Source organism: Cydia splendana, chromosome 23 (assembly GCF_910591565.1).
Source record: "Cydia splendana chromosome 23, ilCydSple1.2, whole genome shotgun sequence".
NCBI classification, from domain to species: Eukaryota; Metazoa; Arthropoda; class Insecta; order Lepidoptera; family Tortricidae; genus Cydia; species Cydia splendana.
The window spans coordinates 13,317,009-13,595,625 of record NC_085982.1 but is presented as its reverse complement, the minus strand read 5'-3'; the positions used below and the strand labels follow the sequence as shown (position 1 = coordinate 13,595,625).

General features: G+C 38.9%; 2 protein-coding genes and 1 non-coding gene across 3 annotated transcripts; all 3 read left to right on the top strand.

Annotated features, from left to right (window-relative positions):
* Positions 1–21,816: 21,816 nt before the first annotated feature.
* On the top strand, positions 21,817–28,179 carry LOC134801759 (uncharacterized). Its single transcript, XM_063774356.1, has 3 exons — positions 21,817–22,372; positions 23,483–23,598; positions 25,513–28,179. Exons 1-3 carry the CDS (start codon positions 21,817–21,819, stop codon positions 28,177–28,179), a joined length of 3,339 nt encoding a protein of 1,112 aa, XP_063630426.1.
* A 7,516-nt stretch (positions 28,180–35,695) lies between these two features.
* LOC134801758 (uncharacterized) lies at positions 35,696–172,870 on the top strand. Its single transcript, XM_063774355.1, has 17 exons — positions 35,696–35,768; positions 73,786–73,894; positions 165,232–165,341; positions 165,539–165,850; positions 166,319–166,522; positions 166,920–167,018; positions 167,407–167,575; positions 167,911–168,021; positions 168,200–168,301; positions 168,428–168,583; positions 168,945–169,086; positions 169,224–169,372; positions 169,739–169,879; positions 170,974–171,066; positions 171,463–171,573; positions 171,812–172,002; positions 172,567–172,870. Exons 2-17 carry the CDS (start codon positions 73,861–73,863, stop codon positions 172,732–172,734), a joined length of 2,292 nt encoding a protein of 763 aa, XP_063630425.1. The 5' UTR covers positions 35,696–35,768; positions 73,786–73,860; the 3' UTR covers positions 172,735–172,870.
* A 51,354-nt stretch (positions 172,871–224,224) lies between these two features.
* Trnad-auc (transfer RNA aspartic acid (anticodon AUC)) lies at positions 224,225–224,297 on the top strand. The gene has a single exon. It is a non-coding gene; the product is annotated as a tRNA-Asp (tRNA).
* The last annotated feature ends 54,320 nt before the right edge of the window (positions 224,298–278,617 follow it).

The window sequence follows — 278,617 nt, the reverse complement described above, 5'->3', positions numbered from 1 at the left end:
TAACCTAACCTAACCTAACCTAACCTAACCTAACCTAACCTAACCTAACCTAACCTAACCTAACCTAACCTAACCTAACCTAACCTAACCTAACCTAACCTAACCTAACCTAACCTAACCTAACCTAACCTAACCTAACCTAACCTAACCTAACCTAACCTAACCTAACCTAACCTAACCTAACCTAACCTAACCTAACCTAACCTAACCTAACCTAACCTAACCTAACCTAACCTAACCTAACCTAACCTAACCTAACCTAACCTAACCTAACCTAACCTAACCTAACCTAACCTAACCTAACCTAACCTAACCTAACCTAACCTAACCTAACCTAACCTAACCTAACCTAACCTAACCTAACCTAACCTAACCTAACCTAACCTAACCTAACCTAACCTAACCTAACCTAACCTAACCTAACCTAACCTAACCTAACCTAACCTAACCTAACCTAACCTAACCTAACCTAACCTAACCTAACCTAACCTAACCTAACCTAACCTAACCTAACCTAACCTAACCTAACCTAACCTAACCTAACCTAACCTAACCTAACCTAACCTAACCTAACCTAACCTAACCTAACCTAACCTAACCTAACCTAACCTAACCTAACCTAACCTAACCTAACCTAACCTAACCTAACCTAACCTAACCTAACCTAACCTAACCTAACCTAACCTAACCTAACCTAACCTAACCTAACCTAACCTAACCTAACCTAACCTAACCTAACCTAACCTAACCTAACCTAACCTAACCTAACCTAACCTAACCTAACCTAACCTAACCTAACCTAACCTAACCTAACCTAACCTAACCTAACCTAACCTAACCTAACCTAACCTAACCTAACCTAACCTAACCTAACCTAACCTAACCTAACCTAACCTAACCTAACCTAACCTAACCTAACCTAACCTAACCTAACCTAACCTAACCTAACCTAACCTAACCTAACCTAACCTAACCTAACCTAACCTAACCTAACCTAACCTAACCTAACCTAACCTAACCTAACCTAACCTAACCTAACCTAACCTAACCTAACCTAACCTAACCTAACCTAACCTAACCTAACCTAACCTAACCTAACCTAACCTAACCTAACCTAACCTAACCTAACCTAACCTAACCTAACCTAACCTAACCTAACCTAACCTAACCTAACCTAACCTAACCTAACCTAACCTAACCTAACCTAACCTAACCTAACCTAACCTAACCTAACCTAACCTAACCTAACCTAACCTAACCTAACCTAACCTAACCTAACCTAACCTAACCTAACTCAAAACCTAACCTAACTCAAAACCTAACCTAACTCAAAACCTAACCTAACTCAAAACCTAACCTAACTCAAAACCTAACCTAACTCAAAACCTAACCTAACTCAAAACCTAACCTAACTCAAAACCTAACCTAACTCAAAACCTAACCTAACTAACTCAAAACCTAACCTAACTCAAAACCTAACCTAACTCAAAACCTAACCTAACTCAAAACCTAACCTAACTCAAAACCTAACCTAACTCAAAACCTAACCTAACTCAAAACCTAACCTAACTCAAAACCTAACCTAACTCAAAACCTAACCTAACTCAAAACCTAACCTAACTCAAAACCTAACCTAACTCAAAACCTAACCTAACTCAAAACCTAACCTAACTCCGAACCGAGCCTTACCTAGCCAATGTATCTGTATGATGGTGTCATGATTCGTAGGAAAATCTTAACAGCGCTTTCTATCTCGTACTCTTTCATGATAAAGTGCCATCTGTCGGACTTGTCACGAACTAATCTTAACGTAGTGGATGTTGCAGACTCTTTGCAGCATCGGGTTTGTTTTTCTTATTTGTCAACCGACGAAAAAAAAAAAAAAAAAAAAAAAAAAAAAAAAAAAAAACGCAGGAGGTTCTCAAGTCGACGCGTATATATATATATATATATATATATATATATATATTCTATATATGACCACGCATAACTTTTTACAGAGATGTTCGATTTTGATAATTATTTTTTTATTGGAAAGGGTATACCCCGAAGTTGGTCCCATATAAATTTGTCAAAAAAAATTCCAACCTTAAGGGTAGAAAAATAGGGGATGATTGATTTTTTCACTCACCGATTGTAACGTATGACCACGCATAACCTTTTACAGAGTAGTCGTAATAATAATAAAAATTTGAAAAAAAATCCTACCCTAAGGGTGGGAAAATAGGGGTAATTTATTTATATTACAGAACAAAATAATAGTTAAAGTAGGATTATTAATATAACAGTTAATAGCTAAAGCAAGGTAGGAGTCGGTGCCAGCCTCAAACAAACTTGAGCACCTTAGTGATGCACCTGCACCGACTCCAAAAATAACAGATTGTAAATATATAAATACGCAGATTTGTGTGATTGATTTCAGAAGTATGTATATACATAGTTCATAGGTATTCACTTGCGTTATTGAAGACAAAATAATTATTTTTTTCTTTTCAGTGTGCTATTGTTTTTGTTGGTCGACTCGTTTCGTGTTAGTGCCGGTTTTTTTATTTCCTTTTAGTTTTTTTTCGGCGGTTATTTTTTTTGTTAAAAAGTTTTTATCTTTTATAAATTCAAATTTAAAATTGTCATTCCATTGCTTTCAGGTTACATATTTTATTTGGTTGTTTCATTGATGTAATTTTCTGATTCATTGTACATAATTATTGATAATTAAATTACTGCCTTTCTATTCATTACGGTCCACCATGCCATACCATCTTTTTTAATGGTTCTTCAACAACTTTCTAGTTGTTTCGTAAGTTTTGTGACAATGGTTATTTATTTGTTAGTGTTTATACTGTCATACTTTTACGCTAAGTGTCCCAGAATTTATCAATTTTAATTACTACGTAGGATAACTAGATGGCGCTAGTAGTCCTCGATATAGATGTAAACAATAGCCAAATCTTATGTTTCGCGTAGCTTTAAGATTACGAAATCTCGTGTTTTGTTTTTGTTAGTCTAGATTTTTATGATAATATTACGAATTAGTAGAGATGAGTGAAACCTATTCAACCTATCACTACTAGCGAGCGTAGAAATAACACTGGAAAACCGCATGAAGCAAAAAGTGCCTACGAACAGAGAATTTACCTAGCAGATCGCTGGCAGTGAATCTAAACACCGTTTCTCGGACTGTACTACGTCTCGGAGTGTAGTACGTCACAGTAGTATTTAGTTTAGAATCGTCAAGGTGTTTTAGTTTTATTACTAGATCTAGTTTAAGTATTTCGTTTTACCTTACTGAACATAATGATTTGCCGTCAACCATTTTATCGTTTTGGTTGAAAATACGGAAACAATAAATGGAATTTATTTATTTTATTTAGGGAGGGGACAAGTAATGAACAAGTAAATTCATGTGATTGTGGACCGTCAGTCTTAGCACTAAGGTTGACATTCTTTTGTATCACTATATTGTACTACGGTTGGCCGTAACTGGTGAACAATTTACGCCATTGTCTTAAACAGTCACCATGGCCCAGCGGTGGCGTAGTCAGGCGCTCAATTTGTAATCTATATTATTTACACTTACTCGACAACACATAACAATGTGCCTTGTAGAACGGTAACTACTAACGCCATCCAGCGGCGAGTAGCGCAAGCTTTTTAAGCGCACTGTTGCTACTTTAGCGACTAGTTGAAGATCCAACAATATTAATTAAAACTTGCCAAACGTAGAAATAAGGCTAAGTCAAATGTATAAATGTGTTGTATTATTTGATATGGGGAGAGAGAGGGAAATCAACTTAGTACCTATATTTGAAAATAAGTTTATTAATTATACCAAAGACATATGTAACTTCGTATAAGACGAATAAAGTCTAAGGAAAAAACGTGCCTCAGATTTCAAGTAAAAGTCATTCTCGAATAGATGGCGCACACACCTTTAGCCTATCCTCGGCTAGATGGCGTGACGACACTGTTTCATATTTAACAATTTTAACACATAGATATCAGTGAATGAACATGGATCAAAATGATATAAAAATAACAAAATCATTTAATCCATATATATACATTTTTTGATAACTTTATACGTTTTCATTTTGAGTTTTAGTCGTGTGTCGATAGATGGCAGTAAATTTACAGTGACTACAAAATTTACAATGACAGGACCCCTCTATACTATCTATTCTTTTTGATTATACCAAGACAAAGCCATATATATTCCTCATCGCCATTGTGATCACAACAGCCCAGGATCAGTTCCTTGTTTTGTTCCAAGACGATATGAACTCTATTTAAGCTTCTAATCTAAGGACATAAAGTTCAACTTTCGTTAAGATGACAAGATATGTTGCTCACTAGATGGCATTACTGACTGCACTCTTTCAACAAATAGTTTAATAGAGCACTTATTGCTAGAGCGTATTATAAAGTTAAGGACTATATCACTGATCGGGATATATGGAAAAAAAAAATTGACATAAACCAAAAAACGGTTAAATAATTGAAACTGATTTTATTTTATTTGATGCTATGTATACCAATTATGCAATGTGTTTGTAATTATGTATTTGATGTTTGTTGTGATTGTTTAATTTAGATTTAATTCTGTACAATTGTACTTTTTTGACCTTCATAGGTGCATTATGTTAATGCCTAAATTGAATAATAAAGAAATTGAATTGAATTGAATAGTCAAACAACTTTTTTGCCCAAATAATCTATCAATCTATGTATACAAAATAGTTAACGTGTAAGTGGACTTTTCTTTTCTTCTCACAATAAATAAATGAATTCTCACCCACACTATGTAATAATAATAATTAATGTTATCTTGAACATTGACCATTCTCGCGGTCTTGGAGGGGGTTGGCAGTCTTCTTTATTTATTAGACCGTTTTCTACTTTTTATTAGACTGACATTGATACAAATTAGGTAGTTGAAAATTTCTATAATAATATGAAACCTACATTTTTAATCAGTAAGTACTGATGCCATCCAGCGGCAAGTAGCGCAAATTTGCTACTTTATTGAGCAGTTGACGACCCAACAATATTAATTAAATTTCGCCAAGGCTACGAATGAGGGTACAGCAGTCCCCCGCATACTTGAGGATGTAAACGAGAAATAATTAAAATATATATTTCATTTATTTAAGACTAACGTAGGATCAGATCAGTGTAATTAATAAAAAAGAAGAAAAAAATACAATTTTCATTCAGTAAAACTACGAATTAGAAAGTTAGCAATGTCACTTTTATACGGCTAGTATACGGAACCGATCTAAGGAACAAGTGGTACAAGTCTTCAAAAATCATAAGTACGAGTAGGTACCTAATGTGCCTTATAGAACAGTAACTACTGGCGCCATCGAGCGGCAAGTAGTGCCAACTATTAAAGTGCAAAGTTACTTTAGGGACTAGAAGCACAGAAAAATAAGTACCTAAGCGTAGAGTGCTCAATCGATACATACTCGTAAATAAAAACCCATTTATTATAAGTTTTAAGCGAGCTTTGCGGAAACTAATTTGTAATAAGATTTTAGAGTCTTAAGTAGGACCTATTACTTACGTTATAAGCAAGTTACAAACTAATTAATAATTCGTTTTATCATACCTCCCATACAAATTGTTACTGTTAAGTAGAATAGAAAATTATATGTAATTTTTTATGTCAATTTTGCCATTCACAACACAATTACAATGTGGCGACTTCCACTGAATAAATAATGGGACAATTTAACCCGTTCATTGTTTATTCTGAAAAGTGGTCTTTCAAAGTTTTAAAGTTAAATGCATTCATATACATATATTTTCGTGAAAAAAGAATTATAGCGCGTGGGGGTCTGGGGGTGAGGCATTTCATAGAAATGGAATTATGGCCAATCCAAAAAAATAAATTATGTTTATTTATTTTTAAATTTTTAGTTAGATTTTTTTTAAAGATGTAAATATTTACAAATATTGCCTTATTCTACTATTAATTTATTTAGTATTTATTTACATAATGGGACCTAATCGTTAACATTTGGTATGTTGGCGGCTGCGTGTAGAGCACTCTCTATGAGGACGCCTGCGCCACGTCCCGCCTTGCGTCAGCGCTTCTCATTTGCCTCCCTGGAACACTGTGAACATGGAAACATTATTTATCATAATTTTAGCACATGTCCATTAGTGGAACTTATGTTTATGAAATATGGTTTAGGAATTGTCAGTGAAAAGAGGGCCTACCGCGAACCATGACATACGGATACGTACATAGGTACGAATTTACAAGTGCATCAGAGATGCAAAACTTGGTTGGTGTGGTGGTTCTTGGTAGGTCCTCAGTCGATCCCAGTGCGCCCTCACGAACGGCAAAGAAACGCCGGAGTGGGTTTAGTGGGTAGGGCCAAATTCTCCCCCCCTCTCGCTAAGAGAGGGATAAGGAGCGGCGAGTCCCACACACTGTGCGAAAATGCATTCCCACTACGTCAAAAAAAAAAAAAAGGTCCTCAGTCAGTGTGGAGTATACGCACAGCTGGAGAGGTCGTGAGTCTGGTGCAGCGAGGCCAGCGCCTCTAGGAAGGAGCCGAACAGGCCGAGGCCGGTCGTCGTCGTGCCGTTGTTCAGCTGGCTGCAACAAAGTACCCACTCAGGTCAGAATTTTACTATTAATCTAATGTACATATTCCTTGCAATTAGAACCTTTCATGAACCAAATAAAGTAGCATTTCTTTTGTTTCAATACTTCTTAAAATAAACAAAATTCATTTCAATTCATTTATAGAACAATGTTAAATAGGAAGACTTTGTAGAATGGACCTTACGAGAATAATAGTATTATTTAGTAGTAAAATCCACTTTATTGTCGCAAACCAGATTCACATAAAATTTGCAGGAATAGAGGTACAAAGGCGAAGGCAAACGCGAGGGTATTATTGGATCCAGAATATTCGTGGCACGTTTGAATTATAACATTTGAAGAGAATAAATATTATAATTTCGTGTTTTAACTCATGTTATTGACCTGCATAGTTATAAGTAAACTTACGCGTCCTGGAAGAAGGAGCCTGTGCCAAAGAAAGCGCGCCCCTCCGTATGAACCTGAAAATGTAAGTCTTCGGATGTAAGTATTACAATTATACAGTGGTCATCAATATAGAACGCATTAGAAATTTCACATTACTGTCACTGTTACAAGGTATGAAGTGGAACTGAAAAAAATCTGAACCATCAGTTTAAAATAAAAAATCCAACGAACTTTATAAATATTAAAATCACTAAAGGTAATGTCCGGATTCATACTGCACTATGCTTAATGCTTCAGCAATGCGGCACGACATTGCTGTCGACTGCATTGCTGTCGGAAATATAAAAAATCCGGACAATAACATATGTTTTTAGCAACAATAACGCAGGTGCAGTCTGTATCCGAACGGTTCCTCAAAAGACTTACAGCGAGGAATGCTATGATGAGAGCCAGCGCGAGGCATGGTAGCGAGCTGAGGCGAGGCATCCTTAAGCGAGGTAGTTGAGAATGGTGACACGAGGCAACTCGAGGATCGGTGGCAGGTGGTGTGGTGAGGTGTGAGCGGCTCACGGCGCACAGAGTGCAGTGATTGAGGCGCGTAGCTTACTTATAGGTAGAGCTTGACCTAGGGAGGGGACACAACCAATAATTCTAAAAATATATCGAGCATTGAAAAAACGTAACTATGTCGATTTAGCGTTCCTTATGTTCGACTTAAGAGAATTAACTACCTAGAAATAAACTCGAAATATTTAATCGAATTTAAACTGTCGTGAGTCATACTAACATTAAGCTTATTTTACGGTTGAACTCACATGGCCATCGCGACCGCTACTCATGCACTGTTAGTACTTTAATAATGGAGATCTAAGCTTTACGAAACATCTTCAAAATATGTAATCCAAAAGCAGAAATATTAGATGTATTTGTAAGTAACGATTTCTTTCTTTCCACTTTATTAAATTTCTCAACTGCGACAGTAAATAGATTCTACTATTTAAATAAAATATCTCACATATCAACATATATCCCATGCTCTAAGCCTTATGTAAACAAAGGGGCTATTTCAATTACAGGCGCGTGCATACATTTATGTAGAGCGTGTATTTAGTTTGTCTTTAATCTAATTCATATTAAGGTGCAGCGGGACAATTTCGACTGAGGGATAATTTTAACTAATCGAAATATCTTCCATGTTTTACATTAACTAGAGTCACACACAACACACACAAAACAACTTTTTCGCTATCTGGACATATATGGCACTCTATAGTTAATAATGTAAAACATGGATGATATTGCGATTAGTTGAAATTATCCCGCAGTCGGAATTGTCTCGCTGTAACTTATTTTAATGTACCGCAGCGTGTACCTACATAATTACAAAAGTTGCAAACAAGCATATAGTTGAAAAAAATCAATAAATCTAAAACTATACAAAAGCCAGAACCAGATCACGCGAACATTGTTACGCGTCATAACTCGTATGTTACAAAAGTCATTGGTTCCCCATCTCTACTGCACATTTACATGAGAATGGGACGCACCGCACGCGCACGCGCCTCGCGCTTATTGTCTGGGGTGACTACCTGACTACTTACCTATTCTGAATGCCGCGCGAGACAAATTCTTAGGCGACCAATGTACATGTTTGTGTCATGTGTTACGAATATTTTAACTATCAAATCATTTTTTTATACAACGACAGTGGCAAAAAAGGAGATGTTAAGCAGACATTGCAGTCCATGGGCACCTGCAGTTGTACAGACAGCTGCAGAGACAAGTGACCGCCCCCCCCCCCCCACCCCTGCAGAGAAGTTTGTATGCAAAGGTGCTAAGCGAATGTAGCACTGTAAGCTTACTTTTTCTCTACGTCCAATTGTCCATATTTTTAAATATCAAGTCACATTTTCACATTGGTTTACCCGAGAGCTCGACTCATTGGAAACACAAAAGCACAGTAGTAAAGTGGAAGACGAGCGTGTCACATGGAGGTCGCTCCTGCTAACGTGCATGCAGCCCCCGCACTCAAAAACAGTTGACTACTGCTCCGTGAGATCGCCAATAATGTAATTCGAGGTTTGTTTACAAAACGTAATAGTTTGCGTGCATAATCTTTTCTTCGATTATGTTTAGGTGTAAAATAATTCATTATACCTATATGTAGTCGAAATTTACTAAAGCAAATAGATCGTATACAGATTAAAAAAAAAAAGTTATCACTTCTGTGGACGATAGGTATAGTAAAGATGATTACTGATCATGTGTGTTGTCCTGTAATTAATGAAATAATTTTAAATGTAAAGTCAAACATAGCTTTTAAGTACTAACATTATTTTTAAGTATGTACTAACAAAAATAAGATCATTGTTATCAATCAATCAATCAATCAATCAATATCATTTATTTGCAAGAATACTTAATTATAGTTACAGGATGTTCTTGTAGAATATTGTCCAGTATTCTATCGTACTGAAACGATGCGCAAATTTTATATTACCTAACAATAATAATTTTCAGTCTTGCACATATGCGAGACAGAAAATAATTATATTATTGAATTTTATTTTAATACATGTAATAACAATTACGATAAAATAAATTACACTCTAAAGTTTGTATAGGACATTTCATTACTTCATCAATTGGACTATTATCAATACATCACATTACATTGGTTGATTATCATTACATTACATAAAATTTATATTGAATTAGATTATAATAAATAATATTAATTATCTGCATTATTGTGCTCAATATATTCCTTGACACTATAGAAACAATGTTCTAACAGAAAGCTTGTCATTTTCTTCCTGAATTCAGTTGTGTTTAGACCTCTGAAATCAACAGGCATACTGTTGTATATAAGGATCACATATTATAGGCATTATTTTTGTATATGGCCGTGTTGCATCTTGGCTGATATATTAGATTTTGATATTGAGACCTCTGAGTTCCTGAGAAGAACTCAGATCTCATTTTAAATATGTCTGGGCGATTCTTTACAAATAGACACGCTTTTAAAATATACATGCAAGGTAATGGTAGTATGTTTAATTTCTTAAATAGTGGCCGGCAACTGTCAGTCACCCAAGCTCCCATTATAGCACGGATGCACTTCTTTTGTAACAGGAGGGCTCTTTCAGTATCTACAGAGTTGCCCCAAAGTAGCAATCCATAATTAAGCACCGAGGACACATAACCGTGATAGGCTGTAATCGACGCCGCAGCATTAATAGTGTGTCTCAGTTTTCTTAACGCAAATACGAATCGGTCTAATCTGCTGCAGACATAATCAACATGCTCCTTCCAATTAAGATGCTGGTCAATATATAATCCCAAAAACTTAATACTTTCACAACTCGATATAGAAACATTATTATAATTAATATTTAATTGCAATGGATTACTATTATATGAATGAAATTGAATAAAAAATGTCTTTGTTATATTTATATTTAAATTATTATAAAATGTCCAATTTTTTATGTCAGCCAAGGCATCATTAATTGACCGAAGCGAAGCGAAGGTCTACGTTTTGACTCGGGCATTTTGCTTTCGTATGTCCGGATGTTCTCCTCTACAGGTCGCAATTCTTAACCGATTCTCGTGAAATTTTGTGACCGAATTTTATGACTAAATAAAATTTTTTTGTCAATCCGGTTTTTGGAAATTTTTAAAAATGGCGGAGTCGTGATGCCTGGCGCCTAACCAAATAGTGGTATCGGTACCATACGAGTGTTTTCTTTTTGTGATATGTTTATAGATTAAATGGCCAAAAATTCAGAAAATTTATTTCGCTGGTTTCGGAGGTATTGAGATATTTAATTTTAACTAATTTTAATTTGAGAAGGAGTAGCTAAATTTCGTCAACCCATCTAAGAACTATTTGGCTCAGTTTGTAAACGTTCGCTTTTTCTGTTTGCACAGAGGGTCTGGGTTCGATCCCCAGTAATTGTATGCTGGGATATTATATCTTTTTGTATTTTTTTACACATAAATTTGGTATTGTTTTTTTTTAATTTACTATATTTAAAGCTCTTAGCACCATGTTATTTAAAGCTCTGCTCGCGAGGTCTACAGCTCACAGAGCCACTAGTATTATTTTCGTATGATGGAATATTCTCTCCCTTTACTAATATTGTAGTGTCATCCGCGAATAATATGCACTTGTGGGGAATAGTAAGAGGAAGGTCGTTTATATATACCAAGAATAAAAGGGGGCCCAAGTTGCTCCCTTGAGGTACTCCAGTCTTAATTTCTCTAAAATTAGACCGATATTTAACTTTAACATAATTGTTCTTAATTTTTTCAATTTTTACTATTTCTGTACACTGTTTCCTATTAGATAAATAACTTTTTACCCATTGAAGTGCTACTCCTCTAATTCCATAGCATTCAAGTTTCGCGAGAAGCTTGCCATGTTCAACATAATCAAAAGCTTTACTAAGGTCTAAAAATAACGAGACTATAGGTACTTTGCTATTCAAACATTCAGACACATGCTTCACAAACTCGAAACATGCCAATTCAGTAGAATGACCTTTTCTGAAACCGTACTGCTCCGGTTGCAGCAAATTTTTCCTCTCTAGAAACCCTATTAATCTCGCACACATAGCCTTTTCAAATATTTTAGCGATTACTGGAACGATTGTTATTGGCCTATAATTGTTGGGATCACTATGGTCGCCTTTCTTAAATAAGGGCTTGACGACAGATAGTTTCAATTGTTCCGGAAAGATAGATTGACAAAAGGATAAATTAATAATATGAGCTATAGGTTGACATACCCAATTAGCAATTAGTTTAAGAATTGTTGATGTAATGTCGTCATAACCGCAGGCCTTACTATTATTCAGAGACATTATAATTTTAAAGACTTCATTAGCATCTACAGGTTCTAAAAATGGTTACATATCAGAATACCGAAAACTGATTTACCTAATGTTGAATCACCTATGCTTGATTCACCTATTTTTAAATTACCTATCAATCATTTTACCTAAACATTGACTGACCTAAGTTTATAATACCTAAGCTTAAATAACCTAATGGACGAAATACCTAATGCACGATATACCTAATGCACGTTTTACCTACTGCACGTTTCACCTAAAGCTATTGTACCTAATGCACGAATCACCTATAGCTGATATACCTAATGGACGATACACCTAAAGCTGATATACCTAATGAACGATGTACCTAAATTTGATTTATCTAATGGACAAAATACCTAAAACTGTTAAACCTATCGCACGAAATACCTAAAGTTGATATACTTCCTGGACGCATTACCTAATGTCGATATGCCTAATGCACGGAATACCTAAAGTCTATATACCTAGTACAAAATTCATATCATTTTGCCGAATGATCAAGTGGCAACTCCACCCAATAAATCGAATGATTTCCCAACCTTACAGTAGAAACTGTTTGTTTGGATAACAACTTAAAAATACACTTTTTGAAACGCTACTTTTTAGGTAGTAGAATGATTTCTGAAGTCTAATACAAAATTAGTTATCTTATCTTATCAAAAACTTAATTTTTGTAAGTTAACATCATGACGATGAAATAAAAGTCGGTTTTGGCATTGTTTGGTCGCAGTTAACCTAACACGCTCCTCCTCGCTTTGCTCGTCGTCGCACCTATCTCTGGTAAATGACTAGACCTTATATTATAATAAAAAATAGTAAGTCAATTGAATGATTTGGCTAAAAAATTTATACCAAATGTTGTAAGTACTTATGTCCTAATAATATTCTACTAAACAATAATTATTTTTTGATTTTAGGTACATATTTTGTTCACTAAGTGCATCGAGTTCAGGTATTTCGTGCATTAGGTGTATCGAATATAGGTATTTCGTTCATTAGGTATGTTAACTTTAGGTAATTTGATCATTAGGTATACCGACTTTAGGTAATTCGTGCAGTAGATATGTTAACTTTAGGCAATTCGATCATTAGGAATACCGAGTTTAGGTATTTCGTGCATTAGGTATATCAACATTAGGTGTTTCATGTATTAGGTATATTAGCTTTAGGTATTCCGAGTATTAGGTGTTTCAACTTTAGGTAAATCGAGCATAGGTATTCTGAGCTTAGGTAAACCAATTGTAGGTGAAACGTGCAATAGGTAATTCGTTCATTAGGTGTTATGAGCTTAGGTTAATTGGTCATTAGGTATTTAAAAAAATAGGTGAAACGAGCATAGGTGATTCAACATTAGGTAAATCGATTTTCGGTATTCTGATATGTAACCCTAAAAATATTGTGGAAGGATGATTACTTATGTTTTCTGTAACATTTGCCTGGATGCTATTTATACTAGATTTTGATGAGGTAATGTCGATAAAATAATTATTGAATAAATTACAAATGTCTTGAGGATCCTTAAATGTCTTATTATTAAAATTCACACAGTCAATTTCATTGAAATTCTTAGCTTTTGTCGAGTTGGCAGATATGACATCCCAAGTTGCTTTACATTTATTTTTGTGTTTTGTTATGTAATTAATATTATTAATTCTTTGCGATTTGGTAATACATTTTCTTAATATATTGTCATATTTTTTTAGATCAATACTGTTATACAATTTATTTGATTTTACTAATCTGTATCTAAGATATAATTTACGTTTAGTTTGACATGATTTCCGTAAACCTTTTGTCAACCACTTAACTTTTTTGTTACGGTTGTTCACTTTTACCTTGATGACCGGAAAGCAAAGGTTATAAAATAAGCACACAACTTCATGAAACGATGTGAAAGCTACTGAAACGTCGTCTAAGGAAAGTATATCAGAAAAAGATAAGGCAGACACACACTGAATAAATTTATCAATATTATCTCTGCTTATATCTCTTTTATAATCAAACCAGGTTAAACATTTCTTTTTCCCTTTTACATTAAAAGTTATTGTTTGAGCCATATCATGGTCAGATAAGCACAATTTATGTGTATCTGCTTCAACTCTCCTGACGTTACTTGCTATTTGATCTATACATGTATCTTTATGAAATAAATTAAATTAAATTAAATTAAAATTAAATAGTTAAATAAGCGATCCATAAGGAAATTAGGCTTTACCTCTTATAGAAACCTAGGCTTCGTTATCAAAACCCAGTAAAGAAGAAAAACAACCGCCCTGAATGGTACTTACCTACTTGGCTCAAATGTCTCTTGATAATGTCTTTGTAATTGGAAATCAAAGTTGTACTGTGCTTTCTACTACTGACGTAAACGTCTTTGTGAATTACATCCCAGTTCAAAGCGTCCATTATTACCATCATTTACATATAAATAGTATTCGCTTCTATAAACCATTATAAGTCAGAGCTCGAGATCCCTAACAAGTCTGCGATTTCAAATACCAAAGTAACCTGGTTACAATTGTGCAAAGCGAATATTCAGCGACAGTGACAGGATTAGGGTGACCAGACGTCCCGAATAATTTGCTCCCAATTATCAGCTATGAACGGATTTTGGCCATGTCCCAAAATTTGATGAATCAAATCTAATGTTCTGTATCGGAACATATTCTGTACCTATCCCGTAGTTTGATTGTTAAAACAAAAACCTAAGTAAACACTAAGCGATTTTGAAGAAGGCTGACTACAAAAAAAAAAACTCAAGGGTGAGAAGAAAAAAATTCATTTCTGTTCTTGATTACCTACCAATGTCTCTAATGGGCAAATGCATGGATTTTAGAACCACGGTATGCTACGAAAAGTCCTAAGCCTACACATGAGTCAAGCGGTACGGTTAAGTAGTGTTGATATTTTTCTTAAAAAATATGGAAATTTCAAGTAAATACCACAAAATCATTATGTGTCCGGAATTCTATCTTTGAGTCCCAAAATTCTTACGTGGTTTCCCCGTAGAATAGGAAACCTGGCAACCCTACGCAGGCTTAGAGAAGCCTTAGTGCCCAAGCCTTATTGGCTGTTGTCGCTGTCATCGTTGTTTGTTTGTCTGTCGTCGAGGTCGGGGCTCCATTCGACGCGGCATTGCGTATTGTTAACCTCACACATTGACGGAGAGGTCGAACGTAATTTATTCGAGCACTAATTACCATGATATGTGAGTAGCATATTATTGAAAATTCAGCAAAACACGAAATTAAACAAACCAGAGATATACGAGGATGCGTAGCGAGGGATAAACACATGTTTGTTAAGAACCAATAGAAAATTTACTAAAGCTGCACTGAGCAAGGTTAGGTAAATGAAGTGATTATATTGGTTCTTAACAAACACATCCCTCGCTACGCATCCTCGTATCTACGTCTCTTGTGGAAAAGCATCTAAGGTGGGCCGAGGACAATATGCCGAAGTTTTCGATTTGATGTTCTATCGAGCAAACATTCTGGAACCTGTATAACCTAACCTAACCTAACCTAACTATAACATTGAATTGAATAGTACATTATTGTCGAGGCTCGGAAGTAGCTACTTGCAGGCTGAGGATTCGTTTTAAACGGACGACCTTGGGAGTCCGTTTAATTGAATCCGAAGCCAGCAAGTAGCCTTCCAGCCGAGTCATATATAGTGCTTTTCTCAAAAATGGTGCAAGAAATATAAATATCATAGAAATATTTTACAAAAGCAACTTTCTTACGTATATATTTTCACAGAAAAAAGTAGAAACAATTGAAAAACTTAGCTTTGCCGCCTTTTTATTTTTTTAATAAAAAAATAGAAGTGTATTTTTCTGCCGAAAATACGCCAACCTATTTGAGACAGGTAAATAGTCGCGGTACTAATTATCTGTTTGGCTGTTTAATGGGCCTGTGCCTTCATTTGATATGGCCATTTCAACTTTTAAAAAGTTTGGAACTCGACAAATAATGGAATTTGTATGCAACATTGCAGTCCCAAAATCGAGACTGCAATGTTTTTAACTTTTTAATTTTTGACTGACCATAAACTACGCGCTTCGCAACCTATTTTTTAAACGGCAAAGTCGACTTTGCCGTCCATTTTTGAGAAAAGTATAATATGTCGTCGTACGGCGTACCTATAGTCCTTTACACAACTAAACAAGGTGCAATTGCCATCATCATAATAACAACCTGTTTTAACGGTGAAGCACTTGACACTTTTACTTTTACAAGCTGTCTGTCTCCTGATGTGTTAAGTACTTCACTAAAAACGACTGGTGTCAAACACTTATTCTAAGTTTTGAGAAATTCATTAATACGAGCCGGAACCCGAACCTACAACCTCCAGTTTGGAATTCGTACGTCTTACCACTAAGCTACCAGCCAGTTCGACTTTAAATTACCATTGATTGAATGCCGTCGAGAATCGAAAGTACATAAGCTGCGGACTTATTCAAATAATTGCGCCAAAGTTATGAGCAGGCTTACACTACTTCGAGAAGTAGAATAAATGAATAAATAGTACAGACTTTATATCTAATTCTTGTAGATGACGCCACTTAGAGGACTTAGGTAGCTACGTCTAAGACTTAAAATTATTTTATTATGACAGTTAGACAATGGAATACAAAATATCCTAGTATTCAATTTTCCCGTTGAAATAGATGGTATCGTACGTAAAGTTGAACGACTCACGAAAGGCAATCAACAGACAGGTCAATAGTTTAAATTATGACGTCGCCTATCCATCCATCCTACCTCAGGTAGGAAAATGAACAGTGTTCATTATTGACCTGTCTCTGTCATCAGGCTGTACACCACGCAGCCTCCTGTTAATGATTTGGTTGTAATTGTATAAATATTCCGCGGCATTAGCATCGGCGATGAGTCTCGTCAGAGAGCCTGCAGCGAACATCGACAATTGAACTTTCGTTATCTGCCTCTCTATCGCCCTTGCATAATCGGATAGAGAGGTAAATAGACGAATGATGGAACGAAGTGGTTTGTAGTAGGCCCTCGTAGTCGCGTTAATAATTCATGAGAGCGGCTCGCCTGACTCGTGTCGCGGCTGTTATCATGTTTATCACGAGTTGAACAAGCAGGATTAAGAGGACATTAGTGCCGCGAGCACCACTACACTACCATTAAGTATAAGATTAGATTTAGGTTTGGACATTTCATATGGTGCTTGGGATAACCTCGAGAGCGGGATCATTTTGGAAATCGCTAATATTGAAACCCTATATACTAAACTAGTAGCAACAGTAAGCCTTGTTAAGCATTGCTACTGCAATAAGTGTTGCCTAAGTTACCCCAATGCACCTTATTTAGTTTTAGTTTACTAATCTCTCAATACCGCCGTTTTGCCGCCTAAATACCTAGTGTTTCGTTTTTTTTAGTTTATAAAAATGCATATACAGGTTGTCCCTAGCCATTGGACAAAGCCGAAATATACATATGCATTAGGGTATTTAGAACCGGTATACAAAGTATCATAACAATCGGTGTAGCGGTTACGAAGAAATTAACAAATTACGATTTTTTTACTTTGGAGCAACCTGTATGTGTTAGTAGCTCCTGAGGTAATAAATAGTATGAAACCTTCTTCGACCGTTTTAATTATCTTTTTAGGTTTCCGTAGCCAAATGGCAAAAAATAGAACCCTTATGGATTCGTCATGTCTGTCTGTCTGTCTGTCTGTCTGTCTGTCCGTATGTCACAGCCACCTTTTCCCGAAACTATAAGAACTATACTGTTGAAACTTGGTAAATAGGAAAAAAAAACAATAAATTTTGTGGGTTCCCCATACTTAGAACTGAAACTCAACATTTTTTTTCATCAAATCCATCTCTCTCTCTGTGGTCGCTCCCTCATGACTGAGGATCGTGGTCATCGATGGATGTGGATGCTCCACACCTGGTCTTTATGATCTGCCTCCAACGGTGTCTGTTCATCGCGTCTCTGACAACCGAGCAAAAGTTGGTTGAGGATGGAGCCCCTTTTAATTGATCGCTCCATCTTGTTAGAGATCGTCCTCGGCTTCGTTTGCCCTCCGTGTTTCCAACAATGATCAGCTTTTCAAGGCTTTCATCTCCCCTCCTCATTATGTGGCCGAAGTAGGACAGTATGCGCTGCTGGCAGACTGTGGATAGGCGAGTCCGGACACGAAGCTGTGAAAGGATCGATACATTGGTGCGCATGGCGGTCCAAGGTATCCTCAACATACGCCTCCAGCACCACATCTCGAATGCATCGATCCTTTGCCTTTCTCGGGCTCGTATCGTCCACGTTTCCACGCCATACAGAAATATGGGGAATACTAGAGCGCGTACTAGCCGGGTCTGGATCAAAACCATACGTGCGGGTTATTTATAACTTGAACTATAACTCTCTTACTCAAATAACTTGAAAACCAATGAGTTTTGACCCCTGGTTGACTGGACTTAAATCATTGCAAATGACCCATAGAATAACCCCTTTCAAGGAATACGGCGAATTTCCAATCACCCTGTATGTTGGGAAAAACTGGCAGAAGAAATTCAGCAAATTAGAGGTTTCCCCTCCCACCCCTAATTTGGGTTTGGAAAATCCAAGGGGCTGTCCATAAATTACGTCATCGATTTTTGACGATTTTTGACCCCCCCCCCTATAATCATCCAAAAATCATGCTTCAAATGACCCCATTTCCTCCTACTTCATGCTACCGTCATCCGATGTCCAGACCCCCCCCCCCCCTAATTTGAAATGACGTAATTTATGAATAGCCCCCAAGTAGGTATTACTTTTTTATTTGGTATAAAGTTTAGTACCATAATATTGAAGAATTCTCAGACAAATACTAAAATAGGCAAAAATAACAAGCAACATATTTTATACTAAGGTGTATGTACATACTCGTATAGTTAGTGAAGTCGGGGCGCGGGCGCGGGCGTGTGATGTAGGTGGAACTAGAAGAAGAAGCTTGGCTCTAAACTAAATGAGATCTCACATCTTTTTGACAGTGCGAACCATATAATATATGGGGTACACTACATAATTCCGAAATATTTTATGCCGAATTTTAAAATATCGAATTTTATTATTCCGATTTTTAAATGCTCGACCCATCAAAATTCCGATTGTCGTAATTACCGAACGATGAAAATCACGAAGTTTTATATTTCCGAATAGTAAAACCGGCGATTTTTAAAATTCCGAACCACATAATTCCGAATATAACAATTCCGATAGGGAAAAACACCGAATTTAACATTTACGATTTTTGATATGACGAATTCCGAATTGTCAAAATTCCGATTTGGCGTGATTCCCACGGGCGTAGCCAGGGGGGGGGGGGGGTTTGGGGGTTCAAACCCCCCCCCGAAAAGTTCAGAATATTAACATTCATAGAATTAAAATAAGAACAGGCGTGCGGCATATTTCATTGATTACTAACTATTACCTATAGTATACGGTGGTTTGGATTTTGGATTTCTCCGCCATCGTCGATTATCGGATCGCATCAATTACTTTCTAAGATATGATAAAGGTGACATTCGGGTGGCGACTGCAGCAGCATTATTCTGTTGCAATGTCACTGCTGCAGCACTGTCAATTTTCGTGATAAAATGATGTGTCTGATTTCCATACTAAAAGTAAAAATGTAAAACTGTCTATCAAATTGCGTTTTTTATATCGATAAATTTTCGCGCTCGCTTCGCTCGCGTTTTCAATTACTTTCTAAGATATGACAAAGGTGACATTCGGGTGGCGACTGCAGCAGCATTACTCTGTTGCTACGTTACTGCTGCAGCACTGTCAATTTTCGTGATAAAATGATGTGACTGATTTCCATACTAAAAGTAAAAATGTACAACTGTCTATCAAATTGCGTTTTTTATATCGAAAAATTTTCGCGCTCGCTCCGCTCGCGTTTTCATTTCAATTCTAAGATATGGCGACTACAGCAGCATTAGGTACTCTGTTGCAAAGTTACTGCTGCGGCACTGTCAATTTTCGTGATAAAATGATATGACTGATTTCCATTCTCAGCTGTAATGCGGCAATGAACGTCACTCAATTTACCAAAAAAATTCAATGTAATCTTGATGACCCTAGGGAGAGGGGGCACCATGGTCTAGAAATGCTTAGGGCATCAAAATATCTTAATCCGGCACTGGTCGTTTGCGGAGTCAAACGATTTGGGACTCGCATTTTATACACATTTCCATGCCTTTCCGAAAAAAATCGAATCATTCGCGAAAGTCTCGCAACGCATTGAGGTTACAAACGGCACGCGCTCTTCCTCAGGAGTCTGAAGAAGACCAAGGTGAGTGGCGCTCTGCTCTAGCCAGGCAGGCCGCTTCGCTTTCGCTCGCGTGCGTATACCTTACTGTATCGTCCGATATACACCTACTCTGTCGTTAAAATCACGTGTAAAATTATAATAAGAGCGAAAAAAACTATTGATTTTGGAGTGTAGTTTTAATTAGTGGTACCTAAAATATTTTATCTGGTCTACTGTCCTCTAGCATATCCATCTGTCAACTTTACTTCAAGTTCCGCCTCCATGGGAGAGGGAGAGAAATTAGGATTAGAAATTAGCCGCTTACTGACACAGACAGAATTCCACGCGGGCGGAGCCGCGGGCACAGCTAGTCTCTAATATTTTTCTTATGTAAGGGTTATTTTATGTACTTTTAGTCGTTTTATTTTCTTGAGTAGCAGTTGGTTTCTGTAAAGGTCGCAGTTCTAACCTAACCTAACCCACTTTTCTAGTAGCAGTTGGTTTCTGTAAAGGTCGCAGTTCTCACCTAACCTAACCTATTTTTCTAGTAGCAGTTGGCTTCTGTGAAGGTCACAGTTCTAACCTAACGTAACCCACTTTTCTAGTAGCAGTTGGTTTCTGTAAAGGTCGCAGTTCTAACCTAACCTAACCCACTTTTCTGGTAGCAGTTGGTTTCTGTGAAGGTCGCAGTTCTAACCTAACCTAACCCATTTTTCTAGTAGGAGTTGGTTTCTGTGAAGGTCGCAGTTCTAACCTAACTTAACCCACTTTTCTAGTAGCAGTTGGTTTCCGTAAAGGTCGCAGTTCTAACCTAAGCCACTTTTCTAGTAGCAGTTGGCTTCTGTGAAGGTTGCAGTTCTACTTATCCTAACCCACTTTTCTAGTAGCAGTTGGTTTCTGTAAAGGTAGCAGTTCTAGCATGTCTGTTCGCGCCCCTTTTCATTCATTATCATTCACATTCATCCATATCGCTCACTCTTTCTTTCATTAATATACTCGACCTCATTTCTCATGTCACTCGCCTTTTGCCGACCTCCTTTTAACCGCCAATAAATAAAAACGTAATAGAATTCAAATTTAAGTCAGTTCTGTCAGTCATAAAATATTCGTCAGTCGTAAAAATACGTTTTCGCGAGTTTTGAATAAAAAAGGTGAAAAATAAGTGGAAATAGAAGAAGAAGGAAACGAACCGTATCACATATCTGGCGGCCGCCAAAACCCACCGAAGATTACATCCAGGTACGGTCGGCCCCATTAATATCATAATATTATCACACATAGCCATAGTCCCCTTTTATCTTCGGGCTGCGCTACCGCAGGTCCTTCGAAAATTTATATTCCGCCCCATTTCTGGTCCTTCGAACCGGATTCTATTCTCTTCTTTTCCCGTTTCTCACCTTATACATTCATTGCGAATCGTTCTCCTCCCGCACCGCCCTTATAAATATTACCTAAATTATTCTTTATTTACGCTCCCGCAGTTTAGGTATTTATTTATTTGAGTATTATTTTTCACCGCGCCGCCCTTATAAACTAGTTACCTAAACATAATTTATTAACCGCACCCGCAATTTAGGTATACTTATGTTTATAAGAGTGTATCCTTATATAGGAACATAAATTGTTTTACCGCATATTTAACCCGTCTCCTGCACTATGGCGAAAGATACAAAAAATATCGAAAGCGTCGACAGCGCGTATTATGAAGATGAATTGTTGATGCTTGAAGCAAAACGCAACATCTTCTTTGAACTCGTCCAGAGCATTTACAATAAGTCGCTAGTTATTGATACAGATGTAGCGAGTCGCGAGAGTTTCCTCGACGCTGCTGAAAATATCGACGAACTTCGCTCGGAGTTCAAAGAGGTTGTTAATGAGTATAATCGCACGTTGCTAAGGGCTAAGGAGGCTGCTGTACCTAATTATCAGCCGATTATAGCCTTCGAAGATTTGTACTGCCGCATCAGGAGAGCGGTTAAGCGGCTGCAACCAGCCGCACCGCCGACCTCTTCGCTGCCTTCTATAGTGGAGAGAGCCAGACCTTCTTTGCCAACGATGGAACTGATAGCGTTCGATGGAGACATACGTAACTGGCCGCTGTTCTACGCTAGTTTTAAATCTAGAGTGCACGACAATCTGTCGCTTACCGACGAAGAGAAGCTTTTCTACCTTATTGGGAAATTGTCACCAAAAGCTCAAGCTGTCTTCGCGGGTATAACTCCGGGCGCTGAAAATTATCAGCTTATCCTCGATAGTTTAATTGACAGATTTCAAGACAAGCGCACTCTTGCCTCGACCTACATGGATCAAATGCTCAATTTAAAGGTTAATTCTAACTTTCAGACATTCATCGATAAATTTGTCACAGCTGCGAATGCGCTTAAAGCGCTTAAGCTTGATGACTTAAGCGACTTTATGCTTCTGCATATAGCATTAAAAAAGTTAGACCAGGAATCTCTACGAGCATTTGAAATGCTACACCGCAATACGAAGTTGCCTACCTTTCGTGATCTGTCAGATTTTATGAAGAGTCAGTTTAGGATTTGTCAAAATGTGCAACCATGTACCGCCGTCTCCGCCGCCGTAAATCCATCGCGCGAAAAAGGTGTTAAGTCGTCTCAACCGCGTAGTGCCGCACCAAAACTACAAAGTTATGTTGCTTGCGCGAGCACTACTAAATGTTTGTGTGACAATATTGTCCATGAACATTTATTTAAATGTCCGTCCCTCAACAACTTAACGCCTTCCGAACGCTTCAAACGCGCTAAAGAGCTTAAGGCATGTGTTAACTGCCTTAGTATCAAACACCGCACCCGCGAGTGCAATTCCGAGGTGAAATGTCGAGTTTGCCATCAAAAGCATCATACTCTGTTGCATTTTGACAACGTCAAGGATGAAAAAGCTACGACGTCTGATGTGTCAAATACATCTGCGAGCGCCGCGGCTAAGTCGTCTTCACCGCCGGAGAGCACATCTTGCAACACGTCTATCGTGACTCAAGCACTAGCGGCCTCTAACAATAAGATGTCAAATCAAAACTCAATATCTTCGTGTGATACGGTTTTGCTGTCCACCGCAAAGGTTATCGTCCGCGATAATAAGGGTGGTACACAAGTCATCAAATGTTTACTTGACACCGCGTCACAAAGTAACTTCATTACTGAGGAGTGTTGTAAGCGATTAGGTCTGAATTTTAATAAAAGACCAACCGCTGTATTTGGCATTGGAAAAACTAAAAAAATTGTTAAGGGTAACGCAGATATTAAAATATTTTCGCGGTTTGACGAAAACGTCAACTTTGACGTTTCGAGTCTTGTGGTAGATCGCATTACCGACGACTTGCCGTCAGTGCCCGTGGACATGTCGACCCTCACGCATGTTCATGGACTTCCTCTGGCTGACGACACGTTGGATACGCCCGTCGCAATTGATGTCCTGGTGGGTGCAACTATATTCCCGCATTTGTTGCTACTAGCGATTGCAAATCCGTGAACATTTTTCAAATCCGGATTTTCGGATTTTGGTTTGACCGAAATCCGAAGTTCGGATTCAATCCGGATTTTAAGAAAGGAATATGTGGCATAAAGGCAAAGTGAAACAAACAATCAAATTAAGTTGTTTTTATTAAAAATAAAAAAACAGAATGCGTACACTGCCACGCCAATAACAAAATCTTTAAAAAACAATAAAAACAAAATACATACGTACACTCCCAAGTAACAAAAGGTTCTATAACTAAGGCATTTTATCACTAAACAGTGATATAGTAGGCCTATAATGGTAACCATTGTGACTGCTTGTACTATAAAGGTTTTTAACAAAGCGTTTTGTTTCTATAAGATTAAAGACCTTTTAAATACTATAATTTAGCTCTTAGAACGCTTATAGGATCATACAAAAGAATCTTTAAAGTGCTGCACTGTAATATATATGCAAAAAGCGATTATGGTACTAAGTATTTAATACTATAGACGACTTTACTGATGCTTTTATGTACCTATTTTGCACTAATAATGCGTCAAAGTAACTTTTATAGTACTAGTATTGTAGCAGTATCGTAAACACTATTAGAGGATCAATCTGCACTATAAAAGGACTTTGCACGACCATTACGTAACGTTTTAGCTTTTTAAAAGCTCTCTTAACATCGCTATAAGGCTAGAAGAGTTCTCTAAAAGTCATGAAAGTTTTTCTATAGTGCTATATAGTACCATAAAAGTTACCTGGTACGTCGCTAAATAACTTAAATCGTAACTTAAAAAATGGCTGCTGTTTTCTGCCATAATATCACATTAGCGGCACGGCTGGAGCCTATGTGTACTATAGCAGCCACAGTTGGAACAAGTCCTTATTTTATTAATTTTAATTTAATTAAAACATGAAAATTATGAGAGCGCATTGTCAAATTTGAAATCGGCATAATGATTCTATCGATACAAATATTTTCACATGTACAATGTACCGGCATAGTAACAGTCCACAAATGCTTTTTAGTACATCCTTTTTATTACCTAAATACAAATGTCACTTTAAGAAACAATGGCGAATGAACTTATTTAATATTTTAGGCACCCACGACCACGACGCAAGTATGATAAAAAAGATCACTGGAATCGTTTACGGTGCAAAATAGCACTATAAACATGTTTCATTGGTTACTTTTATAATTCCAAATTGCGACATAAACGTTGCAGACAGCACTATTTTAGTACTAAAGAGCGTTTCTCGTCACTTTTACATTTCAACCATAGAGCTGATTTATCACCGTGAGAGCCTTTATGTAATGTTTATAGAATAAATCAGTGATAAAACTAGGGCCTATCTGGGGTTTTGTAAACGTTTACAACACCATTATAGTGCTAATCATGAACACTAATTAGCACGCTCCAAAACGTTCTCAGGACTTTTATAGTACCAAATTTTGTTACTTGGGCTGCTACGCCAATAAAAAAAGCGGACGCGGGGCAAGCATACAGGTGCGAGCGAGTGCGCGACGCGCAATGCCCGGCTGGCAATAGCTCTCCCGCGTTACCGCTTTATGTGCACCGCTTTTTATTTCGCATTAGCATTAATTTTGAGCAAATTAGTACTGGTGGGAAAAAATCCGAAAAACCGGTTTTTTCTTTTCAAAATCCGAATGTTAAAACGGATTTTCAAACGCTCCGAAATCCGGATTTTTGAACTTCGAATAATCCGGATTGCAATCACTAGTTGCTACCGCACATTGTCAAAAGCGACGTGGACCATATGCCACCGGCTATTCAGACGGTATTGGGGTATATTTTGATGGGTTCGGTCCCTGCTTTACAGGCACCGCGTAAATATACTTCGGCATGTTGTACTTCCGTTCAGGACTCCATGGACCACCTCCTCAAAAGGTTCTGGGAGCTTGAGGAAGTATCCGCTCCGCCCGCTCAAAGTCAAGATGACCTTGAATGCGAAGATTACTTTCGCGCTACCACCACGCGCAACGCTAGTGGCAGATATACTGTCGCATTGCCTTTCCGAGATGACGTGTTCAAGCTTGGAGAGTCGCATTCTGCTGCTAAGAGGCGCTTTCTTTGCCTTGAAAGGAAGCTAGAATTATCGAGTATGTTACGTGCCGCCTATGACGATATCATTCGGGAATACGTCAGTAAGGGTTACATATCGGAGGTAACTAACTCCATGAACGCCTCACCAGCTATCGCGTACATAATTCCTCATATGGCTGTCGTGCGCGAGGACAAGGCAACGACCAAAGTGCGCATGGTCCTGGACTCGAGTAGCAAGACAAGCACAGGCCTGTCGCTGAATGATGTATTACACTCAGGGCCCAACCTTCAAGGGGATTTGTTTTCAATCCTTCTGAACTTTCGCTTATTCAGAATAGCGCTTTCGGCCGATTGCCGTCAAATGTTTTTGCAGATTGGTGTTCGCGAAGCGGACCGCCAGTTTCAGCGAATCTTGTATAGATTCCGCCCGGCAGATCCCATTACCACGTACGAATTTCATCGTGTGTGTTTTGGCATGAAGTCGAGTCCCTATCACGCGCTCCGCGTCGTCCGTCAGCTGATTGCAGACGACGGACATAAGTATCCCAAGGCCGCAGCGATTGCGTCCTCCTGTACTTACATGGATGACGTATGTTTTAGCATTATGTCAGATGACTCGCTACAGCAGGATGAGTCTGTTGCTATTAACGCGGCTAAGGAGCTGATTGATCTATTCAAATGCGGTCAATTTGATCTTGTGAAATGGACCTGCAATTCAGACGCCGTGCTACGCGAAATACCCGCTTCGCACCGGGCTTCCGTAGACATTGAAATCGACCCAGGGATCTCCCAAAAGGTTCTGGGCTTATGTTGGAATAAATCTGGTGATTATTTCCATTTCAAAGTGACAGAGCCAGACTCAACGTGCACTAAAAGGACGATCTTGTCCGCAGTGGCACGTCTATGGGATAACGTGGGCTTAGTAGCTCCAGTTGTCTTATATGCAAAACTCCTCATCCAGGAGCTTTGGTTGATCAAATGCGACTGGGATGAGACTCCCCCGCCCCATATTGTGGATTTATGGGAACGATTCTGTTCAGAGTTGCCAAAACTAAATGAAATCCACATACCGCGCCATCTTGGAGTAGTACAGGGTTGTATTATAAACCTTTTAGGCTTCGGTGATGCATCCGAGCGTGCATATGGAGGTGTAGTATACCTTCAGGTTCTAAAGGGAGACGAAGTGACAACTCGGCTGGTGTGTTCCAAGTCGAAGGTCAGTCCCCTTAAAACAGTATCCGTTGCGAGATTGGAATTGTGTGCTGCAGTCCTCCTGGCGAAGCTCATGCGGAAGGTGCAAGATAACTTCGAACCTCGTTATAAGATCAACGAGATCTACGCGTTTACTGACTCGAAGGTTGCCCTCTGCTGGATTCAGTCATCACCACACCGCTGGCAAACGTTTGTTGCCAACCGGGTAGTTAAGATTATTGAAACTATTACGGCCAACTGCTTCCATCATGTGGCGGGCTTGGAAAATCCCGCGGATTGCCTGTCCCGTGGACTGACGCCTGCAAAGCTAGTGGATCATCCTTTGTGGTTTACGGGACCAGCTTGGGCTAACAAGCATCCATCAGAGTGGCCTTTAAGGGAACTCGATCGAGAGTCCATCGGTGAAGTGCCGGAGCTTAAGCCTCTTGCACACGCTACAACTACGGATGTGTCAGAGTCACCACTTTATTCGCTCGCTCAGCGGATATCATCATGGTCACGATTATTGCGCATCATCGTATACGTGTACCGCATTCTAAAACCGAAACCGCGATCCACGGCACTTACTCGGTCTGACCTAGAGTTCGCTGAAGGCAAAATTCTTTCATCGTTACAAAGTCAACACTTCAGTGACGATATTGATAAAATTAAAAGCAAGAAGTGTTGTTCGCCTGCCTTACAAAAGCTTAAACCGTTCATGGATAAAGACGGTCTGATTCGTGTTGGAGGCCGACTGTCAAATGCTGACTTGGAATATACACAGAAACACCCAATTGTGCTTCCCCGACGTGATCATGTAGTTAATCTGATTGTTGATTACTTCCACAGAAAGCATTTGCATGCCGGTCCTGAGGCATTGATGTCTATACTTAGGCTTCAGTATTGGATACTGTCGGCTCGTCGTGTCATTCGCGACCGCGTTGCCAAATGCAATACGTGTTTCCGAGCGAATCCACAATCGTCTTTCCCGCTCATGGCAGACTTGCCGAGCTGTCGCGTGAATCAGGTAGATAAACCTTTTACGCATACGGGGTGTGATTATGCAGGCCCCTTGCAGTACACACCTACTCGTGGCAGAGGAGTCAAGAGTCGCAAGGCTTGGTTATGCATTTTCACTTGCCTCACGACGCGCTGCCTTCATATCGAGATAGCGACGGAATTAAGTACTGCTAACTTCTTGGCCGCTTTAAAGCGCTTCTTGGCGCGGCGTGGCCCCGTCCAATGCATGTATTCGGACAATGGGACTTTAGGGCCCAAGATTAAAACATGCTAATTCTTATGAAATATAGTTTTATTTCTCTATGACAGTAATGAATTGACAATTGCGCAGACTTTTCTTCCCCGCGCAGACAACCCTGCGCGGGAATGTGCGCAGCAGCTACAGGGCTCCCCCGCAAGCGAAGCGTACTGGTCGCCTGACGGTTCTACCTGACCGAGTACACTTTGCCGGAGGTTCATTAGCATTACCAGGTTCACTCAGATTCACTGTATAGGCGGGCTTTAAGCGGTCAATGGATACTGCGACGACCCGTCCTGGCAATTGTATTGTGAAAACTTTATCACTACGCGTCAATACTGGATAGGGCCCTTTATATGGAGCTTGTAGCGGTTTGCGCACTGCATCTTCACGCAGGAAAACATTTTCGCAATTCTGCAAATCAGGATGCACAAAAATCCTTCTACTGCTAGAGTGTACCTTTTGCGTAGGCTTGAGATCATTTATGATTTGCCGAAGTTGTTCGACGTAATCAAAATTTATGACAGGATTTACAGAAATGGACGATGAAATGAAATCTCCTGGCAAACGGAGTGAACAGCCATACGTAAGTTGGGCTGCACTGACACCAGAGTCGCTGCGCAGCGCTGAGCGTAGTCCAAGCAGGACAGTGGGGAGTTCTTCGACCCATTTATCTCGATCACACAGCCGCGCCATAAGAGCTGCCTTTAGGCATCTATGCCAGCGCTCGATTTTACCATTGCTCTCTGGGTGATATGCTGTTGTACGTACTCTTTCGATGCCAAGTAATTTAGTCAGAGATGAAAAAAGTTCACTTTCGAATTGACGGCCTTGATCAGTTGTTATAGTTGATGGGCACCCAAAACGTGCGATCCATGCTTCGTATATAGTTTTAGCCACAGTTTCAGCAGTCATATCTCGAATAGGTATTGCTTCAGGCCAGTGCGTTGTCCTGTCTATAATTGTGAGTAAATACCGGTGTCCAGCCGATGAAGTACTCAGAGGACCGACGAGGTCAGTATGTATATGTTGGAAACGTGCGCTCGGTGTGAAACATCCGACGTTGCTGTAAGTATGACGCTGAACCTTCGATTGTTGACATTGGATACAAGTTTTGGCCCAAATGCCGACATCCTTGTTCATAGATGGCCAAAAATACCTCTCTTGTATCATCTTCCTAGTAGTCCTGATACCCGGGTGACTTATATTGTGCACGGTATCGAAGGCAGTGCGGCGTAAATCTTCAGGTATGTAAGGTCTAATGGCTGATGTAGATACTTCACAATAAATCGGCTCTGCTGAGTTTGGCAAGATGATTTTCTTTAATTCTATATTCTTTTTTAGTAACAAATGGTTGATAGACTTGTCATTCTGCTGTAATTGTGCGAGTTTATCATAGTCGAACACGGATGGTGTGGTGATAGTCTCGATGCGTGACAATGCGTCCGCAACCACGTTATCTTGGCCACTTACGTGCCTGATATCGCTGGTAAATTCGCTAATGAATGACAGCTGTCTGGAACGGCGAGGAGTTTCTGACTCAGATGACGTTTTCATAAGTGCGTATGTCAGCGGCTTATGATCCGTAAAAATGATTAACTCACGGCCTTCGAACATTTTCCTAAAATGTTTCACAGACATATATATAGACAATAATTCTCTGTCGAACGTACTATATTTTTGCTGGGCGTTTGAAAATCTTTTTGAAAAATATCCCAACGGCTGCCATTTATTGTTAATGCGTTGTTGGAGTACACTTCCCGCGCTCTGGTCGCTAGCGTCACAAAAAAGAGCTATAGGCGCGCTATGAGAAGGGTGGGCGAGCATCACAGCATTGTTTATAGCTTTCTTGCATGCCTCAAATGCCTCATCCGCTTCAGGGTTCCACTGTATGACAGTTTTATCGCGTTTCTTGCAGTTATGCAAAAAAAAGTTTAATGGCGTTTGAATTCGTGCTGCGTTGGGAATGCTGTCGTGGTAAAAGTTGACCATTCCAAGAAACCTTCGTAGTTGTTCGATGTTTTCAGGTTTTGGGTAGCTGTTAATAATTTGAATTTTGTCTTCTGGTGGTTTAATTCCGTGCGGTGTTACTGTGTAGCCGAGGAACTTGAGAGATTCTTGACCCAACACGCATTTTGAGGGGTTGATTGTGACACCGTATTCGTTCAGTCGTTGTAGGACTGTCCGGAGGTGATTTTCATGAGTCTTCGCGTCCTTTGATGCAATGATTATATCATCGATGAAGGGGAAAACATAATCTAGACCAGCAAGGACTTGATGAATAAATCTTTGAAATGTCTGTCCAGCATTTTTTAAACCTTCTCTCATCATCGGAAACTCAAAAAGACCGAATGGCGTAATTATAGCGGTTTTGTCGATATGATTTTTGTGCATAGGAATCTGTTGATACGCCCGGTTCAAGTCGATCGTACTAAAAATATTCATACCGTGAAGTTGGTAGGTAAAATCTCTTAGTCGAGGAACGGGGTAACGATCGGGTTTTGTGACAGAGTTTAACCGTCTATAATCTCCGCAGACTCGTATGTCGCCATTTTTCTTAGGCACAACGTGAAGTGGACTTGCCCAGGGGCTCTTGCTAGGTCGACAGGACTGTTGCTCAATCATGTGATCAAATTCCTTTTTGACTGCAAGGTACCGGTGTGGCGGGAGCGGGCGTGGGCGTGCATGTACGGGAGCTCCATTAGTCTCAATGTAGTGCTCGACGTTGTGCTTGGGAGCGCTCTTCATTGAAGATGGTCTTATAATATCGGGAAATTCATTGAGAATGTGATGATATTTTTGTTCGAGATCAATGCTGCAGATCGTCGGCTGCGAGGTCTTACAAATCGGAGTTCTGACAGCAAGGTTGGTTTTCTTATCAATCAGACATCGTCCGTCAAGATCGACGAGCAATTGGTGGTACTTCAGAAAATCAGCGCCGATGATTGGCTTACTAACTGCCGCGATAATAAACTTCCATCTAAATGTACGTTTTAAATTGAAATCTAGGTCCAATATCTTTTCGCCGAAAGTAGGTATTATGCTGTTGTTCGCTGCATAAAGGTTGAATGAGGTCGGACGGCCACGGAATCCTTTAGGCTTTGGAATGACAGAAATATTTGCGCCAGTGTCAATAAGGAATTTAATTTTGGTGTCTTGATCAGTGACGAACAGGCGGTGTGAAATATCCGATGCGCTAGTTCCCGCCTCAGCTAACGTCGGTACTAGTTTTCCTTATTATTGCTCTTCTTGAAATTACAGGGGATGGTGCACTTATACGCTGAGTCGCCGAAACGTCGGTGATAAAAACAGATGTCGCTCGAGGAAGGTTGGAGATTTTGAAAATTGGAGCGCGTGCGAGAATACGGACGATTAAATCGCGAAGCGTTGAATTGCGGAGCTGAATATGTGTTGCGACGGTACTGTTTCTGTTGAATCTTGATCTCGGCGACTTCACGAACGAGATAGTCCAGCTTGTCTTCTAGCGTTTTCTGCGGCGAAAGAGCTTCACTGGAAGTCGTAGAAGTGGATGGCTGTGCCGAAATTGCGGATATTTCTTTACGTGTCTGTTCTAAAATTTTATCTGCCATCAGTGCTATGTCGTTTAAATTTATGTCTTTCATAATAGTATCGCTGGAGGCGACGACGGCTCGAACGGACAAAGGCAGATGATTGGACCACAGGATACGGAGAGCTGTTTCGGAGATATTGCTACCGGCGAGGGTTTTCATCCGACGCAGTAACTGAGATGGCTTTAAGTCACCGAGCTCCATTTCGGATAAAAGACGTTGCAGCCTACGTTCTTTAGACTCCTCGTAGACGGTAGTCAAACGGGTTTTCAAGGTTTCGTACTTTTTAGTTTCAGGTGGTTTTAGTAAAATGTCGCTTACTTCGTCCAAATCCTGACGTTCTAGTTTTGCTATTGCGAGTTCGTACATTGCCTGGTCGCCTTTCTTGAGGGGGGCGACGATGGATTCAAATTGCACAAACCAAAGTCTTATTTGGTCGCGCCATATTGGCGGAATACGAATGTTGGTCGCGATACCTGAGAGCTCTAGCAACGGGCTCGAAACTGCAGGTTCGAACTTTTCGGTCGTTTCGTTATCAGACATGTTTTTGGAAGGCTGGGTGCTGCTCTGAATGCGGGGTCACCACTTTAGGGCCCAAGATTAAAACATGCTAATTCTTATGAAATATAGTTTTATTTCTCTATGACAGTAATGAATTGACAATTGCGCAGACTTTTCTTCCCCGCGCAGACAACCCTGCGCGGGAATGTGCGCAGCAGCTACAGGACTAATTTTACCGGCGCCAACTCTTATATGCGAGACCTCTACAAGTTTTTGGACGATCATTGTCCACATCTTGAAATAGAGCTCGCGGAGAACCGCATCGATTGGAAGTTTATTCCTCCCGCTTCTCCACACTTTGGAGGCGCATGGGAAAGTATGGTGAAAATAGTCAAAAATCACCTTTTCAAGGTAATCGGTACGCAAATACTGTCATACGAGGAACTTCTGACTACGCTTGCGCAGATAGAGGCTCTGGTAAATTCACGACCACTGACAGCCCTGAGCAGTGATCCCGCTGAGCCGTCGGCTCTCACTCCGGCTCATTTTCTCAACACTGCTCCGCTGTTGTCTTTACCTGTTCCATTGGTGGAGTCAGGCAATTTACGTGACCGACATGCCCTCCTGGATAAGATAGTGCAGTCTTTCTGGCAGCGATGGCGTGCCGAGTATCTGCATCAGTTGCAGTCTCGAGCTAAATGGACCACGCCATCAGTTCCCATCGTAATTGGCACTGTGGTTGTTATAAAGGTAGATAATGCGCCGCCATTATCATGGCCTTTAGGCGTTGTGGAGGCAGTGCATCCTTCGAAGGACGGCTCAACCCGCGTTGTCACTGTCAGAACAAATAAAGGAAGTTTTGTTCGTCCTGTCGTGCGATTGTGCCCACTGCCTAACCAATAATATGTATATAGTATAATTCGTTAGGATAATACTTTTCTTTTAGTTTGTTATTTCGCTATTGTTGTGAATGGTCGTTTAGTTTGATGAGAAGGGTTATCTCTGACTTTATTTAGTTTTGTTTCCTTTAAAGGAACCCTTTAAAGCCGGGGGGGAATGTTCGCGCCCCTTTTCATTCATTATCATTCACATTCATCCATATCGCTCACTCTTTCTTTCATTAATATACTCGACCTCATTTCTCATGTCACTCGCCTTTTGCCGACCTCCTTTTAACCGCCAATAAATAAAAACGTAATAGAATTCAAATTTAAGTCAGTTCTGTCAGTCATAAAATATTCGTCAATCGTAAAAATACGTTTTCGCGAGTTTTGAATAAAAAAGGTGAAAAATAAGTGGAAATAGAAGAAGAAGGAAACGAACCGTATCACATATCTGGCGGCCGCCAAAACCCACCGAAGATTACATCCAGGTACGGTCGGCCCCATTAATATCATAATATTATCACACATAGCCATAGTCCCCTTTTATCTTCGGGCTGCGCTACCGCAGGTCCTTCGAAAATTTATATTCCGCCCCAATGTCCAAATGATTTAAATGCATTTTTTTTGCAGATCAATTTTAAAAACGGCTGACCATTTAATTACTTCCCTTTTGAAAATCACGAATTTCATTATTCCGAATTTACAAAAGATCGAATTTTTGAATTCCGAATTATTTTATTTCCGATCGGTCAATGATTTTTCGGAATAGACAAATTCGGAAAAAAAAATCGGATTTTTAAAAAATCGGAACTTTAAGCTTTCGTTCATATGACAATCGGATTTTAAGTTTTCGGAAATAGCGCAATCGTGATTTTCTTCTTTCGTGGTTTTCAAAGTCGTGATTTCGATATTTCGGACGTATAAAAAATCGTGATTATGAAAATCGAGGTTATGAAAGTCGGAAAAACATATTTTGGAATATTTGGGTGTTCCCATAATATATGGTCTCGTCTTGGCGACATTTTACATAAAAATGTCTTTGGTGGGATTATTTGTTTTGTGTTAAACCTGCCTAAAATTAAAGGTTTTATTTCATAAAGCAATAAGAAGTCTTTAATATAAACCAAACATTTGAAACTAAAATGAAAAACTACATAAAACTACAACTAATTAAAGAATATCTTAGAATGCTCTCAAAATGTGCAAAATAAACTACCCTCAGGTCTGTTGGATTCAATAATAGCAATAACAAGTAATATAAACAAAAAATTAGAAACTAAAATGAAAACCAAAATGAAAACCTACAACTAATTACAGAAGAAAGATTAAAGAAGTAGCCATGTTCTCGATTTCCATGATTAGCAATGACAGCAGCTTATAAAAACAATATTGAGTAGCGCCCTTAGATTCGGAAGCCATCGCTAACTTTACAATCGTTCATTTATCACAGCTCTTCCGCATTGAATGTTACCCGAAAATAAACTGTATCTCCTACTCCTTACATATCAATTTTGAACCATCCGCGGATGTAAGATAGGTCTTTTAAAGATTGGGACTGGGAAAGCATTTTCCTTAAAGTAACTACATCTGACAAGTCGTTCAATGCTGTACCTTATTTTAAAAGCGCAAGGTTGAAAATTGAATGAGTTTATATTTGCAGTTACTGCGCATAGTTTGAGCGCAGACAGGTCAGTATCGAACACTAGATAGAGCATTATAAGACGTCTCGCGCTCAATGCTGCGTTTCCACCAGAGATGTGCGAGGATGCGTATCGAGGAATGTGTTAAGAACCAATAGAATATTGTCCACTTATTTAGTTTAGTAACGTTCACAATGTTAATAACTTAGCTGCGCGTAATAACATCATCGAAATCGTGTTCAAGGAATGCAAAATACATCATGGACCTCTGCATTCTTTGTCAGCTGTAACTTGTTTTTAACTGTTAAGTTAGTATAATTATTTAGTGAGTGAGTAATAGTGAGTGCCACACGTACAACGGTGTGGGCACCCCACACAGCAGCTCATACTCATGGCATATCGTATGATAATTATATTTCAATCACGCAATTACGAATAGGTAAACAGGCTTAAGAGAAATTCGGCTTACATTTCACTCATAATCTTTATTAACACATAACATAGGATACCTTTTATTCCGATAATCTTATTCTAAGGGAGTCAATAAAAACGAAAGGGAACATGTCCGTTTAGTTTTATGATTTCTATGCAGGTAAAAGATTTTCATAACCTTAGCCATATATGTATGGGTCATACTCGCACTGAACGATTCTCATTGACGAACGATTATGGAATCAATCCCGAAATAGTAAAAATGGCTAGTGAAAGTATGAAACATTTTGAATAATCTGATCTAAAGTTTTCTATGAGATTTGTTTGCAATGTTAGTATTGGGGAAAGTCGATTATCCTACATGTTCAGCTCACGGAATATGGCTATAGTGCTTGACTTAGATTGAAAGAACAGCCTGTATGATTCCATTTTATTACGCGGAATCTATCGGGGGCTGATCTCTGGAAAAAAAGTCTCGGTAGGGTGGTTGGGGCGGGGCGGGGGCAGCGGGGGCCGTCAGTTTGGCGAGCGCCCTCGAGCCGGGCGGACGTGCGCGAGTGCCTGTGACGTCACCCCCCACTGACATGGATCTCGCTGAAGTATGTGCTCTTTTACTGCTTTACCTTGCTTGGAGGTTATCGTAGTGTTTGTAGTGAACATTGGTGAAAGAAAATGCATTGATAATGTGCATTAAATCCTTCGTGGTTTTTCCAATTTATTGAGGAAACGTAGTATAATTGGTAAAAATAGGGATAAACGTATGTAGCGGATTCCTTAGTGCGTAAGTAGGAACTTATTGAACAAAGGGATTGGTAACAAACAAGTACTTAATAAACTGATAAAATTATATTCAATATTCGGGAAAAGGTCCCAACGTAGGACATTATGAAAAATAATTACTTATTACATACAGAGTAGATTTATTTGTATGTACCTATGTAGAAGTAGTTGATTCTTATTGAGACATGGTAAATAGCCCGTGAGATGTGAGATGGTAAAAAGGTGAATCATTCTCATTTTATTCTAACCTAAATTGTTCCCAATCATTAATCACAAAAACATCGAAAAATTAAACGTATGTAGGTATATTATACCTGCCTGTATACGCAACGGTTTTACTTGTACATACATGCGTAGGTATTGCGTGCGACTAAAGCTAAGCTAAGCGGAAAGGGTTGATCTCTGATGATCGGAGGGAACCTGATGTTGACTGGTTCAGCGCTACTCACGACACGATGTCGCTTCGCAACTACGAAGCAAATTCGATACCCGCAGAAATACACGTCGGCTACGATGCTTTTAAATAGTAGTTTATGTATACCTTCAATACAATACAATTTGAACTATTTCTTAATACAGTGAATACAACAACTCAAGGTAGAGGTAAATAACAGGCGGTATGTAATGTATGTGGGTTATATTTTGTTTTGAGTTCCATTCCACGGCAAGGCGTTAAAATTAGGTATAAAGCGAATTTTTATTAGTTCGTTTACTAAGGACTACAATTTTAAATTTAAAAATCAGATTTACCCTCAACAGAGTAGAGTGGGACCAGGCTAACTCTGCGTGGCATTTGCAGTAACATAGTGTGGAATGTCAAATTTCTATGAAAATGGGGCGTTTATAATGACACTTCCTTACTTTGCTATATTCAAGTCGGTGTAAAGTTAGCTTTGACGACCTCTAAGTTACTACGCTTAGCACTTTTAATGATGACTTATTTTTACTAAATATACCGAGGTGCCTTGACATCTTAATAAGGAACACATGTAGCGAGAACGCTTAAACGTCTAGCAATAAAAATAAGTTTCCAATTGTTTTAAGGCCGTGTTTCCTAAATTATATTGAGAAAAACTAGAAAACGTACTACGTTACGATATCTGAATGGGTATAAAAGCAGATACCCTAGTAGTTATGGCGTACTTATACATTTGAGTGAGGATCGGCGAGAGCAACGCTTTGAGGATAAGAGGGATTGTAATAAGCTCTAAACATCTTGGAACAAACAGTGGACCGCAAATGTTCCAATATCGAGGTAAATATAGAGCAAGCGAGAAAAGGAAGTAAACGCGTTCCATGAGGTGAACTGAGTTGCCATGCGATAAGTACAAGGAGCGAATACGATGTTCAAACATTTTGGATCACTAGGTACTTATTACATGTAACAGATCTACGTTAGTGCATTGCATGTATATTGTACATTCATATATTATGATTATGATAAACGAATAAATGTTGCTTTCCATTTAGAGAAGGGTCCCTAGGCACATGAAGCATATGGACCCTTCTCTGTGGAAAGTTACAAATGCTCTTGAAGGATTAGTGGGTATGAAAATAAGTATCTATCAAAGTTGTTTGAATTAGTGGGCAATATTACCCTGGAAACCGTAGGAATGGGCAAAGTAAACATAATAATATGTAGCCACGTGAAGGTTCTACGAATACGTGCGTACTGCTGAGCTGAGGGTGGCAGAGGGACTGTGATTTTAGGACGTCACGTACATATATGTATGTATCTATGTGTACTGAGTGGGCCCGAATAATACGAATAACTTTAAAAGATTTAGCTGGTAAGCTATAAAACATACCTTTACTAAAAACCTAAGTTTACGAAATATCTTAATTTTTTTTATAGATGTAGGTAGTTAAATTATAGTTTTTGTACTAACACTACCTATACAGGGTGATCAATCCAAATGGGTCTGTATGGAGAAGTCAGAAACTATAAGAGATAGCGAAATCTGTTCTTAGGAACCATGGCGTCGATTTTAGATTTAATAATAAGAGCATTCAATTTTTTTTGCCCGTGGTGCCCAGGGGCCCATAAACTAGTTTGGCAAATTTCAAAAAAAATATTCGAGGTCACCGGGGACCGTAGGGCTGGCTCGTTCCTCGCCCAGCGGATCGGCATAGCCATCCAAAGGGGGAACGCAGCCAGCCTTATGGGAACCCTTCCACAGGGTTCGGACCTGGGTGATCTAGCCTAATATATACATATTGGGCTAGGTCACCCACATTATGTTTTATTTATTTTTTTAGGTATTAGTTTTAGTTTTGTAGGTAGTTTTAATTTTAGGTTAATTTTTATTGTAAGTTTGTTATTAATTATGTTTATGGTTTTATTAAATGAATTTTTTTTTTATTAGGGCGAGCGAAGCGAGCCCTATCACTATTCGACGAACTATGCATTCTTGTGGTACACTTTACGGAAAAACTACTGCACTGTTAGGTTTGAAATTTGACATAGTAATGTAAATTCATGTCTAGATGTGTTATCAAACATAAAAATATAATTTTATAAACCTAAAAAAATAAAATAAAGTAATAACACTTTGTATTACTACTAGCGCCATCTGTTGGCAAAATAATGAATTATCTACTTCTCTAACAGATGGCGTTACTAGTAAAAAAAAAATATTGGACATACAAATTGACGAAGCCCCAAAGTAATCTCAAGGAGGCTTGTGTTGTGGGTACTCAGACAACGATACCTATGTGGTGTTTTCAATTTCAATAATGTCGATGGCGCTTACGCCATTAACAACGATGAATACAAAAGTGGGTTAAAATTTTGGATTCAGACCCACCTCGCTTCGCTTGGTTTGACTCCCAATTTAGCAATTAAGTTTCTGTGAATGCCTACTAGAACAATCAATCTTGCTGTATTCACTGCGGAGGTCAATTTTGGTTTTGTGACGCTGATGAACTGATCAATCATGTTGTGTTAGCAAACTTAAATCAGGGTATTTTCAGTTCGAGAAACAGTTTTGGCGCCATTAATTTATTACGTAAGACGATTTTGGGGTGGAGGGGGGTCGAACATATCTTATTTTTTCTTACATGGGGGAGGGGGGTTTTCATAGTTCTTACGTAAGATCACAAAGATGCGACTTTTTATTTAATTTCTATGAAATTATGACGTTTAAAATACATAATAATAATACTTCCACACTATGCTATCAAACATGGTGCAGAGTTAGCTTAAACGAGCTCAAGTACCTTTGTACAGGTACATATAACACATACAAAAAATTTTTTTTTGAAAAATAAGCACTAATACAAACCAAACGTGTAGGTACTCAATTTTTCCTTTAGATTCTTACGTAATATATGGTAATATTATTATAGGGGAATGGGAGAAGTAGGGGGTCAGCCTATTCTCATTATTTCTTACATAGTGGAGGGAGGGGGTCAAAAACTGGCAAAAATTGTCTTACGTAATTAATGAATGGCACCTTTAGTGTTACTATTGCTTGGAACTGCTAAAATTATAAATAAAGATAAGCATAATTAATACGAACTTCAGTGGCTTAGGGCCGACACACGACTGCAACTTGTATGGGAACTACACGCCGACTGCACGCCGATTGCAACGACGGCGTGCAGTTCAACAAAATGACCCAGAACTCAGGTTTGGTGCAACTAAGGCACATTATGTTTTGGTCATCCGACTCATTTTGATGAGCACTTAGGAGAGCAGTACCCAAGGTAGAGCTGATGCTGAACCCTGGCAGTACGTAGTGGAACTCAGGTTTGTTGCAACATAGGCTCACGCTGTTTTGGTCATCCGACTCGTCTTGATGAGCACTTAGGTGTAGTACCCAAGATAAAGCTGATGCTGAACCCTGGCAGTACCTAGTGGAACTCAGGTTTGGTGCAACATAGGCACACGCTGTTTTGGTCATCTGACACGTCTTAACGAGCACTTAGAAGAGCAGGACCCAAGATAGAGCTAATGCTGAACCTTGGCTGTACCTAGTGCGGAGCAGTGTGATTACCGCCAGTAGGTGTCCAGACGGGATAGATTTTCGCTGAATTGTGTGGTGTGGACGCAAAAATAAATTCAAGGACATTGGCTCGCTGACCCAACATTATGTAGGAAAGCCAGTTGGCGTCCTTACAAAAAGTACTGGGCGACCGTGTAGGATCTAATAAGCGCTTATGAAATATATTACGTGTGGATGATATTGGCAATTTGATTTTGTCGTCTGGAGACGTTTTTAATGGACAAAGTAAAAGCTGTAACAAACAGGCGTACTTGACAGCAACCGGGGTCCGGTTAGTATTTGTCTTTCTTGCTCTCACTTATAATTGCGTTCTTAAAGGCCGTAACACACTATCGCACCGTACCGCGACCTTGGTGCGGTGCGATAGTGTGTTACGGCCTTAACTGACTTATTACATACCCACCCACTCGATTGAACATGAAATAAACTTCGGATTAGATCAAAGTCGCGATCCGGTACATACGTTTAGGTAGAAAAACTCCGCGAGCCCTTACAAAGCTCTGCTTTTTGCTAGTTCTATCATACATAACCGGGATTCGAACCTGGTCAATATTCTTTATGTAATCGCGTGTAGTATTCGTTTGTATGGCAACTTTTAAACGATGCGTGATAGGTGGGGGGTGCTCGACCAAATATCATAGAGGGCCCCGAGACAAAACAAACTACATTAAAAAAAATCAAAATGGCCGACTTTTTTTTTATTTTTTCAAGTTGGTCAGAGCGCGCTGAGATTCACACACAATATTGTCATCGTCAGGTGATAATTGTCAGGGTGCATGGTGAAACAGGGACGTGCTATCCGTGATGCCACTTTGCCGCGTTATGAGCAAACGTAACGTTACAACTTGTACATACCTACTAGGTATGACAGCAGTATACTAGTTAAACAGAGGTGATGACCCCCCGGGGCCTCACTCAGCTCGATTGTTGGCTACACTGCACTGTGTGTAGTGTACTCAGGTTTACATATTTGCAATATGCGGTGCTAATGCTAGCATTCGCTTCTGGCGAACTCGTGTATGAGAGTAGGTATAAGACTACGACTAGTACGTACAGTACAGGTAGGCATAGTCAGCATCAAAAGTAACATTATCTGATTAGCAAAAAGATATATGACTCTACATATATACATGATAATTAAATTATTGCACATACATATGAACGCGATCTGTCGAAATATATACATAGTATTTATTTATATTTCTAAAAGTAGGCGAGGGTGGAAAATATTTTTAGTGCCTTAAAGTAGGTACTTACCGAAAGTTAACCGTCCTAATGGTCTTCTAAGTATATTATGTTTATATGTGACGTCCCACGGTCAAAGGTACCTTATGGCGGGTATGGAGTTATGCATACCCCAGTAATCTACAATAAATAAGCTATCGATAACACAAAAGATCAACCTTCTAGGTTGCGTAGTTACAGAGATATGATTTTTTGAAAATAATGTTGTGAAATGAGCAACTTTACGATAGAGAAGTTTTAAGTTTAGCCGCCTAAAAAACTATGTTCCTGAAGTAAGTTACATAGTTGACTACAAATAATAATGCCTTATATATCTGAGATTAAAAAAATATTGCGACTTGTTCTGTAATGCAAATAGAAACTTTTGATATCGACTGATTTATGTGTATACTAACCAATCTCTTGAAAATAAAGTTTTATTTCATTTTCACGATTGATTGCAATGAGCTCTCAAGATTTAAATTTTATCTATTAGAAAACGACACTGACAGACAGTTTAAGCAAAAAACAATACCGATTTAGAGGTGAAAATGTATTTTCTGACTTTTTCATATAAAATCACAAAATTGAATATTTTTACTTTTAATGTGACACACAATCAATTTTTCTGAGCACATATGAAAGAAATTCTGTCATTCAAATGAAATAAATCCTAAAACCCCAACTAAATACTATATTTAACCCCTTATGCCACTTTAAACTTACATAACAATAACAGTATTTGCTCCATACATTTACGAAAAGGTACCTTATGGAAATAAATCTAATAATACATCACTACAAAATATCAATCATATTATAGTTTATCTTTTATGAATAGAAAATATTAATTTACATTAAACTGCCCCCAATTTAATTAGTTCTTCGTCATAATAATCTTAAAAAAGACCAATAATTTGTATGTAATGAAAAGGTACCTTGTGGTCAAGTTACATGATGAGGCATGATGATGTTGGAACAGTTAGGATAAACTAATAATATTTTGGGGTTAAGATGGTATAAATCGTCTATTTCTTATCAATAATATATTTCGGTTGCTATTGAAGATAAGCGGCATTGAGGTTCAATGACCTCAGATATTCCATAAGGTAATGCGTCGGGTATTGGCATTTTTCAGCAAACCAATGGCTGATTTACTGCATGCGACCAAACCAAATGAAGATTATTCTAGTTAAGAAAGACTTGACGAGAGTAACTTTGGTATAATAGCAGTCTACTTGGATTTGTGATGTCGGTCTATGTACGGTTATAATATTTGCGAGGCGCCCCAACCAGAACTGAAATTATCAAATTAGTTTTGCAGAATGCTAATACAGTTCTCTACCAAACTTCTTTTCCCGTATTGACTAGTTTTTATGGGAATTTTCAATCTTTTTTCCATAAGGTACCTTTTCTACTAAACTCCGAGACGACATTACTAGGCTTATAACTAACTTATAACAAAAATAAAAACAGGTAAACAAACGTTAGGCATTAAGGTTTCAGATCACACAATAAAAAAAAATTGAGCATTTTTTCACCTCTTTACAAAACATTTAATATCTCCGAAACTAGAAACCCTCATAAGGTACCTTTTCCCGTGGAACGTCACATATCGTCTTAAATATTACTCGTAGTACACTATATATAAATTGGTAAATGTACATTGAACTATTAACTATTAACAAGGTTATTTTCAAATAAATATTATTCTTATTCTTATTCTTCTTACTATGTGTATTTACTGTTTGTTTTGAAATAATACGCCGATGTTTAATCAATTCCTTCCTGGAAATTAAGGGCTTTGCCTACCTACGAATACTTCTTAGGCCTTTCGATTTCAATTTGTTTTTTTTTTGCTCCTGATAGTGACAGTCAAGTCGCCTTGATGAAACAAATGCACACTTTTAACTGCTTCCACATTTTAAAGCGATATTCTATTATAAACCGATGCTCGGGAACAATAAAGACAACTTTGGTGCGTATAATAACTCTTCCTTTCGACAAATGATTGAGTGAAGGAAGTCAGAATGCAGACAGAACACACGCTACGTTCGTCGTCGATCCAATTTTGATGAAAGACCCCCGACCCGTGCCGGAAATCCCCGAGGAACGTTATCGTAATGAGGTGATTGGGGGATACGCCGTATATTTTCTATAAATGAAAAATGAATTATTTTTTTACTGAACCTACTTAATGAGATGTTGTTTCCGATTAAATTTAATCCTTAAAGGGAATTAATACGATAACACTAGTAGGTAGTCTAGAGGAAAGGCGTGCAGGTCAGAAACTAGAGGTTATAGTTTGGAGCCCCTACTTGTAATAATGAGTTTATTGGGACTTTTGCCTAATAAACTTTACTTCTAAGGCCTGTTTCCTTTCCCGGGAGGGAGAGATTTTGGTGCTCGATAATTTGGAAACGAAGAATGATATCACAAATTTGAGAAAAACGGCTCTGGACAATTTAGTCAGCTACAATTTGAGCCTAAAACAAAGACGATCGGGTTAAGGGTTTGCCCTGTAGCCTAACCTTAAAATAGTCAAAAAGTCAGAACGACATTTTTCACAGGACATTTATGACTTCATGTTTCGCAGAGTTCGTTATCGGTGTTTGTTGTTAATTATCGGGATTATGACGGCAGAATAACACTTGCACTGCGTGGGCTTTCAAAATCGCTGCAGATTTTTCTTGGTCTAACTCTATCTATGGGAGAGGGAGAGGGAGAGGGAGAGGGAGAGGGAGAGGGAGAGGGAGAGGGAGAGGGAGAGGGAGAGGGAGAGGGAGAGGGAGAGGGAGAGGGAGAGGGAGAGGGAGAGGGAGAGGGAGAGGGAGAGGGAGAGGGAGAGGGAGAGGGAGAGGGAGAGGGAGAGGGAGAGGGAGAGGGAGAGGGAGAGGGAGAGGGAGAGGGAGAGGGAGAGGGAGAGGGAGAGGGAGAGGGAGAGGGAGAGGGAGAGGGAGAGGGAGAGGGAGAGGGAGAGGGAGAGGGAGAGGGAGAGGGAGAGGGAGAGGGAGAGGGAGAGGGAGAGGGAGAGGGAGAGGGAGAGGGAGAGGGAGAGGGAGAGGGAGAGGGAGAGGGAGAGGGAGAGGGAGAGGGAGAGGGAGAGGGAGAGGGAGAGGGAGAGGGAGAGGGAGAGGGAGAGGGAGAGGGAGAGGGAGAGGGAGAGGGAGAGGGAGAGGGAGAGGGAGAGGGAGAGGGAGAGGGAGAGGGAGAGGGAGAGGGAGAGGGAGAGGGAGAGGGAGAGGGAGAGGGAGAGGGAGAGGGAGAGGGAGAGGGAGAGGGAGAGGGAGAGGGAGAGGGAGAGGGAGAGGGAGAGGGAGAGGGAGAGGGAGAGGGAGAGGGAGAGGGAGAGGGAGAGGGAGAGGGAGAGGGAGAGGGAGAGGGAGAGGGAGAGGGAGAGGGAGAGGGAGAGGGAGAGGGAGAGGGAGAGGGAGAGGAGAGGGAGAGGGAGAGGGAGAGGGAGAGGGAGAGGGAGAGGGAGAGGGAGAGGGAGAGGGAGAGGGAGAGGGAGAGGGAGAGGGAGAGGGAGAGGGAGAGGGAGAGGGAGAGGGAGAGGGAGAGGGAGAGGGAGAGGGAGAGGGAGAGGGAGAGGGAGAGGGAGAGGGAGAGGGAGAGGGAGAGGGAGAGGGAGAGGGAGAGGGAGAGGGAGAGGGAGAGGGAGAGGGAGAGGGAGAGGGAGAGGGAGAGGGAGAGGGAGAGGGAGAGGGAGAGGGAGAGGGAGAGGGAGAGGGAGAGGGAGAGGGAGAGGGAGAGGGAGAGGGAGAGGGAGAGGGAGAGGGAGAGGGAGAGGGAGAGGGAGAGGGAGAGGGAGAGGGAGAGGGAGAGGGAGAGGGAGAGGGAGAGGGAGAGGGAGAGGGAGAGGGAGAGGGAGAGGGAGAGGGAGAGGGAGAGGGAGAGGGAGAGGGAGAGGGAGAGGGAGAGGGAGAGGGAGAGGGAGAGGGAGAGGGAGAGGGAGAGGGAGAGGGAGAGGGAGAGGGAGAGGGAGAGGGAGAGGGAGAGGGAACCCTGGCAGTACCTAGTGGAGCTCGGGTTTAATACAACATAAACACACGCTGTTTTGGTCATCGGACTCGTCTCGATGAGCACTTAGGACAGTAGTACCCAAGATAGAGCTGATGCTGAACCCTGGCTGTACCTAAAGGAACTCAGGTTTGTTGCAACATAGGCACACGCTGTTTTGGTCATCCGACTCGTCTTGATGAGCACTTAGGAGAGTAGTACCCAAGATAGAGCTGATGCTGAACCCTGGTTGTACCTAGCGGAACTCAGGTTTGGTGCAACATAGGCACACGCTGTTTTGGACACCCGATTCGTCATGATGAGCATTACCCAAGATAGCTGATGCTGAACCCTGGTAGTACCTATTGGAACTCAGGTTTGGTGCAACATAGACAAACGCTGTTCTGGTCATCTCTCGTCGCGTCAGACTGCTGTCAAGAAAATTTCATATCTTGCAGCAAATGGGCCGCTGCCGATCACCACTTCTCGAGTTGACTACGGATTTGCCGTGTAATAATTTTCTTGTACTTTGAACATTAATATATCCTGCTTATTAATCGAAAAATGAAATATGTACCTATACTTATGCGCCACGGCGACAATTATTCAAACTTGGATACGCGTGTGGAAATATTGCAATTTGTTTGTTCACATGCGTTATGTCCAGGATACTTGTGTTAGTCTAAGAATAAAATAATTATCATTCAACGTTGTAGTTTTATTTTGTAACTTTTTCCTTATCCAGACTTTCTCGTCGCTCAGCGACAATATTTTTTCGAATTCCGTAGATTCATTTCCAATGTGCTCGATAGTCGTGTGAGGCACGAAATCTGTGAATTTTTTATAGGGTATAGGCTTAAAGGTTTTATTTTAAATTTCTTTATTTATCTATCCTTAGAAGTAAGCCTCGACCAACGGAATTAATAATTTAATTCCTTCAATAATTCTTACGAGAAAATACTTATAAGATGATTTACGTTATGATTTTCCTCCAATGACAAGTGACAGAAATGAAAATACAAGAATAATCTGGAAATTTGCGGTTTTCCCCCTGATTGTCAAAGCGCAGCCAACGAAACTGAACACAAAGACTTGACGCGACAATATTCAAGCGGATATCGCTCGATACTTCGCTTCGTCCCTACTCGCATTGTTCCTCAGCTAGCAGTCTAGGACATGAGAGACACATTGATAGCTAGGTATCTTGTCTAGAGGTAGACAATGCAGCTTAATAACGCTTAGCGCGGCTTGTCCCCGGGCGATGTCGCCAACTATCGGATACTAGATATTTAACTTAGGTATGCCGGAAGCTACTTCAAAACTGTTTCTTTAAGGTACTTTATACATACATGATTATTAAGAAGATTTGAAAGGGACCATGCCCAACACGCCTGTAAATACTGTAAATTACTAGGAGTCGTCGTGAACACTTCAAAATCATTTTAATTACAGATGTGATTGACGTAACATTATTGTACAAGAAGTAGTGTAGTGCATAAATATTTTCCTTCGTATTTTCACGGAAACGTACGAACGTGTCTGATCGGCTATACTGGGTCAAGCAAATCTTGTCAGTAGCAAACGGCGGCAAATTTGAAAAATCGCGGGTTAGCAACACTGTGTTCGAATAATTCGAAAATCGCGTGTCATCTGTGTTTTATCTGTGGAATGTGGATCGCGAATGACAGCCATCATCTTTGTTTACATTCTGAATCGATTCTATTTAAAGAGATATTTCTGCTGTGTCACCATTAAATACCAATATGTTAAATAAGATTATGCTTAATCAAAGCTAAGATGCCTACAATGCCTACAGTGCCAACTGAGAAATCTAATAAAATATTAAAATCCAGTAGGACATCTACCTGTTGAAGCAATGATTTTATTCATACATTCTTGTTTAACGGCATAGTCCACTTCTAATTTTATTTTGAGATCTTCAAATTAGCTTATCATTTTTATCAACATCACACACCGCTTTTAAATTGTCCGTCCATACGAGTACCTATTAATAATAATTTCAAACATTTTCAATAGAGAATCCGCGGGTGACAATTTGAATTGACGGGCGCGCTCAGCGGAAAAAAAAAGTTTTGTTTCGATGTACATTGTACATTGCTGCTTTTCTTAGCGCAATACTACTCTTTGAGTGTTGCCCTACTTTAGTTTGCTTTACATTGCTACTGACAAGATTTGCTTGACGCACATTTCAATCAGTCTCGGTACAAAAAGTACTGACGTTGACTGAAGTAGCATGACAAATACGAAGGTTTCCGAGAAAATACGATGGAACACAATGATGCACTACATCTGTACCTATCTGTCCTTGAGTGAAGTGCGGAAGTTAGAAGCGTAGCTGCAGCATTCTATTAGTCTCGCTATTCTATTACTCTCTGTAAAATTACTTAAAATTGCTCAGGATTGGAAGCCGATTTCGACCTGATGGACATTAGTCCATCACGTACATTCCATAGTTTGGATTGAATAATGTTACAATGTTTTGGTTTCAAAACATCTCTTCACTGCCACCACCATAATTCATACAGAAAACAAAAGAGTTGCGTTATCAAAATACATTACCTACGGTAGAATGCTCTAATTATTATCTAAAAAGATGCTACACCCCTACCGGTACCTACCGGGATGGTGACGACGCTCCCTGCCACCACCGTTACCGCCGTCGCCGCCGAGCCGGAACTCGCGAATAATACGCCGTTTCCGAGCTGTCGGATACCGTCGCCGATACTGTCCCGGCCAATCAATTCACCCCGTCGTTGGTGGGGTCAGGGTAGCTTATTATTATAATAGCCCTTTAAATTTCACACCAAAATTAGCATATCATTAGCCAGTACATAGTGATATGGTTCAGTCGCTGCTATTGCTTTAGAAAAGCATACTAGGCAAATAAAATAGTGTTGGTATCTGTGGAACGTCACAATTTAACATTTAAAATATGAACGAACGTCTATTGAATGTCTGCGTTCGTAATCAAACCCCTGGTTTCGAAACTGTGCAATTTGTTTGTTTCACTTATGTTCTTAACTTCTGGGAACACAAAAGTTACATGACAACATTAATTCTGTAATTAATTAATTATGCCAGTACGAATCATCACGCATACATGTATACCCACGCGGTCCTAAATTCGAAGAACTTCAATATCCCATCCCATAGAGTCGAAAGTTTCTCAGAGATGAGCCTGTGCGTTGCATACAAAATGAGCACCTGATTTGACACCTGGCTTTAACCCGGCGGCGGCTTATAGAAGGCAGCTAGCTCTCCTTCGTCTGGTTCCATAACTTCAGCTTTCGCCATGCATTTAATCAACTCATACGAAATAATGTGAATAGCAACGACAACATTACATTCCATACAAGAACATTGTAACGAACAACTGTTCTGATTAAGTCGGTTCGATGCCATCGGCCTAGCAGTACTTAGGTGATACTGTCCGATTCGAACTTTAAGATACGTCAATTTATCGTTTCTAGATCTATTAATTGACGTGTGTTCAAGTTTGAATTGGGCCTATAATCAGTTCGATCTGTATCGCTGCTGTCTTTACCTATAAACATCCTTTATGTTACCCTGGTTTCAAAACAACAGCTTAGCTTATGGATGTCTGCAACTCTATAGGCAAGCGCTTTCCTGACCATTTAGAAACGTGTACATTATTTTATCAACTTCATTTAGTAGTATCTTTTAGTAGGTAGCTAAACAATTTTACCAAACTTCCAACATCCCATAGATCCGACAGCCTCTAGCAGAGATGAGCACATGCGTCGCATACAAAATGAGCAACTGATTTGATTGCGCGCTTTGAGCCTGCTAGCTTTGTCGTCTAGTCCTAATGATTCAGAACTCCACCTTATTTCATAGTCAACAAGGTTCAAATTGGAAAGAACACAGGGTAGACCATTCGCAGACAATGCTCAAAAGGCCTCAGTGTCGTTTGCGAGGTTGCAGACACGTTATTAATTCACAGATAGTGCGTTTGTAAGTGCTAGGTATCGTCCACATTGCTAACTGACAACTTGAAACCTTACTGCGAGGACATAAGGGCTGATGCTTTGTTAAGAGTGGTGCTGTTAGAGTACTACAATACCTATTGGCTTTCGTACGTAAGCGAAGTGTTGATACGGAAATATTGCATCGTATCTGCAACTGTATACAGCTTGTAGAGCTTACAGGCCTGCATAAAGTACAAGGTAGGAAACATAAGTATAACTTATTGCTTCAGTAGAAACCTAGTCTCAGTTGTGACTATTTAATTTTTCTCGAATACTCTACAAATCTTTCAAATACTTTAAGAGCCCAAATACTAGAGCATCTAATTTGTTTTTTTAATCCATCCATAATTTTGGGAATAGAATAAATAATTAGTTAAGGATTTTTGTTATATTGGGTTCTATTATTGTTTAATAAATTCTGCAGACTGTATTATTTTACAGGCCCATGAAATAAAATAAATAGAATCATTCATTGCCTACAAATTACTTTTAGTGCGGTCGTAAAAATGTACGTCCCACAATTTAGCACTATCAAAGAATCCATCTTACCAAGTCGATAGTTCGTTTCAGAGAGTCCAGTAGAAAAATAACTCCTATTATTCACGATTGTTGTGGAAGCAAAGGTCACGATTATGCTGGCCAGCAACAGTCCTGTTCTAGTACCTAGACGATAATTCATGTCCTCTTCATACAATTACCGCGATCAACATATAAATTGAGTGGTGTATCTTTGTTTGTCACAAATTATATACTTACTATCAATGTGTGCGTGTGCAGTAGCAATATAATTATATTTATTATTGATTCTATTTATTATCAAGTCGATAATGACATTTTACTTGGAAAGTTGTGTGCCATAGGTTTTTCACCTCGATTGTTAAAATTGTTTGCCAGTTACATGCGCGGCAGGCAACAATTCGTAAAACATGGTTGTTTTGTTTCATCCACGTACTCTACGCAATCCGGAGTCAGTCAAGGATATATTCTTGGCCCTCTGCTATTTGGCATCATGATCAATGATCTCGAGTCAGGTTTGAAACAGAATACTACGTGCCTTTTGTACGCAGACGACTTAAAGCTCATGCATGGTGTCAAACAAATGGCGGATTGTGATGCGATGCAAAGAGACATCAATGCGGTTTTGTAATGGAGTATTTCGAATAAACTGCAATTCAACGTATCCAAATGTGCGATGTCCTTCACTCGCTCCCCGAAGCCTTTAATTGCACAGTATGTACTTGGATCAGAAGTCATACCCCGCGTAACAACTGTCAGACCTGGGTGTTACCTTTGATATCTCTCTTACCTTTCATGAACACATAAAAGGATTAGCTGCCGATTGTTATAAGCGACTTGGTTTCGTTATCAGAAATGCGCGCGAATTTAATGATCCTAGAGCTATCGAACTGCTCTACACGGCTCTTGTGAGAGTAAGCTTGAAGCGGCAAGTATTGTTTGGAACCCAGCTGAAAGCACATACGCCCTTCTCGTAGAAAAAGTACAAAAAACATTCCTTAGGTTCTTATATAAAAAGTTGTATACTTATTATCCATTTTTATATCTGACGAAGTACTTATTAGGATCCCTAGGTTTAAACTCCTTAGCAGTAAGGCGGAATAACAATCTCCTAGCGACAGCATGCGGAATTTTACGTGGCGATACAGACTGTCCCGAGCTGATAGGAAGAGTTGTTAGATTCGCTGTTCCATTTGTGCCCAAAAATCTCCTTAGTTCGCGAAGTCACAACCTTTTGGCAGTACCAATTACACGCACTGTAGCACATAAAAACTCACCAGCTGTGCGGGCTCTAAGGCTGTTGAACTCGCTTCTGTCATGGGCACCAGAAGGTGATATGTTTGCAAGTCGATGGATGGTTGTGTGTCAGATGTGTCTGCGGTACTGTGAGATGATGGACGAAAGTTGATTGTGATCTGATTTTCCTAAACTGTGTAAATACATTATGTATTCTGTAATCTGATGTGTACAGTGATTTGGTTTCGACTGTAATGCTGTATATTATGTTTTCAAATAAAATAAGGCCTGGCCGATCGATGATCAGCGCGAAGCGCGTATTAATTAACCCCTGACTGCATGCACCTACACATTTTTTTGAGATTTCAATGTCCGCCATAATTTCAGTCATAATATCATAGAAGTTTGACGTTTAAAATAACACTTGCACTGCGTGTGCTATCAAAACCGTTGCAGACTTTTCTTGGTCTAACTCAATGACCGTTAACGAATGCGGTGTTATTTGGTTCCACGCGTTCCCGAGATAAAACGTCTTGACAAACGGACGGACGGACAACAAAGTAATCCTATTTAGTTTTCTCCTTTTGAGGTACGGAACCCTAAAAATAATTAGAACAAAAATATTCGAGCGCATGTTTCCAATATATATGTACGTACAGTAATCGGTTTTCATTCCCCTTGAGTGTACATTTCCGGATAATATATCAAAACATCGCTTATCGTCCTATCACGGAGTGACGGATGACCGCGACTAAATAAAAACAAGACACATTCTCGCCTCATAACATAACCTAAAAACCGCTGACCAAGGGATAACATCATATCGCTGACGACATGAAAGAGAGACGAACGCTCAGCAAATCCAAAATAAGTGAGCTGTCTGGTCAAACACTCCTTCAATATTTTATGGTGGTTGGCGCTTACGATATCATTCATGACCCTCATATACTTACTACCTAATGCAGTGCTACTCGACGATCGACCTATTACCGCCATCAGTAACACTGTCTTTCTCTTTGTTACGTAAGTACCCCTTCACGCTTAAAATGCTGAACCTATTTGGATGAAATTTGGCATGGTGACACCTAGTTTGAATCCCGGGGAAGGAACAAATAAAATTATAGTTTTTATCAATCAATCATCATCTCGTGCGGACGAATTTGCGGACAGAAGCTTAAGTAATAATATGTTGCAAATATAGGTTTCACCATAAACATCTTTGGGTTTCACGGTGAAACCGCTGAACCGATTTAGTATGAAGATAGTTTAAACCTCGAAGGAGGGCAAGGGATAGTTTTCATCCCGAAAATCACCATTCCACGCAGAAAAAGTCGCGGGCAGAAGCTATAGTTGTCTATAAATTGCGAGGTCAGACTTTTACTATTTCAAATGATCGACTCGCAATGACAGACGAAGTGAATACATCATAAACTAGCGTTTTTGCCTCGACCACATGATACGTTAGTTTTTGCGCAGGAAGCCACATTTCCTGCAATATATTGCAGGGTTGCGGACTTTGATTTACATCGCGCGAACACAAAGAAGAATGGCAATGTTGGCACAGTTGAGTGACCACTCGTAAACCTTACTGTAAAGTGATAAGGTCTAATATTGGTTAGTTAAAGCATATAGTGTTGATAATCTGGGGATCAATACAAAAGGTTCGGGTTCTATCGAACGCTGCGCTTTACATATAAATGGACCAGTGGTTTTTCTGATATAAATAGAATTAAACATAGTCAAGAGAATATGGGATGGGTACCGCCGTGACCCGATTTCCTGTTGGTCAGGGCGTTAGTCGTCAAAAATATCTCGTCATCTGTTCCATGCAAAATGAGATTTTTTTAGAAAAAATACCTTTTATAAATTAAGACGCAGGATTGTCACAACTCCTGACGTCACATTATTACACGTAAAATGTTACCGTTGTTAACTATTTGGTATCCTATCCTATGTAACAAGCCCTCTATACATATTTATCCTTGTGACACATTGTGTGCATGGAGAGACGTTGGGTCGGATGTCGATGGCGCTGCAATTAATTTTATTTGCTTCCGTAGTATCTCCCATCTCCCCTCCGCGAGCTATTCGCCGTTATTGGTATTTCCCCTTAGTCCTTTACTATCGCTTCGGGAGTAGCGATAGTAAAGGAGCAGTAGGTAAGTGTGGATTTGAACGAAAATGTAAGCAATAAAAGTTAGTTGCATTTACTCATAAATGTTGATTTCTCCAGTGTCTTTATCATAAACTAACTTGTGTCCGCAATTTCGTTTGCGTGAAATGATGATGACAGTAAAATGCAAAAGTAACACTGTCAGTCTGTCTGTTACCTCTTTACGCTTAAACCGCTCATCCACTTTCGATGAATTTTGCTATGGAGATAGGTTGAGGCCCGTGAAAGGAAAAGTCGTTATAAATCAGAATCATCATTCCACGCAGATGAAGTCGCGGGCAGAAGGTAGTATTTCACATGATTCGTTTTGACGAGTTTAATTCTTTGTAGGGATAAGTTTAGTCGGCAATAATAAAAGTTTCTAACTATACATCTCAGGCCTTATTGGTTCGAAAGAGGCACTTCAGCTAATGGTGAGAACCCAGAAGTTGGTAACGAAAACAATTTTATTGCAAAAGGGGAAGGTTGCCGGTTTAATTGGCTGCCGATCCGCCGACACACAACCAGCCCAGACAGAATGGCGCGAGCAGATAAAGGAAATAAAAGCTTGTAAAAATAACTCATGTACGGTTAGCAGCTTCTTGAGCAGAGAATGTGCAATGAAAGAACTCTCCGCCTCGATCAAGAGTCATGACAAGCATGTGATAGAAGTTACCAACACGATTGTATGGCCGAGAGTATAAAGAGCATAATTATGCATATTACATGCAGTACCTATTGCTGCAGCAGTGACATTGGTGCAGTCTAAATCCGAATGTTACCATAGCGCATACGTTTAGCAATTTCTGCTGCGGAGGGGACTAGGTACTGTTTAATATTAAGATAAATCTACCATGATTCTTAAAACTTTTACAAACTTTGCAGTTTATTATTCACGATGAATCTTAATTAAGACCCAAGAAAAACTGTTGTTTTAAATGTCTGTTTGCTAAAACAGGTTCTCGATTTTAAATAAATTGTATTTATTGTCTTGAATAGAGCATAAACTTTGTGCGGAGAGTTTTTATATCACTCCTTCGAAAATAATTTCTCTTCTGAATGTATATTTCTGCAAACTCAAACCTATCTTTCCATCCAGACATTAGATACACACAACATATACAGTCCCACTCAATTTATATGTTGATTACCGTAATCGTACGACCGGGACATGATGAATAAGATAACGTCGAGTTATTTCTTACCCCCCGCCCAGTTATAGCGTAACCTTGCCACCATAACAACGGTATGTGACTGGGGATCTTATCAACTGGTCGCCTTGAGGCTTGCCCTGTCAGATGGGAATGACTTGATAGTGCTGAATTGTCTGGGGACGTACATTTTTACGATGCCAGTAAAAGTTGTGGGCTAGACAATGTTTCTATTAATTTTGTTTCATGTCTATAAAGTAATCAAGTTACATTGTGAAGAATTGTTTAAGTTGCTTCATTTTTAGCTTCACTAAACTGTTATTTGGACAACGACTTATATAAAATAACCTATAGATAGACTACATATTTTCGTCTATCAGTTTTCCATGCGGTGTAGTGCTTACAAATACGTAATTCTACAAATTGTTTAAAATGCAAGTCCTTTTGATTTTAGCATTTTTTGCACAAATACTCTTTTTTTGGCGTCCCTACTTAGCACGGAAGTATAGCAGTTCACGAAAATAAAAACAGAACTGGCATACCATCTGCCTGTAAATTGAATCATGTACCTACATATATGTAGTTATAACGCGAATTAAACATTCCATAAGTAGATGGGCTCCTCCTGTGACATGCGGAGGACAGACAAACGTTCAAATTTTACTTTACCTCTTTCTAGTTTCATCAAATCCGTCGATGCTTACATTTTGACACCACTAGAAGCTTTGTGAACACCAAAGGCAATCTCCGCCAATACAAATGATCCCGCAATATCTCTCAAAGAACCGTCTTTCTGGTTTCACTTTGAACTCCATTACCTTGGGAATAAGGGTGACGGCTGGTAGATTTAGATAGCAAAGGCAAGCGAGTGCTATTTGTCACTGAACTCTATGGGCTTGGGAATAAGGACGGCTGAGCGAAGGCAAGTGCTAGTCAATTACTATGGCGCCCGCGGCACAAAGGGTGGTTTCGGGTCCCCACACACACGAACATCCACAAATTGATACGAGTTGACAGCATCACAATCACAAACTCACCGAGAACTTGAAGTAGCACTTAAAAAAATGATTTTTGAAACAAGCAGTTGGGTTATTTATGGGTTCTTTTTTAGGGTTCCGTACCCAAAGGGTAAAAACAGGACAGTGGAGTCTTAAGTAATAGGGTTATTACTTAAGACTCCACTGTCCGTCTGTCTGTCTGTCACCGGGCTGTATCTCATGAACCGTGCATGGTAGCACTACAGTTGAAATTTGCACAGACCATGTATTTGTGTTGCCGCTATAACAACAAATATTAAAAAGTAACCCTCAGTGGGCGAGTCCGACTCGCACTTGACCGGTTTTATTATTTTTTATATTTAAGCGGTAGTAGCCAATATTATATCAATAATTTTTCATACCTCGACAATTAATGTGTAAATTTTCAACTGCTCACGCAGAAAGTTGAAAAACATTGAGTAGCCTAATCTCACACCTCCTAAACTCGGACCAAACATTTGGCCTTTTGGGTTGCATCAAAGTTCTTAATTGTGGGTAAGGTAAACGTACTAGTGCTCGACATGCAAATGCCCAATAGATGACACCTTGCTCACCTCTATTGACAATGACTTTTAAGTTTCAAGATGACATGTACTGATGGGACCGCGTCGAGCACCAGTACGTTTACGTGGGCCATACTGAAAATTTCTGGATTCTGACATATGAGAAGACTTATTTTTTCTAAGTGGCCAGTCCAGGAATTTTCAGTATGCCCTAAGTACCTTACATATACAGTCCGTTAACTCTCAGAATGACCTTCGGATTTTAGAAAGATACATCGGGTATTGGCGGTAACACGCGAAGGTGATACTGCTCTTCTGCTTCCTTATTAACTCACAAAAAGTTTTAAACTTACCGCAAAAAGTTAAGGATACCTATTAATTGTCTCAATGTAAAATAAGCCCTAATTTAATGATATTATGCTTAATATTCGGTAGATGACTATAAATATTGCGATATGACTTTTTGTCATAATCTAAATAGAGTCAGAATTTGAAATTCGTCCGGAGGTAATTTGAAAACAGAACGTCACACCGTCATTTACCTCTGGCGTAAATTATATAGAGTTGTAATACCAGTCACATAATATTTCAATTCATGTAGTAAAATTATACATTTTTATGTATGAAATTAAATACTTACCTACTAGTTATGGTGGTATTAACTACTGTATATAGTGTAAGGCTGAAAGACGACTACACTCTTTGGGTGTTGATTGCAATGCAACTAAATCAGTGAGACATTGCCATTTTCTATTTCGCGATTACGTCCGATTTTACCCGAAGAACGAAGGTCATTCTGAGAGTTAACGGAATTGTACACGAAAGATAAATTTGAGACCTAAACTTGCTTACATATGACCCACCTACATAAAAATGGAAAGAAAATGATTATATAAAAGTTTCGCCACATTGCTTATTTGGGATAAAAGTTAAAGAGAAATAAACTGATAGATGATCAATTCGGGGCCTCTCACACACACACTCACACCGAGGGTCGAAAACACGACACGTGTCAAAGGCACACATCAGCGCCGTAAGTGTCGGCACGTGCAGGCTTGTGTGTCGGCAAATACGATCGAATTAAAATATCACCGACGCGTTCCAAATCTAAACCCAATCGTTTTTTTCTACGTCCTACATTCTGGCAGAAAAAGGGGGATTTTGGCTAAGAGGGGTAATGATAAATTGATGATTAGGCTAGAGATGACAGTCTGGAATTCTAAGTGAACCGTAATTTTGGGATTCCTTGTTTTATTTACACATTTAACGGACGACAATTATTAGGAGTAGGTATTACTATATTGTGCAGTTTTTACTGCTAGCTGTGATTATGTATTCTTTATTAGACGGTCATCAATGTCACGACCTGTCACTAAAACATGTTAAATAGCACCCCACAAAGAGCTTCCGTCCATCAAAGCGCGCTGTGATGCGCTTGCATTTAGTTTGAATATCTTTTTATTACCTTCACACGTCGTGTTACTTCCCTCGTGTAGTGACGTTTTACTCCTTTTAGTTCCAATATTAGATGTATGAACAACGGAATGTTTGCATGAGTCATGTCTGTTTGTCTTGGAAGACTTCTTGTTATGGGCTCTTTATAATGTGCCTGCGACAGTGCAGTGCTCGTCTCTATCTATTGCCTATCGAAAGCCGACGAGTCGAACACTTAAGCCATAAGGGGCCTAGCCAAGATGGTGCATCGACAGACGAAAATAAAAAATGTATCGGGATGACAGATGCTACGACCAGTCACGTGACCATTTGCATATGTCGTGGCCAGATCCTAGAAGTGATCGTTTCATGATGTGGCAATCATTTCATTAAATCCAACCACATCATGAAAAAGTCAAACCTAACATACCTATACCTAACCATACCATATCACGAAGTGATCAATTCTACAATGACTTTTCATGACATACCTACCTGGCCGCAACACATACATTATTTAAGTTTCGATTGTTATTTCCTACGACAATTGTCATCTTGGTTAGGCTCCCAGAAAACCTGTGTAATTAAAAGTGCTATTTAAGCTGGTTGGTCTCTATCTTTCGACTCGACTACGACTGGAATGATTAACTGCCTCGACGCAATGGTTTAAATCAAAATGCGTTTATTCAATTACTAGAACTGCTGAGTTGATCATAATTGAGTGTGGGAACAACGGTGGTTGCCGGCCGTCATACATTGTGCTTTAGAAATATACTTGGTTAAACATTATAATACAGTAAAATTATACATTTTGCGTTTGCGTCAAATCCGGTAGTTCTGATTTTTTGCAGACTTGTTTATGATGTTGGCCCAATGAATAATCCAAGTTTGTGACCTCGAGCGCCGAACGCAACTTTGTCAAAAATCGAATAAACCGCGATTATAACCCTAAAGTACTAGTTTTTAATTTAAGCGTTTTTAAAGTAGACTAAATTTGCTACAATAAGACACTAGAGTTGTCTCTGTACATCTAATATTTTCCGAGATAAAGCCTTTCAAAATGTATAATTTTTTCGAACTTGTTTTCGTAGGCCAAGTAAGTGCAGTGAGTATACACTTTTGTCTCAGGCGATGCCGGTTGGCACAATTGTTTCTAAGGTCAATCAAAGCTGATTTGGCCAGGTACCCACAAGATCGTACCCCCCCAAACAGGGTTGATAAAGTTGCGTTCGGCGCTCGAAGTCACAAACTTGGATTATTCATTGGGCCAACATCATAAACAAGTCTGCAAAAAATCAGAACTACCGGATTTGACGCAAAAGAGCCAGGTTACAAAATTCGACAAATTGACTGGATTATTATTATTGCTTACTCTCCTGAAATTGTTCACAATGTTATAGTAATAGGTAACCCAGAGGTAACCCAACTTTGCACGTTTAACAGGTTTCTGTTGTTCTACTGTTGTTTTAACCTACCTACCTACTCGTGGATTTAAGTTTGTTGTAGGTACCTAACTATTTAAGTTTCAATAAACAAAACACAACAACGCGCAACGATGGCTTTTCCCTTGACTTTTCTCCGCTTTTAACTATTCCTCTCCATACCAAATGATATAAATCGGTATTACTCTTTATGTGTGCAAACATTGTTAACAAAGAGCAAGATAATAAGAGATGATTCCTTTTAATTTGTAATGTTGTCTTAATAAATAAATAAATATTTGGAAACAATCTTACACATATCGTCAGAGCCTAAAACTAAATAAAGTTTGTAGTATGGGCACTAGGCGACGATGTAGATAAATATTAGCATTGCAACAAAATGTACATGTGCTAAACACATATCCTCAGCGAGATTTGAAGCAGGGACCTCCGGCTTCGTGGCCAGGTTCACTGTTGACTAGACTATAATAGGAGGCTGTTAGATATATAATATTAGTAAGTTTTATGGAGGTTTTCACGAGTTTACACCACACGCCTTTCTATATTAGTTACCTACGTATGGTACATACGTACGGTAATATTTACTCCCTGTATTATTTTCTCTGTTTATTATAAAAGCAGCATTTAAGGGAGCCGGCAGTCCCTAAACGATATTTTACGACAGAACCAAACCGGTGATATCCCTACTTTACAATTGTGAGCCAGAATGCGTGAAACGGCCATAGTGCCTTCCAATTTCAATTTTCGGGAAATAAATCTACGTTTTTAGGGGTTCGGCCCTCGTATGTAAAGCGCTCCCCGCTTTGAGCACCCTCTCGAGAAAATTTGTTGGAGGCAGTTTGAGCACTTATGCGAAATGTGCGGGCTTGTGCGTTACTATTAACGTATTCCATGCTGTTTTCCACGACTATACGGTTTTTAGGATTCCGTACCCAAAGTGTAAAAACGGGACCCTATTACTAAGACTCACTGTCCGTCTGTCTGTCTGTCACCAGGCTGTATCTGATAAATATAGCTCTCTAGAGTCACTTCTTGTATGTTTAGAGTAGCTGAATTTGCCCCATAGTCGCAATTAACCTGTCTGACCTTATTATTATTATTATTTAAAATTTAAATCAGGCAACAAGGCCCATATTACAAATACCTTACAGACTAACATACATATATATATATTATAAACTTAAAAACTAAACACTATTTATGCGACAAAACGGCGTGGCTCCGTTGAATCGGCTGTTCTTGTGTCGGATTCGGCAGTTTGCCCCGGAACCTCCGAAACACGACACCTTTCGGCCAGAAGTCGGCGCACTCGATGGTCTCTTGCAGCGGTCGCGGCACGCGCACCACAAAAGAGTTGAAGTGCACATAGTGGCGCGATCGAAGCTGGAACACCCTTATGAAATTAAAACACCATTACAGATACTAAAGTAGAAATCTGCTAATCCATCACCGGAAATGAACACTGAGTCTCTCAAACACTGAGATATCCCCTCTACACTCTACACTCTACAGTCTACTCTACTCTCTACACTACAGCGATGCACTCGTCGTCGACTCGTCAAAATGCTCATCGTACTCCTGCTACTTAGTCTCAACTCTCAGTTAGGGTTACCACATTAGGGTTACCATCTAATTAAACGTATAGGTGTAACGTGTAGACAGGTGTTAACAAAGCTTTAGGTTGTTTAAAATGTTCAAAGTCATTATTCATTAAAGACAAATTAACAGTAAAAAAAAAAGAAAAAAAATACCATTTATTCCTAATTAAACCTGTATTTTATAGAGATGCAACGGATAGTTGTTTAGACGGATACCACCGATACTGGATATACCGGATGTTCGGCTTGACCATCGGCCGAAGATTCAGTATCCGGCCGAAGAATATTCGTATAGGTACTTACATTTCGGTTTTACAGGTGCGCATTGTGCAGGTTTTGATCTGTTTCGTAGTGAATCATTTCTAGGTTTAAATGAGTGCGCGTGCAAGTGGGTGGATTGATTAAAATTGTTTTGAAATCGTAATCACGCAAAGTTACAATATGTATACTGGATAGTAACTTTGCGTGATTTTGGAGTAAACAGATTGGATTTAAGAAACAGTCATGGACATAACATAATCATACTCGTTTATTATTTTAGACAGTTTCATCATTAAAATAAGGGCCGGATAGGGCAGATACCGGATAGTAACCGAATATCCGGTGCATCTCTAAGTATTTTATAACTATCTCTGGTAATACCTACGGAAAATTTATACGGTAATAAATAAATAAATATTAGGACCTGAAAAAAACAGATATATTATTATAATACTAAGTTTACATTACATTAAGTAGGTGTGACGTTTTAGTTTTTACTAAATTAACCCATAATCTACGAGTACTTTGTTGTAAAGGACAAACTGTTCTTTAAATGGATTACAGAAAACATGTCTTTTCATTATTATTAAATACCTATACCCTGTCGTTTTCAAGTACCTACGTAGATCCCCAATGGCGGCTATACGTCGAGTTAAAATTAATAGCCAATTGTACTCAAACCCGCGCTTAAAACGTCAGGGCCGTATTAGAAAAATCACCAGGACTTTTAAAATTTGGCGACCCTACGTCCCAGCGCGGCGTAATCAAGTGCCCGGGATTACCCCCCCCCCCCCCCCCCCTTCACCGCCCCCTACCCCTGTCTCGTCGAGAGATAAAGGCGCCGCGTGAGTTATCACCGCGCAATTCACAAACGGTTGACGACCGCTGTAGGAGTAGGGCATCGGATTTGGGCCCCTAGAGAGTTTATTTGAAAATTTGATGTATTGGTATGAAATGAGGAGATTTGCGGGCTTATTACTTAGTTCACGTCCACAAAAGCACGTGGGGTAGAGGCTAGGGGAAAAATGATTACTTACGTACTTCTAAGTACTTACCACGAATTTTCAATGAAGATAATATTTGGGGTAGGAAGTTACTATCCAATTTAAGTTTAGTTTTAAATATTAGATAGTGACCTTCCTTCCTAAAACTAACCACTTTCATTTCCTGAATATTCATTGAGGAACACGTTCTTTGGATGAAATGTGCAAAGTTATTATACTAGAGCCGTGCACACTTGCACATCAGGGGCTAAAACATTTGATGAATAGCCGCTCGGGGCGATGGCCGTCGGACTTTGAAAAATAAGAGAAGATTGCACCGAGAGTGGCGTTATGGCGTATCTCTTCACACACAGTTGCGTTTGATCGCAGTTCGCACATCGCCAAATAAAACATACACTGAAAAGGGGTGAACGGGTCTCTTTCTATTTAAACCGACTCGCAAAGTGGCCGTTTTCGTTTCGTATGGGTGTATCGGAACCATATTATCTATTAGCTATCTATAAAAAACAAAGTTTTTTTTAACAAGTACCACGGTGAAGGGATGTAATCTAAGCATACCTGTAGTGCGTTTGATGATAAGTGGGACCTATTACTGTAGAATACGCCTGATAGACACTTAAAACTCAAGTGCCCTACTTGGTGACCTCTAAGGTAGTGTTCCCGAGTTTGAATCCTGTTAATATCAAATATGTATTAGCAACTTCAGAAAATAAGCTCAGCTGAGTGACGTGATGGCGTATCTCGTTCACACACAGTTGCGTGCGTGCGCCAGTGGCGATGGCGCCACCCACCACACTTCGCTAAACATATAATATCTAAACCATCCCTTTAGCGGGATTATTGAGTAAGCACGCTGCGGTGCGCTTAAGCTATCGCTTCGTGTTAAAAGTCCTCCATTTTGTATCCTCATACAACACACAAGTTGGTAATATAAATAAATGGATGATGAGAAAATAATAATTGTTATGGTTGCATGTATGACCAAATGGGTGCATTACATTTGTTATAATTACTTTTCATATATTATAGTTTGATATATCGTTATTTTGAATAACGTAATAAATGGCATACTACCGTAATACCTAATTAACGGTATACATAATGTTATTATTGGTATAATGGTCATAAGGTATATTTACACTTCGTCTAATACACATTGCCATAATTATTACATACTCTAAAGCATATTATTTGTTATAACAAGTGACATCACATAAATATTTATGTGGCATAATAGTTGCATGACATACATGGGTTAGGTTAGGTTAGGTTGGAACTGCGACTCCGCATAAACGAATAACTACCTAACAAAAGGAGGGTTAGGTTAGGTTAGAACTTTGACCCTCCGTAGAATAAAATACTCTACGAAAAAAGTGGTTTAGGTTAGGTTTGAACTGCGGCCCCCGCAGAACGAAAACCGTGAAAAAATTGGTTAGGTTAGGTTAGAACTGCGACCTCCCTAGAATGAAATAGCTAGCAAAAGCAGTAGTCTGCGTACTAGTTATAAAAAGTATGTAAAACTTTACGTTATCGGTAAATGAAATATGACAAAAAATGTTATACAATATATGTGTTTATACTTGATAAAATTGTATGAAGTATTACGTTATACAAAAATATAATATAACAAATGTCATTATAAAATATGTCTATATACTATTTGAAAATTATATTACATTAGGCATTATATCAATGACAGTTTAGATGAAATCACAATATAATAACGGAAACGTATAATAAAAATTACATTATAACATACAATAATATATCAAGTGGCGTTATAACAAATGTATGATAGTTTTTTTATAATTATATTAAGCATTACACATCCTGACCAAATATGTAACCATGTTTGGTAACCAAAAATAATTGAAATTCCTAAACAAAAAACATCAAAAATATGTAGGAGTACGTATTCTTAAGTGTTTTGACACTTTTGCCGTTGATACAATCAGTCAGTTTTAGTTCAGGGGTTGGTAAGTTGGTAAGTTGGCAAGACACTCAAACAACTAACACTAGGGCCACTTGCATCATTCACTAACCCGCGGTTAATCGGTTAAACCTGGAGTGACCATGGTTAGGTACTAGTACTATTATTTGATACTGGGTTAACGGTTTAACCGGTTAACCCCGGGTTAGTGGGATGGTACAAGTGGCGCTTAAATGACGTAGACCAGTCAAATCAACTTTTGGGGCTCTAACATTCCTAGAAAGAAAGATTTCTATTCTCTTCAATAAATTTGCGGACCCTGAGTTCGGTCGTCATTTATGACCAGTTATATTTCAGTCACGTAAATAATCGGAACTGCTTTTCAAAATATCTGTTAACATTCTACTTAGCAGTGTTGTGGGGTTTAGCTCTTGTTTTATCATACTACGATACTACAGTATATACATACTAGATTCACAATAAACACGGTACATTTCACATCAGGGAATACTTTCCGCAGAAACATTATCGTCAGATGCCTGCAGCTTACTGCAACGGAGATAATTTAAAACATAACGTAATACTTATTGCGCGGATGCATGGTACTCTACTCACTACTACACAACATTGTAGTACTGCATCTTCCAAATATGTAGGTATATAATGCAATTGGAAAACAAATTGAATTTTACCACACCTCTATTTAATATTATTATTTATTCAAAATCATCACATGAGGTAACAACTCAAAAAAAACTTGGGGGTCTAAAAGACTCATAGATTCCGAGATATAAGCGAAAAACCGAAAATTGGTACCTTCAAACCCCCCGGCTCAAGGGCTACCGCTGCATGGGGACTTTTGATAACTCAAAAATTGTGTTCCAAGCATTTCCCTCTATACCTTTTTTTGAGAATTCGTTGCCTGGCCTAATTTTGAGTTTTGAGTTATTTCTTGTTATCATCAGCGAATTTTTTGTGACAATTTGCCGCCCCTAATATTTCGCCGCCCTAGGCCCGGGCCTACTACTGTGTCTTAGGGCAAATCCGCCATTGGGGACTGGACATTCACGGAAATGGATATTCAAGGCCACAAAAATTTTTCTTTGTGTGACTCACCTTCACTTGCATATCGGTGCGAGTCTGATATGTTATATGAATATCAAATCAAGATACCATTTGTAAAGTTGAAATGCCCCTCTCGTGCCGCCGGTATTGCATTACGGCAGGCGCCGACTGCATAGAAAAACTTTTCTTCAATACCTAGGTATAATTATGTTGCAATTTTCATGTCCTAGTAGATTACGTTTAGTAGATATTATGTTAGTGGTTTACTAAGTTCGTAACTTTTAAGTCAAAAACCTACTGCGGTCAACTGACCAATCTAATTCGTTCTCGTAATTATATGCCGCCTTCCCCTTGCAGAAGGATCTTGTTTCAATTACTATCGCTCCCTGGATAGCACTTCAACAGCTGTATGTTCTACAACAGATGACAGTGTTTGCGTTTCTGGCAACACTATTTAAGATACAGTATTAATACTTATACTAGTTGTAATCGTCGAGATGCGTCATGTCACAATTTCAGCCGATTGATAAAAAAGATGCGCGGTAATTTTTTAAGAGAAGGCAGCTAAGTATTGGGACTAAAATTAGTTTATTATCGCATTTTTATTTACAAAACATAATAAAAAATCGTCTTCATGCAGCCAACCCGCAAGCGAGTCCGTGGCTGACCATAACAACTTCTTACCAACCGACAACCGACTCGGTAAAACGGTAGATTTACGAGTAAGTATAGTGACGTTATATCTTCTTCTTCTTATGGTGCTATATCCTATCGGATGTCGGCGATCATCATGCGAAAGGTTTCTTTACTCCTTGCTGTTTTAGAGAGAGTGGCGGTGTCTTTAGTACCTACTGTTACGATCCCTAATATTTCTACTCCATGTTGTTGTTATATCTCACATATTTATAAAATAATAGTTTGGAGGTGGCTTGGGTTCGACGACGGTGCCGCCCTTCCACACATCGATTGAATCCCCTTTTCTACCCTACTTATGTATTATCTAATCCTTTGCCTACGTATTACTTATGATTATTATAATAAACTATATTTCTAGTCTAAAAAAAGAAAAAAAAAGTAGTTTTACCCCATGGAAAATCTAATCAAAAATGTAACCTAACATAACTTGAATTAGACACTGAGGTAGTAAGTCACGTAGCTACCTAGTAATTCCTGATAATAAGAGCAAGTTCAGTCAGTTTTTGCCGTTTTATGTAACCCCGCGGGGAACTAACGCGCCGCACGTGCCTAGAATTGGTGTTTAACTATTACACTGAGATGTCTAGGTACTTCTAGCTACAGACTATATGAATGCTAAGTAACATGTTGAGATGTTCATTATTTACTTATTAGCTTCTGTCCTCGACTTCGTCTGTGTGAAATGGTGGTGACTGATCAAAACTATCATAAATGTCCTTCCCCGGGCCTCAAACTATCTCCAAAACTTTCACTTAAATCAGTGTAGCGGTTTATGCATGAAGAAGTAACAGACAGACAGTTCGTTTCGCATTTATGATATTAGTGGGGATAAGGAAGGACGAAGCCAAATGAAAGCAAAATATGTGTAGTCAGCCAAGAAAGTGGTTTACCACTTTTCGACTCTATCATCTGATTGATATATCTGTTTTATTCTAAGGTATCAATTATCAAGTAAGTATTTATTAGGTCGTTAGATACCTCCATCCAATTTTTATTGAATTCGGCAGATCGTATTTCACATAAATATAATTACCTAATTATTATTTTTAAGTTCGAATAAACGGAGATACTTAATTTGTTGCCAATAATAACATACCTACCTACTACATAACTAAATCTTTATTTACCGTTTATTTATTTTCTATACCTTCTTAACTTAAATATATGTACCTACACCGCAAGTCATCTAGACTTACCGGAAGTTGGCTACTCGTGGCTGAAAGATAAGAAACGCGAGCAATTTCCTGCTCGTCCCGAGATGACATGTTCATCTGGAGTGGGTCATATACGGACAGGAAGACATAATAGTACATTTCGATGCTAGTGCGGAAGGTATGTCATTACTTCACGAGTACCGAGATATCTTGCCACGAGCCGCAGGCGAGTGGGAAGACTCGGTACGAGTGAAGAATGACATTTCCGCACGTGTATCGAACGACGTTTTTTAATACAGTTGCGAAAAAATAAGTAAAACATTGTTAATCGTACACTAAACAAAAGTGGTAACAGTGACAGCTCGCTTAGACGTCGTCTTTAAGTATATTATATCTATGGGCGTTTGGCAGCTATTCCGTTCCATTCAGACACCTTATTAAGAACGGAATTTTCAATATTCAATATTAAAAAATAAACGTGTTATAATGATGAAGAGATAAGTATTAAAATATGAAATATGTATATTTTTCATATTCTTACATTAACAGTAGGTTTTTATGCTGATTACGACGTTTAAAGGAAACTAATATTAACACTCATCAATAAGTAGTCGTGAATTGTAACAAGTATAAATTTAAAAAAATTGGAAAAGTAAAAAGCACTAGTTCGACATAACCAACTTTCCGCACGCTAAACAGCTACGTAAAGTAGCACTTTGTGAGCAACTGTATTAAAAATTAACTTTTCTAATCTCGAAACTTACTGGAGCCTATGGCAGTGACTTTCATCGCCTAAAAATTGGGCCCGACGTAGTTTTGAGATATGCCATCCAATTTCGTGCACATTTGTTTCACCAATGAGCTTAACTTTAAGGAATTTATTAGACGAAATAAACACATTTACTTTATTTCATTGTTGCGTTCCAGGTCAAGTGGGGAAAATTTACAAAATAAAACAAAAGAACCGAAAATTTCATGGTTTTTACAAGAATTTGATAACCCGGTGGGCTCTGAAGGTCAGAAACTTGAATTTAACAAGAACATTTTGTCATTAATAACGTAGGTGTAAAAAAAACGCGCCGACCCTTATTTAATGCCAGGCACCACCCCTTATTTGGAACAATTTTAATGAGTCAATTATGCTTTATTTATAAAACTTGGCATAGCACTGTTAAATTATATTATATCGTTTATAATAATAACAAGTTAAATGTAAAAAGAACGGATAGGGACGAACGACTGTCAAAGGCTTCTTAGATTTGACAGACGTTTGTGAATAGGTACCTAACGTCATCTCTATGACCTAACTACCTTATTTAATTACGTACTACCCAACTATTTGTATAAATAGGCAAATAGTTAATAGGTAATAGGTTAGTGGCTAATAGTACCCAAGAATTTAATTCATATAGCCCAAGTGAACTAGATGTAGATGAAATGTAGGCTACTCCCCGTTCTTTTGATAAGACGCAAGCAATCTCCTCTCGCCCAGTCCCCGTGGTGACATGTCCATTTCCACTTCACCCCTCGAGACACACATTTTAACGTAGAAATTCACTAAATCTACCAAGTCGTTAATTATCTTAAAATTTTATAAACAAAGCCAAAAATGGACACACAGACAGACAGACGGGGTGCGGGTAACAAATGTTTGCGTCTCAATTTACTGGACCTTTGTCTTTTGCCAACTTTGTCTGAAGTGAATTTTCTTTTGTGTATCATATTATGATCTACTAAACTATGCACTTACTATGTATATACAACTACCTTACTTACTATGTATGTAAGTAACCATACCTATTTAAATTTTCACGAATAAAAAAGCAAAAAGACTAAATGCGACCAAGCAAGCGGTGATCGCAACTATGTACACTGAATGATACTTTACAACAAGAATGAAGAACAATGAAAGTCGCACACTTCCTGTCGAAATGTCCACACAGAGAGATCCATTTTCATTGTTTCCAAGTGTAATACGAGTGTCCTCATTGGGGCTAATCCCATTCATCCCCGGCTCTGGGCCCTTAATCCCTGCCTCGTACACTTTCCGCCGCGTCACGATACGGCCGCCATTTATTAATTAAGGTCCCCATCCAACCGTTAGCAGAGCTAAATAATGTCACAACATAACACAACTCATGCATGAGTGGAGATCCATATGATAAGATAGTAAATTTTCTTGGTAATATTCTGAATCCACTCTCAGACGTCAGACGGTTACTCTTCGCCGCCTACTGACGACGCCTTCGATAATTACGCCTACAGGAAAAATCTCGAAAATTTCAGGAAGATTTCATAGGAAATTTAAAACTTTCATTTAGGAAAATTTGAGAAGTTTCGGAAATATTCCAATGTGGAAGTTTCGCAATTTTGAAACCGGCTGTCGTATGAGAGACAGATTGAGAGCAGGATGCGAAACCAACATGCCAATCGTTTACGCTCCGTAGCGAACGAAACGCAACTGCCTTGTCGCACTGACATGGAAGAGTGATAGAGAGATAAAGTGCTTCGTTATCGTAGCGCAAACGATTGTCACCTTGGCTAGGCACCCAGAGTAGCTTTTTTGAGATATTGCGACAGTTGCAGTGGGCACTTCCCCCAATACCAGTGTCCTTACAGCACCTAATCCCACACATTCGGCTTTCGGCCCGTAATCCCTGACCCACAACGGCGTACACTTTCCACCGCGTCACGATGCTAACGCCATTTATTAATTATTAAGGTCTACACAGACCGTCAACAGAAGTGGCATGTATCGTAATTGATAACTTGGTTAATTTTTTTAGAGTATATTATGTAACTCGTTGCTTATCACACAGACTTATAAATAAATAAATAAATAAATAAATAAATATTATAGGACATTTTTACACAAATTGACTAAGCCCCATGGTAAGCTCAAGAAGGCTTGTGTTGTGGGTACTCAGACAACGATATATATAATATACAAATATTTAAATACATAGAAAACACCCATGACTCAGGAACAAATATCTGTATCATCATACAAATAAATGCCCTTACCAGGATTCGAACCCGGGACCATCGGCTTCATAGGCAGGGTCACTACCCACTAGGCCAGACCGGTCGTCTCACACACAGACTTATATAGGTATATATCTATTATGTCCTATTTTAAGCCAATTAAATTTATTTAGGCAATATCTTGAAACTGCAGGGACCATATTACTATAGCCATGCAATTAAAACGAAGCACTTTGTGTGGAGTTTCTTTAAAATATTATCTGTTTTATTCAAGCCAAAACAACGGTTTAACGCATTCACTGCCAGGGGGCGTGGCCTAGGAACAAACTTGTATGACGGTGGACGCACATGTGCGTCGGGGGCAGTGAATGTGTTAACTGATGTAAGTCATTTGATTCACTCGCGCGATATGTTTCCGAGAGACTCACGACAGTTTAAATTCGATCTTTTTCATTGCCTCAAAGTTTTATAATTTAGTTTGCGCTTTATTCTTTTCCGTCTTAATCCAATGACAGAATAGGGCTAAGCTAAGAGCATAACTAAGCCCCATTGTCCCTTATCCTCACAGTATCTGCCGCGTCACTGCAGGCGTTATTAATGACGTCTCTATCATCCCTCAGCAAATATCATTATCGGGGTATTATTCACTGCACTTAGCAAACATGGGACGGTGTGACATTGCAAATATCATAGGGCTCTATTTGAGTCGATATAGTGATAATATCGTGACGTGACGTAAGTATTGTCCACTTTTGTGATATGTTATTCATAAAGTTTTTAGACTTGGCCTTTTACATTTTGTGTCGGAAACGTAAGAAATGACATGCCTCAAAATTTACTTTTAAGTGGCGGGCTGTACTCAATAGCAAATAATGTAAACAAACTAATTTACCTTCACAAATTCATAATGCGAGCACTTTTTAACTATTGATATGATCATTCTTATCAATAGTTAAATTATGAAAACGTACTTAATTAGTCGCACTTAGGAAACGAGACGACAGCAGATAATCATTTTCTCCATACATATTACCAAAACCTACAACTAGCGTCGTATCTGTCAAAATCATTCCTCTCCACAAACGAACTCTAATCAATCGCACCCTTCCTCCCGCACCCGCACAACTCAGTTGAAAGGACATAACCATCAATTTAACATACTCTAGTGTTGCCGCTGATCAACATTGACATTGAAATAAACAGTAAATTCACCCTCGTTGGAGGGGAGTTCCTTCCCCCTCCCCCCGCGAGCCACCCCATTCTTAAACCGGATACTGAGATCCCATCCCTATTATAATTCGATCCTTGTTGTGTCATGAGCGATGAAAGGGAACGACACATAAATTTTTGCAAGTCGGCTTAAGAAGGCTGCGTTTTATCGTCTATCGCTTCCTAAAAAGTATGTAAATTAAGTACACCAATGAAGCACGATAGACGGCAAAAGTACAACCATCAGATAAGTATTAGTTTATGCGACTATAGCGCATGACAGTATGATAGTGACAGTTGTGGTGTTCTGTCACTTCGTTGAATTAAAGTGACAGTATTACTGTTGCGGGGCTACTGATGGACCATTGACGCGGGCGAGGTTAACTGTCCTTGATAAAATTAGTAGCGGCTTGATCGTTCTAGTCGCGACGGCCACGGCAGCAATGCAATTTGTGAAGGAAATTGACAGCATCGCTCAATAACCGCTGCAGTACTGCACCAGCAACGCTGTTGTAGTCGCAATTCAAATGTAACCGTGAGGCCGATTCAGATTTAACAACTTGTTACGGTTGTGATCTTGTTTTGATACGACCTTAAAGATAGCTCAAGTCACGCTGATTGACGACCTACATGCGAAATGAAGCGAGAGTCGTACTTGAGATGCGCCAATCACCGAAACATTCATTAAGGTCGTATACAGGATGATTCATGAGACGTGAGCAGGACTAATCCTGCACACTCAGTAACTGATAATTGATCGATCACCGTCGTATTTAGGAGAAACAACAACACTTTTTCCTATTTTTTTACTTTTTGGTGAGGGCAAATTTAATTCTCAACAATCATGGTCACCCTACAGGACCTAATTAATCAACATAAAACCTCTTTAACCGTAATGGCATTTTGATTACGAAGATAATAAAATATCAAACTTGAGTGAGATACGAGTTTTCAAAAGTAACCAGACCGTGATGACAGTAATGACAATTTGACACAGAATATTGGTAGTTTAGTATTCTAATTTTAGGGTGACCATGCATGTCTTAAAAAAATTTATAACTTTTTTTTTCAACACGACTAGAAAATTAACGTTAACCTCACTAATACTGATACGAAACAGTTGCTTATAATTAACGATATGCGCAATGTTAGTCCTGCTCACGTCTCCTGAATCACCCTGTATAGAAACCAGTTCAAAACTATAACAAAATTTTCAATTACTTAAAATTTTCAGACCTCCATTATCATCACACTTAAAACTTTCGCGTTTAGAGTCCACACATCACAAATGAACAACATTGTGCCGTAATTGCACCGTCACTTTGAAGCCGCACTTTACAAATTGCATCGTTTATGACAAGCCCCCCAGCCCTCTTCTCGCCGAGTGATATTTCACGTTGCGAACCTGTCTCTCTATTAGTAAGGTAAGGGGGCTCAAGTGGCCGCTAACTGAGAGTGAGCGTTGTGTAGTGATTGCGAGGGGAGCATGTGCTCATTAGGAACAATAGTTTGACGCGTGGAAGGGAATGACAATGTATTCATAGCTTGGTTTGACGTAGACGACAGTTTATTGCATATAGGGCTTGCAATCCGGATGTCCGAATAACCGTTTTATCCGGATATCGGTTCAATTTACTATAAAAACTGGGCGGATATTGCAAGCCCTAATTGCATAAGTATATTGAATAACAGTGCAGTGTAAGGACATCACTAAAGATGCAGTTTTGGCCATGCATGTTGACTTATATAGAACGCGACTAAATGACCACTATTATGCCTTACTGCAACCACATAAGGTCCACTATCGTTCATTTCTCAGAGTTAAAATTGGCAGACAGTATAAAATCCGCTTGACATTAGTGGTCCTTCGGGAGCACTCGCCCTCGGCCATTCCATTCGCTTGGCGAACGAAAGTTTGCGCGGCGTGTAGTTGAACCAGTATAATAATCATAATCATAATCAATTTATTAATAATCAAAAATTACAAGTCATAATAGTTATTGCCTATTTCTAATAGGAAAATGTAAAACATAATATACCTACAGTAGGGGCATTCCACGAGTATGTCGCTTACGTAACGCAATTCTTCTAATACTTCTGGAAATGCTGAGTAAGCGATATTGAGTCAGGTAATATTTCATGACTTGGCTAACAAATTGGCAGTATATTCTCGAGATTCACGTATTTTATTGAGGTAGCTGCCGTAAAAGGCAAAAGCGTTATGTAAGCGACAGTCTCGTGGAATGCCCCATTATTTGTTTTTCTGTTTACGTATATATGCGTATTTTTTGACAACGTCAAATAATGTTATGCCGTGCAAGAGGGAATATACATATAGAATTTAATTGTAGGCTATAAAAACTACTATTAACCTATTTAAGCAAATGTTTGCCTAAAAATAATAACGCCCAGCTAGTAGTATAGCAGCAATGCAACTGAACAGCATTACGAGTCCAGTATAAGACTTGCCTTTACCTAATTACACACATTTGTTGTGACTTCAAGGCTCAAGTAATACTAGGTACGGTCCTACATAGAAATGAAACATTCTGACTAACGAGCAACGCCATCTGGTGGCAAAGTTTGTAACTCGCCACAATTACCACTTCGGTTATTATACGGGATTTGTTTGTGGTTTATTAAAGTGTAATCATGAAACTTTTCGGTGGGAATTTATGAGGGTTTTTGTTATTCATGAGGATACGTTAATAGAGGTTGTGTTTTAAGGCCCTTTAGTTTACCGCGTTGTTAAAACCAGTCCTGTTCGTTAACTTGGTTAGCATATTGTCCGCTAGAATAAATATAAGTATTATTTATAGTTTATATTCAAATATCAATATGTACAATACAAAGGCACATGGCACATGGCAGACAGGAGTGTAACTTTGTCTAGCAATCTCTTATCCCCTTATTCATAAAACTTTACAAGCCTTAATTATGTTTTATCTTATTCTTAAAAATACAGACAGATTAAGACAAACAATTAGTAGGTAATTGAGGTCTGTAGCGCTTATTATGAACAAAGCCATTAGCCATTAGTCATTTCTTCTCAGGCGATAACTCGTAAATTGATTATTGGAGATGTACCGTGAAATCTCGTAAACGTCAGTTGCCACTCCGTTAGCTCGCTCTTTACCTAAATAAACTAAGTAAACTCTTTACTTTAAAAAGTCATCTGAGAGGAACTGATGATTTATTCTAACAGTGTATTTTTTTCTTTCAGACCCTGGGCGTGTGGAGATGAGCAGTGCCTCCGGCCCAACCCTTCCCCCGCCCCGCACCCCGCCCCGCCCGCGAGATGCTCGCTCTGCTCTCTCTACTGCTTCTAACAGGTAAGTTGACTTACTGTTTTTACTTTATTTGCGACAAAGCGAAGTAACGTAACGTAAGCTTAAACCGTTCTGAAATTACGATTTGTTAATGTTTTGATTTTGTTATCATACGAACTTGACGCTCATGAGTGTTCCGTCATTCAATGTCATACTATCGCGTCTCCTAAGTGGTATGGACGGAGCATCCAGTTTACATGTAAGGTCCTTGGGTACGAAGTTTGTATGGCCGGAAGGCACTCTCACGGCTCCCACCGCTCCCTGTTATCCAACCATGACAGTCGACAGTGTTAACTATGATCATAGTCCAGCCTATTGAAAATACTATTATCGAAACATCTAACGTGTTGCATTGACTCGACCCTTATTATTGAAATGAGCTCAATTGTGACACCGAATCGACATCTAAGCGATTAGTATAAGTGGTATAAGTTTGTGACTAGTCCTCTTTTACGTAATAATATTATTACTAATCGCTTAGATGTCGATTCGGTATAAGTGGTTATACGATCCAGTCGATCATTTAATTCAAGGTGGTTTCAATTTTCATAAGAGATAGCTCGCGGTCACTACACTAGAACCTACATATTATTATTATACGTGTTCCCGTATTAAGCTGCTTGTCCACTGTAGCGGAGCGATGCAGCGGAGCGTTGGGCCATCAATAGCGCAAAGAGAAGCGGAGATTATATGCAATAGGCCTGTTGCAAGTAACAAAGAATCACGGAAATAATGGTTTCAAAGAAACATATATGTTAATATGATTCTAAAAAATGGCCCAATCTCAGTATAAACTGAAGGATTATTAATATATTCAATAAAATAACACTGCAAAATTCTCCAATCGGCCATTATTACTGAAACGCCAATCAGAAGCGTTCTAAACAGTGACGTCATCAACCCATAACATATTTCTTAGAGCAACATAGACAACCTCATTGACCGAAATCCATACGTTCTCACCAAAGAGTTCGAAGGTGCAAATTTTTTTTTATTTCGCCACTAAACAATTATTACGTCCACAAATATTATTACACGATATAAAGGAGATATCTATTTGTTATTATGTAAATAAAATGCTAAATAATACGATATTTCACCAACAAACTTTTTTAATTATTTGGCTGAATGGAACTATCATTGCCATGTTGGCCGTCTCACTAGAAAAAATTAAAAATTAAAAAGTAAAACCGGCGCTCGCTGATTTTCACTCAAAATTTACATGTATCTAAATAATTCATCTTAAATTGCAACCGTGTGAGAGTTTTTGTGTAAAATGAGTTATTGTGATAAATTTCTGTAATGTATCTAATCGTAATATATGGTGCTGAATTAACAATATCATTCGGATTCAAGGGAAATTCGTAACTGTAAGTATGTAAACAATGTCTACCACCCTACCACCAACTAAATGGTGGCGTCACAAATGTCGTGCGAGGCGTTTTCACGCGAGTTTTAAACTAGCTATAATAAAATGCAATTATTTATGTTAAATCTTATGAGTATAGCTGAAATATTGTGTTTTTCGGAACCAATACAAGTGTACCGACAATAATAAACGGGATTTCAAAATTTGTCATCAGGCCTATTCTATTGGTGGATTTTTATCTCGATCACCGCTCCGCTGCCTTGCCCAACTCCACTGGACATACACTGACAGCCTCAACGACCATGAGCACGTTTAAATTAAAAATATCTATTTAAATTATGTTGTAGGGTTAAACAAGGACTGTTGTAGACGGCGGAGTAGTATAAGATGGCGAGGGCGCAATTCATCAGTCAGCGCTGCCTGTTCGCGGCGTAGACATTTTACCAAGTAATAAATATTGCACCTAAGTATGGTGAAATTGTGCTTTTTGTAAACTTCATAATGCAATGTCTATTTGTACGAGTCTGTCTCGAAATAAACATTGTTACTGAGTTTGGGATCAAATTATATCAGGGACGTGCTCAAAGAGTTCAGTCTGTTGTGTTGTGCCGGTAACAAATGGCCGAGATTTATCAGTTGATTGCCTATTGTTGCGGTACTCTTAGTTTTGTTGTTGTTGCTAAATTGCTTCCTATTAGGTAAGTATAATTTTGTGTTGTGCGAAGGTAGGGTGGTCGAGATAATATCAACAATTAATGGAAGCTTTAAAACATCTCTTGAAGCCGATTCTGATGATTCAATAATTCAAGGTCGTATCAGAACATAATCCAAACCATAGCAAATAAACTCCGGACTCCGGATTCGACTCCCGGTGATGAATATTTGTTACGTATCTCAGTAGGTATGTATTTATCTATGTAAGTATGTATATGGGTAATTCTTATTCTTATGCATTTTTTGTGTAACACGTAAGAATAGCATGTATTTTTGTGAAAATAAGTAAACTCTATATCAATATACTTAGCAATTTACCTCTAGTTTTAGGTCAATCTAAATGTATTGTCCTATGAGTATTAGAAATATATAAAAAAAATTACTAGTGCGAAATGTCACGGACCGTGTATTGTGACTTCCCCAGATTTTGTGATATTTGATTTTTTTTTAAATAAGAAGTGATTCTGAAATAATTTATATCAAATATAAATAACTAATCCTTGTTCTACAACACTGTTTAAAAATTTTATGGATTTATAACGATTTTATATAATTTTAAACAACATACATTTTGTTATTAGTTTTCGCGTCACCACCGCGCGTGCTAATATAAACATGCGGTACTCGGTAGAAAATTATCTTTACTACTGGCAGCCTTATTAAAGTTTTTTTAGAACAGCACTGCCGTGTCACGCGTATCTCATGTAACTTTAAAAGTTGAGTTTCGAGATAATTACGTTTAAAGTTTTAAAGATTCAAATGCTGTTATCGTTGACGGTTCATCGTCATTTTTTTATTTTTTCTAATCTACATGTAGGAAATATGGTCACAGAATAGGCCCCTTAATTTTTTTTCGCATAATTGAATAGTTTTCATTTTATTCGAATTAAATGGTTCCGCGTGATCAACTCTTCCGTACTATAGTGGTCACACGAAGTCATGTAAGTCAAGTTACATGACATACGCGTGATCAAACGTGACACGTATTACTTGACCAATATTGTTGTCGTATAAACCAAGCGCTCGGCCAGTCATGCCTAACTCGGGCAACTTAAGAAACGATGGTAATATTTTGGTTGTGTCAGTCATGCAACTCAAGTTAACTGAGTTGACTCCATCTCTCTCAGTAAATAATGAAGATTTTCAAAATTTTCTTAAATGGTTTTTAAGACGATTTAGACTGGTTATCCGTAACTCATGTAACTCGAGTTAACGGAGTTAGGCGTGACACGGCAGAGCAACACTGTGTTGTTGTCAGGTTTACAAATGGCTGAAAGGAGAAGTTTTGTCGAAAATTATTTATTAGTGTTCATTTGAAAAAACGGTCAACCTTAACGCGTCACCGCCGTGTTAGAGTTTTAAAAGTAAGTTGCAGTTTCACGTTATTGTGTGTAACATAAGATATACCTCATACATTGTAGATTAAGCTAATTATTTAACCTTTTCAAAATCAAAGGAAATGTTTAGGTATGTAATATCGAACATGTTCCAAATTATCACGACCGTGGCCTCAAAAATCTGTCACCGCCACGGACTTTTGAGTCCACGTTCATGACATATATATGTCACTGTAAAAGCCCGAAGTTCGGCAAAACCTAGGATTTACCAGTAAAACCTAGGTTTTACCGATGCCGATCGGTAAAAGCCCGAAATTTTAAATCTTACTAGTTTACTTCGGGCTTTTACCAACACCGACATGGTAAATCCTAGGTCTTACCACGGCGACCGGTAAAGTTTGAATCATGCACTGATTCTCAACCCCTCCCGCCAGTAGCGTGCCTAGGATTTCGGAGTAAGGCAAGCCGAAAGATATGTTTTCGTAATAAATGTCCAATCTCACTCTTTGGACTCAAATGAATTTGCTAGCGTATCGCGGCGAGATATCATACCGCACAGGGCATACTAGGTACTACTATAACTACTAGATATAATTTCACAAACTACTACTATAAGTACTAGATAGAATTTCACAAACATATCAGAGGGCCTACCGCGAACACTGAAGTTTGCAAATTGCATGCTTCGTTCTCTGTCACTCTAATTACGCCTTAATTGGAGTAAACCAACAATCCTTGTGTTTTGTAAACGGCCATACAAAATTTTCTCTTAATGCGACTGACTTATCTGAGAATACACAAGTCGGGTGTTGGAAATGATATCTCGTTTTTCTACAAAGTTTAACGATTTTACCTTGTCTCCGTTGAGTAATACGTGGACGCATCTCATATCGTCACAAGGAACAACTTTATCCATTGTTAACACTTATAAACGTCACAACAAACAAATCCACATTCACTACTTAATTCAAATTCACTTAAATAAATTGTGCTTTCGTTACTTACGACTCGACTAAATAATAATACACTTGAAGTAAACGCGTGCTCGTGCGAACTTATGCAGCTAACTTCATACCAAAAGCCAGGCTTTAAATCGCCTTATAAAATTGCTATACATACCAACAAATAGTTACATAGTTCTATGGCGTTTGTAGGCTTAGAGGGCCAAGAGCGGGACGAAAAAGCAAGCCCGGTTGCAAGCCGACGAGTGCGAGCAGGATAGCTAGAACATCCTACGCCTGATTTCTTTCGCGCGGACGAGGCGCCACCACGGCAAAAATGCTGGCACCGCGGTCCGCGCGCAGTGGCTTGAATTTAGTAATACGGGTTCATTTGGCGCGCGGTTTAAAAATAATCTATATTGATTATTGATCTTATCACTACGTAATTTCGGTCAGTCAACTAAGGCAAGCCCGGCTTTTGGGCTTGTATGGAAGTACCGCCACTGCCTCCCGCTCAAACCCCCGTACACCGCACCGCATGCGCCGTTAAGTGGGTTAGGTTAGGTTTGAACTGCGATCCTCACAGAACCGAACAAAAATGGGTTAGGTTAGGTTAGAACTGCGAGCCTTACAGAAACGAAATGCTACTAGAAAAGTGGGTGGTTTTACCTCCTTTTCTACATAGTGCACCACCTACCGTAATCTTTCATCGGGCCCTATAGAAGTCTGTTTTTTTTTTCTTAAAAATTATCATCTAATAATCTCAAGAATCAGTGCATGATTCAAACTTTACCGGTCGCCGTGGTAAGACCTAGGATTTACGATTGACCTAGGTGTTGGTAAAAGCCCGAAGTAAAGTAGTAAGATTTAACATTTCGGGCTTTTACCGATCGGCATCGGTAAAAACTAGGATTTACCGGTAAAACCTAGGTTTTGCCGTACTTCGGGCTTTTACAGTAACATATACACGTGGTCCTGTCATTCTTAATTCGTTTGATTAATTTAGAGGCACATGCACTTTTCAGAAATGCATTTTTATTAGCTACAGATCATTTGCTATTATTGCCCGACTGCCAAAGCAAAAAAAATGTTTTTTGCTTGTATGTATGTATGATGTGTATCGAATTCCTTGTCATGCTCTACAGCCTTTATAGTTTGACGGAATTCAACGTCTGAGCTGTCATTAGGTTTGTCGTAGTCATAGGAGTGACTTAGGATAATATGTTAAAATAACTATATAAATCAAAATAGCCGAGTTGGCCACCAAAATGCCGAAATGTCACGACTGAGGGACACTTTGTCACAACCGTGTTTACGTACTCATTTTATTTACCTTTCCTGAGGGTATTAAGCGTGACCATATGAATCAAAAATTGCTTTCTGTATGTACTTTTGATATATGTAATAATATGTCAAAAATAAAAACGTTTATGAAAAAAAAAAATTATACACAATTTGCAATACTAACAATTTTATGGACCTATGCAGTCTGAAATAAATATATTGAATTGAATTGAATTTAAGAATCACCCATATCTTTTCACTCACTCTAACGCCATGATAAATTGACAATTATTGAAATGTGTACGCATCTTGGCCGCTCCCATATATCTGTGATGGCGACCGTGCACCCTTTCCTTCATAGTTTCGGCTAAGTCGATCTGTGTAAGATTATTCAATTATTTTGATGTTATTCAATTACTTGTTAAATCAAAACTAATTTCTTGACATTTCTAACTATTGGTATGTAAAAATGAAAGAAGAATTAAAAATAATATAATAAATAAATAAATATTATAGGACATTTTTTACACAAATCGACTAAGCCCCACGGTTAGCTCAAGAAGGCTTGTGTTGTGGGTACTCAGACAACGATATATGTATATAATATATAAATACTTAAATACAACCATGACTCAGGAACAAATATCTGTATCATCATACAAATAAATGCCCTTACCGGGATTCGAACCCGGGACCATCGGCTTCGTAGGCAGGGTCACTACCCACTAGGCCAGACCGGTCGTCAAATATAAATGTTATGTTTCTTATGTTTTTTCTACAAAATGAAACTTGACAATCTTGACATAATACTCGTATATCTTTAGGCAACGCGATAGAAATATCTTCGGCTGATGTGTTCGGACGAGGTCCGGACCGCACATCCGAGCCATCATAAATCAGAGATCCTTCCACAGCGAACCATAAATATAAGATATTTTGAACTTAAGCTCTAAGCAATAAGACTGTAAATCGTGCCAATATTTACGATCGCGGGCGGGGGACAGTAAGGCACGCGTCATAAATATGTCAGCAATTCTCAACTTTAACGCTGAACTGTTCCGCGTATAAATTTGTAAGCAATTTTCAACTATAACGGAAAGTTATAAGGTTGCAAATTGTTCAGATATTTACGATCGGGGGATACAAATGATCCGCGAGACTTTGATGGATGTGGATTGTTGTGGTCCCATAGCAACCCTCGCGTTGGTCACAAAACTTCTAATGGCACCGACCGAAACGTAACCACATACAAACTACAAAGTTTACCTAACACCTCCATTAATAAAAAAGTGGCCAAAGTGCGTGTCGGGCCACACATAATGATGGTTCCGTACCTTCATACGATCCAAGAGCACTTAGGCACGTCATTGTAATAAGAACAAACTTTTTTGGAAAAAACCGATCATTTGCAATATAATTTTGGAGGTAAATATTTATTAAGTTTATGTTTTTATACACCTTACAATTTTATTTAAGGCCAATGCGGCTAATTCCGTCATAGGGCCTATTCCGTCTACGAGCATATATTTCTTTGATTTTCAATCGTACCAAAAAACCATTTGCTTTTGATTGCTGAAACTAAAAGCAATCGCTGCTTTGTCGACGAAATTATCAATATTGTTCGTTGTTCGAGAAAAACGCTAGTGGACAGAATAGCCCCTATGACGGAATTAGCCACATTGACCTTAGTTAAGTAATATTTAAACATAACCAGGTATAGATAAACTTAAAAAAAGGATTATTGCATTGATTTTTTCTTATTTTTCGGACGCATAGTTCAAAAGTTAGAATATGTAAACAATTTGCACAATATGGAGGTACCTAGGTACTTACATACCTACATTAAGAGGTCCACGGGGACAATTAAATGAATGGTGTTGAGGGTCATTGCTTTTAGCAGAGATATATATAACTCCGTATAAGATAAATAAAGTCTAAGAAAAAAACGTGCCTCGGAAATCAAGAAAAAGTCATTCTCGAATAGATGGCGCCATACCTTTGGCCTATTCTTGGCTAGATGGCGTTGACGACACCGTTTGATATTTAACAATTTAAACACATATCAGTGAAAGAACATCAATCATTTATCCGTAAACATATTTCGATTAATTTATACATTTTCAATTTTATTTTAAGTTTTAATCTTGTGTCGATAGATGGCAGTAAATGTACCGTGAATACAAAATTACTTTGGCAATAGCCCTCTATACTATCTATTCTCTTTGCTTTTAGTTAAAATTTTAGGGTTCATGGCAAAAATATCTGCCCGTGGGTGGATTTCAAAATCCTGCGAAAACTTATGGTTCGGTCTTTATAAAAAAAACTAGTAGGTTGTGCGAGTTGCAACTTTTTATATGTTTTTAAGAACTATTATCTTCATGTTCCTTCAATTACCATCTCCAATAACTTAATAGTTTTTTTTTATATAAAATGTTTTATGTGTCTAAAATCATCACCGTCTACCGGAAAAATCTGAACCTTATTGTTTGCAGTTTGCATTTTCATGTGTCTACTTTATGCCTCAAAGGACGTATCAGAGATACAGAAGTGTGTTCAAGAAGACTTTGAAAGTATTACGAAGTGGGCACATGATAACGGAATCATCCTGAATTTCTCCAAAACTAAATGCATGCATATACACTCGCCATACAATTATAAAGCAAAAACGATTAACCCACAGAGTTTGGATATATTAGGACACACATATGACTGTTTACATGCCAATAAGCGTAACTGTAACTGTGATAAGCTAGTATATGTAGAAACGTTTAAATACCTAGGTTTAACAATTGATAAGAACTTTAATTGGAAGCCACATGTCAACGATATATGTAATAGATTAAGGTCGGTACTGGCAAAGTTTTATCAACTAAAGAGTACATTAAATAAAAGCATATTACGAGTAGTATATTACGCACTTGCCGACTCCCTAATTAGTTATGGTCTTATTGTTTATGGCCGAACATTTATAACGTACATTAACGATATTAAAAAACTACAAATTAGATTAATTAAGTTCCTCGTTAGCAAAAAAGGTATGGAAGAATGCAACAAAGAGTATGATAAGTTATTCCCATTATGTAAGATCTTACCGGTACACAAAAAAGTTGAATATTTAATAGGTTTAGAGCATTACTACAGTGACGATCACAAAATAAAAATTAGCAATAAGTATAATACAAGACGTGTAAGAGAACAAAAACTAATACAATTAAAAACTACAAGCTATTATGGCAAAAGAATGTCGCAACATATAGTACCAAAAATATTCAACAACATTAGTATACTACGGCAAACTCCCAAAGTAAGCAAAACTATATTAAAGTCTAAGTTAAAGGGTTTTCTGCTTGGTAATGAGACTAATGAGTCACCGTCAAATAGCTATAGGTAAGGTAAAATAAATGCTCATTTGTTTGTTGCTTAATTTAGAGATCATAATGTAAATCACAGAAACAACTGTAAACTTGTTAGAATTAAGTAAATGGGTCAAACACGTTTTTAGAAAAGGTCACTTCTGTGGACAATACGATAAAAGTTAACGACTCTGGTACATATAATATAACCCGTTTTGTATTATTATTATTATTTATGACTTGAGTCTCAAGTACTAGATACTATAAAACGGGTGTGACCCAAATAGGTTAAGTTACTTGCATAAAAAAGAGCGTATCTCGCCATCAAACTTCACAGTTTGGCGAGTTTTATGTTATTTATAAAATGTATTTTAGTGTATCATGAATAAATAAATAAAAAAAAAAAGTGAAAATTATAGCATACCTATCGTACGATTGCGATTTTTCTTTTACTTATATCTTTTCCATGTTGTTGTTTAACACATGAAAAAATATGCAATAATTCCTTCACCGAGAAAGTACATTTAAAAATATTTAAAATTTTGTCACGAATATTCGTCAACACCGTCATGGTAATGTCAATGTGAGCTTATCTCCGTGTATGAACAACGAAATACCGCTAAAGGTCCTTGCCCTATTTTTCACTTTAATATAGAATGCCAAAAATGATTTCACTATAAAGTCACATCATTGAATCGTGAGAAATATTACGAACAAATTTGTAAAACGTAGTTTGTCACAACAGAGCATCATCACCGTTATGCTTTGGTTTAAAAAAGTTACAAATGATATATTAGAAATAATTATTGAAATGAATGGCAAACTACATGAAGTTTATTGTGTAGCATAGACATTAACTACTATTATTCGTATTCTAGAAATAAAAACAAGAAACTCTCAAATCGTCAACACCATACCCATCATCACCGGGAAAAAATTACGACCGGTGATGATTTCATGTGTATGGTGATGACGGTTCTCAGAAACTTTTCTAGTTATTTTGCTATAATTCATTATGAAATTAAGCTGTATGTTTGAAAAACGTTCTCTATGTCTTCTAACACTATATAATGTCTACCTTATAAATGTAGAATAAATGTAGAAGAAGATATGACTATTTCTTTCACACTAGAGGATGGTTAGTTTTAAATAACATTTTGAAAATAAAAAATATTTTTTTGTATGGTGAAATTTTTGGTGATGAAATCCACCCCCGTATGTCACAGTAATATGTCTCGCTTGTTGAATTGTAATTATTATACATAATGATAGATGGCGCTGGACACAAGTGGTAAGTGGATCATTAAACTTTAGCTTTAGCTTCATGATTATGATTGTAGGGGCAGCGCCATCTTCATCAGCTGTAAATTTGCGGCTAAGGCTAACTACTACGTCTTAGTATTTTATTTGCCCATGTTTTTAATTATTTTAGCTTGAGTAGAATATGTACTAAATTGTTTGACCCAAAATTTACGCGGTCGCATTGAATTATCTACTTTCCAAAGAACGGAGACCCCGATCGAATTGATAGCAGTAATAAGAGAAGCAATTTTCCCCGGTCAATGAAAGGTAAAACTCGGAGCAAGCTAATTGAGGGGAAGTATGCTGCTAACCAAAGGTAGGCTTTAAGTCGTTGCAATAACGGTTACGAATGATCAGTTAAATGTGACGAAGAATGTATGCGATAGGAACGCTGCAGCTGACCATTTGTACACTTTATATCGTAGCAGTAAATATTAAGATTGATTAAATGACTGTGTCGAAGAAAGTATGCGGTTTGGACACGAACAGATCACGGCTATCCGGACCCTGGGCGTAGAGATATTAGCCCCATTTTTTAAACGTAGGCAAAATGATGACTCAACTCAAAGGAACCAGTATAATTTACTTACTTACTTTGATCTGATTGAAAATAATAAGAATATGAGTCTTAAACTTTATTTAAATTGCGACTGCAGAGGCGGTAAATATGCGATGTCACTGCTACGATTGAAAATTTGCGTTGATGTCGTTCACGCAACGTTCAACTAAAGCCTAAACAATTCCTAAACATCAGCATCCAAGTTCCAAAATATCGGGTAGAAGTAGACTCCTTGTGACCTGGATTCGCCTGGAGGAGAATGATGTGGAGAGCCGACCGAAATGAAATGCGAAAAAGCGAGGCAAAGAAGATGAAACAGGCATATTTGCTACAAATCACACAAGACACATAGAACAGAGGTCAAGTTATATAGGACACCATAGTGAACGTGGCAAAATGTTTTGTGAATTAGCAGAGCGGTCTCATGGGACACAGGGGAGACCCGCGACAATCGCCTGCGATTACACATGTTCATTACTGGGAGATTTGTGGGCTGTGGGCAATCAGCTTAGGGGACCAAATCTCGTTTTTTTTTGTTTGTGATGATTGATTAGTCTAGATCTAGCGACAGACTTGAGAAGAGGAGTTTATTCTGGAAGATTTGGAAGATTTGTGGGCTGTGGGCAAACAGGGGGACAAAATCATCTGTTTTTGTTCTGTTTCTGTCGAGTTGTTTAATCACTATTAAAATTTTCGATCTGGTGATACCGTGATACTTACCAATACCGAAACCACGAACTAGGAAAAACGCGTTTTTACTGAGGCGATACGTAAAACTAGTTTAAACTAGGGAAAGCACGTTTACAATACACTAAAAACGGGTTTTGATTGTAACATACAATGATAACATTGTAGCCCAAAGGAATGGGGTAGAAGACACGCGGAATCCGTCGTTGCGTAAGTAATGCCGTTGTTTACGAGTTTCGACGGACCCAGTGGACCGATCTAATGTAATCAAACCGGTTACTCCTAAAAAAGGGTTCCGCGATCTAATTATCCTGAATATCCTTCGATCTACATATACGTACGTATAGGCGTATAGGTATAGGTATAGCAGCCCGCGATGTTGTTCGCGTGCGCGTGGAATGATGATAAATTGATAATGACTGATATTAAAAACCCTATGTCATTAAATTAGTTACTTAACTGATTAAATTAGTGCTAAAACAGATTTACACTTTGGAGTTTGTACATTTTCGAACAATTTTACCAGTAGGTATTATGGAACTGGAATAGAGATACAACACGGTATAGCAGGGTAAAACATTCTTAACATTAACCGTTGTCTTTCTTTTCAAGATTCATATAGATATACGACATTATGGAATTACGAGTTTTATACTCGCTGGCAATTTCGCAATATTGTCTCAAGAGTGACAGAGACATCATTACTATTTACCACGGGTGCAAGCGAGATGGGTGCCGCGGGAGCGATTCTGTTGATTGTACGGATTAGCTACTGCGGCATATCAAGTTACTCTAAAACCTGCCTTAGCTATAATACCTTAAAGTCGAAACTCCATCGGATAGCAGACGGGAATCACAACTATGGCTATCGTACTCGTATTAATTCTGCGCTCACTCCAAAACTTACTGTAGCGTAAAGAGTTTAAGGTTGAAATTAGATTGGAGCCAGTTCCAGGATCACAAGTAAGGTATTAGTTGCAGTAATCTGTTTGTAAACAGAGCGTGTTCCGAAGCGTACAGGAATCCACGCTCAAGCAACCAAAGTATGACTACAGATGTGCTAGTTGCGGAATCTATCAAAAAAGTTGGAAGAGTTTTCGGGAATTTGAGGATATGTAACTTTATGGGAAATTACTCGTGAGGCAACTTTCATTTTGGAGACGGAAAACATCGATCTCCATACTAAACTATGAAAATTATGTAAAAATTTCGCGATTGCGATACTTTCTGACGGCCCATCAGTATTTGTGACCTTGAGAAGCCGTGTAATGGCCCACTTACTAACTATCCCTTTGTCCTTTTTGCAAAACGTCCCGTCTTTCAAAAAGCTTGTGGGATTTTTCATTTATAAAATTCTAAAATGCCCCATTCGGAAAATATTAAAATATCGTCTGATTTATTTTACAAAATGGAGTCTATTATCACAAAAATATTACCATGATAAAATGACATTTTTTGCACTACAGTTGTGAAATACAGAAATAAAACTATAATATTTCAATAAATCTTATAAAACCAGGTCTCCCTGAGCTTACCCAGTCACATCGGAATAGCAGTGGGGGAAAGGGAAAGGGGGGGGGGGCTATTATGTAAATCTTTAAGGTTACCTTTACACTCGTATTAGTCTTGATGAGGCTTTAATGTCGGCAATCAAATTATATGCACGGCCATTGTTCTCCAATGTGGGGGGCGGGTGGGGGGATCGGATTTGACGTAAATTGGAGATAAGATGAGCGTAGATAGAACGAAATACGAGTACGTGGAATTGGGACATGGGAGTCATGTGACTTGATTGTGTAATGAATAAAATGAGGATTAAGACTATTTAAGGGGCAAGTGGCAACTCATTATACATAGTTACGGCAAAAGCACCTAACTATAGTCCAAAATCTCTCGTTAGGTCTTTAATGAACTAGACTATCTAACTATTATTTTAATGCTGTGTACAACAACAGCCATTATTGCCAATTACTACATTAGTTCCACGCTGTCTAAATCTAAAGCATTGGAACATGTAGCCAAACTCCTATAATTATTCGCTGCCAATAATCGGCACACGCACTAATCCCCCTCCTGCCCCCTTTCCACTAAAGCCCCCCCCCCCCCCTGATTGATCGTGCGACAGCTGATCTACGTATTCCGATCAGTTGGCGATGTGGCTAATGCATCAGGTAAACTAAGGATTATAAATTTCAATACGTATACCTAAAGCGAATCATCAATGACCACTGCATCCCTGACGGATGATTGTAGTTTCAACGCTGTGTCAAGAGCGGTTGAAACGGCCAATGCATTTCCGCCTATGGCTATACAAGCCTATCGCTGCACGGCACTTCTTGCCGCATAAGTCGCATGTGTGAGTTTGTTGAGCCTCTGGATCGGACACCCGGCTACCAGCCCGATGACGCCTGTGCCTTTTTTGTCTCAGGTTTTCCAGCCAACTTTCGTCGTGCTTCTTCACTCCACGGGTAGGTCTCTACGCCACTCGGGTCTCATTGCAGCACGTTCCTCCCAGCCGCCGGTACCGATGCCGAAACACTCCATGTCGCGCTTGCAGGAGTCCTTGAATCTTAGCATCGGGCGCCCCACAGGTCTTTTTGCGTATGCTATCTGACCCATCAGCACTTGGCGTGGTAACCTCTCTGGGTCCATACGGTGTACATGGCCCCGCCAACGCAGCCTCCTCTGTTTGAGAATCGCCGTAATGCTGGTGATGCCTACCTTTGCAAGAACTGCCTCATTTGTCATCTTATCCCTCCATGTCACTCCTAGTATAAGTCTCAGGCAACGCATGTGAAAAGCGTTCAACTGGCGCTCTTGTTTAGAGGAAGTGGTCCACGTTTCCGAAGCGTATAAAAGGGTACTGAGTACGCACGACTGGTAAACGAGGACTTAAATAAATAAATAAAAGAATAAATATCCAAAAAATCCATACAATAACTAATAAAATTTTAAAACAACGATATAAATGTGCTCGTTTATTTTTTTTATAAAACGTGGGTATATTTTAGCCAAAAAAGTAATTTTAACAGATATTCACGCTTACACTGAGAGCCTACCGCGAATACCAAAGTTGGCACTTTTTTCTGTCACTCCAATTACTCCTCAATTGGAGTAAAAAAGAAAGATGCCCGCAATTTGCGAACATCGCGGTAGGGTCTCTAGTCTGGTTTCCCGAGGCAACGACTCGATATTCTATGAAAATAACTACAGTGCAGTGACAGCAAACTTGCGAAACTGGATTAGCGCCATCTATCAACAGGCTCGTGAACCAATCGCATAACTACCGGATAACTACCGGGACGGGAGGTATTCTGATGGTAATAACAGGTTATGAATTTGTTACGAATATCACCTGTCAGTATCATAAGTGACGTTTCTGAATGAAGAAATGTCACTTTTAGACCATACCTAATCAATTTTCCTTACCTAATATACCTATATAAAAATAAAAATAAATGTTGTCGCTCACAGACGTATTTGATAAAAATTAACGTCATAAACCTTCGAAAAAACTATTGAAGGGTGCTGAAAAACGTCTGTCAAGTTGCTATATCCGACCGTATGCTTGTTTACCACCATTGTATTACTCGTAACATAGATAATCATCTCGTTTTATGACCGTAGAATGCGAACTAAGTTCGCTGTGTAAGGGTCATATACTTTTGCACTATGTTTTAGGCACCACTTACTTAAATACTAGACGGACAATAAAAGGTAGGTGTTAATTTAGTGTGACCCGATTTTTTCCGTCGCGTGGCTACATTTATAGTGGGAGGAAGTAAGTGCAGAGAGTATGCATTTTTATTTCAGGCGATGCCGCTAGGTACGAATTGCTCGTTGGCTCAAATTAAGCTGATTTAATGCCACGTGATTTCCTCTTGACTACCACCCCAAAAAAGGAGGATGGAAGACGGCTTTGGTGGACGTCCAGTTTGCGTTCTATTTCTACGTTGCTGTAGAACCCATTTTAGTATTAATGAGGGCCGAGAATTTCATTTTTGAAATAATTATATTATTCATATATATTAATTATTTTCGTAAATGCACACCATAATACACGTCAAATTAAAGTAAAAAAAAAACATATTCAATCATTCATAAATAACAATAAAGACAATTCATTCCCATCCCAGTAATCAATCGTTTTACCTTTTCAATATTTTAAATATAAATGCAGTGAATAAGGTACAGTATTTCTAAGAATCCCTAAGCGTAGTCTATGCGAGTTAGTCTCTGGTTGTAAGGAGCCATCAAGTTTGACTGCCCCCCCCCCCCCCCCTCTCGAGGGCCTCGCATCGATAACGCTATAATAGCCTGATAACGCTCAATGGTACAGTCAGCAGCAGAATCGAACGTATGGCTCTACAGTTCCAACTGAAACAATCAAAATAACCGACTTTTATGATAAGTATAGGAGGCAAACGAGCAGACGAATCGTCTGACGTTAAGTTTCATTGCATATGGATGGCCACTTGCGACCATGGGGTCGACCATGGGGTCGTGATTCGTCAACGCATGTATGGACATGCGTTGACGAATTACGCTCTTTTCTTGAAAGTTTGAAGAATTTCACAAAACAATCTGTTAGCCATCATTATATGGTCATCATTAGCGATTACCGGCCCGATTCGAACTTTAAGATACGTCAATCAATAGATCTAGAAACGATATGGATTAGATATATACGTCAATCAATAGATCTAGAAACGATATGGATTAGATATGTCAGTGTCAAACACTGATATCAATGGTGTCAAATGTGACGCTTCTTCAAACAAAAACTTCACGTTTGACACTGACCCATCTAATCCATATCGTTTCTACATCTATTAATTGACGTATCTTAAAGTTGGAATCGGGCAGTACTTACAACTCAACAAGTAATATTGTTACGGCCAGGATCCCGATTCAGTTACGGCTTTGAACTGGTTTTGATACGACCTTGGCTATCGTCTTGGTGGTTGGCGCTCACCTCACGCGCGACTTCCACATCATTCCACATGCACCAACCAGCGTGAGCGATATTCATACAGAATAAGATCAAAACTGTAACAATATGTTAAATCTGAATCGGACTCCTACTGATTTTATAATTTTAAAGAGGATATTTTTATGAAAAGGAGTATTCAAGCTAAAGATTGTTAAAAATATTCGACCCAATTCGAACTTTAAGATACGTCAATTATTAGATCTAGAAACGATATGGATTAGATGTGTCAGTGTCAAAAGTGACGTTATTGTTCAAAGAAACGTCACATGTAACACTGACATATATCTAATTCATATCGTTTCTAGATTTATTAATTGACGTATCTTGCAGTTCGAATCTGGCAGATTGTATCTTTTGTTAGTATAAGTTAAAATGGCTCTTGCCTAGTCGTTTAGTAAAATACCCATCTTCTCTGCACCAAGAGTAATTGCCATTGTTTTCAATTCTCGGAAACGTAACCCACGACAACACACAAGAAGCAGTTTAAACACTAATATATAACCTTACTCCTTTGAAATAAGGTTCAACGTTGCACTATCAATCTGAACTACAAACATCTAGTTTTGTACTCTATGCCATTGAAATAAAGCACAATGTTGTAAGGCTAAGTAAGCGAACAAAAGAACGTCGCGAGGGTTTAAGTTGAGCCTTGAGTCCATTGCTATTTCCTTGCGGGTCGTGGACTTGTGGAGGTCACTATGAACATTTTACGATTGTGGCTCAAGTTTTTTAAATGAAGGTTTAAAAAAAACCGGTCGCAGGGGTCTGAAAACAATTTCACGTGCCGTACATTGAAAGAAATGTTTGCATAACAGTAACAAAACATTTTGGTAATACTTACACAAGAAATGGGATTCTTTATGGATTCTTTACATCGGCCAACAAAGCGGCTTGTAATGACAAAGTCTGTTTTTTCCATAAGGAAAAGAATGAGTTCGGCTAATTTTTTTTTAAAGTCTAGTTGAAAATAATATTTCCATGCCTATTTTTGGTAATTCTTAGCCTCAGGATCGAAAATGCTATAGTACTTATGTTCTGAGTAGAAGTAGCCCAAAGGGTCACTAAGTGTGTAAAGTTCATACAAAGTGGCCTACTTTTATTGTCATCAAGTGTCCACTCCCGGTGGATAACTTCGTTAATTACAGCCAAAGAATTTCAGGAACCCGAGCTCGAGGAATAGGCTGAACTCTGCTACGATATTCGTGGCTACGCTGCTCGTAGCCGGTAATTGCTACGCCGTAGCTGCTACGAACCTTTTGAAGCGATTGTATTAATCCAGAAAGCCAGGGGGCGTATTTTGATTGTAGTAACAGGCTACGAATTTGATCCAGATTTATTATGTATTCAAATCCATATCAATATGTCAGTGACAAAAGTGACATTTCGGGTTGAAGAAATAATAATGTGAAATGAAACAAATAGGAGGTCGATTCTAATAAACCGATTTGTTATGGTTTTAAATTGGTTTTGATTTAACTATGACGATAGTGTTGGTGATTGGTGCGCATCTCACGCACGACCTTCATTTCGCATGCACCAATCAGTGCGAGCGATCTCCGAGTTTGTATCAAAGTTGTAACAAGTACTGAAATCTGAACCAGGCTCTAATTTGTGTGTTGTAACATTGTAACACTCCGTAACATGCGCATATTGGCTCCAATCCGGTTTAAAGTGGTTTGATTAATTGAAGTCGGCACGAGAATTGAGATGAATGATTACACACCCACATAGCTATAGTCTGTCAAGCCATTTCTGTCAGATTAACACATTCGCTGCGTTACGGGAAGCATTTGCCCGTATTTGACTTTCCGCCGGTGCGGCAGCTATCTGCGCTTGTCTTACCCCCGGTGCGGCGGTGGGTTTTCTATGTTCTCATGTGAGTAAGAAAAAGATGACTATAGTCCCGATATCCTTACTTCAAGTATATTCTATTTCAAAAGAAAAAATGTACGGGAAGTATTTTTGCGTAACGCACTGAAAGGAATTTTTTTTTCTTTAGCGCGGCACGGGTACTTTTTGTCCGTACTCCATCACCCCGTATCGCACCGAAAGGCGGGTACGCAGCGCTCAGATTGGTCATAGTGCTGCGCATTGTCCACGTTTCCGCGTCGATACGACATTTTATTAATGCGACAATTCAAGACTATGACATCTATATTGAAAATTACCTACTCTAACCTCAGTAATTTACTATACAGGGTGAAATCGGGGTCGTGTAGCAAGAAAGAAAAATAAGACTTGCCACTTAATTAGTAATACAACACTGTAGATTTGAATGCATTAATTTGTATCTTTTTCGCACATACAAAAAATAAATACAAAATAATTTCTTATTTAGAGTCATGGTCACCCTGTACAGACTTGACAACACAAACATCTAGTAAATAAAGTAGTGGTAACTTACGATAATTAATTGATAACACTTATCTTCGGTTTTACATTCAGTGTAAAAGCAATTAAAAAGTATAAAAATAATTTAAAGATTTTATTAAAATAATATTACAATCACTGGGACGGAGACTTCACAAGCTTTTAACAAATACGACCAAAACTTAAACATACTTCAGGAGCTGCTCAAAGTGTGATCCGTTTTGCTGTCGCAGTGTCGACACAATTCGGCTCGTCGCCTTAGGTTATCTTTTAATCTGCCGAGAGCAAAGTGATTCATTCTCACACTTTCAAATGCTCCAATACCTCGCTGACGAAGCTATCGAACTATCGAAGGATGGTGTTGGACTCTTGTTCGTACACCAATCTTTTGATTTCGCCCCAGAGAAAAAGATCCAAGGGCGTCAGTACGGGACTACGAGGACGCCATGCCACGGGTCCGCCGCGGCCAATCCAACGTCCCGGGAACTGCTCATCGAGGTAATTGCGTACTCGGTGTTGATAGTGTAAGTTATGCAAGTAATGTTCCGGCACTTCTCGCAGTAAATAAACTAGCAAAAAGCAGAGCTTTGTAAGGGCTCGCGGAGTTTTTCTACCTAAACGTATGTACCGGACCGCGACTTTGATCCAATCCGAGGTTTATTTCATGTTCGATCGAGTGGGTGGGTATGTAATAAGTCAATTAAGGCCGTAACACACTATCGCACTGCACCAAGGTCGCGGTACGGTGCGATAGTGTGTTACGGCCTTTAAGAACGCAATTTATAAGTGAGAGCAAGAAAGACAAATACTAACCGGACCCCGGTTGCTGTCAAGTACGCCTGTATGTTACAGCTTTTACTTTGTCCATTAAAAACGTCTCCAGACGACAAAATCAAATTGCCAATATCATCTACACGTTATATACAATTTCATAAGCGCTTATTAGATCCTACACGGTCGCCCAGTACTTTTTGTAAGGATGCCAACTGGCTTTCCTACATAATGTTGGGTCAGCGAGCCAATTATCCTTGAATTAATTTTTGCGTCCACACCACACAATTCAGCGAAAATCTATCCGGTCTGGACACCTACTGGCGGTAATCACACTGCTCCGCACATAAACACACACACACACACACAGTTCCACTAGGTACAGCCAAGGTTCAGCATTAGCTCTATCTTGGGTCCTGCTCTTCTAAGTGCTCGTTAAGACGAGTCAGATGACCAAAACAGCGTGTGCCTATGTTGCACCAAACCTGAGTTCCACTAGGTACTGCCAGGGTTCAGCATCAGCTTTATCTTGGGTACTACACCTAAGTGCTCATCAAGACGAGTCGGATGACCAAAACAGCGTGAGCCTATGTTGCAACAAACCTGAGTTCCACTACGTACTGCCAGGGTTCAGCATCAGCTCTATCTTGGGTACTGCTCTCCCAAGTGCTCATCGTGACGAGTCGGATGTCCAAAACAATGTGTGTCTATGTTGCATCAAACCTGAGTTCCATTATACCTAATGGAACAATGGCAGTACCCTGCCAGGGTTCAGATCCGCTCTATTTTGGTTACTGCTTTCCCAAATGCTCATCAAGACGAGTCAGATTACCAAAACAGCGTGCGCCTATGCTACACACCACCTGAGTTCCACTATGTACTGCCAGGGTTCAGCATCCGCTTTATCCTGGGTACTGCTCTCCCAATTGCTCATCAAAACGAGTCGGATGACCAACAGCGTGTGTAATTGTGTATGTTGCACCAAACCCGAGCTCCACTAGGTACTGCCAGGGTTCAGCATCACCTCTATCTTGGGAACTAACTCTCCTAAGTGCTCATCAAGATGAGTCGGATGACCAAAACATAATGTGCCTTAGTTGCACCAAACCTGAGTTCCACTAGGAACTGCCAGGGTTCTGGGTCATTTTGTTGAACTGCACGCCGTCGTTGCAATTGGCGTGCAGTCGGCGTGTAGTTCCCATACAAGTTGCAGTCGTGTGTCGGCCCTAAGTCACTGAAGTTTGTATTAATATGCTTATCTTTATTTATAATTTTAGCAGTTCCAAGCAATAGTAACACTAAAGGCGCCATTCATTAATTACGTAAGACAATTTTTGCCAGTTTTTGACCCCCTCCCTCCACTATGTAAGAAATAATAAGAATAGGCTGACCCCCTCCTTCTCCCATTCCCCTATATTACCATATATTACGTAAGAATCTAAAGGAAAAATTGAGTTCCTACACGTTTGGTTTGTATTAGTGCTTATTTTTCAAAAAAAAATTTTTTGAATGTGATATAATTATGTACCTGTACAAAGGTACTTGAGCTCGTTTAAGCGAACTCTTCACCGTGTTTGATAGCATAGTGTGGAAGTATTATTATTATGTATTTTAAACGTCATAATTTCATAGAAATTAAATAAAAAGTCGCATCTTTGTGATCTTACGTAAAAACTATGAAAACCCCCTCCCACCCCCATGTAAGAAAAAATAAGATATGTTCGACCCCCCTCCACCCCAAAATCGTCTTACGTAATAAATTAATGGCGCCAAAACTGTTTCTCGAACTGAGTATACCCTGATTTAAGTTTGCTAACACAACATGATTGATCAGTTCATCAGCGTCACAAAACCAAAATTGACCTCCGCAGTTAATAGGTATACAGCAAGATTGATTGTTCTAGTAGGTATTCACAGAAACTTAATTGCTAAATTGGGAGTCAAACCAAGCGAAGCGAGGTGGGTCTGAATCCAAAATTTTAACCCACTTTTGTATTCATCGTTGTTAATGGCGTAAGCGCCATCGACATTATTGAAATTGAAAACACCACATAGGTATCGTTGTCTGAGTACCCACAACACAAGCCTCCTTGAGATTACTTTGGGGCTTAGTCAATTTGTATGTCCAATATTTATTTATTTTTTTACTAGTAACGCCATCTGTTACAGAAGTAGATAATTCATTATTTTGCCAACAGATGGCGCTAGTAGTAATACAAAGTGTTATTACTTTATTTAATTTTTTTAGGTTTATAAAATTATATTTTTATGTTTGATAACACATCTAGACATGAATTTACATTACTATGTCAAATTTCAAACCTAACAGTGCAGTAGTTTTTCCGTAAAGTGTACCACAAGAATGCATAGTTCGTCGAATAGTGATAGGGCTCGCTTCGCTCGCCCTAACTAGCAAAAAGCAGAGCTTTGTAAGGGCTCGCGGAGTTTTTCTACCTAAACTAAACTCAGTCGTGTCCAATGCGCGCAGCGACATGGACGCATTGATGATCAATTAATTTAATTAATTGCGAAATTAGCGCGGCTCGGCCGCAGCTAGCGAAGTGACGCGATGAGTGCCTCCGGACAGAGTGCACCGATCGTGAACGAGCTCCTCGCCTTTCTGCAACAGAAGCTGCTGCTGGAAGGAGTGATGGACACGGTGTCTGCTGTCCAGATCTGTTCGTCGAGTTTTTCCGTCGAAGATATCTGTGCAGCAAAGAAGGTGCTGCACGAGTCCCTCGGGATCGTCGGCACGTATGTACCTCACCGGAGAGGAGATGAAACTGGGAAGAAGACCCTCGAGAACATCATAAACGTTCTAAGGGAGAATGAAGATCGGATTCCAGAGTTTACGACGACGGGTGCCTCCAGCCTGCCGTCCTATATTCCGGATCATGTCGACGTTAGCTGCTTGTTGAAGGAAATCGTGGCCCTAAAAACAAGTCTAGCAGATGTCATTTCGAAGTTTGATGCAGCCCAGGTCACTATAACCGAGTTACGCAACGAAGTCATCAGTTTGCGAAACAGTGCCCTTACTCGGTCGGCGGCGTCGAATTTCAAGTGCGATGACCGGCAAGCCACGAGCGCCGAGTCGGTCAGTTTGCGAGTTGCTGACACTGTAAAATGTGTCGCATCAGCTGTGTTGCCGCCCGCGAGCCTCCCGCGCGCGCGCCCTCCCCCCGCCTCCTCCAAATCACGTCATCGTGTTTACGCGGATGTCGTCGCCGGTCCGAAAGTCGCACCGAACCGGGTTAGTGTACCTGTAAAGGGTACTGAAGATCGAGCGGCTCCCAAGGAGAAGCTCGCTGTTACCAGTGTGGATGAGGAGGATTTCACAGTGGTATCAAGAAAGAAGAAGGCGCGCACGGCGCCTCGTAAGACTCAGTGTGGTACCGCCGAACCGGCTAATTCTGGCTTGCGGATTGCTACACCGAGTAAGGCGCTGTACGTATCGCGCCTGCATTACACCGCCACGGCTGCTGAAGTGGTGGAGTATGTACACCAGAAGACCGGCTACACGCTGAGGGTGTTCCAGCTTCGATCACGCCACTACGTGCACTTCAACTCTTTTGTGGTGCGCGTGCCGCGACCGCTGCAGGGAACCATCGAGTGCGTCGACTTCTGGCCGAAAGGTGTCGTGTTTCGGAGGTTCCGGGGCAAACTGCCGAACCCGACACAAGAGCAGCCGATGCAACGGAGCCACGCCGTTTTGTCGACTAAATAGTGTTTAGTTTTAAGTTTATAAAATACATATGTATGTTAGTCTGTAAGGTATTTGTAATATGGGCCTTGTTGCCTGAATTAAATTTCTAAATAAAAAAAATAAAAAATAAACGTACCGCGACTTTGATCCAGTCCGAGGCTTGTTCCATGTTCGATCGAGTGGGTACGAAATAAATCCGTTAAGGACGCAGCTATAAGTGAGAGCAAGAAAGAAATATACTGACCGGACCCCGGTCGCTGTCCGGTACGCCTGGCTGTTACAGCTTTTACTTTGTCCATTAAAAACGTGTCCAGACGACAAAATCAAATTGCCAATATCATCCACACGTAATATACAATTTCATAAGCGCTTATTACATCCTACACGGTCGCCCAGTAGTTTTTGTAAGGAAGCCAACTGGCTTTCCTTGTTGGGTCAGCGAGCCAATGTCCTTGAATTTATTTATGCGTCCATACCACACAATTGAGCATAAAACTATCCCGCCTGGACACCTACTGGCGTTCAGCTACAGCTCTATCTTGGGTATCTCCCAAGTGCTCAAAAAAACGAGTCGGATGTCCAAAACAGCGTGTGTCTACGTTGCACCAAACTCGAGCTCCACTCGAGGTACTGCCAGGGTTCACCATCAGCTCTATCTTGGGTACTAATATTTACTCTCCTAAGTTCTCATCAAGACGAGTGAGATGACCAAAACATCGTGTGCCTATATTGCAACAAACCATAGTTCCACTAAATACTGCCCGGGTTCAGCATCAGCTATCTGGGCTACTGCTCTACCAAGTGATCATCATGACGAGTCGGATGTTCAACCCAGCGTGTGTCTATGTTGCACCAAACCTGAGTTCCGCTAGGTACAACCAGGGTTCAGCATCAGCTCTACTTGGGTACTGCTCTCCCAAGTGCTCATCAAGACGTGTCGAATTACTAAAACAGCGTGTACCTATGTTGCACCAAACCTGAGTTCCACTGGGTACTGCCAGGGTTCTGGGTCATTTTGTTGAACTGCACGCCGACGTTGCAATTGGCGTGCAGTCGGCGTGCAGTTTCCATACAAGTCGCAGTCGGGTTGTAGTCCGTCTGTATCTATCCGTCTGAATCAGTGGGTCCGCCGGACGGTATCGGCCTGTCAGTTGTTCGGAACTCTCAAAATTTTGTTGTAACTGACAGGCCGATACCGTCCGGTGGACTGTTAATCAGTGGGTCCCTTAAGTCACTGAAGTTTGTATTATCTAATATGCTTATCTTTATTTATAATTGTGGCAGTTCCAAAGAATAGAAACACTAAAACTGTTTCTCGAACTGAAAGTACCCTTAAATTTGCTAACACAACATCATGACTGATCGGTTCATCGGCGTCACAGAACGGAACATACGAGTAAATTGACCTCCACAGTGAATATACAGCAACATTGAATGTTTCAGTATTCACAGAAACTTAATTGCTAAATTGGGAACCAACCGTGCGACGAGCGATGGGTCAGAATCCAAAATGTTAACCCACTTTTGTATTCATCATTGTTAGCACATAGTACATTAGCACGAATAATAATTCATAATTTTTCTAACAGATGGCGCTAGTAGTAATACAAAGCGTTATTCCTTTATTTTATTTTTTTAGGTTTATAAAATTATATTTTTATGTTTGATAACACATCTAGACATGAATTTAAATTACTATGTTAAATTTCAAACCTAACAGTGCGATAGTTTTTCCGTAAAGTGTACCACAAGAATGCATAGTTTTGTCGAATAGTGATAGGGCTCGCTTCGCTCGCCCTAATAAATAAATCCCGAGCAGTGGTAGCACGACGTGCTTGGTAATAAAACATTACCATGTCAGACCGCTCAACATTTGAAAACGGATAGATATATCGCGGGCATTTTCTGCTTAATTATCTTTAAAATTGCCAGAATTAATAAAATCAATGTACAATCCTTGAATGATTTTTTTATTTTAAAGTTTTGACTTTGTCATAACAGTGACGGTTGACATTTCTTACTCATCTAATCAGTTGTTTATTAAATAGGTTTTAACATTAATTGTAAGGTAACCATAATTTGTGTTTTTAACTGGGATACTTAAATTGCTGATTAATTAATGAATAGCTGCAATTAGTTAAAAATTAACTTTATACCTAACATCGCATTAATTTACCGAGTTAAGTACAATAGGTTTGAGTCACGACCCCGATTTCGCCCTGTATAGACAGTAATTTTTCCACTTTTAAATTTATTCTAAGTTTAATAGCATCGTTCATAGACGTTTTTACTAACTAGAAATAAAAATTACCTACTCTAAAAGTCCGATCCCTTTTTATAATTATATGAGGATGAATAATATTTGTTTTGAACACGTACAGACACGATGACAATAATAAATATTTTGTCGATTATAAAAGTGACAGTCGTTATCGATTCATTAGTATCCCATCACTAGTGTTATATACGGCCTGTGCGGCAAGGGAAGTATATTCCCGTAAAATTAAGGGTCTTGAAAAATGCCTATATCTTTTGTAATTTTATACAGATCCGCGGGCGACGGCAGTATATACACAAGGATATAGTCTATTGATTAGAATGACTTTTAGTTCAAATCGATAACATTCCAGGTCTGCAGGGACCTTTAAAGTCAGGACATGGTACGGGAAAATATAGGTCGTGCCGCAAATTTGGCTTTCTCAATACGGGAAGTATATGACTCGTAACGCACTGGCGGTAAGTTTGGGTTTTGCGCTGCCGCACCGAATGTGTTAAAGGTAATATTCCATTTCTGACCGCAGCTCTGCTGCACTACTGTTCCGACACGTCGATGTTATTATCAATTTCCATAGTAAAATGAATGACAGTAACGTCGCAACAGTAGTGCAGCTGTCGTTGGAAATGGACTGTCACCTTTAAAAAGCTGTAAATTTAAAAATTGCAGACGCTAAGGTTTATCGTCCCATAGATACGTACGTATAGTATCTACTAATAGTACTAATTTTAAATAGGTTGTGAATTAACGAATGAGTGAATGTGATCTAAGTGTACGAATTGGTGAAACGGTAAATTCTCAAACAGGTAAGTACCTACAAATAACGTGTTCTGAATGATGCCACGAAAGATACTAAAATACATTTTTTGTAAAAGATACCTACGTATAAACATTATGTAACACGCCACGCTAATTGATGATAGCTATATCGCCAATCATAATAACATTAATAATAACTATAACCACTGTTTATGCACAATGCAAAAAAAAAAAATTATAAACAATGCACTGTTTATCCTAAACTACAGGGTAACCTACTTAGCAAACAGCGCTTCTGATTTATTTTTAAGAATTCAATTTGTATAAGTTTTGTTCATGAAATAAATAAATTATTATAATTATTTATAATTAAATATTAGTCTTCTGTTTTTAATCGTTCTCAGCGGGGCTCTTGAGACATTAGTTATGAGTAAGTAGTTAAAAACATGCGAATGAATATGTTTATTTTAAAACTGCTCTATATATCTGATCTGTGTCATCCAGCCTCTTATTGGCAAACTTCCTCCAATCGATTAAATTCTTAACTCCTCTAACTAGAATAGTCCCGTGGTGGCGGGGGCGGGACTCATTCCGTCTGAACTACGTAAGCGACCAATTATATTTTAATATGGCCTACAACAACTTTAAATTATTTTAATAGAACTACAGGAAATACCCCGGGTTGTATTCAGACTATCAAAATCTGATATTAATTAGATATTAAACTTGACGCGCGGTAGCTTAATTTGTCTGCATAACTACTTGATTATGTACAAATTCTAGCATCCATGCAGATCTCATTCTAGCATCCATGCAGATCTCATTCTAGCATCCATGCAGATCTCATTCTAGCATCCATGCAGATCTCATTCTAGCATCCATGCAGATCTCATTCTAGCATCCATGCAGATCTCATTTCTTTTGTCATTGAAATAATATTTAACTTGGCGCCTATTTTCACACTATCGTTTTTGATGGGATTTGACTTAGAGCCGATTTTTCAGTCCCAAGGTGAACAGACGAATAGGATTTATTAAACTGATAACACGATTCTCATGGGTCATTCTCATACTTTAATTCGTTGTAACAGTTATCGGACTAGTTAAATGATAATTGAACAATCACCCATCATTGTGCATCTGGCTCGTACCAATAAACGAGCAATAATTAATCACAGCGACGAACATGATATCAGTATCAAATCTAGATCAAGTTTTTAGGGTTAGAATGCTTCCATGGGGCGAAGGATCGTAATTACATACTGCTTGAGGCTGTAATTGTATTTGATTTCTGTTATTATTGCCGACACGCGTTCTTTGAAGAAACATTAATAATACACAGTTTAACGGGAACTAACACTACCACAACGCTTTACATATGCAAACATCCTCACATAATGGTTTGGAACGATGTTAGATTAACACCACAGTATTAAGGAATATTTTAGATGATTCAAATTTACTATTTGTAATGGTTATGAAGTGGTTTTGATACGACGATTGGCGTGCGCATCTCACGCAACACCATCACTTAAGTAGGCATATCTGTCTGATATACCTAGATTGTCTTCATATCACGTCGCACCTGTTGTGTGCAAACATAAAAAGCACAATGAAAAAGCAAGCAGATAGGGGGAGGTTTGTCTGCTCGCTTACGGAAAGATACGACGTAATGAAAGACAGAGCAATTTAGTTAAGTGTTTGCGGCGGAATTCTTCACCATTTTCAGCCCACGTTCTAAAATCAAATTAGTTAGATACCTAGTGTGGCACTGTGCTCTGTTCAGAGGTAACACGAATTCAGTTTCTTCGCCTGCTAACTGCCGAGCTGCCCGAATACGCTAAAGAACTAAAAGGTTCCGTAGGACAATATAACTAAGCTGCTTTCTTCCCCATTTTCAGCCCATGTTTGCTTATGGTTTCAGCTATTTTAAAACGTATTTTAGAATCAAATTACTTAGTGGGATTGTGTGTGTCTTGAGAATGCGATCTCTTTGCCTGCTAGCTGTCGTGAGATATGCTAAAGAGATGGATAGCTTACAGAGCAATTTAGTTAAGTGTTCGCGCCAGCGTTCTTCAACATTCCCAGTCCGAGACCTTTGCGCAAACGTGAGCGTGCGAATGACTCGACCGATATATCATGACCTTGAGGTTATGAACAACTAATATTTGTTACACACCAATGACCCTTTTACGGACTTGTGGAATTGTCAATTTGATAATTTTCCAAAATTGCAAAGTTCCGATGAACTTTTTTGGAAAATGTCAATGTCTTATGGCGGGTGACTCACAAGCTCGCCAAGTGTTTAAAATGAAACTCAGGAACTGATAAATGACACGGCTGTTTCATGTAAAAGTTTTAATATTTTTAAGTACCTATACTCGTTGCGCCTAGTAGATAAAACGTTGCAGATTTTTGTGAATTCGTAAAGAATAAGAGTAATCTGACAACATAAAATATTACTTAAATGGATTGTTTTTACTGGTGAAATAAAAGTTCAGTTTTGGCATCTTTCCCTTGCATGTGCATGAGTAATAATTCAATATAAGGACAAGGAGTGAGTGTAACAACAACTTGTAAAACAAATGACTATTAATTACAGGTCGTAACAACAATAAGATTGAAGTTAATAATATGCTAATCATGAGTAGACAAGCCAGCTGGGTTACAGGATGCTCTAATGTAGTTAATAGATGCAACCGCGGCTACTTGTAGTTCCGCCGCCATTTGCAAATTACTCCCTTAATCCTATTAGTGGATACACTATGCAAACCGCTTCCGTGCCCTGGGGCGGCATACCTACAATATGGGTAGATTTAGATATCAGACCAATTCGAGTTTAAGTTATTCGATCTGATTCCAATATGATACTGATCTGTCAGCGTCAAAGGAGACATTTCTTAAACCATAAAGTCACTTTTGATATTGACAAGCAGTATAGTATCGGAATCAGATCGAATATCTAATACTCGAATTGGCTTATTACACAAGTTAGGTATACATGATGTTTAATTAAAACTACGTTAGCTTTAATTAATACATAGTTGACATCCAATATAATTATTTCTAACTACACCAAACCACATAAATGTAGCTAATCTTTGTTTACTAAAGTCAATTTATCTCTTGTCAGTCATCCCCAGCCCTGTCGGCAAAGTGGCAAGTTTCAAACTGAAATCCCCATACACGCGAATTATACCCACAATCCAATCGCAAATCGATGTAAGCGACTTTGAACTATACCTTCTCAAAAATAAGAAACAAAATCCATTATCTATAGACAGCTTAATCCGTGTATGAAACTTGAAATTGAAAAATGGTGAGTTAGGACGTTTAGTTAAGGAATAGGATTTGGTAAAGGATAAGTAATTACCCTCGGAACAGCTGACTGTTCACTTTGCTGTTAGAGACACTTGGGAACTAGGGAGTAGGGATGAGCGGGTCGGATATCGGCATACCGGTTTACCGATACCGGTCGGTGCTTTGGATTTATTCACTAAAGAAATGAGTACCTACTGGTGGGGCCCACGCACGGCCGCGTGGGGAGAGTAGCGCACCGGCTGCCCGCTGCAGCCGTGGCAATTTGTATGGCAAGTTTTGGATTATATTGCTAGGTCAATAGACGATTTTACTTTATGCACTAGACCATAAATCTAACTTTATGCCGCTTACACGAACACCAAATTTACGAGCATGAGAGGTGAAACCCTAATTTCTGTGTATGACCAGGGTTCAAAAATTCCAAAATCGGTACCGGTATCGTACCAAATAAACACGGTATCGTGACATCCCTAGCTCCACGCGAGTGTAATCGAATCTCCGACCTAGTTCCACAAATTCCCTCCAAAACTGCAACATGGATGCTCGCTGCTCGGACACGACGTTTCATTTTTCTTTGCTACTACCAAGATAGGAGAAAAATAGAGACTGGAAATTGCACACAACAAGCTTAATAGTCATGCTTATAATAAGCACAGAAAAATGACAATTTATAAGTACATACCTACCAAGGCGAACCTAAACTAAAATAATAAAAATAACTAAAATGAATCTGTACAACTAATAGGGAACAATCGAAATCTGAGGGCTTGGTCACTTTTTCTTTAATATTATGTCATCTATTTCAGTTTGTAAAATCTGGATCATCTTATTTAAACTCAAACTATTTTCAAGGGTCTTAGTTTTATTATTTATCTCGACGTTTCGAACGCGCCATACGTTCGTGGTCGCACGCAGACTAGCGAGGGATTGAATCAACATCTTCTAGCTGCGGGGGTTTTGCAAAAACTGGTTGGCATAGCTAATAGCGTGCGAAGGTATTACTGCAATATTGTGCCGCCAGAGTGCAGCACTAGCGCCTCTAGTAAACCATAGAGTTACTTAGACATAGGTACTGTGCCTTAAACTGTTTTTTGATAAGTTTTCACAGACAATAAAATATGACATTGATGCATCAAGGCGGTTTGTTAACAAGGGCCTATCGGGAAACTCAAAAATTGAAATTTAGTTATCTGCCTCTTTATCGCTCAAATATGCAAAAGTGATAGAGATATCTTTATATTACTAGTCTCTGATAACGAACATTCATTTGCAGCGTTAGCTTGTTTGTTTTTTTTTATGTGATTTTTTGTAATTAAGCGAGCTGTTTCCTATTTTAAAGGAATCCTTTTTATGGAATTTGCTTTGTTTGATTTAAATTCAGTATTCTGGTGCTGTAGTTTATTTGCTATGGTGTTTAAAGGATGACTCACGTTAGACGGCGCCGTGCCCGGGCCGAGGCGTCCGACATATCATTTGCTATGATGGCTGATCGGAGTGATCGGTGATCACGTGTTGCTTTCCATACAACACAAAGCGCCGTAAGCTCCGGCCCGGCCCTGACCCGGTCTAGCGTGAGTCATGCCACTATTGCATAAACTACTATTATATACAGCGTCCACTGAACATAAACCGTTTTTGGCTGCCTGCATAAAAAGCCCGGGCCGGCTGCCAACTCACCATATATAACTAACGGTATAACTTTTACTGCTCATGTCCGGACGAGATCCGGTAATCCTTTGCTACTTCATAGACGGCGCCGGGCTCCGGCACGGCACGGCACCGGGTGAAAGATATATAGCATTATGTGGGGCTAGCTTTTGCATGCGACTTCGTCTGCATAGTACTTGTTACAACGCCATCTATTATCACTTATGAAAACTCTAGATAAAAGGTAAAATGTGGCAGCTAATCTTGATAAACACTATCCTAATGGGATAGTAATACTTATTTGAAATATGTGTAAACTGTTTTGTGAATATTGTAGGAAAGAAATAAATAAAAAATATGTGTTGCAATTATAGTTTAAAGTGTAGGACTGAAATAATATAATAGACCTTGGATGATGTGACTGTAAGGTAATTTTATGATTCAATCTTTAAAGTGTTTTTGTTTTGTTACAGGTAATTCGTGGAAAACAAATGTCCAGTTCAACATAGTGATTGATATTAATTAATCATCTTTTCAAGGCAAGCACCTATTTGAAGTGAAACCCTGACAACTAATGAAAGATTAGATTTAGATAAAACTGCAATCGGTCTGGGCAAATTGCTGAAATGAGATTATTTCATTTGCATGGAGTAGAGGTGTTGTTTTCAAGAACTTTAGTTTCCAGCAATGTCTTCATATTTAACTCATAGGATGTAAAACAAGACAAAAATAGAAATTTATCCTATATTTTTTGTGCTGGAAAAATAAGGGGAAGTTGTATATCGTCGGTGCGAATAACAAAATCGCCATGTATTATTTAGCTACTTTTCAGGAGACAAAAAAACTATTTATTTTCCGGGTCATGTCGCGCGAGTGACTAAAAACAAGTGAGTCTAAACCGTAAAATTATTCAATATTTATTTTCCTGTTTGTAATATATTTGTTGCATTTTTTTTCTGGTAGATCAATGGTTTTTACCTAATACTTATGAAGAAAATATATAAACAGTTTTTTTTTTAATTTATACAATATGAATTATTTTAACCAGAATTTTGCTACATAGCGACTTAAATTTGGTTCACTTAAAATCGTCATGTGTAAAGTTGACGATTTTTGACGACCGGTCTGGCCTAGTAGGTAGTGACCCTGCCTGTGAAGCTGATGGTCCTGGGTTCGAATCCCAGTAAGGGCATTTATTTGTGTGATGACACAGATATTTGTTCCTGAGTCATGGTTGTTTTCTATGTATTTAAGTATTTATATATTATATATATCGTTGTCTGATGGGTACCCACAACACAAGCCTTCTTGAGCTTACTGTGGGACTTAGTCAATCTGTGTAAGAATGTCCTATAATAATAATTAAAAAAAAAAATCGCCATCACCCTCGACGAAAATCAAGGCATTTAATTTCGTTATGTGCTAAAAAAACACATAGCGATTTTTTTATTCGCACCGACGATATGGTGTACTTACACAATATATATCCCTTCAAGTGGCGCCACCGAAAACGCGAAAAGTAGTCAAGTGGCGGGGCCCCGGTGGGTGGTCAGCGCAGATTAAGAAAATTTTACAAAATCGTCAATTTAAGCTTTTCTATGTTTGAAAGTGTATTAAATCACATATTGTTAGAATCAGCGTTATATACTCGTAGGCTATTTGAATATAGCAATTAAATTATTCTAATGTTTATACATTTGGCCAGACGTAATCAAACTCCGGAAGAATGACAGTTTTCCAGCTTCCTTGTTAAAAATGACTACCACCATAAAACTAATTGATTATTGGAGGTAATTGCTATTTAATTATCAAAGGAAGACTTTTATCTTTAAGATTAAATCAATAAAAAAGACCTAAGATACAATTTATTTTACAAAACAACCTCTTAAAAAACGAGACTGACCTCGGACTAGGCGGTCGCTCCCGAATCAATGGTCCTCACCAACAAATTTTATACCAAGTGTTTTTGTGTTTCTTATGGTATGCTATCCTTCTCTAACTCGCTACCTAATTTTGGGCGCTAGAAGAGCGTAACTATACTTAAATGCGTTCAATTTCACCTCTAAATACGTCAACATCTCATTAACCACTGACTGGTGGATGACAGTTTACTGGTTTTCGCATCGACCATTCACGGGTTGACCGCCACTTGAAGGGATATATATGTAGGTGCAATGTGATGGTTCACATTGCACTATGCCGGCTCTAAGAAGTAATGCAAACACAAGCCCAGACGCGAGCTCAGCACAAATGCAGAACAATTATACAGGCAAGATTATATTCTCTCGGGAACGCTTGCGTTTGTTTGGCATTCGTCTGAAAATTGTCAGTTCTATAATGATTTCAGGATCTGTTAGAACTACAGAGTATAAGGTGAAGGCAATATAATTATTATGGTTTTTAAAATATCATTTATAAAATTCAGGCAAGTCACACTAATGAATCGATTGTGCGATTGAAATCGCATCAAAGGCCTTGCATCATAAAGAACACAATGTCACAAATTTATTTATACGCGGAGTGCTAAAATTGTTCCTAATTTTAGGCAAATCTAGAGGACACTAAACAACTTTTACTATAAAACCAAATAAAGTTACATGTATTTTTTTCTATAAGTACCTACTTAGGTTTTGATCGACTAGGTAAGTAGGTAACTTTCATAAATGATTTCATATTTGTCTACAAATTTCGTTATCAAGCTTGAGTCTTTCACTATAAAGGCTGCCAAAGTTTTCACCTATACCTACCTTAACTAGTAACCTGTTTTCTTTGCTGCAACTGAATAACTTGAATCGAATGCCATGCCGAACTCCATTATGAACTGACGGAACTCCAAACTTCATCAGGAATTCGGGATTCCGTAAATCGGCACCGTAATATAATTCCGGAGTCGTCAGCAAGTTATTATTGATGTCGATTTTCGATTGGGCGAGTTATATGCGGAATATTAATGGGTTCTGTGAGTTAATTATTCTGGTACATTAAATTTAATTCTATTTAGTAACCGTGCTAATTGGTTGTGTGAATTATGTAGTGGGGGAACAAAGGTATATTATGTATGTTTATTGCACTTAAAACGTGAAACTTTTATTCAATTTATTGTTCAAATTCTGCCCGTCTCGCGCTCGTTTCTTTCTTCAGTTATGAGAGGACTAAGAACAAAAGACAACACGGAAACTGACTTTGTTACAAGACTTACAAGAGCTAATTTTATTATCAGAACAGAGTAACAACTTCATAAAACAGGGGTGTGAAAGTCCACTGTTAAAATGTGCACAACGAATTAAGCGTTACAAGTTAAGTATAATATTAGTAGCATTTCTGACGTTGAATGGAACGGCTTCGAATCCATTTTTTTGGTCTGAGGATAATTCTGTAACTTGGCTTTAACAGTGTTGTAGTCAGTTTCTTAGTCAGAAAAATTAACAGAGCCTTTTTTCACTAGACTTATGTATATAATTATATTATTTAGTTCCAGGGGTTTATTGAGTGCAACTCTTATAGTGGATTAAATACTATTCAAGAAACGGACTCTAGTTATAAATAAGAAGGTGTAGCTCTGTCATGTTTCTATACTGCCTTTGCTGGAATATTCTCTCTCTAATTACGATTCTTTCAAGCACGTGTTTCTAAAGTTCTGCGGAGTCTGGCAACGTACTCCCACTGCTACGAGCTACGAGTCTAGTTGGGTTGCCAGACTAACGTGACCTTTACATTCGTAAGAATTTTTAGTTAAGCTGCCTTTTTACTACGGTGGAGATGAGAAAAGACGTGCGTGAATGAAACAACAACATTGGTTGTTATCCACTTCCTCTCTTCTCATCTCATCTCCGTCACAGAGGAAAGAAAGCAGTTATAAGAGAGTGCAATTGAAGCCGACTACGTCACCCTTATTCCTAAGGCAATAGAGTTCAGTAAAAATAACAAGTGACTGGTCAGTATCGTCCAAGATCACAAAAGAAAGCACAGCGAAAAGCTAGTGCAAATCTACATTCACAGACTAGCACCTGTCTTACCTGGCCTGTCTTGGTCTCTTAACCAGAACATAGCGATAAATAATTGTATGGTTAAGGGACTAGCACCACGTTTGATAACTCTGGTTTGATAGCATAAGTGCGGTGATGACCGAGTGCATTTGACGTCTGACTTTCAATCCGGAGGTCGCGGGTTCAAATACTGGCTACTCACTTGATATTCCGTACATAATTAAGATAAGATAAAGATAAAAGAAAAAAAATAGTTTATTCAAGTAGGCATATTACAATGCGCTTATGAACGTCAAATAAAGCTATACCGGCTCCAACCGTACGCCTCTGCCTCGAGAAGATTTAAATCCCCCCTCAATTGGAGGAGGGTATCCCAATACGGGACCGGCAACAAACTCGGCGGGACATATCTTTTCAAAACATGATTACATCTTATAATTAACATGCATTACGAGTAAATAAGAAAAAATACAGTAAATAAGTTTTTTGGAACTTATGTACGGAATATCAAGTTATATTTACCACTTACTTTTCGGTAAAGTAAAACATCGTAAGGAAACCTGAATACTTCCGCGAAGAAATTCAAAGATGTATGTGAAGTCCCGACCCCGCATTGGGCGCATGAGAGGAGGCTTGTGCCCAGCAGTGGGATGTATTCAGAACACCACATACTGGTTTGTCCCAGCGTGCGCTTGGAGGGGGCGATAGGAATAAGGGCTCTGAAGTTTGGCGAGTGTCAAGTCGACAACTTTGACTTGTAATAAGTTAGGGAATATTTTGTAACGAATTTCGGGTGCTAATAAATTACTCTTTTCATCTTTTCACCTTGTTTGTCGTTACGTAAAACTGTTTACGTTTGTTTTTTATTCTGCGAGAATTGTACAAGCTTTGTACTTAATCTCGAAAGTTTGAGAGTTAATGTTACCATTTTTTGCAAAATCTCATCATTATCATAATATTGTTCTCCTGGAACTTCATCATGGCTCGCTCGGGGAGCCTGGGTCCACTCGGTAATCTAATCTTAGGGTTTTGCACTAGCACTAGTTTGACGTAATGAAACTCACAAATTTTATGATATTCTTTTTGCCTACTTATTTTTGTTGCAAAATCCATGAATGGAATTTTATTAAAATTTGTACAGGCTTATTATAATAAATATAACCAAGAATAACCCCAAAGGAAACTTTTTATAATGGAAATCATCCCCTAAGGGAGTAACATGGACGTGAAAGTTTGGAAGAAGGGGGATTTAACAAGCGAAAGTACTATGTGAGCGAAAGTACCGACTAAAACTATAATAGTCAAGTAAAAATGTAAACAATATCAGTAGTCTACATCTACAATATCAGAACTTAGTTTTATGTCTTAAACTTTATAGCGATCATTATTAAATAAAAGTTTTGTATTTAATTAGATCATTGTAAAACTACTTAACTATAATCAAAAAATATAACTATGTTCCACAAGTTTAATACCTACGTACGGTAATTAAGTATCCATACTAATGTTGCCATCGATTTATCCTGAGTTTGTTCTTTATTAAAATATTTCGCTTTAGAATGGGTGGGTTGGGTAACAGTCTCACCCAAACTAAGATAGTCAGGTTAGTTTTGAACGATGATTGGGAGATTTTGAATTATAGCCGGGGGGTTTTATGGTAATTTATTCAACAAGTGAATGTAACTTAATTTGAAGATGTTAAACTTTGTACTTCGACGTTCGCAGTAGTTCTCCAGATGTAGTTATTGTAGAACACAAATATTTGAAAGTGGAACTGGAACGCTTGTTATTTGCACCACTGCAGTCATCTGCAATGATATCTTGTACAATGAAAGTCGTAAAACTATACAGAACGCTTTTATGGCTTTACAAATAAGATTGTGTCATATATTTTAGCACGATTTCTCGTATCTATAGTTTGTATCAATATTGTATGTTATAATGGAAGTGAATAATTTTCTCAGTAATCGTGTATTGGAATATGCCAAATCCTTCTGTTTTCTTGCTCTTGCTGTTTTTTACTGCTTGTTCGTTCTCGGATTGTCATAGTTCTTAAGTTGTTTATTCGACCGATTATAAGAATCTCAGAGCTTAGCATAAAAAATGTTCAGTATCAAACCAAAGTCGGCCTTCAAAAAAGGAAAGACTTGCCTCAGCGATAATCTGTTGGAATGCCCCAAATCCTTTTGTTTTCTTCCGGAGGATCATTAGCCGCGCCTCGTTAGCCGAGCGGCTGTGTCAGCGGCTCGGCTGCTGATTTACTGCCCATTATTTACTGGAGGCCAGTAACTCACCCGTGCGTGAGTTTGCGTGCAATGCTGACTTTTACTGCAATTAATACGTTATGGCACAAAAAAGGAAGGCAGTAGTCTAAGTAACTTCGCTCGAATGAGCGAATTACTGAGCCTGAACCCTTTTGTTTTGCTGCAACGCACACGGCACGCGCACAAACCTATCAATTATTTATTAATGCTTGTTATTTTTAAAGTGTTACTAAAAAAACTTGCGGCCCGATTCGAACTTTAAGATACCTATGTCAATTAATAGATCTAGAAACGATATGGATTAGATATGTCAGTGTCAAATGTGACGTTTCTTCAAACAAAAACGTCACTTTTGACACTGACACATCTAATCCATATCGTTTCTATATTAATTGACGTATTTTAAAGTTCAAATCGGGCCGTTGTTGCTTTAGTGATGTAACGTATTTTATGTGTGTAGTAAGCTCAAGCCTTTTTCGTTCGTAATGATCATCATTGGCCTTCGAGTCTATTACAGACTATATAAGCAGTGTCAGGTAGAGTCAGGCGACAACGTTTTTCATGGCTGTGTAACCCAATACGGGAGCGGCAAATACGACCACAGGCCTCGTGGCGAACAGGTGTCGGGCGGATGACGCTTGGCGTAATGATATTGTTTAGAAAAAAATGCTAATATTGAATAAGAAGTTACTTTACACGTTGCTAAACAAAACAAAAAATACTTTTACAGGCTTCAAAATATTTCTCTTTTGATAACTTTGCCTTTCTGGAGGATTCTAACATCTATTACAAAAAAATTGTACTTATATTTTAATCTTCATTGACAAGTCACATTACTTATTGATATTATAATATATTAATAATGTCAACAACCTGACCTATCTATCATCATCAATCAAAAAGAGACTTTAAGTCTTGAGTCAATTATTTTGACGTAAAAACTTTTATCTCCTCAATTTTCTCCAAAACTTTTATGCAGACGTTGTCAACTTGTCACACATCAAAATCAACCTTGAGTATTTCTCCGCAAGTTTCGGCGTTTTTCACATTTTGAGTGCCACTAACGAGCGCCGACTCGGCAATTTTAGTCCTTGAGCACCATTTGAACATTTGGAATTGGATCTTAATTTAGTATTGATTAATAGTGAATGCGAGATGTGACATAAATATAAAATGAAAACTATAGTTTTAAAATTATCAAGTCGCTGCCGACTTTACCATTTAAATCTTTTCTTAACGGCACTTGCCTTAACTGTCGGCCCTATTCGAACAATACTTATAAGATGTCACAGCGATACGATACCGATCTGTCAGTGTCAAAAGTGTTTCTTCAACCAAAAACGTCACTTTTGACACTGACAGATCGGTATCGCATCGCTGTGACATCTTATAAGCATTGTTCGGATTGGGCCATACAACTAGGAATATTGATGCGACACTTATTATACAGGTTAGGATGCAGTCGGTTGTGAAAAACAGACGCTAAAGAAAGGCGTGAGGCCTGACGCCCCGACACGCAGATAGGAGCGCCACACAACCCTACCAAAAAGCGTGAACGTTCGGCAAAAGCATACCAGTTCATGCATCGGCCTGTTGTTGACTAGGAACCTAAACGCAATTTCTTTTTCGTCAGGAATAGGTTCTTGTTTATCTTTTCTATTATGTCGTTAAGTTTAATCGATTGAATCGATTATGTTTACATTTCGTGAAATGAAATTTTATTTTATGTACTCCTGACGTGTAATTAGCTTTATCAATAAAATATGGATATGAATATATTTTTGGTAACGATACAGTTCTTTTCGATTTGAATACAAGCATATTCTTGCTATATTACAATGGAAAATGTCTGTAAAGTTTCGATATCTGACTTACAGTCACTGTGTACTTGGAGCACTAACGAGCGAATCTCAATACTCAGCAGTTGGCGTTCTCGTCTGTTAAACCCAACCTATACTGAGAACTCGCTCCACGTAAACTTTCTAGTTTCTATTACTCTGATAACATTACAACCGTTTTCCTACAATCGTGCAGACTTTTTGCCATGGCTTACCTTTTCCACATCATTCATGATGTATTCCTATGTCAATCGATTATATTTTTACATCTAATGCTGTTAAATGACAATCTGTTAAGGTTGACACCAAAATCCAACCCTAAGAGTCATATAAACAATTAATCATATAATTAATTATTTTGCATACCTACCTACCTATGTTTAACGTATAAACTAACGAACAAGCAAGAACTGTGGTGCTCGATAAACCAAATGGCATGGCAATAAACTGGATCTGAGTTTGAATGTGTGAATTATTGAGAGCCAAACACAATTTTTGAAATGAAAAAGCATGTGTGAATTTATTAAATTAAAATAAGAGTTAAGTCTATAAGCGTTGTCACTATAATACCAAATACCACTCGTAAAAGTGTGAGTCCCGATTCCCAAGTTCCGCTACTCGTACGTGTCCACACTTCAAGTGGCTCTAACGAGCGACCGCGGAAACACTCAGCAGTTTGTGTCCTTGCGTCAGCCACATTCACATATATCTCGGCTATAATATATGTATTGTATGCTAGGCACTGGTTATAATAATATCACCTATAGGAAAACATCTGAATACAATTCGAGAACAAAATATCCTTTACTTGCTCGATACACAAAAGAGACCTTACCAAGATTAGAGTCAAACACAGAACCTCCAGCTTTATAGGCTATATACTGTCTAGCTAGCTAAGGTTAACTGGAAGAGATACCTTAGAGGGATAAGTTCACCTTTGTACACATTTATTATATCTCTTTGTTATGTACTTGTTTAATGCAATAAAGTGTTTTACTACTACTAGGGTATTTAGGAGGCCGTTAACAAATGTTTGATTGGAGACCACATTTATGGCGTTATTCATAAACGGCTTTCAAGTATAACATTCCCTTGATAACCTGAGATAAATTGGCCATTCCAAGATTACGTTTAAATAGAGTAAATAATATGTCATTTATGGGGAACAGTGTGCGCTTTTATACTAAGTTACCATCTAATTATACGAAATTGTCAATGAATAAATTCAAGTCAATTGTGAAACGACAGCTGTTACAAAAAGCTTATTATACTGTTAAAGAATTCGTAGAAGATAATGCATTTATGTTAAAGTAGAATATTGTATATATAGTTATAAGATGACATGTAAAAGAGCTAGCTTAAGCCTACTTACATAATAAACGTTTTGATTTTTGATTTTTTTTTGATTTCCCTGTCGGTAATTTTGACATTTTTTCTCTGCTCTCTCTGTTTCTTTGCTACGTTTTAGAAATAAGGGGTTATACTGGTTGAAATAGTGGTCGGTTATCTTTGTAAATAACAATCCTGCAAGCAACTGCGGTCGCAGCCGAATGGCATAAGGATACACTCACATTTGCTTACAGTTCTGCTCTATTACTTCAAAACGGCGTATCTTATTACATATTTCCTATCTAGATGCGCCGTTTTACCGTAACAGGGCAGGTGTTGTCATAGGCTAATGCTGTGTGTTCTAGGCCAGCCTTGTTTGAGAAGACAAATAGTTTGTAGAATCTTTTATTCCTTGAAGTATTTTTAATGCAAGTTTCTGGAGAATCGTTACATGTTTAAGATCTTTGTGAGAATACTCTTACTTTAACCCTGCAGCATGAGTTCCAGAAAAGTCAAGACAAATAGGTACGGTAATATGTATTAAAAATAATTATATATCCAAAATATACCTGTTTAATTAGGGATTTTTTTTATTCTTAAATTGTGATTTTTTGTTTGTTACCTGTTGTTTGCTTATGTTATGTTTGATTTTGTGTTCTTACTGTCCAATAACTAAACATTGTCATTAAATTTTCCTCTAGGTATATTCATGAATTTCATGAAGTTCAGTCAGGTGTTCTACCTATGGGCCCGATTCGGATTTTGAAATAGACATATATTAGACATCTTTTAGACATCACCAATATACGATAACGATATGTTTAAGATCTAACCTGTCAAATTTGACATTTGCGCGATTCTGGAGATACTGTTGAACGATTTCCACAGAATATGACTTAGAGATCCAATTTACATCTAATATGTAGATATATCTTACTCTATCTAACGTAAAAGTGACATTGGTTGCCCGAATTGCGCTGCAAAAGAGAACTTGTTGATATCTAAACTATAACGTATCTAGAATGGATCTAGTACGTGTCGTCTCTTGTGAATATCTTGAAGTTCGAATACGGCAGTATTACTTATGATACTCAAAAACATTTTTTATTTGATTTTTAGTGATCATATTATCTTTTACGATAAAAATACCACAATATTGCATGTTATACTTAATTTTGATCTCAAAAAGAAGAAAATTATTCATCGCAATATTATCTTCAAGTCTTTGATGAAGACGCAAAGTTCGTTGAACTTTCGTTCGTTGGGAATATAAATTATCCGGATGATGTTCCCGCGCTGTGAGAAGCAGTAAAAAGCAAAATAGTGAAAATAAACGAGGTTCTAATAATAAAGCCGTGAAACTTTGTGGTAACCGTCCGTCTCGGGGCTATATTTTGTTTCCCTTTATTGCACAGACCAATATCATGAACAGGCAGCATCAATAGTATCGTTAGATAGATAGAACAACTCGCCAAAAATACAACCATTCTAATACTTTTACACATAGAGCTAAATTTTGGCAATCCGTTTTCAAAAGTATCTATCAAATTGTAATTGTAAACTTATAGAGACATACTTAACTGCTATTTTAATGCTATAAGTTTGTATAAAATCTTATCGCCTACTTTAGATGCTGACTGAATTAGACGCAACGAGGCTTGCATTTCGAGTGTCTTTTTACAAGTGCAATACACTAGTATAAGAGCGGGTTCGCACTACGTCCGATCTGAATCTGATCCGAACCCGTGAAAATATGGTCCGTAGTAGCCGTAGAACTATTTCTATGGTAAGTTACACACCGCACACGTTGAATGACGGAAAGTAATCGGATGACGGAGATCGGATCTAGTGCGTAACTTACCATAGAAATAGTTCTACGGCTACTACGGACCATATTTTCACGGGTTCGGATCGGATTCGGATCGGACGTAGTGCGAAAGCGCTCTAACTGCTTACTTACTGAAAAATGATAGTTTCTTTATTAGAACCATCAGCCTCATTACACCACATTTAATAGCACAAATTTGAACAAAGTGCAAAAAAGTACTTGTCAATTTCATAATTCGCTCTTGCGAGGTCATTGTAGGTCATCAAATCAACACGCTTGTCATACCGTCGAGGGTGATTGCGGCGTCTATTTTCATCTATGGTCGGTGCTTTATTCCTTTAAGGGGAAACGGAAGTGAATGTAATCGAGCACTGCAATTAGTGTGCGATGGTGGGGGGGGGGGGGGGGGGGGATGATTGAAGGTCGAGGGTTGAATGATTACTTCATCCCGTAACAATCATTCTTTTGGTTGCGTATTACGTGCAAGCTTTTATTTTGTTCCATTTGTTTCGGACGCTAATTTTGCAAATTGGTTTGGCCTAGTTTCCGATATGCAATTACCACGGGAAATTGTTATATATAATTGTTGTGATGTCTTTTTTTTATTAAAGAATATGATTCAATCAATTCTTTCACAACGCAAAACCCTGTTTTATGAGTAAATATTGTTCCAATAATTTACTTTCAGGGAGAAGGCGGCATTCCAACTTCAGGAATGTTTACTGCCATGCCCTAACGGACGGCGGTGGCCACTTTAAGAGAAAAAGGGGAAAATGGAAGGGGGGGAGGGGAGCATCGGAAACATTCTAAGAAAAATATATTCCACTAAATGCTCCTAACTTTATACAAATTAAAAATTTGAAAACAATCAACCGAAGGAAGGGGTATATATCAGCTATGGTTGTTAGAGTCGGACCAAGAAAAGTCTGCAGCGGATTTGATAGGCCACGCAGTGTCAGTGTTATTTATACGTCATAATTTCATTAAAGTTTGACGTTTAAAATAACACGTGCACTGCGTGGGCTATCAAATCCGCTACAGACTTTTCTTGGTCTGACTATATACATGTAATTGTGTCAAAATATTATCAATTTTATTAATTTATCCATGGTATAATAATATACTCCGCCTGGTACTCTATTCCGAGATTCGCGAATGACCTAACTGACACAGGCCTACGTCATCATGCTGTTTCCTCCTCCTTAGTCGTACACTCTTGTCAGAGTGGTCGTGGTTATGGGTTGTCCTTTTCTATGTTTATTGCGGCTGTTGCGATACTCCTCCATCTCTCTCTGTTTGTGGCACTCCGACAGTCGCACACTCAGTCAGGGAACATTTCGTCGTGGACTTTATGAGATCCGTCCACCTTGTTGGAGATCGGCCGCGAGAACGTTGACCTTCCACTCTACCCTGCACTACCAACCGCTCCATCGACTTTTCGTTGCGGATGATATGTCCAAACATTTTCAGTATTCGCACTTGCACAATCGACGAAAGTCTTTGCTTGACATTTAACTCTTTTAGGATGGAGAGATTAGTACGGCGAGCCGTCCATTTTATTCTCAGCAACCGTCTCCAGCACCACATTTCAAGTGCGTCAATCTTCTTGCGATCTTTTTGATGGATTGTCCATGTTTCAGCTCCATACAAGAAAATTGGAAATACTAAACACCTCATGAGTCGAACCTTTGTGTTTTTGGTTATTCGGCGATCTTTCCATATTTTCGTGAGCTTCTCCACAGCTGATCGTGTTACGGCACAACGTCTTTTAATTTCTTGTTCACAATTTCCAGTATTTGTGATAGTGGGTCCCTGCTCATGCTGTTTACAGGTTCTCAAACTTTAAAATGTGGGAGAATTTTAACCAACGGTGAAAATTATTTTAACGGCATTAATTTTAAGTTATTCATGTAGAAACATAGCAAAATAAAACAAATCTAATGTATTCAATTAAACTTTATTTATCTATACAAGACAAACGTTTGAAAAACTAATTCACAGTTACACATTAATTACCAAGCTTACGACGTGAAAAGTTTGGAAAACACTGCGACTGCTGACACTGAGCGAGAAGGAAATAACAATTAACACGCGTTCGACAAGGATGACGGTCAGGGCATGAAGTTATCTAGATCCGAATTGTCAAATGTGACAGCGCTATCCTGTGTTGCCAGTAGTATAAACAGAATTACCCGAACGTCTGAAATTTCTTTCGTGAATCGGAAGATATTGCTAACGAATAATTAATAAAAATGACGTGTTATTGTAAAATTTAAGATAAAATACATATAAATGAAAATTATAAAGAAATATTTTAACTTATTAACCATAGCTATAATGTACCCATGTAACATGTTATGTTGAAATATATATTACAAGATAGTTTACATCTTAGTTTAGTTTAGTGTGGTTTTATTTTTTAATGCGTAGTTTGTATTTAGATTAATTGTAATTTTATGATGATTTATTGTTTTTTGACATGTTTTTGTACCTTTAAAGAGAATAAATAAATTTAGCACGTTATCCAAACATTATTTTAATTATGTTTAACCGGTATTTCGTTTTGTTAAAGTGGCAATGTTATTGTGACGTAGGCCTGTGTCACTCTGGGAATAGAAGACCATGTTTTATTAGACCATGATTTTATCCAGAGAGGAAAGGATTACGTTTATATAAAAATTCTTAACCTTAATCGTAACCAAGTTACGACGCCTTTATCTCCCGGGGCCTACCCAAGATGATAGTCGTTTGCGCTACGACAACGAAACACGAAAATGATTATCATCTTTTCTAGGCCCCCAGGCGTATTGTGTTGACAACTCTTATAACCTCTAAAACTCATTTCTCTAAAACTCACTCCAAGTCCTTCACTTGGTATAATCCCTCAACACAATAACAGCATCCCAAAACATGTTCGTTGATCGTTCGTATTACGCAAATTTCCCTGAAAAGTTGAAAGAGCGGCGAATGTCTCAGGGGTGGGCGGTCAGGGGTGGGGGTGGGGGTGATTGTTAACATCTGTAATGTATTCATGAGCAGGGATTAACGTAAACGGTCAGGACGGTGTTTTTATGATTTCATTATGGTCGGGGGTTGTTACTGGATTTCTTTGGTGAGTGAAAGGTGTTTTTGAAAAGGAAACAATTGATAATGAATTCAAAATATAAAAGAGTCATAAGTAGATTACACAGATTTAGGTATGGATTTGACTTTTCTGAACCCAGAACTAAAGTTAAGAATATCGTTGAAATAAATCGATCAATGATTAGATTAGATTAGATATATTTATTTCTTAAAGAAAAATACACAGTATTTTACACAAAAGGATAAAACAAAGGCTTTCACTAAAAGATCGTCAACTTAACTTAACATTAACATTAAAAACAGAAAATTAAAACATAAAAGAATATAAAATTAATAAATAAAACAATGACACAAAAAAAAGAAAATGTCAATGTAAGTATACTTAGCTATGGCCAACCTAGATATTGCCAAATGTTATGGACGTTATGGTATTGAACTGGTTATGATATGACCTTACCGATCTTCTCGGTAATTGGCGCGCATTCTCACATCTTTTCGCGTCCACCAATCAGCGTGAACAATCTTCAAGGCCGTATCAAAATAAGATCAAAACCAATACAGGTTGTTAAATCTGAATTGTGCTCCAGACCAACCTCACAACCTGTCATTATAATCAGTGTGATGTTCTCTTTCCATCATCCATCTAGTTTACTCTTAGTGGAAGTCTATTGTTTGTAGGCACAGAATAAACATCCTCCAGACTTAGCATAGTCACGCTACCCCCTCTGCCACGCATACGGTGATTTTACTCCATGTTCGAGTCGAAAGTGTCTTTGTATGACGTCCGTGAAATCGTTCGTCGTTTGAACGGACCAATCACGGCACGGGATCTTGCTCACCTCGTCCCGCGTACCCCCGCATTTTTGGCATCATCGGTTGCATGAAATAATTGCTCTACACTCGGTCTAGAGGATTCCTAGTCTATGTTTGTAGGTAAATAATACAATTCATTATTCGGTCCACACAGCGCGCCCGCAGCAGCCGCCGCCATGTTGAGGACTAGTGTTGCCAGCGCATCTGCTTATTTATTGATGAACACCACAATCAGAATAAGCCCCCATATACAAATATATTTAGCGGACGGTTATGACAAGATAACAAACATGGACATCCATCTTGTCTTACATTAAACCATTGGTCCTAGATACCACAACGAGCCGTTTGAGGGTCACCCTGTATGGCCTCTGTTACGGCTTTAATTAAACTGCGCCAGATTTATGGAGGGTTTTTCGCGTTTTATTGTGGGCTTATTTGTGTCCCTTGATACACGCCGTTCACTTAAATTGACCTTTGGGCTTAGAATTTGATCTCAATTTGAAATTGGTTTAACGTTACAGCCTGCTGTTACCAAAATCTTAGTATAATTTGTTCTATCTTTTATTATAATTTTAATACTTATTTGTGACGTAGCGCGCTACGCCGTAGCACTTGCTACGTTGTTTCGTAGCCGTTTGCTACAATTCCTAACCACTAAAAAACAATGTGATAATTGTCTTACAGGCGTATTCTGATTTTAAATTATGGATTAGATCTGGCTTAGTTATGGATATATTATGATATGTCAGTGTCAAAAATGACATTTCTTCAACCAAAAAAAAAACACTTTCAATGTTAAAACGTCACCTTTGACACTGATAGATCAGATGTTAGTTATATTTATCGAATGGAAATATACGCAAGAACAACTATAAGTAATGCATTATATTGTAAGCATAATTTAAAATGATACAGTACACATTAATGAAACTTTTATCCAAAAATGTCTTAGACATTTATTAAAATGTGTGTATAAAATCAACTTGTGATTTAAATAGCTATTTTGTATATTAAGTTGATTTGTAGGTACCTACCTGACGATTAAAATCAAATTGTGATCTTATAAGTAAGTAACGTTTTTATACACGTTTGAATTCGACGCAAGCTTTTGTAAATAAATCTATTCACGCCTTATTTCGTATTTAAATAAACGTGATTGCTTAAAAGAAGCGTCACCTTCCCAATTTTTGCACAAAGATGTCGCAAAAATAACATTTTACACAACACAATAGAATCTGAATAGATAATTTCAAGAAGCTTCGAATCGAGGCTTAAATAAAATTTTTTTGGTAAATTCAATCTCGTCTCGAAATAAAAACAAAATTAATTTGTATTTTGTTTGCATTTGTTTTGTTAACGATTTCGGTGCGTCAATATTTAGCGACGGCTTGATTTCGGAGGACAAACAGACAAACAGGCGGAGTGAAGGCATGTTTACGCTGTTCAAGATTGAAGTACAAAGACGTAGATATATGTTGTAATTCTCAATCGTGAGTAACATATATTACTGTATGTATTACTTTACAATACGCATTTTGGTCGAATATTGGACTGGAACCCGATTCAAATATAACAATTTTGATCTGGATAAAACACGTTTAGTTACATTTAAACACAATTATACAACAAACTTAATATAAGTACCTTATAAAATAAATTAACTAAAACTAAACCTAACAAAAAAATTAAAATCCCTAAAACCTACCTTCTAAGCCCCTCGGCAAGGTGCCCATTTTGATCTTATGTTGATACGACCTTGTAGATCGCGAAATTAAGTGAAAGGAAAAGACTGAAGACTGCTGTGACACTAGAAATGAAATGAAATGAATGAAAATCTTTATTTCAGGCAACTAATGGCCCATACATAAATACCTTAAAACTAGCATACATATTATATAAAAATATATTTTATAACTAAACTTTAAAAAACTAAACACCACATATCACATTATGGCTGCGATGCATTACACAACCCCGCAGTGTCAGGGAGCCGGCCGCGGAACCGCCGAAACTTGACACCCTTCGGCCAAAACTCCTCCTTGGTGAAGGTCGCTAGATGGTTAGTCGGAACGCTCACCACAAACGAATTAAAATTCGCATTGTGTCGAGATTCCAACTTTGCGACCCTCAGGATGAATCCGGTCTTCGTTTTCACATACTTTACGATGTCATCGACCTTCGTAAGGTAATGTAGACGGGACACATACAGCAGCGTCGACGGTGTTGCAGGACGCAGCAAATGACTAGGACTAGAGATCCCCGGTGGTTGAATGGGACCTGGGGACTGTCATATTAGCATGTGGAGGGTTGTTGGAGAAAATAATAAGCCAGTCTTAAAGCAGTGCTCGTCCTTGATTCACGTTCCCTGTGCTCTTCATACATACTTAATTAAACTTTTACATACTAAGCGCAGCCGGTAGGATTGCGCCTTTATCAAAATAAAAATTATGGACTACAAACGAGGTGCCATATTACAAGGGTCGCTTTTTACGCCTCTCTGCGGACTGTTGTTGAACGTGGTAGGGCGTCTGCTAGCTGGCACGGGTGCACGGAGCGGGCGACGCATGCGGGCACAGTCGCCATCAGATATATAGGAGCGGCCAAGGTGTTCACAATATCTGAACACGCGCTCTAACGCCCTGACAATAGAGGCGTGTTCCGATATTTGTGAGCACCTTGGCCGCTCCGATATATCTGATGGCGACTGTACAGTCAGTAGCAGAAGTTGCTAAGCGAAAGCGAAAGCTTCAAATTTACCTCGACGCGCTCTTATTCTCTTAACAATAAAGTCGCGTCAAGATCATTTTGCACACCTCGCCCGCTAAGCAACTATTGCTGCTGACTGTACCATTGTATGTAGGTACAATTCGTCGCACGCGTCCGCGCCAGTTAGCGTTACTCATACTAGTTTTCGTTAACCCGCTCCTTGCAACAGCGCCAGCTAGCAACAACACCCTTAAACTGTGTGTAGACAGATAAAGCAGTGTATGTAATTAGGCATTTTATAACCAGTCACATAAATTACTATTAATATCGCTTTTAATTTTACTCTACAAATGTCCGGATTATAAATTGTCACCCTTGTCCTGCCAATGGCTGCTAAAAATGTAAAAATATTAAAATATTCCCGGCTACAGCCGCCGCCGCCGTTTAGCAAGAGACATGACAAATGTCGTCGCGTCGTGTTCTGCGCACTGCAGCACTGTTCCCGTCGCCCGGCGCGGCGGAAACTTCATCACAATCAACGGCCGTCTAGCCAAGTCGGTAAACTGTCGGCGCGATTCGGGAAATGAATTAGAGATTCACTAGATATGAAATAGTAAAGATATGTGACGTTCCACGGCAAAAGGTACCTTATGGCGGCTGGCGCTTACGTCGCATAGTGCCGCAATAATATTATTGCAGCGCCATAAGGTACCTTTTGCCGTGGAACGTCACATATCTTTACTATTTCATATCTAGTGAATCTCTAATTCATTTCCCGAATCGCGCCGTGTGGCTACGAATCTGCAGGTCCCAGGTTAGAATCTTAGTACAGGCATTTATTTGTGTTTTTATCAGAGTTCCTGTGTTTTTGAGGATTTGAATGTTAATTGAAATAGCTGTAGTATACAAAAGGAAAAGTGACGAAATCCTCTAGTGGCCGAGGCCGGAATCGAACCGGCGTCTTCAGCTAACGCGCCGACAACTAGGCCGTCCGGCTACGGCGATCTATTTTTACTTTTTTATTTTTTATAATTAGTACTCATTTCTTTGAGCATTTCTCGAATCACTTTCAAATAAAAATAATTCGGCTTTATTTCATGAATCCGCTCTCTGTGAGCGTTCGAAACAACAATGTCCACGCTGATGAGTACTAATGAGTGTTGCGTCCCGCTCACTCTCACAAGAGAGAAAAGGACGGGCGTGTCGTTGGCTTTTCGTTGATTAACCGTCTGTCGTGAAATATTGTAATATGAATAATGTTGTTTTTAATTCGAGATTACGGAGGAGTGTCGTCCCCTTGTTTGATCTTTAATTTTGACTTCTTGTTTTTGTCGAAATTAATGATAATACAGGATGTTTATAAAAATGAGTCAGTGAAGGATAATTGTAGGTAAATATGATATGTACCCATCATATTTACCTACAGTTACTGATTTTCCTAGTAGATAAATATAAATAAATACATATATATATATATATATAGGACATTCTTACACAGATTGACTAAGGCCCACCGTAACCTCAAGAAGGCTTGTGTTGTGGGTACTCAGACAACGATGTATATAATATACAAATACATAAATACATAGTAAACACCCAAGACTCAGGAACAAATATCTGTGCTCATCACACAAATAAATGCCCTTACCGGGATTCGAACCCAGGACCGCGGATTCACAGGCAGGGTCACTCTAGGCCAGACCAGTCGTCAAAATACAAATAATAAATAATTAATTAGCGTAAATATGATGGGTACATAATACATAAAAAAATGCAAAGTAAATAATAAATAATCTACATACTTAGTACAAAGTCGTCACTCACAACTTCTAAAAGAAGGAACATTATAAGCAGAGATCGGGCAGATTGGCGTCATTGCTCGCAATAATGTGCACATGGCTCCAAATTTGATTAAATAATTAATCATTTAATTATTTTTTTTACCTGAGATTTAATTTTGTTCCCTAGTCAATAAATAGCACTTAAATAATTTAAATATATTTTTGATATAAAAAATGAGTACCTACAGAACATTTTAAAAACATGCAGATTATTTTCTTTAATAAATTTACATTATAAGAAATCTTTGTGTTATTTATTGATTAGGAATCAAAATTAAACCTCAGGTAAGAAATTAATTAAATGATTAATTATTTAATAAATTTTGGAGTCATGTCTATGTCGCAGTCGGATCGTATAATCCGCCGTATTACATTACGGCTAGCCGTTTTCAAAAACAGGGACGTTTTGAAATGCGGCGGTTTAACGATTAGCCGGATTGAATGCGGCTGAATGAGAATCCGCCGGAATGTATTCGGCGCCATACGTTCTTCAACACGGCTAGCCGTAATGTAATACAGCGAGTCATTAGCCGCTGCTTTGACAGTTTTTAGTTCCCATTTTTAACACCCGTGGCGCTGCCTGACAAACGCTGGGGTGTCCATCAAAAATGGAGTTCGTCGGACTGTTTCTTTTCAAAAAACATTTCTTTCGCAACTTAACTAGACGGAGCCCCGCTTCGCGGGGCTCCTATTTCTGAGCGGTTTGCCCTTCGGGCATCTGAAGCTACCTAACGAACCTAACCTACCTACCTATTGATTTAGTGAGACGTCCGTGAAAACATTACACTTTGGGGAAAAAAGCGTAGGTAGGTAAGTAGGTTAGGTTCGTTAGGTAGCTTCAGATGCCCGAAGGGCAAACCGCCCAGAAATAGGAGCCCCGCTTGCGGAGCTCCGTCTATTTAAGTTGTGAAGGAAATGTTTTGGAAAAGAAACACATGTAGTGCGGTGGGACCATGGTAAAAATAAATTAAATTGCAAACATTGTCAAACTCCGGTTACGTGGGCGACCGAAAGAACTGGTCACTCTACAATCTAAAATAGTAGTACGATGCGGCTAAACGTTGGCCGCCTTATTGAAGAACGTATCGCAATGACAATCCGGCTAATCGTCGAACCGCCGCATTTCAAAACGCCCCTGTTTTTGATAACGGCTAGCCGTAATGTAATACGGCGGATTATACGATCTGACTACGACATCTACATTATTGCGAGCAATGTCGCAAATTTGTCCGATCTCTGATTATAAGAGCTACGCGAACAGTTTGTGTGGAGCTCTAAAAATATAGGTACAGTCAGCAGCAGAAGCTGCTACGCAGGCGAGGTGTTCAAAATGATCTTGACGCGGCTATATTGTTAAGAGAATAAGAGCGTATCAAGGTAATTTTGAGCACCTCGCCCGCTTAGCAACTTCTGCTGCTGACTGAATTACATAGCACTTTTTTGTGAATATTGTGCTTAAATATATTGACTACGTAAACCTTATAAATCTTATAATTAACCAAGCAAGCCAAAGACCAAGCGGCGGACCACCGCCCATACAAATCTGTTTATAATTCTGTTAAACGTACGCGTAACTCGGCCAACCAACAAAGTTACGTAACTCAGTAACTTGACCAACTAACTACATATTCTCAATGCTCAAAAACTAGCGAGCTGAGGGCTCGAGAAACGAGAATAGAATAGATAGATCCAGAGGTCAATTCGTTCGTTTTGTTCGTTTGATCTAAATGACGTAATTTATTATCAAGTGTGACTCGAGTGAGATGCACTGGCGAATGATAACGAAATAACATTATTTTGACGTCAAAATGTAAGTTTGATTTGTCCTCATAGGTACCTAACTGCAAGTTGGTATAAATATCACATATACCTACGGTTTCATTTAAAACTTCAAATCCCGTTTTTACCTCAGGAAATGAATATCAAATATAATTTCGTAGTAAGTACTTAGCTCGAAAACATTCGAAACATGTGTAAAATTTTCAAAATCCGAATACGCCTAGATCCACAACGGCCGTTGGCCGGACAACGAATTTACCCGCGTTAAGTGTTGCCAACTTTCAACTTGTTATTCCATTACCCCCTCCCCGCTCCATCCTCCTTCCCCCTCTCCTACGTGAGACGCTTGCTCATTCGCCATTATGGAGGCTAGTTATTTAATTAATAATTCATAACCTCTACAACACTGGAAGACCAGCTTGAATTTGGACCTTATTGCTAGGAGATATGGTATAAAATTGAATGTACTTTCCGATGGCTGTTACGGCTGTTGAGTGATTCTATAGAAAGGCCTAAAACAACGGCTTTTTGATCGGAAATGAGGCTTAGGTGCTTTTATTATTTTGTAATTTTGCTCTGATGGATTTATGAAAGAGGAATAAAAGCTATGCCTAATTATTCTAAAAATATTTCCAGGTAGGCCTGATTAAAAAAAACTTTGGTAATCCTTTTGGTTAAGTTAATTGTTAAAACATGAATACTGTTTTGGGTTCTTCTAGCAGAAGTATCGGTGCTTCCTGCGGGCGCAGCACGGTTCCATTTTTATCGCCCGTCACTATGCGCGTCCCTTTCGCACTTACATACTTGTTAGAACGTGACAGATATGGTGACAAGTGATAAAAACGCGACCGTGCTACGCCGCCTGGGCCTGAACCCTGTTGTTTTGCTGCAACGCACACAGCAAATCTTACTAAGTACTTACATCGTTCTACCTTACATTTTATTAATGTTTTTTTTTGTTGTTCTTTTTTTTGTTTATATGTAATTATGTATGTATTGTAGCAAACAAATAAATGGTTTAACTATCTTTTAAAAGTCGGATTATCTTTCTCTCTAAGTATCTGACACACTATGATTTGTAGAGCCAGAAGAGTGGTCATATATTTTTGCGAGCTTCATTATTGCGCATGACATTGCAGGTGACTCAAGTTCAACATTACTGCACTTGATACGTTATGAGCGAATAAATTATATCGATAAAATTTTATGAACAATTTTACGTTGAAAACGGCAGCAGTGATCGTTGCCAACGCATCAAATATAGCTAGGTACCGAACTTATCATGCAGCCAATTTAAAAACTGAAATAGATGTCATATACTGAAGAATAAGTGCCAAGCACTTTAGTGCCCGGGACCGGATTCTAACAGGAGTTTGATTCAGATTATACCATTTGTTATGTTAATGATCTGGTTTTAATATACTTATTTATTAACAATAATTATTTTATTTGTTTACACGGCATTACCGACAAGCCAATTTAGCCAATACACCGAGAAATTAAACATTGCAAAATACAAGTATACAAACACATGAAAAAGGAGACATTAAACATAAATGCTGGACAGCCTGTCATCCATTAACTCGCTGAACTTTAGACATTCACGGCACACAGTCGCCCATCTCCAAGCAAACAAATTGATGCGACCTCGACGATCATCTTAGCCATAGTCTAATAAAACATGGTCTTCCATTCCCAGAGTGACACGGGCCTACGTCACAACAACATGGCCGCTATATATAGCGCTATCGCATATTATCATATAGCGCTGTCGCATGATGACGTAGGCCCGTGTCAGTTAGGTGACCTAGAAAAGACGGGAATGGAGTACCAGGCGGAGTATATTATTATACCATGATCTTAGCCAGCGGTCGGCCACCTTTTAGCAGCCAAGGGCCACATAGTACTTAGTTACCGAAGTTGACGCGGGTCGCACATTGTTCATATTTTTAACTTTGTCAGACATTGCCTTTTGTCAATATTACATGCAAAATAGCCAGGGAGGCTCGCGGGCCGCCTGTTGCCGACCGCTGATCTTAGCGATTGGCTGCACCGCCTGCACCTCACGCACGACTTTCACTTGCCATGCACAAATCAGCGTGAGCGATATTCAAGGTTGTATCAAAATAAAAATCGTTACTAGTTGTTTGTTTAGTAAAAGGTAGTCGGTAACGCTAAACTGTTCCTGCGACCTATTTACTAAAATCCCCCTTTGTATTCAACGTCAGTTGCTCCAAATCACCTCCACCCTTGCGCCAATAGCCGCCAGCATCCCTTATATCTCTTTAAGAGCGTACGTCCTTTGCATTGCTAATAATAACATCGGTTGTTCCGTCTAACAATATTTGTCTTGTTAATTGACCAATCTTATATCTGATTATAATCTGCGGTTAATAAATAAAGTCAGACTAAATTGTGAATGGTATAGTATATTCTTTATGCACAAATAGATACTGTCATCAAGAATGACGGAACTTTTAAAACGATTTAAATGGATTATATAGCATAATTTAAAATATATTGCGACGTATCTAAATCTATTTACCTACCTACAACATAATACCTACTAATTAAGAAAGTAATTATGATAAAATTAATGTCATCAAATCTAGATCGCACTTAACGTCCTTGCAATAATTTGAGATAAGACTTTTATACTTGTTCATAACGTCTTTTTGTTTTGTTGTGAATAATGATAGATCTCTGTTTCAAGCGGTCCTATTACTTCTTTCTACTTGAGATATACTGTTCCTTAACCAACGTCAGATAGTTTGTATGGTAAATCTAGTAATATGTATGCGGGAGTTATAAAACCTCAATCCCGGTCCCTTATCTCTCTTTAAGAGCCCACGTCCTTTGCATTGCTAATAATGAACGGTTGTACGTAACGACGCGCATGTCCGAACTATTGTCAAGCCCGTTTCGGTAAGAGAGCTTTTGACTGCTATATCTTGACCTCTAGAAAGGGCAATAGACGTAATATCTTTGAAATCGAAATGTATACCTACAGAGTAACCTTACACTAAAGCTTATGTAAGACATAAAGGTTATTTGGCTGCATTAGCAAAGCATTCCCGAGCAGCACTCCAGGATAACTGGAAATGAGTGATATCACTGTCAACACTAGATAAACTGAGTTACCGATTTTAACTTTCCAAGCGCAACAGTGATGCGGCAAATGCGTCAAGGAGATTGATAGTGACATCGCCCGTTGCCGGCAGCCAAAAATATACCCACTAAAATACTGCGCAGCAATGCTTCTGCAATCGTAACGTAAACTTAATATTAATACAAAATAGTCACGCAGTCCCTCGTTGGGCGCCATTTTAACACAATTTTCTCGAGCATGAGAAGGTGGGTTGTCTGGCCTGGGTGTTAACTGGCATACACATTTGGTTCCTCAAGGTACAATACTGCAGTTTTAAATAGTTGTATGAGTGAGTATTAAGTGGACCTTGCTACCAAATCTTCTTTAACATTTAACATTAAATGTTTAACATTTTTACATTGCGTTTTAGAATAATAAGTATACTGTATTTTGATCCCAGATAATATTTGGTAAAAGGGTTTTTTAGTCACAGCAACAGCAACACAGTGTATTTTTTTAAGAAAGTTTGTATAAAGAAATTTCTCTTATCAGATCTAGGAGTTAAGTTGTTATATCTATCTCTGGGCTCTAAATATTTTCTAGGGATATACTGGTCTGTAAGTGTAACAGCAGTGTCGAGGTAACTTTGTAACCAGAGCGCCGCGCGCCGTCCGGCGAACAATCCTCATTATTTGTAAATAAACCCGAACAATACATTATTCATAAACCACCAAGCTTACCTTTGCTAACTTGAGCTTTATACTCTAATAATAAAGGCGTAAATCCCTTGTCTAGAAGCCGCAGTCTGTTGCCCGATCTTCGTCTTCAAATAACAGTTAATATTTCATTCAGAGCCCCATTTTCGCCATATTACTAAAGTTCTAAAGGTTTTGATTAGAATTGAAGACTAGGTTTTGTAATTTTGTCTCATCTATTCTGTGTAAGCTCTGCTTTTAGGACCAGGTTTCAGGTAGGTAGGTAGGTGGTTTCAGGTTCTGCTTTTAAGTAAATATTTAAAAGCTGACTTTGAATATATTGTCACATCGTCAATGTGAATTTGTGTTTATCACATAAATGTGTCATATGTAGATTCTAGAGAACTTTTGTATTTTGTAGTAACCATCAAAATTAAAAAAGCGTGTTAAAAATAAGAGCTTTGGTTAAACAAATGCTCACAATTTTGTCGGAGAACTAGAAAGTCTAATTATTATCAACTTTAAGGGAGGAAAATTTGGGATTTCTACTTACCTACAATACGTATAATAGAATAACTAACGTCAATTCTAACGTCATATAAATCGAAGTCTCTGTGAAGAATAGATCCAACAAGAACGACATCGTTTGATAGTATTGAATACGAAACTAAACTAAACCAAAGGTCACAAATGAACACAAATACAAAGTAGTTGAGCCAATAGATGAACGCCTGCAATAACTTCGGATTGCTCCAGCGTATGTATGGAACGCAAACACTAGAACACGCAGGAACACACATACTCACGCAACACACATCAACATAGCGGCATATGTAGACATAGATTAGAGGGTAAAGTAAAAGGGATGAAGTAGTTTAATCCCATTCTTTAGAACTCAATTTTACCAAGTATACGTACTATTACGTACCTATTTAGCGATTAGTTTCATCTGATTTCTTAATTTTTATGCTTAGTTACTTCTCTTATGCTGTATATTTGAATGCAAGTGCTAACTGGGCAACATTATTATTTTCGCTTTGATCGGTTATAGTTCCAGCGGGTAGTCTATTTGTCTGTTCCAACTACTTTTATGTCATTCTATAAAGTTACTGTTAGTAGTTTCACCTGCTTCACTCCCAGTTCAGAAGGTAGGCAAATACCACCTTCCCCGTTTTGTAAATTCAAATGTTAGCTACTCGCTGTACTCTGTTAGAGGGCGGTCTGAGTCCTGATTTACGGTCTGTCCCGCGCCCGGCATAACGCTATTTACATCCGACCACGCACAGCGCACACAATGCTCAACGTTCGGAAAATAATACGGACAACGGGTGAGAGATTGCGACAAATTCGTTGTGGTTTATAATCCGACCGGAAAAGGGTTATGTTTTAGAGGGTAAACATTTTTATAATTCTACTAGCCCTTTATTTATTATTATAAATTTAACCACCATTCTACCCCTTTTGGAATGATTTTTGGGATAAGAACTATTCCGTGTTTTATTTCAGATCAATAAATAAAATAGGCGGTTGGGCGCAATCAAATATCATCGTACAACATAAATAAATTGTCATTTATACCTAATATTAGTAAGATTTATTTGGCAGATAATAGGGATTTTAATTTTTAACAAGCAGAAACGTTTGCGAACCATGCTATTAAGCTTCCAGAGGCCGTGAGTTCAAGACTCACCCAAGACAGTAATTTTTCCACTTTTAAATTTATTCTCAGCTAGATAATAGGGATTATCTGGTTTGATGTCATACAATTTAGAGTGAAGTTTATAATCACTATAACCAATCGAGTTCGTTAATATTTGAACTTTACTTGTTAGTGAAGTTAGAATCCTTAAAAGCTTACGATTGGTACATATATGTAATCGTGAGTAGGTATGTAACTGTCTTTTGATTAAATATGAGTTTTTACATTTGAGGTCATAAGCCTAAAACTGTTTGATAAGCATTTACAACGACACTCATGTCTAGCTTGCCTAAAAATATATATACGAATGCGTTTGGCGTACCTCAGGGTTCCCAATTAAGCCAAACTTTAAATGAAAACTTATAATCAATAACTTATATCAAGGCCTTTCGGGTTCTAAGGTAGGTCATCCTTAGTTAGATCTAATTTAAAACCTTCTTGTTTAACTTCCTAACTTTACCTTCAGTAACAAACATAACTACTTACTACTTACAGTAGCTAAAAAGAGCAATGAACTCGAACGACAAAAAGTTTTTTACTCAAACATCTCATTAGGAATTTAAATCTTTAAGACAACTTTAGTAGATTGGTCCTGAAGTTCTGTTTAACTTGATAAATTAGACGAGAAAGTATTTCAATCCGAATCCTAAAGTCAAAACAGTAAAATCAAATCACGGCAGACGGTCCGGGGTGCAATTTGGATTTTATTCTGCGCATAAAAACACAAGTCCAAACCTAGTCCACACAGAAACCTAGAAGAAATTGCTGCAAGTATAACTTGGCCCTGGAGAGCCGTGACAAAATATACGTAGCTTAGATTTTCCGTACAGTGGTTTGTTTAAGGTGATAAATACTATGTGCAAGCGTTTTGAACATTTCGGGTCGTGTATTCTCATTATTTATTCACCGTTATTTAGTTGAACACTTTAAGAAAACCAATATTTATGTGACTTCAAGATTTATAGCAAATACAAGTAGTTGAAGGCCAAGTAATACAAGTTTGTCTGAGCTTTAGACTAAGCTTATTAATGAAAAGAATAACATGGAGTGAGGTCGCGACAGACCGCGGAAGGGAAGACCCGCAAATGACTACACAGTTAAATAATCTCGAGAATTTGCTCTCATTCTGTAAATATTTGAGATTTCTTTATGTAAATGAAGTGCAGGATTCTGAGCGGTCTGAGTTAGCTTTGTGGACGTTTTTTTTTGGTTTGGAGTGAATGTCTGAAGTTTTAAAATTGTACCTAATCTGTGAGCAATTTTGCGGTGGCCTCTAACGTTTTTATACGAATGTCGAAGGAAGGTGATGTTTTTCAAGTGTAGATTTAAACGTGTGAGGGGTTTTTATTCCTCTCAGCTATGGAAGTTGGTAGTCTATCAGTACTTTTTAAAAGTAAAATGTTATTGTGGTCGTTTCTCAAAAAGTTGGCACCGCCACCTGTAAATAGGTTTATGTTAGAACTTTTTTTTCATTATGTATAATTTTTATATATAAAATTTTAACACATATTTAGAGAGACTTTTTACACAGAGGCCTAATACTTTGAAAAAGATTTAATAAATATTGATTAAGAAAAAAAATATTGTAACTACGTTTATCCGTTAACCTGCCGTGTCCCAACGCGAGGTACTGATGTTCCGAGCTATGAAAACCACACAAATGATTAACTTAATTTAACGTTATTACCGTATTTTATTAACATATATCCTTAACTTTTAAAGTATTGCTATCGCATAATAATATTATACTTATATTTTAAGTTATTCGGCTTCAAAGTTTGTCCAAGGCAATTCTTGACAGTCACCTGGCGCGTCACGTTCACGATGATTGTATAACCCCCATCGCACCTTTCACGTCTCACTCTGCACGAGCCGAAGCCGTCACTCATCAGCTATCACCTGGTAGGACGAAGACGTGGTTATTTTGCTTCGCAAATAAAACACAAACCACAAAGTATCGGAAATTGGAGTTTGTAATGGGTAAGTACTCTTTATCCTGGAGTCGATATCTTGCTAATTATGTAACCTATCGCATTACTATCACGATATGTAACGTAAACAATAGTTTAGTTTTATATGCCTAAGTATGGAGTTCATCAAGCTAATACATTTTGTGTATTCGCGATATAACTGCCATTTTCTCCATCACCTGCATATCGTCCACCTGGCTAAAACTGCCAGGTGGCTGAGATTTTGCGGCAGGTTAATGTCACTGATACCACAACTAATACTCGTAATTATATAATTATATAGCGGTTATATCGCTTTTGTGTGTTAATTTAGGAATAAAAACTATCCTGTCTGTTAAAGCTGCATATTATTGAAATTTGTGTACTTTTGTCTTAAGTCTCGTTAACCTGTCCAAAAAAGGCAGGTGAATGATGCAATGGCAGGTGAATGAAGCGTCATTCACTTGCCATATGACAGGTGATCGATAACTATTTAAAATCCACGTTACATATACTCAAACTAGATTTGTGACGTCCCACGGGAAAAGGTACCTTATGAGGGTTTTTAGTTATAGACATATATTAAAATGATTTGTAAAAAGGTGAATACATGCTCATTGGTCCCGATACAGATTGGTCCCGTTTTTGTCAAAACCCAGTTCTGATGATGGGATCCATGAAGAATCGAGGGAACTCCTCAACTCTTAAAGGCATACATATAGTGATTTTTGTGTTCTTATTTACAAATCAAGCATATACATTCACAAAAGTGACATTTGATGAAGTGGAACTGCTGATGAAGATCAGAACGGAACTCTTCAACGACGCATAGTTCACGTTTGGCGATTTGTCCTCTTCGTTATGTTTGTTAAGCAAATTAAGTTTTTGAGCCACATTTTTGTCAATCTCGAGTTACGATGATGGGATCCATGAGGAATCGAGGGAACTCCTCAAATCTTAAAGGCATGCGTATTGTGACTTTTGGATTTTCATCAGAAAATCAAGCATTTTCATTAAAAACTGTCGCATTTGATGAAGTGGAACTGCTGATGAAGATCAGAACGGAACTCTTCAACGACGCATAGTTCACGTTTGGCGATTTGTCCTCTTCGTTATGTTTGTTAAGCAAATTAAGTTTTTGAGCCACATTTTTGTCAATCTCGAGTTACGATGATGGGATCCATGAGGAATCGAGGGAACTCCTCAAATCTTAAAGGCATGCGTATTGTGACTTTTGGATTTTCATCAGAAAATCAAGCATTTTCATTAAAAACTGTCGCATTTGATGAAGTGGAACTGCTGATGATAATCAGAACAGATCTCTTCAACGACGCATAGTACACGTTTGGCGATTTAGATTTGGACTTGGATTGGGAATGGGGCTGGGACCCGGTCTCAGACTCGGGTCCGGACTCGGACCCGGACTCGGACCCGGACTCGGACCCGGACTCGGACCCGGACTCGGACCCGGACTCGGACCCGGACTCGGACCCGGACTGTGACTCGGACCCGAAGCTGGACTCAAACCCGGAGTCGGACCTGGACCTGGATCCCGGCTCTTATCTGAACCTGAACCCGGACCTGGACTTGGATCAGGACCTAGACCTAGACCTGGTCCTGGACCTGGTGTTGGACCCGGACCCGGACTCGGACTCGGACCCGGACCCAGGGCTATAACCGCGAAAATCGAAGTTTGCAAATTGCGGGTATTTTTCTCTGTCACTCTAATTACGCCTTCATTGGAGTAAAAGAGAAAGATCCCCGCAATTTGCGAATTTCGGTTTTGGCGGTAGCCCCTCAGACCTTGACCCGGTTCGGTTGAGAAATCGGTTTTTTTCTATTAAAAAATAATGTTATAAGTTATATAAGCCTAGTAATGTCGTCTCAAAGTTTAGCAAAAAAGGTACCTTATGGCGGAGTGATGGAAAATTCCCAAAAAGAGCTAAAGTTTGGTAGAGAATTGTATAGCATACTGATCATCCTGATACATCATAACTTAACCACAAGGTACCTTTCTTTACATACAAATTATTGTTATTTTTTAAGATTATTATGACGAGGGGAGGAACTTATTATATTTGTGGCGTTTAATGTATAATTTTTATTTTCAATTCATAAAAAAATATACTCCAATGTAATTGATGTTTTGTAGTTAGTTATTAAGTTATTATTAAATTTATTTCCATAAGGTACTTACATACCTTTCTGGCCCGGGCCGGATTACCGGCCGGCCGGAACTACGTTAATATGGAGAAGCCGTCGTCCCCTTTCCTGTTCAATATGAATGAAAAAACTGGCATGAACATGTCGAGCCGTGCTGGATATTGCGTTCCGTAGACACTAATAATTAATACTAACCACATAAAGTCTTTATATGATGCGCCTGGCGGATGTGAGTAGGTCAGGTATTTAAACAACATAGCTTTTAAAAAGAAGGCTCTTCAGGGCCTAGAATTTAGTTTAATGTCATGAGCTAAACAGAGGAGCTCTGCCCCATACGAGTTTTCGTGTTCAAGTCCCCCCCGCACCGCACGCCGCCGCCATCCCCGCTCGTGTTACCGTTCAGTGGCGAGGTTCGTGATAGACAGATAGAATGATCTTTATTGGTACACCTCAGTAAAAAGATTCAAAAGAAAATAACAATTGATACCTACTTTATTCACCTTATGATTCGTCGGTCGCTGGGTTATTGTTTTCGCGACTTACTGTCCACCGCTGCCGCCATATCATTTAGTGTTACCTACAATTTACACTTATTATAATTCGCACGTTCATTTCGCTCAGAGTTGTCCGAACCTATATGTACTTATTAGTGTGATTGAGACGCCCGCGCAAATAATAATGAATGTATGCACGATCCGGCGTCGCTCACTCGTCCATTTCGTACGTCGCTGCAAGTACATGCGGCCCAAACCAATCTTGGTGTCTAGCCTAGCAGTAGTAATTGCCGGCGCCGCGCACTGGTACGGAACGGACGCCTGCACGCGCTTGCGCTCATTGTATCTCTCTCGTACTAGACGCGTTTTGTTAGAGTGAACCTTCTGTGCATAGTGCTCTTATTTTATTCTGTGGTACGGTGTCTACGGAATCTTTGATCAGCACGGCCCGATATGAGCCAAAAGAGAGGTGTTAAGCCCATCACAGACGTACGTAGTACCAACCAAAATATATGCATATTATATCAAGACATTAAAATACACTTGAGGCTTACTAGTCATGTAATTGAAAGACGATTTTTTTGGCATAATACTTACCATTAGGGCTTCCATTCCGTAATTACGTAATTCCGTAATAACGTAATTCCGAATAACTATTGAACTTTAAATAATTACGTAATTAAAAGGAACAATCCCGTAATTACGGAATTATTAACAATAAAATAATATAATCAGATATGTGCGATATTTTAGCCTAGACTTACATAAAACAACATTTTAAATTAGCGCATTATTATTTGGTGATATTACTACTGGTGATGGAAGAGAAGTCTACTTGACAGCTGCATACAATTATTTATTATCTGTACCTGCAACCCGCAAGTATTGAAGCCGTGAGGCTCTTTTCTTCTGCCGGTTATTTTTGTAGCAAACTACGGAGATACTTATCGGATAAATAGTTGAACGCATTGTCATTTATGTAGTACTTACTTAACATTTAAAAACAAAATCTGTAATAGAAAAAAACCCGTCTTCACAAAACAGTTTGTGAAGCAAACAGCATCTCAATACAATTACAGCTAACCCTAAAGACTTTAATAAATATTTTGTCGTAGAGGAGTTCCATTCTGGTCTTCATGAGTAGGTCCATTTCACCGAATAGCACTATTTAAACGTAAATAAAAAAACCGCTAAAGTGTGCTAATAAGAGCTGAGGAGTTCCTTCAATTCCTAATAGAATCCATCATCAGAAATCAAGCTTGATAAAAATGTGGCTTGAATACCTAACTTGTGTTTCCGTTCTAATCATCATCAGCAACTTCACTTCACCAAAGGTCACTTTTTTAAATGTACATGCTTAATTTGTTGATAAAAATACATAAATCACTATAAGTATGTATGCCTTTATGATTAGAGGAGCTTCCTCAATTCCATATGGATCCCATCATCAGAACTGGATCTTGACAAAAATGCGACCAACCTGTGTGTATTACAAACATTACAAAAAACATAAGTACAATCGAATTGAGGTCCTCATTTCAATTGAGATCTTAAAGTCGGTTAATAAAAAAGTAGGTAAACATAGAAGATCATGGTATGTATCATTCTTTTCTTATTAAGGATCACCAATTATTTGAAACTTTTGATTTATTTTAAAACATTCAGTCAATTACGGAATTACGTAATTACGTAATTAAAATGTTGAATTTCGTAACTAATTACGTAATTGACATATCCGTAATTTTGGAAGCCCTACTTACCATATAGAACCGCATCAGTTCGCCATTTAAAGTAAGCGAGTCCAAATCACAAGAAGTCACTTAAACTAAAGATTACATACATAAATACCTAAGTAAGTAAGTAAATATTCTTTATTTGTGCAATTAAATACTGTAGGTACTGTATTATATACTGTTGTTTGTCGTACCTACTTGTATAACAATTAAGGAGCTAACTTTATTTGTATTATGGTATTATGTTATTGTTTTGATTCTTCATTAATCTGAGAATACGATATATTTTGCGTCTCAAGCTCACGGCACAAAACAGATAGGTACAGAAGTCAATCACATGTATGTAATATTTTAAAGTGTGTAATAAATTCGCATTCTCATGAACAATGTAATAAATTCGCATTCGAATTCTCTCTAAAACCACTTATAGCTTAAAAAACGACAATTCACCGTCTAATGATGAATTTAAACAACCGTCCACTGTACAGTTATAATAACTTTTTTTTTGTTTCTCCATCCTTCCATTCTTTTGAGTTATCCACCTTACTGCACAAAAAAGTTCACAGACGCGTGTCTTAAAGCAGATGGCACTCACGCTCGCAGTGGTCCTAACCGGTCCGAGATATCGTGTCCGTGAGCAGTGTCTATGTGTGCGTTGCTCGAGCACACGTCGTATGTAGATTGATTTCTGTACCTATCTGTTTTGTGCTCACGGTGTCTTAACTACATACCTACTAGTTGACAGAGTCCACACATGCAGGTCTAATATAATGTACGACTTGTACGAGTAATATATTTTGGTATATATGTTGTAATATTATAATATATGTATGTATGTATGTAGTAAGTAATATATGTTGGCCCAGTGAAATAATCCAAGTTTGTGACCTCGAGCACCGAACGCAACTTTGTCTGAAATGTAAAAAACGCGAAAATTTCGGCTTTTTTTTTGACTTGGGCGATTATAAGATTTATAAGTTATATCTAGTCCTTTAATAACCCTAAAGGACTAGTTTTTTATAGTACCATCTCAAAGTGGGTACCTAATGATTCTCCGGTAAATTTTTACCAGATTATCGATTCGCAGACAACGATTCGCCGAACATCGTTTCGAAGAGTGATTTTATAAATGTAAGTTTTGGTCGACTACTCTTGGTTTATATACCTTTCAGTTCGCTTCTGTGTAAATGTGCAGAACTATTAATGGAAGAATTTCATGGTATGTTTAGTCGAATAACGTTTCACATTTTATACATTGTTAAGGATGACTCACGTTAGACCGGGCCGTGTCTGCGCCGGAGCTTCCGGAGCTTACTTTTATATGACATGACAGGCGATCACGTGATGCTTTTCCGTAGAAAACGATGCGCCGGAAGCTCCGGCCCTGACACGGCCCAGTCGGGCGTGAGTCATTCTTTAAGTGTTTTTCGAAAAAAAAAAGACAGTTTTGTTTGTACATTTAGGAATGCGGTACTTACTACGAGTATAGTTTATAAATATCAATGCTCTGTTGACTGGCTACTCTTGCAAACGACTATTAGGCGTAATTAGATCTGCCAATCGTTACTCTGCCAAACAACCCGTCTGCGAATCGTTGTCGGTGAAACAAAAATCGGCGTAATTTTTCTCGGAAAATCAATAGGGCACCGTATAAAGTTACTGAATTAATACAAAATTGAAAAAACTTCATCTTAAAATTACATGAGGCTCAAATTTCTTCAATTTTATACCTCGTCTCATCAACTTCTTCCCGCCGTGTACCGATAAGTGTACTTTTGAATGTTTTCAAAGTAGGTTTTCTAGCGGTTGTTTATCGGACATGTTTTATCAAATCAGTTTAATTTTTATCAAATACGTTGGTCTTTTTAGGGTTCCGTACCCAAAAAGTAAAACGGGACCCTATTATTTTTTGCGAGAGCCCGCCACCTAACTTGCTTCGCTTTACTTTAACAAATTATTTTTACTTTCTAGTGTACCTAACATGAAGAGTGAAGAAAAGTGAGTGAGTGAGGAAGAAAAGTGTAACATGGGAAAAACTAGAGAAGAACGTTTAGCCCGAAAAAGGGAAAAAGAGCGACTAAGGTACCAAAAAATTAAGAACAACCCAGAATTATTAGCAGAATACCAACGAAAAAATAAAATAAAATATGAAAAAAGAAAAGATCAAAAAAAAGTTATCCCAATAAATGACATGACAGTTCGTCAAAAAGCGCTTCAAAGGAAGAAGTGGAGAGAAGAAAGCAAGAGAAGGTATCAACGACTGAAAGATAAGAAAGAAAGGGAAATCCAAGCCATGGCTGAAAATAGTTTACTGCGCAGTGAATTTGAAAATGCTTCGTTATTGGGCATTCCCGAAGAACAACTGGAAATCGTGATTGCGAATGATGACGTTCAGGTTGACTGTCCACAGTCACCCAAATCTCAAGCTTTGACATTGAGTCCTTCATCGTCACGTTTGTCAACCCCATGTTCTTCAGGTACTGTTTCCCCGAGAGCACAAAACATAATTCGTAAACTGAGATATAAAAAGGACAAAGAAATATTGTCTCTCAGACTACAATTAGAAGCTGTTAAAAAAATAAACGCAGCGTACAAAAAACGGCAGTGGCGTCAACTTCAAATGGAGAGTCCATTACAAGATCTTTCGGAGATTACGGGTAACAAAGAACCGTCTACGGCGTTGCCGCAGACAGATGATATTGTCCCAGAAGACACACTTCTAGGTAAAGAATGTTTTACTGCAAATTCTGACAAGGAATTAGGATCGACCGATTTAGTAGTCGCTTCAGGAATTGTGCACTCTTATGCAAGCTTGAAAACATACCAAGAGAAAGCAACATTCGCAGAAAACTTAAACACATGTATAAAAGAAACAATAACCAAATCCAAAGGTAAACTGAAATCGAAACTTAAAAATATCGCAAGAAGAAGGCAAAATCCGCTGAAAGGTGTCAAAGTTAAACAGAAGAGAAAAGATGTGAAAAAATTTCTGGAAGATGAAGAAAATAGCAGTTACTCAGCTGGTAAGAAAGAATATGTAAAGAAAGGCGGCATCAAGATGCAAAAACGTTACATGACTGACTCCTTACACGGTCTTTATAAAAAATTTATAAAATCCTGCTCCTACAAATTGAGTTTTGCCTCTTTTTGTCGCTTTAAACCCTTCTGGATTTTGTCCGCTTGCAAAAGGCCACTCGAAAAATGTCTTTGTGTGATACACGAGAACTTTCGATTACTTGTGTCAGCTCTTCATAAACACAAAATAACTAATTGTAAGACGCCAAACGAAGTCTTAGATGAAATTTGCTGTGACTCTTTGAACACTATGTGCTTGCTAAAAAAATGTGAGGGTTGTAAGGAAAATACATTGTGTTATGAAGAGTTTGATAACTCCAATGATTTTACGTACTATAAATGGGGTCCCAAAACTCAGGTTGTTAGTGACAGAAACGGTAAAGAAAAAACGATCAGACTTGTCAAAAAAGAACAGTATGTAACAAAACCATTACAGGCTATTGATTATTTTCAAACTCTGTTGCCGAACTTTGTAGTCCATTGTGGGAAAATGGTGTCCCAACAAAGGGCAATGAAACACATAAGAACTGTTTTGTTAGCACCTGGCCAGGCAGTTGCCCATATAGACTTCTCCGAAAATTATAAATGTCAATATTCTGAGGAGATTCAATCTGCACATTTCGGGGCAAGTAAACCACAAATAACTATTCATACCAGCGTCCTTTATTATTACGATGTCAATCAAAGAAAACGTACTCAATGTTTTGCCACTGTTAGCCCTAATCTTAGACATGACACTGCGGCAGTGTGGGCACATTTAGAGCCATTGCTAGATTATTTAAAAAATCATTCGGAAGAAATAAAGACTCTTCATTTTTTTTCTGATTCAGCCACAAGTCAGTACCGGAATTTCAAAATTTACTATGTAATATCGGCTCTCAAATCGACTTTACCTAGCCTTTCCTGTGTAACATGGAATTTTAGCGAGGCAGGTCATGGTAAAAGTGCAGCAGACGGCGTTGGTTCGAGTGTAAAGCGCGCTGCCGATGAATTTGTCAGCCGTGGGCATGACGTTCCTGACTTTGAAACGTTTGTACAGGTTCTAAAAGATAATCCGCAGAAAACTTGCATTGTCTCTGTTTCGGACCATGATATCGTTGCAAAAGATTTACTGCTTCCTAAAGATTTACCACGTTTCAAAGGAACTCAAGAAGTTCACCAAATTGTATGGAATAGTACCAAAGCTTCTACTGTCGTCTTAAGAAAGCTAAGTTGTACTGATCCCTCATGCTTGTACACCATAAATAAGTGTAAGCACGACAAACATATTGGCTTTCATACTGTTGAAAAACAAATCACTAAACGTCCTAAACGTACAATAAGACGGAATAAAGATACTAGTAAACCACTTAAGCGTACAGTAAGACGAGGGGTCATGAATATGTCTAATATTCAACATATGCGAAACGTTACATGTTCAACACCGACACCGACAGTAGACTTCGAAAATCAACCCCGCTTTGACACTCCTTCCACTTTATTACCAGAAGGTTCAGATTTAGAAGTTCCGTCTGAAATAAAAGACAGTGCATTTGATAGTATTATAAGTAAACTTAATATTCCTAGTCAGTTACATAGGAGCGACAGTGATTCCGATTTTAATATTTTTGATTAAAATGCCATTTTGCAATTACTTCTGATCAGTAGGTACTTATTTTTCCAATATACTTAATCGTTAGATAACCTACCTACCTAGAACTTTTTCTAGCAAAAGCGAGGGATTGACAAAATGAAATATCGATGTAAACCGCGAAATTAAGGACACGTAGCCTATCTGAATTCTGAACGTATTTACCTTTTTTTTGAAATGAGTGATGAAACCACCCAAACGTATGTACTTAATACTTTTATTTTTATATAAATATATTCTGTGGATTTAAAGAAGATTTAAAGCGTTGGTCCCATAGTAAAACTTGCTCAATATAATCCCAAAACCTCCCTGGCATCGGGAATGCACTTATTTTTTGCCCACCGTGTATATTCTTTTCACCACACCAGCTCGGAAAGGCTTACTTTGCACTTCAAAAACTGGTAACAAAGTTGCATTTTATTCACATGTGAGGCAAAGTAATCAAATGCAAACGTTGAGTTGTTTTCTTATGTTTGCTGGTAGAATTGACGTTTAAATGATGATTTTGGATGATAAATATTTAATACTTAACGTTCATATGGATTTGATTTGGTTTGATTTTGTTTATTATTTGACATTTAATATTTGCTTCGGGTTGGTGTGGTGAAATAGTTATTTGTACAACAAGAGATCAAAGTTTGATATTTCTTCGAGTGCTTATTTTGAGTCCCGTGCAAGTGAAAGATTCTATAATAGATTCACGAGCGTAGCGAGTGAAGATTTAGAATCTTGAGCGTAGTAAGGGATTCAAAAGCGCACGACATGTAAATAACTTTGATCTCGTGTAGTACACAAAATTTTTCACCCTAAGCAGTGAGAACATACCTAGAGGGACAGAGATAATAGAACTCAAGTACTCAAGAACTTGTATTAGACCCCGCATATTGAAATGACATTTGACTATAAAGGTCACTTGAATGACATTTTGTCTCACTCAGTGAGCAAAATGCGATTTTGCTCACTCATTTTGTCTCATTCACACTCACTCACTCACTCACTGCCACTACACTGTGTGTCTGCTCACTGTTTTTAAGAAGCAAAGTACCCTTGTTCGAGGTGAAAAATTATGTGTTTCACTCGGGGGCAAATTTTGTTCAACCCTCGTGCTTTGAAACTCTCGCAACGCTCAAGATTCAATTTTTAGAACCACTCGCTACACTCGTGTTTCAATTTTGGAATCTTTCGCTTGCTCGGGTGTCAATATTAGCACGAGCGGTTAAACAACAACTTTGCCCCCTTGTAAAACAAATAACTATTAACGTTTCGGTGATTTACAACTCATCATAATTTTCTTTGATAATATCATATTTATATTTGATTTTTGATAACAGGTTTGTCGATGTTATATTTTGTCAGCCCCTCTTTTTTGCCAGAAAAAGCTTTAGGTATAAATCATAAACGCTTAAACAATACCTAAGTGTGTTTTTTATTTCTGTAAGTTAGTTTGTTCTTGTTAGATTTTCAGAGTTGTTAGGTGATTCCTACACAAAATATCGATCACTTTTGATTCCCAAGTTTTCATAATAATTAAATGACTGACAACAAGATAATTTACAAAGTACATACATACATAAGTTGTTAAGTAATTAAGTGGTTACTTCTTTTCGAACATAACGCGTTTACTTTTGTAAAGACTGTTTTAAAGCTGATTGTGATAGATATCTATTGAAATAGTATTATATAATTAAGTGATTAAAAAGTAAATAATATTATATAAATAGATGGTGCATAATTACAAAATATATATGTTATGTTTGTATGATGGGCAAAATGTGTCGAAAACAATGGGCCTATCTTTTGAATTTTAAAGGGACTGTTAAAGGTCATGATTATTTTTTTTGTTACTCTTAATATGGACGTAGTATATGTCGCAGTATATGTTGTAAGGACTGTTTTAAAGCTGATTGTGATAGATGCCTATTGAAATAGTATTATATAATTAAGTAATTCTGGTTAAGTACATAATTACAAATGTATGTTATGTTTGTATGATGGGCAAAATGTGTCTAAAACGATGGGCCTATCTTTCGAATTTTAAAGGGGCTGTTAAAGGTTAAGAATTTATTTTTGTTATTTTTAATATGGACGCAGTACGAGTATATATCGTAAAGACTGTTTCAAAGCTGATTGTGATAGATACCTATTGAAATAGTATTATATAACTAAGTGATTCAGGTTAAATAAACACTTACAAATATATGTTATGTCTATCTTAAACGATGGGCCTATCTTTCGAATTTTAAAGAGACTGTTAAAGGTTAAGAATTTATTTTTGTTATTTTTAATATGGACGCAGTACGAGTATATATCGTAAAGACTGTTTCAAAGCTGATTGTGATAGATACCTATTGAAATAGTATTATATAACTAAGTGATTCAGGTTAAATAAACACTTACAAATATATGTTATGTCTATCTTAAACGATGGGCCTATCTTTCGAATTTTAAAGAGACTGTTAAAGGTTAAGAATTTATTTTTGTTATTCTTAATATGGACGCAGTATGTCGTAAAGACTGTTTTAAAGCTGATTGTGATAGATACCTATTGAAATAGTATTATATAATTAGGTGATTAAAAAGTAAATAATAAGTATTATATAAACAGAAGGTGCATAATTACAAAATATATATGTTACGTTTGTATGATGGGCAAAGTGTGTCTAAAACAAGTCACTGTGTCGAGTTTTTTTTTAAACCAATCAAAACACTAAGTCTGTTCATTGCTTTTTTTTATTTAATGTTCATCATAATTCTCCTACACGATCCCCAAGAATATGATTTCTCTATCTAGGGTACCTACTGCTCTCCCAGCACGTGTTGGATGACCAAAACAGCGTATGCCTATGATGCACCAAACCTGAGTTCCAGTAGGTACTGCGAGGGTTCATCATCAGCTCTATCTGGGGTACTGCTCTTCCAAGTGCTCATCAAGACGTTTTGGATGACCAAAACAGCGTGTGTCTATGTTGCACCAAACTTGAGTTCCACTAGGTGCTGCGAGGGTTCAGCATCAGCTCTATCTTGGGTACTGCCCTCCCAAGTCCTCATCAAAACGTGTCGAATGACCAAAACAGCGTGTGTCTATGTTGCACCAAACCTGAGTTCCACTAGGTGTTGCGAGGGTTCAGCATCAGCTGTATTTTGGGTACTGCCCTCCTAAGTCCTCATCAAGACGTGTCGAATGACCAAAACAGCGTGTGTCTATGTTGTACCAAACCTGAGTTCCACTAGGTACTGTGAGGGTTCAGCATCAGCTCTATCTTGGGTACTGCTCTTCCAAGTGCTCATCATGACGTGTTGGATGACCAAAACAGCGTGTGTCTATGTTGCACCAAACCTGAGTTCCACTACGTGCTGCGAGGGTTCAGCATCAGCTCTATCTTGGGTACTGCCCTCCCAAGTCCTCATCAAAACGTGTCGAATGACCAAAACAGCGTGTGTCTATGTTGCACCAAAACTGAGTTCCACTAGGTGCTGCGAGGGTTCAGCATCAGCTGTATCTTGGGTACTGCCCGCCCAAATCCTCATCAAGACGTGTCGAATGACCAGAACAGCGTGTGTCTATGTTGCACCAAAACTGAGTTCCACTAGGTACTGCGAGGGTTCAGCATCAGCTCTATCTGGGGTACTGCTCTCTCAAGTGCTCATCAAGACGTGTTGGATGACCAAAACAGTGTGTGTCTATGTTGCACCAAACCTGAGTTCCACTAGGTGCTGCGAGGGTTCAGCATCAGCTCTATCTTGGGTACTGCTCTTCCAAGTGCTCATCAAGACGTGTTGGATGACCAAAACAGCATGTGTCTATGTTGCACCAAACCTGAGTTCCACTACGTGCTGCGAGGGTTCAGCATCAGCTCTATCTTGGGTACTGCCCTCCCAAGTCCTCATCAAAACGTGTCGAATGACCAAAACAGCGTGTGTCTATGTTGCACCAAAACTGAGTTCCACTAGGTGCTGCGAGGGTTCAGCATCAGCTGTATCTTGGGTACTGCCCGCCCAAATCCTCATCAAGACGTGTCGAATGACCAGAACAGCGTGTGTCTATGTTGCACCAAAACTGAGTTCCACTAGGTACTGCGAGGGTTCAGCATCAGCTCTATCTGGGGTACTGCTCTCTCAAGTGCTCATCAAGACGTGTTGGATGACCAAAACAGTGTGTGTCTATGTTGCACCAAACCTGAGTTCCACTAGGTGCTGCGAGGGTTCAGCATCAGCTCTATCTTGGGTACTGCTCTTCCAAGTGCTCATCAAGACGTGTTGGATGACCAAAACAGCATGTGTCTATGTTGCACCAAACCTGAGTTCCACTAGGTGCTGCGAGGGTTCAGCATCAGCTGTATCTTGGGTACTGCCCTCCCAAGTCCTCATCAAGACGTGTCGAATGACCAGAACAGCGTGTGTCTATGTTGCACCAAAACTGAGTTCCACTAGGTACTGCGAGGGTTCAGCATCAGCTCTATCTGGGGTACTGCTCTCTCAAGTGCTCATCAAGACGTGTTGGATGACCAAAACAGTGTGTGTCTATGTTGCACCAAACCTGAGTTCCACTAGGTGCTGCGAGGGTTCAGCATCAGCTCTATCTTGGGTACTGCCCTCCCAAGTCCTCATCAAAACGTGTCGAATGACCAAAACAGCGTGTGTCTATGTTGCACCAAACCTGAGTTCCACTAGGTGCTGCGAGGGTTCAGCATCAGCTGTATCTTGGGTACTGCCCTCCCAAGTCCTCATCAAGACGTGTCGAATGACCAAAACAGCGTGTGTCTATGTTGCACCAAACCTGAGTTCCACTAGGTACTGCGAGGGTTCAGCATCAGCTCTATCTTGGGTACTGCTCTTCCAAGTGCTCATCAAGACGTGTTGGATGACCGAAACAGCGTGTGTCTATGTTGCACCAAACCTGAGTTCCACTAGGTGCTGCGAGGGTTCAGCATCAGCTCGATCTTGGGTACTGCCCTCCCAAGTCCTCATCAAAACGTGTCAAATGACCAAAACAGCGTGTGTCTATGTTGCACCAAACCTGAGTTCCACTAGGTGCTGCGAGGGTTCAGCATCAGCTGTATCTTGGGTACTGCCCTCCCAAGTCCTCATCAAGACGTGTCGAATGACCAAAACAGCGTGTGTCTATGTTGCACCAAACCTGAGTTCCACTAGGTACTGCGAGAGTTCAGCATCAGCTCTATCTTGGGTACTGCTCTTCCAAGTGCTCATCAAGACGTGTTGGATGACCGAAACAGCGTGTGTCTATGTTGCACCAAACCTGAGTTCCACTAGGTGCTGCGAGGGTTCAGCATCAGCTCGATCTTGGGTACTGCCCTCCCAAGTCCTCATCAAAACGTGTCGAATGACCAAAACAGCGTGTGTCTATGTTGCACCAAACCTGAGTTCCACTAGGTGCTGCGAGGGTTCAGCATCAGCTGTATCTTGGGTACTGCCCTCCCAAGTCCTCATCAAGACGTGTCGAATGACCAAAACAGCGTGTGTCTATGTTGCACCAAACCTGAGTTCCACTAGGTACTGCGAGGGTTCAGCATCAGCTCTATCTTGGGTACTGCCCTCCCAAGTCCTCATGAAGACGTGTCGAATGACCAAAACAGCGTGTGTCTATGTTGCATCAAACCTGAGTTCCACTAGGTACTGCGATGGTCCAGCATCAGCTCTATCTTGAGTTCTGCTCTCCCAAGTGCTCACCAAGACGAGTTGGATGACCAAAACTGCATGTACCTATGTTGCACCAAACCTGAGTTCCACTAGGTACTGCGAGGGTGAATAGACAGTAAAATTGAATTTACTTATTCACAGAAACTTGTTGTTAAATTGGGAATCGAATCGAAGGAGAGGTGGGATCCAAAATTTTAATCATCATGGTGGACAATAAGGTCCCTTCTTACAGAAGATGACACATTTTTCGATTATTTTTAGAAGGCATTGAAAATGATGTGGTGGACAGGTGGATGACACTCATTACAGGTGAACGATGACAAGAAACCAGGTTAACGGCAACGGACACAGGTTAATGACGCCTCTCGATAACCTGTCAATATTTTCATTGGAATTTGTACTTATTTCTCGATAACCTGCTTCTACTATCGATAACCTGGAGACAAAATATCGTTCACCTGTCCTTGATATCATTAACCTGAATTTCAAACGCCTATATCTCCTAAACTAATTGAAGGAATTGCTTCCCTTCCACATTTTCTAATAGTTAAAGTTGCCTTTTAACGATCCCAATAAAAAAAAAAGCGAAAATGCAAAATTTTTGAAAAACGTTAACGTTAACCTGGCGGTGCCAACTTTTTGAGAAACGACCTTGTGTGATTGTTATATTATTATTATTGTGGTGTTGTGGGCCTTTGAGTGTCGCATCGACCAGCATTGATCTATTGTGACGGCCCTTTAAAGTTCATTATTAATGCTCGTTGCATCCAGAAAGTTCCAGATTCTTTGGGCCGTAATGTTCTGTACCTCATAGGGTTGCACTACGTGTCGCCCTAGGTAGGTACTTCTTTTTGACATTAGTGGTCCACAAGAGCAGAGAATGTGCATTGCAGTCTCCTCTGACTCCCGACAGAACCTGCATGTCGCATCTTGTTTCTTGCCAATTTGAAACATATATTTATTCAACTTACAGTGTCTAGTCAGTATTCTGGTCACCGCGCAGGTTTTGTGCCTTTTGAGTCCTAAAAGCTCTTTAGCAGTTCTGCTGTTTGAACCCTTTGATTAGAGCTTTCGAGTGTTCTTGTCCTTTAACGGACTTCCACCAATCGATTGCTCTCGTTTTTTCTAAGTTGCTGAGCAGAGAATATGCATCCCGTTTTGTGATTCCACAGAACGGTTCTGGGCCGACCAGGGGTGTGTCTGCGCCCTTTCCTGCAAGTTCGTCCGCTTCTTCGTTTTCGTTAATGTCGGAGTGCCCTGGTACCCATCTAAGTGTGACTTTGTTGGAGTTAGCCAGTGCATTTATGTTTGTTTTACAGTTCTGGACTAGTTTTGAGATTGACTCGAGGGATTCCAGTGCCAGCAGAGCAGCCTGGCTGTCTGAGTTGATGTAGATATGCTGGTGTCTTAGGTTTCTATCCAGGTTGATCTCCGCACATTTCTTGATGGCGAAGACTTCTGTCTGGAAGATTGAGGCCTGTGTGCCCATGCTGACGCTAGCCCTGAGCTTAGGTTTCTCCCCATAGATCCCACATCCTACATCATTGCCTTTCTTGGAACCATCTTGTCGTAAATAGCTATTAGGGTTCATGTATGTGTTTAATTAGTCTCTACGTTTAGGTTACTATTTTTACTTTTGTATATCATGTTTTACTTTGTGCTCGTATATTATGTCAAATGAATTGCGTGGAATGTTTTATATCTAGTTATAAGTCTAGGATTCATGCTCCTTTCATACGTGCTTAATATTGTACCTATTTATAAGTCTAGGATTCGTGCTCCTTTCATACGTGCTTATAATTAACGAGATTGGCAAAAATATACATTACTGACTCTGCATGATACACCCACTAGTTGAAGAAGGTACCAAACGGCCTTGTGTTTTACTATATAAGGCAGAGCCGTTTCGTGGCTTATTCAGAGATATCAGAGACATCAAGAGAGCTTCACTCATACCAGCCTGAACACTCTCCAAGTGAATAAATCAAATATATGTGTTTTCATTTCACACAACACATATACCGGTAAATGGAGGTATAGCGGACTTCGCTGCCCTCCTAACGAAAAGTGCAATAACTCGAGTTTTGGGTCAAGTTGAGTTATATACATATTCGCGTTGAGCATAACGAGTTCTATATTTTCTTCTTAGACAGTTTTAAGGTATCTGTAACGTAAACATGTTTTTTATTAATCAAAACTGCAATATCTGAAGCAATGACTTGTGATTTACTTATGAAGAACGACATAACTGTAGTTATCGCTCTTATGCTTAGTAAAATTATGATAACAAATGTTAGTCCAATAACTAATCATAAACGCAATAAGTGAAGTTGTTACACTTATGTTTAGGATTGTCGAAATTTTAATGATAAGTTTATTTAATAACAAGGCAATACAACTAAGTTATTGCATTTATGTTTAGGACGATGGGGCACAGACAGTATAGTTTTACCAATAACGGTGCAATATGATGGCAAGTTGTCGCATTTATGAGTAGTAAAATGTTCACTGCGGGCGAAGGGTACGGAATAAGTTTCGATTTTGTGCCATGAGCATCCATCAGTCGCCTATTTTTGTTAGATTTTTTTATCGAATAATATAATTGTCAAAGTAACTGATCGCATAAGAAACACCACGCTCCGCTCTAAAACCCGCATTGCTGACTTAGGCGAAAAAACCGCTAGGCTCAAATGGGACTGGGCCGGTCACGTCTACCGCATGCATCCGGAGAGGTGGGCTAGCTTAGCCACCAGGTGGATGCCGGTAGAGGGACGTGGCCGCGGTAGGCCCAAACGGAGATGGCGAGATGACCTGGACAACTTCCTGAACAACTGGCCGGAGGAAGCACCAAATCGGGAGTCGTGGAAATTAAGGGGAGAGGCCTTTGCCCAGGAGTGGGACACTCAAATAGGCTAGTAAAAAAAAAATATAATTGCAATAGTGAGACATGAAAAACTAGTATTATTTACCAGAAGTAGGACTCTAAAAATAAATGTTTATTTTTTTTATTACTTGTGTTATTGTAATGTTATGTCATATAATCTTTAATAGAAAAAAACCGACTTCTCAAAATAGTTTGAAATGCCATATATACATTATTGGCTGGTATTTAACTGATATAGTAATTAGTAATCCACTTCGTCACCTTTTTCTCGTAGCATATTTCGTTTCTGTAAGGGTCGCAGTTCTAACCTAACCTTACCCACTTTTCTAGTAGCACTTCGTTTCTCTAAGGGTCGCAGTTCTATCCTAACCTAACCCACAAAATCGAAATCGCCAAACTATGCATCGTTGAAGAGTTCTGTTCTAATCATCATCAGCAGTTCCACTTCATCAAATGCGACAGTTTTTAATGTAAACGCTTGATTTTCTGTTGAAAATACAAAAATCTCTATACGTATGCCTTTAAGATTTGAGGAGTTCCCTCGACCTCATGGATCCCATGTTCAGAACTCGAGCTTGACATAAATGTGGCTTAAAAACTTAATTTGCTCAATAAACATAACGAAGAGGACAAATCACCACACGTGAACTATGCGTCGTTGAAGAGTTCTGTTCTGATCATTATCAGCAGTTCCACTTCATCAAATGCGACAGTTTTTAATAAAAATACTTGATTTTCTGATGAAAATACAAAAAATCTCTATACGCATGCCTTTAAGATTTGAGGAGTTCCCTCGATTCCTCGTGGAACCCATCATCAGAACTCGAGCCTGACAAAAATATGGCTTAAAAACTTAACTTGCTTAACAAACATAACGAAGAGGACCAATCGTAAAACGTGAACTATGCGTCGTTGAGGAGTTCCCTTCTGATCATCATCAGCAGTTCCACTTCATCAAATGTCACCTTTCTTAATGTATATGCTTGATTTGAGGAGTTCCCTCAATTCCTCATGGATCCCATCATTAGAACTGGGTTTTGACAAACACGGGACCAATCTGTACATCCAATTAAAAAAAGAATTTTCAAAATCGGTCCTGTAATGACGAAGGTATGGAGTAAACATAAAAAATAAAAATAAAAAAATATAAAAAAAACATACAACCGAATTGATAACCTCCTCCTTTTAGATTTGGAAGTCGGTTAAAAATACACTTTTGCAACAACCATAATAGAAAAGAAAATTAACCACATCGTCTTACTAATTAAAACTGCAATAAGTAAACTACTTATTGTACTTAAGATTCAAGCATACAGTACAGCAGCATACTATAATTGCTTAAAATAATCGTAATATCTTGATTACTAACGATAAGTGCAATAAGTAGACTACTTATTGCAGTTATGGCTTGTAATTATATCATGTCTGTATTGGACCATCCTAAGCATAAGTGCGTTTGCTCATTTTTTATAGTATAAATAAATAAATAAATAATTATTAGGTATGTACAAATAAACTCAAAAATATTATCTATTTTTTGGTCAAAGTTTCAAGTCAATAGGATGTGTAATATTGGAGATATCAACTAAACAAATTTAAAATCTTTTACCGCGTTTTTCTCGAAAGTAGCTTGACTCTAGTTATTGCACTTTTCGTTAGGAGGGCAGTTCGAGACAGAACAGCGGCCAGCGGCGTTCCAGTTTGCTGAGATTTCTACGCTTCTCCCAACGAACCCCCATCACGAAAAGCTACAGTCTACACTCCACAGTTTGGTCCTTTTGAAGCCGGATGAAGATAGAAAAACGTACGCGCTGAGTTTCAAGCGACATAGCTTAACTCAGACATCAAGATAGAAAAACGTACGCGCTGAGTTTCAAGCGACATAGCTTAACTCAGACAGCAAGAAAGAAACAAGTACGCGCTGAGTTTTAAGCGAACGTTGCTTGACTCAGACGGCAAGAAAGAATAAAGGACGCGCTGAGCCTAGAAGTTCGCTTCGGTTTAGACCCAAACCCTATACCTTTTCCGTAACCCATTTACCGGCTTGCCGGACGGACCGTGCAGCGTCGTAGAATCATCTCCGCTCACGTGTCCTGGCAACTTTCGTTGCATGTGTCACATGGTTGATACCCACACACTGCTTTCGAACGTTCTAGGCATTGCACTTTGCCATTGCGGGAGATTCAGTGCCACGAGGGATCCACGCTTAGGGCACTGACGTTGCGCACGGCAACGGTCAGTCATAGGCATAGGCAGGTCAAGTTAGGGACCCCCCGCGTGTGTTAAGTGAAGTGGTTCCAGCCAGAAAGATGTCCGAAAAGGAAGCAAGGAGCCTACGACCACGCACCAAGGGCCCACCTGCGCCCGCACCGAACATGGATACCCCTACCCCCTCGTCTGGTAAGACTACGTCCAACGAGACTAATACGTGGAGCATGGGCACCAGTGGCAACCCGAATGCTACCGGTGGAACCGAGTCGGTACACTCGGAGATGTTAGACGCCACCGTAGTAAATCGTAGTAGGTCGAATACGCTAGTGAATAAAGACGCCGATGCGCCGCCGCCGCCGTCGCGGGCGCCGTCTAATCGCGAATTAAAGAATCGCAAATCGGTTAGGGAACGCGACAATGAATTGTCCGTGCTAATGGCCGAGCTCGAGGTTCATAAAGCCCGTCTAGTCGTTGCTAAGACCGAGTCCGACACTGCCAATTTACGGCTGCAGATTGCGCAATTGAAGGCGCAGTCTCGCGGCGGCAGTGACGCGACCGTCGAAGCTTCTAAGAAAGGGTCCGTCACTGCAAATTTGCGGCCGCAGGTTGCGCCACTGAAGGCGCAGTCTGTCGGCAGCAGTGACGCGACCGTCGAAGAACGTACTAGAAGTTGGGTAGAACGACAAGCTAGGTTACAGCACGAGGTCGCGAAAGAAAACGTTAAATTCCCGCCGCCGAAAAAGACCGCGCAGCCGCCGCCGCGTGCCGCCGCCGACCGGGCTAGCAGACCGCCCCCGCGCGTTTTAGAGGTACCGCACGGTACCTACGCGCCAATGTACCATAAACCGCCGGAATTACCTGCATTCGGCGGAGATATCACCGAGTGGATATCATTTAGGGCAGAGTTCGAAGATACGTCGCCCATGTTTAGTGCCGTCAATAACGTCAGTCGGATTAGGCGCGCACTTAAGGGCGAAGCTCGGACGGCCGTAAAATCAATAATGTACACGGTTCAGGATCCGTACGAGATAATGGAAGCGCTGGAACGGCAGTTCGGCGACCCTGAGGAGATTGTTCTTACGGAAATTCATAATATTAAACGCATGCCGCATTTATCCGAAGACAATTCGAATATAGCCTCATTCGCCGCGCATGTAGCGAATGCCGTCGCCACCATTAGATCCTTGCGTCAAGAGAAATACTTGCACGCGCCTGAGCTCGTGAATAAAATCGTGGATAAATTGAATCTGATAGTGCGCTATGACTGGGCCAAATACAGGCAGTCTAACGTAGAAACACCCGGGTTAGTAGCAATTTCCGAGTTTCTTAACGAAATTAGTACTGCGGCCAAGCGCATAAACCGATATAAGCCGTCTAACCGATCACGGAATGCAGTGAATGCGGTTTCCTTTGTGCACGAACCGAGAAGATCGAGCCAAGCTCTCTCTGGGTCTCGTCCCCCCGCGTTCTACCGTGATACGTCTAATAGATCGCGAAACGCGGTAAACGCTGTGCGCGAACCCAGTCGATTGAGCAACGCTCTCGCTGGGTCCGGCGCCCCCGCGTACTCTCGCGACGTTAGTTCGGATTCGGAGTCAGATTACCACGAAACGTACACGCGTGATACGTCTAATAGATCGCGAAACGCGGTAAACGCTGTGCGCGAACCCAGTCGATTGAGCAACGCTCTCGCTGGGTCCGGCGCCCCCGCGTACTCTCGCGACGTTAGTTCTGATTCGGAGTCAGATTGCCACGAAACGTACACGCGTGATACGTCTAACGGGTCACGGAATGCAGTGAGCGCGGTTTCCTCTGCGCGCGAACCCAGAAGATCGAGCCAAGCTCTCTCTAGGTCTCGCGACCCCGCGTTCTACCGTGATACGTATGATAGATCGCGAAATGAACGAAACGCGGTTTCCTCTGTGCGCGAGCCCAGTCGATCGAGCCACGCTCTCGCTAGGTCCCGCGCCCCCGCGTCCCTTCGCGACTATAGTTCGGATTCTGAGTCAGATTCCCGCGAATCATACACACGTGATACGGGAAATAGATCGCGTACTAGTAAATCAACTATAGCTCAAGTAAAGCGCCGCGATGGTAATTTAAAAAAGCCAGCGTCAACCGGAGCTAAGCCCCAGCGGGAGATATCGTCTGTCTCTGTCTCGCGCGATGCGTGCGCCATATGTAAGAACGGCAAAGAACACAAAGTTAGCGAGTGTTCGAAATTTCTAGCCGCGACTATATCTGAGCGATGGGACTTGGTGAAGGGTACTATATTGTGCTATAGATGTTTAGGCGCGAGTCACCGTGCGCGTTTTAAATGTAAATATGTCGCGTGTGGCATGAGTCAGTGCGAAGCCGGACATAATAAACTATTACACGGATTAAGCGCGGCCGCATCCGCGAACGGTAATAGTGTCCCGGCGGCACCTGCAGTACTCAATGTTAGGCTGCCGCAGACGTGTCTCAAAGTCATTCCTGAAGAGGTGTCGGAACCGTTAGGTACCGTCCAAACCCTCGCGCTATTTGACGAAGGCGAGGCAATGGCTTTGACGATACACGAAACTGCGGACAGCATCGCACCTGCGGTACAATTTGTTGGGCACGCAAAGCCTAATACCGCGGAAGACGAGGCCTTACAACTTGCGAAACGACATTCTGAGACAGAATCATTAGGCGTTTCGCAGAAGGTACCTCGGGCCGACCCCGGCCAACGTGCGCTAGATTTGTTAGAAGCCACCTGCGAGAAGATACCGGGGGAGCAAAGGTATCGCTCGGGCTTACTTTGGCGGTCAGATGACAAGAAACTCCCCGATAACCGAGCGCAAGCATTGAAACGGCTGTACAGTCTAGAACGAAAGCTAGACCGCGATGCGAAACTTAAAGCCGAATATGCAAAGCATATGAACAACTTGCTCGACAAAGGTTACGCGGAGAAAATGGACTCGCCGCCGCCCCCCGAGGCACCCCGGACGTGGCCTCTGGCGCACTTCCCAACTTTTCAGCCGCAAAGCGGGAAAACGCGATTAGTTTGGGACACGGCAGCCACAGCTTACAGACGTTCGTTTAACAGCGCGCTGTTGGCTGGCCCCGACCTGTTAGAGTCTTTACAGATCGAAATAATTGAGCAAGATCGCGATACGTTACGTTTCGTTTGGTGGACAGGGATCGATTGGGACTCGCCTATACCCGTCTCACTCGCACCCGCGTGGCGATCGTTCATTATTAATAACGTACGATTAGTTCGCGCCACCGCTAGTATTCTGGTTGCCGCCGAGGTTTTCAAAGCCGCATTGTTCGCTAAGAAAACAGACATAGAGATAAAAAAGGGGCATTTAGATTCAGCAGAGATATTGCTAATCCGACGGAGTCAACATGCTGCATTTCCGGAGGAAATCAAGCTTCTGGAAACTGGGCGGCCACTCCTGAAGAAATCTCCGCTATACAAAATCGCTGTACAAGTTGACAAAAACGGAATCATCGTACTAAATAATAGAATCGATAAAAACACGCACATGCCTGTTTTACATGCAAAAAAAGATTTCGTCAAGTTATTAGTACAGCATTTTCATGCACTCTACAGTCACGGCAACCACGCGATCGTCATCAACGAGTTGAATGAAAGAGCACCCCACGAAGAAGTTCTACATACTTTACTGCTAGAATCAGAGCACATAGTCAATTCCAGACCGCTGACACCAGTGAATCCAGATTTAGACATCGAAGCCCTGACGCCGAATCACTTTCTTATCGGTCGATCAAGTGCCATGTCGCCACTGGGTGTCTTCACAGACGCAATTATGTCGCTCTCTTCGTGGAAAACAGCGCAAACGCTAGCCGACCAATTTTGGAGGCGCTGGCAGCGGGAATACCGACCCAGCCTCCTCCCCAGGCCCGGTGCTCACCAAAACGTGAGAAAACTGCATGAAGGTGACGTAGTCATCATTGCGGATAGCTCCATGCCACGAGGAACGTGGCCCAGAGGCGTAATCGCCCAGCTATTTCCTGGCCCAGATGGTCATGTGAGAGTGGCCATTGTTCGCACACGCGCAGGTGACGTCCGCCGCCCAGTTTCTAGACTTATCCCCATTTACTCCGCGCATGAAGACGGTGTTGACACACGTGGGGGAGACTGTCGTAAATAGCTATTAGGGTTCATGTATGTGTTTAATTAGTCTCTACGTTTAGGTTACTATTTTTACTTTTGTATATCATGTTTTACTTTGTGCTCGTATATTATGTCAAATGAATTGCGTGGAATGTTTTATATCTAGTTATAAGTCTAGGATTCATGCTCCTTTCATACGTGCTTAATATTGTACCTATTTATAAGTCTAGGATTCGTGCTCCTTTCATACGTGCTTATAATTAACGAGATTGGCAAAAATATACATTACTGACTCTGCATGATACACCCACTAGTTGAAGAAGGTACCAAACGGCCTTGTGTTTTACTATATAAGGCAGAGCCGTTTCGTGGCTTATTCAGAGATATCAGAGACATCAAGAGAGCCTCACTCATACCAGCCTGAACACTCTCCAAGTGAATAAATCAAATATATGTGTTTTCATTTCACACAACACATATACCGGTAAATGGAGGTATAGCGGACTTCGAGACAGAACAGCGGCCAGCGGCGTTCCAGTTTGCTGAGATTTCTACGCTTCTCCCAACGAACCCCCATCACGAAAAGCTACAGTCTACACTCCACACATCTGTATACCAAATGTGGCTTTCCTCTTCGACGTACATTTGGTTGTTGATCCATTTGTCTCTAGGAGGTATTTCTACTGTGTACAGTTTGGTGAGATGACATTCGGTGTGCGTGTCATCAGTGGGCATGCTAAGGGTTCTATTTGCAAAAACCCAGGCCTTTAGATTGGCTAATGCCTGAGAGCGCCATTTTGGCCTGTTTAGCGTACATATTCTGTAGACGCACTGCTGTGCTTGTTATATATGTGTTTAATTGATTTTTCAAATATGTTTTGTGTATTTCTAATATACATTATAATTTTATTATTATTATTATTATAGCCTCATTTATTCCTTAATACATTAAAATATAGTACATAACAATAACAATTCGTAGATAATTTCACATGCAAAATTAGTCTAGATTTACAATCCATTTTGATAGTAAGTAAATTTAAATATTTATCTAATCTAATTCATTAAATTTTTTTGTTTTTTATTATTAATATTCAATATATGTCATGCAGTTTAATTAAATTTAAATTATTTATGTAGAATTCGAGTTTGCATTAAGGACCTCTCTTCGAGTGAAGGCCTCCTCCATATTATTCCATACATCTCTATCGTTAGCTTTGTTCATCCAGTCTTTGCCAGCTACTTTGTTTATTTCAACATCTATCCATCGCTGCCTTGGTCTTGCTAATATACATACCTAATTGTTAATGTAACATCAAGATTAAAGATAAAAAATAACTTGTGTTAATGTGTGCTTTTAAATTTTTATCTATCCTGCTCGCAATATGTATATGTGAGCAGTTAATAAACATATTCATACATATTTTACTTTTGCTGAATAGTAAATCTTACTTACTCACTTTTGAATATTTAAAAGACAATCCAAACTGGTCTCTCTTTTTTAACTTTTAAACCCTGTACAGTTCTGTGGCTGTACCTAGCCTCCTAGGTATAGCAACTTGCTATCAGCCATGATCTCTAAACTTCGGTAAACTTTTTAAAGCGTCGGAATAGTTGGAACAGAAAGGTTTTATGACCGCTCTGGGAACAAAAGCCGGTAGTTGTTACTTGTTACTTGCTAAAGCTTTTCACATCCGAGTTATATTGTTCGCCATTAGACCCGGCGGATATTGTATAGAAACGTTTGGGGTGAACGTTATACAAATCAATTCATAATAGTTATCCGTATAATGGTGTTGTAACAACGACTTTGAAATGTCTTACTCGCTCATTATTGATTACATTTCATCTATCCTTATCTTTGCTAAGGTATCGACTACTGTTTGTGACTTGTAAGGTTCGAACCTTTTCATCGATTTTGTCCTTACTTTATATTATCCATTTTGCTAATATATGTTATCGTCATTTTAAAGAATAGCAGCTATTACATATATTGTAAATCGGATAAGCGCGCAATTTATTAATATAGCATTTTTTGCTAAAACTGTTTTCGCCTTATCATAATAACGGCACTACTCTCAGCTACTTATCGGAGGACTTTATGTCTTTGCAATAAAGTTTATAAAGTTCATGAATTGTCCTGAACATTGGACTATGGTATAATCAAGTAAATTGCCTTCCACAACTGCAATTTAAATTATCCATGCTGCAGTGTTCTCGGATTCAATTATAAGACACGTGCAAACTGCTCGTGCAGCATAGCAATAATATTATTATAACGATGCTGCACTGCAAGATCCTTCTGATAATGCTTTTTGTGTAATTACATATAAAAAGCTAGAGTGTCTTGAGCTGAATTTAATTGTTCCACTGCAGCTATGCAATTTCATTAATGAAAAGATAAGGATAAAAAGGTCAAAATATTTCCTTTTGCACATTCAGTAATTTTTAGATTTAGGAGGAGGATTCATCATAGGACGTCTTGTTATGACGTCACAGTGTGATGTGAATCTCTTTTGATGTTTCATAAAAATACTTCTCTGCTTGCCGTAAAATAAATATTATTTTAAGTACCTTGACTGGTAGAGAATGCATTATGGCATTAAGTCCGCCATTTGTCCTTCTTGTATTGTGCAATAAAGGTTAATCCCACTTCTAATAACGTTCGTGTACCTACAGATAATAAAAGTTTGGTTGGCTTGGAATAAAATATGTTTTACTACAGAATTAAATTCATAATTGCTTGTTTGAACTTTGAACACATGAAATTTCTACGAAAATAATTTAATAGCCTTGATAAAACTTATTATTCAACAACAAGACAAGGCAATAAACTGAATTATAAAGTGGAAACGTTAACATCTAAATTATTGAAACATTAGCTGTATGCTAAACGATTTTATCAAAATGTTGATAAGATTATTCGTGAATTTTCGCTTGAGGTCAAATTTACCTGTAAAGTTATTTGGTAAGTCAGACATTAGACAGTATAAGTCGGCAGACGGCGGAAAATCGTCAAAACAGAGAGAAGTAAAGTTATAAAGAGTGGCAATTTCTCGTTGTTATATTAGAAACACTAGCTTCTGCCCTCGACTCGTCTGCGTGGGATGATGATGATGATGATTGATAAAAACTACTTACCCTATGTCCTTCCCCGGGCCTCAAAATATCCCCATACCAAATTTTATCTAAAGCGGTTCAGCGGGTTAAGCGTGAAGAGGTAACATACATCCAGATAGACAGAGTTACTTTCATATTAATAACTAGCTTTCTGCGTCTGCGTGGAATTAGAATATCTAAACATAAAATATTGTATTGTGTTGCCACGGAGTGATCCCTAGTGTGTAAAACGTTCAAGTTGATAAACAACACTAAGTGTGGGAAGTTCGAAAAACGACGTTTCGAGACCACGCCGGTGACATTACCATCCTCGAAACACCGGACACACAACATGAAGGCACGCGGCGTTTAGAACTTACACTCTTTATCGACTTACTTCTCTCTGGTTGAAATAAGAAATCCGGCGTTGACTTTGAACGTCTGTGTAATTAGCTGTTTCAGCCTAGAGTTAGCCTGATTACGGGCTAATTTGCGACTTCGTCCGTATTTTACTTTCGTAACTTTTCGTTGCCTGATGAATGAATGAACAATTATAATGAATAGAACAAGAATAGATTGAAGAAAGGGAAAGTTTTAGGAATCGACATTGTTGAGATTGTCTTTATTTCAGATAATTAGGAGCCGCTATAAATAGAATTTAATAAATATGTAGGCAATACATTTGAAAAGTTATATTTTTTTTGTACATTACGTGCTTCTTTTAAGTTTTTGGTTAATACCTAAGCTCTTCGAACATAATTGTCATAAAACATACCCCATATCATGCATACTTACCTTCGCCGACTGCTAAAATCAGGATTCAGATTAACAATTTGTAACAGTTAACGGTTTTTCTTTTTATTTTGATACGACTTTGAAGATCTCACACGCTGATTGGTGCATGCGAATGAAGTGAAAGCCGCGCGTTAGATGGTCGCCAATCAGCAAGACGATCGTCAAGTTCATGTCAAAACCAGTTCAATACCATAGCAAATTGTCAAGCTAGAATCTACCTCCATGAATGTTATAAATTCGCTGTAGTGACATAAAAACAAGACCCCCGCCACAAATATGCCAAGCTTATCTGAACGTTTTCACGATAGCCTTGTTTATCGTCAGATATATCGGAGCAGCCAAGGTGTTCACAAATATCTGAACAAAGCCTCTATTATCAAGACGTTAAAGTGCCTCTTCAGATATTTTTGACCACATTAGCTGCTCCGATATGTCTGATGGCGACTCTTCTGCGTCGTAATAAAAGAAATCGTTAAAGTTAGGTTATTTTTCAGACCATTAAGCTCCGCTTGGGTACTAAACTTTAATTCTTTCATAAGAAGAACTTCACCTTACCCATAATCCGGTATCATCCGGAACTTTTGCGATTATGTCCGGGAGCTATTGCGAATGCGTGTCGACGACAGGGTAGTCCAACGATCAAGAAAACGAAACAAGTGGGGTGTACTGTACCACGAACATCGAAAAAGGATCGAGTCTCCGTCAATGCTAAGGGCGTCTGCTGCTAGTGTGGGCGGGTGCCATTGTAGGTATAATCCGCTCCGTGCACCCGCGCCAGGTATGATTCGGTCAAATTGTGTAATGTATGGGGAAGACAAACTAATTATAGCCAGCCTTTTATGAATGTAGTATGATACCTTTGGGCTGCCGCAACCCCCCCCCCCCCCCCCCCTTTGCATGAAATATGTCCCGGTTCACAGTTTTTTTCATTTTTTGCGGAAAGTATACAATATAGGAAAAAGTGTCAATGAAAAAATTAATCCCTATTAAATTCTTAACAAAAAAGGTTTTATTCATTTTTTTGTTATGACGCCACATGTTCATGTTATGGCTAGATGAACTTCGACAAAATTTAACCGTTGAAAAACTTGTTGAAGTTCAATATAACATAGTACGTGATAGTACTGAAAGAAATCTTATACGGAGAATAAGCTTGCAAGGATATATTTCATGCAAAGGGGGGGGGGGGGGGGGGGGGGTTGCGGCAGGGGGAGGGAAAAGGTCGCTAGCATGCGTAACGCTCCATACCCAAAGGTATCATACTACATTCATAAAAGGCTGGCTATAATTTGTTTGTCTTCCCCATACATTACAACACAACTTAACCGAATCAGTAGCGGACACCCTAACTGTGTATCGACTTGCCACGGAAAAAGTGTGGCAACATCCTATAAACGTCATATTTAATAGAAATTTTATGACTATGGTAGCGCTTTCACACTCTATCGCTTGCCCAATCGGAGCCTTTTTTTTGGCAGCGAGCAGCAAATCAAGGCCATTCATACATAGTCATTCATTGATCAAGCGTGCCGCTAGCGTACATACATCATTCCGCGGCATATTTAAATATAATTATCGTTTATTAGATGATAATGGACGACGCTTCTCCATACACACGTACCTGGTCTCCATTTCCTTCCCTGGGTATTGACATTGTACAAAACATTTTTTTTAAATATTTTCAGTTATGTCAATGTCCAGAGAGGAATGATGCATGAAGAACCTCCTAACTTACAATTAGTGTGTGTGCACCAGACTTCTGAAGTCATAGAGATAGGCAAGGTCAATGAAGGTATAATCGTCTGGGTTGCTAGAACATTAGCCGCGGCTCCACTCCAAACTCCAAGCCAACATGAATAGGTACCTATCTGTATCGAGCTGTATTTACGGGCAAAGTCCTAACGGCTACACTTTACACCGCGTTATTGAAATTTCCGCAACTTTGCCCACCCGCCTTAAATACAGAATACAGATCGCCCTCGATCGCTACTTGCCAGGTTTTCGCAACTTTGATGGGGTAATTTATTGTAGAACTTTTAGCCTCGCGTTTAGGTTCTGGTTTATTTATAACGATTCTTGCCGATTTTGTATCTGAATGAATAAATGTAAATTTTGTCAGCAGTTATTCGGTTGATTACACAAATAAATGAACTTTGAATACTATTAAGGACTTTGGTTTTATTAAAAGGAGCTGAAATGTTTTTAAACATGCGTAAGTACTAAGATATGAGCCATATACCTAACACTGGTATTATCAAAACACAATAATGGTTAATTCTTTTCTAGACCAGGAAATGATGTAGAAAAAAAAACCTACAAAATACCCTGACCCCGATTCATGTTGCCCGAATTTGTTACGGTTTTGATCTTATTTTGATACGACCATGACGATCGCTCACACTGATCAGTGCATGTGAAATAAAGTGAAAGTCGTGCGTGAGATGCGCCAAGACGATCGTCAAGGTAGTATCCAAACAAATTTAAATCCATTACAAATAGTCTAATTAGAATCGTCCTCCCTAATACAACATTTTACAATTCCTGCACTATTAAAGTTCTACTAGTGTAAACTCCAGATTAGTTGTGCACCTTTATTGTCTAAATACCAAACTCCTGTTGATTCTCTACTAATTGATCGGGCGCTTTGATAAACTCCGCTTCAATGCGGGCTAATAAATGAAATTCCAAAACAGATGCTTTCATCTCAGTTTCTGCCTTGTTGAGTTCCAAAACAAAAAGCCTGATTCAATTGAAACATCAACAGTTTCAAAGTTAAACAACTTTGTCATGTCTCATTGAAATTTCGAAGTTTTAATCATTATGGAAATTAATATTCAGTTATTCTCATTTGGACATAAGGTATAAATCAAAGTCAAAGTATCCAGACAGAAGTCAAACATATGCTTGCTATTCAGAAATCTCGTAGAAACCAACGAAACGAGATTTGTTTATAATATATTTTTAATGTTATGTGATATTAATTGGTGTCCGGACCAGGATAATTTTTTTTTAATTATCAATAACATTCCTGAAGCTCAAGACTTCGATTGAAGTGTTACAATAATCTACTCCACTTGTTGCAGTCTCCAACTTAAGTAAATCCCTATACAGTCAGGATTCGAGCTCTTAATTGATTGGGTTATCTGTCACCCACCGTCTACCTTAGGTAGGTAATTACGTATATCTAACAAGACCTTTTCTTTACAGCCCCTTCTGCCCGCGCGTCTTCCAGCTCGGAGCGCGCGCCTTCCCCCCGCGCGCCTCCCCCGCTCGACGAAGAATTACTACGCGATGCGCCCCTCTACCCACCGCTACAGGCATGTTTCTATTTTTTAGCGGTGCCGCATTTATAAATATTGCTTTTACTGTGAAAGCAACTGCCATCAGACCTTCCAATAATTTCCTTCACTAGTAAACGGTTGGTGGATAAAATTAAATTCTTTGGGTTATGTTGCTGCGTGAACCCCAAACTCCCTTAGCGGTACCTACGTAGAAAAAATCGGCACAATGGCAGAAAAATTATAGTGTTCTTTTCCCACAGTATGCCTCTCCCGACTACGACCCTGAGGACCCGGAAACCAGCATCGAAGACAGCAGCATCCTCGTCACACCAGAGCTGTCCGAAGACAAAACAAGCGACAAGATTGACATTCCCGACATAGGGAACATTCCTGATATTGAAAACGTTCCTGACATTGAAAACTTTCCTGATATAGGGAATGTTAACGACGTGCAGGAGATAGATAGGAGAGAAAGTGAAGTTGAGTTTGAAGAGGGAGAGAGAAGGAAAAGAAGCAGTGGAGCCGATTGGGATAAAGGTTCAAAGGTAAGTTAATAAAAAAGGCTTGATTAGGAATTTAAGTCAGCAGGAAAACCAACGTAATTTTGTCATAATAGTTTACATCAAAAATTTGAGAGCAAAATGTGGCAGATACGTTTAGAAATACAAAAAAAATTAAGACATTTTATTTAATGAATTTGTGTGTGGATTCTGCCATCCTAGACTTGAAAACACGGTCGATTTTCGCAAAAAATGGCGGCTAGAGTCCATCTAAGCTAGCTGTAAAGTGTGGTCACTATTAAATATTAATATCAGCTTTTCATAGAAATATGATGGTAGTGCTTTCACGCTGTCGCTTGTCAAGTCGACGCAGATTTAGCCTTAAAGAACTTCACATAGGACAGGTGTTCCAATACCATGCGTTCTTTTGAAGCAAAGACTTTACTTGCACAGAACATTTATAGTCATTACAATTTAGAAATATCCGTTCAGTATTTTAAAATTGATCATCAGGGAGCAAACAGACGAGTCCAGACAGCGGACACGATCCTGAACATCCGCGGCGCGCTACGCGATGCCATCGGCGACGCGGGCGCCGCGCCGGGCCCGCGCGCGTCTTCACGCGTGGACGCGTTTGTGATCAGACCGGCCGCGCCGGCGCCGCAGCCGCAAGCACAAGCGAGACAGGCGCCGAGGGTGCAACCTTCTACTAGCCAGGTATTATCATCAAAACAGCCGTTCATATCTGTAGATATGAACGGCTGGTCATGCGCTGTCCTCATTCATGCTCCCTGCATTAACCAGATCATGGTCCAACTTGTATAGGCTCTTCTCTGGTTGTGTTTTCTGGATTTGGTCTACTTATTAAAGAATTATAACAGTAAAATATTACTGAAGGTTGCCGGGGACCATAGGAATTTGGTAATAAAAAACATTGGACATTAAGCACTACATTGTAAATAGTGCTCGAACATAAATCGAGTGCTTAAAACAGCTCTGAGCAAAATCCCATTAATTCTGAAAAGACGCTTCTTAAACACCCTACCCATGACGTGATTCCCGACATAGGTACTTAAAATACATAATATGTTTATTCTAAAAATTTGTTTTGTAGCCAAAACATCGGGAGCTCCTGGTAGAACCGCACGCCCGCGCCCGTATACCGTGCGAGCTGGCTAATGTCACGGACCTGCGGTGGTACCGAGACAGTGAGGTACGTTGCTAAGAAGAAATAATGACAAGAAGTATTACATCTCGGGTATCCCTAAAACCAACGCCAAGACTTAAAGAGCTTAGGGCTACAATTGACCTTCTGAATGAAAGTATCAGTTTTTGAGCTATCAGCACTTTTATATACCTATTATAACCAGGATTCTTATAAAAGTGCCGTGTCTCAAAAATAAGATTTTCATTAAGGGTAAATTTGCTTAATCTTGTAGCCCATTCTGCCATCAGCTGTTCTATAAGCCCTTTAAGTCTTGGCGTTGGTTTTAGGGACAACCTGTATAAGTGTATACATTCATCAAAATTGTTATTTCATTAATGCTGTCCGTACACCTTCAAGCCTATATCAGAACATCAATTGTTTCTATGTTTATCAGCTCGTGAACCTGCCTACCTCGGCGCGTGGTGGGGAAGCAATGTGGGCAGAGCCGGGCGGCGCAGTTATAGCACGAGCGACACGAAGTGATGCCGCTGTGTGGCGCTGTGAAGGAAGAGATACCAATGGCAATAAAGTTTCGGGGAAGCCAACGGAGCTACTAGTTTATGGTAAGACTTCTATTATAGCAGCACCAACCAATGAGGTTCTTGGAATATATAAATACGAAATATCACTTGATATTTACCATTCATATAAAAGAAGCCTAAGAGCCGTCTCTGTGTTGGATGCGGTTATGATCAGAATTAAATTGCTGGGCAGTAATCTCAAACACCGACATTCAAAGATCTAAATACTTCCCTCACTCTTGCAAGCAAGAGCAAGAGAATCATTTTCCAATTACGATTTTCTGCTGAGTGGATACCTAGTTAGTTTAGGAAGCAACCAAGGTCCCGATAATGGATGGCGGGTATAAAGAACTAATTCATTGTTTTGTTTGGTACAGAACCGGTGCGGTCCCTGTACCTGGCTGTGGACGGGCGACGACTAGACGCGGGAAACACGTGGGTGCCCGTGCGAGACAAGATGGTGCTGGAAGTACGCTGTGTGGCTGAAGGTATGAGTTAGCGATTACTGAATGGCCCAGAGCTCGATTAGGAACAAGAAATTAAAATCAGGATCGGGCTCCTAGTCCCAGTCTGATTTTTCTACATCCATTTTGTCATCAAAATGTTTTTCGCCTAAGATACATTTAACGTACCTATTCTGTTATCTTAACCTAGATTATTTTACAGGAGGGGTACCAGCACCAGAGTTGTCATGGCGACTGCTAGCGCTAGAGCCGGCGCTCGACCATCGGCCGTATTTGCGGACCAAGCCCGCTAACTATTCACGGGGTAATAATAAAAGTATTATTTTGTGACCTATGTTGGTGTCTTGTGTGGCTGTCACTTTTTAAATAATTGTGCACTGTGCAGTCATGATTATCCTAGATGTCTGTATACCTATCGTTTGTCCAACAGAGGGCGTAACCTGGTCCGGAGCTTCAGTGACAGCGGCACGCGAGTTACATAACGCCAGTCTCCAGTGCGAGGCCAAACAACGCAGGCCTCCCACCGCTGATGAGGCCGAAACCCCTCCGGCGATACATTCTACTAAACTAGAGATTCACGTCACTTGTGAGTAACCTGGTCTCTTAATTCAACTCTAGAATTCAGTGCGAGGCCAAACAACGCAGGTCTCCCACCATGATTTCCGGCAGCAGTCGATACCTCGACCTGCTGTTTTGCCAGTGAATTATTTATGTTATTTGCGCATTTTCCTTATCTTCGCGCAATTCCAAGGTTTTGGTTAGGTATCCATGTATGCTCAATGATCATATTTTCAATTTCATGTTAAAATATATATGTGTACCTACAAGATGTTTAATATGATTGTGTTCTTAATAAATAATAATAGTAAAAAATACTCGTAAATTTTAATAATTCATCAATTCATATACCGTTCATAACGCTCAAAATGCGGTGTTTTTTCTGGCAGACCCACCATCATTTGTGATCTCCCGCTGGCCTGGCTTCGGCGTGGCGCTTTGGGCCGGGGGCGCAGCTGCGTTGCGATGTGATGTGGATGCGAATCCACCAGCAAGAGCTTGGTGGAGACGAGATGACGCTCCTCCAGATAGGTTTGTGTTACAATAAAATCTAAAGTCAACTAGGAGTGAAGAAATGCATGTATATTATTCTAGATCTACCATATTTTAAACCTAGTAATGATATATTCAAGATCTGACACAGATATTAAACATTTTCTTTTTTACAGCGCCCCTCCACAAGGTGGCGCTGAGCGCGGATCCTCAGCGTCGCTCCGCTGGCCGGCACTATCAGCTCAGCATGGAGGATGGTATCGTTGCAGAGCCTCATGGCTTGACCAAGAATATTCTTCCATCGGCTACTATCTGAATGTGCTCTGTAAGTACTTTTTGTATACTTATACCAGTATATATAACGTGATACAGATGGTCTTCTGTTTTATTGGGGCTGACAGAGGTAAATAATTTCAAACCTAGATAATTTTTGAGACTATGAAACGCCGAATAGACCCGTCCCTCTATCTCTTCCCATATTTTGGATTAAAATACTTTACTCCCCTCGAACTTATACCAACTATAACCAACAAGAAGATTGTCCGGGGGTTTATCCTGGAAGTCATTAGCCAAGGGGATAATAGGTTAATAGTTATTAAGAGAATATTAATGGGGAAAGGCAGTGTAACTACTCCTATGCGGACAATTGGTAGTTACAGGTCAAATCATTGAGAGGCTTATTTCTCTGCAGCCCCGGACGAATCATCGTCGGTATCATCGAGCGCATCCAACACTGAGGGCCAGAAACCCGAGGAAACCGAAGAAGAAGAAGTGGACCATCAGAAGGTCGACGTGCCACTGGGAGGGAGTGTACAGCTGCATTGTCCCAAAGGTAAAGGTTTTAAACTAGTGGCTCTGTGAGCTGTAGACCTCGCGAGCATATCTTATTGGGCACGATGAAAATATAATAAATAAAAAAAAAACATACGAAAAGTGTAAAAATAATACAAAAAGTTATATCCCAGCATATAATTACTGGGGATCGAACCCAGATCTTCTGTGCAAACAAAAAAAGCGAACGTTTGCAAAATACGCCATGATGGTTCTTACTTAAGGTGACGAAATTTAGCTACTCATTCTCAAATAAAAACTAAATATCTTAATACCTCCAAAACCAGCAAAATAAAATTTCTGAATTTTTGGTCATTTAATCTGTAAACATGTCTCAAAAAGAATACACTCTTATGATACCGATACGACTATTTGTTTAAGCGCGAGCTATCACAACTCTTCCATTTTGAAAAGTTTCGAAAAACTGGCTCGACAATTTTTTTTTATCGAATCGCAGAATTCAGTTACAAAATTTCACGAGAATTGGTTAATAATTGCGACCTGTAGAGGAGAACATCCGGACATACAAACTAAAATATCTTAATACCTCCAAAACCAGCGAAATATTTTTTCTGAATTTTTGGCCATTTAATCTGTAATCATGTCTCAAAAAGAATACACTCTTATGATACCGATACGACTATTTGTTTAAGCGCGAGCTATCACAACTCTTCCATTTTGAAAAATTTCGAAAAACTGGCTCGACAAATTTTTTTTATCGAATCATAAAATTTGGTTACAAAATTTCACGAGAATCAGTTAAGAATTGCGTACCGTAGAGGAGAACATCCGGACATACAAAAGCAAAATGCCCGAGTCAAAACGTAGACCTTCGCTACGCTTCGGTCAATTAAATTTAGGTTCTCAACGTTTACTGTAAAGTCGTAGATCTGATCTATCTTTACATTTGAGATAAAGCTACAAGCTACAAAATTTTCAAGTGTAGAGCAGCGATTGATACGCGCTTGACTAATAGCGAGGGACGTTTCTGTTTTATCATTATGAAGATCATGTTCCTTTTCTCAAAGTGAAATATTAATCACATTTTTATTACAAGTAGGACTTGGTTTTGTTCATATTGAAGTGGTATTGCAGGCAGCGTTGGTTGCTGGTGGCGTCGTGTTCTCGGCAACGCATCTGAAGGCGCGTGGGCCCCTGCCGGGTCTCACAATGCGCACGGTGTTCTCGGTAAGTTTTCTTTGAATCTTCGTTATCTTTTGCAACGGCGACAGCACTAGGTCTATCCTTTTGGTCAGTTCACTGCGAGAGATCTACGCTTTTCCTTTTGTTCGAGAGCCGGGATTTCTTACCTTCTATCCAGCCTTGTACCAAAAGACTGGTGTTTATTGTAACTTGAACTCTAAAATCAATAATTGGACGGTCCATGAGAGCTTTTGAGGAATAAAAAGTTTAGGTAGGAACAATTGAACACATCACATTACACACACACTCATTTCGTTTTGCAAATATGAATAGGTATATCATAAGTAGTTCAGTGGGCCAAATCATCCTATGAAGCCGTCTCCAACACATCTCTTGAGCTTCACTTTCAATTCGAGTCAATCCCTTAAATCTGTCATGCAGGGATCAAAGAAGCATTGTACCAGGAAGGAGGGGAGTACCGTTGCGTCGGAGCGCGCGGTTCCGACCTCGCGCGTTTGCAAGAGCTGAAGCGTGTCACTCTACGAGTCACTGGTAAGAACGGATCAAGACACAAAATAGGTTGATTTTGCGACCAAAAATATTCAGAATGAGCATTAAAAGTTCCTAATAATGTATTTTTTAAATAACTAGCTCGTACCTTTTACATGTAGACGATGACCACTAATTGGCCCTCATTCATTCATTTATCACAGTTAAGCAAGGTTTGATTTATATGAAGATTAAATTACCTGCTTACCTATGGTGATGATTGATTGTTAAAATATCTTAGGTGCTGCTACGGCCCGTGCAGTGTCAGCAACAGCAGTAGCCGGCGGCGGCTGGAGGCTCGAGTGCGGAGCTTGTGGCCGAGCGCTGCGAGTTCTATGGCTACTCCGAGGCAGGGCTGTACCAGCAGCGCTCACTCCAGACTTGCCTCAGCACTGCTGGCGAACTGTACTTCATGTCACTGATCCTGATGAGGTGAGCAGACGTTAAGGTTAGGTGACTTGAGACTCGACTGTGGCGCTTGCGGCCGAGCGCTGCGAGTTCTGTGGTTACTGCGAGGCATGGCTGTACCAGCGGCGTTGACGCCTGATCTACGGCAACATTGCTGGCGGACTGTAAGTACTTCACGTGACCGACCCTAATGAGGTGAGCAATATTATTTCTCAGGTTTGGTGTTAGTGACTGCAGTGACGGAGACTAAAGGTAGCAACAAATGCAGGACCGAGTAATTGGTTCTTTCTTTCAATCTCTTGTTCGTGCAAGAATAAATCATTTTATTTATGGAACATTCATATAGAGTTTTTGTATTTGAGCGGAGCGGAAGATCGCCATTTTAAAGTCTTATCTGGAATTTAAACTGAGGTTAAGTCAACTCAAGGAATTTTTAATATATTTGTGTGACTTCGTCCCCAATTCCAAGTGGCTTTCATATTGATTGTCAGTTTGGCATGTTACTAAGTGGTCAAAGTAGCACAGACATAAAATTCCTTGACTATATGCAGTTTAAGACATGAAATTAACACACTCATTAAATTTCAGGTGTGGTGCGTCGCCGGTGGCGCGGGCGGCGGCGCGGTGGCAGTGTTCCCCCCGCGCGCCCCCGCCCCCGCCAGGCAGACCGTCCGCGCTCTACACGGCGCCTCTACCGCTTATCACGCCTCTCTAACCTTACTGACGACGGCGTTAGCTTTGCTAGTTCAAAACTAGACGATAGAAGGATGGCGACGCTGCTGCCAAAAAGTGTAATTGGATTGAAGTAGTAATGTAAACTAGAAGATCATAAAACGATGGCGAAACCACTGCTAATGAGAGTATAAGATCTGAAGTGAATATTTCTTTTAATCGGATTAAAGATAGGATAGTGCATGTGAGGAAAAGGCATGCGATAGACTATTTTAACCGCAGTGAAATAGATGAAAATCGCTATTGTTATCCTACTGAAAAGGAGGCAGCAATTTGACATAAAGCCATCTATCAAGACAGTGTTAACCACCTATATTATATTAGCGAAAATTGGGATAAGAAATTAAAATGCTAAGCTGTGAGAAGTATTTGGAGAGACGAGACATGAATTATAACCCCATTTAAGCGGTGACCCAAGCGGTGATGAAAGACAAAAAATCAGTGTAGTGAAGTGAAAGTGTAAATAGTGAATAGAGTGCTAGACTAGAAAGTTTGAAAGTATCTGAATACTTAAAAGTTGAAGCAAAGATTGCAGAAAGTTTCGTAACCTAGTTTACTGATTGCATTGATCCAAGGAGCGAATTTAAAGTTGTGCCAACAGTGGAAGGGAAGTTAGACTACGAACTGGAATCAGAGACATGTTAAAAGTTTCAAGCAATACTCAGTGAATGGAAACTAAGAATGGCCTAGGTTAAGACTGCGCAAATGTTGCGGATATTGTTGTAGACTTGAAAAGTTTATTGCACAGAGTTGATAGACAGAAGAATTGCTGTAAGAAAACTGTGATTTCATAACAGTTGACTATTTTAATCGGGACATCGCGACGTCAACGCTGTAGCAGTAACGTTGCAACGGTAATGCTGTGGCAGTTGACATTCGAATGTCACCTTTACACAACGATTTTCTCTTGTTGACGCACGAAACATACACTTCACAAGCAGTGAATGGCTTAAACACGATAAGTAGATAGTATGTGTGTGTACTGTAAAATCGGCTTGCTGAAAATCACAGTTTATTCTTAGCGTCCTCTTTCTATCTATCAACTCTGTTATTGTGGTCCCCGCTCCGGGGGTGTAGATATTCTCCCGCTTGCTCTCTTTCGTGCCCGTAAGGCTCTTGACGCACATGCGTCGTTGCCAGACACGTTTCAACGCATACGTGTCGTCGATGGCACTCTGACTCTCTATATAGTAGCTGTTCGTATCTAGGGCACCGCCCACTATCGTACGGGACACGTCCCTCTAGTCTTCGTAGGATCTACATATATGTATTCGTTATACTTAGCTATCTCTTTACGCCGACATTTCGTTATAAAGGCATCCCTTCCTAATCTTTAAGCTTTCTTTAATGGGTATTTTGAGAAAACAGGAAGATAATGTGCCAAATTGTTGATATTTTAAAATAGATTTTTCTTATAATTGATGAATGTGGAAGTTAACATAGGTATCGTAATCGGTGAGTAATGTATTGTAACACCAATTGAAATGAATTAGAATTTATTGTAAGTTGGAGCGAGCGTTGTGCTGGTAGGCGCCTAGAAGCTTCGCGAGTCCGAATGAGGCCCTGATTGAGACCTGAGACACTGATTGGTCCCCTCGCGCGCCATAAATCCGTGTCATAAGGCATTGGTGTTACGTGAGATGCACTGCAAACTGTGACAAGGTCGTATCATAATAAGATCAGAACTATAACAATTTATTAAATTAGAATAAGCAAGCTATAAATCGTATAATCTCTCTTTTCGGCCTCAGCAGGCCTTAAGCGGACTCGTGAAAAGCGCGACTGGCTAGCACACCGCTATATATTTTATATAGATGTCAAATTCGTAAAATTAACGTTTAAAACATTATGTATCATAGCTGAATCTAAATCATGTAAATTTCGATGTCAATTTTAGTGCCCGCGTAGCTCGGGCAGTTTTGTATGGACAAAGGTTTGCTACCACCATTTTTGCAAGTACATAATAACACTAGTGTAAATGAAAAGGAAATTTTTATCGGATGTTTGGTGTTGATGTTAATCGTTAGTTTTATGGAGGGTACAGGTAAGGGGAAAACCCTCTTATGGGAGAACAGCTGGAAAAGTGTCCAGCTGTCAGCTATTAGTAACAGTTTGAAATCACTCCAGAGTGGCGCTAGAGCAGCTATAGGACATGAAATGAACTTAGCCGTTCACTTAGCCGTTCACTTCATGTCCTCCTCCTCTCATCAAATATTCTAGGTATTGTGGCGCCACCTATGTAAGATTCTTCGACGGACCGTTTTTCATACACAGAGAGTGTTCTCCTTGCCTCAACCCTCCTTTGTTATTTTTTTTATGTCCGGCGGGGCGCCTGCGACTAGTCGCCATTAGTTTAGTTGTAGTGAGATGTATTTTTGTACCGTTAAGCCGTCAATTGTGCGATGATTTAAAATTGTATTATAAAACGATGTACAACGTTTGGTTACGTACCTGAGTGGAAAACGCAATGTTCCGTCCATCGGAGTTCGAAGTAGATTAAGAGTTAGACCCTCTCCTGCGCATTGCGCCCTTCTTATCTAACCTACCAGTGGCGGCGCGTCAAAAACATTCATCAGTTATCCAGCGCAAACTTTGCTCCTTGTCACCATGAGCTTAAAGAAAATTCCTACTCTGGAAAATCAGAAAATCGGTGGGTTTTTGAGTACTATGAACGCCCCGCCACTGATATTACGTCCTTCTGTAGCGACTACGCCCTTCAATAGCAACTTCACCCTTCAGTAGTGACATTAGTCAGTGCCTGACTGCACAAATAAGTTTATCTGAGTGTATTTAATGCAGTATATTCCTTGCAAGTTCAATAACGGCGTGAAAAACAAAAAATATAAGTAACTTATTTTTCTCATAGATACCTACCTAAATCTCGCAAAAGTAAAATTAATAGCTTTTCTCTCCCTGACAGGAGGTTAAGAAAAAGAAGCGTTTGAAATGTTATTATTTTACGCTGGGACTATTGATCTTCAAGTTAAGCGTTGACTAAAATATCGTTAAATCGCTTATTCAGATTCTTAAGACCTATTCCAACATTGAAGGTCGCGACATGTGTTGATATGATCGAGATACACTACGGAGGTTAATACCTTAAAACGTCAAATTAATAATTATGAAACCAAGTTGTAAATTTTTAAGGCTAAAATAGGCCTCTTAGTTTGAATAGTTATTCATATTTTCCAAAATTAATTAACCCATTTTTAGGTTTTTGGTCCCCTACAAAAAAATCTTTCACGTTTCTGATCAACTAAGCAGGAAATTGATTCAGGCATGGATACACTCAGCTGTGCGTCAGGCCATCTCACAGCCTGTACCGCCCCGCCCGGACACTCGCCCGACCCCAATCGATACGCAAGTTACAACTTTCGCAGCTGTAGGGTTTCTTTTATTCGCGGGTTTGGGGATAAAATCAATGGTGTGTGTGGTTAGAAACTAATCTTGTAACTAATCTTAACTGTTGTAGTTAATCTTTTAACACGTAAAACATAACCAAGGTAACCTTAAGCCTGCCTCAGAGAAACTGCAAAAGGAGAGTCAACATTCATTGTTATATTGCATTCCATTCGGTTGATACTTTAATATTAAACGGAGATGTTTACTATTAAAAAAGGAGATGTATTGAGTGTAAAATTTAATATTAAAACAGTTTAATGTCATTTAATATTGGCCTAAATAATTTTTCTACTAGCTTTATGAGTTTAGACGAATGCCGTTGGGATTGGCGTCGGGCCGAGGAATTGTAGTTCAGTTGTAAGTTCCATACTTAGCGTCCATTTTGATACCACGTGTCACGTATCAGTGCCAACATAATTTAAATAGATCATAATATATATTTACATTATTTACTAATATACATTTTATTGATTTGATATTGAATGTACAGACCATAATATTCATCGCAATGTGTTTATGGAATCGTATACCGGATAAAATAAACGATATAAAATATATATGAAGTTTTCTTTTCATCATTCCACTTGACTTTATTCGGTAAATTTCAATAATCCGGCTTCCTCGGATCGGTGGTTGAAAAAAGGTCTCTATTCAAGGGGATTAAAGTAGATTATCGTTATTAAGGAGGGTTTTAATAAAATTAATCCAGAGGAGTGCGTGAGGGGGGACTGTTTCCGCGCCGCTGCCTGTCGACGCAATACTCAAAAATGAAGGCCCCAATGGACAGGCATGTTTGGACGACGGAACACAAATACATATTTAAAATCCTTCTTAAAAAAACTGGTAATGTTTTTTACATAGGTTTCTAGCTGAATTTGGGACCGATATCAGAGTATAAATCAGTAGCCTAACCGTGGTAAGCTCGTGAGCTTGAGACTGACCTGACACTGACATATTCGTTAGCGTTGCGTAACTTACTAATGCATCTCGCTCGTACTGGCATATCAGTGCGAGCGAGAATAGAAAGTAAGTTACGGAGGTCGGAGACGTTAGCGAATATGTCAGTGTCAAACTCGTGGTAGAAATACAGCTCCGGCCAAAACCAAACTGTTCGGTAAGCGGTACGATATTAAATTTAACCATGATCTGAGAAACAAATGTGTTTTTGAATATTCAAACACAATTTAATATTTAGTTAATTAGTAAAAACTTTATTTTACAAAAGAACACGACAAAAACAACAACAACAGTTAATAATTATTCAGGAATAACCAAAACTCACTAATTACAAAAACAAAAACCATCCTTGTTTTGATGCTAGTATATACCTACGGTTGACTATGGCTCTAAAGATCAGAATACTAATAACTTGGGCTTGAAATATTCTGAGATCAAAATATTCAAGGGACTTTTGGGAAAAAAGTATTTGTGTGTTGGGTGTGTGTATCGTTAGGTGACAACCAAAACTTACTTACCACAAGATCATCATTCATTCATTCATCGGAAGATCAGCGCTGGAAGCCACCAGCAACATGCTGAGATGGGACCATTTCGTGGCACTTTAATCTTATTTTATGTTTTCTTTTATATAATATAATGTATTGTACCGATTTTTTGTGCTTACGAATAAATTAATTCTATTCCAATTCTATTCATTCTAAATTAATTCTTAATTCTAATTCTAATACGCTATGTAATGAAATTTACACTCTATACTCTGTATCTTTAGGTATTTAAATAAATGTAAACAAACAATTTGTACATTTTCGGGTAGTTTTAACATTTATTCGTTAACTAACCAAATACAAAACCGCCTGGATCTGTCAATGAACGACCTGAATTTAACCTAGGTACATTATTTGATCATGTAATGTTTTCATCTAAAAGTAAACAAATTGTACCCTCCATGGCTCCTTAAGCCAGTTGTTGAGGGTACATTTTGTTTACTTTTATTTAAATACGTAAAGATATAGACTATAGAGGTACTAAACTCGTGGTAAGTAATTTTTGGTTGTCACCTAACGATACACACACCCAACACACAAATACTTTTTTCCCAAAAGTCCCTTGAATATTTTGATCTCAGAATATTTCAAGCCCAAGTTGGATTGGATTGATGAAAGTTTATTGCCCTACAAAGTTATCTCATTTGCCCGTCAACTGTACCGTATCAAAGGGAATCATACAATCGAAGAAGTACAGTCAATCACACATTTTTTTTGTAAGCTAAAGAAAATTATTTTTCCGTGAGTAAAATCAAACGATTTGACGAGGATCGGTTTAATCTTTGCCATATAGGTACGAATATTCTTCAATTTTCTTTGTCCCGAATAAAAGGCTCCACCGAAATGAATTTTACTATCTAACATTATATTACCCGTATCGTAGATACTGATATCCTTTGAAATCAATTATTTCCTTTATCTCCACATTCTTACATATTGTCTCAAAATTCCTTTCATTTTTATCAATCCGATCTCGCATCCGTTCTTCCTTTTATCCCTCTTATTAATTCTGAAATGAAACCTTTAATTATACGATCCCAATTGTACTCATGAATAAATATGGAAAGGGCTAAACAAGACGGTATGACCTTTGTAATTTATTATAAGGGTCTTAACGTTTAAGGGCCTGTGCATACGAGCGATATTATTTGGCAGAGTTAGATACCTATTGGGCCTTGCGAAAAGTTCTACTTATGCGATAAGTACATGCCTTCAAAATTTTTTTTGTAAGAAACTTAATTTTTGATGCAAGGTTTTATCGCTGTCTGTACTTTTCTTTCAACAGGCAACTACTGCTGATGGATGATAAGTAAAACTCTATCAAACACAATTAGGTTGCGTTGTTTTATCACAAAGTTCCTATGGCCACCTACTGTGTCCATCAGATCAGCTCGATGGTACCATAATATTGTATTGTTAGCTGGGTAGCTTACATTATGTAAGTATGTAAAGTTTCAGCTCAGTGAAAGTTTCGATCCGAACATACATACATAATTAAATAAAAGCTAAAAACTCCGGAATGGGAAGATCAGGAAAAAAAAAACCGGGCAAGTGCGAGTCGGACTCGCGCACGAAGGGTTCCGTATCATAATGCAACAAAAAACGGCAAAAAAAACGGTCACCCATCCAAGTACTGACCCCGCCCGACGTTGCTTAACTTCGGTGAAAAATCACGTTTGTTGTATGGGAGCCCCACTTAAATCTTTATTTTATTCTGTTTTTAGTATTTGTTGTTATAGCGGCAACAGAAATACATCATCTGTGAAAATTCCAACTGTCTAGCTATCACGGTTCGTGAGATACAGCCTGGTGACAGACGGACGGACGGACGGACAGACGGACGGACGGACGGACAGACGGACGGACGGACGGACAGCGGAGTCTTAGTAATAGGGTCCCGTTTTACCCTTTGGGTACGGAACCCTAAAAAGGAAAGGATTTAAACCCTAATGTGCACAGTGCTTAAGAGATGAGAAGTCTAATTTGTGTCTAAATTGTTTGACTCGGGCCTAAAGCCTGCGGCGTGACGAGCCATGGCGCGAGGAGATTAGTGAGTCAAATAGATCCCATGGCCACGTGCTTGGGTACCTACTTGTTCGAAATTATGTAAGAAGAATAATCCTAATTTTAACGATATAATTATATAAATATATAATTTACAGAAAATGAACTTAATTAAAGAAGCTATATAGTTGAATGGAATACTCTTTATACTTAAGAGCGCTATTACATTTCGGCGTTGAGCGAGTTTAGGTATTTTACGCGCTGCGGCAGGCCGTGCGAGCTCAGTACGCCGATCCCTTCTACCACACTCGCACTACAATGATGGATTAAACATTCTTGATCCTTCGCGAAGCATATTGAAATCAACCATAACAACACTAACTGTACTTAACTTTTAAAGTTCTAAAACTGTTATTTGGTAAGTACGAAAATACTAAATGCAGTGCAAATGTACATAGGGGCTGTTCATAAATTACGTCATCTATTTTTGACGATTTTTGACCCCCCCCCCCACCCCTCAAATCATCCAAAAATCAAGCTTCGGATGAATCTGTTTCCTCCTACGTCATGTTACCATCATCCGATGTCCAGACCCCCCCCCCACTCCTCCCATTTGAAACGACGTAATTTATGAATAGCCCCATACTCGTACTTATGAAGGTATATTACTCGAAAGAAATTATAGGTACCTACTCGCTTATTTACATGTTTCGTCATTGCATTTGGTACCTATAGGTTGTAAAGTTTGTATCAACGAGGGTTTAAAAACGAACTGGTACTGAGGATCTGATGATGATTAAGGTGGTCACGGATACCAATCAACCATGTAGTAACATGATTAGGCTCGTTTGATTCGTCTCAACAAGATCTTTGACACTGAAGATACACAGGGTCTGATGATGGAGCTGGAAGGTGGCCACGGGTACCAGTCTATCATGTAACTAAACAACTTCGTGTTTGGGCTCGTTTGATTCGTCTCAACAAGATCTTTGAGACAAGACAGTACTCAGGGTCTGATGATGGAGCTGGAAGGTACCATTACCAATCAACCATGCAACTAAACCACATCGTGTTTAGGATCGTTTGATTCGTCTCAACAAGATCTTTGACACTAGGTGATACTCAGAGTCTGATGATGGAGCTGGAAGGTGGTCACCGGTACCAATCAACCATGCAACTAAACCACTTCGTGTTTAGGCTCGTTTTATTCGTTTCAACAAGATCTTTGACACAAGATAGTACTCAGGGTCTGATGTTGGAGCCGGAAGGTGGTCACCGGTACCAATCAACCATGCAACTAAACCATTTCGTGTTTAGGCACGTTTTATTCATCTCAACAAGATCTTTGACACAAGGTAGTACTCAGGGTCTGATGATGGAGCGCGAAGGTGGCGACGGGTACCTGTCAATCATCATCAGCTCCATCATCAGACCCTGAGTAGTATCTTGTCTCAAACATCTTATTGCGAGGAATCAAACGAGCCCAAACACGAAGTGGTTCAGTTACATGGTAGACTGGTACCCGTGGCCACAGTCCAGCTCCATCATCAGACCCTGAGTACTAACTTGTGTCAAAGATCTTGTTGCGACGAATCGAACGAAGCCAAACACGAAGTGGTTTAGTTGCATGGTTGATTGGTACCGGTGACCACCTTCCGGATCCATCATCAGACCCTCAGTACTACCTTGTGTCAAAGATCTTGTTGCGACAAATCAAACGAGCCCAAACACGAAGTGGTTCAGTTACATGGTAGACTGGTACCCGTGGCCACAGTCCAGCTCCATCATCAGACCCTGAGTACTAACTTGTGTCAAAGATTTTGTTGCGACGAATCGAACGAAGCCAAACACGAAGTGGTTTAGTTGCATGGTTGATTGGTACCGGTCACCACCTTCCGGATCCATCATCAGACCATCAGTACTACCTTGTGTCAAAGATCTTGTTGCGACAAATCAAACGAGCCCAAACACGAAGTGGTTCAGTTACATGGTAGACTGGTACCCGTGGCCACCTTCCAGCTCCATCATCAGATCCTGAGTACTATCTTGTATCTAAGGTCTTGTTGAGACGAATCAAACGAGCCTAAACACGAAGTGGTTTAGTTGCATGGTTGATTGGTACCGGTGACCACCTTCCGGCTCCAACATCAGACCCTGAGTACTATCTTGTGTCAAAGATCTTATAGAAACGAATAAAACGAGCCTAAACACGAAGTGGTTTAGTGGCATGGTTGATTGGTACCGGTGACCACCTGCCGGCTCCATCATCAGACCCTGAGTACTATCTTGTGTCAAAGATCTTGTTGAGACGAATCAAACGAGCCTAAACACGAAGTGGTTTAGTTGCATGGTTGATTGGTACCGGTGACCACCTTCCGGCTCCATCATCAGACCCTGAGTATTATCTTGTGCCAAAGATCTTGTTGAGACGAATCAAACGAGCCCAAACACGAAGTGGTTTAGTTGCATGGTTGATTGGTACCGGTGACCACCTTCCGGCTCCATCATCAGACCCTGAGTACTATCTTAAGTCAAAGATCTTGTTGAGACGAATAAAACGAGCCTAAACACGAAGTGGTTTAGTTGCATTGTTGATTGGTACTGGTGACCACCTTCCGGCTCCATCATCAGACCCTGAGTACTATCTTAAGTCAAAGATCTTGTTGAGCCGAATCAAACGAGCCCAAACACGAAGTGGTTTAGTTGCATGGTTGATTGGTACCGGTGACCACCTTCCGGCTCCATCATCAGACCCTGAGTACTATCTTGTGTCAAAGATCTTGTTGAGATGAATAAAACGAGCCTAAACACGAAGTGGTTTAGTTGCATGGTTGATTGGTACCGGTGACCACCTTCCGGCTCCATCATCAGACCCTGAGTACTATCTTGAGTCAAATAAATACATATAGAATGTCAGGTCGTTTCAAATATTTTTAATCCTGTCCGGTAGTTTATTAAACTGTACCATTATAAATTATAATACTATAAAAACAGTGCTAGGATCAAAGTCTCTCGTTGCGGTTTACACGCACACAGTATAGCGTTTTACACGGCGCCCGCCGCACACAATGATAAAAAACCTCGTCGTCGCCGTTGAAAATGTGCGGAGCCGACCGACACACGTCCTGCCTCTACAAGCTCTGCCGCGGCACTGAGCTGGCGCAGCGCGCGTCATCGGTAATATAGAGTAGTTTTCAAAAAATTGCCAAAAAATTATAGTAGAATTTCATAAACACTAATGTATACCAACAGTATAAGCAAACGTTGCAGATTGCTTGAGTATGAAAATGACTTCGATATTAAGTAGATTTTCGTAGGAATTGACACTTGTTTCGGAGAGAAAATCGAGTTCGTTTTACTTTGATTTTCTCTTTCTCAAAGGTATGTAGGAAAAATATAGTTTGATATGCCTAAAGTACAGGGTATTAGTAATACAAAATAGCCAGGTTTAGCAGAGTAAAATTCTCAACATTTCCAAATAAGAGCTCGCCATTCAGTGCTTCACGGGGTTTTTCGGAAACGACCATCAGAAAAAAAATCATTACTAATTTAATAAGTCCTTTTTCTAATATTTACAACGATATTTATAAAGATAAGAAGACGCTTTTACTGGAACAAGTACTCATTGTTTCTAATAATGAGCGCAAAGTCCTGAATTTCGTCGACTCGTATCATCAATTTTGCATTATTTCGACTTTTCTTGTAAGAGCGCTCTTAAACAAACAATCTTACTGAATGTATGTAAGAATGTGCTTTATTTATTACCTATTTTTCATGCTCAAGAGTTCCTGTTTTTGGTAGGACATATTGTCAGAAAAGAAACATTCTCGTGTACCTGAGTACTCATGCTCCTAAGTACAGTCAGCAGCAGAAGTTGCTAAGCGGGCGAGGTGTTCAAAATTACCTTGACACGCTCTTACTCTCTTAACAATAAGGTCTCGTCAAGATCATTTTGAACACCTGGCCCGCTTAGCAACTTAAGCTGCTGACTTTACATGGCTATTTATGTTTCTGTAAGCCACTTCCCAAATAAAACCTTATATTTGAGGCATCCGCAGTATTGAACGAAAAGTGTCATCTTTTCAGACCATTTAGCTACTTTTCACCCCGCCACCAAAGTCACATCTATTTTGAGCCGTATCTCTAGGGAATAAGGTTCACTGAATGGTCAGTTAAAGTTCTTGTACAGTCAGCTGGCATTTTGCCATGGCTGCAGACGCAAAGGCATTTCCGGCAGGAGTAAATAAACTATTAGTTAAGCAGAGTGACTGTTAAATACAAGTTTACAAGTGCATGCCCAGCGGCGATAAAATGAGTTATAATTATTATCGAATATTTTCTCTTGTAAAAATGTACATGTAGGCAGGTATGTAAATTTCATATGAATAAGAGATGCGTATGTGTCACATTAAAAACCCGTTTTAGTGAAAACGCGTTTTCCCTAGTTAGAACTAGTTTTCCGTATCACCTTAGTGAAATCGCGTTTTCACTCGATAAAACTAGTTTTCTGTGAGTCCACGGTGAAAACTAGTTTTAACTGGGATTTCTCGGTTATAACTAGTTTTCACTAAAAACGGGTCTTGTCGGTAACATATATTAAGAGTTGATCGCTGGCTGTTCCCAATGCCCGGGATTTCTTTTACAATACACTTATTTCGGTAATACACACGTATTCGGCTGCCTGTTGGACATATAGAGGTATAATTAACTGCTTTGATGCAATCAATATTCGTTTGTGCAGATAAAATATTATCTTATTAAAACCGTCACTAAATAATATACTCTGTTACTCTGTTCCTGTTACATACTCCAATATTTCCTTTTCCGTACAACTTTTGTGGCAACAATAGGACAATCCGACTCCCAAAATACACTTAAACCAAGCAATATCGAACCTTATATTATGGTGTTAAGGTATATCCGACTGCATTGTGTTATTTTCGATATGAACTGTTTTATAAATTGGGTGTCTTGGTTCAGTTGTTTGTGCATGTCTCCTGCATGAGACTAAAGCTGGATTATTATTTATTTCTGACAAATATCTGCATTTATTGTGAAACTTGAGGGAATATATTATCCGGTGAGACAGTAACTTGAAACTTAAAGAATATTTAAAATCTCGGAAGAAGAGCTAAACGTATCGGTCACAATATTTTATAAGCAAATGGCAGAATAAGTTGCAAGCAACTTGTTATTGTGAACAAGCAACTTTGCAGATGTAGTGCATAATTGTTTTATTTCGTATTTTCACGGAAACGTACGAACGTGTCCTGCTATTTCTGTCAGTCTAAGTACTTACCTACAAAAAGTACTGAGGTTGACTGAAGTGGCATGACAAATACGAACGTTTCCGAGAAAATACGATGGAAAACAATTACGCACTACATCTGTAACCCAAATGTGGTATATAGGTAGTAAATTTGGGGACAGTTTTGCGATTACAAAGTGTTTCTAGTACAGTTACAGACCTGTTCGTCAGCTCTGGCGGATATATATGTCTGGCAGGCAAATAGCCAATGTACCTATCGCAGGAATCTGGCACAGATGTGTCTGTGGATAGACCTTCGATCGACACGCTTATGACCCCTATGTCGCGCCATAGATACATTGACTTTGTCTATCAGACACATCTTTTACACACCCCTTATAGACAGTTGAATACATCTGTAGGACCTACTGGTATGTTCCCACCTTCCTACCTCACCATCCCATAACCACGTTAGAAACATTCTATTGAAACTCCAAACCGGAGTCAAACAGGAACCATACATTCTGTATGTTTGTCCGTCGGCGAAGTTGGGCGGTTATTTAAATAGTTCGATTTTAGTTCCGAGCTCACCGCACCGTAACTTAATAATACAGTATCTTGACTGAGTTAAAGTATGGCCGCTAAGCGCGAAGAATTTCGATCATTGACCCACTGTCTGTTGCACTATAATAATATTGCTATCCCGCTCATTATGCCACTGTGCGAGCGCGCCAGCAATATAAATAGCGGCTCAATGTACAACATTATTCGTACTTAAATTAATGTCTTTACTTTAATAATTTTGATATTTTTCAACTGTTCATAGTCAATAGTTATTTGTTTTACAAGCGGGCAAAGTTGTTGTTTAACCGCTCGTGCTAATATTGATACCCCAGCAAGCGAAAGATTCCAAAATTGAACCACGAGCGTAGCGAGTGTTTCGAAAAATCGAATCTGGAGCGAGGGTTTCAAAGCACGAGGGTTAAACAAAATTTGCCCCCGAGTGAAACACAAAATTTTTCACCACACCAACCCGAAGCAAATATTAAATGTAAAATACTTATCAAAAAAATCAAATCCAAATGAATGTTATTAAATATTTATCATCCAATATCATCATTTAAAAGTCAATTCTACCAGCAAACATAAGAACACAACTCAAAATTCGCACTTGATTACTTTGCCTCACATGTGAATAAAATGCAACTTTGCTATTAGTTTTTGAAGTGCAAAATAAGCCTTTCCGAGCTGGTGTGATGAAAAAGATATTGTCTAAAGTTACCCCATCTATCCCTAGATTCCCACTCGACGGTAAGTAGGTTTTTATACCTACTAAGGGCCACTTGCACCATTCGACTAACCCGGGGCTAACCGGTTAAACATTGAGTTACCATGGTTACCAGTACAATTTGATACTGAGTTAACGGTTTAACCGGTTAACTCCGGGTTAGTGGGGTGGTGCAAGTGGCCCTTAGTCATCGTACCGTACACAACACGTACACTGTGTGCGCTCGAAAACAAAATAGCCATGTTTTACAGCCGAGCGATGCGAGAGTCTTAGTTTCACGCTTAGCGCCTGTTACGGAAGTTGGTTCCGGTAAACATGAGTTTTGCTGTTAGTTCAGGTAAGGCGAGCCAAGTTGTGCATGTTTGCTGTCTTGTTTATTTAACCATTATAGTTTGAAGTGTACATTTTTGTTTTTTTTTATACTAGTTGTTTTGTATTAATTTTATCAAGAAAAAATAGATAAATAAAAAACCCGTTATTTGCAACAAACTTGGCTACTACCTACCTACAAATAATTATTATACTTGTTGAAGTGTACATTTTATGTTTTTATACGGGAGATTCGTATATTAAACAGTACCTAATAATAATTACACAACAGGTTTTTTGCTTTGACAACCTATTAGCGACTAATAGGTTGCCAAAGCAAAAAAACTGTATGAATATTCTGTGACTATCGCACTGAGACACTAAGCTCGATTCGGAAAATTAATTAGATTCCTACTAGACTTCAATAAGTTACGATACGGATAATTTAAAGATATTTGTAAGATAGATATGTCAAATTTGACGTTTCCGCGATTCTGGAGGTCCTCTTGAACGATTTCGACAAGTTATGACTTAGATATCCAAGTCACATCTAGTCGATATATAATGTAGATCTAGTTGATCTCTAAACCGTCTCAAGATCTTGTGATTATCTCGAAATCCGAATAGGCCTGACTGTTTAGGTACTTACCTAATAAAAATAAGATTTTATATAAGGATACCTATACGCAAACGGCAATGCACAATAAATTTCTATGAGTAAGAGCTTAATCTCGAGCAAGCAACTAAATCCTTGAGCCTTCTCTATATACTCCCTTTCAACCCATCACCCCCCCCCCCCCGCCCACCCCCTCTTAACCCCCTTCACAATAAGCAACGTAAAAAGCAAGAAAGGCATCCGTTACATTTGTCATCGAGCCCCTTTGTGTATGTTTTTGCCTTCATTGTCACCACAGATCATAGAATAAAATAGATCCCTCTAGTATAGGGTTGCCATAAGTGTGGAGACTCAGACCGGGACATTTAAAGAAAACCGGCCAAGTGCGAGTCGGACTTGCGTCGCGTTTAAAGGGTTACACAATTTATAACAATGTATTTTTTCATGTGAAACGTGAGTGAAATGTCTATAATTAAGTCCGACTCACGCTTGACTGCACCTTTCTAATAGGTTTTCCTATAGATAGGTAAAGAACTATTTTGTGTTTTTTTTTTTCAAAATTTTAACACAGTAGTTTCGGAGATAAATTTTCCATGTGTTTAAATGATTATTCATTGACCAGTCAAGCTACCATGTAGATTCAGGGTCAACCAGCAAAAAACGCGAGCGCAGCGAGCGCGAAATTTTTTTGACAAAATTGTGAAAGCGTGTTAAAAAGGCCGGGCCGGGCCTAAAAATCCGAAGTTCCCCAGTGAGGCTAGCTTTCATGCGAGGTCGAAGCCGTGCTTCAGGATAAGCTCAGCTAGAGCATAGACGCCAACCAATGTCCATTGTATTAAAAAGCGAAACCGCAGGCCGAGCTTGGCGCAGCGAGGTCAAAGGCTAAGCTGAAGAAGAGGAGATTTGAAAGACAAAACAAAAATTTAGGTAAAATGTGAGGCTGAAGTTCGAGCTCAGAAATCTCCACATTACTTAATAAGCCCGAAGCGTACTTATAACCAGCGCGGTGAGCTTTCATGCGAGGCAAAAGGCCAAGCTTCTCAAATCAAATTTTTATATTTGTTAAAAATGAAGCGACGCCGAAGGTCGATCTGTAAGAAAGCAGCGCTAGTGTTACTCAACAATAATATGTGTCATATGTAGGTACAAGAGTTACTCGGAGGGCCGAAGTTCCATTGATGAGGTTTTAGGCCCTTGGGAGCCTGAAATACGAGCTCTACATTACAGACTTTAAAAGGTATAAAATAACATAATTTACATAATCATCTAATTATTGTGTGTCTGAGAAACTGATATTGGACATTAGGTAAAAGTAGGTACCATGATACATTTTTTTTTAATTTTGGCCATATGAAACGTAGAAATGTAGGTATATTATTATTTACCAAGTCCAGCCCCCTATTAAATAACTATGATTTTTAAACCGGGACAATTTTCTTATCGGCCGGGACGCCGGGACACCGTGCTTCAAACCGGGACATGTCCCGGCGTACCGGGACGTATGGCAACCCTACTCTAGTAGGTACCTAACCTCAAAAGTATGAAAACCACGCCACGCGGGTCGATTTTGTGGGTGAGTCGAACTTTTCTTGGCACTCGTTGCCATGGTTACGGTCGTCTTCTTCATTCTTAAAACCCTTGTATTATGGTATTTAAAATATCCAACCAAACAAACATTTTTATTGCATTTTCTATAGGTAGTCCTTTATATAATTGGTCATCAACTAAGCTTATATTAGTAAATACACAGAGAAATAATTAAATAAGCTTACTTGATAGATTAAGACAAATGGTGACAGTTTGTAGAGCGTTTATGAATAACGCCATAAGTAGTAGTGAAATTTTACATATTTACACACTTTAAATCTCTTAGCGCCACTTGCAACATCCCACTAACCCGGGGTTAACCGGTAAAATCTGGAATTACTATGCTTCCCAGTACAATTTGACACTGGGTTCGGTTTAACCGCTTAACCCCGGGTTAGTGGGATGGTGCAAGTGGCGCTTAGCGTAGCCGCGATCCTATATCTATGAATGTATGGCTAAAAAACCCTAAAAGTACCTACGATCATTTGCTGCGTCTGTTTCAATGTAAAGGTCTGTGCCGCGCCCCTTTGTGTATGTTTTTGCTTTCATTGTCACGGAGGTCAATCCTGGAGAGATTGTTTCCCGATTCCGGGGAGATTCTGTAGATTCTGTAGGACTATTGTGTTTGTTGCGAGAAAATAAGGAAGATGCAGGCTTTTTACACGACTGCCCAAACAAAAAGAGTGTATTGTTTTCAGCGTTCATGTTTGTATGTATGTGAGTTTCTTTATTCCACCTTAACTTCTGAATGCCTTAACCGATTTAGACGTATGATACATCATTAGAATCCTTACGTCATCCCGGGTAACATAGGCTATGTGACGTCATTATAAAAACAATATGGCGGACTTAATACGCCATATTACGCAACCTTTAGAAAAAAATATCGTGCAAACCTATCGAGTAGGGTATCAAAATGAAGGGCTTTGAAAGCCGATTGATAATATATATGCAACATGTGGGTTTAAGTCTCATTTTGAGAAAGTAAGAATTGACAAAATATGTTAAGAGAAGCTAATCTCATAAAACCAAATATTATTATTGAATGGGATACTTATTAAAATAAAAGGAAAGGGTTTGATCGCTGATATAAGAAAATATAATTATATTATATTAGGTAGGTACATACTACTCATAGTTTTTAAAACATGTTCGTAATTGCGCTTATGGAATCGAAAAGTTTAAAATATAACTTCTATTTATTAATCGATACGATACAGAGTCCGTCTAAGCTAACTCTGCACCGACTATGGCAGAACAAATCGTGAAAGTATCATTATAACCGTATGGTTTGATTTAATTTTAACATTTATGATGATGATGACATTTTTTTTAAGGCCGAAGGGTGAGCTCCACCTAGGGCCTACGGCTCAGAGCGTAAGATAGATGTGCGCTTCCTGCAACTTGTCCAAGTATATGCACTCGGTCCAAAGCCAGGCACCAAAGACGCCCCCACACTAACAGGGTCAGGCGTAGCCCGACGTACGTGACACGCTATACGCTTACCAAAGCCGGGCGCCTTTGGCGCCCTCATACTCAAAGCATCGGCCGTAGCCCGACATACGTGGCGCGTTGTATGCGTTCCAAAGCCGGGCGCCTTCGGCGCCCTCATACTAAAAGAGTCGGGCGTAGCCCGACGTACATACGTGGCGCACTGCGCGCGGTCCAAGGCCAGGCGACTTCTACTTTCTCATACTAAAAGTGTCGGGCGTAGTCCGACGTACGTGTAACGCTGTACGCATACCAAAGCCGGGCACCTTCGGCGCCCTCACACTTAAAGGTTTTGGCGTAGCCCGATGTACGTGGCGCGCTGCACGCAGTCCAAAGCCAGGCACCTTCAAATCTCTCATATTAAAAGTATTGGGTGTAGCGTGACACGCTGTATGATTACCAAAGCCGGCCTCATACTCAAAGCGTCGAGCGTAGCCCGACGTACGTGGCGCGCTGTACGCGTTCCAAAGCCGGGCGCCTTCGGCGCCCTCATACTAAAAGAGTCGGGCGTAGCCCGACGTACGTGGCGCGCTGCGCGCGGTCCAAAGCCAGGCGACTTCTACTTTCTCATACTAAAAGTGTCGGGCGCCGAAGGCGCCCTCTTACTCAAAGCGTCGGGCGTGTACGAGGCGCGTTATACGCGTTCTAAAGCCGGGCGCCTTCGGCGCCCTAATGGTAAAAGAGTCGGATGTAGCCCGACGTACGTGGCGCGCTGCACTCGGTCCAAAGCCAGGCGCCTTCGACTCTCTCATACTAAGTGTCGGGCGTAGGCCCACATACGTGACACGCTGTACCCTTACCAAGACGCCTTCAGTGCCCTCTTGCTCAAAGCGTCGGGCGTAGTCCGACGTACGTGACACGCTGTACGCATACCAAAGCCGGGCGCCTTCGGCGCCCTCACACTTAAAGGTTCTGGCGTAGTCCGATGTACGTAGCGCGCTGCAAGCGGTCCAAAGCCAGGCGCCTTCGACTCTCTCATATTAAAAGTATCGGGCGTAGCGTGACACGCTGTATGATTACCAAAGCCGGCCTCATACTCAAAGCGTCGGGCGTAGCCCGACGTACGTGGCGCGCTGCACGCGGTCCAAAGCCAGTCCCCTCAACATTCTCATACTAAAAGTGTCGGGCGTAGCCCGACGTACGTGACACGCTGTACGCTTACCAAAGCCGGGCGCCTTCGGCGCCCTCATACTCAAAGCGTCGGGCGTGTACGAGGCGCGTTGTACGCATTCTAAAGCCGGGCGCCTTCGGCGCCCTAATGGTAAAAGAGTCGGATGTAGCCCGACGTACGTGGCGCGCTGCACTCGGTCCAAAGCCAGGCGCCTTTGACTCTCTCATACTAAGTGTCGGGCCTAGGCCCACATACGTGACACGCTGTACCCTTACCAAGACGCCTTCAGTGCCCTCTTGCTCAAAGCGTCGGGCGTAGCCCGACGTTCGTGGAGCACTGTACGCGTTCCAAAGTAGTCGGGCGTAGCCCGATATATGCGGCGCTCTGCGTGCCTTTCTGTACTGAGGACGCCCTCGCAAAAGTAATATAAAGTGACTTCAAATGATTATTAACGAAATCATGACCCCAAAATTAATTAAATAAATAAAAAATTAAAAAACACGACTGCGAAAAAGCTAACTGAAAAGATAAAAATATTTTTTAGTTGTGTTAGTTACTCAACTTAATGAATGTAAAAATTCTAAAAAGTATAAAATAAAATAAATTAATTAAAAATTAAAAAACACGACTGCGAAAAAGCGAACTGAAAAGACAAAAATAATTTTTAGTTGTGTTAGTTACTCAACTTAATGAATGTAAAAAATTATTAGAATATGAGTGTTTAGTGAAGGTTATAAACAACAAACGCAAAAGTTTTATGCTCATTTAGGATCGTGACTGTACCTGTGTATTTTATTTCAATTGCAGTCGGGGACCTTGATGTATTGACATTTTCCCATTTAAAAGGTCCCCGACTGCAATTTAAATAAAATACACAGGTACAGTCACGATCCTAAATGAGCATAAAACTTTTGCGTTTGTTGTTTATAACCTTCACTAAACACTCATATTCTAATAATTTTTTACATTCATTAAGTTGAGTAACTAACACAACTAAAAATTATTTTTGTCTTTTCAGTTCGCTTTTTCGCAGTCGTGTTTTTTAATTTTTAATTAATTTATTTTTTACATGTATTTTTATATGTTATCTGCCGTGGCATCACCGAATGGGCCTTATGGAAGACTAGCGCTGACTTCAGCTGCTAGCATTATGCTGAGTTGGGTCCATTATGTGACGTACTCTTAATGTTCTGTTTTTTTTGTGGTATTGTTGTTTGTACATGTTTTGTGAACGTTGCGAATAAATGTCTTGTCGAGAATGACTGACACTTTTTTAAACACTGCGATTTTTTTACAGTGAAAGACGCGATTCAGGAAGGCTACCGCGAAACCCGAAATTCGCAAATTGTGGGTATCTTTCCCTTTTACTTCAATGAAGGCGTAATTAGAGTGACAGAGAAATATGCCCGGAATTTGCGAATTTCGATTTTCGCGGTAGTAAGCCAGGTAGGTACCTATTATATTTTGTATTAGTATGTATGTGTAGGCATTAGAGGCAAACGCACCCCGTAAGTACTTTAAGGCGACAAAGTAACCGTATTAGTACCGAGCGATACCTACAGTATCTTAAATGGCACATACGTATAAAACAGAGCCTACCCCCTACCAGGGTACACGCGTAGGCCACACTCTCTCCTATTATCAACATTTGAATCGTGAGTCAAAAACAATACATGTCAGCAATGGATGTTTTTCAAGAGTAGTCAAATACTCGTGATGTTCCTACAACGATATCAAATAATTTATAGGTAGACAAATATAGGTATGTCGGACCCTGACACCAGAAAGACGTATTGCAGCGTTATAGTTCATTATTTTAGACGCCTGTATAAAATCGATTAGCAATGTTGAGCTACGTATTATTTGGTTGTAACAAAATAAATAAAGTTGTGTAGAGAGTAACTCCGTCTATTGGCGCATTGTTGATAAAGTTGCGTAGAGAGTAACGCCATCTATTGGCGTGTTGTTGAACTGAGATGACAGGTAGAAGGCTTTGGAACGTCGAGAGGTTTCTCTCGAGTGAGCGTAGGCACGAGTTGGCGTTTTTGTCGGTATGTTGGTAGACTGGTCGAGCAGGTTTGCCAACTTGACTGAGGCGGGAGCGGAGAGGCTCCGCCGCTGGTAGTTATTCTTGATCGGGCCGCGCTAGAGATCGGACGTACTCGTTAGCCAACCTCGTGCCTAACTCGCCACGTTCCTGAAGGCTTATACCTGAAGGATTATTCTGATAGCTTATAGAATCCCGCGTTCTTTAACCATTTAGCTAAGTGTTTTATTTCAAGTGTTATTTTGATTTCTTGTTTCATTAGAAGCTTACTTTTGTGAAACAAAGAAAGGATGTGTTATGTGTTGTTTCGAAAAGATTTGTCCCTCTGAGTTTGTTGCCGGTCCCATATAGGGCTAAATCTTCTCATGTCAGAGGCGTAGGGTTGGAGCCGGCCTAGCTTGACTTGAATAAAGATTTGAACGGTTTCATGTGATCTTTTCATTCTCAATTTAACCAGTCAACATTCTAATGGCAATTAGTTCTTTTCATCATTTAGTTCTGAAATATAGTAGGCACTAGTATGGTTAACGAGTCCTAATGTTTATTTCATGCACTGGTAGCAATGGTAGCATACTGGTTTAGCTGTGAAGTAATACATCTAGGTACTACCCCCACGCGCCCACCGCTTTTAGGACCATCGGTATTCGACAGGTATATATGTATATATTCGTTTTCCACCGTGTCTTTAGAAAGTAAACCAGTCCATTGACAAAGAAAAGCCAATATAAAACCAATTAAGTAAATAATGACCCAATACGCTGTCCCTTTAAAACCATTTAATTGGGGAGTAAAGACCCCCCCCCCCCCCCCGTATGCCCCCTTTTTGCTGGGGGCGATTAATGTAAAGCGGTGGATTTAATGGGGCTATTTGCCGTTTAAAATGTAATCCCAATCTAACGAATATAAAGTGCATCGTGCGTCATTCTCATAATGAGGTTTACCGCTAATGAATTTAATTCTTTAATCAACTGATTCATTGTAAATACGACCCCTTTAGGCTGCGTTTCCACCAGAGCGAGGGATTTCGTAAAGTACATGAAAAACTCATTGGTACGAGTTGAACTATTCCCGGATTCCATGGTGAGCTACTATAGCCTTCAAAGAAAAATATAAAATATATCTGGTATTCAAATGGGACCTATAAATTCAATCTAGATCTGGAAAATGCCAGACTTTTCTTGAGCATTGGTAAAGCAATCAGGAAAGTAGGTATTTCAATAGGACACCTTTAAATTGAGTCCGGAAAAGGGTTTGGCCGAGCCGCAAAGCTGCCGTTGCTGAGTATTCCCGGCGCCAGGCGAGTCAAGGTGACAATTGTGTTTTCTGCCCTCCGGCCAGAAAGCGTCAACTTCGGCCCGCTGCGCTAAACGAAGTTGCCGCTTACCGGCTCCGTCTTCGGAAAAATAGAGTACACACACCTGGGGCAGTGAATAAGAAAACCTAGGATCACATGTTTTCAACCTCAGATCACATGTTTGTCGACCTCAGCTTCGCCTCGGCCGACAATTAGAGAGATATTTCTTACTTTACTGCCCTATATGGAATATGTAGGTTTTAATGCTTCTACAGATACGTAATTATATAATTTGATCCAACTAATTGTTTTTTTTTTGTCAACGACGACGCCTGGTTCGAAGAATGGTCGCAAGCAGACGTTCCATCTGACCTCTTTGAGTTAAGCCCGCGGAGCCACGCGCCTGGCTTTAATGAATCACGCCGTACCTGGTGCATGCTCAACCGCCTGAGAACAGGAATTGGCCACTGTGCCCACCTCGGGAAAAAATGGGGATGGAGCGACCAAGAATGCTGCGAATGCGGTTGCCCAAAGCAAACTGTTCGGCATATTGTGTTGGAGTGCCCACTAACAAAGTACGATGACCTAGTGGAAGATTTTAAAACCATAACGAGTGCAGCCATCACCTACTTGGAAAAATGTAGATTTAGATTATAAATAAACTAAGTTGTTAATGAACAGTGTAATGTAATGTAAATATATGCCATACGATAAATAAATTGTTTTTTTTTTTTTGATCAAAATAACAATTTAATAACAATGATATCCACGATCTGGGGCACCCACGGCCGTCCGCTCAGTGCTCAGTGTTCAGCGTTCGGACAAAGACCTGAACTCACTGCACCTTAATAATTCCAACAAGCTCATTACCAGTCAACCTTTGCATATACAGGGTGATTCAGGAGACGTGAGCAGGACTAATACTGCGCATTTCGTAAATTATAAGCAACACTTTCGTATCAGTATTAGTGAGGTTAACGTTAATTTTCTAGTCGTGTTGAAAAAAAAAGTTATTAATTTATTTACGACATGCGTGGTCACCCTAAAATTAGAATACTAAACTACCGATATTCTGTGTCAAATTGAATGTCACCACTGTCATCGCGGTCTGGTTACTTTTGAAAACTCGTATCTCACTCAAGTTTGACAGTTTAATTTCTTCGTAATCAAAAATTAAAGAGGTTTTATGCTTATTAATTAGGTCTTGTAGGGTGACCATGATTGTAGAGGATTAAATTTGCCCTCACCAAAAAGTTAAAAAATAGGAAAAAGTCTGGCTGTTTCACCTAAATACAACGGTGATCGATCAATTATCAGTTACTGAGTGTGCAGGATTAGTCCTGCTCACGTCTCATGAATCACCCTGTATATCATACACCACTGGTTCATTTCAGCATTTGACTCGGTAAGCCTTAACAGTTACATCCCTGGAAGGAACTCAATCATCCTCCGAATAAAGAGGACATTTTAAAATAAATTGGGTCCGGTAAGCCGCTAGAGTACGGATACTCAACTGTGGATTTTAAGTCACACAGGTTGTAAAGATAGATAGAAACGAACACATCCGTGGTAGCCTAGGAGTGAGAGACGTCGCCGATAAGCTCCAAGAAAGTCGGTTGAGGTGGTTTGGCCATGTCAAAAGAAGGCTGCCTGAATACGTAGGCAATAGAGCCCTTAGCTTCGCCTTACCAGGCCCAAACAGGAGGGGCAAACCAAGGCAGCGGTGGCGTAACGTCATCGCCAAAGATTTAAACGCCTGTGGGTTAGCGGAAACCGATGTCCAGGATAGAGCGAAGTGGAAGGAGAAAAGTAGAAAAGCAGACCCCGTCACAGTACGGGACAAACGCTACGAGGATGATGATGAGGTTGTAAAGATAGCGGTTGTCCCTTTTCCTCTTAATTATTGTAATATCCACGGGAAAATCACCCATTTTCCCGAACGTTTCGAACCCCTATCTTACCGCTAGACCACTACCGCTTTAACTTCCTCACTAAATTCTGTTACGCACAAATAAAATGAGGTAAGTACCTCACCTCAAAAGACCCACCTCTCGCCCCGTCCTCATTTGGAATTCTAAACAGACGCGATTGGCAAATTATTTTACATTTTGTCGACGGTTTTACCGGTCGGTATAAAGTTACCGTTTTAATTCAGACTACACCAGCAACACTGCTGCAGTAATGCGGCGCGTCATTGCTGCCGACTGTTTTATTGTTACAGGAAAAAATCCGGGCACTGACATTTATTTTGACATTTGCAGCAGTAATGTCACGTTGTAATACGGCTGCAGGGATGCTGCTGACAGCATTAAATTGCTACAGGAAACGTCAAAAAGGTCATTTTATCGAGACATTTAGTTTTAATTTGACGTTTCGTACAGGAATCCAGTATCTGTTAGTAGGATAGCATTACTGCAGCAGTATTGCAACGCAACATTTGTAGTGTTTCGTTTTAAAATATATTGTTATAATATGTATGCTAGTTTTAAGGTATTTATGTAATGTATGGGCCACTAGTTGCCTGAAATAAAAAAAATCATTCATTCATTCATTGCTACTGCCCGAATTATTGACATTTGCGGCAGCAATGCAGTTGGCAGCTATGAGTCGCGCCGCACAGAAGCAATAACGCTGGCAGACAGTCTGAAACCGAACGGCACCTTTATCCGGTTTTGCCTGCCGAGGTATAATTGGTCTCATTTGACTTACCTACGACTGTATACATACATTTCAGTAATGATTCATTTAAAATTATTTGGAATTGCATGTCTTTTATCGTTCAGTTATAATTGTTACTTCCTAAATTGGATTATGTATTAGACACATAAAAAAATTAACTTCGATCGGTCGATCCCGGGCACGCACAGGCCGCACAAGCATCTCGCTCACACTTACGCTCAGCGAGAGTGATAGAACCTGAATCCACGGGACCTTAATGATTCACTAATAACCAATTCAATCTTACGCCTCGGTAACTGTCAAAGTACGCAGCCGGACGAGATTTACATAAGTCCAATAAAAAAACCGTCTTTAGACCTCAGCAAACCGGTTTCCAATTACAATCGGATCACCGTCCGGTTTCTTCATTACTGGGTTGGCCTCGGGGCCCCGAGGGTCAGGCCAATCTTACTGCCACAGAATGACGTAAGCAGTAACACGACTCTATAAAAAAATGATCTGCCCGATTTCTTAAAAGCTGCAGACTTTTCATAACTCAAGGGAAGATTTTTTTGGGACATACCTTATAATAAGGTGAAATTGCGCTTATATTTTACAGAATATCATATCATAGCTCATATTTTATAGAAATTTGAGGAACAAAACTCAGCAGCAAATTATAAATGAGCTCACCTAACGTCGGCTAACTAACCTGTCGAGTCATGTTACTGCTTTGTGATAAGTACTTATGTATTACTAAGCACAGTACCGGCTTCTAATTCACCCGGGACTCCTGGGAGCGATTCCCGGGTGATTAAACAGCCCGGGAAAAATTAACACGAGCACGTCCGAGTATACCCGGAGGGTCCCTTGATAGTGGTCTGAATTTTGGGTAGTTTATACAGATTGGGCCCTGCGTTTTGTTATTCTAACTCAAACAAATCCTGCAGGATAGTTTCCTGAGGATTAAATGATTTCACTGTCAAATAAAGTTTACGAAAACTCGCCAAAAAGATTGGTATATTTTTGCATTTTCAATTTTTTTAGGGTTCCGTACCTCAAAAGGAAAAAAAGCGGCCAAGTGCAAGTCGGACTCGCCCATGAAGAGTTCCGTAGCAGCAAGTAATTTAATAAAAATGCGGTGTACGATTTATGACGTATTTAAAAAAAAACTACTTACTAGATCTCGTTCAAACCAATTTTCGGTGGAAGTTTGCATGATAATGTTCATCATATATTTTTTTTAGTTTTATCATTCTCTTACTTTAGAAGTTACAGGGGGGGGGGGGGGGGCACATATTTTACCACTTTGGAAGTGTCTCTCGCGCAAACTATTCAGTTTAGAAAAAAAATGATATTAGAAACCTCAATATCATTTTTGAAGACCTATCCATAGATACCCCACACGTATGGGTTTGATGAAATAGTAGATTGTACAACAAGGGCATAAAGTGACCCATTTTTACCTGAGGCAATTTTTTGGTCTGAGCGAAGCGAAGACCAAAATAGTAGACGAGGGTAAAAATGGACATTTATGCCCTTGTTGTACACTCTGCTTTTCACTTCGATTGTGAGGAAAATAAAACACATTTTCACGGCAATTTACACCACGAAATTGTCGTAAAGCGAAAGAACATAATACATAACCAATTCCCGCCAACTAACTTTTTCATTTTTTTTTTAATTTTCAACATGTGATCAGAGTTTCAGACGCTTGGTTTTCTGCCAAGTCAAACATTTCGGAGCATTTTTGAACGATAATCGACTCCTGTTTTATGATTTACTAAATTTAATGACAGAAAATATGGATTTCCAATAAATTGTAGCAAAAATAAAATAATATAACAAGTTTTGTCATCTACACAATTTTATTGCTCAGTAAAATTGTGCAATATGTTTTAACTGTTTGGCTGTTGAGACCGATTACCTTAGTCTTAGAAGAAAATTTTACTTTTATGCTCTAGAGCATAAAATGCGATTTTATGTCGTCTACGCACGACATAAAGTGGCACTTTTTGAGCATGAGAAGTGAAATAGTAGATTGTACAACAAGGGCATAAAGTGACCCATTTTTATCCGAGGCAATTTTTTGGTCTGAGCGAAGCGAAATTCACTTCGATTGCGAGGAAAATATACAAAAAATCAAATATTTTAGGTTATTTTAACGTATTTATTCAAGACTAAAGAAAATTGTTCTTGGGCCGGTCGGAGGCGCGGGGCACGCCGATCGGGAGAGCGCTGGTCGGGGGCGCGCCGGCAGGGCTGGCAGTTTGTATGGCAGAATTTGGACTTTATTGCTAAGTCAATAAGGGTCGTAATAGACGATTTTACTTTATGCTCTAGAGCATAAAATGCGATTTTATGTCGTCTACGCACGACATAAAGGTGCACTTTTTGAGCATGAGAAGTGAAAAGTAAATTTATGAGTTTCAGTTCTAAGTATGGGTAACCCCCAAAATTTATTGTTTTTTTTTTTCTATTTTTTGTGTGAAAATCTTAATGCGGTTCACAGAATACATCTACTTACCAAGTTTCAACAGTATTAGTTCTTATAGTTGCGGAAAAAAGTGGCTGTGACATACGGACGGACAGACAACAGACAGACAGGTATGACGAATCCATAAGGGTTACGTTTTTTGCCATTTGGCTACGGAACCCTAAAAACGGAACCCCTATAGGATCACTCCTGCGTCTGTCTGTCTGTCTGTCACAGCCCATTTTCTCCAAAAGTACTGGACCAATGAAGTTGAAATTTCGTACTCATATGTAAATTCGTGATCCAAAGACGGAAATCTTACGTAAACAAATGAATTTTAAACATGGAGGCCACTTTTGGGGGGTAAATTAGAAAATTAAAAAATAATGTATTTTAAACTATATCATGTTACATATCGAATGAAAGAGCTCATTTTGAGAAGGTCAAATATATATTTTTTGCAATTTTATAATATATAGTTTCGAAGTTATTTAAGAAAATCGCCAAAAAATTACCATTAGATTATATAGAGATCATTAAAGGGGGGGGGGGGGGTCATTTAAAGAACTGAAGAGCTTTCCCTAAAGAGCTGAAGGAATTGGACCTACCGGAATTTAAATCAAAACTATTTGGATAGTGTTTAGAAAAAATGTATTACGCCAACAACACTCTGCCATTTCGTAAAGACGTAATAATGTAAATATAGATATAAGTTCTGTAAATATAGTCAAGTACGGTTATTTAATTTGTATGTCTGTAATAGGCTGAAAATGGAGACACTGTCTATAGAATAAGATCATTTATGTATACCCATTTTTGTACAAATGAATAATTTCATTTTTTATCTCCGAAACTACTGGGTGTAATAATTTAAAAAAATATATACAAAATAGTTCTTTGCCTATAGATGACAGGAAAACCCATTGGAATATGCAGTCAAACGTAAGTCGGACTAATTACTTAGTTTTTGATCCGCCCCCTACGGGTGAATTGGTTTTGATACGATCTTGACAAGAGGGTGGTATACGCGCATCTCGCATGTGAACTTCATTCCTCTTGGTGATTGGCACGCATCTCGCATGTGAACTTCATTGCTCTTGGTGGTTGGCGTGCATCTCGCATGTGAACTTCATTCCTCTTGGTGATTGGCGCGCATCTCGCATGGGAACTTCATTCCTCTTGGTGGTTGGCGCGCATCTCGCATGTGAACTTCATTCCTCTTGGTGATTGGCGCGCATCTCGCATGTGAACTTCATTCCTCTTGGTGGTTGGCGCGCATCTCGCATATGAACTTCATTTCTCTTGGTGGTTGGCGCGCATCTCGCATGTGAACTTCATTTCTCTTGGTGATTGGCGCGCATCTCGCATGTGAACTTCATTCCTCTTGGTGATTGGCGCGCATCTTGCATGTGAACTGTTTTCTCTTGGTGATTGGCGCGCATCTCGCATTTGAACTACATTCCTCTTGGTGGTTTGCGCGCATCTCGCATGTGAACTTCATTCCTCTTGGTGATTGGCGCGCATCTCGCATGTGAACTTCATTCCTCTGGGTGGTTGGCGCGCATCTCGCATATGAACTTCATTTCTCTTGGTGGTTGGCGCGCATCTCGCATGTGAACTTCATTCCTCTTGGTGATTGGCGCGCATCTCGCATGTGAACTTCATTCCTCTTGGTGATTGGCGCGCATATCACATGTGAACTGTTTTCTCTTGGTGATTGGCGCGCATCTCACATGTGAACTGTTTTCTCTTGGTGGTTGGCGCGCATCTCGCATGTGAACTTCATTCCTCTTAGTGATTGGCGCGCATCTCGCATGTGAACTGTTTTCTCTTGGTGATGGCGCGCATCTCGCATGTGAACTGCATTCCTCGTGGTGGTTGGCGCGCATCTCGCATGTGAACTTCATTCCTCTTTGTGATTGGCGCGCATCTCGCATGTGAACTGTTTTCTCTTGGTGGTTGGCGCGCATCTCGCATGTGAACTTCATTCCTCTTGGTGGTTGGCGCGCATCTCGCGTGTGAACTTCATTCCTCTTGGTGATTGGCGCGCATCTCGCATGTGAACTGTTTTCTCTTGGTGATTGGCGCGCATCTCGCATGTGAACTACATTCCTCATGTTTTATTGCCACAACTACCAAAGTAAAATAAAAAAGATAATACACATGAGAAAAACAAAATACACTTCATTTCAGAAAGACTAAATATACAAAACATGCACAAAAATTGTGGTATAGGCAATGGGTACCAATCTCAGCTTTTTGCTAGATATTATATACCCAGCGCTGATTTTCAGACGGGTCCCTTTTTTTTGACAGGTCGGTCTTTACATATACATGATGCAGTATCTCGCATGTGAACTTCATTTCATTTGGATCACTTAGCGTGAGCGATCTTTAAGGTTGTATCAAAACCAGTTCTAAACCATAACAAATTGTTCAATCTGAATCGGATTCCATGAGTCACGACTGGGTACCGATCTGTCAGTGTCAAAACTGTCAAAAGTGACATTTACTCGTATTGAACCAAAAAATTCACAGATTTCGTGCCTCACACGACTATCGAGCACATTGGAAATGAATCTACGGAATTCGAAAAAATATTGTCGCTGAGCGACGAGAAAGTCTGGATAAGGAAAAAGTTACAAAATAAAACTACAACGTTGAATGATAATTATTTTATTCTTAGACTAACACAAGTATCCTGGACATAACGCATGTGAACAAACAAATTGCAAAATTTCCACACGCGTATCCAAGTTTGAATAATTGTCGCCGTGGCGCATAAGTATAGGTACATATTTCATTTTTCGATTAATAAGCAGGATATATTAATGTTCAAAGTACAAGAAAATTATTACACGGCAAATCCGTAGTCAACTCGAGAAGTGGTGATCGGCAGCGGCCCATTTGCTGCAAGATATGAAATTTTCTTGACAGCAGTTTGACGCGACGAGAGATGACCATGACAGCGTTTGTCTATGTTGCACCAAACCTGAGTTCCAATAGGTACTACCAGGGTTCAGCATCAGCTATCTTGGGTAATGCTCATCATGACGAATCGGGTGTCCAAAACAGCGTGTGCCTATGTTGCACCAAACCTGAGTTCCGCTAGGTACAACCAGGGTTCAGCATCAGCTCTATCTTGGGTACTACTCTCCTAAGTGCTCATCAAGACGAGTCGGATGACCAAAACAGCGTGTGCCTATGTTGCAACAAACCTGAGTTCCTTTAGGTACAGCCAGGGTTCAGCATCAGCTCTATCTTGGGTACTACTCTCCTAAGTGCTCATCGAGACGAGTCCGATGACCAAAACAGCGTGTGTTTATGTTGTATTAAACCCGAGCTCCACTAGGTACTGCCAGGGTTCAGCATCAGCTATCTGCTAGCAGCCGCCAGCAACATGCTGAGGTGAGATCATTTCGTGGCACTTTTTCTTTTTTATGTTTCTCTGTATAAGTTTTTATTTTGTCCCTCTCCCTCTCCCTCTCCCTCTCCCTCTCCCTCTCCCTCTCCCTCTCCCTCTCCCTCTCCCTCTCCCTCTCCCTCTCCCTCTCCCTCTCCCTCTCCCTCTCCCTCTCCCTCTCCCTCTCTCCCTCTCCCTCTCCCTCTCCCTCTCCCTCTCCCTCTCCCTCTCCCTCTCCCTCTCCCTCTCCCTCTCCCTCTCCCTCTCCCTCTCCCTCTCCCTCTCCCTCTCCCTCTCCCTCTCCCTCTCCCTCTCCCTCTCCCTCTCCCTCTCCCTCTCCCTCTCCCTCTCCCTCTCCCTCTCCCTCTCCCTCTCCCTCTCCCTCTCCCTCTCCCTCTCCCTCTCCCTCTCCCTCTCCCTCTCCCTCTCCCTCTCCCTCTCCCTCTCCCTCTCCCTCTCCCTCTCCCTCTCCCTCTCCCTCTCCCTCTCCCTCTCCCTCTCCCTCTCCCTCTCCCTCTCCCTCTCCCTCTCCCTCTCCCTCTCCCTCTCCCTCTCCTCTCCCTCTCCTCTCCTCTCCCCTCTCCCTCTCCCTCTCCCTCTCCCTCTCCCTCTCCCTCTCCCTCTCCCTCTCCCTCTCCCTCTCCCTCTCCCTCTCCCTCTCCCTCTCCCTCTCCCTCTCCCTCTCCCTCTCCCTCCCTCCCTCTCCCTCCTCCCTCTCCTCTCCCTCTCCCTCTCCCTCTCCCTCTCCCTCTCCCTCTCCCTCTCCCCTCTCCCTCTCCCTCTCCCCTCTCCCTCTCCCTCTCCCTCTCCCTCTCCCTCTCCTCTCCCTCTCCCTCTCCCTCTCCCTCTCCCTCTCCCTCTCCCCTCTCCCTCTCCCTCTCCCTCTCCCCTCTCCCTCTCCCTCTCCCTCTCCCTCTCCCTCTCCCTCTCCCTCTCCCTCTCCCTCTCCCTCACCCTCACCTCTCCCTCTCCCTCTCCCTCTCCCTCTCCCTCTCCCTCTCCCTCTGCCTCTGCCTCTGCCTCTGCCTCTCCCTCTCCCTCTCCCTCTGCCTCTGCCTCTGCCTCTGCCTCTGCCTCTGCCTCTGCCTCTGCCTCTGCCTCTGCCTCTGCCTCTGCCTCTGCCTCTGCCTCTGCCTCTGCCTCTGCCTCTGCCTCTGCCTCTGCCTCTGCCTCTGCCTCTGCCTCTGCCTCTGCCTCTGCCTCTGCCTCTGCCCTCTGCCTCTGCCTCTGCCTCTACCTCTATTTCTATTTCCATCACCACAAGAATGCATAGATTGTCGAATAGTGCGTTATCTACGCCCGTCTCAAACAGGATAGATAGAGTTAGACCAAGAAAAATCTGCAGCGATTTTGAAAGCCCACGCAGTGCAAGTGTTATTCTGCCGTCATAATCCCGATAATTCACAACAAACACCGATAACGAACTCTGCGAAACATGAAGTCATAAATGTCCTGTGAAAAATGTCGTTCTGACTCTTTGACTATTTTAAGGTTAGGCTACAGGGCAAACCCTTAACCCGATCGTCTTTGTTTTAGGCTCAAATTGTAGCTGACTAAATTGTCCAGAGCCGTTTTTCTCAAATTTTTGATATCATTCTTCGTTTCCAAATTATCGAGCACCAAAAATCAAAATCAAAATCAAAAATATACTTTATTCATGTAGGCCTAGCAACAAGCTCTTATGAATCGTAATTAATCTTAATCTAATTATCAGAGCAATTTATTGATGTTAATATTATTCCATAATAAAATTGGATTATTATACATATCAAATTTAACACTAAGAATTTCACAAAAGAATCGTCAAACATTAAAAAGATTGTATAAAAAAATACTAGTCTAGAATTTCTAGAATAAAATCTAAATGTCAAAAAAAAAGCATAAGTAGCAAAAGAAGTAGATAGTATTACATCGGAATATCCATTTCCTCATCAATAATCAAATGTACCTAATAAATAAATAATCATTTCGAATAACAATTAATCCCACGTTGTAATATCATTCATGTAGTCTTGTGTGGTATAATAAGCTTTAGAAATAAGTTTACGCTTTACATAATTCTTAAATTTATTAATAGATAATTCAGTAATATGGTTTGGAAGTTTATTATAAAATCTTACACAATTACCCATGAATGATTTTTTAATTTTATGGAGCCGAGTGAAGGGCACTGCGAGCTTATGTTTATTTCTAGTATTAATATTATGAATTTCACAATTTTTCCTAAAATTTACAATATTTTTATGTACATACAGAATATTCTCATAAATGTATTGACAGTGCACTGTCATTATGTCAATTTCCTTAAATTTATCTCTAAGTGAGTCTCTATGGTTCATTTTGTATATTGCTCGAATAGCCCTCTTCTGCAGAACAAAAATGGTATTTATCTCTGAAGCACCGCCCCACAGTAAAATACCATATGCCATAATGCTATGGAAGTAACTAAAATATACTAATCGAGCTGTTTTCACGTCAGTTAACTGACGGATTTTGCTCACTGCAAAAGCTGCAGAGCTCAGTCTATTCGAAAGAGTAGCAATATGGGGACCCCACTGGAGTTTAGAATCTAAAGTTATACCAAGAAAAACTGTACTATCAACTAATTCCAATTCCTCATCCTTCACAATGACACTTGTTTGCACATGCCTTACGTTACTACTAGTGACAAACTTAATACATTTAGTCTTTTTCTCATTTAACAATAAATTATTAACATTGAACCAATTTACTACTTTTGAAATGGCATTGTTTACATCATTGTAAGCTTGTTGCTGTCGTTTGACTTTGAAAATAAGTGAGGTGTCGTCTGCAAACAATACTATATCATGGTGGGTCTTAACAAGGAATGGCAAGTCATTTATGTAGATAAGGAACAGGAAAGGTCCCAATATTGACCCCTGTGGTACACCCATAGAGACCAATGACCCAGGTGATCGCTGTCCATTCACATCGACCCTTTGTATTCTACCATTTAAGTAGGACTTAAGTAAATTCAGTGCCGATCCTCTAACTCCGTAATAATGAAGTTTCCTGATTAATGTTTCATGACAAACACAGTCGAAGGCCTTAGATAAATCACAGAAGACACCTAAAGCATCTCGTGACTCCTCCCAGGCATCGAAAATATGCTTAATTAGCTCAACACCGGTATCGGTTGTTGAGCGACCCCGTGTAAAACCAAACTGCTTATTATGCATCAAATTATTAACGTTAAAATGTCGTACTAATTGAGAAAGAACTAATTTTTCAAAAATCTTGCTAAATGTTGGTAGCACAGATATCGGTCTAAAGTTAGTGGGGTCAGAGCTGCTACCAGATTTAAATAAAGGAATTACTTTACTATGTTTCATTAGATCAGGAAACTCGCCGCAATCAACACTGTTGTTAAATATAACTACCAAGTCAGGCGCTACAATTTCAACTAAGGATTTGACAGCATGGACAGAGACTCCCCAGAGGTCATTAGTTTTTTTGACATTAATTGATTTAAACGCCTTTATTACATCTGAGGTACAAACATGTTCAAAATGAAGGTCTCCACAACACTCTGGAGCGTTATGTTTTAATAATGTAACAGCAGATGAGGGTGATGAATTTAAATCCTTAGTTGTGGATACTGGTACCTCGGTGAAAAATTTTTCAAATTCTGTAGCTACTTCTAAATTGGAATCTATAATTTTGTTATCAATGTTTAGTTTAAGCTCTTTAATTGTGTGTTTAGAGCGACCAGTCTCCACATTTATAACTTTCCAGGTTGCTTTAACAATGTCGGAACTACTTTTTATTTTCTGACTTAGATAATTTCGCTTAGCTATATGACAATCTACTTTAAACTTCTTCGAATACTCCTTCACATGTTCTTTAAATTCATCACTCTGATTAAACCGCCGTTCCTCATATAAGGCATACAGTTCACGTCTTCTTTGATGTAAGTCCGCAGTAGCCCACTCACTAAAAACTGATGCACCACTAACTACGACCGATTTTGAGGTGAATATCGCATTATAATGATCCATAAAAGTGTGAAAGAATGAATTATACATACTATTAGGACTCATATCGGAAGACAAAAAGGGTAGCGCCTGAACTAAACTTAGCTTCATTCTTTCCACGCGGTCCGAGGTTACTGGTACAAAAGTTATTTGTTTTCTCATGGTATTTTTCCTTAATGCCTCAAATACCATTAATTGACCTAAGTGGTCTGATTCTAAATTGCTGATAACTGTTTTAGCAATAGGAAAAATATCTGTGAAAATATTATCTATACAGGTTGCACTAGTAGCAGTCACTCTAGTGGGCTCCATAAACATGTGGTTGAGATTACAAGATTTAAAAAGATTCAATAATCTACAAGACATTGTTGAATTTTCCAAAATCAAAAATTCGGAAAAAATTTAATTTTATTTTCACTATTTCGACCATAACTTTTTTTGTTTTTGACTTTCACGAATAATTATTTTTGCACCTTACAGCTCTCGTGATTATGCGTCTTTTGAGCCTATTTTTAATATCATATCTTCACAACTTTCCGAGATATAAGGGGATCGCACTTTTTCGTGAAATCGGACCGTATACTGGAGCGAACGAAAAGACATTTCCAATGTCAAAACATCACTTTTGACACTGACATATCGGTATCGTACCGCTGTGACTTTTTATTATTCCAATAGGGCCGATTGAAATCAGTTATAGTGTGTCATTCGCGCCGCGGGCGTCTCACTCGCACTAATTAATACATGTACGAACAAGTCAGAAATGAAATGAACGTGCGGATGATAGGGCTAACTGATATGATTCTAATATTATTCTAATGTCGGTTTGATTTCAGTGCACGTTCGAATTGGCCTTTGTGACTCTCCATAGTTTCGGATTCGGTAAAAAAAATATAACTCTCTTTTCCCCTTTGTACCCACAATGTTACAAGCCGGCCGCTTCCAATCACATCCCAGTGCGAATAAAAAATGTACGAGGCAGTTTTTAACGAACTTGCTATACATAGGTATAGGAGTTACTTCAATACTGATGGTGACTGTGATCCATAAAGGATGGGCCGGGGCCGGGCCGGAGCTTCCTGCGCTTCGTTTTCTATGGAAAGCACCACGTGATCACCGATCAGCCGTCATAGAAAATGACATGCCAGATGCCTCGGCCCGGGCACGGCCCGGTCTAGCGTGAGTCATCCTTTATGCGTAAATATTCTTCATTTGGCAGGAGCTTCCGAAATATCTTCCTATTCCTACTCAACCTTAACTTATAATCTTTATTTCCGTTATAATCTATATGATTGAGATACAATCATAAATAAACAAGAATAAACAAGTAAATATCTCTTTTGCCTAGCCTTGTCATAGACACATGTGTCGTTTAGTCACACATACACATTCCCTCCTCGAAAACCAAAAGTCCAGACACAGAAGTGCAGACAAGTCCACAAAAGACTACAAAAACTTGGCAAAAGTTACTCGTCGTGTCCGCAACCCCCTTTCCACCCCCTTACCACAGACATGTCTAAGGTAGAAGACCACATAAACCTCATGAGTTTCCAAGAGTATACAGTCGTACAGACTTGTAAAGGCATTTTTAATTTTTTTGATCCAATATCGAATGTCAAATTAAGCGTCAAAATAAAGCGTCAACACAAAAATAAAATGACTTTTGGCCATAAGGCTCTTTGGTTGTTCCACGGGTTAGGTGGAATCCGATTCTATTGTTTTCCAAGAATTATTTAGATTGAATACTTAGATTAGTGGTTGTAAACAAGATCTTATTCCAAATTGCTTTTACTTAGCAAGTAAATATTTGAACATTGTGCGATGTCTCAATTTCTCTCTTTCTCTTCGAACAAACAACTACAAATATAAAATGAGCCCATACTCGTATCCACAATTAGAAAAGTGAAACGAACAGTTATGCGCACATATTTTAAGAAATTACCGCGTTACTTATTGTATAAATTCTATTCTATACTCAGAGTTTTTGGTTGAAGAAACGTCTTTTTTTACACTGACCTAACATAACCATGACAAATCCAAATCACATCTGTTGTTACAATTAGAATACACCTCTATGTTGCATTTCTCAATAGATTCTGGTGAAAATTTGATTACCTTCTCTTCTTCTTCAATGATGAAGATCGTTAGATCATGTCCTTCTTGTTATTACTTAGCGTGTTCGATATATATGTAGAATTTGATTGATTTGGTTTAAAGGAGGAGTACCAAATGGGAGTACGTGAGGTCTATAGGTCCACTAGTATGTGTCTGGGTACATCCCTCCCTCCTCCTCTGTCCTCCCCGATAGCGATGATTTATATCGTCACAAAAACTCGCGAAGACAGCAAACAGCGCGATATTAAAGTATGATGCGTGTGAAGGAATTCTATTTACGAGGTTTCAGGGTTCATATCTGCTTAGGTTTTAGTTTTTTCCTCGTTAGTTTATTTGCCTTTTTGATGTTTTTGTGTTTCTTTATAATTGCTTAGTCTTTACTTTTTTGACGTTACTTTTTGGGGTTTTATTTACTTTGGAAATTCAGAAAAATTAGATAGCCAAGATCTTTATTTAGAATTTAGAAAATATAGTCTATGTTTATAAATATTTTGTCTAGATATGCCGTAGAAATCCTAAAAAATATTTTGTATGGATGTTTAAAAAGCTCCTGTTTTCATGTCCATGTTAATTAGATAATAATTATGTAAAAATATTTACGATTTTTTATCTTTATTTTAGACTTTAGAGTAACAAAATGCATCAAATCAAATCAATATCAAATCTAGTACAGTTTTGAAAGTTGTTGAGATGAGGATGACACAATATATTGTCATCGGCCTGTAGGTACCTACATACTTACTCATTACAGCCATCGATAGATAATTCACGAGTATTATGTTTCTCAGTATCTTGTTAAATTGTGCTGTGCTGTCGCTCGGCACCAATTTCTCGCAGCAATTACAAATCATAATATTCTTATGGAATATGGAGCAATCGCCTCCGTCGTTCCAGTATAAGTGGAATCCAGTAGTTTTATGTTTTAGAGAATAAGCATTGGCTGGTTTAAAAACCTCCTCATTCTGGGCGGAATAAATGCCTACGAAATCCCAATTTGGAACCAGAATATGAATGTAATTTTTCGACGAGATACGAAACGGAAATACCACATGTTTCTGTAACTCAGATGAAGATTTTGTAGAACATAGTATAGTTATTATTCTCTTTATTTATTCTTCGTCTTAAGTTAGGTTATTTATAAAATATGAATATAAAAGTAAAATATAAAACACTTACAAAACAATAAAAAAATACATATAAACACATTATAAAAAACCTAACCTAGGTTGCCGCCGCGTTATTATTATTTTTATTTTATCACTAATTAAGTCACTTAATACACTTCTTGTATTTTAAAGTATAGTTATTATATATAATAAAGAATAGGGAACTATTTCTATTCACCAAATTACGAGCCGATTTGTTTATAGCTTATTCCTTAATTTCGATTTAAGTAATTTGGTGAATTAAATATATAGAATTCCCTATTCTGTATTATATTCTGGTTTAAACCATCACCTTATTGATGTTACAGGTCAATGATGATGATGATGATTATATTCTATAAATTGTAAATACAGATGTCAATCACAATGAAAAAAATCAACGACGATCAACTCTGGCCAACGTGAATATTATATTATATAGGTACTGCGCTGTATTGTGGCTGTATTATATTAGCGCAATTTTACCGTATGTCCTAATAAATTTTCACCTGAGTTATGAAAAAGTATGGGTATTTTCGTAGCTCAGCGGAAAATTATGTAGTAAGTACAAATTGGAATTTCGTGTTCATTCCGCCCAAATAAGCACTTTTATTTCTGACCAAACTTGCACGCAGCAAAACGATTGCTTGGCAAGTTCAATAACAAAGTGTGTTATTGGATAGCCGCGCCAAGAAGAAGGCTTCGAGTAATTGTATCATAATTAGAGATGCCCCGAATAGTGAATTTGGCCGAATACCGAATACCGAATATTCGGGTCCTCTCTCGGCCGAATACCGAATATTCGGCGACCGAATATTCGGCATGACATGCGAACATTTTGAGTCACAATTATTATGAAAGCTATTCGCCATCAAAGCACAACGTTTGCTAAGATATATTTTTATGTTGAACAGAATTAATGAATGTAATTAGAGGCAATCAAATCAGACCCATGATAAAAATAAAATATATTAATAAATAAATAAATAGTAGGCAACATTCGGCTGAATACCGAATATTCGGCAAAGTGGCCGAATAGGTCGAATACCGAATAGTTGCCGAATATTCGTGGCATCTCTAATCATAATGTGTTTTGTTTTAAAACGGATCCCGTTTTATTGGTAACCGACACGGTTTCATTTGAAGTAACGACTTTTGAGTTGAAAAAAAAGAACTTTACAGCAGAATCATGTTGGTTTATGCTTGAACTTAAGTTTCGTAATTTTGGTATCATTTATAAATTTATTTTATACAGAATGATTTTGTTGTTTGGCCATACTTTAAGACGATGATATGAAAGTCATACTACGAGGTAATCCCGACACGCGAAGAAAATTTAGTTATCGCATACACTTTAATGAGATATAATCAGTGATCGGCACGACCCGTGACACACCGCGGGATTCAAAGAGGAAATAATAATATGGACATGACATGATTCGCAAAAATTAAGAGTTATGTATTTGTAAATAGAAGTCAGAATATTTAATAAACTCATAAAATGTATCATTTTTCATTAAAGAAAATATTGATAAACTTTGGTTTTATTTTATACTGCGTAAAATATTACGTGCACTCATATAAAATATGTAAGTGTTAAAATATAATCATTTGAAGTGCATAAAAACCAGGGATGTAAGGGATGTGGTTTTATCGGAACCGAAAACGGAAACAGATGTTTTCAATTTAGTTTAACGGAACCGAAAACGGAAACGGAACCGAAAACTGAACCGGAACCAGAATCGGAACCTAACTTTTTAACGATGTAGTCGTTTTCCCCTTTTTAGAATAAACCTTCAGACAAAGTTTACACTTAGCCGGGTCCCCACTAACTTCATCAAAATAGTTCCAAATCGAACTTGATTTCGGCTTCATTGTGCGTTTTTTTACACACTAACATTCACCACACACACTACACACAGTCAGTAGTCAGTACACAACAGAACACATACGATTTTAATTTTAATAACACGAATAAAACAAAGTATACAAACAAACAACAAGTTAGCGTAGCACGTGGCAAGCGGGGTGATGAGCGAATGACTGGTATGAACCTGTTTGTTTTTGATGTACTTACGCCGCCGCCGCGCGAAGCATTGACATCCGTTATAACTTCCGTTTCAAACATAACGGAACCGGAACAGAAACGGAAGTTCCGCCTTAACGGAAACGGAACCGGAGCTCCGTAACATCCCTGATAAAAACCCTTTTCCCTACCTGGCTACTACTACCTGGCATGTCGAAGGTCACTATCGTGTTTTCTATTGTTTGCGTTTATGACCAAACGCATAGTTTAAACTGGTGCGAAAAACACAGCTAATAGTAATATCAACAGAGTTGATGTCATCCTTCTCTAATTTACTGTCATTAATCTTATCCCCGTTACATACTTACTGAAATGAGAATATATTATTTTCCTTCACCGATTCGAATGCTGGAATCCTGGGGAATATCTATATTAACATAATGATTGAGGTCATTGACACCATGTGGCACGGGTCGTGCCGATCACTGGATATAATATTAAATACTTACCTATGTTAAGGTTTTATTTACTTATAAATTTATAGGATATTTTAAAAGTTTTCAACATAATTTCACCATAATGTAACTCAATGGATGACTGTTATTGGCCTTATTTTTATGTAAGCATTAATGTGTCTTAGTTATATTTACGGCTGTTGTTATCCTGAATACCAATAAAAAAAATAAAAATAAAATAAAAATAAGTTAAGTAAATCTTAATAATCAGTAATTTTGGTAGGTAGTTTGACATGATAAAAAGACTAGGTACGGTTATATCTCCTTAAAATGGAATGATTACCTACTCATATAGAATAGATAGTTCCTCAGTTTATTTGTAAACTAAAACCAAACAAGCACCGTAACCACCAGACAGAGCTAGACCTAAATTAGACACGGAACAGAACGGGTATGAATAAAATACTAGTTTTCCAACTGTAAGCGGGAAGTCCGATATACATCTAAATTTACAAGGTTTTTTTTTTAAATTTCAGTACCTAATATATTAGTTATGAACACAATATTTCTGACTTTAGAAGCTAATATTTCCAAAAGTTTTCACTAAATCAATAAACGTTTTCAGCAACCTCAATGTTGTTTTTGAAGACCTAACGAATGATGTGCCATATGTTTAATTTACTATTTTTTTATTTTTACTTTTAGTTAGTTACAAGCAACGGGCCCCCGATATTGTTTTTATAAATTTTATCTTAGCTAAACTAATTGCAAATATATCTTATACTTTAGAATTTGAAAGGGGGAAAAATTACTGTCTTGGGTGAGACTTGAATCACGGCCTCTGGATTGATACTCCAGCGCTCTGCCATCTGAGCATCTAATATCTTATAGTTTCTGAGTAAAATTGCTGTGATATACGGACAGAAAAAAAGACTTCAATATTCAAGAAATGTTTTAATAAATCTTCCCTTATAAAAATCACCCTGTATTCTGCTGATGTTACTAGATGACCGCCGTCAGCGAAGCTGTCAATACCAAATCAAATTGATATCACGTCACCATTATAGCTTGGTCTCCCCTTCTACAACTACGATTCGCAAAACTTTAAGACCGCTCCTCTGCACCGACCGGCCACCAGTATAAGAATTGCAAATCAACACTCTTAAGAGGATAGTGGAGCACGGCTTCTCCATACAAACGTAGTTTCCACTTTCCTCTTTAATATTGAAAATAGTTTCACAGAATTTTATGTATTATTAACCATAGCTATGCCCTTTATTTGGCTTTTCTTGATTTTTTTGACTATTATAAGATTTGGGAACGAAAAACATTTTCCATACAAAATCTTAAAAGCTCCTAACTCTTATAATACTTGAATATTCGAAATAAACAAAAAAAGGGCCTTAGCCATATTCTTGTAGATACTGTCTTCTCTTTATCACACTGGCACGTTAGTAGTTATGGTTAATATACAAGTAATTATTTAAAAATATTTTCTATAATCTACAACATACACAGAGGAAAATAGGGACTTGTATGGAGAATTGGTCATCCACTATCCTCTTAAAAGTGTAGACGATGGTACAGTCGACGTCAAAAATATGTTTACACTTGGACCTTACTCCTTTGTAATAAGGCAAAAAATGTAAACATATCTTTGACGTCGACTGTACCTATATCATTCGAATAAAATCACAGATATAGTTAGATTAGAATATTAGATACTTAAAACGTTCAATGGAATACGACTTGGTGAATAGAGCGGTTTAACGTATACAGAAATCACTATTTATATACCGTATGTCCTACACAATAGGGTTTACAACTGGTCAGTTAACTATATTCGATATAACCATCGAATAAGCGCTCTAACGCTTTGACAATAGAGGTGAGTTCAGATATTTGTGAGCACATTGGTCACTCCGAAATATCTGATGACTGTGCTAAGAGCAGCAAACCTCATCACCGATGGACTTTATTTCTTTGCATTAAAGTTCAAAATCGTCTGTTAACATGTAGGTACGATGGGACATCTCAGTTCAAAGGTCAGAGGTCAAGTAATATTGGACAGGTTCGGGTCCGATTTAGGAAATATTTTATTATTCGGGAAATTCGCGCGTTGGCGACTGCTGTTGGAGATTTTTAGGAAACTGGAATGTGGATTTTTCTCGGTGGATTTAATTTTGTAAATAGTAACTCGGGTTGAAGCACATTATAGAGTTTTCAGTTCTTATAATGAATAATTGGGCTGACTTTTATTTAGCTGTCGATGTTTTTTTCGTTACATTTGGATACAATTTGGAGCGCTGGTGGCCCAGAGTTAAGAACTGACACTTTCAATCCAAAAAATGCTGCGTAGCAAAAATTATGACATTTAGATAAAATTTGAGTTGCTCGAAGAGCTATACGAAATCACAAATTGTCTGTAAAAATGTATATAATTTTCCGTTGTGTTACATAAAATACCGTATTTTTTTAAAACAGTGGAAAAAAGAGCTATTTTTAGGACGTACGGTGAAATTGCGCTTATATTGTACAGAAACAGTTGATCAATCGCTTTTAATGAACGAAAACATAATTCGTCTTTCCTGTGGACATATTCTTGTAGATACTTTCTTCTCTTTACCACACTGTCACGTTTACAACAGTAATTAACATAGATGTTATCCATACATAACATACTTTTCATACCGAAATTCATACTAAATAGGTGGGGCCGGGAGTAATGAAACGACAATGCGGACGAAACCGCGGGCAGAGGCTAGTTTATCGATAACTGTCTAGTCAAGTGGTCTCGTGTGCACACAACCATAAATATCGATCCAATGCACTTGTGCTATCGGAGCGTGTGCAAATGATGACCGAGGGAACAGACACATTGAATCAATGTGCCATTGGTTAAAGGCTATAGGTACATACCGATATGTCCGTCATATATGTCTGTAAGATGTGGCTGGTGGACAAATCTGTTAATGTATATTGGGAAAAAGATTAGGTACCTACCCAGTAATTACCACCTTACTTTGACACATTTAGTCAGCCAAATAAATATATTATTTATACTAGACTAAAGGATGACTAACTTTAGAATGGTACGGGGCCGGGCCGAGGCGTTCGACAGTTCAGTTTTCTATAGAATACACAAATTGACTAACTGCCCGATTCGAACTTTAAGATATACGACAATTAATAGATCTAGAAACGATATGGATTAGATATATCAGTGTCAAATGTGACGTATCTTCAAAAAAAAGGCACTTTTGACACTGACACATCTAATCCATATCGTTTCTAGACCTATTAATTGACGTATCTTTAAATTAGAATCGGCCCGTAAGCCCCATAGTAGGTATGCTGAATGAGGCTTGCGTTCCCAACATTTTAATTTAATAACTTTATTACTTTATTTTTTCATTTTCGCTGAACATAAATGAGGCTCCAATCGTTGTCAGGTCCTCAATCAATCGCCTTCGTTGGATCCATACTAACGCACACCCTGTAAGTATATTGATTTAACGCCCCTGTGCCCTACAATGGCCATTACTCCCACATGTTTCGATATTGACCACACGCAACATATCTATATGTAGTTATATATGTGTGCACACTAGGGCATCCAATATCGGACGATTCGTAATACCGGTATTGAAATCCGACATTGGTCCCCAATACTAGAATTCCGAAATTGATACCGGTATGTTTTTTTGTACAGTTGAAGTCTATCTTTTTTATTTGTAGGAATTTAGGTACATTTTGTAGAAGGTTGCAACACTTCCAACTCTGAGTCCTCTTAAAAATGTGCTTATCACTTATTCTTAGGGAAATTAGCAGCTATTTTATTCCCGACTATACTGGGTAAGGCCTAGTTTACCCTCTGGGTTGGAAAGTCAGCAGTCGCTTTCGTAAAAAGTAGTGCCTACGCCAATTCTTCGGATTAGTTGTCAAGCGGACCCCAGGCTCCCATGAGCCGTGGCAAAAATGCCGCGACAACGCGAGGAAAAAGAAGATTTTATTTACGCAGACAGATAAAAATGTTCAACAACAAAACGTCTGCGCCCAACTATCTATAGTAAGGTTGTGAAGAGAGAATCCTAAAATATTTTAGTGTTATACCAATATTATGACGGCTGAGTGTCCGCCGAGTGCTATTACCAACTAATATGGTGCCGAATGATATCGTTTTGGCAGCGAGCCGACATTATTTGTTGGTTATATCATATTAGTGTTTATTATAGCAATATCAATTTGACGCTAGATACTGTATTACGGGTTTTTGCTACAAGCTACCAGTAGGATTGTGATGTTAATCACTAGCCTCTGCCTGGGACTTTGTCCGAGTAGAATTCCTTAAACAGCCCCATCCTACCCTAAACTCTACATTCTACCATCTTCATCTACAGTATATTCTACATCATAATTATATTTTGCTTTCTTCCTTATAAAGTATATTTGTCCTTTTTGAGGTTATGAACTGTATGTGTGCCAAATTTCATCAAAACAGGGTCTGCCGCTTTTGCATGACGGAGAAACAATCATGACAAGATACAAAGATGCAAACATACAAAATATCACACATATAACTTTAGTAGGATAAACATGATCATTACTGTCCTGCTAAAAGGTCGTTCTGTTAATTAAAATTGGACTTATTTGGGTAGGTAATTAGGTATAAATAAGCTTTTAAGTCACATCCGACGTTAAAGGTCTAAAAGTGACAGTATTGCCGTTGTGATCCCAAAAAACTTCGGTGATAATAAATATTCTAGCTAACTTTTACGCAATTAACTCGTTTTAGTTAATAAAAATTTAGACAAATCGTGAAAGTATCAATCAGTGTTGTAACAAACTCTCAATCCAAAAATGTACGGATATGATGGTCGTTGTTGTTTACGTGACAGCGTGATAAAACGGTGTCCGTCACTTTCTATCCCGAGGAGTTAAAAGGTGACAGTTATTTTATCACGTGGATAAAGCGATCCATAGTACACCTGCGGGACTCATCAAAATGACATTTCAACGACATCGCGCATATCAATAAGCGTGCAAACTCGACACGGGACAGTAAATGTTTATTATAACGGTTACGAGCTTCGGTACATACCTGTCGTCACATGCATGATTCAAGCGATACGTAATATATACACGCCCCATTATCTTGTGAGCATAATATATGTAAACTAGTCGATGTATTCATAATGTGTTTTAGTCAACTACGAGTATGTTGAAACTATTAGAAAATTTAACACTAGCCACGGAAATACTTGTCTAGTTTTAAGTTGTAATATTGCCACCAAGAGATGGCGCCTCTTTCTATGCGTTTGGCTGATTAAACAAGTATTCTTGTATGTGCATCGGTCATATGTGAAATAAATCGTTTCAAGTGATTTTATCTTGTTTCTCGCTCTTGTTTCTGCCTATTATAATTCAAGTAACTAGAGAACAAATATTAATATTATTTAACTTTAAATAGGACTTTATTGCGTGCACACATTATGTTCCGTTTTAAATTCGAACATGAGTGAAGTTTAGTTTAAACAAACATGAATATATATACCTAAGAAATAAATTATTTTAGCTTGCGTAAGATGGCTCTAAGACCTTTTATTTTATTTATGTAATGTTCTTCATCTCCATTTTTTGAGAAATATAGAACAACGACCAAATAATGTTTCTTAAACTAAAATAAATATATAAAAAAATACATAAATATATATTTAATATAAATATAAAAGAAAAAAAAGTGACCAGCTGTGTTACGGTGAGGTCTTGTATGATATCTTTCTAAATATGAAATTTGTCTTGAAACAAGTGTTTTTTCTTTGCTATAAATCAACGAATAGTAGGTAAATACAAAACACACACAAGTAAATGATTTAAAATTATCCTCATTATCCTATAAACTCATCCTACCAACTGCGCCATTTAATTATTTAGCTGGTTATTGTATTAAAGTAAAATAATACATTATACCTACGGTTTGATAAAAAAAATATTCCAGGATTTTAATATGTTTCGTACACGAGACAGTCGCCATCAGATATATATCAGTACGGCTAAGGTTTTTAACAAACATCTGAACCTTAATTATCAAGCCATTAATGTGCACGTTCGGATATTTATGAGCATTTGGCCGCTCCGATATAATAACTGTGCAAGGTTGGGTTTGGTTTTAATATAAAACTAAATATACCTTATGCATTTTAATGACCGTATTTTACTATGTAGGTACAGTCACCAGCAACAATATGTTACACAACGAAGCCCGCAAAAATATCTGACACGGTCTTATTTGTGGAGCCATAAGAGTGTGTCACATGTTTTTTCGGCCTTCGTAGAGTAACATATTATTGCAGGTGACTGTACATTAGGTCCTTTCAATTTTAAGATGCGGTTTTCTTTACTGTTTTATTATTTAGAGTTCATAATTAAGAAAATAGCTAAGCTTATGCGGTCAGTGAAGTTATAATGGCCGTATTTTAACTAGTAATTTTCGCTATTAATCCCTTGTTTTTGCCACACACCAGTTTCACGATGAAACAAAGTGGAAACCATAATAATAATGATAAGGAAGCGTTTGCGGCACTATCAACACACATTTGCATGGAAAGTAATGACAATGGGTGTATATACTTTGCATCACACCCGCTCGGAAAAGCTTTGTTTTTTATTTGAAATCAGTGCAAAATTGAGTTTTATATTCTAGAGTGCAAAGTAATTTGAGGCTAATTTTGAGTTGTTTCTTCGTGTTATCGGAATAGACTTTTCACTGATGATTTCAAATGATAATGCTTTATAATAATATCGTTAATTTCAATGGGATTTGTAATGTTTTATGCATGTTATTTACATTGCATTTGTGAAGAAAAAAATATGTTTCACGCAAATATTACTCAGCTCTACAAGTAGTGCCTTGGAACCTTTACAACGTTCTAGATTACACTTTTGGGTTATTTTCGTATCATTATACCTACTACACGTACACACAACACAAGAAACTTATTTATTATTATTTACAATAAAGTCACATACATTACCTACCATGCATCGAAAACATTCGTAAATTATTCTGTTCCAACCCTCCAGACAAAATTGCTGCAAAATCTACATTGACAATCATTGCCAGTGTCAAACAAACGTAACCATTACTCCCCAAATTGCACGCAATCAGACTAAAAAAGCATTCGATAGAATTACCATAGCTTTGGATTAGAATTAAAAGGAGCTTTCAGTAGGAAATTAAGCTTAGCGGCACATCAAAGCGGGGGCGTGTAATTGCATTAGAAGCAAGAGTGACGGTGGTCCAGAGTCGTGCAGACTTGATGAAGATATTTATATCACCTGGAAGGCACCTGTTCGATCATTGTGACAATTGTCACCTGACAACGACAATTTGCTGTACTTTGCCGGTTCAACGAGTAAATATATTTATTTACATTACGTCGTATCTCTATTTTTTTTTGGTGGCTGATCGTAAAATCCGCCAATTCCTAGTTATGTCATGAAACATCGCTATTTCATGACGCCTAAGATTTGCTCAGGAATATCACGATATCTTTTTCTTTTGCGATGATCCTCTGTTTTCTTGAAAGTAGGTTGCAATATATATTTTTTGTAATCCGGAATCTGTCTTCCTTGTACCCTTAAGGTGACATTCGGACGACGAATGTCTGAATTAAAAATATAAAATAGTTTTTTTTATCTAAGTCAAAACAGAGACACTTCTAGCAATACTACGCATACGTACTCATAATGAATGTCTTGTGAGTGATTCGCGAATATTTGCTCTGTTCTTAGCTCATACGTTCCCCGAACACCACACGAAATTGAACCTTACTCCCATTCGTTAAGCTCCAAACTTGCTTAACGAGATCCTAATCCGTCTAGCTTGCATTTAGATACAACATTGGATAGAGTAAGCTTTAGTTTAAAATTAAACTTTAAAGTTAATCAAATACGGTTGACATTTGCCTGTGCAAATTGATGTACTTTATTCCTATTAGTTTAAAAGCATTCATTTGTCTAGTTTTAAGTTGATGATTGATTTTCGCTCGTATTGAGAGGTAGTAAGGTCATAAGTGCCGTGAGAATGATTTATTACTGATAAGTCATCAGTCAGCTTATAGCTAAATGGTTTAACTCATTATGATTTTACAAAGTTTTGGCAAAGTGATTGATTGGGGTTTAAAAGAGATCTAAGTTTATTTTCAGGGGTTGAAATAAGTAAGTACCATTTTTTAGTCTTCTCATCTTCTCCCCTCCTTGCAAACAAATTTCTATGTATGTCAGTCATCTCTGCAGCTGTCTGTAAAAAGTATGATTGCCAATTTAATAATTACGTGTAGATATTATCTAGCGTTTGTGCAGTAGTAGTAAAGGTATCGTTATGTAGTAATATAATTATTTATATTTAGTTTCAATAAGTGCGTTTTTGACCCCTTATTTCTTCGGACATAGATTCAGATCCATATTTATTTATTTCTCAATAGCGATATAAAATTTTCATTAATACAAACAAAAACATGCACACATAGTGAGATCGTCATAATTATGATAAACCGTTTTAATACTTTTCCATCATACTCGCTCAGTAAATGTGGAATTGCACGCAGGTTTAGCGGGAGTTATAGAAAAAGCGTTCTCCCTAGGGAGTTATGAAGTTTCTAGTGCCATAATTAACAGTTTTTTGTCTTTATACTTAATTTTTGTATCGCAAGTGTGATGAAAAACATTGTGTGTAACTTGGGGCGTAATAATATTGCAACCTCGAGTCTATAAATCGCTCCGGCAAGCCGTCGCGATTTAACTTACTCTCGTTTGCAATATTCAACTTACGCCCCATGTTGCACAATGTATTATAACTAACAAGGGACTTAATCGCGTAAAACTTACGTTTATTTAAGTATGAGTGAAAATCGTTAATTTAAATCAATATAAAGCGTTTTAATATTTTGATGATATTTTTGGCTGTCTGATAGAGGCCGCTGACTACTCTCAAATCACCAGAAATATCACTCATATGTAGAATCATTTCATCAAAAAAGAGTCAAAAGAAATTAGGCATTATAACGTAAGTGATATTACCATAGAACTGTTTTTATTTTTTTATTTTAGGATAAAAAAACAAGGTTTAAGTAGTACCTACATTTATTTTAGAGCGCGTCTTAAGGATGACTCGCGCTACGGCGCTAGAACGGCTCGAGTCCGGGCCGAGGCAACCGACACTTCGGTATCTATCGGCTCGATTCGGAAAATGAATTAGATTTCTACTAGACTTCAACAAGTTACGATACGGATAATTTAAAGATATTTGTAAGATAGATATGTCAAATTTGACGTTTCCGCGATTCTGGAGGTCCTCTTGAACGATTTCGACAAGTTATGACTTAGATATCCAAGTCACATCTAGTCGATATCTAATGTAGATCTAGTTGATCTCTAAATCGTCTCAAGATCTTGTGATTATCTCGAAATCCGAATAGGCCTGTATGAGAGTTGACCGGTGATCACGTGATGCTTTCTATAGAAAACAAAGTGTCGGATGCCCCAGCCCGGACCCGGGCCGTTTTAACGTGAGTCATTAAACAACTCAAAAACCTTAAAATCGAGCTCGTCAAAGCATATAAATAGTTACATGGTTCGAATAAACGATGGAAATACGAATTTCGATTTTTTTTTTCAAGTTGTGTGCTCGTTAGCCCCAAAAAGCCCGTGGAACGAAACACAAGTTCGATTAATCAAGGCTTGGCAATAAAACCTATCGGGACATTCGGGACCCTCCAATTCCGTCCGCTCTGACACCGCTAGGGTTCCGGAGGTACTAGGAAAACTTTAACGCAACTGATTTTTCTCATCAAATTTAAACTGTCAGTTGAGTGAGTCATAGGACTCATAGGTCATACTAAATTATTTTTATTCATTTATTTAACCTAGGACTTTTAGTCATACTAAAATTAAGCTGATTTTGCGGTTTAACTCACGTATTTTTAGTTATTCGCGCAACATGTAAGAGAGCCTATAGAACCTATAGCGGCGCGATTCGGGAAATCATTTAGAGATTCAAGAGATTCGGCAAAAGGTACCTTATTATTAACGCCGCTCCAATATTCAGCCGGGGCAATGGTACCTTTTGTCGTGGAACGTCACATATCTTTACTATTTCATATCTAGTGAATATCTAATTCATTTCCCGAATCGCGCCGTAGGTCTCTATTTTCAAGCACTAACTGTGCATGAATAGCGTTCACGATAGCCACGCGCCGCGCATGCGTACTCATGAATCCACGGCAAACGTTGAAGAGTATGGCCAATCGTTGTGGAGGTCTTTCGTGAACCCATTAAGTAACTGGCATAATAATAATGTTTGAATTTTAATTTTTAACAAGCAGAAACGTCTTCGAACGATGCTATTAAGCTTAGAATAAATTTAAAAGTGGAAAAATTACTGTCTTGATTTGTAAGACAATTTTCACAAAAGCATATTTTCCGAGTAGCGAATTTTCACATCGCATTTTATCACGATCGCAAATTTCATTAATCGTCTTTTTTAATGCAGCGATTTTTCATGTAGCGTTTTTCAATGCTCGTATATTTTACCAATTGATCATTATATCACAAGCAAATATATCCAGTACCTTTTTTTTTCGAAACTTTAATTGCCATACTGAATTTTTTAGTATTAGTAAAGAGTCTAACGTACGAAACTTTCTTTTCAAAAAATATTTCCTTTACAACTTAACTAGACGGAGGCTCCTATTTCTGGGCGGTTTGCCCTTCGGGCATCTGAAGCTACCTAACGAACCTAACCTACCTATTGATTTAGTCTAGTGTGACGTTCGTGAAAATAGTACACTTTGGGGGAAAAAGCCTAGGTAGATAGATACTGGAAATATTTGCTTGTGATATAATGATCAACTGGTAAAATATACGAGCATTGAAAAACGCTACATGAAAAATCGCTGCATTAAAAAAGACGATTAATGAAATTTGCGATCGTGATAAAATACGATGTGAAAATTCGCTACTCGGAAAATATGCTTTTGTGAAAATTGTCTAACAAATTCGCTGGAGTATTAATCCAGAGGCCGTGAGTTCATGTCTCACCCAAGACAGTAATTTTTCCACTTTTAAATTTATTCTAAGCTTAATAAGTAGCATCGTTCGCAGACGTTTCTGCTTGTTAAAAATTAAAATTAGTATGGGTAGCACATCGTAACTGGTGAATTTCCAATATGACTTGGAACTCCGGTAGCCATTTAAGAAGTGTAACACTCTTGCGGTAGATGTCGCTATGGTCCCCTTGACCTATAATATGGTGGAAAGATTTGCTGGCTATGGTTGAGGTCTTGGTGGCTCAGATGGCAGAGCGCTGGAGTATCAATCCAGAGGCCGTGAGTTCAAGTCTCACCCAAGACAGTAATTTTTCCACTTTTAAATTTATTCTAAGCTTAATGTTTGAATTTTCTGGCTTTGGACAACATAATGTTTGCATCTTTTTCTGTCAGGTGATATCACAAAGACATCTCTTTCTAACATCAATGAAAGAGATGCAACCTTAAGTAGGTATGACTTATGTTTCGTCAAACACAAGTGAGATTAATCAAGGCTAAGTGCCGTATTGGCACTTATATCGTACATGTATTATAGTTATACGGAACCCTCTTTCTACACCTGTCTCAACCTTGTCTCACTTCCGCATATTCGGGCCCCGCTTTGTGCGACAGACAGCTCTAATTGAACTTCTGAGACGATTGGTTTTCAAATTTAACCGACAGCGGAGGGAGTGCGTTTGACGGAGCGTTACTTTGTCTACTTGTTGTTAAAAAGTTGCTTGAGCTTACGAAATGGCTTGCACAATTTAAAACTTCACATATAACCGAGAACGCAGGCAAACGTGTGTTTAACAAAATATTAGTCTAACTTTGCCTACTTGTAATTTAAAAGTTTTTTGCGCAAAGTAGGTATAGTAAGTAAGTATAGTAAGTAGTAAGTGTAGTGTAGTAAGTATAGTAAGTGTAAGTAGTAGTAGTAAGTTTTGTGTAGTAATGTGTAGTGTAGTAGTAATAGTAGGTATGTGTAGTATAGTAGTAGTAGGTACCTACTTTATTTAAAACTTGGTACTTCAAAATATATACAAAAAGCCCAACACAGCAGATCCCCTTAATGTCCGCGTGAACTGGTCTGTTTTGGACCTGGAACCCGATATCCTACGCTCGGAGATAGTAGCAGCCATTGAATCGTTAAAGACTAAGAAAGCGCCAGGTCCGGATCAAATCACAGCGGAAGTGCTTAAATCTCTGGGTGAAAAAGGCGTTGACACAGTGCACAACATCTGCAACCACGTATGGCGGAATGGCGAGTGGCCAAAGGCTTGGACTCAGTCGATTATCCTTCCACTTCACAAAAAGGGCTCGACCAAAAAATGCGATAACTATCGCACACTCGCGCTAATATCCCACGCTAGCAAAGTCCTGTTACACATTATAAACAACCGTATTCGCTATTATCTCGACTGGCAGATCCCACAGGAACAGGCTGGCTTTGTAAAGGGAAAAGGCACCCGTGAACAAATTCTTAACATCAGGCAAATCGTGGAGAAATGCTATGAGTTTGACACGCCGGTCATAATGTGTTTCGTCGACTATAGCAAAGCTTTCGACTGTGTCAATTGGGACTGTCTATGGAGAGTCTTATCAGAACTGGGTGTACCTCATCATTTAACCGCGCTTCTGCAGTCACTATACCACAATAGCCAAGGAATGGTGAGGATCGACGGTACAATATCCAAACCATTCAGTTTTGAAAAAGGAGTTCGTCAAGGCTGTATCCTATCGCCCATCCTATTCAATATATACGGAGAACTAGGGCTCTCTATAAATAGATCCAAGACGAAGATAATGGTCGTAAATCGCACAGGCAAGCTTGAGCTCACCGGAACACTTGACTTGGAGGTAGTTGACAACTTCACATACCTGGGCTCAAGCATTAGTAATAATGGCTCTTGCGAAGCTGAGGTGCGACGTCGAATCGGGATGGCAAAAGGAGCTATGGCGCAGATACAAAAGATATGGAAGGACAGGAGCATCACCCTGACAACCAAGACCAACCTTGTGCGCACTTTGGTGTTCTCCATATTCTTATATGGCGCAGAGACGTGGACCTTAAAGAAAGCCGACCGTGACCGCATTGATGCTTTTGAGATGTGGTGCTGGCGCAGGATGCTGGGGATTCCCTGGACAGCACATCGCACCAACGTATCGATTCTTCAGGAGCTCAAGATCCAGACGAGGCTTTCTACCACCTGCCTGCGAAGGATTCTGGAGTACTTCGGACACATAGCCAGGAAAAGCAGCGATAATCTCGAAAAATTAGTGGTCACTGGCAAAGTGGAAGGAAACAGACCTAGGGGCAGAAGCCCGATACGTTGGACTGACCAGGTTCGCACCACCCTCGACACCACCGTACACGACGCTCTTCACGAGGCAGCAGATAGAAGTGTGTGGCGCCGAGTGGTCCACACAAAACTATTTCGATGAGATGGTCACGACCCTCAGCATTGAGGAAACCGACGCGAGGAGGAGGACTTCAAAATATGTGTCGAAGTCTAGTCAAAGGTTCCACTTTATCGCTTAATAATGACGAGATTTGCTCGTATCTTTATACGAATAACCTGTCAAAGTGTCCTTATGGCAAGCGGCAAAGTGGGAATTTCTGCTGGGAAACGACACATTAAAGTACTTTAGTCATGCATTACCTATGACATGCGTAAAAGTTGACATACTTAAAAATAATATTTATAAATATCAATATGACAACTGTGAGTGTATTGTAATTTAAAATGGGCAAACTAATTACGTGTTTTGCGATCAAAATTGTACGAAAAAGCCTTCCACGGTACTGCAAAAGTTACAGGAAACATAGACAATAATTTATGTAAAAAATAAATACAAAAACCTGTTTTGCGGCGACGCCAGATCAGCGTAGTCGGTTAAAAATCTCATTACTCGACTCAGATTTCAAACCGTGATACTTTTTTCTTTTAGCTTCCCTATCTAAGGCATTTCCTACCTTATTTTAAACCCGTAAGGCCTATTTTGTGATGTCTGAGGTAGCGAGTTGGCGATTTGCCTCACGTATTAGATTAGGCACGTTCGCGTCACCTGTGACAGACATACATACATAATACGCATGGTAATGTGTGTTTTGGTTTAGGACTGTTCATAATGTGGTGGATTGCAAGTGTACGCTGAATATAATGGGAGTAGCAAAAACTCTATACCTACCGATTGTATGTATATTTTTGTTTTTTTGGCTCTATGGTTGACTGGCAGAGAATGCCATTTGGCATGAAGTCTGCCATTTGTACATTTTTGTATATATTTTGTGCAATAATGAATTTAGATCAATGCAAGTGTGAACTTTTTTAATAGCAACATGTCGATTTTACCTGTAGTAGATTCTGGTCTCCGGAATATAATATTTAAGAACATATCCGACTTACATTCGTATTACGTTTATAAATTATTCAAGTCAACACCAACTGCCTCAATTCAACAGTAGGCCTATAGAGAATCTTCTCACAGGCACACGATATCGTAAGATAAAATCCGGAAATCTGAACTATCCTTTTCTTCCCGGTTAAATCTGTCGAGGCCGGTATTTACAGTCCCCCCTCCCCCTCCCCTCCCCCCCACACACACCGCCCGCGGGCAGCATAACTCACCGCAATAAAACCTGCCCCGTACGGGACCCAGGGTGATTCTACAGACGAGTAGAACACATTTTTATTGGGTCTATCGCGATTGTACAATACGCCTGCAGCAATGCTGCCGACTGCGTTACTGTACGAAACATCAAATCCCGGCACCAAACATTATACTTTAAGGTTCCTCAGGAGTCGAATAAAGGTCATAATAATCACTCTTCTGATCATATCATTTGCCTACGAAGATAAGTACCTATTTATTTATTGTTTTGAAGCAATGCATCAAATTAAATAAATAATAACCCCCTTATTCATAAACGCGCCACAAACCTCAATTAGTTAAATCGTTTGTCCTTGTTTGTCATTTTGACTTATGTATTAAAGAAAGGGATAAAACATAATTTAACAAAATCAGGCCCGTAAAGTTTTATGAATATGAATAAATGTAAACTGAAATAAATGTCATATACTAAGAAAAAGTGACCAAGGCCTCCACTCTCTTCGCGGGGAGCTATGGGTTATGAATGGGGAGAGAAGGTTTGAGAGGGGGGTGAGGTGTGTTTTTAAGGCTACTGCTACAAAAAAAATGTATTCCAATTTAAAATGGGGCTATAGTAATACGCATAATAAAAAAAAATCGATCCAACAATCTTCCAAAATCACCTTTGTATGAAAAACCCTCTCACCCCAAATACGAGGCGCTACGGGGTGAGGTGGGTTTTCCTCTTTATCGTCAAAGTTATGACGACGACGACGAGTTAATGGAACTACCCAAAATAAAATACAAACTAAAATACAAACGTCCGAACCACTTATTATATACACCATTCAGCTTTCACATGTAAAAATAAAATTTTATCGAGGTTTGAAAGTCAAATTTCACCCAACTCACCCCATTTTACGGTACCTACATAAAGAAACGGTAACGGTAAATAACGCAGGTTAACTGGTAAGTAAGAGATCGAAACTTCGTTATCTACCTCTAACCTGCCTAGCCAAGTTGACAATCGTTTGCGCTACGACAACAAAACGCTTTGTCTCTATCGCACTAATATGGAAAATTGAGAGAAAGAGAGACACGAAGCGTTTCGCTGTCGTTGCGTAAACGTTTGGCATCATGGTGATTGAGATAAAAGGTAAAAACCCTCGCGATGGCCCAATCTTCCATCACATTTTCACGCGGCGCGCAATATATTTTGTTTCTTTCTAATTTAACTTCTAATGCTCTTAACAATAACACCATATATTATTATAATGATGCAACATAAACCTAAAAAAAACTTTGTAAAATCAAAATATTATTTAGCAAAGTCTGTAAAAATACCCTGTCGGATTCGGGGTCTTCCCAAATAAAGGGAATATTCGTGGAATTTGTGGGCTAGTTCCGTCCCAACAGTGGGCAAAAACGACTTAATATTCCCAGACCCTCTCGTTATTAGATTACAATAACATATGTGGGTCAGTGAAATTAGTTTAGAGTTATGAAAGAGATATAGAGTTATAGATAGAATACTCTTTATTGGCACACGTCAGTAAAAGATACAGTTTAAAGAAAATAATAATAATAATAATAAGCCCGCAGGGCAGCTTGTGACGAGCTGTTGGGGAGTAACGACCCCACGGACCCGAGTGCTCCCGAGAGTCGGTCAGGGTCTCCGTCTCCGGCGTGTCTTCGTCGGTCGGAGTGGACCCCAAGGGGACCCGCAGGACTCTCAGCTCTGGCTTGCCTTCATTGGCCGTCCAGAGAGGAGTCGCTAGAGCTATATGCTCCAGGGGTGGAAGTGAAAGATGCATAAGACGCGAGTTGGCACAGTGGCTGGTAACAGCCACTGGGTAGAAAGCGGCGCACACCTCTCGACACCCCTGAGCCGCTCACACCGATGTTGCTCCTGGTCGTCTTTACGACGGCAGTTTCAGGGGCCCATCTAGTCAGCGGCGAGTCACCGCCTGCCTCGATGACGGTGTTAACATTGTTATGGCAGGTGTCCGGACCTCTTTACAATAGCCCAGTCTCATTGTCCACCCAAACTTCAATCCATAGACCGGTATACTGTTCACTTTTTCTACAATAGTCCCAATGCCTGCTGCGACCGGTTCATGGGTGTCTATTGTTGCGCCTGTGAACGGGTTCCAGCAGGCGTTCTACATGACATTAAAGCTCTCCAAGGGGCCTCTACGTGTTGGATCTATATCCCCACGCAAGACTATCAAAAGACCGGGATTTATAGGCCCGTGAAACCCGAAATGGAGTACAAATAATAATAATAAAATGACATTAAAGCTCTCCAAGGGGCCTCTACGTGTTGGATATATATCCCCACGCAAGCCTATCAAAAGACCGGGATCTATAGGCCCGTGAAATCTAAAAGGAGACACAAAATAATAATAATAAAATATCTTTATTTCGAAGAACACAGGCTTCATAGTTGTTAGTAACACAGTGAAATGAAAACAAATAAATTAAACTTACAGCTAGAGGTTAGTATTAGGAATAAGTACATAATTAATTGTCAATAAGGGCTAGTTGCCACCCCTTTAATTTGCCCAATTCAATATGCGAGAATTGGGCTATCATATTTGTCAGCAATGACATTCAGAATACTGTTGGGACTGCTTCTAACTCGACCTAGCAGAGATGCTATTTTCTTGCGCATGATTGCCGGAAAACCGTCTGTTCTAGCTTCGCAAAACATGCCAGATGCACTACATCTACTAGGTAAGCCCAACAGCATTCTGAATGTATTGTTGTACTGCACTTTTAATGCATTGTAGGCTCCTTTTGTATAGTTAACCCACAGGCCGCTTGAGTAAAAGGATTGGCAATATGCTCTAAAGAGCGTTACCTTGACATTACTGGAGCATCGAGCAAACCTGCGGGCCAACATATTTCCCCGAACTGCCAATGCCCTGCGTTCTCGTTCAATATCCTGGTCAATTCAAAACAATTGATCAAAGATACAAATCTGCTTCTATCTATCTCTACTAACAGGCGGTCTTATCTCTAAAGAGCTATCTCTTCCAGACAACCTTTGGTAGCGGAAACAAAGCATTTAATCATACAAAGTTGGTGTTGAACTACATATTTACTGTGTTCCTGGATTGAAAGTGTCCAAAATTGCAAAATTCTCGCTTGAAAAAATTTCGGAAACTTTTTTTTGTATTAGCAACCGATATAGTCCTATTCCAAAATGAAAGTTTAATGGAAATGGGCAGGTCATGTGGCTCGCATGCAGGAGGACAGATAGACAAAACGAGTCACGACTTGGAAAGGACCGCCTGGCAAAAGACACCAAGGGAAACCTGTAGAAAGCTGGATAGATGAAATAAAGAAAATAACAGGCAATAACTGGATGACCACGGCAAGCAACAGAACTACATGGAGAAAAATGGAGGAGGCCTTCACTCGCTGAGAGGTCCTTAATAATGCCCTACACGTTTAATTTGCATGTACTTTTTATTTATGTAACTTATATTATTAAGGATATAAAAGGCTAATATAATATAATATATAATAAATATTATAAACTTTTTTCTATCAGGAAAAATAAGCTGAGGTAAATCGTTTACTAAAGTTTACTTGTTTTAAAAAACAACTTAATAAGTTTATTTACCAAAAATCACTAATTGCCGAAACTGATATAATTTAAAGTTTAGTAAGATTACGGAAACTCATCCCTTTTTTTGAACATTTGAAAAAGTGAAATGAGTACGTCTATCCCATACAAATAAAAAAGGCATACAATATTTTTGACATTGGAAATGTCTTTTCGTTCGCTCCAGTATAGGCTCCGATTTCACGAAAAAGTGCGATCCCCTTATATCTCGGAGAGTTGTGAAGATATGATATTTAAAAAACCGGACAAGTGCGAGTCGGACTCGCCCACCGAGGGTTCCGCACTTTTTAGTATTTGTTGTTATAGCGGCAACAGAAATACATCATCTGTGAAAATTTCAACTGCCTAGCTATCACGGTTCATGAGACACAGCCTGGTGACAGACGGACGGACGGAGTCTTAGTAATAGGGTCCCGTTTTTACCCTTTGGCTACGGAACCCTAAAAAGGCTCAAAAGACGCGTATTTACGAGAGCTGCAAAGTGCAAAAAGAATTATTCGAGAAAGTCAAAAACGAAAAAGTTATGGCCGAAATAGTGAATACAAAATTCAATTTTTTCCGAATTTTTGATTTTGGCACTCGATAGTTTTGAAACGAAGAATGATATCATTTGAAAAATTTGAGAAAAACTCCTCTGGACAATTTAGTCGGCTACAATTTGAGCCTAAAACAAAGACGATCGGGTTAAGGGTTTGCCCTGTAGCCTAACCTTTGTCTAAAATAGTCAAAAAGTCAGAACGACATTTATGACTTCATGTTTCGCAGAGTTAGTTATCGGTGTTTGTTGTGAATTATCGGGGTTATGACGGTAGAGTCAGACCGAGAAATGTATGCAGCGATTTTGATAGCCCAAGCAGTGCGAGTGTCATTTTAAACGTCAAACTTCTATGAAATTATGACGTTTAAATAAGACTTGCACTACGTGGGCTATCAAAATCGCTGCAGACTTGTCTTGGTCTAACGCTATCTATTCTGTTTGAGACGGGCGTTGATAACGTGTTCACTATTCGACAATCTATGCATTCTTGTGATACACTTTACGGAAAAACTATCGCGCTGTTAGGAATGAGATTTAACATAGTAATTTGTGACGTTCCACGGATAAAGGTACCTTATGGCGGTCGGCATTTACGTCGCGTAGCGCCACATTAGTATTGGAGCGTCTTTAATAATAGCCTAAGCGCCAACCGCCATAAGGTACCTTTACCAGTGGAACGTCACATTCATTCATGTCTAGATGTGTTATCAAGCAAAAATATAACTATCATCATTTTATAAACCTACAAAAATAAAATAAAGGAATAACACTGTATTACTACTAACGCCATCCGTTAGAAAAATAATGAATTAACATTCGTACTAATGTTAATTATCTATTTTTCTAATCGATGACGTTAGTAATAAAAAAAAATAGGGCATTCTTACAGAAATTGACTAAGCCCCACAGTAAGCTCAAGAGAAGGCTTGTGTTGTGGGTACTCAGACAACGATACCTATGTGGTATTCAATTTCAATATTGTCGACAAAAGTGGGTTAAAATTTTGGATTCTGACCCACCTCGCTTCGCTCGGTTTGATTCCCAATTTAACATTTAAGTTTCTTTTCTGTGAATACTGGAACATTCAATATTGCTGTATATTCACTGCGGACGTCAATTTACTCGCATGTTCTGTGACGCTGATGAACTGATTATGTTAGCAAACTTAAATCGGGTATTTTCAGTTTGAGAAACAGTTTTAGTGTTACTTTTGCTTGGAACTGCTAAAATTATAGCAACAAAGGCACATGCTGTTTTGTTCATCCGACTCATCTTTTGAGCACTTGGGAGATACCCAAGATAGATCTGTAGCTGTGAAGCCTGGCAGTATTTAGTGGAACTCAGGTTTGTTGCAACATAGGCACACGCTGTTTTGGTCGCTAGCCACGTCAAACTGCTGTCAAGAAAAAAATCATATCTTGCAGCAAATGGGCCGCTGCCGATCAAGACTCGAGTGACGATGACGGCGATGTGGCTACCACTTCTCGAGTTGACTACGGATTTGACGTGTACTAATTTTCTTGTGCTTTGAATATTAATATATCCTGCTTATTAATCGAAAAATTAAATATGTATACTTATGCGCCACGGTGACAATTATTCAAACTTCTATACGCGTGTGGAAATTTTGCAATTTGTTTGTTCACAGGCGTTATGTCCAGGATACTTGTGTTAATCTAAGAATAAAAATAATGATCATTCAACGTTGTAGTTTTATTTTGTAACCTTTTCCTTATCCCGACTTTCTCGTCGCTCAGCGACAATATTTTTTCGAATTATTAATTATACAGGATATTGACTCTTGGAGACCCTATACATCTCTAAGGATAACTTGATAAACTATATAATCTTATAGTTCTGACACCTAGAGACATTTACACCTCTAAATATTATAGATTTTTTTTTGTGTTTTGTATCTGTATTTTTTATGTAATTCGACATTAAGAGACCGTATACATCTCTTAGTAATTGTAATACGTTAGATTGAATTCTTAGTTTTATTTTATAAAATTGTTGATGTTATTATTTTTGCATGTATGTAAAATTGTAAATTCAATGATGACGTGTAAAAGTGCCCTTGTGGCCTATTTGCTGAATAAATGTTGGTGTTTGATGTTTGATGATGTTTGAATTTCGTAGATTCATTTCCAATGTGCTCGATAGTCGTGTGAGGCACGAAATCTGTGATTTGGACGAACTCGAATTTTGCTAGTAAAAATGAAATGAAATGAAAATGAAAAAGATTTAATGAGGCAAAAAACATTATATCAAAACAAATTGACAGTGGTCCCCAAACTAGGCCGAGCCTGTATCTTGGGAACCATAGAGAGTTCCTAAGTATATAAATTTTTGATACACTTTTCTGTCTTATATTATGTCTATGGTTTATATGAGTTCACCTAGTACTTAAGGAATTGTAATTGTAATAATAAATACAAACATCTTTAAAATTACTAAAAAACCGGGCAAGTGCGAGTCGGACTCGCGCACGAAGGGTTCCGTACCATAATGAAAAAAAAACGGAAAAAAATGCAAAAAAAAAAAACGGTCACCCATCCAAGTACTGACCACGCCCGACGTTGCTTAACTTTGGTCAAAAATCAAGTTTGTTGTATGGGAGCCCCATTTAAATCTTTATTTTATTCTGTTTTTAGTATTTGTTGTTATAGCGGCAACAGAAATACATCATCTGTGAAAATTTCAACTGTCTAGCTATCACGGTTCGTGAGATACAGCCTGGTGACAGACAGACGGACGGACGGACGGACGGACGGACGGACGGACGGACGGACAGCGAAGTCTTAGTAATAGGGTCCCGTTTTACCTTTTGGGTACGGAACCCTAAAAAGGCATGCAGTAAGTATATTTACAAAATAAAGATGGTGGTATAGTGAAGGGTTTAATTGACCGAAGCGAAGCGAAGGTCTACGTTTTGACTCGGGCATTTTGCTTTCGTATGTCCGGATGTTCTCCTCTACAGGTCGCAATTCTTAACCGATTCTCGTGAAATTTTGTGACCGAATTAAATGACTAAATATTTTTTTTTTGTCAATCCGGATTTTGGAAATTTTTAAAAATGGCGGAGTCGTGATACCTGGCGCCTAAACAAATAGTCGTATCGATATCATAAGACTTTTTTTCTTTTTGAGACATGTTTACAGAGTTAATAGCAAAAAATGCAGAAAAAAATTATCGCTGGTTTAGGCGGTATTTAGATATTTAATTTTAACTAATTTTAATTTGAGAAGGAGTAGCTAAATTTCGTCAACCCATCTAAGAACTATTTGGCTCAGTTTGTAAACGTTCGCTTTTTCTGTTTGCACAGAGGGTCTGGGTTCGATCCCCAGTAATTGTATGCTGGGATATTATAACTTTTTGTATTTTTTTACACATAAATTTCGTATTGTTTTTCTTTAATTTACTATACACCGTGTTTTTATTGAATTCCGTTAACTTCGGGGTATAGTTAAGTACGTTTATAAGAACTAAATGGCATAGTTAATTTTCAAAAAAAAAAATTTTTTTTTGTTTTCTTTTTTGTTTTTTTTTTGGTTAAAAAGTAATTAAATGTAGCATATAGCGTTGTTGTAACACGGGCATTACATTTAACTCAACCAAACAATTGAAATCTGTGACATATCAATGTCATTTCGTACATCAATCGACCGAGATTGTACTTAAGTTTAGTAGCAAATGTATGAACTCATTCTAAACACTAATCAATATGTAAGCCGGCCCTAAGGCAAGTGTACACGCTTGTAGAGGCCTTATAGTAAAAAAATAAATTATGGATTATCTCCGAAATGGACTTAATTAGAACATCGGTGTCTTTGAGAAAGTTACTTGATTTAAGCTCAGGAATGCACCCTTGAAATTAACGGAAATCAAAAAAAACACGGTGTATTTAAAGCTCTTAGCACCATGTTATTTCAAGCTCTGCTCGCGAGGTCTACAGCTCACAGAGCCACTAGTTATAAAATCTTACACAATTACCCATGAATGATTTTTTAATTTTATGGAGCCGAGTGAAGGGCACTGCGAGCTTATGTTTATTTCTAGTATTAATATTATGAATTTCACAATTTTTCCTAAAATTTACAATATTTTTATGTACATACAGAATATTGTCATAAATGTATTGACAGTGCACTGTCATTATGTCAATTTCCTTAAATTTATCTCTAAGTGAGTCTCTATGGTTCATTTTGTATATTGCTCGAATAGCCCTCTTCTGCAGAACAAAAATGGTATTTATCTCTGAAGCACCGCCCCACAGTAAAATACCATATGCCATAATGCTATGGAAGTAACTAAAATATACTAATCGAGCTGTTTTCACATCAGTTAACTGACGGATTTTGCTCACTGCAAAAGCTGCAGAGCTCAGTCTATTCGAAAGAGTAGTAATATGGGGACCCCACTGGAGTTTAGAATCTAAAGTTATACCAAGAAAAACTGTACTATCAACTAATTCCAATTCCTCATCCTTCACAATGACACTTGTTTGCACGTTACTACTAGTGACAAACTTAATACATTTAGTCTTTTTCTCATTTAACAGTAAATTATTAACATTGAACCAATTTACTACTTTTGAAATAGCATTGTTTACATCATTGTAAGCTTGTTGCTGTCGTTTGACTTTGAAAATAAGTGAGGTGTCGTCTGCAAACAATACTATATCATGGTGGGTCTTAACAAGGAATGGCAAGTCATTTATGTAGATAAGGAACAGGAAAGGCCCCAATATTGACCCCTGTGGTACACCCATAGAGACCAATGACCCAGGTGATCGCTGTCCATTCACATCGACCCTTTGTATTCTACCATTTAAGTAGGACTTAAGTAAATTCAGTGCCGATCCTCTAACTCCGTAATAATAAAGTTTCCTGATTAATGTTTCATGACAAACACAGTCGAAGGCCTTAGATAAATCACAGAAGACACCTAAAGCATCTCGTGACTACTCCCAGGCATCGAAAATATGCTTAATTAGCTCAACACCAGCATCGGTTGTTGAGCGACCCCGTGTAAAACCAAACTGCTTATTATGCATCAAATTATTAACGTTAAAATGTCGTACTAATTGAGAAAGAACTAATTTTTCAAAAATCTTGCTAAATGTTGGTAGCACAGATATCGGTCTAAAGTTAGTGGGGTCAGAGCTGCTACCAGATTTAAATAAAGGAATTACTTTACTATGTTTCATTAGATCAGGAAACTCGCCGCAATCAACACTGTTGTTAAATATAACTACCAAGTCAGGCGCTACAATTTCTACTAAGGATTTGACAGCATGGACAGAGACTCCCCAGAGGTCATTAGTTTTTTTGACATTAATTGATTTAAACGCCTTTATTACATCTGAGGTACAAACATGTTCAAAATGAAGGTCTCCACAACACTCTGGAGCGTTATGTTTTAATAATGTAACAGCAGATGAGGGTGATGAATTTAAATCCTTAGTTGTGGATACTGGTACCTTGGTGAAAAATTTTTCAAATTCTGTAGCTACTTCTAAATTGGAATCTATAATTTTGTTATCAATATTTAGTTTAAGTTCTTTAATTGTATGTTTCGAGCGACCAGTCTCCACATTTATAACTTTCCAGGTTGCTTTAACAATGTCGGAACTACTTTTTATTTTCTGACTTAGATAATTTCGCTTAGCTATATGACAATCTACTTTAAACTTCTTCGAATACTCCTTCACATGTTCTTTAAATTCATCACTCTGATTAAACCGCCGTTCCTCATATAAGGCATACAGTTCACGTCTTCTTTGATGTAAGTCCGCAGTAGCCCACTCACTAAAAACTGATGCACCACTAACTACGACCGATTTTGAGGTGAATATCGCATTATAATGATCCATAAAAGTGTGAAAGAATGAATTATACATACTATTAGGACTCATATCGGAAGACAAAAAGGGTAGCGCCTGAACTAAACTTAGCTTCATTCTTTCCACGCGGTCTGAGGTTTCTGGTACAAAAGTTATTTGTTTTCTCATGGTATTTTTCCTTAATGCCTCAAATACCATTAATTGACCTAAGTGGTCTGATTCTAAATTGCTGATAACTTTTTTAGCAATAGGAAAAATATCTGTGAAAATATTATCTATGCAGGTTGCACTAGTAGCAGTCACTCTAGTGGGCTCCATAAACATGTGGTTGAGATTACAAGATTTAAAAAGATTCAATAATCTACAAGACATTGTTGAATTTTCCATAATATTTACATTAAAGTCGCCGCATATAAGCAATTTCTTACTAGAAGATGATATTTTAAGTAGGGCAGATTCCATTATGTTTTCAAATAATTCAAAATTACTTAATGGCGGCCTATACACACAGACAACAATAAATTGCTCTAATTCTACTGCACTTAGTTCTATAGTCCGTTCAACAGACATGGATACAATGTCCTTACGTTCCTTAAATTTTAACTGACTATTTAGTATAATTAATGACCCACCATGTATGGAACTAAGTCTGGTGAACGAACTTCCCGCCTGGTGATTATTAAATTGGGGCATTAATTCATTATTATTTAACCAATGTTCAGTAAGACATAAAATATCAATATTAAAATCATTCAAAAAAAGTTCTATCTGTAAATTTTTTCCTCTAATACATTGAATATTTTGATGCACCAGGTGGATATACTTTCCATGTTTGCAGTATTTTTCATTATATTTATTTAAAACTAAATTGCCAGAGACAGAATCTTTTGTCTTAACAGCTAGTTTAAATCTATTAAATCATTGGTTATGACTGGAACCAATTCCATGTTCATACTGGGCTGCTCAATAGGAGCAGAATTGTCTACCAAATTCTTGGCAGAAATGTCAAGTAAATATGATAGCGATAAAGCTATTTGTCTTTTGTAATAATTTGAAAGGCAACACTTGCCTTTAGTCAAAAACACCATAGGCATATGGTATTTACTAACAAAATTGTTAGTGTCAATTATGCTAAACTTACTACTATATGTACAAAGATTATATAGAGATATATTTAACTTATGTCTAGTGGTATTTTCTGCCTCTGACATTTGCTCACAATAGGGGAATGTGAAAAAAATAATTTCATGCACTGCAAGCGAGTTTAACTGTTCAAAGTATTTAATTAAATTATTTTTGTTCACATTACCCCTATTCCCCATAAGAATAAGCAGTGTTGTCTTAGAATTAATATTACTGTCATTTAAAATTTGTTTTAAGATATTTTCAAAGCTACTGTGAGGCAGACAATTGCTGATTGTACTAAGTCCCTTTAGGTAAAAGCTTAAAAATGAGCTCATATTCAAAATTCAAAAAAAAAAAAATTCAAAATTCAAAATTATTTATTTGGTATCTAGGTGGATTTATACAATAATTTGTGGTGGATACCTCCTGTTAAGTATAGCAATACTTGTGTTAGGAGGTACCAATTTCATATTGCTTCCAATTTCATCAGAATACATAATAACATTAGGTTTAGGTGTGCTTTGTTGTGTAGTGTGGAAGGAGCTATTATCATTTACATGCTGTTGTGGTAAACCGTCACACAGGCTTAGGTCGAGTAAACTGGTCGACGAATGTTCAGTCACTTGCTTACAAGTACATGACTGGGCATTGGTCAGTGACTCAAACCGTTCTGAATTAAGCTTAATCTGGGATATTAAATCATCCATGGCCAAAGAATATTCATTAATCACCTTTTTAGAACTCTCATTTATTTTTTCTATGGATTCTATGGAATCCTCCAAACTCTGAATTTTTAATTTTAAAGTCTGTGTGTCGGTTTCATATTGCAATTGACTATTTTGACGACCGGTCTGGCCTAGTGGGTAGTGACCCTGCCTATGAAGCCGATGGTCCCGGGTTCGAATCCTGGTAAGGGCATTTATTTGTATGATGATACAGATATTTGTTCCTGAGTCATGGTTGTTTTCTCTATATATTTAAGTATTTATATATTATATATATCGTTGTCTGAGTACCCACAACACAAGCCTTCTTGAGCTTACCGTGGGGCTTAGTCAATTTGTGTAAGAATGTCCCTATAATATTTATATTATATTATATTATATTATATTTATATTATATTTATATTATATTTATATTATATTTATATTATATTTATATTATATTTATATTATATTTATATTATATTTTCTAACTGGGCAGAATATAAATCTAACTTATCCACTAAATTAACATTAATTTTACAAAATCTCAATTTTTTAAAAAACAATTTATTTATTTTTGACAAGTTTTGGTTTTTTTATATGAGTCTATTTAATTTAATATATTTCTTTAGTTTGTTCCCGCTGCAATTTACTATCCTTGGTGTGGTAGTATCATAGGCTAAATCTGTAGTGGCCACAAGGTTTTCAATTGGTGCGGTAACCAACTGAGAGTCGGGCCGGTCCAGTTCTTCGAACAAGCTCTGAGAGTGTGCCGCTGCTGCATTGTGTTGGGCCTCCTGTAGGTCATAGATTTGTTCGTGGGCGTCGTGCAGTGCTCTCTCCAGTGAGTTGATGTCCTTCAGGGTTTGCTCATACGCAGCACTACACTCAGTGAACCTGTCAACCGTCTCCTGAAGCCGGGCCCGCTCTGAATTTACATTATTGTAGTCAACTTCTAATGAGCAAAGTTCCTTTTTAAGCTTATCATTGCTACTAAGTACTAATAATAGTTCCTTCTCACTGTCTTCCCTTTCACTGAGCAATTGAGCACAAGATTCCATGGATATTTTCAACTCCAGCAAGGTAAGTTGGAGTTTATCAGTCTCCTGCTGGCGAGCCGCTGCGGCTGCTCTGCGGGTAAGCATTGTAGACAGTTTTGCAATTGAAATTAAACCCAAAAATAAACAAGGAATCGCTCACTCAAGCTAAGTGATATTTAGGTACGTACTTACGTGAAATAGTGACGATTGACTGTATCTACACTGCGTTCTAACCCTGTACAATGATCAACGCTTTATTATAAACACATTTAGTAAATATTAGTGATAAAAAAAAACCCAGAAAGGATTCCAAGGCGAACGCAGGTTTCAAACTTATAACCTGTAACGGCTACAAATCTGAGATATTACAAGACACTAGTAAACGTCACTAAAGCACTTCACTTATTATGTATACATAAAACTTAATGTTAAAACTATTTGATTCACACTTTTAATGCTTAATATTACATGAAATATCATTAAAATTAAAATAATTACAAGGGACCTAGCAAAATCAGCTGCTTATCGTTTGACAGCCGGGGTTGCCATCCATACTGCAATACAGTATTGTATTACGGATTGACATAAGGCATAATACACCATTTGTATAATGTTTAATGGAGTGCAGTCGCGGAGGCGTTTCACAATAAAAATTATCTTTCTTACTCTCTTTGACAGGACTTGAATGTGATTTTTGAAGGACAGGTGTTGGTCGATGAGGAGACCTAAATACTTAACCGTTGAGCATCTAGTGATGCGGTTGCAGGAGCAAGGCAAGTGCGTGTTACCACAGTTATGAAGGGTTAAGTGTTTGGATGTCGGTGGAGTGGTTAAAATTGTTTTGCTGAAAGGGATGTAGTACGTTTTTTCTACATTTAGGGTAAGGAGGTTGCCATCAAGCCAAGAAACTATCTATGGTAGTCCCTGATTGGCTGCTGAGAACGTTTCTTCCCAGGTCTTTCCACAAAACGTTACCACAGTATCATCTGCATAACAAATCATGTTTGAGTTGGGGATATCTAGCTGTAAAAGGTCATTAATATATATTGTGAAAAGGGTTGGACCAAGAATGCTCCCCTGCGGAACACCAAAGTTAACAGGAAGTTGACTGCTGAGGAATTCATCAATTTTTACCGATTGCGGCCTATTTGTTAAATAGCTTCCAAACCACTGCAAGGGGACACCTCTCACTCCTACTGCCTCCAGTTTTTTTAAGAGTATGGGGATTGAGACGGTGTCGAACGCTTTAGCAAGGTCTAGAAATACTCCTATGCTTCTTTGGCCACTGTCTAGATGTTGTGAGATGATGTTAGTGAGGAGGATAGGGTGGTTCACGTTTGTATGGGAAAAATTCAAACTCTAGTTAGAAGAAGCGGCACCCCCTCGTTTCGTTACACTTGTTATGTTGACAAAATATGCCAAGTTTTGTAATCTTATCTCAACTACAAGGGGGTGCTCAAACACTTGAAATTTTTCAAAGTTGTATGAAATCCAAAAAAAACAAGTTATTAATTTTTAGATTTTTATGTAAGTAGTGGTTTTCACATTATTTGAAAGTGTGATTTAAAAGTTATTAAGTAAAAAAATATTTTTATTTCTATTTTTTATGATTTTTTTAGGTGAAATTCAAAAAATCTTACTTTTGAAAAATTATAAAAAATAGAAATAGAAATGTTTTTCTACTTAAAAACTTATAAATCACATGTGCAAATAGTGTGAAACCAGATACTTAAATAAAATTCTGAATAATAAATACTTTTTTTTTTTTGGTATTCATACAACTTTGAAAATTTTCAAAGTGGTTGAGCACCCCCTTGTAGTTGAGATAAAATTACGAAACTTGGTGTATTTTATCAACATAATAAGTGTAACAAAACAAGGGGGTGCCCCGTAACAAAATAAAAAAAAATGTTTTTGGGCCACCCTAGAGGAGGACTGCGGCGTCTTCAGTGGACCTGCCTGAACGGAAGCCAAACTGATTATCTGATATAAACAAGTTTTTCTCCAGGAACTTAACAAGGCGTTTATTCACAATTTTTTCTAATAATTTGGAAAAAACACTTAAAAGAGAAATAGGTCTATAATTAACTACAGCATTTTTAACCCCTTTTTTATAAATAGGTGAGACAACTGCCAGTTTCCAACAGTCAGGGAATTTTCCAGTCTCCAAACTGAGGTTAAAGATGTGAGTTAGAGGCTCTATTATAACCTTTCCTACTGCTTTGATTAGCGACGGCCCGCAACCATCAAAACCTGGAGCACTTTCTGGCTTCAGTTTCTTAATTAGTTCTTCCACCTCATGTGCATCCGTTGGTACCATGAAAAATGATTTTGAATTATTAGAATTGTTAAGTTGTTTTAGAACGCAGCCATTGTTTTTTTTTAATCCGCCACCTCTGGCGCCTTTTTGATTGTCATCTGTCTAATGCTGTGAAATATACCGTTAAGTAAAAAGTACAATCTTTCTTTCATAAAATCACGAATAAAAACCACGGAATCCTTCATGGTAGCAGAGCGTGGTTGCTAATCAGCGGAAGTGATCAGTAGTTGAAGGAAAATCCGAAGTATTTCAAGAGTATATTGTTCGTACAGTACAGCGATACAGTCGCCGGGTATATCGACTGCAGATCGTCGTAATACAACGAAACAGCAATTATACCGATATCTGGACGTCAAGATGGGCACAAACTTGTTCAATTTAGAGAAATTGACCGGCCGTGACAACTATGCAACTTGGAAATTTAGTATGAAGACGTATTTGGAGCATGAAGATCTTTGGGAGTCCGTGCAACCTAGTGACCCAAACAAAGCGGTAGATGCTAAAAAGGACATGAAAGCCAAAGCTAAGTTGATTCTCCTGTTGGATCCGCAGAATTATATTCATGTACAAGATTGCACTTCGGCAAAACAAGTGTGGGAAAACTTACAAAAGGCCTTTGATGACAAAGGGCTGACAAGGAAAGTAGGCTTGCTTAAGGACCTGGTGAACACATCTTTAGAGTCAAGTAATAGTGTTGAAGACTGTATTAGTAAAATAATGACAACCGCTCACAAACTTCGCAATATTGGGTTTGTTGTTAATGAAGAATGGCTCGGCACACTAATGCTAGCTGGTCTACCAGAAGTCTACATGCCCATGATAATGGGGCTTGAAAGTTCAGGTGTGGCAATTACCGCTGATCTTGTGAAAACAAAACTTTTACAAGAAATTAAATCAACAGATTCGGGCGCTGCCTTATACACAAACTTTAAGAAGACTAAGCAGGACCATCAGCCTGTCAAACCTAAGGGTCCCAGATGTTACAGCTGCAACAAGCATGGCCATTATGCTAAATTCTGTAAGAATCCTAAGAAAACTACACACAAACAGCAGATGAGTGGAGATAGTACAAATTTTGTGGCAGCGTTTTCGGCATCATTAGGAGGAGAAAGCAACAATAATTGGTTTATAGACTCAGGTGCCTCCATGACTATGACAGCTAGAAAAGACCTAATGTATAACATTGGCAAGCCACCAGTAACATCAATCACTGTGGGTAACAAAGCAACATTACCTGTATTGGGAGCCGGGTGTGTTGATGTGAAGTTGAGTAAAGGAGGGATTCTTCAACTGAAAAATGTCTTGTATACTCCTGGACTTGGTCCTAATTTGATATCAGTGAGTAGCATAACAAAGAATGGTTATGAAGTGAGATTTTTTGAAAAAGGGTGTCATGTTCTGAATGCGAAAGGAAAAATCATTTGCTCAGGAACGCAGATGAATAGACTCTACCTGCTAGATACAGCCAATACCTCTGAAACGGCACAATTTTCTACAGCCAGAGGTGATGTTGACAATACCTTTTTATGGCATTTAAGAATGGCTCATTTAAATGTATCTGATGTCAACAAGCTGCCTATTGCTGCCGAGGGTGTGACTATTGAAACAAAAAGTGACAATATCAGATGTACTCATTGTGCAGAAGGAAAACAGACAAGACTGCCATTCAACAAGGTGGGTTCCAGAGCCACACAGCCCCTTGAGCTCATACATTCTGACTTATGTGGGCCGATGGAACACCTATCAGTCTCAGGTATGAAATATTTCATCACTTTTGTTGATGATTACACTCGTATGTTCCATGTATACTTTTTGAAAGATAAATTGAATATTTTAGAGGTATTTAAAGATTTTAAGGCTAGAGTTGAACTACAGCTAGAAAGAAAAATTAAGATGATTCGCACAGATGGAGGCAAAGAGTACTGCAATAATCAGTTTGAAAAATATTTACGTAGTAATGGTATTATCCATCAGACTACAACACCGTATACAGCTGAACACAACGGATTAGCAGAACGCGGGAACCGCACACTTGTTGAACGGGCAAGATGTATGTTGTTTTATGCCAAACTAGAGCCGAGGTATTGGGCCGAGGCCATAGCCACAGCAGCCTATATCACAAACCGCTCCCCATCTAGGAGCCTGGAAGGTAAAACTCCATATGAAATGTGGTATGGGCGTAAACCTAACCTGTCCCATATTAGAATATTTGGCACGGAGGCCATGGTCCATATACCCAAGCAGAAGAGACAAAAATGGGACAAGAAATCGACAAAGTTGATTCTAGTGGGATACTGTGAGAACTCAAAAGGATACCGGCTATTAGACCCAACCAGTAGAAAAATCATCAAAAGCAGAGATGTTATTTTTCATGAAAATTATCAAAATAACATGTTTTATGAAAACACTGTTTCAGTTGATCTCCAAGGAGAAGAAGACCTGTCATCAGTCAGCTCCAGTAGTTCCTCTGACAAGGAGGAGAGCCCAGTGACCAGTGATGACAGCTCGAAAGGTAACACCGCAGCTCATTTGAGTCCGACAAATTCCGACGGTACACCAGGCAGCAAAGGTAAGGCTATAAAGCCTGTAAAAGATAATAACAGTGAAGATTCTAATAGTGAATATCAGACTGATACGGATGATCTTGATGAAACCTACTATCCCCCGGTAAATACAAGTTTATCGCAAAGTCAGGACAAGAAAATTACTCTAAGGCCCCGCAAGAATGCAAATGAGAATACTCTGTTCTGTTTATACACTAATTTGTCCGATCCACAGTCAGTAGAAGAAGCCATGTCGTCTCCACATGCCGCTGAATGGAAAAAGGCCATGGACGAAGAGTACAGCTCCCTGATGAAGAACAACACATGGAGCTTGACTGATCTTCCAACCAATAAGAAGGCCTTACCTTCGAAATGGGTATTCAAAACTAAAACTGACCAGGCTGGAGAGGTTACACGTTTCAAGGCCAGACTTGTCATAAAAGGATTCGCTCAAAAGAAAGGGATTGACTACGAGGAGATTTACTCACCAGTAGTAAGGTATACAACCATACGCTACCTATTTGCTCTAGCAGCAAAATATAGCATGGATATTGATCAGATGGATGCTGTCTCTGCATTTCTACAGGGAGAGATAGATACTGATATTTACATGGTATAACCGGAACTATATGTACAAGGATCTCAAGTATGCTGTTTACATAAGTCTATATACGGTCTAAAGCAGGCTAGCCGCTTATGGAATATGAAACTAAACTGTGTACTACAAAATATTGGAATGCAGCAGTCTAAGACAGATCCATGTGTTTATTTCAATGAAGAGAGGAATACTTTCATTGCAGTATGGGTCGATGACCTACTTATTTTTACATCTCAACAAAATGTCAAGGATATGTTGAAGAAGAAGTTGATGAAACATTTTGAGATGAAAGATCTAGGAAAAGCTAGCCAGTGCCTAGGATTCAACATCACAAGACAAGGAGATACAGTTATGTTGGATCAGAAAAAGTATATTAATGAGATACTAGATAGATTCGGTATGTCAGAGTGCAAGGCTGTAAAATCGCCTATAGAGCCTGCCATCAAGTTTAGCCAAGATGCAGAGCCAGACAATAAGTATCCATACCGACAAGTTATTGGCTGTCTTCTCTACGTAGCTCAAGCCACAAGACCTGATATCTCATTTGCAGTCAATGCACTAAGTCGATACAATGCAGAGCCGAATACTGAACATGTGACTGCAGTTAAGAGACTGTTGAGGTACTTGCAAGGCACCAAGGATCTCAGACTGAGCTATACCAAGAATGGTGACTCAATCATCACAGGATATTGCGATGCAGATTGGGCTGCAGATGTGGTAGACCGCAAATCCTGCACGGGCTACATCTTTATGTTACAGGGCGGTGCCATTTCCTGGTCGTCGCGTAAGCAGCAGACTGTGGCCCTGTCGACAGCCGAAGCAGAGTACATGGCGATGTCCTCGGCCACTCAGGAGGCGCTATGGTTGAGACAACTTAGCGCAGAGCTTGGCCAATGTCTGAACGAGCCCCTCACCATTTTCAGTGATAACCAAAGTGCGATAAAACTTTCTTTAAATGATTGTTATTTGCCCAGGTCAAGACACATTGATATACGTTATCATTTTCTTAAAGAACATGTTTGTAATTCTAAGATAAAATTTTGTTACTGTAAGGGTGATAAAATGTTAGCCGACATTTTAACAAAAGGTGTAACCACCAATAAGATGTCATATTGTTTAGCAAGAATAGGCTTGCGTTCTAGGGGTGGGTGTTAAGTTGTTTTAGAACGCAGCCATTGTTTTTTTTTAATCCGCCACCTCTGGCGCCTTTTTGATTGTCATCTGTCTAATGCTGTGAAATATACCGTTAAGTAAAAAGTACAATCTTTCTTTCATAAAATCACGAATAAAAACCACGGAATCCTTCAAGAATGTAGGTTAAATTTTTGAGCCAAAGAGTCCTGCGTTTCTGAAAGTCTTGATAGGATCTCATAGTCTAGTGCAAAACAAGCTACCTACCTATTCGGCACATGTTTTACCCTAACTTTTTCCATCTATCAGCTGCTTCTTTTTTCTTTGACAACTCTTCGACATTTAATTGGGCTATAGCACGTTTTTCCTTCAAGACATCTTTAATTTTGTTTGTTAAAGCCAACATCTCTTTAACAGTGTTTTCTCTGAGTGTACAAGCTTTACAGCGAGCTGTTGCAGGGGAGAGACTCGTCTCTGCTGGTGGTTGGGGCGCGTCACACGCGCACGCTGCCTTCTTGTCTGTGTGTACTGTTATTATATTACTAGGCTCCGACCACATGTTGTCGCCTGCCTTAATCAATCGTGCGGAAACCCGCACCTCGTACTTGTTGTCCGGGTAAGGAAGATGTAACTCAAAGAGATAGCATTGGAAATTGTCACAGTGCCCTGTCGACTCGGCCGCCGGTCGCCATGCATCACTGATTGCTGTTGGGCAGTATTCTACTCGATATTCACAAATTTCGCAGTTAGTTTTCAGCATGCCTGAACCAACCGACAACGATGCTTTCCACACATATGGCGGTATCCAATTTAGAGTAAAAGCCTTCTTATTGACTAAATTCAAATTCTCTACCTGCTCCAGTTTTATAAGTGAGTTGGTTTTATAAATAAATGTTTCATTTTTACAATACTTCACAATGGAATTGCAAGTCTTAAGTACGACGGAAAAGATGCTATTGATAACAAATGCTTGCTTTCCCTTATATGCGACATTCCATTTACAAGTATTGTGCTGAATGATTCCACCTGGCATATCTAAGCACATCGGTGACTCGCTTTCGTCTTCATCGTCGAGATCTTTATAAAACAAAGAATATTGAAATCCGCTGTGAGAGTAGTGCCAATAACATTCCAGTACACTCCAGCCACTTATAAGGCAGTGAAAATGGTGGGACTCCGGGTAATAGTCCCTCACAACCTGTAACGCATTCTTCACCGTCGTTCCATCTTTTGTCGTTGTTGTTTTATCTGAGCACGTATAATATGTTGGAGACTCAGTGCGGTCCGCCCGTGCTTTATACATGACTGTACTACTGTTAACGATTATTTGTACATTATGTTTTACAAATGATATGTCAATAAAGAGAGATGTAGAATCAGGGCCAGTACAAAATACTTCATGATCTTCCTCTAGCGGTGCAAAGTACTCACCATATTCATGCCCATTTATTTTAATAGCTCTTGGTGACGTAATGAACATGGCAGGAATGACACGAACAGTTATAGAATCATTGCAGCCAGTCTGACCATTCTGACATGTAAATATATACATCCCTAGGTCTAGTTTGTTAACAGTAACCTGTATTGTGGTAGTGTTAACACAACTTGTTTCTAGTGACTTTCCAGTTTCATCAATAATGACAAGGTTTGTTGCATCTTCAAAGGAGCACCGAAGAAGTATGTGATCTCCATAAGATTGTACGCACTCTTTCTCATAACCATAAAAACATATGTCTGCATTTATTGTTATCTCCGGCGTCGGCTGGCCGGGGGCGCAGCCGCCGCCGGCCTCACCGGCGGGCCCCGCCGGCGCCGCGCCGCTTGGCAACACCACCAGTACCACCACCGACAAGGACACCTGAAATAAGCGGAAATTAACCATATATCATCGAACGAACATAGACAATAATGCGGGAATGCTGAATAAAAGGAAACCATAACTAGACATATTTAAATAAAATCAATATATCTTAGGTGCATTGCTTTACACCTAACAGGCCAATTCAAACGTGCACTGACATCAAACCAAACCGATACCGACCGATTAGGTATATAGGTTTGTGAATCATATCATCAGTTAGAGTCGGACCAAAAAAAGTCTGCAGCGGATTTGATAGCCCACGCAGTGCAAGTGTCATTTCTACGTCATAATTTCATAGAAGTTTGACGTTTAAAATAACACTTGCACAGCGTGGGCTATCAAATCCGCTGCAGACTATTCTTGGTCTGACTCTAGCTTTCATCCATGCGGACTTCTCGTCTCGCTCGCACTAACACTAGTGCGGACAAAGTCTGAGCGAAATGAACGCGAGTATGTCACTGCATGTTCGAATGGGCCTGTAAATCGTATTTAAATACCAAAACAGGTACATAAATAAAAATTGAACTTTATAAATTTTATAATTAACAACCTTTCTGCGTCTTAGAACTTTAACTCGCAGAAGAACTGCCCCAGCAACTAGAGAGAAAGAGCTACCGGCGGCAGGGACCGGGGAGCCTACACCACCGTGTCGGTTGCCACCACCATCAGTTGAGGTCGAAGGTTAAGGTTGAATTCTATCCCCTATAGAGTTCTGAGACCCCGCTATGTGTTGAATACATACCAACAGCATACCCCCGCACATAGTAGACACAACTGCTAACGAACTATGTAACCTCAGCACTGGCTGCTGCAGCATTTTCCTTGTACACGTTTTTGTTAATATTTCCTTATGCTCAGTTAAGTTACCTATTTGGCAATTAAAAAATAGGGGAACACGAGGCGATACATGTCCCAAGGGCATATCGTTATAAATTGAGATCAAATTAACAAATTATGCACGATACTAATAGTAAATAATAAGCTCAGTTTATTATTAAATCTAATACCTTTAAACGAGCAATTCTTGTATATATATTTAATTATTCATATATATATAGATATATTTCAGAAATCTCAGCAACAGCTCTAACGATTTCGATAGAATTTGCTATATGGGGGTTTTCGAGGGCGATAAATCGATCTAGCTAGGTCTTCCGAGCAAAGCTCGGTCTCCCAGATATTAAGTATGATAGACATTGAACGAAAGTACCGGGTCCGGGCAGAGACACTTCGTTTTCTATAGAAAGCCTAGGCAATCAGGTGATGCTTTCTATAAAAAAACTAAGTATCGGTTCTAGCGTAAATCATCCGTATTAGGTATTTATTTAGGATTATAAATATTATAATCGTCATGTAATATTTGTACTCGGTGAGTCCATCCCCCACATTGGCAGTACGAGATCCGGACATATTTATGCATTGGTAGTATCATTATCTAGAAATTCTAGAACATGGTCGTCGTTATCCGAGCCGTTTTCCTTCTTAACCTTTCTCATAAGTTTTTTAATGATTATTTTATAATTTTATTTTACTTCATTATGTTTACTAAACAGATATCGTACAATATCACGAATACATACAATTGAATAATAATATTAAGACTAGCATGAGATACAAAACAAAATATGTGCACAGCATGTTTTACAATTAAGCGGAAATTAATTGAACACCATATCATAGCTACAGTGAAAAATATCAGAGAACAAATAACTATAAATATTTCAGTATAAGGGAGTAACAAACTTTACAATATTAAACTTCACAAACAAAACGAACTTAGAGGGTCAAAGCAGATGTCATCAGCCAGTGAGATAAGAGGAGAGGAGCTTTTTAAATAATGTTCCCCTTTTAGCTCTTTAAGCTACCGCATTAAAATATCAAAAATCGCGTAATTAAATGCTTCCGACGAAAGTTAGTCTGGATATCATAGGTTTAGTTTTTTAATAAACCTTCTCTTTTTATTAAAAACTTGTAAGTGCCGCGAAAATCCACGCTTTTGAGTATCATTTATGAGCGTAAAGAACCCTCCATTTTACTTGATCCGACATGCACTTGGCCGGTTTTCTGGCATCTTCTGTATAAGGATTTAAATATTAAGGAGTAGAGCGATTCTAGAAACGGTTCACTTTAAAAAAACAAAGTGTAGGTATACCTCTGTTTTACAGAGAGATCTAATAATACCCGCTTTATACTTCCGCATACCGCATTTGTTACTAAATTATAATATGACCTGAATAATTATGAATAGCCGTTACGGTTTTGAGAAAAAAATACAGGCAATACGTCCCGGGTGCCCGTATTACACTGTGTTCCCCTAACATTAAATGTACCAATTAACAGTCACTAGGCACCGATAGTCGTCCATGATAACTTCCTGTTGTTTTCCTCAAGCATTTATGATGTATGTTAATACTTAAATTAGTAAAAACATGCTCCATTTTACAAGCTTTTATATAGTTTCACCTGACCGTTGTCTGTCTGTCGGTCTGTAATCAAATCTTGCAAGTTAAATTTGTTCCACTTCCCGGTTTCCGATTGAGCTGAAATTTTGCATGCATGTATAAATCGGATGACAATGCAATATTATGGTACCATCGAACTGATCTGATGAAGGAGACAGGAGGTGGCCATAGGAACTCTGTGATGAAACAACGCAACCTAATTGTGTTAGGGGTTTTTAGAATTGTCTCGATGAGTATTAGTTGTCTGTCGTAAGAAAAGTACAGTCAGCGATAAAAGCTTGTACCAAAAATGATTTTTTTGCCAAAAACTTATTTGGTATAGGTATTATTATTTATCCTATTCAATCCTCTTGCATGATACGAAAACTCTTAAATTTAATATACTAAAATATATGTTTTATTAAAGTAACTATGTAAATATGTACTTTAATAAAACATATATTTTACTCCTCATACATATATTTATATAGAATAGATTTATTTAGCCTTATCAATAAAATTAGAAATAATTCTATAATTCATTTTATTGCATTTATAATCATGTGTTACCTGCATAAGGTCATACAAAGGGCAATTTACAGCTACTATTCACATGAACCCTGTTAGGGTACCTACATAGCAATGTAGGTACTTAACTAAAACTTAATACTAAAGTAAATTTAAACTAATTTTCATATTTCATTTCATTTCATTTATTCAGTCACAATTTACATTGTATAGAGTCTGGCTACTGAAATTTTACACAAATGTTTGGCGGGAAATTCAAAAAATCTTGGGCTGGTCACACTTTGTGTAGTAGGAAATATAGTTTTGATACTAGAAAATATTTTTAATTTTCTGTGCACATGTAAGGTACCTAAGGATATAAGTTAAATATACGTTGACGTGCACTCAAAGTCAGCTCACATAATTTCTACCACTATGAAAAGTACAGTCAACAATAAACACATATGTTAACACTTTCTCACCATATACCATTGTTACAAGGCGAAAAATGAAATGTAGTATAAATAAGACCTAGCTCGATAATACCGTAATATTAATCCATCACCAAAAAAATACATAAGTACTATGCCAAATATGCTAAATGCTAAGTATCAAAATATTTATAGAGCACCAACCTCCGAATTTGTTTACATTTGTTTAGGAGTTGTAAACATTGCAGTTTTTCGTTATACAACGCTACACCTCGACTTCGCACATTGTCGTAATTATTTACCAGCTTAAATAATAGTTTGCGAACCTCACTCAGTATAGACATTATTAATATTATTTAAAATAAATCCATTATAAACCGCAAACAATTTGAATGAATGACATAAATTGACAACTGACTTTTAGCTTTTTTTTTAAATCATAGATAATTGGTGATACAACAACGAAATATTTGTCAACAATTTTTGGCTAGCCAGACTCTATGAATATAAATTATAATTAAAATTAAAAATAAAACTTAAACAATACTTAATGGCATGCAACATGACACGTTTTTGTAGTGGAAAATTATTAAGAAATTTAAAAAAATTTAAAAATATTTTACAGTACATATGGTCCTATTTTCCCGCACTATCACTAGTGCGTAATAGCACTTTTCGTGCGATGTCAAAAGTTTAAAGGGCCATATGTACTATAAAACGTTGTACGATACACGAGCGAATAGGTAATTCGCAACTCGTGTCGATTTAAAACACTCCCTTCGGTCGTGTTTTAATTTATCGCCATTCGTTTCCGCACTTGTATCGTAAATAACTATTTCATTTTAACAAGGTTACAGAGTAATTAGTTAAATTTAACGTGGACAATAAAATAAAATAATTCAATGTATGTACGTATAAGTATATAATTATTAAAAATTTCATTTATATGTTACCTATAATGCTCTAAGTATTTATTATTTATTCAGAATGCTTACAGTATACATATTATTAAATTATGATCATAAGTCTAAACCTAAATTAGTTATAATTAGTAAAAAAAATATTTTTAATTGTTTATCAATTGAGTGAAAAAGAAAATATGATTTACATTGTATTAATATTTACATTTATATATGCATAGTATGCATACCTATATTTTTAATGCGATAAGGTCGTATCATTTAAAAAATCATCAACAGCGTAATACAAAAGTATGTCTGTCAGTATTTTTGTCTGTTACCCTTTACGCTTAAACTACTGAACCAATATAGGTGAAATTTGGTATGGAGGATTCAAGGCCCGGAGGAGGACATAGGGTAATTTTTATCAATTCAACGCCGGCGAAGTCGCAAGCAGAAGCTACTATATTATAATATAGAAGATATACTTCTGAACGGACGTGAACAAAGTAACACGATATGCAGGAATTAAAATAGTTCCACAAAGCTGTGATTGTCCGAATCGGATTTAATGACAAAGCGTTTCCACAATGCATTAATTTAACGAGCTGGTATGGAAATGTATAAAACATTTCGGGATTGGAATTAAGGAATAGGATCGCTAGGACTGTGTGATGTCTTCTCTGTAGCTATTGATGCCGACAACTAAGTTGAGGTCACGCACACTACTCCAATATTATAGCGGCTCGTATTGTCAGTTGCCAGCATAGGTATTGCAGATCGACTGGACTCCTTGGCGCTGCGTAGAGATGTAGTCTGGCTCTGCATTTTCCACCGCGTGTATAACGAGGAGTTCTCCGAGAAATTGTTTGGATTAAGAGCGCTCTTACAAGAAAAGTCGAAATAACGCAAAATTGATGATACTAGTCGACGAAATTCAGGACTTTGTGCTCATTATTAGAAACAATGAGTACTTGTTCCAGTAAAAGCGACTTCTTATCTTTTTAAATATCGTTGTAAATATTAGAAAAAGGACTTATTAAATTAGTAATGATTTTTTTTCTGATGGTCGTTTCCGAAAAACCCCGTGAAGCACTGAATGGCAAGCTCTTATTTGGAAATGTTTAGAAGTTTACTCTGCTAAACCTGGCTATTTTGTATTACTAATACCCTGTACTTTAGGCATATCAAACGATATTTTTCCTACACACCTTTGAGAAAGAGAAAATCAAAGTAAAACGAACTCAATTTTCTCTCCGAAACAAGTGTCAATTCCTACGAAAATCTACTTAATATCGAAGTCATTTTCATACTCAAGCAATCTGCAACGTTTGCTTATACTGTTGGTATACATTAGTGTTTATGAAATTCTACTATAATTTTTTGGCAATTTTCATTTCATTTCATTTATTTATTGCATAGTCATGAACATAAATTACATAATAAGATGTTACAGTTAAGTTGGCCAGTTTGAAAACTACTCTATTTTACCGATGACGCGCGCTGCGCCAGCTCAGTGCCGCGGCAGAGCTTGTAGAGGCAGGACGTGTGTCGGTCGGCTCCGCACATTTTCAACGGCGACAACGAGATTTTTTATCATTGTGTGCGGCGGGCGCCGTGTAAAACGCTATACTGTGTGCGTGTAAACCGCAACGAGAGACTTTGATCCTAGCACTGTTTTTATAGTATTATAATTTATAATGGTACAGTTTAATAAACTACCGGACAGGATTAAAAATATTTGAAACGACCTGGCCCCAATTTCACATCGGTGACAGGTGCGACGAATTGTAAAATCACTGTTGCTGACGTCACAGGCATCCATGGGCTAGGATTACCACTTACCATCGGGCGGGCCGTACTCCTGTTTGCCACCATCATTGTATTATTTAAAAAAACTTTATTATATCGGATAAAAACAGATATTTCTCTTGCGAGGTTTCTGACAATTGTCAAAGATTTAGAAGAATTGTAGGTAATTCTTGACAGGTAATGAGTTATATGTCGGAATTTCGTGACAATAGGCCTGATGACAAATTTTGAAAACCCTTTTAATATCGTCGGTACACTTGTATTAGTTCCGAAAAACACTATATTTCAGTTATACTCATAAGATTTAACATAGATAATTGCATTTTATTATAGCTAGTTTAAACTTCGCGCGAAAACGCCTCGCATGCCATTTGTGACGTCATCATTTAGTTGGTGGTAGGGTGGTAGATATTGTTTACATACTTACAGTTACGAATTTCCCTTGAATCCGAATGATATTGTTAATTCAGCACCATATATTACGATTAGGGATAATAAATACATTACAAAAATTTATCACAATAACTCATTTTACACAAAAACTCTCACACGGTTGCAGTTTAAGATGAATTATTTAGATACATGTAAATTTTTAGTGAAAATCACCGAACGCCGGTTTTACTTTTTAATTTTTAATTTTTTCTAGTTACGACAGCCAACATGGCAATGATAGTTCCATTCAGCCAAATAATTAAAAAAGTTTGTTGTTGAAATATCGTATTATTTAGCATTTTATTTAAATAATAACAAATAGATATCTACTTTATATCGTGTAATAATATTTTTTGGACGTAATAAATGTTTAGTGGCGAAATAACATTTTTTTTGCACCTTTCGAACTCTTTGGTGCCCACGTATAGATTTCGGTCAATGAGGTTGTCTATGTTGCTCTAAGAAATATGTTATGGATTGATGACGTCACTGTTTGGAACGTTTCTGATTGGCGTTTCAGTAAAAATGGCCGATTGGAGAATTATGCACTTTTATTTTATTGAATATATTAATAATCCTTCAGTTTATACTGAGATTGGGCCATTTTTTAGAATCATATTAACATATATGTTTCGTTGAAACCATTATTTCCATGATTCTTTGTTACTTGCAACAGGCCTATTGTAGTGTTTCTTGTGACAATTGTCAGAAACCTCGCAGGAGAAATATCTGTTTTTATCCGATATAATAAAGTTTTTTTAAATAATACAATGATGGTGGCAAACAGGAATACGGCCCGCCCGATGGTAAGCGGTAACCGTAGCCCATGGATGCCTGTGACGTCAGCAACAGTGATTTTACAATTCGTCGCACCTGTCACGTTGGTGAAACAGGGGCCTGACATTCTATATGTATTAATTTTGACTCAAGATAGTACTCAGGGTCTGATGATGGAGCCGGAAGGTGGTCACCGGTACCAATCAACCATGCAACTAAACCACTTAGTGTTTGGGCTCGTTTGATTCGTCTCAACAAGATCTTTGACACAAGATAGTACTCAAGGTCTAATGATGGAGCCGGAATGTGGTCACCGGTACCAATCAACCATGCAACTAAACCACTTCGTGTTTGGGCTCGTTTGATTCGTCTCAACAAGATCTTTGACACAAGATAGTACTCAGGGTCTGATGATGGAGCCGGAAAGTGGTCACCGGTACCAATCAACCATGCAACTAAACCACTTCGTGCTTGGGCTCGTTCGATTCGTCGCAACAAGATCTTTGACAAAAGTTAGTACTCAGAGTCTGATGATGGAGCTGGACTGTGGCCACGGGTACCAGTCTACCATGTAACTGAACCACTTCGTGTTTGGGCTCGTTTGATTGGTCGCAACAAGATCTTTGACACAAGATACTACTCAGGGTCTGATGATGGAGCTCGAAGGTGGCGACGGGTACCAGTCTATCACGTAACTGAACCACTTCGTGTTTGGGCTACGTGTTTGGGCTTCATGTTTGGGCATCGTGTTTGGGCTTCGTGTTTGGTGTATCACCTAGTGTCAAAGATCTTGTTGAGACGAATCAAACGAGCCTAAACACGATGTGGTTTAGTTGCATGGTTGATTGGTAATGGTGACCACCTTCCAGCTCCATCATCAGACCCTGAGTACTGTCTTGTGTCAAAGATCTTGTTGAGACGAATCAAACGAGCCCAAACACGAAGTTGTTTAGTTACACGATAGACTGGTACCCGTGGCCACCTTCCAGCTCCATCATCAGACCCTGTGTATCTTCAGTGTCAAAGATCTTGTTGAGACGAATCAAACGAGCCCAAACACGAAGTGGTTTAGTTACATGATAGACTGGTACCCGTGGCCACCTTCCAGCTTCATCATCAGACCCTGTGTATCTTCAGTGTCAAAGATCTTGTTGAGACGAATCAAACGAGCCTAATCATGTTACTACATGGTTGATTGGTATCCGTGACCACCTTAATCATCATCATTATCATCAGATCCTCAATACTAGTTCGTTTTTAAACCCTCGTTGATACAAACTTTACAACCTATAGGTAACAAATGCTATGACGAAACATGTAAATAAGCGAGTACCTATAATTTATTTCGAGTAATACTTATACCTTCATAAGTACGAGTATGGGGCTATTCATAAATTACGTCGTTTCAAATGGAAGGAGGGGGGGGGGGGGTCTGGACATCGGATGATGGTAGTATGACGTAGGAGGAAACAGAGTCATCCGAAGCATGATTTTTGGATGATTTGAGGGGTGGGGGGGTCAAAAATCGTCAAAAATAGATGAAAAATTAATTTATGAACACTGCACACACTTACATTTGCACTGCATTTAGTATTTTCGTACTTACCAAATAACAGTTTTAGGACTTTAAAAGTTAAGCACAGTTAGTGTTGTTATGGTTGATTTCAATATGCTTCGCGAAGGATCAAGAATGTTTAATCCATCATTGTAGTGCGAGTGTGGTAGAAGGGATCGGCATACTGAGCTCGCACGGCCTGCCGCAGCGCGTAAAATACCTAAACTCGCTCAACGCCGAAATGTAATAGCGCTCTTAATCCTTGCCGCTTCTTTCCGCTATCGGTCTACGCGTCATTTCGTTCTCAGCCACTTAGATGGTCGGCATTCCCAACTATGCGTTTCTCCAAAAAATCTTTTTTTTTTAGTTTAAACCGTAAAATTAGTTTGACATGAAATATTTTATGATAGATTTAGAAATAAAATTATCAAACGTTGTTTTCGAAATTACGCAACACGAACCTACTTAACTGGGCAGATATTTCTACCCTAAAATCTTCAGCCTATCGGCAGTTGCTTTTGATGTTAATAATAGTTGGGAAATCTCATTGGCGTTTGCAAGTTTCTTCTTAATGGCTTTGATCTTCTGTAATAATGCCAAGTTTTCTTTAATAATGTATTCTCTTAATCTACAAGCTTCACAGCGAGCTGTAGCAGCTGAGACAGTCGTCTCTGCTGGTGTTAGGGGTGCTTCACACGCGCACGCTGCCTTCTTGTCTGTGTGTACTGTTATTATATCACTAGGCTCCGACCACAAGTTATCTGCCTCTATCAGTCGTGTGGAAACCCGTATCTCGTATTCGGTGTCCGGCAAAGGAAGATATTGTAAATCGAAGAAACATTGTAAATCTTTACAGCGCACTGTTGACGTGTCCGCCGGTCGCCATGCTTCACTGAATAAAGTTGGGCGGTATTCTACTCGATATTCACAAATTTCGCAATCAATAGTCTTCCTGCTTGTTAACCACACATATGGTTTAAACCAACTTAGAGTAGCATTCACTGCATTCGTATTGTTTAAATACAAATCCTTACTCTGTTCCAGTTTTATGAGTGTGTTGGTTTTATAAATAAATGTTTCATTTCTGCAAGCGAGCGCCACTGAATTGCAAGTCTTAAGTACCATGGAAATATTGTAGTCGATACTAATTTGCCCTCTCTCATAGATATTCCATTTACAAGTAATGGGGTTAGTCCCGCTTGACATGCCTAAGCATATCGGTGACTCGTTTTCATCTTCATCATTTGGATCTTTATAAAACACAGAATATTTTACCTCGTCAATGTAAGAGTAGTGCCAAAAACATTCCAATATACGCCAGTAACTTATAAGGCAGTGAAATTTTTGGGAGTCTGGGTAATAGTCTGGGTAAAAGTCTTGAACCAGTAACTTATCTGCCACCGTATACGATTCATCTTTAGTTGTTCTTGCGTCACTAAAGCACGTATAACTTCGGGGTCCAGCGAGGTTTTCCTGTGCTCTATACGTATACATAACTGTAGAACTATTGACGATTTTTTGTATCTGTCTGTAGGCTTTGTCCTCATTTGCATTAAATAATAAATCCATGTCAATAAAGAGAGATTTAGAATCAGGGCCAGAACAGAATACTTCGTGATCTTCGTCCCCCGGTACGAAGTATTGATCAATTTCATAATTATTTAATTTTTGAACTCTTGGTGAGGTGACGCATATTGCAGGTAGTACATGAACAGTTATATAATCATTGCAGCCAGTCTGTCCATTCTCGCATGTGTATGTGTATGGCCCTAGGTTTAGATTACTAACTTTCACCTGGACTGTGTTCGCGTTTATGCAACTTGTTTGTAGCGGTTGTCCATTGTCGTCAAGAATTACAAGGTTTGTTGCGTCTTCCAAGGAGCACTGAAGAAGAATGTCATCTCCATAAGATTTTACGTACTGTTTAAAATCATAACGTCTGTGTGTATTTATTGTCATCTTGGGTGCCGGCTGGTCGCGGGCGCAGACGCCGCGGGCCGCGCCGGCAGACCCCGCGCGCGCCGCGCCGCTCAGCAGCGCCACCACCATACACACGAGCATCACACTGCACATCGTACACACAACTGCTCTCGAACTATGTAATCTTAGCACTGGCTGCTTCAGCGTTATATTTTATATTATAAAATATATTATCCTTGTTCAAGTTTTTGTTAATATTTCCTTATGCGCACTTATTTGGAAATTAAAAATAGGGACACACGGAGCAATATATGCCCCTAAGTTATATCGTTATAAATTGAGATCAAATTAACAAATAGTTCATGCAACTATATAATAGTGAATAAGCTGTCTTTTATCTTATACCTTTAAACGAGCAATGCTTGTATATATTTATTTATTTATATGTATATATATTTCGGGGATCTCGGAAACGGCTCTAACGATTTCGATAAATGTGTTATTATGGGTTGGGAGTATCAATCTCTAGAACATGGTCGTCGTCATCCTAGCCGTTTTCCTTCTTAACCTTTCTCTTAAGTTTTTCTTTTATAAGTTATCGGCTAATGTGTTCCCCTTTTAGGCTCTTTAAGCGGGCACATTAAAATATCAAAAATCACGTAATTCAACGTACTTAAATTAGTTTGAGTTTTTCCAAAAAATCTTCTCTTCTGGCTAATAAGTTGGCGTCAAGATATACGCTTATGGGTAAAGGACCCCTCCATTTTACGTAACCCAACATGCACTTGGATAGTTTTCTGGAGTCTCCATATATAGATTGAAATACTATTAATATTATTCCCCCCGCCCATGGGAGACCCCATAGGGCCTCAGGGGGCATTTATGGGGGAGGCCTATGTTCAGCAGTGGACGTCTTATGGCTGAGATTATTTAGACACGTGTTCACTTTGAAAAATCTAGTTTATACCTCTGTTTTACAGAGAGGTCTAATAATTCTCGCTATTATACTGCGTTTCTAACATTCTAAATAACATTCTTTCGCCCACTTTCATTGGCTAATAAATTGAAATATGACCTGTATGATTATGAATAGCCATAGTGGTTTTGAGAAAAAAACGCTGTCAATATATCCTGGGTGCCCGTATTAGTCTGTGTTCCCCTAACTTTAAATGTATGTACCAATTAACAGTTACTAGGCACCGATAGTCGTCCATGATAACTTCCTGTTGGTTTCCTCAAACATTTTGGATGTAAGTTAATACTTAAATTAGTAAAATAATGCTCCATTTTTGGTACAGGTATTTTATTTATCCTATTCAATCCTCTTGTATGTTACAAAAATTCTTAAATTCAATATATTATAAATATATTGACAACTATTCCTGCCAAAACTTCTTATAAAATCGTTCATATGTAACCTCTTTATAGGATACTAGCTGTGCCCGCGGCTCCGCCCGCGTGGAATTCGGTCTGTGTCAGTAAGCGGCTAATTTCTAATTCTAATTTCTCTCCCTCTCCCCTGGAGGCGGAACTTGAAGTAAAGTTGACAGATGGATATGCTAGAGGACTGCAGTCCAGATAAAATATTTTACAATTAGGTATCACTAAATAAAACTACACTCCAAAATCAATAGTTTTTTTCGCTCTTATTCAAATTTTACACGTGATTTAAACGACAGAGTAGTAGTAGTAGTACATATACGCGCGCGAGCGAAAGCGAAGCGGCCTGCCTGGCTAGAGCGCCACTCACCGTGGTCTTTTTCAGACTCCTGAGGAAGACCACGTGCCCCTTGTAACCTCAATGCGTTGCGAGAGATTAAATGCGAGTCCCAAATCGTTTGACTCCGCAAACGATCAGTGCTGGATTAAAATATTTTGATGCCCTAAGCGTTTCTAGACCATGGTGCCCACTCTCCCTAGGGTCATCGAGATTACATTGAATTTTTTTGGTAAGTTGAGTGATGTTCATTGCCGCATTACAGCTGAGAATGGAAATTAGTTACATCATTTTATCACAAAAATTGACAGTGCTGCAGCAGTAACGTTGCAACAGAGTAATGCTGCTGCAGTCGCCACCCGAATTTCGCCTTTATCATATCTTAGAATGTAATTGAATCGAAATTTTTTCGATATAAAAACGCAATTTGATAGACAGTTGTACATTTTTACTTTTAGTATGGAAATCAGTCACATCATTTTATCACGAAAATTGACAGTGCTGCAGCAGTAACGTTACAACAGAGTAATGCTGCTGCAGTCGCTACCCGAATGACACTTACATCATATCTCATAATGTTATTGTAAACGCGAGCGAAGCGAGCGCGAAAATTTTTCGATATAAAAACGCAATTTGATAGATAGTTGTACATTTTTACTTTTAGTCCCAACCATGCGCGAATCCAGGATTTCATACAGAGAAGGGATGGGACAGTTTTCTATCAGCCTAGCTTCGCATAGGGCTCGACATTTAAGGGTCTCAGCGAGGTTGTTTTCATACAGAAAAGATGCAAGAAAGCAGACCTTGGAGTTGACCAAGTGAATTGAATTGGCGAAGTATGAGCAAGGCAGAAGGCCCAGCTGCGAAAGAGGAAAGCTTGGATTTGGATCCACGCCCAAGTGTAATTAAGGCAGAAAATTAACTTTGCCCTTACGCCGAACTGCAAAAGAGTGGCTTGAAATCGAATCTATGCATGTAATCACGACTCTTCTACTGCTCGCTCTTTGGCTTCACTCGAAAGCGCTACTTGATAGGATGCTTTTAGTTTTCGGCTTTCATGAGGCCCCTTATATAACACTTTGACAGTTAGGTCTCAGGATCGCGGCTAAGGAGCAACTCGGCTTGGCCGACAAATCTGGCGTGCAAGAGAGCAAAATTCGCTATAAAATCGGTAACCTATGTCGAAAAAATCGGCTTGCCGTAAGCCCGAAAGAAAGATTTTTTTTCATGACTTTAAGGGCCTCCGCGTAAGGTCAAATCGAAAGCCTATGTTGGTGATGTTCTTACGTACCCTCACTGTCTTTACTTGATCCCCACGACCCTTCGCTATTAGATGGATACTTGTACACGTATAAAAGTTTCATGTAGGTACCTACTCCACGACGACTGCAATGCTGATGCAGCCGTGCGCTTTTTTTTGCCTACGGTTTTGGTGCTACCTAGACGTGGTGCCCTAAGCAAGTGCTTATTTTGCCTAAAAGGGTTAATCCGGCACTGCAAATGACGGAGGTCAATGTTATTTTTTTCAAAGTACCCACCTTCGGGGCCATTATTAAGTGCTTAAAGGAGGCGATAATGACGTATGAATATGGATTTGATATGGGTGCGATATAATTACGATTAGGTATAATTCATGATGGAGAAAATTAATAATTTTAAATAATTATACAATTATACGCGTGTTGATATGTGTGTTTATTTTACCACTACGTAACTATGTAAACTCATTTTTAGTTTTCTTGATTACTTAATGTTTACTCAGTTCCCCAAAAGATGGCACTGTGCAATGAGGGGCAATTAATTTACTGTCGTTTAATTTTGTTGTATTATTAATTTATTAAATCAATATAATTATTCAATTATTTTTGTTGATATCCGTAAATCCGTACCCACACTACCCACTCTTCTAAACTTATAGTTAATTTGGCAAAATCTTTCTTCGGTGGCTTATTCATTTAAATTCAGCGCCATCTGTTAGTTTACCAGGGTACTCAATAGTGGTAGTACATATTTGAAAAAAGTTTGCCCCTCCTTCCTAAGTAGCGCCATAAGATTCAGGGGCAAACTTAAGTCAATCGAGTGTAGCGGCTACACCCCCTTCTAGGGGTTTAATTTTTATAGCCTATAACCTGACCGGGGATTTTCTCGACAGATTAGTAAAGTTTTCATCAAAATCCGTTCAGCCGTTTTCATGTGATGCGCGTTCAAATAAACAGACAAACAGATAAACAGATAAACAGACAAACAGACAAAAATTCTAAAAACTTTTGGAACGTGTTCTGTTATCGATTCTAAGTATCCCCAGCCAACTTTTTTTCAATTATCTTTCATGTACAGACTTTCAACCGTCTTCAGCTTTATTATATGTATAGATCAGGCTGCTGTGATTATTATTCTTTGTATTTCTTTAACTCTAAAGGTGGTCCCTGTAACACGAGTAACTAAATACTTAAATAAAATATAATTATATTTTACTCCTCATACATATATTTATATAGAATAGATTTATTTAGCCTTGTTAATTAAGTACAAATAATTCATAATCCATTTTATTGCTTTTATACGTGGGCCATACTGAAAGTTTCTGGATTCTGATATATGAGAGGACTTATTTTTTCTAAGTGGCCAGTCCAGGAATTTTCAGTATGCCCTAAGTAATCATGTGTTACCTACATAAGGTTTTACAAAGGGCATTTTACAGCTAGTGTTCACATGAACCATGTTAGAGTACATAGCAATATAAGTACTTAACTAAAACTTAACTAAGGAAGTTTAAACTAATTTTCATATGGCATGCAACATGACACGTTTTTGTAGTGGAAAATTATGAAGAAATTTTAATATTATTATAAATACTTTTCATTTTAACTAGGTTACAAAGTAATTGGTTAAATTTAACATCGACAATAAAATAAAATAATTAAATTTATGTATAAGTAGGTATACAATTATTAAAAATTTCATTTATATGTTATTATTTGTAAAAAAAAAATATATTTAGGTAGGTATTAATTGTTCATCAATGGAGTGAATAAAAAAATATGATTTACATTTTATTAACATTTACATTTAAGTACATATGTGTAATTTTATAATTTTTATATTTTTTAATGCGATAAGGTCGTATCATTTAAAAATTCATCGACAGCGTAATACAAAAGTAAGTCTGTCAGTATTTTTGTCTGTTACCCTTTACGCTTAAACTACTGAACCGATATATATAAAACATTTCGGGGCCGGAATTAAGGAATAAGATCGCTAACATTATGTGATGTGATGTTCTGTAGCTTTTGAAGCCGACGCTAAGTTGAGGTCACGCTCACAACTCCAATATTATAGCGGCTCGGATTGTCAGTTGCCAGCATAGGTATTGCAGATCGACTGGACTCCTTGGCGCTGCGTAGAGATGTAGTCTGGCTCTGCATTTTCCACCGCATGTATAACGGGGAGTTCTCCGAGAAATTGTTTGGATTAATCCTTGCCGCTTCTTTCCGCTATCGGTCTACCCCACATTTTCTTATCCACCACTTAGATGGTCGGCATTCCCAACTATGCGTTTCTACAAAAAAACTTTTTTTTTGTTTAAACCGTAAAATTAGTTTGACATGAAATATTTTATGACAGATTTAGAAATAAAAATATCAAACGTTGTTTTCGAAATCACGCAACACGAACCTACTTAACTGGGCAGGTATTTCTACCCTAAAATCTTCAGCCTATCGGCAGTTGCTTTTGATGTTAATAATAGTTGGGAAATCTCTTTGGCGTTTGCAAATTTCTTCTTCATGACTTTGATCTTGTGTATTAATGCCAAGTTCTCTTTAATAATGTATTCTCTTAATCTACAAGCTTCACAGCGAGCTGTAGCAGGCGAAACAGTTGTCTCTGCTGGTGTTAGGGGTGCTTCACACGCGCACGCTGCCTTCTTGTCTGTGTGTACGGTTATTGTATTACTAGGCTCCGACCACAAGTTATCTGCCTCTATCAGTCGTGTGGAAACCCGTATCTCGTAGTCGGTGTCCGGCAAAGGAAGATATTTTAAATCGAAGAAACATGGTAAATCTTTACAGCGCACTGTTGACGTGTCCGCCGGTCGCCATGCTTCACTGAATAAAGTTGGGCGGTATTCTACTCGATATACACAAATTTCGCTTTCTATTTTCTTCTTGCTTTTTAACCACACATTTGGTTTAAACCAACTTAGAGTAGCAGTCACTGCATTCGTATTGTCTAACTGCAAATCCTTACTCTGTTCCAGTTTTATGAGTGTGTTGGTTTTATAAATAAATGTTTCATTTCTGCAATAGAGCGCCAATGAATTGCAAGTCTTAAGCACCATGGAAATATTGTAGTTGATAGTAAATCTGTGTGATCTCTCATTTATGATATTCAATTTACAAGTAATGGGGTTAGTCCCGCTTGACATGCCGAAGCATATCGGTGACTCGTTTTCATCTTCATCATTTGGATCCTTATAAAACAAAAAATATTTTAACTCGCCAATGTAAGAGTAGTGCCAAAAACATTCCAATACACGCCAGTCACTTATAAGGCAGCGAAATTTTTGGGATTCTGGGTAATAGTCCACTACAACCATTAACTTATCTGCCACCGTATACGATTCATCTTTAGTTGTTCTTGCGTCACCAAAGCACTTATAACTTTGAGGTCCAGCGAGGTCTTCCCGTGCTCTATACATATACATAACTGTAGAACTATTGACGATTTTGACATTGGAAATGTCTTTTCGTTCGCTCCAGTATACGGTCCGATTTCACGAAAAAGTGCGATCCCCTTATATCTCGGAAAGTTGTGAAGATATGATATTAAAAAAATAGGCTCAAAAGACGCATAATCACGAGAGCTATAAGGTGCAAAAATAATTATTAGAGAAGGTCAAAAAAAAAAAAGTTATGGTCGAAATAATGAAAATAAAATTCAATTTTTTCCGAATTTTTGATTTTGGTGCTCGATAATTTGGAAACGAAGAATGATATCAAAAATTTGAGAAAAACGGCTCTGAACAATTTAGTCAGCTACAATTTGAGCCTAAAACAAAGACGATCGGGTTAAGGGTTTGCCCTGTAGCCTAACCTTAAAATAGTCAAAAAGTCAGAACGACATTTTTCACAGGACATTTATGACTTCATGTTTCGCAGAGTTCGTTATCGGTGTTTGTTGTGAATTATCGGGATTATGACGGCAGAATAACACTTGCACTGTGTGGGCTTTCAAAATCGCTGCAGATTTTTCTTGGTCTAACTCTATCTATCCTGTTTGAGACGGGCGTAGATAACGCACTATTCGACAATCTATGCATTCTTGTGGTGGTGGAAATAGAAATAGAGGGAGAGGGAGAGGGAGAGGGAGAGGGAGAGGGAGAGGGAGAGGGAGAGGGAGAGGGAGAGGGAGAGGGAGAGGGAGAGGGAGAGGGAGAGGGAGAGGGAGAGGGAGAGGGAGAGGGAGAGGGAGAGGGAGAGGGAGAGGGAGAGGGAGAGGGAGAGGGAGAGGGAGAGGGAGAGGGAGAGGGAGAGGGATGAGCACTTAGGAGAGTAGTACCCAAGATAGAGCTGATGCTGAACCCTGGTTGTACCTAGCGGAACTCAGGTTTGGTGCAACATAGGCACACGCTGTTTTGGACACCCGATTCGTCATGATGAGCATTACCCATGATAGCTGATGCTGAACCCTGGTAGTACACCTATTGGAACTCAGGTTTGGTGCAACATAGACAAACGCTGTTATGGTCATCTCTCGTCGCGTCAAACTGCTGTCAAGAAAATTTCATATCTTGCAGCAAATGGGCCGCTGCCGATCACCACTTCTCGAGTTGACTACGGATTTGCCGTGTAATAATTTTCTTGTACTTTGAACATTAATATATCCTGCTTATTAATCGAAACATGAAATATGTACCTATACTTATGCGCCACCGCGACAATTATTCAAACTTGGATACGCGTGTGGAAATTTTGCAATTTGTTTGTTCACATGCGTTATGTCCAGGATACTTGTGTTAGTCTAAGAATAAAATAATTATCATTCAACGTTGTAGTTTTATTTTGTAACTTTTTCCTTATCCAGACTTTCTCGTCGCTCAGCGACAATATTTTTTCGAATTCCGTAGATTCATTTCCAATGTGCTCGATAGTCGTGTGAGGCACGAAATCTGTGAATTTTTTGTATCTGTCTGTAGGCTTTGTCCTCATTTACATAAAATAATAAATCCATGTCAATAAAGAGAGATTTAGAATCAGGGCCAGAACAGAATACTTCGTGATCTTCGTCCCGCGGTACGAAGTATGCATTGAATTCATATTTATTTAATTTTTGAACTCTTGGTGAGGTGACGGATATTGCAGGAACTACACGAACAGTTATATAATCATTACAGCCAGTCTGTCTATTCTCGCATGTGTATGTGTATGGCCCTAGGTTTAGATTACTAACTTTCACCTGGACTGTGTTCGCGTTTATACAATTTGTTTGTAACGACTGTCCATTGTCGTCAAGAATTACAAGGTTTGTTGCGTCTTCCAGGGAGCACTGGAGAATAATGTCATCTCCATAAGATTTTACGTACTGTTTCGAATCATAATAATAACGTCTGTGTGTATTTATTGTCATCTTGGGTGCCGGCTGGTCGCGGGCGCAGACGCCGCGGGCCGCGCCGGCAGCCCCCGCCCGCGCCGCGCCGCTCAGCAGCGCCACCACCATACACACGAGCACCACACCGCACATCGTACACACTACCGCTGATCAACGAGCAACAAGCAATGACACAGTGCTTCAGCGTAGTCCTAATTATACACAATTTTCTGTTACATTTCCTCAATGCAATTGCGCATTTGCATTTAAATTTTACTTATTAAATAATGAGCAATCGATTTTGATTAATTTAATGGTGTGCATGACATCAACCTGTTATTTTCCTGCAACGGTGATGTAATATTATCAAATCAGGCCAAGTAATATGTTAAGGCAATACACGTACATTTAAAATTCCTGTTAACGTTTAATATGCCTAACAGTATAGTACTGTAGGTAACTACTATCATAGGTTCACATATTTAGTCCTTATTTGACTGAAATAATATTTCAGGTTTATGCAAATAAATAAACAGGTTGACCCTACATACAATATACTCGATATAGGTACTTTTGGACGGACGTGAACAAAGTAACAAGATATTATACAGGAATTAAAATAGTTCCACAAAACTGTGATTGTCCGAATCGGATTTAATGACAGAGCTTGTCCACAATGCATTAATTAACGAGCTGGTTTTATACAATTCGGGGCCGGAATTAAAAAATCGGATCGCTAGGATGGTGTGATGTCTTCTGTGTTAACTTTTGATGCCCGCACTAAGTCGACGTCGCGCACTCACGGAGTCAAGCCGATCTGAATTATGCTTGCCGACTTGAATTATCGGCTGCCACCATATTTTGCCCTATTTTAGTTTGACAATTTAATTTTGTTATAGTTTTGATCTACTTGGTAATTGGCGCGCATTTCACGCACGATTTTCGCTTCATTTCGCTTGCACCAATCAGCATGAGCGATTTTGATTGTATTATCAAAATAAGATCGAAACCGTAACAAAAATATTAAATCAGAATCGGTCCTTAACACCGATGCCTATATCTAATTATCCACACAAAAAATACATACATAGTTACCTACATACGACATGTGCAAGCATAAGCTTGAAAAGATGGAAAACGAAAACAAATAGATTATATTTATTTCTCATTGAAAATTTACATGTTATTTTTCCATAAAAAATAGCACAAAAAGATATTCACATAAATAAGCCTCTACACTGCCGATCCGAATATATCAGCTAATATTCGTCCCTCTGCAATGGAAGGGGGGAGGGGGTGGAACTGTAGAGCGGATTGGTTTAACATTACATTTATTTAATTTACTATTCATTTGCCAATCTGCGTACAATGGGGTAGTATGTAGGTATCAGAGGTCTAGAATATACAAGATTGCCTGTAATGTTATACATATATCTCAAAAAGGGCCGACGAAAATCGAAATGATTTGAAAAGTCTCATTGGAAGTATTGAATTCAGAACAACCGGCGCGATTCGGGAAATGAATTAGAGATTAATTAGAAACGACATAGTAAAGATATGTGACGTCCCACGGGAAAGGTACCTTATGGCGGTTGGCGCTTGCGCTATCATTAACGCCGCTCCAATATTATTGCGGCGCTATGCGATGTAAGCGCCGGCCGCCATTTTCTGTGGAACATCACATATCTTCACTATTTCATATCTAGTGAATATCAAATTCATTTCCCGAATCGCGGCGAGCCGCCATAAGGTACCTTTAGCAGTGGAACGTCACATATCTTTACTATTTCATATCTAGTGAGTCTCTAATTCATTTCCCGAATCGAGCCGAATATGTTAGGGCGTAAATTATCGGAAATTGAATAATCCCGAAAATCATTTAACAACCACTCATAAATATTTCATTATAACGAAAGGGACTTACACTTTTCGTAACTATACCCCAATTTTTAAAATGTTTTTGTTTTCCTTTCAAAATTTCTCGAATGCATCTTTTTTGTTTTATTTTTATCTTCATTATTTAGGATTACTAACATCAGAGATAATACGTCTTACATGCTCTTAAAGCTATGTAACAATCGTGGAAGATGCCTACCTATCTAGTTACAGGTAATCACAACTTACATAAGTGTAAATTATTAACATGCAGTAAACTTATACCTTACCTAATGCACAGTGCGTGCGGTTCGGGTTGATTCAAAATACTTTGAATAGTCGTATAATTCCAAAAATCACTGATAAAGAATTAAAGATCTACGGCGCGATTCGGGAAATGAATTAGAGATTCACTAGATATGATATAGTAAAGATATGTAACGTTCCACGGCAAAAGGTAGCTTATGGCGGCTGGCGCTTACGCTATTATTAACGCCGCTCCAATATTCAGCCGGGGCAATGGTACCTTTAGCTGTGGAACGTCACATATCTTTACTAGTTCATATCTAGTGAATCTCTAATTCATTTCCCGAATCGCGCCGCTATTCAATACCAAAACTTATAAACTATTATTAAAATTAAGTATAAACTAAATAAATTAAATCTAATAAAATAAATAAATAAAACTTACCCACCTATAATAAATACATCATGTCAATGAAATATTGCAGTTTTTTGAGGGTAAAGAAGAAACAAAGCGTCAGAGTTAAAGCTTCTGCGTAATTTCCGAAGCAATTTAAACCATTTTTTCCGACGAACGTTCAAAACTCGAACAGAAATAACAGCAAGCCCCTTGCCCCTTAATGAACCCTCCAAGCTTTGGGTAAAGGGTGCACTTCAGCTTAAACATGGTGGGCGAAAGGGGGTACCTGATAAAAGCTAGATTTTCTATTAAATATATTTTGTATGTGAAATGTTTAAGAGCGCATTTAACTTTTTTACATTTTTGTTCGGGAAAATGGTGACTGTATGATCGTTCTAGCTCACACTCACCATGTGTATAAGTATAAGTATAAAATCCAAGTAATCAATCTTGGATAAAACATTGAAACTGCAATTCCACTCGAATCCGATAAGTACCAATGCGAACTTGGTACCAGCGTATTATGTTGTTCCGATCCGGTCGCTATAGAAACTGCGGGGCCTTGGTGTGCGGAGGCCAAGAAACTTATTAGAACTTTGGGGCGGCGTTTGAGGGATAGGGTCAGCGACCCCCGTTCCGGCTCTTTCCTGGTCCAGCAAATATCGCTGGCTGTGCAACGCGACAATGCCGTTAGCATTTTCGACACGTTTGTATCAGGTGACAGTCGGAACGGGACATAGGGCTTTTGATATACAGTTTGTAATAATTAATTAAATTTTTAGATGTGCAAGGAAGAGTGGGAGGTGACAGGGCTAGAGGAAGATCGCCAATGAGATGGATCGACCAAATCAAAGCCAGTGTGTCGGCCACAGTAAGCGAATGCTCACGGAAAGCTGCTCTACGGGAGGAATGGCGACGTGTCGTTAAACGAGTCGCTCAAAAGTCTACATAATGGCCACGACGACCACTCTGTCAAGAGTGTAACGAAGAAGAAGATAATTTAATTTTATAATATTATAGTTTAGTTACTTTAATTCTTATTTTAAAATCTTTTAAATTTATTTATTTAAGCATGAGATCAAGCGGCGTTTGGGTTTTTATTATGATAATTATGGATAAAAAAACCCACTTGATGATTCTGAGTAAGAAAAAACTCAAAAATGTTCTGAATTAGGAAGTTTTTTGGAAAGATACCTAAACTCAAAAAAGTAAATTGTGTGTTACGTAGCTTCACCCCTCGGCCTGCGATGTGTCACGCGGTTGTGTCAAGAGCAGTCTTCGGTTTTTGCGATCGTTATTTCCTACTCGAGTCGACATTGACATGCAAACACGTCAACTAAATACTGGCGTATTTTATTTGCGTAAATGTTTTGACGAGGTTCTGCTTCCGCTTTGATCATGCGATCAAAAAGTTAGGTTGGGGCGGTATGACAGCTGCTTTTAGGTGTGGACATGTTCTGTTTATGTTTCTTTCCTTCCAACAGTCAGTCAGACATGTTGAAGAAGAAAGAATTTTAATTGCTGGCTGTCCGACCACTCGCGGACTTAAACTAATTTTATATTTAGTTCTACCATCGAACCACGAGGTTAAAATGCCACTTAGTTCGATTATGAAACCACGAGGAATTATTAAATTTTACTCAGTTCGACCGTGGAAACATGAAAGATTTTCATTTGTATCTATTTTGATTAATCTTAACACCCATTAAGTCCGGTTTTTAAGCTCTAAGAACATACACGTACTTACAGTCCCAAATGCATTCCCGTTAGCATTGTACCAAGGAGAAGTTTCCGAAATTAGGTACCAAATTTCTATAGGAAACGTTCCAAAAAATTTAAGTAAGCAAACAATGAAAACATGCCTTGCCTTGTCACAAATTATAGTGTAGGTATGTACTTTTGCCCGCCACCTCGTCCGTGTAAATATAAATAAAACATAGGGTAAAAAATATTCTATAATTACCCTTTTATAGGTTACTTATAAATTATAAACTATTTGTGTGCCAAAAGTCGAAATTCGTTTTTGTGTGAATGCAAATAGACAGACATACGCACTTTTATGTTTGTGTGGGTACCTACATTATAATAAATTAAAATGATTTTACCACTTTTGTCATATAAATATGTACTTAACAGAGTTTACTAACCTAAATGCTTTAAATAAGTAAGTTTACTCACTCACTTATTTGCAAGTACTAAATTATTATAGGTACCTGTACCTACATTTTAGTACTTTCTCGCCCTCAACGCTTAACATCGACCCCTTCAACACTGTGTCAAGTCCTCCACGAACGGGGTTACGAGAACCCCTTAAGTGTCGCTGACTCTAGTTACGTATTGCCAAGTCTAAAAATAGGCAAGCACACAGCGAAAAATACACAAATACAACTGGCAAATACTATAAATACAGCTGATAGAGAATGCTTTTGGCATTAAGTCCGCCTTTTGTACGATAAGTTTTCTTTTGTGCAATAAAATTTAAATAAATAAATAAAAATAGCAGACCTAGAATCCTTTAAGAACGTTGCATCTATAAGCGACACTTGCACCATCTCACAAACCCGGGGTTAACCGGTTAACCCGTTAACCCAGTGTCAAATTGTACTGGTAACCATGGTAACTCCAGGTTTAACCGGTTAACCCCGGGTTAGTGAAAGGTGCACTTGCACTTGCACATAGTAATCTTAAGGGAACTAGGGCCACTTGGCCGCAGATTACTATTTCTATACCTACTTGTCGACTTATCTACCTACATCAAACTATATTCAACTCATACGGCGCGATTCGGGAAATGAATTAGAGATTCACTAGATATGAAATAGTAAAGATATGTGATGTTCTACGGTAAGAGGTACCATAGCGCCGCAATGATATTGGAGCGGCGTTAATAATAGCGTAAGCGCCAGCCGCCATAAGGTACCATTTGCCGTGGAACGTCACATATCTTTACTATTTCATATCTAGTGAATCTCTAATTCATTTCCCGAATTGCGCCGATAGACTTTTTATTAAATAGTTAACTCGTTCGCGTCTTTCCTGTAGATATCACAAGGTCAAAAGAATCAAAAGCAATTTTTTTTGCTGTATCCTTACAGGCGTGATGATTTTGTTCAGTATTTGACGCTAAAATAAGAAAAACATAATTTTTAGGGTTCCGTACCCAAAGGGTAAAACGGGACCCTATTACTAAGACTCCGCTGTCTCCCGGCTGTATCTCGTGATCTGTGATAGCTAGACAGCTGAAATTTTCACAGATGATGTATTTCTGTTACCGCTGTAACAACAAATACTAAAAACAGAATAAAATAAAGATTTAAGGTGGGCTCCCATACAACAAACGTGATTATTGACCGAAGTTAAGCAACGTCGGGCGGGGTCAGTACTTGGATGGGTGACCGTTCTTATAGATAATGTTACGGAACCCTTCGTGTGCGAGTCTGACTCGCACTTGGCCGGTTTTTTATTATATTGTCCACAGAAGTGACCTTTTATCTAAAATGTGTTTGACATAATTATTTCCACAATTTTCTCGACTCTACAAAACTGTAAGTAATACCACATTCCTCAAATGGTCTCGCCGGAAGATCAGCGCAAACTTTTGGATCAGTACTTATTATGCTGAGGCGAGACTTGGTAGACTGTAGCTCTATGAACAAGTTAAACGAAAAGTACGCGCGAAAAATAAAAAAAAACTGACAACATTTTAATATCAAAATAAAAGTTCTAATCGGCATACAGTTTTCGCGAAATCGTCGTGAAATGCAGACAGCGAGCCCATTTTAAGTGTCCTATTTGCTATTTTGTTGCTAAGCACCTGAATGTGAGCATTGCGAGCATAAGCTCCACCTGCCGACTGTTTGCGCAAACAAATACTTAGATAGCATTTACAATTCTCTGAAAGTGCTTCTTTATTCTAGATTACCTTCTGCCCGCGACTTCGTCTGCGTGGAAGGTGATGATTGATAAAAACTACGCTCTGTATTCCGGGCCTCAAACCATCTGTATACCAAATTTAATCTAAATCGGTTAAGCGGTTTAAGCTTAATGAGGTAACATACAGACAGAAAGACAGACAGACAGATAGACCTCGCATTTATAATATTATTAGGGATTATACAATTTTGCGCAATCCCATCTCCTACGAGTTCTCCATGCCTACGAAGTAGGAAGTCCTGAGTTCGAATCCTGTAGGGCTATAGTATTTTTCAAAGTGGAAGGGTACGATAATAGTGATACTCTTCCAGTTTGAAAAATACTATAAGACGCAACCGCAACATCCCAAAAATATATGATAAAAAACCAACGTTTTTTATCATATATTTTTGGGATGTTGACTTGTATTGTACCTAAAGATGTTTGTGCGCTAAGTGTTCTTACTTCCTTCTAGTTCTGCGTCGGTTCGGGCGTCTCAGTCCGTATTTACAAGACTTCCCACTCTGCGCTGGTAAGTGTCGGCAAATACATGAACGATACAGAATACACGACGATAAAGTAAACTTGCACATACAGCAGCAGAAGTCGCTAAGCGGGCGAAGTGTTCAAAATTACCTTGACACGCTCTTATTCTCCTAACAATAAAGTCGCGTCAAGATCATTTTGAACAACTAGCCCGCTTTACAACTTCTGCTGCTGACTGTACATACTTGGAAAGCATTTAAAAAGAGGAAAGGGGACGACGTGGCGTGACCGCATCACCATACAAACGTAGTCCCAATTACCGCTCTGGATAACATATAAATATTATTAAATATCTGAAGACACACACACACACACACACACACACACACACACACACACACACACACACACACGCGCACGCGCGCGCGCGCGCGCACACACACACACACACACACACACACACACACACACACACACACACACACGCACACGCACACTTTCTCACTCCTTTTTCTTTATTTGAATTTCATAATTTCATTAACCACCTATTAGATTACTTTTAGTTTTTCTTAACCTTAGCCTACGAACTGCGAAGTCCGCTGCCACGTTACAGGCTTGCCTAGTGTGGGGCCACAGGATACGTAAACAAGGTTCTTTCAAATAAATATATTCTTCTTCTTCTTCTAATTCTGATCAATAGGTAAGTAAGTACGAGTATGTATATTCATCATACTTGACAAATGGGATGTCATTCGAAACGACTTGGAGGCTTATGCTGTAGTAATAACTGGTCATGAATTTGATCTGGTTTGTTTTCGATATGATCTGCCCTCATGACGTCTAAAAGTCATGAATAAAAAATAAATAATAATGTACATTATAAAATGATAATTTCAGATGAAAATAATTATTTTCTTGTTTCATTCGATTTAGAGCGAGATTTGTCAGTTTTTAGGGTTCCGTACCCAAAGGGTAAAATTGTGACCCTATTACTAAGACTCCACTGTCCGTCTGTCCGTCACCAGTCACCAGGCTGTATCTCATGAACCGTGATGATATATTTCCGTTGCCGCTATAGCAACAAATACTAAAAAGTTCGGAACCCTCGGTGGGCAAGTCCAACTCGCACTTGTTTTAGCTTATTTTTATTATTTACCTTATATCTTAAACCTACATGTCCATATATCGTGATCCAAGAGCCTTATATTGGATTTAGGACCAATAGGGCCCATATTTACGACCGGTTCTTATTTATATGCATTGCTCTCGAAAAATGGCGGGATTATTCCAAGTTACTGGAAACCAACAGGAAAATTGAATACGGTTATCAAAAACAGTTGCGCATAAAATTGTGACGTCATATCGATTAGTAAATATTTTACCGCCTATTGGAACAGCCGGCCTAGCCAAGGTTACAATCGGTATCGCTTCGACAACGAAAAGCATTATGTCTCTCTATCACTCTTTCATATTAGTGCGACAGTGACAGTTGCATTTCGATCGCTACGGAGCGTAAGCGATTGGCATCTTGGCTACGCGGCCTGGTTAGAATTTTAGATTGTTACCTTTTTACAATTTAATAACACCTTTGCAAGCTTTTATTAAACTTGCATTGTTTGTTTGTTATACATATATTATATAAGTCTGTTTGGGTCAAATCTTCTAAGCTAAATTTAGACCCACTTTCTATTATTCTATTCAGATGAAACTTCACATACATTATGTACGATGATGGACACAGGGAGGTGCCCATAGGAACTCTGTGATAAGACAACGCAAACTATTTGTGGTTGGGTTTATTAGAATTGTCTCGATGAGTACCTATTAGTTGCCTGTTGAAAGAAAAGTACAGTCAGCGATAAAAGGTGTATCAAAAATGAAATTGTACTAGTTTCTGCCAGAGGTTTCGCCTGCGTGTAATAAAAATTTCCGTGATAAATGCTACCCTGAGGCGTATAACAGGTTATGAATTTGATCTGGATTTGTTATCAAATATTACAATTAGAATTCGCCTCCGAATATGCTCCTTTCCGGAATGCAAGCGTATCCATTCCATACTAAATATTATCTATTTTTTTTGTTTCAATCGTGTAAAGGTTATAGACAGACCGACAGACAGATTTATAAATATAATTATTTGGACGGATTATATTGCGGATAAAGATATTAAAATACATTTAATTATGTGGATTATATATTTTTTTTTGTACCTAATGCGGATAATGAAATATTTATTAGTATTTTTCCTTACCCATTTACCACGAACGCAGTAATTTTAAATTCATAAAACTAATATTGATTTACATACATAATCTGTTTAAAAATTGTTTTATTTCCGAGCAAAACATGGGGGGCCGATTGTACAATTTGGCATCAAAATAACATCTAAATGATTTCTTATTGTTATCAATTACCTATCACATGTCCGTACGTACGTCTCGCCCTCGTCAATACAAATGTACGACATGCAGGAACAAAATGCACACGTGAATGATAACTACATGATATCATTAAGTTAATTTTACGGTTTCGGAGAGCCTAATAGCGGCTCGATTCGAAAAATGAATTAGATTTCTACTAGACTTCAACAAGTTACGATATGGATAATTTAAAGATATTTGTAAGATAGATATGTTAAATTATACGTTTCCGCGATTCTGGAGGTCCTCTTGAACGATTTCGACAAGTTATTCTTAGATATCCAAGTCACATCTAGTCGATATCTAATGTAGATCTAGTTGATCTCTAAATCGTCTCAAGATCTTGTGATTATCTCGAAATCCGAATAGGCCTGTTAGTCTCCATTAGAAGCACCATCGGTGCATGAGTACTAGAATAGCGTTCACGATACCTGCTCGCCCCGTTTAAATTCGATAAATCATGATATCATTTAGATGTTAAATAATTACACGTTCTAATTGATCTCCAGCAGGTGTATTATGGATGCCTTTATCCACGCGATAAAATAACTGTCACTTTTTAACACCGTGGGATAGAAAGTGACGGACACCGTTTTATCACGCTGTCACGTAGACAAGAACGACCATCATATCCGGACTGATTGTAGATACAACTTCTTTGACTTTTTACTGGAATCGGGCACACAAAAAGCCGTTGGCAGTCTACTCTCTGTTAATTGCTAATTAATTTAGCCGGCAGAGGGCGCTGGCGACACGCCAGAGTTCCGCAGGCATGACTTTATGAGACACACGAAACATAGCCGCCATACAATCGAAATTACGCTCTATTTTTCAAATTAAGTACATGAAACTTGGCATGAACTTACCTACATTTGCGTAATATAATTATATCTATGTCTGGTACTACATATTTTGCATCTTTGCTTAAAATTGTTAAACATAGAAAATAGAGCGGGTAAAAGTTAATATAATATTATTATTATTATAATTCAGCCTATATACGTCCCACTGCTGGGCACAGGCCTCCTCTCATGCACGGAGGCTTGGGCTAGTCCCCAGCTAGTCCAATGCGGATTGGGGACTTCACATACACCTTTAAATTTCTTCGCAGATGTATTGGGTTTCCTCACGACGTTTTCCTTCACCGAAAAGCTAGTGGTATTCCGTACATAAGTCCGAACAACTCCTTGGTAAGAGCCAGGATTTGAACCCGCGACCTCCGGAGTGAAAGTCGGACGTCATACCCGCTCACACCCCTTTTTTAGGGTAGAACTGGTATGTAGGTAGGTAGAAGTTA

Excerpts from the sequence above, each read along its gene's own strand:
- LOC134801758 (XM_063774355.1), top strand. The coding sequence starts at position 73,861 with ATGCTCGCTCTGCTCTCTCTACTGCTTCTAACAG. Across the intron at positions 169,087-169,223 it reads GATGACGCTCCTCCAGATAG|CGCCCCTCCACAAGGTGGCG; the intron begins GTTTGTGTTACA and ends TCTTTTTTACAG. Across the intron at positions 169,373-169,738 it reads CTACTATCTGAATGTGCTCT|CCCCGGACGAATCATCGTCG; the intron begins GTAAGTACTTTT and ends ATTTCTCTGCAG.
- LOC134801759 (XM_063774356.1), top strand. The coding sequence starts at position 21,817 with ATGGCGAAAGATACAAAAAATATCGAAAGCGTCGACAGCGCGTATTAT. Across the intron at positions 22,373-23,482 it reads AGCTCAAGCTGTCTTCGCGG|ATCGCATTACCGACGACTTG; the intron begins GTATAACTCCGG and ends GTCTTGTGGTAG. Across the intron at positions 23,599-25,512 it reads CCGTCGCAATTGATGTCCTG|GACTCCATGGACCACCTCCT; the intron begins GTGGGTGCAACT and ends ACTTCCGTTCAG.